The following is a 258,265-nucleotide window of genomic DNA, read 5'->3' as shown; positions in this document are numbered from 1 at the left end:
ATAAAACATATCCCGAGTAATAGTGATTGATTTAGCTTGACTGCTTAACACATTGTGTATAACTTCTGTTCAAGGGAAACTGTCGAAAGTGCTGTCAGAAAGCAATGGATCGTAGTTGTGTCAATCATCATTTATTAATTGACTAGAGCATAAATCCTTTTCACTTTCGATAAACGAATAAAATTTCTGTTAATTTACACGAATGATCTGTCTGGGATTTTCATGATGAATCGATTCATTGGGGCATAGATTGAAAGGAATTTAATTTATGCACAAGTCTATCCCTTTAAATGTTGATCATTATCAAACAAAAGATTGTGATTGAAGATAAAGTTCAACAAATAGTGTTGATCACCATTTGGAGAATTGCGAAGGATCATGAATTAGTCAGATTCAAAACGTTCTCTCTAAGCTTTCTGGTTTGAAGCTTTGCTATCAAACCATTTGTCATAACCCTTAAAAATTGTCATTGGCCATCTGCCAGTAAAATTGTCGTAAAGTACCGAAGGAGTCAGGTTATCTTTCCTAATCAATGTTTCACCAACAATAGATCTTGCAAAGATATGCCCTACCATGGAATATTCTTCTTTGTTGCCAAGCAACAAGTCCAGACACAGGGAACAGTTGTATGCTGCATGGTAAATACAGAACGGAGCATTAGTACTCGTGACATGTTCGTGTTATTCTGCTTATGGGGGTTAAGATTATATGCCCACCAAAGTCTGATACCGAACGGATTATCACACAGCCGCACAATGCTACGTTAAACCATCAGGGTTATCTTACAAATCACAAACTGTGGCAAACACAGCCAAACTGAAAGCAAATTTGCCAACTGAGCTATGTTACCAATGTATTTGTTTTTCTCAAAAAAATCTAATTCTTAAGACAATTCCTGAATATTTGCAGCGAATAACCCTGATTGTATCATGTGCTGCTACATATCGTTGTTAAAAATAAAATAAACGTAATGGATCAAGGATGTTTTTCTCATTTTGAAGAAATACTCTAACCATTTCAATCACTTCAGCGTATTGTTATGGTGCCAGGTTTTCATATGACAAATTTGTCAGAGTATCAAAATAAGACTTTAAGGCAGAGAATACACAGCTGTACAAAAGACAAGCAATCATTACATCTCACTGTGCATACATACGAATAATACTTATATGCAAATATCAAAATAGAAATGTCCCATAAAGATCTGTAAAAACAAAAAGGAGACCGGACATAGTGCTTTCTGTAAATTCAATATAAACAGTAGATGGTATTATTCAACTCACAAGTAGAGAGCCGAGCCAGGCTCTATGTTAAACAGAGAAAGGATAGGGGGCACTCCCAAGACCTGAATTTTGCATGAAAGGTGCTGCCGCTGTGACCAAAATTTCATGAATGAGATAATAAATAGTGCGGCGCACTCAGACTACAAAATACAAAATACAAAAATACAAAAAACAAAGAAGGCTACTAAAATGCCTAACTGAGTATAAATATGCCTAACTGAGTATAAATATGGGCTATGTTAAAAGCTCCAGGGTGCCTGTAAAGGCTAAGGATCCCAATCACCAGGAAGCCACAGGATTCTTTTAAAACTGATTTATTTAAACACAATATATATATATATATATATATACACCGTATATACTCAAGTATAAGCCAAGGCCCCTAATTTTACCCCAAAAGACTGGGAAAACGTATTGACTCAAGTATAAGACTAGGGTGGGAAATGCAGCAGCTACTGGTAAATTTCTAAATAAAATGAGATCCTAAAAAAATTATATTAATTGAATATTTATTTACAGTGTGTGTATATAATGAATGCAGTGTGTGTGTATGAATGCAGTGTGTGTGTATGAATGCAGTGTGTGTGTATGAGTGCTGTGTGTGTATGAGTGCAGTGTGTGTGTATGAGTGCATGAGTGCAGGGTGTGTGTATGAGTGCAGGGAGTGTGTATGAGTGCAGTGTGTGTGTATGAGTGCAGTGTGTGTGTATGAATGCAGTGTGTTTGTGAGTGCAGTGTGTGTATATGAATGCAGTGTATGTATATGAATGAAGTGTGAGTGTGTGTGATGCAGTGTGTGTTTGTGTATGTGTTGGTGGGGGTGGGCATTTTGATTATTGTTATTTTATTAATTATTATTTTAATCATTTTTGTTCTATTATTATTTATTTTATTAATTATTATTAAAAAAATTTGTTATATTGTTATTTTTTTAAATTATTATTATTTTTAAAATTTTATTATTATATTTATTTTTTTCGTCCCCCCTCCCTGCTTGATACATGGCAGGGAGGGGGGCTCTCCTTCCCTGGTGGTCCAGTGACATTGGCAGTTCAGTGGGGGGAAGAGGGGGGCTGGCAGAGAGCATTTACTTACCTCTCCTGCAGCTCCTGTCAGCTCCCTCCTCCTCCGCGCCGGTCCGGTCAGCTCCCAGTGTAAGTCTCGCGAGAGCCGCACTATGACCCCGCGGCTCTCGCGAGACTTACACTGGGAGCTGACAGAGGTGCTGACCGGACCGGCGCGGAGGAGAAGGGAGCTGACAGGAGCTGCAGGAGAGGTAAGTAAATGCTCTGCAGCCCCCACAGCCCCCAGTCTGTATTATGGCAATGTAAATTGCCATAATACAGACACTGACTCGAGTATAAGCCGAGTTGGGGTTTTTCAGCACAAAGAATGTGCTGAAAAACTCGGCTTATACTCAAGTATATATGGTATATATATATATATATATATATATATATATATATATATATATATATATATATATATATAAGCAGTGTCAATGAATACTTGCTACACCAGAAGGTAGTCACTGCTCTATAACAAATATATGTTTTATGTTATATATTAAATATTTTATTTGTTATAGAGCAGTGACTACCTTCTGGTATAGCAAGTCAGGCTACCACTTTAGAAGAGTTGCTGCAGTTGATGTTACTGGAGCAGTTCTTCAACCTTCTCCAACCTGACATCAAAGACTGGGTGAGAGACCGTAGACACCTTACCCTCCCTGATGCAGCCAGGCGAGTATACGGATGCTCACAAGCTTGAGTGCAACCTCACCGAATCGATTCTCCAGCACCAATGACAGGGGGAGCTATCCCCCCCCCCCCACACCTCCCTCCACGACCCACTCCAGCGGGGTATAGACCACCACGGATGACAGGTCCCCACTGCTACAGATGAAAGCAAGTGGGGCTCTACCGCAATGACTGTTCCCTGGAACCCCCCAGACTGGACCTGGCCAGGGATCCCCAACACCCGGGTGACTGCACACTGTGTGAACTACTCCGTCCCTACCACCTGGGAAGCCAGGGAGCTCAGTCAGGAAGAACCCCTGGAGTTTCTCCATGATGCCAACCCCGTACAGGTGGCCAGTACAGACTGCTCGGGGCCTCAGAGACACCGGGGCCACCATCACTTTGGTACAAAGACCTGCTCAGCATATAGGGAAGTGTCGCAGGAATCTATTGGGTTTTTGCCCTATTGAGCTGCTATCCGGTAGTCGAGTGAGGGGGCCCCTAGACCTTATCTGGGAACACAGGGAGGGTGCGACAGAGTCCGCAGGGAGCCCGATTTTGCCCTAGAGTTGAGGGACTGAATGGATGCCTTTGCTCAGATGGTGTGAGAGAACCTCCAGTCAGCCCAGCACCGCCAGCGGGTATAGTAAGACCGGAAGGCCAGGCACCGTAGTTTTCGGGTCGGACAAAAGGTTCTGGTACTAAAACCGGTCTGGCAAGATGAACTGCAGGGACCGTATAAGGTTATTTGGCAGGTATGTGACACCACTTAAATAGTAGCCAGCTGCGAGAATGAGACGGATTCACATCAACATGCTCAAGGAGTTTAAAGGTCGAGAGGAAGAGGTAGCTGCCGTGTGCACCCCGGCATCTGAGAAACCCGATGCCGTACCCTTACCATGACCTGTAGTTGGTCCAGCTGGGGGAGCGACTGGGACCGCAGGAGCAAGCCCAAGCGATCCAACTGCTGAAGGCCAAACAAGCCACCTTCTCCCAGGAACATGGGTATACTCCCCTAGTGACCCACAAGGTGGACACCCCAGGCCAGGCCCCCTTGAGAAAGCCCCCCTACTGCATTCCCGAGGCAGTCCAGGAAGGAATGCGAAAAGAGATAGCTGAGATGCTTCGATTAGGAGTCATTGAGCACTCCGAAAGTATTTGGACTTCTCCTGTAGTTCTAATGCCAAAGCGGGATGGTATAACCCGTTTTTGTGTGGATTACAGGAGACTCATTGACAAAATGGTCATTGACGCCTACCCGATTCCGCGAGTAGACAAATTATTAGACTGGATAGCTAGGGTACATTATCTGACCACTATAGACCTATGTAAAGGCTATTGGCAGATTTCTCTAGCCGAGGAGGCCATAACCATCGGCCTTCATCACCCTGTTCAGCCTATACCAATTCAGGGATATGCCGTTCGGGATGAAGAACACCTCAGCCACATTCCAACGGATGGTGGACCGCCTTCTAAATAGTCTCCAGGATTATGCATGTGCATACCTGGATGACATTGCAATCTAAAGTGACACCTGGGAGGCTCACCTAGACCACATAGGGACAGGGATTAGGGAAGCCGGCTTAACTTTGAAGCCAGACAAGTGTCACATTGGCATGATGGAGGTGCAGTATCTGGGCCACTGTGTATAATGTGGTAAGCAAAGGCCAGAGCCTGCTGAGATCAAGGCCTTTGCTAACTGGCCCACTCCCTGTACCAAGATGCAAGTCATGGCCTTCTTAGGGACAGCCGGCTACTATAGACGCTTTGTACCCGAATATAGCACCATGGCCAAACCCTTGACTGAACTGACTAAAAAGAACTTACTGAGACAGGTCCTGTGGTCGCCTGAATGTGAGATGGCTTTCCAATCCCTGAAACAAGCACTTGAGAACGCACCTGTTCTGGCTGCCCCAGATCATAACAAATGCTTTATTGTCCACACAGACTCTTCAATGTTTGGACTGGGGGCATTTCTGAGCCAGGTCGGCGAGTACGGAGGGGTGCACCCAGTTGCCTATTTTAGCCGGAAGCTACTACCTCAGTAGGTCAGTTACGCGGCCATTGAAAAAGAGTGCTTAGCCCTAGTGGTGGCTTGACCAGTTCATTGTGTTGCCTGGGCAGCCCCAAGTTAACCCAAAAAGGATCCAACAGTGTCTGCTGGAGCTGTGAGCAAGGTGGGAGCAGTGTGAAGGAATACACCATCACTTTCGGCTCCTTTCGTATAATGGATTCATATTTAATTTTGCTTTGTTTATTTTGTTCCGTTCCCAAAACAAGACCACCCTAAAGACCCATTAGAACATGGAACGTTGAGTTTCTTGTACAAAAAACGCAAATGAACTAATTAATAGAATGCTCTACTGGGTAGCCACCATTTTGTGCATGCAATGCACGTGGTCGGGACAATGGACCTTCTGCCCGTTCCAGTTCCAGTACACCTACACGAACGGTGTTCGGGAGTTACAGACTACCGAGCACGGGGAGCATTCTACACAAATCAGCTTTCATCTAACTTATGTGGTTTTCATACAAAACCCATAAACGGAGACCGGCTCTTGCCACGACTTCCCTGGAACTATTTTGGGCTTTAACCTCATGGCAGACCGGTCAGTACTTCCCCGTGATAGTGATCCAAAACTACCTAACGGATCTGGGTGATTTTTGGATATATTGATCGCCCAGATCCAAGCTATCCGGTCACTTTTGTGGTGTTTCCATGTGTTTTGAGGGTACTTTTGGGGTGGTTAAGAAATGTTTGATTTTAGAGATAGTATAATTAGCAATGTGTATTCCGATAATTATCTCTCAGACACAGAGGATCATGGGAGGGATTTCCCTGTTTTTCTGTGTTAGAAACCCTGTGTTGGGGCTTTTGCACAAAAAACAGTGTGTGGCTCCAAATAAACCAGTCTTCTCCCAGCATTAAGCCTTGGCTCATTTGTGGGGGGTTATGGGACATCTGCGATATTTTACCTTTTGGATTATTTGTGTTAGTTTATTGGGAACAGGGCATCCGTGGCAGTGACACTTGGCAGACTGCCACACCCTCACATATATCCAGAAGCGCCAACACCTTGTATACCCTTTCTTTTTGAACGGTGTATCATATTTTGTATGCACAGCTGTTATCAAAATTATTCAACCCCATTTAAAATCAGGTTTATTGTCAAAATAAACATACTTTCAGCTGTTTGCAATGAACAAATCAAACAAAAGCATTTAAAAAGCTCAATACAATGAATGCTTCAAGTAGTTGCCCCAAATTCAACTGAAAATGTAACTTATAATGACTTCTCCAGTCTCAAAATTATTCAAGCCCTCACACATATGCAAAACAGGTGTTGTCTTAACTAATCAAGGGCTTGTGCTTGAGCTGGAACATTTTGAATACCTGAACTGGCTAGGGGTTGGTTAAGTGTCATGTTTGATTCCATGTTAGAAATATGGCTAAGTCAAAAGAATGGTCCACAAAGTTAAGAGAAGTGATCATGAACAGAAGATAGTGAAGGCACTGAGTATTCTTAAAGACACCAGTGGAAGCATGGTACGCAAGTTCAAAGTTGAAGGAACAGTGGTCACACTTCATGTATTGGGCAGAAAAAGGATGCTATCAATGGCTACAACCAGAATTCCAAGAAGGCAGGTTGTGAATAACCCTCGAGTAACTGCAAAAACCTGCAGCAAGACTTTGTGGTAACAGACACTGAGGTTTCAGTGAGCGCAGTAAGGTGTGTACTAAATGCAGAAGGTTTCCATGCCAGAACTTCAAGACGTACATCACTACTGTCCTAAAGGCACGTGAAAAGTCAAATCCGATATTCTCAAAATCATATAAAGAAGTCACAGAAGTTTTGGGATTCTGTTCTGTTGAGCGATGAAACAAAATTGGCAGTGGTATGTCTGGAGGAAAAATAATGAGGCATATGCTGAAAACACTCGGCTGGTGGCTCAGTGATGCTCTGGGGCTGCTTTGTATCTTCTGACACTGGAAACTGGCAGCGTGTGGAAGGCAAGATGGATTCATTGAAGTATCAGCAAATCCTAGGAGAAAATGTGATGCTGTCTGTAAGGATGCTGAAGCTTGGGCGTCATTGGACCTTCCAACAAGACAATGATTCCAAGCATACCTCAAATTCCAGCAAGGCAGTCGTCTGACTTGAACCGATAGAAAATCTCTGGTGAGATTTGAAGAAGGTGGTTGCAGTACGCACACTCAAGAATATTACATTTGCAGCAGGTCATAATTGCAAAAGGGTGCTCTACTAAGTACTAAACATACATGGGGTTGAATAATTTTGAGACTGGACATGGGGTTGAATAATTTTGAGACTGTGAAACCACTGGAAGCATTTGTTGTGTTGAGTTCTTTCCATTGCTTTTGTTTGATTTGTTCATTACAAACAGCCGGAAGTCTGTACATTTTGACAATAAACCTGATTTTCAGTAGGGGTTGAATAATGTTGATTACAACTGTAGCTCTACCTGTATGCATCATAACCACTTCAATAAGCTGAAGTGGTTATGGTTCCTAGAGAATACCTTTAAGATGGTTATTCAATTGGCAAACTGATAAAAAAAAACATTAATAGCTATTGAAGTGTGTGATGTAACAGTGTGACAGCTACTAACAGCTCCTTAACTTGATGGCTAATCACTTCTCTCCAAGACATTTCTATGGTCATGTCAAAAACTTTGTGTAACTGTATAACGGATCTCTGTGTCAGCCACCGCTTTCCTTTTTTATTATCATGTTCTAGGGTTGGATGTGCCAATGGTCACCTATAGCTCCACTGTGAAACAAGGTACTTGGGTCATAAAAGTCATCTTCACAAAAAGGTGTCCTCACAAAACGCAGGAATCTTTATAATTAAAGGACTTATAACTTGGTGCCCTAGCTCAGTGCGTTTGGTTGGGGCCAATAAATATCATATTGGTGCTCCCCGATTTTAAGGTGATTTTCATACCAGCAAACAATGCATCATTTTTTCACTGTTTGTGTAAATAGGACAGGAAATAGCATTTTCATGAAGTCAATCATCTCCTTCAACCTGTCTTCCATCTGTCTGTGTGCCAGTCTGTCTGTCTGTAGGCTAATTGGTGACCATACCAAGATCACAGCCCTCAGCCGGAGCACTGCTTCGGTGGTCAGCCACCAGATGCACAAGAACATCCGTCACTGATACCCAATAGGTTATCAAACCTACTGGGGTGCATTTTGTAGGTTTACTTTCATGGATTGAAATAAAGAAGGTGAGTAACCCTCACTTTGTATCATAGCAATAACACATCAATAGCAAAATCTATAATGGGAGGTTAGAAAATATTTCATCTTTTTCTCGAAGTAATTTGTTAAATCCTGACTTTAAAGAAATGGTCATTAAGTCCTTCGCGAATGCTCCTTGCATGATCAGTCATTTAAAGCCGTGTAAATGGGATGGGATTCCTGTTTTGCAGTTTACTAGCACCACCTGGTGGCTAGTTTCAACATCTTGTATTTTATAAGGTGAAAAAGTTAAATTGAAATCAATGATTTTCCTCAATTTGTGCTGACCTTCTCTAACATTTTATCCAGCTGCTAAATGCATATTTAACAAGCCCTAATCCTCCTGAAAGTATCCACAGCTCGCATACCCTTCAATACTGAGTGGTTTGAATTTAGGACAAGAGTTGGTGGACAATGGGTGGTTGGGGTGGCCGTGACACAACAAGTGGTGGGTCTGCTGTACAAATAGTGACACCGCTTATGAAGGAGAATGTCTGCTTGGTATGGGAGCATGTCAGCCTGGCATGTTAACAGAACAGCTCCCCGCCTGGCCACTCTCAGGGCTTGTCAAGGTCTCAGTGCCATGAATGCACAATGCGAATGTGTCTAATGATCAGCTCATGCTGTGTGACCTTAAACATCCTAACACTAACAGGCAGCTTCCTAAATGGACACTGGTGGCTGGAAATACAATGTATCTGTAATATGGTGATAAACCAAATAATGTGTAATCCCTCCTCACCCCAGACAAAATGCCGCCTATATAGATCAGTGTACCCAGGCCCATATACCGAAAAGAGAATCTGTGACTCTCTGATACTCCGCCAAACCATTTGCTTTGAGTTTCTATCAAGGAAAGCGAAACAAGGCAGAAAAAAAGTATCTTCAAAGGGGCACGCTAAAATAAACAGATTGATTCCATGAACCCACAATGACCTCTTCAAAGAGCTGCAATAATACAATAAACTGTAATAATACAATCATCTGTAATAATACAAGAAGCTGTAATAATACAAGAAGCTGTAATAATACAATAATCTGTAATAATACACTGAGCTGCAATAATTCAGTGAGCTGTAATAATACAATAATCTGTAATAATACACTGAGCTGCAATAATTCAGTGAGCTGTAATAATACAATAATCTGTAATAATACAATGAGCTGAAATAATACAAGAAGGTGTAATAATACAATAGGCTGTAATAATACACTGAGCTGCAATAATTCAGTGAGCTGTAATAATACAATGAGCTGCAATAATACAATAAACTGTAAAATTACAATAATCTGTAATAATACAAGAAGCTGTAATAATACAATAGGCTGTAATAATACACTGAGCTGTAATAATACAATGAGCTGTAATAATACAATGAGCTGAAATAATACAATAAACTGTAATAATACAATAATCTGTAAAAAAATACACTGATCTGCAATAATACAATAAACTGTAATAATACAATGAGCTGTAATAATACGATAAGCTGTAATAATCCAATAAATTGTAATAATACACTGAGGTGCAGTAATTCAGTGAACTGTTATAATACAATGAGCTGTAATAATATAATAAGCTGTAATAATACAATACACTGTAATAATTATTTATAAATTATTTATATAAATAACTATATTATATTTATTTATCTATATTATAATAAATATATTATAAATAGTAATATAATTAGCTGTAATAATAAACTGAGCTGTAATAATACAATAAGCTGTAATAATACTCTGAACTGCAATAATTTAGTGAGCTGTAATAATACTACAAGCTGTTTATAATACAATAAGCTGTAACAATACAATAAGCTGTAATAATAAGCTGTAATAGTATTCTGAGCTGTGATGATACAATATATATACAATACGTGCTCCCAACTTGCGCCGTTACAGTCCATAATGAATGCGGCAGCGAGGCTCATCTTCCTGTCCGCCCGCACCTCCCATACCTCACCCTTCTGTCAGTCCCTACATTGGCTTCCTATAAAATACAGAGCTCAATTTAAAATTCTGGTTCTTGCTTTCAAATCTCTACATAATGCTGCTCCCACATATCTATCCTCCCTTATACACAAGTATGTCCCGTCTAGGCCCTTACGATCTGCTGAAGACTTACGTCTATCTTCTGTCCGTACTCCCACCTCTGATGCTCGCCTTAAAAATTTCTCGAGGGCTGGTCCGTTCCTGTGGAACTCGCTTCCCTCCACCGTTAGATGCTCACCAAGTCTCCACTCCTTAAAAAAATCGTTAAAAACCCACTTCTTCATACAAGCGTATCAATTAAACTGTTAATAGCTCCCAACTGATTCCTCTTCTGCAACTGTCACTAGTCTAATACTACCCTTACCTTTTTGTGTCATTTTACCCCACTCCCTCTAGCATGTAAGCTCATTGAGCAGGGCCCTCAACCCCTCTGTTCCTGTGTGTCCAACTTGTCTGGTTACAACTACATGTCTGTTCGTCCACCCATTGTAAAGTGCTGCGGAACTTGACGGCGCTATATAAATATCATGATAATAATAATAATAATAATAATATGCTGTAAAATACAATGAGCTGTAACAACACAATAAGTTGAAGTAATACACTGAGCTGTAATATTTGCAATAAGCTGTAATATTACAGCAGCTGTGTAGCACACTGAGTTATGATAATAACTTGAGCTGTATTAACATAGTGTGCTGTAATAATGGGCTATAATATTGCAATGAGCTGCAATAACAAAGTTCGTTGTTATACTAAACTGAGGTGTTATAATACACTGAGCTGTAATAATGCAATGAACTGTGATAATAAACTGAGCTCTAATAATACAATGAGCTGTAATAATACAATAAGCTGCAATAACACATTGTGATGCAGTAGTTATGGTGCTTAGATCGCACGTTTTAGAAAAATATAGATCCATCTGGTAGAGTGTGCTTAGCTTTAATAAGTCCTGTATGTCACACAAGTTTGTTATAATAATATTGAACTTATCACTTTATCTTGCGTAGAAACACATCGGTAACAGGTCATGGAAAATCGAAGAAAGCGTTAGTGTGAAATGGTCCCAGATTTGCATGTATTTTACTAAATATAATTTTTATCTGATGCGAATTTCTGTACCAGCAGTCATGCTGTAACAAGATCAATTCTTAGAAACATTTCGCTCATAATCTGACAGAATAAAGAAAGGACAACAAACCTGGCAAAGTCCAGAAGAAAGACCCTTGATTCTTAATGGCGCATGGCATCCTTTTATACTTACAAAAAAATTTATGTTTACACAAAACAGACATTCAGACGGTGATATCATGAACTATGAATTGGACCTAGTCATAGTTTGTCCTTATTTATTCTAAATGAAACAAACCCTTTGTCTTTGCTGACCCCGAGATGGCTTACAGATTCTCAATATTGCAATATATTTCTACAACTTCTATCAACATTAAAGCCTTCAGAATACAAACCTGTATATCTAACACCTTCATCTTCCCCCTCATAGTTATAGATGTGTCCCTTACCAGTGTGTGCCATGAAAGTTATCATTTTCACTTACCTCTTCTCCTCCATAGTCGCCATGAAGGAGGCATGGCCTCTTCCATGACAGTCCAATCACACACGTCCAATCGCACACGTCCAATCGCACACGTCCAATCACACACGTCCAATCGCACACGTCCAATCGCACACGTCCAATCGCACACGTCCAATCGCACACGTCCAATCGCACACGTCCAATCGCACACGTCCAAACGCACACGTCCAATCGCACACGTCCAATCGCACACGTCCAATCGCACACGTCCAATCGCACACGTCCAGTCACACATGTCCAATCGCACACGTCCAATCACACATGTCCAATCGCACACATCCAATCGCACACGTCCAATCGCACACGTCCAATCGCACACGTCCAGTCACACACGTCCAGTCACACAGGTCCAATCGCACACGTCCAATCACACATGTCCAATCGCACACATCCAATCACACATGTCCAATCACACACGTCCAATCGCACACGTCCAATCGCACACGTCCAATCGCACACATCCAATCGCACACGTCCAATCGCACACGTCCAATCGCACACGTCCAATCGCACACGTCCAAACGCACACGTCCAATCGCACACGTCCAATCGCACACGTCCAGTCACACATGTCCAATCGCACACGTCCAATCACACATGTCCAATCGCACACATCCAATCGCACACGTCCAATCACACATGTCCAATCGCACATGTCCAATCGCACACGTCCAATCGCACACGTCCAGTCACACATGTCCAATCGCACACATCCAATCACACGTCCAATCGCAAACGTCTAATCGTACACGTCCAATCAAACACGTCCAATCGCACACGTCCACACATGTCCAATCGCACACTTTTAAAGGGGGGTCTGCAAATGTGGAGGACAAAACAGTCATGTAGTTATGGTCATCCATTAATGTGATCAGACCTTGGTGGAACAGAAACAACATCATATGCTAAAGGGAACAATACAAATTAGACCTGCAGGAGTCTGCAGGTGATGATACTGTATCCTAGACGGAGCTTTTAGTGGTTAGACACATCTGTACTTTTAAAATACCTAATCAGTAGTGTAAGATTTTAGGGGGGGTTAATTTCAAGAATACCTTTCTCATACTCCCCCTTATCTTAATCCATAGTATTTTTTATTTCTCTACTTCCAGCCATTTCCTATCAGAACAAGGTTTTCGGTACACCTTTGACTAAGAAACCTGGAAAATGCATTCATTGGCCATCTCCTGGCACCCACTGAGAGAACGGCAGCACAGTCAACGGCCGATCAAAATGAGAAGGGTCTTGGAAACATCCAGTGGTAAGCTACAGGTAAGTTACGAACACCTGGAAGTAAGCATAACATTGGAGTGCGGGAAGGTGACTGCAAGACTATCCTCACACAGCTGAACACTTGATCTCAGGACTGGTCAAACGGTAGATCCCCAGATGTTCTAGAACTTTAACTGCCATGATTTTAGGTCAGTCTTTAGAATGTCAATGCATCATGGAAGCTGCAGTTCTTCAACATCTCAGGATCAACATTTTGCTCAGCACTATGTTAAGCAGTTAATCAGTCTGTCACAAGATTAAGCAAACTAAAATGTAGAAAAAAAATACCTCTTAGAACCAGGTCAAAAGGTTGATGTCACAGTCTAGTGGTAGACAGTAAGGTCGCAAAATTACAATTATGAAGCAGTCTTTACTCTTTCCATATAATAACTATCAGCAAATTTGGTATTTATTAAGAATTTTAATTGTGGCTTTTAATATTATAGCTTTTTGAAAAGGTGTAACTGAATTGAATAAGTAGCTAAATTAGTGAAAAAGTCCAGAAGGAGCATCTCAAATCCCACTCCCCTTCTGGTACTTTATCCTGCTCAGGAGTCATGGCATCCTGTTACTACACCTTGTAGCTGTGCCATCTTCTTTCACCTCTCTGACTTGGTCCTCAAGTGTTATAAACTCCTCCGCCACTAGGCAGCTACACAAATTCATAACAAATGGTCTTTCATTTTCTTTTGTTTCCAAACTCCATCCAATCAACATACTGCGCTTTAATATTTCCCAAGTGGATGGCCTAGCAGTATTATAATTACCCGTGTGGATGTTCAGGTTGCTAGGTAGTCTATAATCATTTAATTACTTTTCCACTGAAGCAAGGGAGTCTTCATTGAGAATAGCTGTCATCGTACCAACCAGTACTTAGAGAGTATTTTCCAGTTATTTACCATAGCAACTTCACCAGGCCCTGTGAAAGGTCAATGTATGTGCATTTCACATGCAATGATCTGAGAAAGATACTTCTAGTACACTTGGTTGAACACATATGGTAGGTGTTTATTGAAAACAACATACAACATGCACATACAGTGATGTAAAAAAAAGTATTTGATACCCTGATGATTTTGAACGTTTGCCAACTGACAAAGAAATGATCAGTTTATAATTTTAATGGTAGGTGTATTTTACCAGTGAGAGGCAGAATAACAAAATAAATTATCCAGAAAAACGCATGTCAAAAAAGTTATACATTGATTTGCACGTCAATGAGTAAAATAAGTATTTGACCCCTTCAACTTAGTACTTGGTGGCAAAACCCTTGTTGGCAATCACAGAGGTCAGACGTTTCTTGTAGTTGGCAACCCGGCTTGCACACATCTCAGGAGATCTTGCACGGAGCAACAGACCGAGGGAGATTGACAGTTATTTTGTGTTTCTTCCATTTGCGAATAGTCGCACCAACTGTTGTCACCTTCTCACCAAGCTGCTTGGCAATAGTCTTGTAGCCCATTCCAGCCTTGTGTAGATCTACAATCTTGTCCCTGACATCCTCCAGCTCTTTGGTCTTGGCCATGGTGGAGAGTTTGGAATCTGATTGATTGATTGATTGCTTCTGTGAACAGGTGCCTTCCATACAGGTAACGAGCTGAGATTAGGAGCACTCCCTTTAAGAGAGTGCCCCTAATCTCAGCTCATTACCTGTATAAAAGATACCAGGGAGCCAGAAATCTTGCTGATTGATAGGGGATAAAATACATATTTCACTCATTGACATGCAAATCAATTTATAACTTTTGTGACAGGCGTTTTTCTAGATTTTTAATTTTTTGTTGTTGTTATTTTGTCTCTCACTGTTAAAATACACATACCATTAAAATTATAGACTGATCATTTATTTGTCAGTGGGCAAACGTTTAAAATCAGCAGGGGGTCAAATACTTTTTTTTCCCTCTTTGTACATATGTTTTAGTGCTTAAATGTGATTAAAAGTGTTAAAAGTGGAGCAATCACATAGAAACCCCAAAAAAAACAACAACAAACAAAACAAACATACACCCAGGAAGGTCAAGCACCTAAAAAGGTGTTGGTGGGGAAAAATGACAACTTAACCATGACAACCCAAGCCAGAGTCTCTCTTTTCCAGGAGATACTTGTAGGGAGAAGTGGAAGTAGGACCTTGATATGGCTCCCGATGAAATATGGAAAGAGAAGTATGGGACAGTGGAGGATAATATAGTGTAATATGTTGATTGAACGGAGGGGGGAAACTAAAATTATGCACTTCCAGAATATGGAGCTATAGGATTGCACTGGTTTGGTGCACTTGAACAACACAATCCTCACTTAAGAATATGTAGTGTATCTCCATTACTAAACAGTGTTACTTTTATATTCTGTTTTTTATCACTTTATTTATTTTAATGTATTTAAATAAAGATAGTTATTAGTCTCTTTAAGATAAGATCTCTCTACCATCCTGTTTTATTCCTAACATCTCCTAACTCCATTTTCCATGGTGGGGTTTGTACCACTGAAGTTCTATGGATTAGGCAAAGCTTAAATTTCGCTCCCAAGTTAGTAAGTGGATTTTCCTTTAATTGTACTCCTTTTAATACAATATGCACTATATATTTCTTTTTTTGTTTTCTTATATACGTATCACAGCGAAAACAATGCACTATCAATGAATCCTAGAGTGGGGATTATACCACTTCACACTGTTTAAAGGGGTGATTTAGAAGGCTCCATCACATCTGAGTGCAATTTTATTCACCTATTTTCCTGGCCTATTCTGATTTACTAGGTTATATAGTGTTTGTATTCTGTTTTAAATATATATGTATATTGGACTTTCCCCCTAGACAAAGAGATACACTACATATCTTTAATTGGGGATTGTAGTACTCAAATGCATCAAATCAGAGCTATCCCATAGCTCCATATCTTGGAAGTGCACATCTTTTGTTTCCATACTCCATTCAATCAACATAATACACTATATTCCTCCACTGCCCCATTCTTCTCGGTCCATATACTATCCAAGTAAATATCAAGGCACTACTCCCATTTCTCCCTACATGGAAACCAGTGGAATATTCCAGCTAATTGCTTGTCAGGGTGGCGGTCCTGTGCCTGGGACCCAGACACTGTCCGGACGGCGGTGCATGGACCGGGACCCAGTATGTCTGATGTTCAGAGTAGGAGTCACAGTGTGGAGGTGGATTAGCAGGGTCTGGTGCAGGGTAACCGCACGCCCCCTGGTGTTGAGCACCAGCATTTGTGCAGCCACATACCAAGACCCTGAATCAGCTTCAGCGGAAACCAGGAACTAGGATCTTGGAAATTAAGCAGACCTCCCAGGAGCTGAATAGGGAGGCTCCGCAGCAAGATTGTATCCAGTACTAGAAACAAGGCTAGACTAGACATGGGCACCAAACATGAAAACAAGACAGAACTAGTAGAACCCAGAACCAGAGAAAGATAGTAAGCTAAACCCAGAACATATACACATGAGGAAAACATGAACATAACACGGGCATGACTGGACAGGACTGTACATGGACTGGGTATACAAACTATAACAAGACAAGATAACAAAGGCAAAACAAGAGGAGAAATAACTAAGCACCAAATATGGAAATCATGGGGATTTAGTCACACTATATGATCATACATTGCATAAGCCTGCCAACAACGACAATGTACCCCATATCTGGCAGGTCCTACACTGCCTAATGTATGCTAAAACAACCAAAGAAGACATAGATAGCACTTACCTGCAAGAAAGGGCAGAGACTTGAAACACTGCTGCAGGTCCAGGCTGAAACAAAAGGAATGATGGAAAACAAACAGGTGTGGCAAATAAAACAAACATTTAAATAAATGAATCCATGAGGCTGGGAAATCCATGGACGGACTATAGGAATGAACTCAGAAATCCCAGCATAAAGAAACCCAGACATAGAATAGAAAACCAAAAAAAAAACAAGAAAAACTAAACAAGAATTGTAACAAGAGTACTGGATACCAGAAGCCAAGGCCAGACATCTCCACAGAACAGAGAAGGATGTGACATTGCTCCCCTTTAGGTACTTTTTTCCAGAATTGCTCTTTACACAGAATCCCTGTGTTAGAGTAATAATCTAATAACCACCAGGTTCTGCAAAGAGTTTTATTGATCATGAGAAGCAACTGTGATCACAGTGAGACCTTAGCAAGTGAAGTCTGACATAGTAGTAAAAGCAAGGATTTATAGATTAAAATGAGGAACAACAACCCATCTGAATATCTCCTTAAATTGTAATTGTCCTTACAATTGTCACGTTGTATCGTGTGTCCTTCTGAGGAATTCTGGGTAGTTGGCATGAGCGGTGATTGCAAGTAAACCTTGAAGTGTGCATAAACAAAAAAATAAATAAACAATAAATACATGCTTTAAATTAAAATGAATTGATCTCTTTCTCACGAAGTAAAGATTGGCCCTGACTCATCAGGATTTTATTAACATGTTTACGTGTCTCCTTTATTCAAACAAATATGTGTTTGTGAAGTTTGAAAAAAAAAAATTAAACATAGTAATCCTGGAGCTAACACTTCTTTGTATCTTTTGCTGACTTTTTAAAATAGTTTTTATACTGTATAATAATAAACATGTTAATCATAACAGAAGTAAATAACAATGAAAAATATATATATTAATAATAGAGAAGATGTCTTTGGATATTAGCTCAAATCAAACTATGAGGGCAGCAATGCTTTACAACAGTTTCCAGAAATCATGTCTACTTTACCTTAAAGAGCAACTTTCAGATAAATAACCGTTCCTTGTTCCTTAACTTCACACAATTTCAGAGTTTATGGGAGTGAATAACGTAGAGAAGGTAAGAAAAAAAAATACTCTGGCTTTTGTACCTGTCTGCCAACAGTAAGAGATTGTCAGAAGAACAGAAACAACGTGTCTTTCTCAATTCAATGCGATGTGATTCACACGACTGAACCTGATTGTGATATCAGTTACTAAATGTTTAATATATAGATAAAAGCAAATGATGCAGAATAATTTATTAACACACGTTTTAGACCATTTTAAAAGTCGTATTCAATGGCGCAACTTACGGAGCAGTAAATCAGAAAATCCCAGATTGATCATACACCCTTATTGTATTTGTAAGAAATTATTTTCATTATGTTATTGACGTCATCACAAATTAAGGACAATGGGAATATGAATGTAAGGCAGTGTGTGCCTCGTCAGATATTAGCAGCTTGATTTGTCAGATCCCAATGGGCTTGCTTTTGGCGTCCCAGCCTAGGTTTGGAATCACAATGCTCTGAAGACAAGTTTCACTTCACCCGATCTTTGCCAGAAAATGTTAATAGATATACATATTTATACGTCTATAGACATTACCGGGCAAGTCTCGTGTGAAGCTAGATCCAGTAATGCGTATAGCCAACCAATCACAGAGCTCCTAATGAGTATTCATGGCTGGGAAGATCGATACAAGACTTTCCCACCTTAATTGCTCAGTATGCATGGAAGCATCTGACCAGAGGAGGTGGAGATGAAGGACATTTTGTTTCAGCATTTAATTTTAATAATTTAAAAAAAAAAATTTATTTTTTCATTATGCCTATTTTATTTGATCGGAGAATTAAGATCTGTATTCCATGCAGCATTGACAAGTAAGAATGATTTTTACAGATTTATATTTGAGAATATTTGAACCCCCTACACATGTATTTATTACAAATGTAATACTATTAGAGTTTGTGGGGTTGAAAGTGTATAATATTCAAGGGTTTTAACAATTGAGACTGTACATCCCCTTATAGCCCTTATAGCAGTCTTTATTTTTATTGTGTTATATACCTAAAGTATCAACTGGACATTTCCTGGGCCTATTTTATACTACAAAATTGCTGAAGAAATAATAGAGTCCACAGAGTTTTATCAATCAAGGGATTTGAGCTCTTCAATTTGAAAAAAAAAAAAAAACAAGTAGTTTCAGATTAATAATTAAAAGTTACTTTTAATTGTAATCCTAAAAAAGGGCAAATATTGCCATGAAAATGATTTTATTATGCTCAAATAATAAATCAAAAAGCCATACAATTAACTAAAAGTTAAAGGGACACTATAGTCACCAGAACAACTACAGCTTATTGTATTCTGTTCTGGTGAGTATAATCATTGCCTTCATGCCTTTTGCAATAAACACTGTGTTTTCAGAGAAAATTCAGTGTTTACATTACAGCCTAGGGGTACCTCAGAGGGCTGCAAGAGGTGCTTCCTGGGTCAGTGCTGCTCTGTTTGACTGACATTCAGTATCTCTACCCTCTGCATGCAGACATTGAACTTTCCTCATAGAGATGCATTGATTCAATGCATTTCTATGAGGAGATGCTGATTGGCCAGGGCTGTGTTTGACTTGTGCTGGCTCTGCCCCTGATCTGCCTCTTTGATAGTCTCAGCCAATCCTATGGGGAAGCATTGTGATTGTCTCAGACCACCACTTCTGATTATGTCAGCCACACAGGCAGATCAGGGGCAGAGCCAGCAGCAGCAGACTGCAATAAAGGTAAGATTTGCTATATTTAGGGAGGCAAGTGGGGGCAAAATGGTGGATTTAACACTATAGGGTCTGGAATACATGTTTAAAGTTAAAAGTTAATACTAATCCTTTTAAGTCTTTACCCCATATCACTCACTAGGGGTCACTAACACTACACATCTCAATCATACATCATATGTGCTGATACCTAATTAGTAAATTCATCAAGGAAAGAGTTTCTAAACATAATACCCCAAGTTGCCCTCTGGATGTTCCAGTGCCCAGAATGTATAAACAGAAAGGGGGTCCGAGGCTCAACAGCTCAAAGTAATGCAGACGCTATAGGCAGTGTCCAAGAAAGGCTATTCCCTGTGCTAGCCCTGGCCAACATGCTAAATAAAACACAGTATCCCTATTTATGTGACAGTCATGAGTACAGTATGTAAAACACATATCAGGGAAGGAAACAGAACTTGTGGTGCGTTTCACTTGCTACGCCGGGATCAGCAGTAACTGCATTATTTTTAGCTGTTTAGCTTCGGACCCCCTTTCTGCTTATACATTCTGGACACTGGAACTCCCAGAGGGCAACTTGGGGCATTACATTTAAAACTCTTTCCTTGCTGAATTAACTAAATAGGCATCAGCACACATAATGTATGAATGAGATGTGTAGTGATAGTGACCCCTAGTGACTGACATGGGGTAATACACATAGGGATTAGTATTAAAGGGTATCTCCAACCCATTTTCACTGCTAATAGAATAATGTCCTATTGGCATCATTTCTATGTCACCCCCTAGAAAAACAATCAAAGAGTGATTTAAATTAAAGTTTCACTTGCCTTAATCCAGCACTGCACGAAGCTCCCCGAAGCTCTTCCTGCAAGAGAGAAGTAGTTAGGTCTGACGCCAGAGTGCAGTGCACACTGACCACAGATGTAATTTATGCACAGAATTGACACTAGGTAACCCAGAATGCTGTGCTGCCTAAGTCACGTGTGCTAATGGCACAGCTTGCCTTCAGCACACAATTAAAAATATCTCTGTATGTGCAGTGTTTGAAGCTGAGACACTGCACATCCAAACAGCAGAAGTGGTGGTTGGGGTAACACTTTATATGTTTAAGGGACTAACAAGTTCTGATTATTTTTGTTGCTTTAGGCACTAGGTAATTATATGTGTTTGATTTACTATTTGTGCACTATTAAAGCATCATGTTAAAAGGTCACTCCACTGCCCGAATACAAAATACATTTTAAAAATCACGGTTTGGTAGATAAACCCCAAATGAAAACCTGCATGTATTTAAAAATGGGGTTATATCTAAAACAGCTTGCAAAACCTGCATATCTCCTGTCAGCTGCCTTTGCAAGCCCGCCCCGTCGAACCCAGCCCAGACTTTCTGTGTCTGTCCAATCACAGACAAAACCATGAAGTAACATGACCTGTTGTCTGTTTGACAGCATTTAAAAAAGTGAACGTTTCTATTAAAATCTGAACTTTTTCCGAAATAATAAAAATAGGACACCCATAAACCATTTCAGCAAGCTAAAGTGCTCTTGGGGTCTGGTGTGTCCCTTTAAGGATATCAATTAAAAGTAACATAATTCTTGATGTGAATCCATGTTTTTTGTTGTTTTGCTATTTTTTTTTTATAATACTCGAAAACCCACAGCCCATGTGGTGGAGAAGAGGTCATTTACTGGCTTCTCCTGTGTTTTGGGGCTCCTTGGGCTTTTTTCTCAATTATTATTATTTATTATGTTGTGATTTAGCGAGATCTTTTATGGCATCTTGTTTATTGTTCTATTTACTATTTGTACTATTTATCGCGGTATACGATCTTGTGTTTTACAGCTATACTTCACAGGTTTAAAGTATTTCTGTAGCTGTGTGTTGGACAAAAAGATCCACCGCATCTCGTGAAAGCGAATATAACAAATCTTTAAACTGTTTTCTGACCATAACTGAATTGAGCAGCAGCGAGGCTATTTACTATCCCTACTAAATTGCCATGATAACCTCTATATGTACCCATCAATGCAAACATCTACATTTGGTAATATCAGAGATCCCCTGGTGAGACCATTTGCTGGAGATAAAAATATTATGTTCTCTGACAAACAGAACAATCTGAGGGGGGACAGACTGTTACAACCAAGAAAATAAAAAACATGCTAATATATAGTTCAGTAAGTGGCTATTGCATCTCATGCCGTGCAGAAAAAACATTGCGAATGTTTGCAAATTGCTGGAGATTTCTATTCTGCTGTATCTCTGATGGGTCCGTGGGCAGTGGTGGAACTACTGCCGTCGCAGGGGTCGCAGCTTAGGGTGACCACATTTCCTAACTGCCATTCAGGGACACTTACTTGTGCATTTCATCAGATTTTTACTTGAGACTGGCAAAAACATATCTGCCAGTGCATTTTTCAGTATTTCTGCAAACATTAACTGGCTACTTAGACACACACACATACTCACAGATACACACTGACACTCACAGATACACTTACACTGACACACACACATAGATCCACACACATGTTTACAGATGCACAGACACTCACATATACACACTGACACTCACAGATACACTTACACTGACACACATACACATAGATCCACACATATGCTCACAGATGCACAGACACTCACATACACACACTGACACTCACAGATACACACACACTCACAGATACACAGACACTAACATATACACACTGACACTCACATATACAAACACACTGACAAACACACACTGAAACTCACAGATACACATACACTCATATATACACTAACACTCACCAAAACAAACACACTGACACACACACACACATAAATCCACACACATGCTCACAGATGCACAGACACTCACAGATACACACACACAGATACTCACAGACACACGCAGATACACACACACTGACACACATACACATAGATCCACACACATGCTCATAGATGCAGACACTCACATATACACACTGACACTCACAGACAGATACACACACACACACTGACACACTTACTCACAGATTGCAGCTGCAATAGGTTGCAACAGGATCTGCCCCCCCCCCCCCCCCCACAGATCTGCCACTGCAGCAGCGGCGGTGCAGCTCAGCTCATTCCAGGACACTACATTCTCCCGGAATGAGGGTGCCCGGGACCCAGGACAGACTCACAAAATGCGGGCTGTCCCAGGTGATCCAGGACAAGTGGGCAACCTATTGCAGCTGCAACCGTGCCCATCACTCCAGGAGCAACCCCCAAGGCCGCAATGAAGGGACCACCCAATGGCTCTTGGGGCCACTCAATGGCAATTAATTCCCCAGGGTCCGGTCAGCACTGTGGTGCTTTAAGAGCGTGACTGGGCCCCCTTTGATGACGTCAGAGTGCCCGCTGGGAAGAAGCTGTCACTTCCTCCCAGCATTTCTGCATGCATGTCTATATGTGTGTCTGTGTATGCGTATGTGTGTCTGTGTGTCAGTATGTGTATCTGCATATGTGTCAGTATGTGTATCTGCATATGTGTGTCTGTATGTGTATCTGATAGCATGTGTATCAGTGTGTTCCCCGTGTATTTGTATGTGTGTCACTGTTTGTATCTGTATGCATGTCATTCTGTGTATGTGTATCTCTCTGTATATGTGTCTGTTTATCTGCATGTGTGTCAGTGTGTGCCTGTGTATCTGCATGTGTGTCAGTGTTTGTATCTGTAGAAGTGTCATTCTGTGTATCTGAATGTGTGTCATTATGTGTGACTGTGTATTAGCATGTGTGTCCGTGTATGTATATGTATGTGTTATATTATACAAATGGAGGGGCGGGGGGGTATGTATAGGGGGGGAGATATGTATAGGGGAGGAGGGGGTTTCACACCGGGGTCCTGTGGTTTCTAGTTGTGCCTCTGTCCATGGGGCTCTGTGTATTGCGCTAAAATAAATAATTATATGGAGAGACGGAGGGAGAAAGACACAATGTTAGAATGAGTTGGCAACAGATAGACAGACAGAGCCCGGTAGTAATGAAAAGGTAGACGTTATTCATTTGAAACCAATTACAAATCATCAAGCAGTCAAAAATGGACAGAAAACGTTGTAGCAGTGGGAACGTGGTTATACCCTTTTTCATTCCCTTTGTTCGGCTGTTCGTACCCTCCGGTTCATTTACCGAACCCCATCTGTGTGGTCTCTGGATTTGCATCATTTAATAACCGACCACCCCTGGCTGCTAACCACATATTGCTTGTTAAAGAAAGTGTTTCTCCTGGGTGGCCGCCGTTCGTATTACCGAACGCACCTGTGCAAACAAACCATTTTGGCCATTTTGTCTCTCGAACATGGGCAGCAGTAGAGGGTCGTCGACGACCTGTAACTAATTTTGGCTACTCTACTCCATGAACACCTGGCAAACTGATACCGCTGCCAATTCATTTTCCTAAACCATTAGGAGAATGGCGTTTGGGAGACCTAAACTACTTAACAGGAGGCACAGATGTATGCTAGCAGCCAGGGGGAGCTTTTCTCAGCATTCATATGAGAACTCCTGAAAGAAGACCAGTCAAAGCCTAAAATTCTCTGGAACTGTTTTGGGGCTTAACCTCGTGGCCGACCGGTCCAAACTTCACTCGAATGGCGTTTGTAAACTATTGAATGCATCTGAGTTTTTTGACAAAGTGTTTGGTCAGATCCAAGCTATTCTGTGAAGTAACTTTTGTGGGGTTCTGAACTCTTAAAATGTATTTTATACCGTTTATCAATATTCTATATTTCCTCTACCTGGAAGATAATTTAATTATAGAGTTGTCCTTACTCAATTATCTCGCAGGCACAGAGGAGGAGTCTGTAAACTGTTGATTTGTCCCTTGTCCCCAATAAGGTCCACAAGGGGTAAACCCCTGGAATACGATTTAAAAAAAACCTTGCATGGGGAGTTGCATAAAAGTCAGCTTTGGCTGAATAAAAATCAGTTGACTCCAAGAACAGTATTTCGTCCAGTTACTGGGGGGATTATGCCTTGGATATCTTATTGCTTCCTCAGCAATATACAAAATAAAGAATAATGGAGCCGCAACACTGAATATCCTAACAAAATAATTTATTCCACCAGAGTGGAACTGGCAACGTTTAGAAACCTCACCAAAGGTCAAGAGAAAGATAGATAGATGGCAGAAAGACAGATAGATAGAAGAGCAGACAGATGGACAGACAGAGAGACAGACAGACAGACAGATAGAAAGAAGAGCAGGTGGATGGACAGACAGACAAATAGCAGGGCAGATGGACGGACAGACAGAGAGATAGTAGACTTGTGCAAGGCTGGAAAGTTTGGATCTCCGAATAATTTTGTTCACGATGTCCGACCCTCGTGCATGTGTTTAGCTGAATATCGTCTATGGAAAATATTCAGGGAAACGGTCGACAAACCAAAAAAGGCATGGAATTGGGCCAGTCACTGTACTGCAAAATATACATATTTTCCCATAATTTGGATTTCAGATCAAGTGAGAAAAAGTTATCAATAGAGGGAAAAAGAGTACGGACAGTAAAAAATCTATATTGTATATTAAATTACATTATAGTGTATTATATGTTCATTAAATATAGAAGATGTAAATATATAATGTTTGTTTTTATGATTATGTTTTATTTTATTTTTTGATGCTCCTGTATTTTTCCCTCTATCAATTACTTCTCACTTGATCTGTAAATGAAATAAGCATTTAGTGACTGTCCCCTAGCTATCAGTAACCTTTTGGTATTTTGGTGCCAAATACTGAATCAAGCATATTCCTCCATCATGATAGTCGATTGCTCAGTTACAGGTCCGTACAGCGTTTTAGAGATGCAGGATTCTGTATTACTTTGAAAGCGCAAGATAGATTCACGTTGGGCTAGTTCAGCACAGACCATCATTAGCTGGTACAGGTTGTTTACTGTATTTAAGACACTAAAGATCTAAGGGAAGACTGTAAGTTGCACTCTTGTGCATGCAAGCTCCAGATTCAGGTCATGCAACATATTGCCCACTAGAGGTCATCATTACTCCACGAACAACTCTGATATCAAGCGAAAAACAGCATTCAATTTTCTACTTGAAATTAGAATTTTATACAAATAAAAGCAAGTTTAGAGAACAAATAGATTTAGCAAAAATAAATTCAGGGCAATTCAATTCTTATGAGACTCTAATCTACACCAAAATAATACAATTATGTGTTTCTATACAGGTACTCCTCACTTACCGACCAGGTTCCATTCTTACGACCCGGTCGTAGAATGAATTTGTCATTAAGAAAGGAGTTAAGGGACTCCCTGCTCTGGTGCGTTCGTCTATGTTCGGGGAAATTTCCCCGAGCATAGACGAACGCAACAGAGCAGGGGATACCTCTAATCCCCACGACGGTTCGTACTTACCACCCCGCGAGAGAGCTGGTCATAAGTGCGAGCTGTCGTAAAAAAGGTAGGTCGCAAAATGAGGACCACCTGCATACAGAATACCGATTGGACTCATATTTCCCTTCTTCGGGCCAGATTTACAGGGCTATTCACTAAGGTGAGAATTCAAATTGAATGTCAGATTTCAGTCCAAAATAGCTGAAACGGAAAAATTCACTAAGCCAGCTATACTTTCAGTTCAGCTCCTTTGGCCTTAAATGTGAAATTATTTTTCTCACTTGAGCGAATAACCCTGAAAGTATGTTTTTTTTTTTTTTTTAATCAAACACCAGATATTTAACCTCTCTACTATCGAGCACTTTTCATTTGAATAATATTAGCACAACATTTATTTGAAGAACTAGCTCATAAACTTATAATAAAACTGTTAATTTTATATAGATTGATTTGCAGACAAACCTAAAATATAAAATAATGAACATTTACACAATTTTCATTTTCAATTTGTTTGTTCAGCCTTTCTAAAGACATTGTGGAAATTACAAGCTTTAGACAGTATACAGTATCCCTTATCTTGCAATATTTCACACAAGGTCTGAAATGTTAGCATAACAGCAAAAATAAAATGTTCTCACATACAGTAGATGTGAAAAAAATAGATAAAGAGAAATGGACAAAGAGACAGCTTACTGAACATTACATCAGAATGTAAAAAGGTTGCCTACATTTGAGAATAACGCCATTCACTCCCCTTCCATGACTATATATGAAAATATATGTGGCTCCTACAGTTATATATGCAATTGAAGAACAAGCATCTATACAAATGTTTCGGGCAAATCCCTTTCTCAAGGACAAGATGCATTGAGAAAGGGCTTTGCCCAAAAAGTTTGTATAGATGCTAATTCTTCAATTAAAGCTGTAGCACTTGTTGCACACATTTATGGTTGTGCTACCCTCCTTTTTTCAAAATTTTGTTATCATGGCTATATAATGGTATCACCCATTGAAACTTTCTTTACTGTTTGGAAGGATAGGGGAAGCTAACATTTTCAGCACACGTGCAGACATTAAATGAGTGAAATGGATTAATGGCAGAGAAAAGTGTTCCTCTACAAGCTGATAATCATGTTTGGAGAAACATGAGGGTGAGTGAGGCTTTATGGACTGAAGTCCATTTTGCAAAGTAAATTCAAATAAAAACATAAATTTTGGGACAGAAAGGATGAATTAACCTCCTTCAAGTGGTATTTACATAAATATATACTGGGATATTAACCCAGCCAGCAGGTAAACTGTTAAATAAAGAAATACAATATACAAATGAGGTCCCTCCACAACATGGATGGTAAGATAAATTATTAAACTTTATGAACTTGGAGGACCAGAGGACCCTATGTCTAAGACAGGGGAAGGCAACCTCCGTCACTCCAGATGTTGTGGACTGCATTTCCTAGAATGCTCTTACAGCCATAGTGATGGCAAAGGTTCACAATGTCTGGAGTTCCAAAGGTTGCCTGTCCCTGGCCTAATGATGGTCCACTATTGACATCATTGTCTCAAACTCCCTCTAATAACACATTGGGCTAATGCTGAGTTATCCAGCATTATTACAGCAGGAGGGCTCTACCTCTATGTTCTTAAACTAGATGAAAAATAATCAGCTCAAACTGTTTTGAAAGAGGTGTTTATACAGTCAGGTCAGTTTTAACGGCTCTGGAAGTGGACAGTAAAAAGATTATAGTGCAATATTCGCCAGTGAATTCTATTAATTCTTTCTGCACTTTTAATGGCCAAATTAACTCTAATTACAGCACAATATATACTGAGGATTTTACTTTGTTTCTTCCCTGAATATAAGTGGCCAAAAGATAGATACTACACCCCCCGCTGTTATTGGGGATCTTGCAATACAACTTCCATAATGCTTTAACTGAATTATGGCAACGCCTTATAACAGTTAAACATCAGCTAGGAAACTTCTCATGTCTTTTCTGTCTGCTCTCTCTATGCTGACTGCAAGGTGCAAATGACAGAGCGTATAACAAGGGCTGATAGGAAGATAAGATGGAGACGCCCAGTTACAGGACAGAGCGTATAACAATGGCTGACAGGGAGCCAAGATGGAGGCGCCCAGTTACAGGACAGAGCGTATAACAATGGCTGACAGGGAGCTAAGATGGAGGCGCCCAGTTACAGGACAGAGCGTATAACAATGGCTGACAGGGAGCTAAGATGGAGATGCCCAGTTACAGGACAGAGCGTATAACAATGGCTGACAGGGTGCTAAGATGGAGGTGCCCAGTTACAGGACAGAGCGTATAACAATGGCTGACAGGGTACTAAGATGGAGACACCCAGTTACAGGACAGAGCGTATAACAATGGCTGACAGGGAGTTAAGATGGAGGCGCCCAGTTACAGGACAGAGCGTATAACAATGGCTGACAGGGAGCTAAGATGGAGGCGCCCAGTTACAGGACAGAGCGTATAACAATGGCTGACAGGGAGCTAAGATGGAGGCGCCCAGTTACAGGACAGAGCGTATAACAATGGCTGACAGGGAGCTAAGATGGAGACGCCCAGTTACAGGACAGAGCATATAACAATGGCTGACAGGGAGCTAAGATGGAGGTGCCCAGTTACAGGATAGAGCGTATAACAATGGCTGACAGGGAGCTAAGATGGAGACGCCCAGTTACAGGACAGAGCGTATAACAATGGCTGACAGGGAGCTAAGATGGAGACGCCCAGTTACAGGACAGAGCGTATAACAATGGCTGACAGGGAGCTAAGATGGAGGCGCCCAGTTACAGGACAGAGCGTATAACAATGGCTGACAGGGAGCTAAGATGGAGGCGCCCAGTTACAGGACAGAGCGTATAACAATGGCTGACAGGGAGCTAAGATGGAGGCGCCCAGTTACAGGACAGAGCGTATAACAATGGCTGACAGGGAGCCAAGATGGAGGCGCCCAGTTACAGGACAGACCGTATAACAATGGCTGACAGGGAGCCAAGATGGAGACGCCCAGTTACAGGACAGAGCGTATAACAATGGCTGACAGGGAGCTAAGATGGAGGCGCCCAGTTACAGGACAGAGCGTATAACAGTGGCTGACAGGGAGCCAAGATGGAGACGCCCAGTTACAGGACAGAGCGTATAACAATGGCTGACAGGGAGCTAAGATGGAGACGCCCAGTTACAGGACAGAGCGTATAACAATGGCTGACAGGGAGCTAAGATGGAGACGCCCAGTTACAGGACAGAGCGTATAACAATGGCTGACAGGGAGCCAAGATGGAGGTGCCCAGTTACAGGATAGAGCGTATAACAATGGCTGACAGGGAGCTAAGATGGAGGTGCCCAGTTAATGGACAGAGCGTATAACAATGGCTGACAGGGAGCCAAGATGGAGACGCCCAGTTACAGGACAGAGCGTATAACAATGGCTGACAGGGAGCTAAGATGGAGGTGCCCAGTTACAGGACAGAGCGTATAACAATGACTGACAGGGAGCTAAGATGGAGGCGCCCAGTTACAGGACAGAGCGTATAACAATGGCTGACAGGGAGCTAAGATGGAGACGCCCAGTTACAGGACAGAGCGTATAACAATGGCTGACAGGGAGCTAAGATGGAGACGCCCAGTTACAGGACAGAGCATATAACAATGGCTGACAGGGAGCTAAGATGGAGGCGCCCAGTTACAGGACAGAGCGTATAACAATGGCTGACAGGGAGCTAAGATGGAGGCACCCAGTTACAGGACAGAGCGTATAACAATGGCTGACAGGGAGCTAAGATGGAGGCGCCCAGTTACAGGACAGAGCGTATAACAATGGCTGACAGGGAGCTAAGATGGAGGCGCCCAGTTACAGGACAAAGCGTATAACAATGGCTGAAAGGGAGCTAAGATGGAGGCGCCCAGTTACAGGACAGAGCGTATAACAATGGCTGACAGGGAGCTAAGATAGAGGCGCCCAGTTACAGGACAGAGCGTATAACAATGGCTGACAGGGAGCTAAGATGGAGGCGCCCAGTTACAGGACAGAGCGTATAACAATGGCTGACAGGGAGCTAAGATGGAGGCGCCCAGTTACAGGACAGAGCGTATAACAATGGCTGACAGGGAGCTAAGATAGAGGCGCCCAGTTACAGGACAGAGCGTATAACAATGGCTGACAGGGAGCTAAGATGGAGACGCCCAGTTACAGGACAGAGCGTATAACAATGGCTGACAGGGAGCTAAGATGGAGGCGCCCAGTTACAGGACAAAGCGTATAACAATGGCTGACAGGGAGCTAAGATGGAGGCGCCCAGTTACAGGACAGATCGTATAACAATGGCTGACAGGGAGCTAAGATGGAGGCGCCCAGTTACAGGACAGAGCGTATAACAATGGCTGAAAGGGAGCCAAGATGGAGACGCCCAGTTACAGGACAGAGCGTATAACAATGGCTGACAGGGAGCTAAGATGGAGGCGCCCAGTTACAGGACAGAGCGTATAACAATGGCTGACAGGGAGCTAAGATGGAGGCGCCCAGTTACAGGACAAAGCGTATAACAATGGCTGAAAGGGAGCCAAGATGGAGACGCCCAGTTACAGGACAGAGCGTATAACAATGGCTGACAGGGAGCTAAGACGGAGGCGCCCAGTTACAGGACAGAGCGTATAACAATGGCTGACAGGGAGCTAAGATAGAGGCGCCCAGTTACAGGACAGAGCATATAACAATGGCTGACAGGAAGCTAAGATGGAGACGCCCAGTTACAGGACAGAGCGTATAACAATGGCTGACAGGGAGCTAAGATGGAGGCGCCCAGTTACAGGACAAAGCGTATAACAATGGCTGAAAGGGACCCAAGATGGAGACGCCCAGTTACAGGACAGAGCGTATAACAATGGCTGACAGGGAGCTAAGATGGAGGCGCCCAGTTACAGGACAGATCGTATAACAATGGCTGACAGGGAGCTAAGATGGAGACGCCCAGTTACAGGACAGAGCGTATAACAATGGCTGACAGGGAGCTAAGATGGAGGCGCCCAGTTACAGGACAGATCGTATAACAATGGCTGACAGGGAGCTAAGATGGAGGCGCCCAGTTACAGGACAGAGCGTATAACAATGGCTGACAGGGAGCTAAGATGGAGGCGCCCAGTTACAGGACAGAGCGTATAACAATGGCTGACAGGGAGCTAAGATGGAGACGCCCAGTTACAGGACAGAGCGTATAACAATGGCTGACAGGGAGCTAAGATGGAGGCGCCCAGTTACAGGACAGATCGTATAACAATGGCTGACAGGGAGCTAAGATGGAGGCGCCCAGTTACAGGACAGAGCGTATAACAATGGCTGACAGGGAGCTAAGATGGAGGCGCCCAGTTACAGGACAGAGCGTATAACAATGGCTGACGGGGAGCTAAGATGGAGGCGCCCAGTTACAGGAAAGAGCGTATAACAATGGCTGACAGGGAGCTAAGATGGAGGCGCACAGTTACAGGATAAAGAGCTGAGGATTTCTACATTTAATCTTATTTTTCACACTTCAAGAAATTAGTATTTGTTACATATAGGGATAAATAAATATAAAACATATCTGTGAAGTGATAATTCCTTTTAAAAATCTTTAAATATTAATATTATTATTATTATGATTATTTACTTTTCTGTGATCACAGAATGGTTTTCCTATAAACAGCTACAGAACTAGAAGCCCCATGATGCCCTTAATGTGCGATAGTAGTGAATATGGAGACATTTGCAGAAATGTTTAAACATCTCAATGACTTTTTTGGAACTTTAAATTGCCAAAAATGCCAGCATATTGTGGGAAGGGCAGTAACAGTTGACATGTAAAATGAGTGTGTTTGTGAGACTGGACAGTAGGTGGAGCTGTTGCAGGTGTTCATACTGCAGTCATATAATGTGTTCTCGCTTTCTGTATGACTATATGATTAACTGGCTTGCTGGGTCTATCTGTTAGTTATTTTATTAATGTTGCTCTAATCTAATCCCTGTTGTTTCTTATTATCACTGAAGATTAATCCCTGTATGTATTTAAATCCTGCTCTGTATAGAGGAACAAGTAAATGAAAAAGTTTGTAAATGTCGTTGAATGCCTTTGAACAGCAATTTATAGACACAATTGTTGAAATTATGTTTTCCTATGTTTGTGCGCAGCTCAATTTAAAGGGACACCCCACACATCTAAAACACTTTAGCTTGCTGACATGTGTTATGTGTGATGAGTGTGTCCTCTTTTTTTCATTTAACAAAAAGTGCAGATTGCACCTCCCTAGCTGTCAATCAGACAACCAATCCTGTTACTTCCTGGTTTTGTTAGATCAGTGGAACTAAACTCAAGAGGCAGCAATTGCCCAGAGCACCTGCCTTCTTAAGATTTCTCATTGAGCTGCATTGGGAAGTCTGTGATTGGACAGTTACAGAAAGTCTTGGCGGGGTTAGAAGGGGAGGGTTGCAGACAAGAGCTCTGCAGCATTTGTAAGCCGTTTTTAGATATACTCCAATGTAGGCATATTTTCTTTGGGGATAAATTTGCAAAATTGTTAAAAAAAAAAAACAATAAATATTTTCATTTGGAATTGTAACTGCACCCCCGACATAAAAGGGGTTAAAAACCGTTTAGAGCATATTCCCCTACCAGATACACAGGCAGCTACCAAAGACACCAATCTGCCGAACAGGAAACCATATGAATGCCGTAAACAGCTGAACCTGAACCATATGAATGCTGTAAACAGCCGAATAGGAAAAACCATACAAATAGGTTTACACTCCTAGCAGTCAAACTGGAACAGCATACAGTAAATCCCCCCAAGAACGAGACAAGGCTCTGTTTTGAGGGTCAAGCAGGAACAGACAGAGCTGTGGGTTTATTGTTCTTATATACACATTCTTACCCATTAGTACCACCCACAGGGTTTTGGAAAACAACCAATAAACACGTACAATGCACTCAGACACTCCCACACAAAATCCTCCCCTCTGCCTGTGATACAATTACCTTACAATGGGTAATGTAATTATCACAGGCAGAGAAATACAGTTTTTCAACATTATTCATAACTTTAAAAGTATGCATCACATTCACATAAACACATTTTCAGAATCAGTATACTCCAAATACAAACATATGTCAAAATCATCCAAATTGGTCCATTGGTTCAAAAGATAGATCAAAGTCCTTTGTGACCAAATGAAGCATGGCTTTTCTGCCCAAAACCAGTTCCACAGAGTCTTCTATCCTGGAGATAATTGAGAAGTAATCCAATTATCTCCGAGGACAAAGGCAAAACTCCATTAGCCACATGGTAGTAAAATACAGTAAAATACAATAAAATACACAAGGTTACATTTATTACATAAAATACAGACATGCAACATATCCCCAGATAGCTTAGGTCTGAGCGCACATTATTACTGAATGGTGCCCAGACCACACACATACAGTTCAATTGCCATGGAGCCAAAGTCTGTTATTACACGAATAGGCTCCATGGCATAGCTATCTGGGTTAAATGAGTTCATTCAGTAAATCCGAGAATCGACCGAACGCCAGGGCAGAAAGACATGAATAGACCTTTCTGCATAGGAAAATAAAGTATTTAAATGCCGGTCCATAGTCAAAAGGCAGCAGGCAGGCAACCAGGCTCCTCCAATGCACAGTGGTGAGATTGGTCTCGTCACAGGAATGTTCCTTTAAGCTAAACCTTACGTCAATTTATTGTAACAATTATACATTGGTACTCATCCCTGAAAGTCCCCTTTTCAACCCTCTGGTTATAAACATTTTTTGTGATAATTTCTAAAAATATGAACCATTATATTTACTTATGAATTGTGATAATTCATAATTTAAGTTTTTTGTTATTTCACAGCCAGGAATATAGAAGAGGGAAAAACAATTGTCAAGTTTATCTGCGTTTTAGAATTTGACCACTAGATGGTGTTGTTACAAAGCTAGAACTCTTACACAAGGAATCCACTGATACAATTTTCAGAAAATGCATGGATGGAACCTCTGGTGATTAAGGCTTCTATCAGCAGATAAATGAAGGAATATCTTCGCTCCACATATCTGATTAAATCATTAATTAATCTAGTCTTATGAATGTTTCACTCTGTGCTAATATCCAGTATTATCTCCGGCTGGAACATACTCCTCCAGACTTCCTTACTTCCCTACTGTTCCAAATGTGGAGGGATCAACAAAACTTGGGGTCCTGTCTCGATGTCCCCTGTCATCCTGCTTCAGCCCTGCTGTTGCACTGGTCTAATTCTCCTCGACTAACAGGCATTTCATTCAAAATTATATACAGGCCATGATGACAAATCATTTTGACCAAAGTTGGGCGTTAAGTTGCCTTGGGGGTAAGGCAACCTCACCAAACTGTAAAAAAGCAGTTATCTTCCCAACCTGGCTATTTTAACTTAAGGTGCATAATTCCCTTTTCTACTCTCCACAATTCCTGGGTTAGTGAACTCCTCAGTCTTAGGAAAATATATTAATTTACAAGTCTAATAAAAAAGAATAAAAATACAAGGAAAACATTCATTCCGTACTACTAAATATCTATCATGGCCATAAGCATTACAGGGGAGGCTTTGGGGGCTAAAGCCCCAGATGTGGGAGGGGAATTGGGGGTTGGGAGGGGAATTATTTTTACTTTTATTCAAAACAGCCACCCAATTTAAAAAGAATGGTCGATACTAGTAAACGCTTGTGTGGAATAATCTCTACTGTACAGCATGTTTTGTTTTTTTATGTTTAAATACTGATTTTGTTGTAGGCCTAATTTTTTGATAATTTACATTTTTATTCTTGTGAGTTGTTGTGTAGGCAGGGCCCCAGTGCACTGCTTTGCCCAGGGGGCCTATAATGTTGTTAAGACCACCCTGCACTCCCCTCTATTAGTTAGGTAGCACGGCAAGAACTCATTAAATACCTGGATGTGTAGCATGTGCTTGTTGTTGCTACATTATCATGGAGCGCATAATCAGCACATTCTTCATGGTTAGAGACGAGATAACCTGACGAGGAGTGGGTAAGTCATAATTAGCCCCAACTCTCTTATTATAGGGGTTATCAATTTTGCTTTATGCTCAAACTTTAGGTGTTTCTGGAACCTAGCGATGCCCTTGATCATGTGTGTGTGTTTAAAATAATAATCGCTCTAGGTTTCTAAAGCTCATTCTGCCCTGCGCAGCCCTGAAAGAATCAGATAGAAATGCCTCTGACCACTCAGCCTGTACTGCACTTTAAATAAACTAATTTTAAACAAGTGACTATACAATGTTCATGTTTAATGTCCATATACAGACATTATTTTTACATTCTTCTATTTTTGGGAAGACACATTCCCGAAAACTTCTGTCCGATTTCTGACAAATATCCTGAAACAGTGTTCTTAAACATTATTATTTATCTATTTTGTCACACATGTTGTATGTGAGAAGAATCGTACTTCTGTTTATGTTTAAAACCCGATGTGCAATGTTGCGAGATAAGTGATAATGAATATTGTATCACACATTGCAGGACATTATCTCACTAGGTCACAATGTCACATTTTAAACAAGTCTAGTCATGTCTTGCTTCTACTAATAGAATTAGTTCACGTCAACCAATCTGATGACTTTATCAGATCCTCTTAGGTCACCTCCAGTGAGCTAGTTGCTACCTTCATTTGTTTGTTCACTCCTCTGGTCTAATTATCATCTACCATCATCCCCTGCTTTATAACAGGCTAACTACCATCCTGATCGTTGTCCGTTTGGTAACGGACTCCTAAACCTGAAATCCCGTTTAGGCACTCACAGCTCTGCTAACAGGACATTTTATGATAAAACTAACAAGTGTAATTGGTAATCTGACCACAGGTTCTTACAATGCTGGTAAAAAATATTAAGTAACGGCAGGTTCACACGTTGCTGGTTGCGAAAGCATCTGGTAAAATCAAATGACAGTTCTTCCCAAATGAAATGATTTTACATTTCCACTTCTAAAATGTTGATCTCTCAAGTGCGGAACAAGAACAATTTTTATTATAGAGTTTCTCTGGGTGAAGAAATACTTGTAACGTTGGGCTTGTTTGCAGAACCGAGAACAAAAGGCAATTGTTTGAACCGTGCACACTTCGGTCTTACCATTGAAAAGCATGTGGGACCTTGGTGTTAATAAACAATACCCCGCTGTATCTATAATTCCTGATAAAAAAAATGCCTATTCATAGCCGGTGGGAATTTTATGCCAAGGTCCTTTGTGGAGTTGAGATGCCTGAAAATATCACCTCTGACAGACAGCTCCCGGCTTGCGAACGCAAGCAGCTGTCACACAGATGGAAAGTAAGGGAGAGAATGACGGCCAGGTAGGGAGAGACCTGTGGGTGAAGCAGAGTTTAGACAGGGTGTCAACAGTCAGAACAGACAAGAGGTGAGGTCCCTGGAGTGATAGACTTCCTGTCTAGTCAACAGCAGCGCCTTGCATCAGACAGGATCCACTTAGAAAGCGCAGCACGACCCGAAAGGAAAAGGAACATTTTGTATGTAGTGTTCATATTGTGCTCAGAAAAGGACCGTGTGTCTGGGTGTCTGTGTGTTAGGTGTGTGTCAGTGTGAATGCATGGGGGAGAATTGTAAAATTATTGTCAATATAACAAGTGTGTCAAAGTTCTAAATGTGGAGCAATTACCATGGCAACTGATATGAGGTTCCTGCTGATTCCTTTGGTATCCACGGTGATTGCTCTACTTTTAGAACTTTGCACCGAATTTCTGTTTGTAAAGTTTGTGTCTGTCTCCGAGTCCAGTTTACATTCATCCCTCGGCACTCGGAATTCTTTGATCTGAACTAAAGCTTTTCAGAGAAACCTCATTCTGCAGAATAAAGGCAGATTATATTTCATGTAGGGACGGTCACCACCCCTAACAATGAGGGACTGGGGAAGGTTTTCTTACCTGTTTATGTATTTGTCTTCTCCTGAGGGAGCTGCAGAGCTGGTTTAACTCCTTGTATAACATTTCTGGTTGGAGGAAGCTGCTCGACCTGGTCCTGCTCCTACTTTACCACTGACTGTAGATGCACTGGCCATCACAAGGTCTATTAAGAAAAACCCATCCAAGAGTCAATCCTGAATCATTAAAACAGTCATTTATCAATGTTAATTCAGAGGCATTAACCTATTGTAGTCTGAGATTTACCAAGAACCAGAGTGCAGGAGATTTGGCACCGACAGAGATTCCATTAAACATATATCTCTATTAAATGTAACATCATTTAAAATTATAAATCCTGCCGTAAATTCTTTGAATGAATGTTTGTGACAAACAAAAAATATATAATTGGGTTTACAATATCTGTATTTCCCAACATATATTAATCTCCATCTTCCAGATTGGCATAGAACTGTCAGGATCGGGACAGGGATCCAACACGCAGAGTACAAACAGGAGCTAGGTACGTATACCGGACCTTAGAATGGGCGGACTAACGTAAGGAGTAAGCAAAGAATGGTCTAGAGACAAGCCGAGGTCGAGGGAACGAGAGAGCAGGTAAGCGAGAGACAAGCCGAGTCAAAAGGGTAAAAGAGGTAAGCAGGGTAGAACAATACAAGCCGGGTCAGAACCAAAGAGACAAATAGAAATAAGAGAACTCAGTGACTAGACTAGCTAGAACCACGACAGGGCAATGAACCAATACACAAAACCCTATTTTATACCCTGGTTCTAAATTGATGATCACACCCCCGACGAGTCCTGATTCGTGCTCGGGACTTGATTGACAGGTCGGAACGGATTGTCGTCATGACGTCGGCTACTGGACGCCGCGTCATAAAAGGAGGCGGATCCATCGCGACCGGCGTGTAAACGGCCGAGAGGACTGCGAGGAACGAGTGAGTCAGCCCCTCTGAGAGGACGGACGTCTAAGTGTCTCACCTCCTCTGAGGTAGAGACAACAGGTACCCTGACAAGAACATAGAAACATAGAATGTGATGGCAGATAATAACCGTTCGGCCCATCTAGTCTGCCCAATTTTCTAAATACTTTCATTAGTCCCTGGCCTTATCTTATAGTTAGGATAGCCTTATGCCTATCCCACGCATGCTTAAACTCCCTCACTGTGTTAACCGCTACCACTTCAGCTGGAAGGCTATGCCATGCATCCACTACCCTCTCAGTAAAGTAATACTTCCTGATATTATTTTTAAACCATTGCAGCTCTAATTTAAGACTTAATTAAAGTCTTAAAGAAGTTGTAACATTTTTTGTAACTGATGTAGGACTCACAAAAAAATGAGAAGGTCAGATTAGGACCAAACGCATACCATTAGCTGCTTTTGACTGTCAGGATTACTGCCAGGTCACACCGTAATTTGAACTGCCTGGGAACTGTGACAAAACGCACTAAATAAACAACTATAAGACTGCAACAGGAACAAATGTTACAACTTATTTTTAAGCCAACAGAATTAGCTGACAATGTAACATGTATAGCTTGGAGGAAAGACGAGACGGGGGGATATGATAGAAACATTTAAATACATATAGGGAATCAACACAGTAAAGGAGGAGACTATATTTAAAGGAAGAAAAACTACCACAACAAGAGGACGCAGTCTTAAATTAGAGGTGCAAATGTTTAAAAATAATATCACAAAGTATTACTTTACTGAGAGGGTAGTGGATGCATGGAATAGCCTTCCAGCTGAAGTGGTAGAGGTTAACACAGTAAAGGAGTTTAAGCATGCGTGGGATAGGCATAAGGCTATCCTAGAAATAAGATAATGCCAGGGACTAATGAAAGTATTTAGAAAATTTGGCAGACTAGATGGGCCGAATGGTTCTTATCTGCCGTCACATTCTATGTTTCTACAATTCTAATGGCTGTCCAGGTAACAGCAATTATGTTGAGGCTTCTGGTTTGGGGAAAACATGCGTGGAGAATATATTAGAGGGGGACCTTAATGTATATTTGGGAGGCAAAGCATCAACATTAGCAATTACTACATCCAACACCGTTCACCATTCAATGGATAAGGATAGAAACTCAATAAAGATCGAGGTGCTAGAAATTTATGTGGGGAGACATTGGCAGAGTAAGGATCGGAATGTTACATACAGTTGGTAAATACACAACATACATGTTGGGGGAAGGAATTCTAACATGTACAGTGCAAATCAACATACAGCCAAACATAACACATGTTCCGAATATTGGTATGCTATGGTACAGCAATGGGTATACTATAGCTTCAAACGGTCTTGGATACACAGGGAAAAATCAGAAACTGGAGAAAGTAAGCAATCAGGGTCCTGCCACCAGTCCCGTGCAGGGTTAATCGGCATCACTCAAGGTCTATGTTATCCCAGCAACTACATTTAAAATGTCATGTTTATTAAAGATCTCCAAAAATCTGTGCAGTTGTAAAACACCACACTGGCCACAAGGAGCATTAAACAGGGGTTAAAGGGATTGCAACGCGGCTAGCAAGTGAGTAAGATGGCAACCCCAAGTCCTATTCTCACATAGTTTCAATACGCCGGTTACACCATAAAATATGATTCAGAGCATAGGGTAAACAGAATAATCAATGAATAATCATGCAATAAATGTTAACACGTCATTATACACACGTTTTAAGTGGATCTGATTGCATCTTCATTAAAGTATTTTCTCCAACATTTCTGTTTCCTGTTCTGTTACATAAGTTAAGGGCCTCTTTTCACGTCTTGATGGCATTTCTACTAATGCGATACATTTGCAAATTTACTTAACCCAAGCAAAACAAAATAAATTAAATTAAATTAAATATTACAGGAGACTTCTCTTTGCATAGACGGATAAAAGAAATACACACAACTACAAATAAGTAAAAAAAAAAGAAAATTAAATGACACTCATACTTGCTGTTTTGCTTTTGTTTTTTCATTTAATTGCGAAGATATTAGAGAAATAAATTTGCATTTTCTCTGAGTGGTAAAATGAAAAATCTCCACTAAAGTATTTTTATTTACCGCCGATAGGTAAAACCCAGAGAATTCTGGGAAGTGACTAAGTAGAATATCATTCGGCATCAGAGTGTTCATCAAGCTATTCCGCTAAGCAGGACGTAACAAACACTATGCAATGTAAAGGATTGATACATCAGCCATCGTCAGAATATTAGTTTATAATCAAACATAACATGGAATTTGTAAACCTACTCGGAAAATGAAAGAAGTAGTGAGTTCTAGAATGGAATACTGAGACCTTACTACCCATGTTCCATCAAGAATTATCCACCTGCCAACTGAAATCATAGTACTTGTCTTCTCCTGTTATTGACACAGACTCGTTAGTTCTGTTTTTGGGTTCATCTTTGATATATTTGACCAAACAGTATCAGTGGCAGATTCAGCACCTGAGAGCGGAGTCACTGTGAGCCCAGAGGTCTGAAACATGAGGTTTTATACACCGTGAGAAAGATTTTCATCTGCAAGTTGCTTAGATCATAAGCCAAACGAGTGTCTGTCAATATTATAGCTAGATAAATTATACGCCTGAGTCTCTTCCACCTCATAACCTGGTGATTTTCCTCTCCTGAATCCACAATGAATGTGAATCGTTTGTGGGATTCTTCTCTGCTTCGTATAAATGTATATTAGTTCCACTTGCTCCTTACTTATAAATGTCCCACAATTATATTTTTTTATTTTGTTGATATTTTGATAATTGTCTTTATCAATAAATATTTGTATTGTTTTGGGGGTTTTTTAATACAAACAAAAAAAAAATGTAAAAACAAAAAAAAAAGATAGACTACATGCTACAAATGCATACATTTAAAAAGGAATTCAGAACAGCAAAGCTTTGTTTATATTTGAAAAAAATAAAAAAAAACAAGAAAACTCTTCTAAATGTAGTCGTGAGAGATCTATTAGGTAGAAAACATGTATATTACAATTGGCCATTAGATGGTTATGTTCCAGTAATTAACAAGTGCAATTTTTTTTTTTCCATTTTAATAATTTGAGGTTATCGAAGGACTAGCGAGAGTATAGAGCTAAATGAAACAAACAAAACAGTGATATTAATGATTAATCTATAATTAATAAATGTGCTTTAAATCCAAAAGGATAACAGTGAAAGAGGTTAAGGTTTTTCATGTGTTTTAAATGCTGGTTGCATCTATATAAAAAATAGGAAATATTATCTATTTTATATTTACTGCCACCTAGTTCAGACAAGATCTGTCACTACTATATAAAATTACTAAATATGAATGAATAGTAGTTACAAAATGTGTGAAATGTATGAAATGCACTACTGAGATATTATGAGATAATAAATAAAGATAATAAATCAAAAGATCAGAAAAAATATATATATCTAATAAAATATATAACTGGAAAAAATGGAATGGAAGAATGTATTGGATTAAAAAGAGAAATATCTGTGTTTTATATATATTAAGTAATATGTGACTCACAACCCACAGGTTTGTAGCTAAATTACGTGGTTTAGTCTGTTTTACTTTGTAAAGAAAGGAATAATCACTTTCAACACTGAAAATATACATATTTGCATTTTAATAAGGGTAAAATTAAAAATATGCTCATAATAAATAAATATTGATTTACATAAAATTAAATCAAAAATGCAGCACTAACTTCGGTAATGACAAAGAAGCCTGACATGACAAGAAATATCTCAATCAATTGATTAGAAAAAAATAACTAAATATCCAGTAGAAAAATATAATTTGAAAATATAAAGAAAAGATTGTGATCAGATTACGGCTCAAAAATAGCCTTTTCTAACAGCAGTTTGTTTCGGGTCTAGAAGCATCACTGCAGGGGGAGCAATTTAGTCTTTGATGTCCACTGACCGGAATTTGGAATTCTCTGAGTACAAAAAGTAATTATTTATCAAAACAAAGAAATCATTTCTATTAACATTGGAATAGTTTCTTGTAATTGTAATTTTTACTTATGTGCACGTGCTAATGGCACATTAACCGCATGTTTACCTTATGCTATTCTTAACTTGTATGAGGTGTCTTACTAAGCTATATGTGAGGGCATCGCTTATTTGAAAGTGCAATGCCATCGTTCAACTTTTTTTTTTTTTTGTCTAACCCATCCTTACTGGAAATATCAGAAAAAAATATTATACATCTACATATATAAAGAGAGTCAACGGTTGACTCTACAACCTACAGCTTGGGTATCCTTGATCCAGATTATTTCCTGCTATCAGCTCATCTGGGTAATTGTTCCATGTACTCACTACTATCCAAGACACTAAATTAGTTCCTTCCAAACAGTAATTCTCTCAAATTTCCCCCTGCCTTTTATCCTACGGTTGCAAACTCGGCAACATGTTCGATCGATGCAATGCACCAACATGATACAAGTATGACAGCCCATGTAGTTATACAATCACTTGTATTTACCAGCAGGATGCCATGTAAACAAGGTGATACTGCAGTTATTATCATCCACCGCGCAATGCTTGCTACTTAAGGTCTGTGCATCGGTTCAAGGACACAATACTTATAGCACAGCAAGTTGCAACATTCTGTGTCCGGCATACGGTATAAGTTTTCTAAACATCTTCTTAGTGACTTCAATAGAAGATTAAGAGTGCTCTGTGCTCAGCGTCCTTTTCAAAAGAGACTCAAGCCCCTGTTAAAGACATAGCCTCAGGAGTCATTTCAATGGCAACGTACAAAATAAAAAAATCAATAAAAATCCCCACTGTGTACAACAGACTCCAAGCCGAACAGTTAGCTTGGCCTTAAAGTGTTTGCCAATAATAGACGAGAGATGCGGAGACTGTGTGGATGACTCTGTGATTACCCGCCGTGAGAAGAATCATTTGGTTCACATAAAATATAGACAAGATTTGTCAGGGAGAAAAATCTGTTACTTTGCTCTACATTATGTAGAACTCACTTAACCAGGGCCATCAATCGGAACCTCTTTCAAATGGTCAATGTAAGATCATGCGCAGCACATTTATATCTTGTCTCTCCAGCACCAATAAGCCTTTTATTACACAATTATTGCTTATACAAGGCTTTAGGAATAGGGTGTTAGCAATGTCCAGCCAAAAAATGTGTATACAGGTGTTGTCATACTATATGACACATAAGGGAAAACAAGAGAAATAACGTTTATATTCTGTATTTTGATAAAATATGTTAAAGTAAATAAAAGGAACGAAAAAACAGTCTGCATTATTAAATGGTATTTCATATCTGATTATCTTGTGTTGCAATATAATCAATTTATAGAAATCCCTTTCCTCCCAATTGATATTTACACAGGATAACTTCTGTTTTGTATGCAACTCATCGAAAATTGTATGTAACGCATAGAACTCTGTGTACTTTTCAACTTTACTCCAGCCACAGTCTTCACGCTGCAGAGAAATTAAATTCCTCTCAGTCCTTCTACCTCTCTGCAGGTAGACTGTAAATGCGCTCTCATTAAACTCCACTAACACTGGACAGAAACCATTGGAGATCAAACTGCAAGGCTTCATTCTCAGAACTGAAGATTGAAGACGGAAGGAGGGTTCTTATCTCTTACTTCTGACAGCGAAAGCATTGTGAAAGCTAACAGCACAGGAACACACATTACAAGTCAATAAGTGCAAAGTAAAACACGTCATACAATAGTTTAACCTGTAAACCATAAATCCTTGGTGTAAGTGTTTGATGAGTTATTACGTGATAATAGTCAGGAATTCATTGAGAAGAACATGGTTTTAAGCAATAATCAGCATGGTTTTATGAAACATAGGTCATGTCAAACTAACTGCATTCTATGAAGAAGTAAGTAGAAGTATAGATCAGGGTGTTGCAGTGGATGTGATCTACTTGGATTTTGCCAAGGAATTTGATACGGTTCTCACAATAGGTTAGTGTTCAAACTAAAATAAATTGGCCTAGATGAAAATTCTTGTTCTTGGGCAGAACATTGGTTCAAAGATAGAGTACAGAGAGTTGTCATTAATGGTACATTTTCAAGTTGGACAAAAGTGGTAAGCGGTTTCCCTCAGGATTCTGTACTGGGACCCTGCTTGTGACTTAGTATGTATAATCCTTGTGCAGTTAGTGTCTTGGTATGTTTGTTCCTCTGCTATTAGTGTGTTAGCATGTGTAATCCCTGTGTTGTTAGTGTCTTAGCATGTATAATCCCTGTGCTGTTAGTGTCTTAGTATGTATAAACCATGTGCTGTTAGTGTCTTAGTATGTATAAACCCTGTGTTGTTAGTGTCTTAGTATGTATAAACCATGTGCTGTTGGTGTCTTAGTATGTATAAACCATGTGCTGTTAGTGTCTTAGTATGTATAATCCCTGTGCTGTTAGTTACTTAGTATGTATAATCCCTGTGCTGTTAGTTCCTTAGTATGTATAATTCCTGTGTTGTTAGTGTCTTAGTATGTATAATCCCTGTGCTGTAAGTTCCTTAGTATGTATAAGCCCTGTGTGGTTAGTGTTTTAGTACGTATAATCCCTTTGCTGTTAGTGTTTTAGTATGTATAATCTCTGTGTTGTTAGTGTCTTAGTATGTATAAGCCCTGTGTTGTTAGTGTCTTAGTATGTATAATTCCTGTTTTGTTAGTTCCTTAGTATGTATAATTCCTGTGTTTTTAGTGTCTTAGTATGTATAATCCCTGTGTTGTTAGATCCTTAGTATGTCTAATTCCTGTGTTGTTAGTGTCTTAGTATGTATAAACCCTGTGTGGTTAGTGTCTTAGTATGTATAAGCCCTGTGTTGTTAGTGTCTTAGTATGTATATTCCCTGTACTGTTAGTTCCTTAGTATGTATAATCCTTGTGTTGTTAGTGTCTTAGTATGTATAAACCATGTGTGGTTAGTGTCTTAGTATGTATAAACCGTGTGTTGTTAGTGTCTTAGTATGTATAATCCCTGTGCTGATAGTTCCTCAGATCATATTCCTGAGCAATCTCGTATCATGTTCTATCTAGATCAATCTCAGATCACATTCCTGATTACTACCCTATCGTGTTCTAGATCGATCTAATATCATGTTCTAGACCAAACTTTTATTACATTCCAGATCCATCTCTAAAAATGTTCTAGATCAATATCTCATTGTATTCCAAGTCACTCTCTGATATCATTCTAGATCGAACTCTGATCATATTCCGGATCGATCTGTATTAATGTTCCTGATCAATATCAGATCATGTTCTATCACAGTAAATGCAGCTAATAAGCCGGTATAGTACGTAATCGAAGTTAGAATTATTTTATTGTTTATGAAGAATATCTCGTGATTGGAATGACCGTTTGAACATTTTGTTCTGAATTTGAAGAAGATGTGGACAGGCGCCCCTAGTCGTGGGATTAGCCTGGATAAGGGTGTTTAATCAAACTGCGTATCCCAGTGTGAGCAGAGCACGTGAGGGCTGCAGCTTTCAGCTCAGAGCAAATTGACTTCGATCGACTAGCACTTCCTGCTCTCTGCGGGTCACCTGGATGTTTCTCTCTCTGCTGAGACGCACATCGAATCTATCAAAACATGTTAACCTTCCCCCTTGTTAGAAAGCATGTTCTTTAAAGTGATTCAAAGAGGAATGTCAGTTCCCTCCACCCCCCTCGAGAGCAGCCAACATTCAGATAAAAAAACAGAGAATTTCCAAATTCTCATTTAATCCTCTGTATGTGGTTGGCCTAATTGTAGCATTTGTTTATCTGCTTGGGTATTGGGAGTAGTATACAATTTGGCATAAAACAATACCGTTTTGGGCTGTTCCATATTTTGAACCAAAGGCCCATTTCCCAGCATGCATTGCTAGAGTATTATAGTTGCTCTTCCAGACTGTGCTGGCCCCTTACATTAACACATTTACAGTAATCATTCCTGAAACATCAGCCATCTTTAACAATTTAATTCAAAACTAAACAAAAAAATGTTTTCCTCTTGTTTTTAATGCTATTTTTGTGTACAGGTGGATCTATTATTTCAGGCACAGTTTCAGTTTAATGTCTGTTTCACACGATTGCTTAGTGTGAAATGTGTGTTGTGCGTTGGTCAATGTTCGGAACTTCCCACAACTGATGGAGGTTCCACACACTGACTAACACTCTAAAATCGGAAAGTGACTATCCTGTTACCCCTCTGCACCCTACTTTACACCCATGGGAAGAGCATTTGAACCCTGCAGAGTGTCTTTGTTAACACTGATGTATTTTATAAAATTGCGTTCTACGCTCAGCTGCGCGAACCATCCCTCCGGTGAATTCCAAGTTCCTTGTTTCATGTCGTGATCGGGGGCAGTTACGGCTGTCAGGAGAGATTTTGTGCTTTTCATTTACAACTTTAGTTCCCCCTGTCAGTGATCGCTTCATCCAGAACCTTCCGCAAAGCATTGGCAAATGACATCTTCTGTTTTGTGCACCGAGACATTGCTAATTAACACTTTCTTTCCTTTACAGGCCCAGTGTGCTAATAAAAACTATATGTCTACCGTTAAAGAAAACAAAAAACTCTTTTCATTGCAAATATAAAAAGCTCGGTTACATTTCACCGAACAAGCCAACTAATGTAGACGAGATACATTAACAAACATTACTACATGGGTCATTTGAATAAGGATCATTAATACACGCATTATTGTATATTGTTTGCTTTCTTTCGGCATTCTCAATTTGTATCCAGAAATGTCCAATCAGTTTGCTTGTGCATGTCGCTAAACACTAAAATGAAAAAAGTTGGGGTCACTCTAAGCACCATAACCAACGCATTGGATATGACGCAATGACTCTAACTCCTCTGGTTTAGTTAAATAATTTGAAAACTGTTGGACAAAAACTGAAGACTCTCTAGCACACAAAGCACAACCTCTCCGTCTGGGATTTTCATACAAAGACCTTTGACTTTCATATTGATATGTCATAATATTTGTACAGGAAACCAGGGTCCGATCAATCCAAGTCATGATAGATTGTACAGTGATAATAAAGAATTGGAATTTGGGAATCCCAAAAAGGGAGGGAGTTAAAACATTATTCATGCCTTAAAAAATTAAGACACTTTGCTCTAAGCTTTATCTTCAATAACCCCAGGGTCATCTTCTACACCATAAGAGTGTCCATGCAAAAAATGACACAGTATAATGGTACAGTATAGAATAGTATATAGAAATAGTATAGTATATAATTTGGATTTCAATATTTAAAGCCACAGAACATACAGCCGGCAGTCTGTCCATGAACTGACTCGATATAATAAACCAAATAATATACAAAATTACTGATTTGCACCAGATATTCTGACTGTTCTCACTAAGAATTTTTAGTTTTGGTTTTAGGACTGCATAGCGTTTGTATGTAATAAAAAAAAATTACACTGAGAAACGGAACATACAGAATAACCAAACATTGGTAATAAATTAAGACATGTTACAAAATGAATAAGAAATCAGAAAAAAAAAAAGGAAATACGAAGATAACCGAGAAAAGAAGAAAACAAAGAACAGAGATAATATGCACACAAAATGGTCACGAAAGCTGGAGGGTTATATTCTCTTTCAATCTATAAATGTAAATTATCCAGGAAAACAGAAGGTTTAGGGCCTATTATCGAGCAGGGAGGAATGACCCATTTATTGTACATTAGCACGTGATATAATGCTGTGTGAAAGTGTTCGATAAGCCATTATTAAACATTCCGAAACTCGTGGGACCTCTCGGAGGAGGTAAAAACTCTCCCAGCCGCCTCTAGGCCAACATTGGGCAGATAACTGATTACTTGTCTCTGTTCCCCAACATTTCTAACCCTTTAATCTGTTTCGAGCCAGAAGGAAGATCTGTGATGAGTCGTTCCCCCCGTAGCAAAAAGATGGTTAACATTATATCTTAGTAGAAACACACTCAACTACGAGCACAGAAACAGCCATGAAATTCACCTATCACAAAAGTTATTTAAACCATGATGTTATATTAGAGTACTTACTAAACACCACCCCAAAAAAAAAAAAAAAAAAATGTTTTAAAATTAATGTTTTGACTTTATAAAACAGGGTCACAAACCAGAGCAAAACAATGGTGTATTGGTCATGGGGAGGAGATCTAATGTTTCTATTTATTGTTAAGGAAAGGTATTTGTCATGAAGGGTTGTTAATGAATACAAAGTGAAGCATCTATTTAGACATAGTGATGCAAATATCATATTCTGTGATCTAACAATCAGGCATGTTATGGTAATAAAGGCTGGAGTTTGTCCATACATTTTTAATGCATGATATAAATAATGCAATAAAGATGCAAAACGATACATTACAAATAATACAACTTAGAAAGACTCTCACATTTTAAGTTCCCGAAAATACCCGACCTGTGCAGCTTCTGCCACGAGTTTTCACCAAACCAGGAAATAACTCAGCCAATCAGGGTGCACGCTTAGCTATAGCATTGCTGAGCTTATTCCAAAAGCAGTGTTTCAGATGAATAGCAAGTATTTCTTATAGTTACAGTTTATTCTAGCCCACACGTGAGTGCCTGTAGTCCCTACTTTGTCTTTTGTTTTTGTGACAGATCACCCTGTCCCTGGGTTATATCCCCCTTTACTTCATTCCCCTATGGGTTTGGGACATTGCCTTCTCCTTCGTTTTAATGTTAATTCATTCTCCTACCGAAGAACCAGACCACCCGTATGTGGAGTGTGCCACTCATTAACCTCTATCGCCTCTTTAACACTTCTAAAACCACAAGCGTTCTAAGCAATTAGCTGGGTGGTTGTCGTACGGTTTACGGGGTGGCAGCCATCTTTAGCCACAAACACATACAGCGGTGTTTAGTCATCGAGTGCATGGAACTATAATCGGACACTTGACGGAGCGAACACCGCTGGGACTTTCATATCTACCTATGCTCAGCTGGATTCGAATGGGAAGAGCAGCGTTCGGTGGGAACAAGCTCCCGAACAAGAAACATAGACTGAGTAAACCCACGAACCCCTACGTTCGGTATTTTGACTGTTTTATGTATTCCCGAAAGAGACCGACCACACAGCCTGATTTCATGGAACTCTTTTGGGCCTTGTGTGCGGTCGGTCAAAATGTGACTTCCATGGAAATCTTGAACCACTGAACCATTATGGGTTCTGAACTATTATGGGTTCTGAACCATTATTATCTTTTGATATGTTGGTCCCCCAGATTGGGGCTATTAAGGGATATTACTTTTGTGGGGTTTCCATGGATTTTGAGGGTACTTTTGGGGTACTGCTAACATTTATGTTCTCTGGGTCTGGAGATAATTGAGTTAATACAGTTCATGACTCAATTATCTTCCAGGCACAGTGGAGGGATTATCTTATTCTGTATGGGAGTGTCCTGGACCTGAGAGCCAATGTAACTGTGTATTTGTTTCTACTGTAGTCCACTCTCAGGTCCGGGTGGGGGGGGGGGGGAGGGCCTCTTGCATGGGGAATCACATAAAAGACCACATGTGGCTCCATTAAAACCAGTTATCTCACAGCATAGAGCCTCTTCTCATGTTTGTGGGAGAAAACTACAACAGCTGTCTCTCTTCTGCTTGGAGTGCTAAGTCACTAGCTCTTGTAAGAGCTGTTCTTGCTCTGCATCACAGCATCCCTCCCGCTAGGGGGAAAAGAACATCTCTGACGGCGAAACCCCTCTTCCCATCGGGGCGCCATCACAGTTTTTAGTTAGAAATAGATGAAAACTGAAAAAAGAGAGAGAGAATAAGATAAAATAGTAAGTACGGCGTGACAGTGCCGCTTTGAGTGTCCCTCTATGTACGTGTGAAATGTTGGCAGGTATGACAACATACAAGGCCTGTGCCAATACATACTTGTTTGATGTTTATACTCAGAACACATATGAAGATTTAGAGATGCCATTTTTCAAAATTAACATCTTGTGATTTGGCATTTATTTATAGAAGAATTTATAAAGAGAAAGAAATATTTTTTTACCAAAAATATTATATATGGAATGAACTTTATCATGGCCAGAACTTCACGAGGGTATGAAACTCCACTGCAAAACGCTGCCCATCTTGGCATCCACGGACACACGACAGCCTGAACCAGCAACGCAATTCCTGTATTTACAAAATACAAATAATGTCTTGTGTTTATTATTTTTACAGGGGGACAACCTAACCTGGGAACTGACGTCAACTGAGGAGAAAATAGCAAATTTAAGGCAAAGAATGCCCAAATGGACTCATTTCAAATCAGCTATTTTTTTCAGCTCACCGATTTTGGACCAAAGTCGGCAATTCCCGGCTTAGTGAATGCTTCGGGCAGTGTTTAGGCAATGTTGCAGCAAATCATTTACATCCCAGATTGGGAATGTAGTAAATGTATCAGATAAACACGTTTAGAAATAAATAAATCAATATACTATATATATCGAGTTACACTGTATTTGCTGTTCTTTCTATAACCTTTAAATAAATCCCATCGTGTTCACCCCAGCTTGACTTCCTATGATACAGGTTATTTTCGGGTGAACCTATCAAACGTCAGTCTTAGGAGTTCCCCTTCTAACCCCATTCACAATGAACTGTCTTCCTGGCAGGAGTCAACACTCTAAGCCGAAGGGAAAAGGTTGAATGTCTGTCATCAGCTGTAGGCTTCCAAGGCAGAAAGAGGCTTAGGGAGCCAAAGGCATCAGAGAGAGCTCTGCCATGAAATGAGTCCGACATTAGCCTCTTCCTAATAGACCTGTCATAGAAACCTTATTATCTGTCAGCGCAGCCCCCTGTCCTCCCTGCTACCAAATAATCCCCAGCGAGAGCAATTCTTCCAAGCTGCAGAGATAAACTGCTCATTGAATAGTCAGCCCCCCCCCCCAACCGTCCCTGACCGGAATTCACAAATCTCAGATTTTCATATTTTAATTTAATTGTGAACTTTATTTCACCCTTTAAAAAAATCTGATATATAAATATGACATCAGAGACGCTTGTTCTGTAGAGAGTTGCTACCCCTCTGGCAGTGAAGAGATTGAATAAAATGGATATTAAACATTTTAACCAATTAAATCTGGTTATAAATGTAGCTGTGCGCAGACTCTGCACTGTATGGAGGATGCAGTTCAGGGTAAGGTGAATTAACAGCTTCCTTCGTGCTACCCTAACGCTTACACACATTTATCCTTTTATTGTGAAACTTCTATCTATCTATCATTTTATTTATCTATCTATCTATCATTTTATCTGTATCTATCTATCTATCATTGTATCTATCTATATATCTATCTATCATTGTATCTATCTATAAATAGATAGATACAATGATAGATAGATAGATATATACTATCTATCTATCATCTATCAACTGTCTGTCTGCCCATCCGTCCATTAATCTCTTTGTTTATCTATCTATCTACCTACCCACCTAACATCCATCCATGTATCCATCCATCCATCCATTAGAACCATCTGTCTGTCTGTATATTGTCCTGCCTCATTGTTGAAGTTTTTCTATCTATCTATCTATCATCTGTCTGTCTGTCTGTCCATCTGTCTACCCATCTATCTATCTATCTACTGTCTGACTGTCCATCCGTCCGTCCGTCTGTCTGTTTATCTATCTTTCTACCTATCCACCCAACATCCCATCCATCCATTTATCCATACATCCATTAGAACCATTTGTCTGTCTGCCTATCTTCTTGCCTATCTTTCTATGAGTTCCTGTGTCGTTTAAACATGAATAAGGTGGCTACGAACCCCAATCGCTAATTATCATTGCGTGTCTGTGGACGGACTGTGAGTCAGAGAGACAGAAGGTGTTTGAAAGGATCTCGTGTGTTAACATTTAAAAGGCCCTATCTTCGAGCAATTAGAGACTGTGGAGCTGAGAGTGATCGCGAGCGGATGGGTTTTAATGAATGTTTAAAGATCTCCCACAGCAGGGGGGCTTGCTGGTCACCAAAAAGCATGTAATGCACGCACTGACATCCAAATCTGCAAAGCAACCGACCCTTCTCACGCAATGCCAGGAATGAAAGGAGTATATTTAAACATAGTGTTTGTATAACATGGATCAAACAGAAGGGCATCTTCTGAAGACTTTTATTTTACCTTAAGGGCAGGTGACAGACAGAACACAATGACAATTGAAATACCTTAAAAATGATAATTAATTAACACCTAGCATGTCAACGTAGTGAGGTCTAAATATTTAAATTCACTTTTCAATTCTCTGATTAGTATAGAAACTCTTATAAATTGCACTTTTATTATGTTTTTAATATCAGCTATAATTGCCACATGAAATTCTATGGAATTTTATATTTAAATGCATTTTTCCCTGTTTTTAATCGGGCTTTGAACGTTTGGACTACCTGAGTTACATAAAGTATACTAGTCACTAGTATAATAGTCACTGATGTGCTGGAACTGGCCAGGATATTCGTGGATAACTGCAGATCAAGATAATACCAATAACACAGGTTTATCAAAAGCTGAACTACAACAACTTACTCTAAAGCACACATATTGGGGGGGGGGGGGGGGGCTGGAGGATTTATTCAGCAAAAGGACTTTGACTTACTTTTAGCTGAGTCTGTTTTAATTCACCATAATTTACTGTTGCAGCAAATAAACCACTTAACGTCGAGGCCCAGTCACAAAGGTTCAAAGGCAGTCCTGTCAAATTATTTCCAGGCATGAAGGACACTAAGTTATGGGTTACTTACAGGCTGGTTGAGAGGACTTATGGTTAGGTGAGGATCAGCCTGTAAGATATGAACGTAAAACAGATATTTGTGACAGTGGCATCCTTCTTCTTACACTGCTTAATCTAAATGCCTCCTGTGCCAGGGTCCCTAAAACAGCCACCCACTCCCTCATTGTCAGTCATCTACCAGGGAAAGATTGTGCGGCATGCATAGAGGTTTGGGTTAAATAGCATTTAATTAAAAAGCTATGTGCCCTATTCTGCATGGAGTTAAACTGACTTCTGCACCCTTGGCCCCGGATACTCCTGCGACTCATCAGAAGAGACTTGAAGTAGATAAATGAAGACAAGTGATATACTGCATTGCATAAGGGGATATGAATACTTACCATCTTTTTAGTGCTGCGATGGCTTCCCTGTTCCCTCCAACCACCAACCCGCTAGGAAAGCAAATAAATTGTCTCATGAGCGAGAGATACTCATCACAACTTCAGTTCATGCTCTGTAGTTGCAGTTGAGGAGAACCGGAGAACCATGTGAAGAGGGTTCTCCTACTCAACACCTGTCAATCAACTCTAAGCATGTAGTCTATGCTATGTCATATGCTCTATGTCAACTGCATAGTGTGAATGTTCTGCATTCTGACCATTGAGGGGAGTATGAAACTGTTTGGTGATTCAAGAAGTTACTGAATGTTTAATGTTTCGACCTTCGAGAGAAGTTAGTAAATTTCAGGTGGTCTAAGAATGCAAAGAACTTACTGAATGTTTGATGTTTCGACCTTCGAGAGAAGTTAGTAAATTTCAGGTGGTCTAAGAATGTAAAGAACTTACTGAATGTTTGATGTTTTGACCTTGGAGAGAAGTTAGCAAATGGGGAGAAGTAAGTGAATGGTTGGTGTTCCGATTTTGGAGATACGTTATTAAACGTTTCACATTCTGATCTTGGAGAGATGTTAGTGAATGGTTGGTGTTTGACCTTGCAGAACATCAAGTGAATGTTGACTTTTTTTTGCAATGTAGAGACATTAGCGTTCATTAGAAGAATGCTTGGAGTTCTGAACATTTCTTTTCTTTTCAGACAGTCTTCCTGAAGACATAAACTGGAACTGAATATAAATTCTCTGTGTACCTTATCATCCTGCATTCTGAAATGTAAATATTTAATCTTGAACGTCCTTAGCTGAAAAATAATGTCCCATTCAGGACAAGAGAAAAGATGACCTGATTTAAAATTTTAATTTAACTTACTTCCAAATCTGTGTCTTATCTACAGCCTCTTATTTCCAGTGCCGATTGCAAGGGCGACAATTATTGGAAAAGTCCTACAGGCTAACGCAGGGAACTTTAACTATGGACCTATGCCGGGTCGGTGCAAGGATTTTTGCCGCCCTAGGCAAAAAAAAAATTGCCGTCCCCCTATATGTTCTGCCTATATGATCTTCCATATGGGCCAAAGCCAGTTCTGCACACAGTGTCTTTTTTTTTCTGAAAAGGAGGAGAGTCTAAGTGGCCTATAGGATGCGCCGACCCTGGATCTATGGAATATTAGTGGGTTAAAACTCTCAAAACCTTCTGACAAAAGAGCACATCACAGGTCGGTGGCAAAATATGTATTGGTGAGCAGACTATTTCCAGTGATAATAAAGTTTCAAATCAAACATTTACAAACTAACAATGTTTTTATCCGAAGAAAATCCAAACCCAAAAATAAATGATCTATTCCAATATTAAATCAAAAACATGTGTACTAAGCAGTTAAACTGGACATGAAAACAGTTGCGTAAAAGACAGCAGAATCTTTTGGATGAAAAGTGACAAAAATGAAAACAGCGAATATAATTGCACTACCATAAAAAATAATTAATAAAAAAAGACACAGAAAATGTCAGTTACAGGAATAGCATTTCTTATTATAAATTATTAATTAAAATTAGACAACATATAAATAATGGACTTTTTTGAGCAATTAGGAAATGTATTAATGACTTGATATTTCACAAAAACATGATTGCTAAATGTGAAATAATAGTATTAAATGCAGAATAAGCCATCATTTGCTAATGCCTATATTTTGCACTGCCTAGTAACACCTAAGGCTCTGCTGAGTGAAAATCCTGTTCTTCTAAAAATGTATTTGAATTCTGAAATAATGATCTTGATGGTTGTGGATTGAATGATATCTCCCAGAGATAAAATGTTGTACTGTGTGGAACACCTTCCGGAGCCTGTATCAGTAAAAAAAAAAAAACATATACATAGATGCATGTTCAACAACGGGAATCTCCAGGAGGAAAAAAATGGAAGTATAAGAAGAATACTATAATACAGAGTAAAACATTAAATACAACGCTGTTCTAAGAGTGTGTGATGACAGACAGACAGACATCGAATGGGCATTGTTTGCTAATAACATAAACAGGTCGGAGATAAGGGTTCTAGAGCAGAAAATCTCAGCGAGTTACAGCCTCTACATTTACAAAGCGAAGTGTTAAAACATTCTAAGTAGTAAATAAACAAAATAAAACATTCTCTGTGCCTTGTCATTCAATCTGATTTTCAAGCTGAATATTTGAAAAAAACGTGGAATATAAATTTGGATTTGTGCGCCTCCTCTCCGAGCTGCCACTGTAATTTGCTCGTATTATTTGTGATGTCATTTATAAATTATAATTATCTGCTGCATGCTCCTCTTGGGACAGCAAGGAGCCGTGATCGAGTTCGCCTGTTTTGCATGTATACGAGTCATATTCCTTGGAATGATTATTCAATTGGTATCCGAGATTATTAAGGGTGTGCACACACATAATCTGGCAAACCCAGTTCATCCCAATGGGCTCACAGCAAGGGGGGCTCAGCAAAAAAAGAAAAATACTGTTTTTTATTTTCTGTGAAATAAAAATGTTGTTGTAACAATAGCAAGTCACAAAAACGAAACGACGCGCTCTGTTAGAATAATCTTATCGGGATAAACTAGACTCGGGCCTTCCAGTTACACAGACTCTTAATACAATTTGCTTTAGAATTTGCAAACTTTTAATTCGTGGCCATTGAATTCGTTTAACCAGAGCTGAAGCTGATTCTGTGCAACATATCAAATGATTACAATGATAAATGGGGATTTGGTACAGCATTGAATAAAACATAGAATGTCAGCAATAACTGTGTTAACTGGTTTTTCATGCAACGCTCCATTTTAACAATTGGCATAAAAATCCAGTTCAGTCCTGGCACAGTCAGGGCACATATTGTACTAAAGGAGAACATTGTTTCAATTTATCCACCTCCATTATTTATGGTTCTCTACCGCTAGATCCCGATTAGATAAAATGTCTACCAGTTTTCCCAGACTGCCCTTCTCGTCTCAATTAAATACAGTAACACAACCCTTTTCTCAGTTACCCTGTGCCTCACTCTCGCCACCTGGTGGTGACACAGAGAAACAGTAAGCCCGACCCGCGTATAGCTCAGGACTCCCAAGCAATCCACTCTGTGAATGTTTACTTCCTAAAATAACCAGATTCCTTGCTGAATAACTAGATTGTGAAACAACCTGCAAGTTTAGTGACATCAGAACCGAAGAACAGCTGTTTGTACATCTGTCGGCGACGGAGTGGAGGTTAATTCTCATCCATTTAGTGCCTGAAACAGGTTTGTAATTTGCAGCATGTGTGCGAAACGGCTGTAGGAAATGAGAATAATATTCATTGTCAATGAAATGCCTGAAGGAATCCATCATTAGAAATGTAATTGCCTTATTTAACCTTACGCAGCCTTAAGTAATTTTGTTTTCTGTGTTATATTGATGGCAGTTTGCACAAATGATGTTTTTGAATTTGTTTGTCTTTATGTGATACAATTTTAAATGTACGCTCTCTCCGTGCTCATCAGAAAATGCTAATGTCTTTATCTTTCGGAATAAGGTGCGGAAGTTGTAAATGGAAAACCCTGTCAAAAGTTTTAAAAGAATTTTGAATATTGATAATAATGATAACCTTAGTAATATTTCTATGGTATTATTAGCATTTGTGAAAATTGTCTGGTGACATATTTTAGTTGGTTAAAGAAACAGATGTGGGACCTGTTCAAACCTCATAACTGCGTGATCTGTGCTTGGCATGCTCAGCTCAACCTTTCTTAATTATTATTTATTGGGAATACCTTTATTGATAGAATTGATTAAATTGAAGGCACAACCACATTAAGATTTAGGTATTTATGTACAATGTAAAAATAATTTCAGGAAGTATTACTTTACTGAGAGGGTAGTGAATGCATGGAATAGCCTTCCAGCTGAAGTGGTAGAGGTTAACACAGTAAAGGAGTTTAAGCATGCGTGAGATAGGCATAAGGCTATCCTAACTATAAGATAAGGCCAGGGACTAATGAAAGTATTTAGAAAATTGGGCAGCCTAGATGGGCCGAATGGTTCTCATCTGCCGTCACATTCTAGAAACATAGAAACATAGAATGTGACGGCAGATAAGAACCATTCGGCCCATCTAGTCTGCCCAGTTTTCTAAATACTTTCATTAGTCCCTGGCCTTATCTTATAGTTAGGATAGCCTTATGCCTATCCCACGCATGCTTAAACTCCTTTACTGTGTTAACCTCTACCACTTCAGCTGGAAGGCTATTCCATGCATCCACTACCCTCTCAGTAAAGTAATACTTCCTGATATTATTTTTAAACCTTTGTCCCTCTAATTTAAGACTATGTCCTCTTGTTGTGGTAGTTTTTCTTCTTTTAAATATAGTCTCCTCCTTTACTGTGTTGATTCCCTTTATGTATTTAAATGTTTCTATCATATCCCCCCTGTCTCGTCTTTCCTCCATGCTATACATGTTAAGATCCTTTAACCTTTCCTGGTAAGTTTTATCCTGCAATCCATGAACCAGTTTAGTAGCCCTTCTTTGAACTCTCTCTAAGGTATCAATATCCTTCTGAAGATAGGGTCTCCAGTACTGTGTACAGTACTCCAAGTGAGGTCTCACCAGTGTTCTGTACAATGGCATGAGCACTTCCCTCTTTCTACTGCTAATACCTCTCCCTATACAACCAAGCATTCTGCTAGCATTTCCTGCTGCTCTATTACATTGTCTGCCTACCTTTAAGTCATCAGAAATAATCACCCCTAAATCCCTTTCCTCAGATGTTGAGGTTAGGACTCTATCAAATATTCTGTACTCTGCCCTTGGGTTTTTACGTCCAAGATGCATTATCTTGCACTTATCCACATTAAATGTCAGTTGCCACAACTCTGACCATTTTTCTAGTCTACCTAAATCATTTTCCATTTGGCTTATCCCTCCTGGAACATCAACCCTGTTACATATCTTAGTATCATCCGCAAAAAGACACACCTTACCATCAAGACCTTCTGCAATATCACTAATAAAAATATTAAAGAGAATGGGTCCAAGTACAGATCCCTGAGGTACCCCACTGGTGACAAGCCCAAGCTTCGAATATACTCCATTGACTACAACCCTCTGTTGCCTGTCACTCAGCCACTGCCTTACCCATTCAACAATATTGGAATCCAAACTCAAAGATTGTAGTTTGTTGATAAGCCTTCTATGTGCAACAGTGTCAAAAGCCTTACTGAAATCGAGGTAAGCAATGTCTACTGCACCACCCTGATCTATAATTTTAGTTACCCAATCAAAAAAATCAATAAGATTAGTTTGGCATGATCTCCCTGAAGTAAACCCATGTTGTCTCTGATCTTGAAATCCATGTGTTTTTAGATGTTCAACAATCCTATCCTTTAACATGGTTTCCATCACTTTCCCCACTACTGAAGTTAGGCTTACTGGCCTATAGTTGCCCGACTCCTCCCTATTACCTTTCTTGTGAATGGGCACAACATTCGCTAACTTCCAATCTTCTGGGACTACTCCTGTTATCAATGATTGGTTAAATAAATCTGTTAATGGTTTTGCTAGTACACCACTAAGCTCTTTTAATAGCTTTGGGTGTATTCCATCAGGTCCCATTGACTTATTTGTCTTTACTTTTGACAGTTGAAATAGAACCTCTTCCTCTGTAAACTCACGTGTAATAAATGACTCATTTATCCTTTTTCTTAACTGAGGTCCCTTTCCTTCATTTTCATCTGTAAATACCGAACAAAAATATTCATTGAGGCAGTCAGCTAGACCTTTATCCTCATCTACATACCTTCCTTCTTTTGTTTTTAATCTAACTAATCCTTGTTTTACTTTTCTTTTCTCATTTATGTATCTAAAAAAGGTTTTGTCCCCCTTTTTTACTGACTGTGCTATTTTATCTTCTGTGTGTGATTTGGAAGCTCTTATAACTTGCTTAGCCTCTTTCTGCCTAATCTTATAGGTCATTCTGTCTTCCTCACTCTGGGTTTTTTTATAATTACTAAATGCTAACTTTTTGTTTTTTACTATTTTGGCTACATCTGTGGAGTACCACAGTGGTTTCTTGAATTTTTTGCTTTTACTGACAAGCCTAATGCAATTTTCTGTTGCCTTCAGTAGTGCAACTTTTAAATAATCCCATTTCTTTTGGACTCCATTTAAATTGCTCCAGTCTGATAATGACTCCTTTACACATATTCTAATTTTGGAAAAGTCTGTTTTTCTAAAGTCTAAAACTTTTGTTTTTGTGTGGTGTGACTCAGTCACTGTTCTTATATTAAACCACACTGACTGATGATCACTGGATCCTAAACTTTCACCTACAGTAATATCTGATACCAAATCTCCATTTGTTAACACTAAATCTAGTATGGCGTCTTTACGAGTTGGCTCCTCAACGACTTGTTTTAGAGACAATCCCAGTAGGGAGTTTAGAATATGTGTGCTCCTGGCACAAGTAGCTATTTTTGTTTTCCAATTTATATCAGGAAGATTAAAGTCACCCATGATGATAACTTCCCCCTTCATTGTCATTTTAGCTATTTCTTCAACTAGTAGATTATCTAACTCTTCAATTTGTCCTGGGGGCCTATAAATCACACCTACACGAGTTACTGTGTGATTACCAAATTCTAACGTAACCCAAACTGACTCTATGTTCGCCTCACTAACCTTTATTAGGCTAGATTTTATGCTATTCTTTACATACAGGGCCACCCCTCCCCCTTTCTTGCCTTCCCTGTCTTTTCTATATAAAGAGTACCCTGGTATTGCTATGTCCCAGTCATTTTTATCATTATACCATGTCTCAGTAACAGCGACTAAGTCTACACTATCAGTTGCCATTATTGCCACAAGTTCATGGATCTTATTCCCTAAACTGCGAGCATTTGTAGACATGACTCTAAGCTTATCATTTTTTAACACACTTGCTACAGGCACCTTCTGTCCTTGTTTTGGGGGACAATTGGATTGATGTTTTATCACCCTTTTGCCCCCCCCTCCTAGTTTAAATACATCCTAGCAAAACCTCTGAACTGCTCACTGAGAACATTTGTTCCCTTTTGAGAAAGATGCAAACCATCTTTTTTGTACAGTTTATTTCCATTCCAAACAGAGCTACCATGAGCAATAAAGCCAAATCCTTGCTCCCGACACCATTCACCAAGCCACAAGTTAAAGTCCCTAATACGCATCCGCCTGTCATTCTGAGTGTTATGCACAGGCAGAACTTCAGAGAATGACAATGTGGAAGCAACCTGCCGTATATCATTGGCAAAAACACTAAAAACTTCCTTAACCTCTGAAACCTCATTGCAAGCCAAGTCATTTGTCCCTAAATGGACAAGTACATCCAATTCCCCTTCCTGCTTTGCTTGCTTAACAATATTACCGATACGTCTCCTGTCTCTGTGAGCAGTAGCTCCGGGAAGACACCTCACAAGACCACCATTGTCCATCTTCACACCTCTTATGATGGAATCCCCCACCAACAACTGCTTTCTATTAGGCCTCACCAAGCCTCTCTGCACAACACCACTAGCCTCAGTGCCTCTCTGCACAACACCACTAGCCTCAATGTCTCTCTTCACAACACCACTAGCCTCAGTGCCTCTCTTCACAACACCACTAGCCTCAGTGCCTCTCTGCACAACACCACTAGCCTCAGTGCCTCTCTGCACAACACCACTAGCCTCAGTGCCTCTCTGCACAACACCACTAGCCTCAGTGCCTCTCTGCACAACACCACTAGCCTCAGTGCCTCTCTGCACAACACCACTAGCCTCAGTGCCTCTCTGCACAACACCACTAGCTTCAGTGCCTCTCTGCACAACACCACTAGCCTCAGTGCCTCTCTGCACAACACCACTAGCCTCAGTGCCTCTCTGCACAACACCACTAGCCTCAGTGCCTCTCTGCACAACACCACTAGCCTCAGTGCCTCTCTGCACAACACCACTAGCCTCAGTGCCTCTCTGCACAACACCACTAGCCTCAGTGCCTCTCTGCACAACACCACTAGCCTCAGTGCCTCTCTGTACAACACCACTAGCCTCAGTGCCTCTCTGCACAACACCACTAGCCTCAGTGCCTCTCTCCACGACACCACTACACTCTGAAAGTGCAGAAAATGAATTATGTAGAGCAACAGACTGTGCAATATGCCTTTTATCCACAACTCCAAGTCTACCAGATCCTACAGTAATCCATCTGCCATTCCTAGTATGTCTCTGCGGCAGTGGCTTTGCAGTTTCTATGTTTCAATGCAAAAAATGTGCAAATACAGATTAAGGGGGCACTCCATATCCCTAAAGCACTTTCGCTTGTAGAAATACTTTATGTGTGTAAATTTTTTTCCAAAAATACAAATCATTTCTGAAGCTTATCCAAAGATTTTAAAGTGGGTACCTGTAGCGTCTTTGTGTGTCATACTTGCCTCTGTCCATTGGTTTGTCAATGTGTCTCTTCATGGATACCAAACTCTCTCTGTCCTTGTGTCTGTCCATGAACTCTCTCCATTCTTGTGTGTCCATATATCTGTCAATGTATCTATCCACCTGTCGGTCATGCTGTGACAGGAAGGCCATCCCGTTTTGGCAGGCTCTAATCGAGAAAGTAAGACTGGAATAGGAAGATATATAATTGATCCTTAGGAAGTCTTCAGAAAACAAATATTACACAAGTCCTTTATCACCGCACCTTGTGGTTGGAAGTGTGTACCATATGGTCCCTGCCTGGACCTATAGATAAGTAATGTGACGCAGACACGTAATTGAATGTGGACCGTAGAAACTGTAATAGTTTGTCCATGAATTAATTCCTGGTCTGTCTGTCTGGCTATTCATTTAGTCGGTACGCATCTGTTTGCTCTAACTGTGAATGATATGATAATATGTATATTTCTTTTTCTTAGTTTCTATCATTTTTAAAGTTTGATGTCACATTTCTGTGAGCTGGTTTGTTGTATAAAAGATATGAAATGTTCGGGTGCTGTTTTATTATTATAGGGAGTTTCTTTATCTTTTCTTCTAAGATGAAGAAACGACTACATCAAACAGAAAATACACCTCTAAAGAGTTTGTGTTGTGTGTCTCCAGAGCGCTTCCTCCTGTGTATTCCGATTTGATTTTTATTCTCTCACATTGTCAGGGCCAAAGTCCAAGACCTTTACTCTGAATCTGTGTCTTCAGGGAATGGAGCAATCAATTCTTTCCTTCACATCTGCTGGGATAGGAGGTGATTCCCCAGAGTCTGGAGCTCACTGGCTTTTGCCACAATTGCCTTTCAATCTGATTGTAATCGATGTTCTGGGTGGAGCTCGGAGTGGGGGCTTGAACTGACTCTATCATACCCTGTGTTGTCTTACTTGATTTTGTCACATAATAAACCAGAAATGTTAATGCTTGAGGAAGTAAGATGTGTGCCGAGTGCTCTTAACCCTCCTTGTTTATAGAGCACCGATATGTAAACAACCCTGTACAATAAAGTGTTTCGTTTTATAATAAATTACTACAAAGGAAGAAGAGTATTCACTATATGCTCTGAGACACACAGAAATCCTAAGGTTAAAGTGTTCCCTTAAGACACTCAGAAATTGCAAAGGATACAGAGAAAAAAAAACAAAGGGATAAAAGTATTTTTATAAATCACCACAAGTGGTAGCAAAATAGTAAAAGCTGTACAGTAATCGGTCTAGGGGAACAAAAGAACAATATAGTGCAGTGCAATACATTAAGCACAAATGGTAGAAACCTCACTAGAAAGCAGCAAATTCCGGCATGTCTCCCTCAATAAGGGGGGAATTGTACAGATAGGAGGAATCTTCCGAACACTGCAATCTTGGTATAGATGTATCTTCTTAGAACGCTCAAAATATAAAGAAAAAAGGGGGATAGTGCAGATTGTATAAAAGTAACAGATTTATTATTACAAATTGCACTTACAAATTGTCAGATGAAAAACAGCATATCTCCATAACAATGTGGTATCTAGGTATGCAATGGGCAGCAGGAAAAATCCCAGGACCACAAGTACAGGGTAAAAACAGATCAACATAAAAACATTTAAATACAGGTCATGATGGTAATCTGTGATGTGAACCTTGTGTCTTTCTAACACATTCGAAAATACCAGGAGTTCTTCAAATGAAAAAGCTATTTATTTGTAAGATGTCTGACCGAATGCGAATCAGCCTTACCTGATTGCTAAAATTATACACTTTTACAATGTTTTTGTTTTTTTCAAAATATTAAAATACCCCAAAAATATATCATATTGGAAAAAAACATTTATATCGATACATACAAAATATTACAAATATCAGAATATTAAAATATGTTTCAAAATATTAAATATATTTTTTTAAAGTTTTTCCAAAAACATTAAATCACTCTAAGAGCTTAATCAAAAATATTAAAACCCGACATATATCCTGATATTTGTAGGGCTCCTGAAACAGTGTTTGGAAGTAGGAGCTTTGGGAGCCATTTATGGTCTCCGTAGGCAGCATTCCTTGGGCATGTACTCTTCAATATGTAAACGGAATTTTATACACTCCGTATTGCCTCCTCTACAGACCGCACATTACGTACCAGGGTTCCATTTTTCCGACAACCTAAGAGGGCTTGGTAAAGTTATACTCACTGTTACTATATAGGATACATTGAAAGAAGGGTTTGGATACACGAAGGCTGTATCTATATCACACAGTCTTGTTCTAGGAGACCTGTGTGTGCTTAGCCATTCATCCTTAGCCATCAGTGCTAAACGTGTTTCAAATTAACCACGCCAAGAGCTGCTATCAGACTCTCTGTTAAAGAACCTTGTCTGGGTCTTTGCAATGACATTTGACTAGTTCCTTACTTGCCTTTGGCTAATAAAGGAAGCTATTTCCACTTCAGCAACACACAGAAAACCCAGTTGAAAAGAACATCTCAGGTTTTAAAAGGATAAAAGAACATTTATACCTTTTAATATCCAACAATCAGGATTTGTAATGGAAAGTGAAAAAAAAAAAAAAAAAAATACTGTCCTGTCTGCATCTGTCTCATTTTCAGATACTTTAATGAAAAGCTGGCCTAGTCGGTAAAGGGCTGTTTAGCATTTCAATACATTTAATATCCTTGCAGATAAGGGCGCGAGGGATATTACCAAAAGGCTTTTAAAAAAAAATAGACTACCTCTTTAGCGTCTACCTTGTCAGCTCAAGGGGTGCGCTGAATTCCAATTCTGAAGCATTTGTCTCCAAATGAGGTAAAAGTCTGATAAGATAAATTTTTTTAAGCAGATACGGTACGAGGACGTGACAATCCCGGTGATGCCGTAGAAGAAAAGGCCTCTCTTGGCCGCAAGATTCCTGACCTGAATTAATCACTGCTAGGAGCTGATTAAAGGGAACCTATAAACACCTATTATTGCGACAATGAAACAAGCACTTGCAAAGGAGAGGTTGGTTGATTATTCTGGAGAGGTAGAGGGTCACGGACTGAGCTGAATATCTTGGTTCAATAAACGGTGAACTTATATCATGTTTTGTGTCATTGTTTTTTGAATTATATTAATACGTTTATCAGACCCAAGATCTTCTTCATTTCCTAAATCTTTATTCAGTACACGTGTATATGTGGTGAACTTTTAAAGTAAAATAAGAATTTGTATTCATTGTTTTCAATGCTTGAAGAGAATAATATAGTTTGTATTCTCTATATAGGAAATATATTGTTATAATATATAAGTAACATATGCACTTACTGTACCTCCCTCTACTGTAATGTACTGCATGAAGATGACAAACACTTCTCTGAGAGATGCGTTCAGGTAATGTATGAGACAATATTGATTAGTCCAACACAGTGATCGCAGAGGCCCTGGGGAGATAGCGCAGCTAAGCGGACAAGGGCACATGTAGGAGTATGGGGATAGATGCGTGGGAGTGTCTTTGGAAGTGTCTATGTGTGTAGGTGGGGTTGGGGCTATGTGAGCTGGTAGGGGGGAGGTCTTACCTCAGTGCCACTTGGGATTCGGGCCAGCAAACAGCTTCCCGCCAGCCCACCTCGTGTAGGATTAGTTAGTCACAGCGAGCCGGGGGTATGTCCTTGCCAATTAAGTTTGAGGGGTTATGTTTAAGGATGGAGTAAGTTCATTATGTTTGCAGGTCTCAACCTCCCCTGCTTCAAAAGGTTTAACATTAGGTTGCCTGTGGTGTCGTGCCCATCGAGAGTGGATAAGGTCGGCTGATGGCGGGCATTGGAAGGATATGTTTTTATGATGAGGGGGGAGGTGAGAGGAAGTGGTTATTAGGAACCACTGGATGTTTATTGGCAAGGACGGTTGGGTCTCTGTATAACACTGTATGTTGAGTTATATATGTATATATGTTAATTTATGACTATTTATTTCTAACAATTTGGTTACAGAAAGGAAGAGTTTAATAAATAAAGTTATGGATGTGTTATACAGTAATTTATTTATGTTATAATAAATGCTGTGGCCTGTTCATCCATACTACGTTGTCTGTCGTTATTGGGGGGTTGAATGGGGTTAGTTATGTTTATGTTGCATCGTAATTCCCCACTACGTACATACATGGAATGTTCAGAATCTCCCCATTGCTTCCCCCAGATTTGTGCAATGGCCACAGACAGACCAGAGCAATGAGGGAAAAATGCTGAGATGAATAGAATAAAAAGGCGGGGAAACACTCTAACATTAAAAATACATATCTATTCGTGTCCCAAAATGGAATCTTATTGGCTGAAAATTATCAAATTAATTAATCAAATATTAGAATTTAATGTAGTTTTATCCACGTGTCTTTGTCTCTTTAAGCAAATTCCTTCTAACCTGCCCAGATATAAACAATTTATACTAGGCCATCTTTTAATCTCAGCGAATTCCATCATCTCCCGACTCTGGAAATCACCCACTATAACCAACTGTGGGTGAAGTCGTATCTGTAGTATTTGAAAATAAAAGTTATGGTTTTCCATGAACCATCTACCTTCACATCTATACTGCATCATGAATGGTCCATGTGGGAAGATGGTGTGAAAAAGGAATACGGACTTTAACCATGTTCCCACCTGACTGAATGCTTGTTCTACTTACTGACTTTTTGCTTGGTACCATGTTAGAACTTATTCTATGAATCTATTTTCACTTCTGTACATACTTTATTTATCTCATTTATATAGGAAATTATAAAAAATAAAATACATAGCTAAGTTTCTATAATAAGAACGTCTCTGTAATGTAGATCTTCTGAGGGATCTCAACTGTTAGTGCTCCAATTACATTATCTGTAGCCTTTGTTTGATAACGGTTATTTACTAACGTGAGAATTGGGAACTTAAAGAGAATTCAAGGTGAATTTAAAATTTTAGACTAGAAACATACTTGAATTTTTTTTCAATTCAACAATTTTTGGCTTGAATTTTTATTAACATATCAAGGGGTGGGGCTTGACCTTGACGTGCTTTGAGGGAGCTCTTCAACAAATCCCTAATAAATGGGAATTAATCTACAATAATCCCTCTCAAAGTGAGCAATCCAGTGTTTTACCCCAACTCTCACTGGGCTGGTCCACACTGGAGAAGCTGTATGCAACATTCTTGGCTCTTTCAACAACATTTGCAGTGAGGCCTTGGAGACGCAATGGGCGGGAGAGGTGGCCACTCTTCCAGCCTAAAGTACTCCAAATCTCTGCTCTCTATTTATGGTCACGGTTCACATCCTTGAGGTCTCAAAAGTATACCGGCTCATCTGATGACTCTTGGCAGGCAAGGCAACATTATGTGTCACCTAAAATGGCAGATGCCATGAGGGAGCTCTGAGCTGACACACTGTCTAAGCTTGACCTACTCTTCTCAGAAATCTGACTGAAGATTGCTACTGTAAGGAAGATCAGTACTGGCATGAATCACAGGGACTCTATGCCCGCCTACCCCAGCGTCCTCCATTGCAACCCCAGTGAATGGTCCAAGGCAACATCAACAATGGCGGAGATGCCCAGGCCGTCCTAACACAAAGGGGGACAGAAGCAACCTACCACTGAGCCTGCACAAGCAATTGTACCCTGCTCCTTCCTGAACACATAAGGTATCAAGAGGATCAACAAGGCTCCCACTTGGCCCATCCACATGCTATAGCTTGCAGTTCCCTCGACCTACACCTGGGTTACACTGTTTGGTGTCTGTCATACCGAAGCAAGACTATGAACTGCCCCAGAAAGGAATCGGATGATTGGGGTCTGTGACTCTTACTTTCATTCTTTCCTGATACATCCACAGTGCATAGTCTTAATTATTATTTTTTCTGGATTTTCTCTTAATTTGCCAAAACTTATCCACTGGGTCTGAGATTGATATATATGTACTAATCTGCGGTTTAATTGTAATAACCAACATGTCTAGATACTATAGCTCTCTAAGTTTACAAGCTTACCTCTTGACTATATATTTTTCAATTCTCCTCTCAATGTCTGAGAAACCCACATTATTATCAGCATATATTCTCTGTATTCTCTAGACATGTATGTTTAGCCTGTGTTTGATACTGGTTATAAAAAATGTGTGCAGTAATCTCGAATGCCCTGTCACTGTTACAATATGTCTTCCAATGATCTTGCTACTGCTGTCGGGGCACGGCAGGAATGCTTGTTCTACCTATGCACCACAAAAATAAAGATTTATAAAAAATAAAAAAATAAATCAATAAAAATGTATTCCTAATAGACTTAGTTTAGCCTCCCATTTCTCAGAGGTCAAAATAATGAACCTCATTCATTTTTGAAATAATGGACGGTTTAATATTGACAACCTTCTCAAATTATTTAATATTTTTTAATACAATTTTAAAATATTTCATATTAGAAAAACAACAATAATATTTTGATAACTTTTCATATTTTCGTATAGTTTTATATATGATATATTTTTTGACGTTTTAATATTTAAAAAATTATTTGAAATGCTTATCCAAAAAAAAAATCAATCATTTGAAAAATCTTATGCACAAATACGAGAATGTTTGTAAATATAAAACAAAAATATCAAGGTACCTTATTACAAAGTAATGTTAATTCTTATGAAAAAAAGACATTATTTAGCAAACTCCCACAAAATTATATATTATCATTTTAGCATAGATCGGGTCTTTTGTAATTGAAACAAATAAAATCTAGTCTTAACAAAAAAATGCCAAAATTATTTCTTTGTTTCATGCTTTATATTTTAGATAAACTTGGAGGCGACCAATACTATTTAATATAGAGATATATTAAAATAGGTGTCAAAGCAATAAACTGAAACTAATACAATAAAAAAAAAAAAATACACAGTATTTTAAGTTCTTGAATTTGCTGCAAATCCCACAGGTTTTACAGCCTCTGCAGTGAGCTATCAAAGACAGGAAGTGACATAGCCAATCGTGATTCGCTTGTAACCTTCTGAAGAACTGCAGAAAAAAATAGCAAAGCTAACTGAAAACAAACTCATGCAGTGCACGCAACCCGTGTGAGTGCCTGGAGTGTCCATTTATCTCTCTGAGACCCTCACAAGTCAGGGGTTGTGAGTTTTAAGATGTTCCGAAGAACGTGCGCTGATTTATGTCTGGATGGTAATTACTCTCATCTTGGGTTGCATGCCAACTTTGATTTACATCTCTGTACATAGTGCCAACCACCGACTTCTATCGAGCAGAGTTTTCTTGCTCAGGAATGTGTGTCATTAGAAATATCACAAGACTGGGTTCTCTGCCTCTTGCCCACAAATAATCACCCTTTTTTTCCAGCTGCCTGCCACACTTGGTAAAACTTCCATTAGCGTCTGATTATCATAATATGAAGTACTTTTGTTACAGAGCCGCGGTAAACAATATGAAAGCAGAGGATAAATAGTGAACGACTTGCAGCTTAGTGATGCTTGGTCAGATCTGCGTTCCATGCTTGTAAAGGATTTGCCAGATAAGCCACCTTGAATACGCACACAGCGTAACTTTTCAGATATCATTAAAAGAAACACTTATCTCAGACGGGGATGCTAAGAATTCCTAATAATGTGTTCTGTATGAAAATGTATTCCAGTTATTGTTACTGTATGTTATAACATCAGAAGGCAGCATCCGATGCTTTACTGGCGGCACTATGTCAACGTAAATCTATCTTCAGCCTTCATATCCACAACGAAAATGGTCATGAAATGGTTAATCTACTGAATCCCTGCAAGCAGTTATCCCTCCATGATACAGGCAGAATATATTGACATCACGGAATTCTCAGGCTCCCCGACCGACCCCAACAAGAAAATCAGGCTCCCCGACCGACCTCAAACAGAATATCAGGACGTAATTTTTTTCACTAACTCCCTCTGCATTAAAATAATTGCTTTAACTGCATAGTAAAGTGTAAAAAATATATACAAGTTTATCTAGACAAAAAATATCAAATTATTTCTCTAGTGAAGACCAATGTATTACTAGCCAATGAATTGTATCTTGTAGATTGATAATATAGTTATAACACTAATAATAATAATACAACGAAAACTGTAAACACATGTGCAGAAGGGAACCAAAGCAATAGTAGTACATATTTGTTGATTAGTGCAAACCTCACTCATCGATTTTGATTGTTCTTTGGTTGATGAAGATTTGGGCATGGCAGTGATTAGGGCGTTAAGTACTTGGTAAGATCAAGTGATACCGACTTTCCATCACCTTCAAAAGGTCCATAAACGTGGACGGTAAGCAGGCCAAATGGGGCAAGCTTCTTACTGAATTTGTGGACACATATTTCTAACCCCTCGTGTCAGGCCTTTTAACCTGTATACGTATAGGATATCTGTGGGTGACAATGGATATTGTCCTTGTATTCTGGTATTCCACAAAACAGGCCATGAAGCCACTTACAACCACTTACCCAGTTACAGATACCCAGTTATGATAATGATATCACTATTTTTTGTTAGACTTGACTTTTGTTGCAATATATTTTTATGTTCCATGGTAAGTACAACCTCCAGAAGTGTGGGAATACAATGGGGGCTACATTTGCCCCCTCCTACAGCTTATATAGTGGTTGGTAGCAAGTGGCTCACATCTTTGGAGCTAATGAAACCAGTTTAGGTTATGTTTTATTTTTTAAAGTCGTGAATCTTTGAATATGAATTATTTTCTAATCTCTATGTGTATGTTTATTTGTTTTGTACAGCTATGTCAGCTGTGTCAAAAGTAGCTATTGTCAGGGATCTTACCTGGAGTGGGAGTCCGGCAGGCAGAGTTAAGGCACCCTTTGCAATTCGGCACAGACCGAGGGGACTCAGGACAGAAATCCCCAAGGGTGTGACACAGTGCACTGGGGCTGAAATAACCAGTGCTTCCTGGAACGCAGTACAGACACAGGAAATCCAGAAGAGTAGTCGGTAACAGAATCAGAAGTCAGGGCTGGCGGCAATCAGGCGAAAACAGTAGACGAGCAGGAGATCAAAACCAGGAGTCAGATAAACAGCAGTGAAACCAAACGGAACAGGAAACACGATCTGACAACGAGGACCAGACTTGCGAGGTTTAAATAGGGAGTCTCAAGCAATGATCATGGAACCAGGAACAGGTGTGCAAATCCCAGGCAAACAGGCTCAGGCTACAGGATACCAAGAACATCTAGAAACAGTCAAAGATGCGTGGAGACCAATGTAAGGATCCTGACTGGGATGCAGGCAACTCAGGTTCGATCCCAGCCAGAGCCAAATACACAATATTGTGTAAAACACAATGATGATCCTGACATTACCCCCCCTTCAAAGACGCCGTAGGCGAGAAGAGGAAGGCAAGTACGACCCAAAAACTTCCAAGTGCTCCTTCCGGACTAGAGTCCCATTAGAGGCATAGGTACAACCAGCAGGAGGGACTTCCTTGATAGGACTTGTAGTGGTTGTGGTGCTTGCCTTCCTAGAAGCAGACTCTTTAGTGGAAATAGCGATCTCAGGTTCTTTCGTAACTGATTCCAGCACATCCTCAGGAGCAACAACTGTAGAAGACGGAGGATTGTTCAAAGTGGTCAAGCAAGGACAGGCAGCATGTTGGCAGACAGGTCTCATAGGATATGCCGGAGTGGTACCCAGACGGAGAACCCGAGGCCTAGAAGGACGAATGGGACAAAAGGAGATTAAATGCCCTCTCTCCCCACAGTAAAAACACAGTCCATGCGCCACCCTTCTTGCCCTTTCTTGAGATGACTGACGGCACCTAACCAGTCCAATCTCCATGGGTTCTTCCGCCTCGCTGCCAGATGTATAGGATGTTTCAGGCATTTCAGGAGACTTGGGAGTGGTAGGGTTAGTAGTAACATCAGTCCGAGTGAAAGGAGTAGTGTAAACCATTTCCAGTCCGGGTTGCAATATATGGGAAGCAACAGTAGGTGTTCTCTGTACATAGGACTTTTGTGTCTTGTTGCATTGTAGCCCCAGGGACCGAATAAAGGACTCCCAGGAATCCAGGACTGGGCTTTTGGTGAGTAACAATTGGTGGGCCCAAATCTTAAGGTGCCCCGACAATAAGGTAATTGCTGTCCTCACTTTAATGGCTTCTGTGGCATAGGTAAGTGGTCTCAAGGAGAACAGGACCTCGCAGTCAACCTTGAAGGTGTCAAACTTAGACCGGATCCCAGAAAATTTCTCAGGTAGAGCAACCAGCGGTTCAGATAGTCCAGAGTCATAGGTTACTCTCCCTTTAAGGGAAGCCAGCTCCTGCTGTAAGCCCTGCAAAGCCTGGGTTAGCTGGGAAACTTGCTGGGTCAAGACTGCAATGGTAATCCTCAACTCTGCAGACTCCATTTGGTCAGATCGTACTGTCAGGGATCTTACCTGGAGTGGGAGTCCGGCAGGCAGAGTTAAGGCACCCTTTGCAATTCGGCACAGACCGAGGGGACTCAGGACAGAAATCCCCAAGGGTGTGACACAGTGCACTGGGGCTGAAATAACCAGTGCTTCCTGGAACGCAGTACAGACAAGGGAAATCCAGAAGAGTAGTCGGTAACAGAATCAGAAGTCAGGGCTGGCGGCAATCAGGCGAAAACAGTAGACGAGCAGGAGATCAAAACCAGGAGTCAGATAAACAGCAGTGAAACCAAACGGAACAGGAAACACGATCTGACAACGAGGACCAGACTTGCGAGGTTTAAATAGGGAGTCTCAAGCAATGATCATGGAACCAGGAACAAGTGTGCAAATCCCAGGCAAACAGGCTCAGGCTACAGGATACCAAGAACATCTAGAAACAGTCAAAGATGAGTGGAGACCAATGTAAGGATCCTGACTGGGATGCAGGCAACTCAGGTTCGATCCCAGCCAGAGCCAAATACACAATATTGTGTAAAACACAATGATGATCCTGAGATCTATAGAGGTAGCGGAGGGAGGACATATTCGGATATTCATAAGACGGTTGTGATGGAAGGAAAAATATCTCAGGCACTCACTTTGATAAGTTAAGCAGCTTTAATGGATACTGCAACGTTTCGACCTGAACCCAGGGCTTTGTCAAGCTGATGGTTGTGATGACAGTAATGACTCCTGCTGGGTATATATATGTTCGCTATATATCATTAAACATCTTCCGGAAGATATCCTGCATGCATATTGATTTATGATACTAAATGTTGTAGAACTGAATGCAGACTTGCAGACTATCACTGAAAACACTTCCTGTAGAAAAAAAATACCCAATATATGTGAGAGTTTATATGGGAGTAAATACCGTATGTGCATTAGAGATTTCGACTGCATAATATGCAGCAATATGGTGTGAATTGATTGACATGTGATATATTCCACGTTATTACATTGATAAATAGAATTATGAAACAGACTGACAGTCTGAAGAAATCCATCTGAATGATAATAAAATGTAGACGAGAAACTAAAATGATCCGGAATGCGTGTGCATCGTACACTGTGCTCCTGTTACCTTCTTCGTATTGCTCTACATTGCTCGGGTCTCTATTAATGAAAACGGAATAAACCTCCATCTTTCCTCTACATTGTATACTGTAATCATGAAAAATAGGGAGTCCGTCCAAACCCCATATTCTGGTAAAGGATCAACGTTATTTAGCAATAACCGGCCAGCTTGGGGACCTGATAGTCAACAGGATTGAGCTTCTAGTTGCATGACTGCTAACACACAATCTTAAAACCTTAACCTTTCCTAATTTACAATAATTGTTGGTTTCGTTACCAGCAGTTTTGTCAGATAGTGGAGTCGCACCATCCTCCGACAAAACTGTTGGTCATGATGAAATTAACTTTGTCCATCATACACTTTATAAGCCCCCCAACTGAGGTCCAAAAAAACTAAACAAAGATGGTGCCTTCTCTGGAAAATTATCCCACTGGATACTCTCAAAGATTAAGAATCACTGTAGCCATTTTCAAAATGTCCCAGGAAGTTGTTTCCCCTTCTTGCCATCTCTATTCTCCCTCCTACAAGGATGGTCAACAGATTCCCTATTTGGGGATACTAGTGACAAAATGTCAACATATTCACCCCTAACAATCTTTTCTTTAACCTCCAACAGGACATGTGTGCCCAAGAGGGATAGATCACACAAGGGGGAAGAAAACCTGCCACAAGAAACCACCTGCACAGAGGGGACCATCCCGGAAAATGCCCCACCACCTCTATGTACATTGGCCTGTTTAATTCCTTGACTACCCACAGCTACCGGCAAGAGCTCTAAAATAACTTTAAGAAGCTGTGCAATCTCACACTGCTGCCCCTGCCTCCCCCCCTGCCCCATACCCTCCACAGCTTGGACTCCAGGAGAGGCTACACTGTAGTCCAACTTGTCCTCCGATTACACTAGAAGTGCCTGCTGTTGCGCCATCCAAGATGTTGGGCAGTGCATGAAAGCAGCTGCCATTTAGTATTTAGCATTTATATGCTGGAGGAGATAAACCAAGGTTTTTTTTTTTTTTAGAAGCTCCTCTTAGATTAAGTCTTTGTGTTGTTTCCTGCAGCATATGAACACAACATACTTTCCATGCACTTCTATATGACCAGTAAAGCATGGTGAGTCTGGCATCTTAGTCTCTGCCCCCTCAGTTAGGTCCCATACCTGACGGCCTAATGAAAGGGGCAGAACCTACCTGAGGGCCAGAGTCTATTGCTGTACACCACACCTATCTGCACCTACCCAGGATCGGCTTGGCTCTGCATTTAGTAAATAGCAGCAGCATTGACAATTCAATATATATCCGGTACTATTTGTAATCAGGCTGATTATATTTTTAAATACTATGCTGCCTGGTGCGTGACATCACAACGTGCGTAAAAATCTACGTGGGTCTGATACTGCGCCATGCCGGGCCCCTTCTCTGAAATGCCAGAAGAGGAACAGAAGATACCAAGACAGTGCTGTTCACTCTCCCCAGTTCTACTCCAGGCAAAACACTAAATTTAAAGAGGTCAAATTTCACAGTAGCTACAACTAGCAGCCGCTGCACAGGAGTGTAACTCCCAGTGATCTCAGGCAGTCAGAACTTCCCTAAGATTAAATAAACCCTACCTCTATTCGTAACAACCTCCTGCCCTAAATAACAATACCATCATGGGGTTCTGGAGATATCAGTAAGCCAATGGACATTCAATCTCGTGTTTTATAACAATGTTTTCAGAATCCTGAAATAGCATCACTCTCGTGTCGTACAGGGTCATTCTTCTGTTTTACATGTTTCTATGTAGATAATTATTCTCCGTCGATGTACCAGCAAGCTGAGCAAACACTGTGCAGTCCCTTCCTGAGTTCTGAACGCACTCCTTGGCTGTTCCTTGTGTCTGGGAGCACACGTTGCACTGTGTGACTGATTGAGCGTACACAGTAGATCAAAAAATATGAAATTAAGTGGTGCGTACCTACTTCTGTACAGAATACAATTAGCTCAATAATGAGACATTGGCAGGGTCTCCACTAAACCAAGAAATGAGGAAAACTGACAGGGGAATTGCAAACTTAGATTAGACCAAAGTAGCTGAATTGGAAAAACCAATCCGACTCAACCATTTTTATTGCTCGGCTACTTTGGTCTACAATTCTTTACAATTAAAATTTAGTAAATGAAAAAAAATGTCACTTGGGCAATACAGAACAATTGTGCTATTTAAACGACAGGAATCTTCCTTAAATGGAAGAAAACTGTATAATATAAAAATGATATAAATCCAGATATAATTAAAAAGTATTATTTTCCTGCATTGAGAATGTTAGTTGGTTATGGAAAGATTTTTGCTATGTCCGTATATTGATAAAAAAAACAAAACCTATTTCACTGTGACATATTCTGACAATCATTTTTCCTCCAAAATACTGTGGATTGACAGGATGCAGTTTTTTCATATATCCCGTTTCACAAGAAACATATAACCGGATATAAAAAAATAAAGGAATTGTGAATTATCTGCAGATTTCAGCATTTTCATACTGTTTGCAAGGCTCAGACAATATTCGTTTGTTTCATACTGTTTGCAAGGCTCAGACAATATCCGTTCGTTTCATACTGTTTGCAAGGCTCAGACAATATCCGTTCGTTTCATACTGTTTGCAAGGCTCAGACAATATCCGTTCGTTTCATACTGTTTGCAAGGCTCAGACAATATCCGTTCGTTTCATACTGTTTGCAAGGCTCAGACAATATTCGTTCGTTTCATACTGTTTGCAAGGCTCAGACAATATCCGTTCGTTTCATACTGTTTGCAAGGCTCAGACAATATCCGTTCGTTTCATACTGTTTGCAAGGCTCAGACAATATCCGTTCGTTTCATACTGTTTGCAAGGCTCAGACAATATCCGTTCGTTTCATACTGTTTGCAAGGCTCAGACAATATCCGTTCGTTTCATACTGTTTGCAAGGCCCAGACAATATCCGTTCGTTTCATACTGTTTGCAAGGCTCAGACAATATTCGTTCGTTTCATACTGTTTGCAAGGCTCAGACAATATCCGTTCGTTTCATACTGTTTGCAAGGCTCAGACAATATTCGTTCGTTTCATACTGTTTGCAAGGCTCAGACAATATCCGTTCGTTTCATACTGTTTGCAAGGCTCAGACAATATTCGTTCGTTTCATACTGTTTGCAAGGCTCAGACAATATTCGTTCGTTTCATACTGTTTGCAAGGCTCAGACAATATTCGTTCGTTTCATACTGTTTGCAAGGCTCAGACAATATTCGTACTTCTCAGCTGAGCTGGGTGAGATACATACATTTCGAAAGTACCAAAAAACCCTCTCGTCTTCATCTTCTCTCTGAATGCAGCTTACTTGTAAAGTCAAATATACCAACCAGAAAATGAGATACAGCACAATGGTTGCAACCTCTATACCACACACAGATCACGTTTACCAGGTGTGGGGTCATCAGCTGAGAGTACGATTGTGAGTCAGAAGATTCCTCATATTCTGCTTGATTGGTGGGTTCTAGAGACAGGATTTGAAGTAGACTGATCAAGGTCAGTGGCTCGAAACTAAATCCTCTGAGCACACCAAGAGTTCATGATTTGTCAATATCTCCAATGGAAAAATATAAGAACATATTCACCAATAATGGCGCCCCAAGAAATGGGATGTCGGTGAGAAGGAGGAAAAGAGGGCAGGACAGTGAAGTATTTCTGTCATTGGCTGCATCCAAAGGGGCGGGCACACACAGAAAATGGGCAGGTCCACCCAAAATACTGGCGGGTCAGCCTGGCATGAATGCCAATTAAGAACACCAGCCTCCGGAGGGCAGGATATGCAGTGAGCACTGCTTCAGTGCTCTCTGCAGGTGCCTAGTGCGTGGCGTGCAGTGCAAGCATGTCTAATTATGCAAGCATGCTACAATTTTTGAGGACAGTTCAATGGTGTACCAGGGTACAAGGTTGAGATTTGTGGGTCTTGTCCCACTGAAATCAGGATGTTATTGAGGCATGTATGAAGCTAAATCCCCCAGGGGGTGGTAAAATTCATAGCTTGCTGAATTACGCCTTCTGTTATTTATTTTATAAAAAGTACCGATTTCAACAGAAATCAGCACTTTTATAAATGAACCTTGTTACACCTCCCAGGCTGTCAATTACACAACTTGCCCTGTTACTTCCTGGTTTGGTTAGCTCCTTGGAGCTAAACTCAAAAGTCAGCAACTGCCCAGAGCACCTGCCTTGTAAAGACTTCTCATTGAGCTGCATTGGGAAGTCTGTGATTGGACAGCCACAGAAAGTCTGGGCAGAAAAGAAGGGGAGGGGTTGCAAAGGCTGCAGACAAGAGATCTACTGTTCTAGATATATCCCCCAATGAAAAAAAGGAATAATCAAATGCGTGAATATTATCATTGGGGTGTATCTACTGAATTGTTAAAAATGGTTTGTTTTGTTTTCCATGTGAGTGTTCTTTTAATCTATTTATTATAGGGTAAAAATGTGTTTTATTGTTTTACATTGATAATGTATGAAAAGAGACTGGCAGATGAGAGAAGGGGAAAAGAGAGGCTTGCCAGCTGTTATAAGATAAGCCCCCAATGGAAAAATGCATAATAAAATGAAATAATGTTTCAATTGGGGGTATATTAAATGGGGGTTGATTATATATTCCCTACCTGTTCTACGTTACATTTTGTATATATTATGTATTAATATAGTTTTTGTATTTTATTGTATCCTATTGTATCAATGCAATGTTTCGTGGACCCAGGACATACTTGAAAACGAGAGAAATCTCAATGTATCCATCCTGGTAAAATATTTTATAAATAAATAAAATAAATAAATAAATAATATCTACTATATTGTAAAAAAAAATCCATCAGAGTTTTACTTTGAAACAATAAGAAATGCGAAGTTGTAGACGATGAGCAATCTCAATCATAACATTTGCATAACTAAAAAACTATAATTAAACTATAACATGTATCTCATTGTTGATGCCTTTTGGGTTTGATTGGGGAGATTTATCAAAGTGTCACAGAGAGTTTTATTCGTTATTGGAAAATGTAGTTGACGTTTTTTTGTGCAGTTCCAGGTGGATTGTAGATGAGTAAAAAACAGTTTGTGCAAGATTTGCTGCACAATTTAGTGGGGAGTTGTGGGGGCTAATGAATAGTATCCAATATGACATTTTAAATAAAAATAATAATAAAAAAAATGCAGTTAAAAAAGGGTTTACAATATCACATCTGCCACATTATATCAGAAAATATAGAAACAATTGTGAAGGAGAATACAGTGTTGCACAGCCGAGAGATGTAAATAATGATCTATGTTTTTTAGGGGGGTAAATGGGGGTTATACTGAGCTTGAAACGGTTTTGGATTTTAATTCTTGATGAGCAATAAAGGGTTAAGATTAGCTTTGCCATAATCTGGTCCTAGCACCGGAGTGACCCCTTATAAATGGGCCATTTGAGAGGTGCTTTGAGTGTGAACCATGGGCAGGGGGATGTCTGTCTAGGTTGGGAGTGGAAAGGATGAGGGAGAAAAGGAGGGGGGGTCACTGTGCCCAATTGGCTGCTGAGCTCCAATAGGCAGCCTCCCCATACTTCTGAATGCAGGCTGGCTCGGTGGCTCTGTTTAAAGTGCTGTAGCATTCTGTGTGTCTGTAGCCCCCTGTTAGACAGCGGTACCGGGAGAGGAGAGGAGACGAGGCAGGCAACGAGGAGAGAGACCGCTCTTCCAATGGCAAAGACACCCACAATTGTTTGCATGATTTGTATAGGTTTATCTGCAGTCTCCTGTGTTCCAGCGACCAACAGCGAAGGTAGGAAGCCCACTCGGTCTGTCAGAGAGAAACGCACAGCTTCGGATGCTAGTTTGGGACTCGCTTCTTGCAGAGTGATTTTAGTTTATTTATTTATCAGTTCATACACAGTGCTCTATCCAGTGGCGTTATTTACTCATTGATTTCCGATAGCATCCGGAGCTCTAGAATGAAGGTGGAGTGTCCGTGTTTTGCAGGTTTTATTCTGTCAGTTGTTTTTCTTACTTTGTTTCTCTATATGACGGAATAAGTTTTAAGGTTGTGAGATTAATGTGCGCTGTAATTGCTGGGAAATCTCTCAGTACTTTGCTAATAAAGGGTGATAGTGTTTGTCTTCTTACCGAGCACTTTGTGATATTTCTAGATGTTTAAAGATTTCTACAAATTGAATTGAGGTTTGAATTTTTCTATTCAGCGCTTTGGAATATATTTCTATGTAAAAAAAAATAGTGCTGTATGTATCTATCTATCTATCTATCTATCTGTCTATCTATCTATCTATCTGTCTATCTATCTATCTATCTATCTATCTATCTATCTATCTATCGGTCTATCTATCTATCTATCTATCTATCTATCTATCTATCTATCTATCTATCTGTCTATCTACCTATCTATCTATCTATCTGTCTGTCTGTCTGTCTCTTTGTGTCTGTCTGTCAGTCTACCTGTCTGTCTGTCTGTCTGTCTATCTATCTATCTGTCTGTCTGTCTGTCTGTCTGTCTGTCTCTTTGTGTCTGTCTGTTAATCTGTCTTGCTAACTATTCAAATCTGTATTTGTTGATCCAAGTTTTTCTATCTAACTATCTATCTACCCCCTCTCTCTCTCTCTCTCTCTCTCTCTCTCTCTCTATCTATCCATCTATCTACCTACCTATCTCTCTCTCTCTATCTATCTCTCTATCATCTATCTCTCTCTCTCTATCTGTCTATCTATCCCTATCTACCACGTTATCTATATATTGCTTTATCTATTGATTGCTCTATTGCTATTTATCATCTATCCATCCATTCATCCATCCATCTATCTATCAGTCTATGAATCAGTCTTTTACAATCAATTATATTTGAATTATCTATCTATCTCTATCTATCTATCTATCTATTTATCTATCTATTTATCTACCTATGTGTCTGTCTGTCTATGTCTCTCTACTTATCTATCTATCCATCTATATCAATATATCTATCTATATCAATATCTATCTATCTATCTATCTATCTGTCTGTCTGTCTGTCTGTCTCTATCAATCTATCTATCCATCTATATCAATCTATCTATCTATCTATCTATCTATATCAAGCTATCTGTGTCTGTCTGTCTATCCGACTATTAATTTGTCTTTCTCTTTCGATATCTCCAAACTCTCTCTCTCTCTCTGTCTGTGGTTTTCTAGTTATCTATCAATGTTCCTTCATACATTTGCTGTATATTATTTGCTAGATAATGTATAATCAGGGCAAGTTTTCCAAAAACGCTGCCCTCGGAATATCAAGGCATTTCTTTTCAGGGGTGTCAATGTGCTTCTGCCTTTGGCCAAAGTTTGGTCACATTGTTTCTTGACACCTGAACTGCTTTGAAGCAGGATAAAATATTCGCAGCCTCTATACATGTCCGTCTCGTCTTCTCTCTTGCCCGGGGCAACAAGGTGGGAGGAAGTCCTCTGATCTGAGAACAATGATAGAACAGCTACTAAACTTGATATCACTGGTAGATGACTTTCACATAATTAAGGAACATCATAAGTGTGACTCCCATGGGAGAAAAAACACCCATCTACTAGCGAGACCTTGTTTTTTTAGAATATGGAATATATATTAAAAATGCCAGGGTAATTATTTACTTGGATATATGTCAGTCATTAAATAAAGTGCCCATAGGAAGTTTGGGACATAGCTGCATATATGTCAATATAATGTATACAATTTGTATATAAACAATGTATATATATTTCATAGAGAGAATGGGCTATGTACAGCAGAGGTTTTATAAAGATATACAATGTATATAGACTCCTTAGATAATGGGCTCTATACGGTAACTGATTTACAGAGAATATATACAATGTATATAGACTCCTTAGATAATGGGCTCTATACGGTAAGGGATTTACAGAGAATATATACAATGTATATAGACTCCTTAGATAATGGGCTCTATACGGTAAGAGATTTACAGAGAATATATACAATGTATATAGACTCCTTAGATAATGGGCTCTATACGGTAAGGGATTTACAGAGAATATATACAATGTATATAGACTCCTTAGATAATGGGCTCTATATGGTAAGGGATTTACAGAGAATATATACAATGTATATAGACTCCTTAGATAACGGGCTCTATACGGTAAGAGATTTACAGAGAATATATACAATGTATATAGACTCCTTAGATAATGGGCTCTATACGGTAAGGGATTTACAGAGAATATATACAATGTATATAGACTCCTTAGATAATGGGCTCTATACGGTAACTGATTTACAGAGAATATATACAATGTATATAGACTCCTTAGATAATGGGCTCTATACGGTAAGAGATTTACAGAGAATATAGACAATGTATATAGACTCAACAGTTTGTATAGAGTCCACAGAAACCATGGTTCTTCCTAAATCCGAAAATGTCTAGTATGTAAATAGAGTCCGCGAGAGCAAGGGCTGTATATGTTAAATAAGGAGAATGTATACAATGTATAAATAGTACACAGAAAGAGGTTTATATTCAGGGAAGAAAGAATATAAGAAACAATAGTGCATAGAGAGTGCATAGGAATTAGTCCAATAAATGTACACAGTGTGTTACTGTATAGAGTATATTCACAAAGAGTTCACAGGAGGCCTGGGTTGTTTTCCTTGAATAATGTATAGAGCATATACAGAGATATGACATTGGTCATGTTTAGTAAATATACACAGTAATGATGTATAGAGCATATACAGAGAGAGTGTGCAGAATTCATAGACCATGTTCAGTAAATATACACAGTAACATTGTATAGAAAATATACTGAAAGTGACCGCAGCAGGCATGGGCTGTACTTATTGACTATACACAGTAATAATGTACAGAGTGTATACAGAGAGAGTCTGCAAATTACATGGGCTGACCTCAGTAAATATACACAGTAACATTGTATAGAAAGTATACAGAAAGTGACAGTAGGAGGCACGGGCTGTACTCAGTAAATATACACAGTAATAATGTACAGTGCGTATACAGAGAGAGATGGCAGATTACATGGGCCGTGTTCAGTAAATATATATAGAAATAATGTACAGTGCGTATACAGAGAGAGACGGCAGGAGGAATGGGCCATGTTTAGTAAATATATATAGTAATAATGTACAGTGCGTATACAGAGAGAGACGGCAGGAGGCATGGTCAATGTTTAGTAAATATATATAGTAATAATGTACAGTGCGTATACAGAGAGAGACGTCAGTATACATGGGCCGTGTTCAGTAAATATACAAAGAGCGTATACAGAGAGAGACGGCATATTACATTGGCTATGTCAGTAAATATACACAGTAACAATGTACAAAGCATATACAGAGAGAGACGGCAGGAGGCATAGGCAGTGTTCAGTAAATATACACATTAACAATGTACAGTGCGTATGCAGAAAGAGATGGCAGATTACATGGGCCGTGTTAGGTAAATATACACAATAACAATGTACAGAGAGGGACGGCAGCTTACATGGGCCGTGTTCAGTAAATATACACAGTAACAATGTACAGTGCGTATACAGAGACAGACCGCAGATTACATGGGCCGTGTTAGGTAAATATACACAGTAACAATGTACAGTGCGTATACAGAGACAGACGGCAGATTACATGGGCCGTGTTCAGTAAATATACACAGTAACAATGTACAGTGCGTATACAGAGACAGACGGCAGATTACATGGGCCGTGTTAGGTAAATATACACAGTAACAATGTACAGTGCGTATACAGAGACAGACGGCAGATTACATGGGCCGTGTTCAGTAAATATACACAGTAACAATGTACAAAGCGTATACAGAGAGAGACGGCATATTACATGGGCCGTGTTCAGTAAATATACACAGTAACAATGTACAGTGTGTATACAGAGAGAGACGGCAGATTACAGGGGCTATGTCAGTAAATAGACACACTAACAACGTACAGTGCGTATACAGAGAGAGTCGGCAGATAACATGGGTCGTGTTCAGTAAATATACACAGTAACAATGTACAAAGCGTATACAGAGAGAGACGGCAGATTACATGGGCTATGTCAGTAAATAGACACACTAACAATGTACAGTGCGTAAACAGAGACAGACGGCAGATTACATGGGCCGTGTTCAGTAAATATACACAGTAACAATGTACAGTGCGTATACAGAGACAGACGGCAGCTTACATGGGCCGTGTTCAGTAAATATACACAGTAACAATGTACAGTGCGTATACAGAGACAGACGGCAGATTACATGGGCCGTGTTCAGTAAATATACACAGTAACAATGTACAAAGCGTATACAGAGAGAGACGGCAGATTACATAGGCCGTGTTCAGCAAATATACACAGTAACAATGTACAAAGCGTATACAGAGACAGACGGCAGATTACATGGGCCGTGTTCAGTAAATATACACAGTAACAATGTACAGTGCGTATACAGAGAGAGACGGCAGATTGCATGGGCTATGTCAGTAAATAGACACACTAACAATGTACAGTGCGTATACAGAGACAGACGGCAGATTACATGGGCCGTGTTCAGTAAATATACACAGTAACAATGTACAAAGCGTATACAGAGAGAGACGGCATATTACATGGGCCGTGTTCAGTAAATATACACAGTAACAATGTACAGTGTGTATACAGAGAGAGACGGCAGATTACATGGGCTATGTCAGTAAATAGACACACTAACAACGTACAGTGCGTATACAGAGAGAGTCGGCAGATAACATGGGCCGTGTTCAGTAAATATACACAGTAACAATGTACAAAGCGTATACAGGGAGAGACGGCAGGAGGCATGGGCAGTGTTCAGTAAATATACACATTAACAATGTACAGTGCGTATGCAGAAAGAGATGGCAGATTACATGGGCCGTGTTAGGTAAATATACACAGTAACAATGTACAAAGCATATACAGAGAGAGACGGCAGGAGGCATGGGCCGTGTTCAGTAAATATACACAGTAACAATGTACAGTGCGTATACAGAGAGAGACGGCAGATTACATGGGCCGTGTTCAGTACGTATACACACTTTGACACAGTAACAATGTACAGTGCGTATACAGAGAGTGTCCACAGGAGGCATAGGTTGTGTTCAGTAAGTACACATACAGCACATATTTTATTCATGTCTATGCATTGGGTTTCGTAGCTCTTACTGTACACATTAAACATACACTGGATACTCCTGGTGAATGATAAGGATCGGGCCGTTTAGCTGCCTGTGATGATATAATCTTTGTTTCTATCTGAATGTCTGCATTTGATTTGGAAACCTATCCAGAGGACTCCGAATGTTTCATTTGAAGTTCTCTTGATGTCCCTGTAACATGTTTTTCATCGTCACAAGCTTTAAATAATAAATTTCACAGAACTCACCAAATACATCAACTTGTAGTGCAGCCAAAACCTGTGCAGGAGCGCAATAAACTGTATTTATGTCATTGCGGACACGCAATATACTATCTGCATGCCTGTGCAATGAAACAATACACTGTCTCCGTGTCTATTTAGACACCCAATACACTGCAGACATGCAATATACTGTCTGCATGTCTGTGCATGCACCCAATACAAGACGGCAAGACATTGCATGTATCTCCATGTCTGTGCACGCACGCAATATACTGCAGGCATGCAATACACTTTCTACATATCTCTACATATATAGAATAAACTGTCTGCAAGTCTATGCAAGCAGCATTACAAAGTATGTTTCTCAGTCATCCAATACATTTATCAGCCATGTAATACACTGTGTGCATGTCACAGCCATGTAATACACTGTGTGCATGTCTCAGCCATGTAATACACTGTGTGCATGTCACAGCCATGTAATACACTGTGTGCATGTCACAGCCATGTAATACACTGTGTGCATGTCACAGCCATGTAATACACTGTGTGCATGATATTGCCATGTAATACACTGTGTGCATGTATCAGCCATGTAATACACTGTGTGCATGTCACAGCCATGTAATACATTGTGTGCATGTCACAGCCATGTAATACACTGTGTGCATGTATCAGACATGTAATACACTGTGTGCATGTCACAGCCATGTAATACACTGTGTGTATGTCTAAGCCATTCAATACATTGTGTGTTTGTCTCAGCCATGTAATACACTGTGTGCATGTCACAGCCATGTAATACGCTGTGTGCATGTCTCAGCCATGTAATACACTTTGTGCATGTCACAGCCATGTAATACGCTGTGTGCATGTCACAGCCATGTAATACACTGTGTGCATGTCACAGCCATGTAATACACTGTGTGCATGTCACAGCCATGTAATACACTGTGTGCATATCTCAGCCATGTAATACACTCTGTGCATGTCTAAGCCATTCAATACATTGTGTGTTTGTCTCAGCCATGTAATACACTGTGTGCATGTCTCAGCCATGTAATACACTGTGTGTTTGTCTCAGCCATGTAATACACTGTGTGCATGATACAGCCATGTAATACACTGTGTGCATGATACAGCCATGTAATACACTGTGTGCATGTTGTAGGCATTCAATACATTGTGTGTTTGTCTCAGCCATGTACCAACACATTTTATCAATCTATCTTTCAATTAGTCTGTCTGTCTGTCTGTCTTTCTATCTATCTATCTGTTAGGCTTGGAGGTTAGTTTTGGATCAAATTACAATTTTCCCAAGTTTGGGCTGATCTGGTGATTGGCAGAAGTCCTGAACTCTGAGCCCAAATATTCCCAAATTACAAACTAATTGTGTGTAAAGCATAACATTTTTGGGGAGGTGGGAATCAATATACTAAATTGAACCCACAGCACCAAAAAAATAAATAAAAATATATATATATATATATATATATATATTATTATTATTATTAATGTAAGAAAACGTTGACTGTTGGCTAAAAGAAAAAGCCATTAAATGCTGATTTATTCACAGATCAAGTGAGTGCAGAGCCATTTAATAGATATTTAAGATATAAAGATAGATTTATTTTTTTACCGCTCCTCTTCCCTCTACCTATCCTTCAGTCGCAGTACGTCAATCAGTGAAATCTCAGGGATGTACAAAGAATGACAACACTGAAATGTCTGGTATAAGCTGTGAAACTGAATTCTGCAAGTTTTAAATGAATCTCATTTAATAAAGTGATTACACACTGATATCATCAGAAACGTATTACACAGTAAAATGTGTCTTTCTTCCAATTGTGACATTTATAGAATAAAGGTTTATAGATCATTATCTCTCGATAGCCCATAGAGTTCTGAGTATTGAGGTTGGGTCATAATGAGGTTGTGTTAATAATTTGTGTAGTGACACGTCTCAGTTTGCCTTGAACACTTTTTTAGAGGTAAATGAAATTACTGTCTGTTTGATCATTTGTTCAGCGATATTTTGTTACTGTCAGGAATATTCACTGACGCTATCGTATGAATTGTTGACAATCCAAAGCAAATTTCAATGCTATGCCAAAATCGACAGCTTTTAAATAAAGTTGATTTTGAGATTTTTTTTTAGATTCAGAGAATTTTTAATTCTCCTATAATCTTCAATTCAGTCTGTAACCACTTTGAAGTTGCATGTTACTGAATAGCCCTACTGTGTTTGACATAATTATTCACACGATTCTGTTGTGGTATATTATATATTACCACTTATTGGTTTGCTCTTTACTGAGATTGTGTTACTGTGTGCATTATGTAATCTCAGTAGTGCAGTTGTCTTATTGTGTGTATTAGATAACTTTTTCAAAGAAAGGTATGTAATTGCGTCAAGTTAGCTATTTTGTTTTTGTTTAATTAGGAAATGATTTGCTATACAATGTGTTTAGAGACAAGTGGTTTAAATTTATATACATACAAGTGATACATACATACAAGTAAACATAGCTATCATCAACAGCGCGATAATATAATTTTAAAAAAATGTATAACTGCTATTTAAATCATCTAATCTTAAACCTTTAATAGCATATTGTTACCTTTATTAGTTTTGCAAAACAAACGTCATAAAAATAAGCTTCACTTACCTAGATATATACTACAGGAATGATTATCAACTTTTAGATAAACACATTTCTCTGCCAGTATATCATTCCACCAATTTATTGTCTGCAAATGGGCTACAAATGACAGTCCACCTGTTGTCTGCAAATAGTAAAGGGAGTTCAGAATACTATAACAGAACATTTTCCCTACAATAATTTTGGAGATTAAGGAAGATTGCTATAACACTTTTTCAATATACATGTATATATTATTTTTTTTAGAATACAAAGTGGTCGCTAATTAAAGGACCACTCTAGTGCCAGGAAAACATACTCGTTTTCCTGGCACTAGAGTGCCCTGAGGGTGCCCCCACCCTCAGGGTCCCCCTCCAGCCCGGCTCTGGAAAGGGGAAAGGGGTAAAAACTTACCTTTTTCCAGCGGTGGGCGGAGAGCTCTCCTCCTCCGATCCTCCTCTTCTCCTCCCCGTCGGCTGAATGCGCACGCGCGGCAAGAGCTGCGCGCGCATTCAGCCGGTCACATAGGAAAGCATTCATAATGCTTTCCTATGGACGCTTGCGTGCTCTCACTGTGATTTTCACAGTGAGAATCACGCAAGCGCCTCTAGCGGCTGTCAATGAGACAGCCACTAGAGGAAATAGGGGAAGGCTTAACCCATTCACAAACATAGCAGTTTCTCTGAAACTGCTATGTTTATGAAAAAATGGGTTAACCCTAGAAGGACCTGGCACCCAGACCACTTCATTAAGCTGAAGTGGTCTGGGTGCCTAGAGTGGTCCTTTAATAGGTTACGATCCCACAGCGACAGAGACATTATTGTGATTCTTTTCAAAAAAGTTTTAAATGAATCTGGCTTTGGAGCAAATTAGCAAATAATGCAAGAGAGGCTGAGAACAATCTATTACAATGGTGTGTGAAGTGGGATTTGCATAATAAAGACATATTATAAATAAAATACAGTAAGTAGCCTAATTCGAAAAAATATTATATTCACAAGAGGACAGAGTCTAAACCTAGGGGGTGTCAGGATTAAGTGTAAAGTGAGAAAATATAATGGCATTGGCGAAGTAGTGGTTACACGCAGACACCTTCCATCCAAGGTGGTAGATACTAATACACTGAATAATATATCATACACGGGATTGATTATAGCGCTATCCTGTTACAGGTGTAGTTGGTAGTGCAGATTTACCTTCCAGCAGAAATGGTAGTGGTTATTAATGCATTAAAAATAATATAAACAAATGGGATACACATAGAGCTATAGTACACTGATAGAGTTGTGGATACATAGATTCACCTTGCAGCAGAAATGGAAGGGGTTATTAATACTGTTAGATGTAAAAATGTTATCCATTTAAAGTCATTGCTGGTGAATATGGCATGACTCTCCAGACTTGCAATGGTAAGCAACTTTTAAAGTCTGGCTAGCAACTTAGAACCTGAAGAATTTAGCCTTGTGAACATGATTCACATAAAACTATAGTGCTCAGATATGGGGGTGAGTACATTTAAACACCTTCCAGCAGAAGCGGTAGATGTTAAAGCAATTAGTGAATTTAAACGTAGATGGAATATGCAGCATAGAGCTGTACTACGTTGAAATAGTAGTGTATACCTGGAATTGGTTCTCAGCAGAAGTGGCAGTTAAGAAATAAAAGAAGACAGTAAAAGAAGTAAGATTGTCCGAAAAAACGTGATCTGGCGCACGGACAAGTTGAGGTCACTTTCCCAGACACCCCACTTTAAGAGAACCCACAATTAAATGCACATATGTGAGCTTTTTATCGTTGGTATTTTGCAGTGATCACATTCCTAGTGATCAAGCGGCTGGTCCACGAGTCACGTCTTCATCCATCTCAGTCAGTGCTCCCTTGCGGCCCAATAGACACAGAAGTTAGGGGAAACAGAAAAACAAAATAGACAACAAAAATTAATACCGTGTAAATAAATGGGCAATTGAGTTAATTTTGTTTTCTACCATTTAACTTTTATTATTCTTCCAGATAATGTAGACAAAATTATCTGGAAGAATAATACACGCTAATGGTAGATTTAAAAAAAAAAAAATAATGAAGTCAGCTTATATTAAATACAAATTAGCCAGGGAAAAATTGCAAAATTAAACTTATAACCAAATTAGCAGGGACATTTCCAAAATTATCCAATTGGAAAAAAAATCGCAGCTCCGTTTAGTTTTTTACATTCACCTCTTTAGCCCAGAAATTGCAATTTCCTTCTCAATTCTCCACAGTCGTTTTAGAGAATACAACCCCAAAGACACCGGATTGCATTCACCCACAGCACACAAGGAAGAATTGCACAGCAAGGGTGAGGAGGGACGTTTAAGGGAAGGCTTTTGTATTGTCTACAAACAACACTGGACACTGCTCGGCACTGGAGATGGGTCAAACCAACACTCTCAAAAGGTTATTCAATAAAGTGAGATAAATAAAGTTGGGGAATTGTTACAGTTTGGCTATTTTGATATTACATTTGAAATTTACTTTGAATTCACCTTATTTTTCAGCTTAGTGAATAGCTCCGTTAGATTATTGTCTCTGACCAAACTTGGACACGTTAAGCAGAAGTGAACCACTAGCCAGGTATTGGTGATGGACTGAGTTATAGGCTCTGGGAGAGTCTCGTGTTTTGGGAAACCATAAAAAAAAAAAAATCTATGTATAATGTTTACCATGTTATTACCTGCGCAAGCCAGAAATGATTGTTTCAATTCAGTTCATCGATTCTCTAATAAAAATTTTTTTAAAAATAAAAGTATTTCATTAAGAGCTTGTTTTAAGTTTCTCATCTCTGTTGGGGTTCAAGGATTGACCCCCTAGAATCAGTAACCAAGATTGCCTCTATAACCAAAGGGATTAGAACATTGTGATAGTTTATATAATATTTCTATATATTCCAAACATTCTACTGTATATGTCCTGTTCGGTCACTTAGAGCCGATCATGTTACCCTCAACATCCAGTGAGATGCTCTGCAGAAAAGATGAAGGCTCCCCTGGGTAAGCCAGTCTGTACTCTAGCGAACCCCACATTTAAACCACAGACAACCTGGTAATTGGCAGTACGGTGCAGTTTTCCATCTAGGTATAAATTTTTGTTTCCGTGGGGTAACAATGTCATCAATCAATTTGGGCTAAGATGTGCTGTAAGTTAGTTCAGGACTGTGAGTGTTGTCTAAGATTGGTCAATGTTGTTTTTAATCAGGTCGTATAGGTGGAGAATGTTAGATTAATTGGTGTGAGGCACTTATTACCTCCTGTTCTGATGCATCAATGAGACTGACCTAAGTAGGGATGACCGCTGGCCTCCTAGCCTACCTCCTCTGGCAGCACAGTGCCATGCCTTGCAGCAGCACGCATGTCCAATGAGAGAATAACAAATTATCAGGAAGTGCATGTCAGACTGGCCTTTTAAGCGACTTTGGTCTGGATTTAATAAGCTTTCCAAATGATTCAAAATAGTTTCCAAATGATTTATCTACAGAAATCACCATTAACGTGTATGGCAATTTTTGTTTTTTTCCTAACAGCATTGAATCATTTAGGAAAGCATATTAAATTGAAACCTCTGTGGGTCCTGGGGTGATTGTAGCTGTTGCCTGTGACATAATGTATATGAAGTTGATAAATATGATGTTCTGTGTGAATTTAGAGTAACCTCACGTACCTTGTATGGATGTTGGTGAATGTAAACAAGCATGAGCCAGTTTTCATATTTTTTTTTGCTTTAATATTTAACATCTAAAACACATATAGTTGATTTGCAGGCACTTGTTTTGCTGTTGTCGCAGTGGTTAACAAATACAGATTGGTATAGTTAGCAAGACAGATTAACAGACAGACACAAAGAGACAGACAGACAGACAGACAGACACAAAGAGACAGACAGATAGATAGATAGATAGACAGATAGATATAGAGATAGATAGAGAGATAGATACACAGACAGACACAAAGAGACAGATAGATAGATATAGAGATAGATAGATAGATATAGAGATAGATAGATAGAGATAGAGATAGATAGATAGATGATAGAGAGATAGAGAGAGATATAAAGATAGATAGATAGATAGATAGATAAATAGAGATAGAAGGACAGACATGCAGACAGCTAGATATATAGATAGATAGAGAGATAGAGAGATAGAAATAGAGATATAAAGATAGATAGATAGAGATAGAAGGACATACAGATATATATATATATAGATAGATAGATAGATAGATAGATATAAATATAGATAGATGATAGATAGATAGATAGATATAGAGATAGAGAGAGAGAGAGATAGATAGATAGATAGATAGATAGATAGATAGATTTATATATAGATATAGATAGATGATAGCGAGATAGAGAGATAGAAAGCTAGATAGATAGATAGATAGATATAGATAGAGATAGAGATAGAGAGATATGTAGATAGATAGATATATAGATAGATAGAGATAGAGAGATAGATATGGGGATAGATAGATAGATAGATAGATATATAAATGTAGATAGATAGATAGAGAGATAGAGAGAGAGAGAGAGAGAGATGATAGAGAGATAGAGATATACATAGAGAGAGAAAGAGATAGGTAGATAGATAGATAGAAAGAAAAACTCAGATCAACAAATACAGATTGGTATAGTTAGCAAGACAGATTAACAGACAGACACAAAGAGACAGATAGACAGACAGACAGACAGGTAGACAGATAGATAGATAGATAGATAGATAGATAGATACTGTATAGATAGATAGATAGGTTACTGTGTGTATTACATAATTTCATTGTAGATAGACAGACAGACAGATAGTTTTGATTGCTACACAGTTAGACTCCTTTTTCCATTTTAACCTGCTCTAAAACCTGCCAGGCTTCTGCTCCCAGCACTTTCTGAGCCCTATGCGTGGTCAACGGAACCAGAGAAATCAATCCATTTTGAATACATAGAATTCTTACAAGTAGGAACTGACATCACCGTTTTTATACCGAGGGGTCTTGTGGCAAAACCGACCTCGCCACGTGTCCTTGGAGGGGGCTGCTGGCCCGCCTCTTGCCTTTAGACTATGGCCCCTGTTCTTTTTCCCTGCAGAAAGGCTGGTTTGTGCCTTTCTGCTACCCCAGATAGCTATGCCATGGAGCCCAGCCGTATACTGAAAGACTGTATGAAAGACTTTGGCTCCATGGCGATTGAACTGTATGTATGTGATCTGAGCGCCATCCAGTAATAATGTGCGCTCAGATCTTAGCTATCTTGGGATAGGTAGAATGTCTGTATTTTATGTAATAAATGTAACCTTGTGTATTTTATTGTATTTTACTGTCTTTTTTACTGCCATGTGCTTAATGGAGTTTTGCCTCTGTCCTTGGAGATAATTGGATTACTTCTCAATTATCTCCAGGATAGAAGACTCTGTGGGACTGGTTTTGGGCAGAAAAGCCATGCTTCATTTGGTCACAAAGGACTTCGATCTATCTTTTGAACCAACGGACCAATTTGGATGATTTTGACATGTTTGTATTTGGAGTATGCTGATTCGGAAAATGTAAGTGAATGTTTATGTGAATGTGATGCATACTTTCAAAGTTAGGAATATTGTGTAAAAAACTGTATTCCTCTGCCTGTGATAATGAGATTACCTATTGTGTTCAGTAATCATATCACAGGTAGTGATGTTGCGTACATAAAATTTTCGGTTCGCGAAAGGCGAACGCGAACGTCCGCAAACCCATAGACTTCAATGGGCAGGCGAATTTTAAAACCCACAGGGACTCTTTCTGGCCACAATAGTGATGGAAACGTTATTTCAAGGGGACTAACACCTGGACTGTGGCATGCCGGAGGGGGATCCATGGAAAAACTCCCATGGAAAATTACACAGTTGATGCAGAGTCTGGTTTTAATCCATAAAGGGCATGAATCACCTAACATTCCTAAATCACAATGGATATGGATTGACACCTGACATATGACATATTGACACCTTGACATATGGATTGACACCTGTCCTCAGATACCCTGATACACACTGACACAGAGCAGAATAGGGACTGTTCCCCCTACATAGGGTCACTTGGCAGATATGGATTGACACCTGTCCTCAGGGACCCTGATACACACTGACACAGAGCAGAATAGGGACTGTTCCCCCTACATAGGGTCACTTGGCAGATATGGATTGACACCTGTCCTCAGAGACCCTGATACACACTGACACAGAGCAGAATAGGGACTGTTCCCCGTACATAGGGTCACTTGGCAGAAATGGATTGACACCTGTCCTCAGAGACCCTGATACACACTGACACAGAGCAGAATAGGGACTGTTTCCCCTACATAGGGTCACTTGGCAGATATGGATTGACACCTATCCTCAGGGACCCTGATACACACTGATACAGAACAGAATAGGGACTGTTCCCCCTACATAGGGTCACTTGGCAGATATGGATTGACACCTGATCCAGCACTCTTCGCAGGGCACGCTCCAGGAAGAAAACAAATGGTATGATGTCGCTGATGGTGCCTTCGGTGCGACTGACTAGGTTTGTCACCTCCTCAAAAGGACGCATGAGCATACAGGCATTGCGCATGAGCGTAAAGTAACGTGGCAAAAAAATTCCCAGCTCCCCAGAGGCTCTCCTAGCACCCCGGTCATACAAATATTCATTAACAGCTTTTTCTTGTTGGAGCAGGCGGTCGAACATTAGGAGTGTTGAATTCCAACGTGTCGGGTTGTCGCAAATCAAGCGCCTCACTGGCATGTTGTTTCGCCTCTGGATATCTGCAAAGTGCACCATGGCCGTGTAGGAACGCCTGAAATGGCCACACACCTTCCTGGCCTGCTTCAGGACGCCCTGTAAGCCTGTGTACTTATGCACAAAGCGTTGTACGATCAGATTACACACATGTGCCATGCACGGCACATGTATCAACTTGCCCAACTTCAATGCCGCCAACAAATTTGTTCCGATGTCACAAACCACTTTTCCGATATCCAGTTGCTGCGGAGACAGCCACTTTTCCACCTGTGCGTTCAGGGTGGACAGGAGTGCTTGTCCGGTGTGACTCTCTGCTTTCAAGCAAGTCAAACCCAAGACGGCGTGACACTGCCGTATCCGGGATGTGGAATAGTACCTGGAGAGCTGAGGGGGTGCCGTTGATGTGGAGCAAGACGCAGCAGCAGAAGAGGACTCAGCCGAGGAGGTTATGGAAGAGGATGGAGTAGGAGGAGTAGAGGAGATGGCAGCAGGCCTGCCTGCAAGTCGTGGCGGTGTCACCAACTCCTCTGCAGAGCCACGCATTCCATGCTTGGCAGCCGTCAGCAGGTTTACCCAATGCGCAGTGTAGGTGATATACCTGCCCTGACCATGCTTTGCAGACCAGGTATCAGTGGTCAGATGGACCCTTGCCCCAACACTGTGTGCCAGACATGCCATTACTTCATTTTGCACAATTGAGTACAGGTTGGGGATTGCCTTTTGTGCAAAGAAATTTCGTCCGGGTACCTTCCACTGTGGTGTCCCAATAGCCACAAAATTGTTGAATGCCTCAGACTCCACCATCTTGTATGGCAAAAGCTGGCGGGCTAATAGTTCAGACAAGCCAGCTGTCAGACGCTGGGCAAGGGGGTGACTTTCTGACATTGGCTTCTAACGCTCAAACATGTCCTTGACAGACACCTGACTGTGGGCAGATAAGCGGGAACTGCTCAAGGTGAGAGACGGAGTGGCGGATGGTTGAGAGGGGGCAAGGAGGACAGCAGTGGTTGACGTGGCTGAAGATGCTGGACCAGGAGGAGGATGGCGGCTTTGTGTTTGTGTGCTGCTTGTACTCATGTGTTAATCCCATAGGCGTTTGTGATGTGTGATCATGTGCCTACGCAAAGCAGTTGTACCTAGGTGGGTGTTGGACTTCCCACGACTCAGTTTCTTTTGGCACAGGTTGCAAATGGCATCGCTGTCGTCAGAGGCAGACCCACAAAAAAAATGCCACACTGCTGGGCTCTGCAATGACGGCATTCTGGTGGTGGACACAGCATGCGTTGATTGGCGTGCTGTCGGGCTGACCCCGGGTGCCGATGCATGCTGTCTGACTGTGCCACTAGCTCCTTGCGACGACCTCCCCCTGCTTCCAACTCGTCTCCTCCTCCTCGCTGTCTCCCCATCTGAACTTTCGCCCTGTTCTTCTTCTTGCCGAGCGGGCACCCACGTGACATCCATGGACGCATCGTCATCATCAACCGCTTCACTTGTATCTGACAACTCAGAAAAGGAAGCAGCAGCGGGTACAACATCATCATCATCATCACACCGTATGTCCATGTGTGTAATGCTGCCTGACTGAGACATCCCTGTTATCTACATCCTCTGGCAATAATGGTTGTGCATCACTCATTTCTTCAAACGGATGTGTAAATAACTCCTCTGACAGATAAAGTGAAGCGGCTGTGGTGCTAGTGTTGGTGGTGGTGGCAGGCGGGTGAGTGGTATTTTGAGAGGTGCCTGAAGCTAAGCTGGAGGAGGATGGTGCGTCAAGGTTCCGAGAGGAAGCTGTAGAAGATTGGGTGTCCTGTGTTAGCCAGTCAACTATGTCCTCAGAACTTTTCAAGTTCAGGGTACGTGGCCTCTGAAAATTGGGCATTATTCTAGGGCAAATGGGAATCACAGCACCACGACCACGACGGCCCCTGCGGGGTGGCCTGCCTCTGCCTGTCATTTTTATTTGGATTAGTGGTACTATGGGTGCAAGCTACTGTGAGACCAGATATTAGTGGCAATGTGCACTGGCAGAGGTTGGCAGAGTACACGCTGTAGGCCGTACACACCTGCTTGAAGACAAGTAACTGCTATTCAATCTATAACAGTGAAAAAAGTTTTTGGGTTTAAATGCACGCTATTGTGACACCAGATATGAGTGGCAATGTGCACTTGCAGAGGTTGGTAGAGTACACACTGTAGGCCTGACACACCCGCTTGAAGACAAGTAACTGCTATTCAATCTATAACAGTGAAAAAAGTTTTTTGGTTTTAAATGCACGCTATTGTGACACCAGATATGAGTGGCAATGTGCACTTGCAGAGGTTAGCAGAGTACACGCTGTAGGCCTGACACACCCGCTTGAAGACAACTAACTGCTATTCAATCTATAACAGTGAAAAAAGTGTTTGGGTTTTAAATGCACGCTATTGTGACACCAGATATGAGTGGCAATGTGCACTTGCAGAGGTTGGCACAGTACACGCTGTAGGCCTGACACACCCGCTTGAAGACAACTAACTGCTATTCAATCTATAACAGTGAAAAACGTTTTGGGGTTTTAAATGCACGCTATTGTGACACCAGATATGAGTGGCAATGTGCACTTGCAGAGGTTGGCAGAGTACACGCTGTAGGCCTGACACACCTGCTTGAAGACAACTAACTGCTATTCAATCTATAACAGTGAAAAAAAGTTTTTGGGTTTTAAATGCACGCTATTGTGACACCAGATATGAATGGCACTGTGCACTGGCAGAGTACACGCTGTTGGCCTGACACACAGACGTTTGCAGACAACTAACTGCTATTCAATCTATTACAGTGAAAAAAAACATTTTGTTTTTAAATGCACGCTATTGTGACACCAGATATGAGTGGCACTGTGCACTGGCAGAGGTTGGCAGAGTACACGTTGTAGGCCTGACACACAGATGCTTGCAGACAACTAACTGCTATTCAATCCATTACAGTGAAAAAAACATTTTTGTTTTTAAATGCACGCTATTGTGACACCAGATATGAGTGGTGGCACTGGGCAAGTGGGCACAGTATCCACTGTGAGCCTGACACAGAAGCTGGCAGGCAGGCAGGCAACTGCTATTAGATTACACACACAAAAAAAAAAAAAACAAGCAGACTGATGTTCTAGCCCTAAAAAGGGCTTTTTGGGGTGCTGTCCTTACAGCAGAGAGCAGATGAGTCCTTCAGGACTGTAGTGGACACTGAATACACTAGCTTAGCTATACATTTCCCTATCAAATCAGCAGCAGCTATACTTTCCTTCTTCTATCTAAGAATGCAGCTTCAGAATGAATCTAAAATGGATGCTGTACAGGAGGTGGGCGGGTCTGGAAGGGAGGGTCTGCTGCTGATTGGCTGGAATGTGTCTGCTGACCGTGAGGCACAGGGTCAAAGTTTAGTCAATGATGATGAATAGGGGGCGGATCGAACAGTGCATGTGTTCGCCCGCCGTGGCGAACGCGAACACGCTATGTTCGCCAGGAACTATTCGCCAGCGAACAGTTCGGTACATCACTAATCACAGGCAGAGGGGAGGATTTTGTTTGGGTCTATGTGTATAGTACGGATTGATTGGTTGTTCTGTAAAACCCTGTGGGCTGTACTATGTTTGTGGATTGGGAATAAAAGAGACTGTATGTGCCAGTACAGCCAGATTCTGCTTAACCCTCAAAACGAAGTGTTGTCTCGTTATTGGGGGAATTGGATTGTATGCTGACTGCCAGGAGTGTAACCCTTTTGTATGGTTTTCCTGTTCGTCTGTTTCCAGGATTCGTAGAGTTTGCAGTTCGGGAGATTCGTGCTTACAGTAGCTGTCGGCGTATCTGGAAAGGGGAATATCGCCTAAACGGTTTTTAACCTCTTGTGTGCAAAACGGTCCGTTACAGGTCTCCTCACCTTCAATCAGCACTCAGAAATGCCATTTAGTGAAGCATTGTTGTATTTAATTGTCTTAAATTCTCTCCGCGAGACGTTACAGCTTTCCTACCTTGCACCCAATCTCAGCTCTAAGAGTGACTTGAAACTGCAGCGAGACAGAACTCTCAGTATCTAGCAGACTTTGTTATCTTGTCCTGGCTATGTTTGTGGCAATGCATACTCAGCAAGCATGGCTTGAACCAAGGTTTCTCTCCTCCCTTCTCTCCTCTGACAATCTTTGTTGATACATTATCTATGTAAAACATTAAAACCCTTTAGTAAACAGATTAAAGGAACGCCTAAACAATTTAGTAGATATACCGCCAATGAAAACATACATTTAATTATGCATTTTTTAAATTGGGGGGTATATCTAAACTCAGCTTTCAAAAGCTGCAGATCTCTTGTCTGCAGCCTTTCCAGCCCTCCCCTTCTTTCCCAGCCCAGACTTTATGTGGCTGTCCAATCACAGACTTCCCAGTGCAGCTCAATGAGATGTCTTTGCAAGGCAGGTGCTCTGGGCAATTGCTGCCTCTTGAGCTAACCAAACCAGGAAGTAACAGGACCGCTTGTCTGATTGACAGCCAGGGGGTTTAATAATGTTAATTTAGAGAGTGCCAATTTCTATTGAAATCTGAACTTTTTGTAAAATGAAAACAGAGAAACACTCCACACATAAATCACTTCAGCAAGATAAACTCCTTAAGGTATGTGGACTGTCCCTTTAAAGGACGTGTTCCCATAACAAAACCTAAAAAAAAAGCTTGACATTTTGCCCACTCTAAAAATTCCCAATAACAACTGTAACGGACCGTTTCAGCATGAAAGGGGAAAAATCTGTTTAGGCGATAATCCCCTTTTCTGGATACAGGCACAGCTACTGCAGAACACCACACTCCCGATCTGGATACGAAATAACACTCCGAACTGGAACAGCTGAACAAGAAAAGCATACAATCGGCTTACACTCTTGGCAGTCAGCTTACAATCCAATCCCCCCCAAGAACGAGACGACACTTCATTTTGAGGGTTAAGCAGGAACTCAAGACTGGGACACCCAGTCTGGCTTTTATTACCAACAAGTACATACAGGACACTCCCAGGGGGAGGATGAAATTAACCAATCACATGGATGTACCTCCCACACATTTCCTCCCCTTAGATTAACACTTAACACAATTATACTGTACACCTTTTTCCCCAATTCCTGGATGTACCCCAAATACATATGCTACACCTCCAAAACAGGTATCCCCTGATAGCCCTTATTCAGGGTGACAACATATGCAAGAATCAGCCCATTCGGATAAATGGTTCAGGAGTTATGGGACTTTAAAGTATTGACCGACCGCATGGGTAAAGTATCCGAAAACAGTTCCATGCATTTTGGCCCTGCGGTCGGTCACAAACAGGTGAATGAAACATACGAATTACTGGTGTTATAGAGACTAAGGGGAGTTCGTATGAATCCCCTAGTTCGTACGTTTCTTTCTACCGAACGGCGGGCCGTTCGGTAGTTTCCCCACGAAATCCTGGAAGTCTGGAGGTCTCAGCGGTGTTTGCCTAGTCGAGTGTCCGATTTCAGTTCCAGACACTCTGTTCGGTAGTTAAAGATGGCCGCCGCCACGTGTTGGTTTCCTGAATGGCGGCCACCCAGAGGACAAAGACCACACTGCACTGATTGCCAATTACCCGTTTGCAACATTGTTGCAAACGGTAATTGGAGGCACACTTAGTCCTGGGTGGTCTGGTTGTTCGGTAGTTTCCTCAATACAAGGAATGGAGGGATTCTACCGAACAATCAGATGAAGGCTTCATATATATATAACCCAGGTTAACTGCATACATAAATACATATACAATATACAGGCAGTACAATAGGATATGCTTCACAGTCTTAAAGGGACAGTAGTCCCAAAATGTCCATCGCTGATTTTAAAGGGCCAGTAGCAGCAATATAAATTAGTACATGCCCAAATATAGTCTTTAAAGTGCAATATGTCCAGGGGCCATAGTCAGCGGGCAGGAGGCTAGCAGCCAGGCTTCTCCAGCCCACAGTGGCGAAGTTGGTTTCGCCACAACAACTATCTGTTTTTGATCTTTAAGACTTTAAGTAAATACCTCGATCGTGCCACTTTATAGTTAAAAAGAAGAAGAAAACAGAATGTCTCTCTTTACTGCTCGCCAGTTAGTATCCAAGGGACTATTTATAAGAGATCAAAGGAATCACTAGATGGACTAAATAATGAGTTATTCCGAGGCAAGAGTCTGAGTTGGAATGCTCGGAATATGATCATTCGACACAAATCATATTCACAAAATGTAAACAAGAAAAATGATAATATTCCCCCCAAAAGTTCTGTTTTACATTAGAAGAAAAACCTAAATTGTTTTTATTTCAATACAGTTTCATGATTTGCTAAACTTAGAGTTGGTACAGTGAGGAAAAAAAGTATTTGATCTCCTGCTGATTTTGAATGTTTGCCCATTGACAAAGATATGATCAGTCCATAATTTTAATGGTAGCTGTATTTTAACAGTGAGAGGCAGAATAAACAAAAAAATAAAAATACAGAAAAACGTATTTCAAAAAAGTTATACAAGTTATACAGAGACAAGATTGTAGACCTACACACGGCTGGAATGGGCTACAAGACCATCGCCAAGCAGCTTGGTGAGAAGTTGACAACAGTTGGTGTGATTATTTGCAAATGGAAGGAACACAAAATAACTGTCAGTCTCCCTCTGTCTGGTGCTCCATGCAAGATCTGACCTCATTTTTAATGAGGTCAAGTTTCAATGATCATGAGAACAGAGAGGAATCAGCCGAGAACTACACGGGAGGATCTTGTTAATGATCTCAAGGCAGCTGGGACCATAGTCACCAAGAAAACAATTGTTAACACACTACGCTGTCAAGGACTGAAATCCTGCAGCGCCTGCAAGGCCCCCCTTCTCAAAAAAGCACATGTACAGGTCCGTCTGAAGTTTTCCAATGAACATCTGAATGATTCAGAGGAGAACTGGGTGAAAGTGTTGTGGTCAGGTGAGACCAAAATTGAGCTCTTTGGCATCAACTCAACTCGCCGTGTTTGGAGGAGGAAGAATACCCCAAGAACATCTTCCCACCGTCAAACATGCAGGTGGAAACATTATGCTTTGGGGTGTTTTTCTGCTTAGGGGACAGGACAACTGCACTGCATCAAAGGGACGATGGATGGGGCCATGTACCATCAAATCTTGGGTGAGAACCTCCTTCTCTCAGCCAGGGCATTGAAAATGGGTCGTGGATGGGAATTCCAGCATGACAATGACCAAAAACACACAGCCAAGGCAACAAAGGAGTGGCTCAAGAAGAAGCACCTTAAGGTCCTGCAGTGGCCTAGCCAGTCTCCAGACCTTAATCCCATAGAAAATCTGTGGAGTTAACTGAAGGTTCGAGTTACCAAACATCAGCCTCAAAATCTTAATGACTTGGAGAGGATCTGCAAAGAGGAGTGGGACAAAATCCCTCCTGAGATGTGTGCAAACCTGGTGGCCAACTACAAGAAACGTCTGACCTCTGTAATTGCCAACAAGGGTTTTGCCACCAAGTACTAAGTCAAAGGGGTCAAATACTTATTTCACTCATTGATATGCAAATCAATTTATAACTTTTTTGACATGTGTTTTTCTGGATTTTTTTTTTTTTTGGGGGGGGGGGGGGGATCTGCCTCTCACTGTTAAAATACACCTGCCATTAAAATTATAGACTGATCATTTCTTTGTCAGTGGGAAAACGTTCAAAATCAGAAGGGGATCAAATACTTTTTTTTCCCTCCCTGTATAATGATAATTAATCTAAATTCGTCTTCTAAACTTTACTTTGAATTTCCAATAATTCACACTTTGGTAAATCAGTTTACTCTGATTGTGCAATACTTGTGTAAAATATCCTCAATCACTCAGTGTCTTGTCACTAGTTAACCACTTTCCTGCTATATAGCACCCGGCATTGGGAAGTGTGGAATTGAGAAAAGGTGGGGGACCTTCAATGGGGTATTGTCAGTAACGCAACTAGCTTTACTGGTAACACCCATAAAGGGGTGGGCTTACCAGCCCACTGAAAGAGAGTGCCAGGCTGGTGTCAAGAATGCCAGACTCCTGGACAACTTCCCAGCTGGCCCCCAACACACATAGAAACATAGAATGTGACGGCAGATAAGAACCTTTCTGCCCATCTATTCTGTCCAATTTTCTAAATACTTTCATTTGTTCCTGGCCTTATCTTATATATAGCATAGCCTTACGCCTATATACAGGACCATGCAGAGCTTTGTATCCTTGGATATGAGACTTCAGGGTACTAAATCAGATCGGTGGGACAGGACCCCAGAATAATGACTGCCCCACTGTTGGGAGCCCTGATATAAGATTTAATTTTTCTGTCCTTCCGATGTGAGCTAAGTAACCAGTGAATGTGGCTGCTTTCAATCAATTTTGTTACATGCTAAAGTGGAACAGAGCAAATTATGGGTCTTTAGACCCCCATTAACCCTCATGAACAAACTCAGAAAAGAAAAAATAACCAGTTATCTTTTTTTATAATTCTCAAGTCCGGTAGATGCTGAATGCTAAATGGGGAGCAATTTATTAAAACATACAATCTGGGTCAATGACACATTCGTTTAAATGCCAATGAAGTATTAATTAATTAATTAATAAAATAACTGCAATACTTTTCTTTGTTACAAAATTAGCATTGTTCCTGATTTTACGGCAAACGCATTTATCTCAGATTGCCACGGAAATCCTGTGGGGAAGAAATGTTAAAGATTCTGGACACTGCTAGGATCTAAAAGAGGTCAGAAAGGAAATTCTGTCTCTTTCATGATTTGAAGAAAGCCGATCAGGTATAATATTATTAATAAGAAGACATCATTTCACTCTTGTAGGCTGGCATTGTGCAAAATCTGGAATTAATTGGGGTTAACCGAGGGTTCAATTCTTCCCTCACATCCTAACACTATGAGTGAGAGAGCATCTCTGTAGAACATCGACACGTGGGGTTAATTCACTAATCACAAACTGCACTGAACCGAAAACGAATCTGCAAAATGTATTCTAAAACAGACAAGCTGGGAGTCTTATATGAGGGAGATTTTCCATGTACATTACTTTAAGACGGAGTTCCCAAAAAGTAGATCCCCAGATGTTGTACGACTGATGCTTTGCGTGTCTTTGCATGTCTATAGAATGATAAGGCATCGTGGAAGCTGTGGTTTAAAACATCCGGGGATCTACCTTTTGAGCACGCCTGCTTTACAGCTTTGTCTTTCACTACAAATCTGTGTTTAGTGAATTCGCCTCTTACAGTGAACTTTAACCTGGCGGATAAATATCTCATAAAGAAATGGCTGATCATAATAATTCATATTTTTATTCATAGAGAGACAGCATACTCTGCGGTGTTTTACATGGAGTAACGATTACATATAAGTAATTGTGTCACGGCAAGTTCCACATACGAGGTTAAAAGAGGATGTGAGTTTACAATCCATAGTAAATTAGGTCAAATTACCCCTCGAGATAAAAAGTAAACAAGTAATATATTCGAAGAAGATGATAGATTGCAAGGAGCAATTAGGACAGTCTAATGAGCGTTCTCCACTTCCCTTACTACTTTACCCTTTACTGCTCCCACTGGAAGACTATTCAAGGTATCTACTACCCTTTCTATTTCACTGTTACTGCTTCCACTGGAAGGCTATTCAAGGTATCTACTACCCTTTCTATATCACTGTTACTGCTCCCACCGGAAGGCTATTCCAGGTATCTACTACCCTTTCTATTTCACTGTTACTGCTCCCACTGGAAGTCTATTGAAGGTATCTACTACCCTTTCTATTTCACTGTTACTGCTTCCACTGGAAGGCTATTCCAGGTATCTACTACCCTTTCTATTTCACTGTTACTGCTCCCACTGGAACGCTATTCCAGGTATCTACTACCCTTTCTATTTCACTTTTACTGCTTCCACTGGAAGGCTATTCCAGGTATCTACACGCTTTCTATATAACTGTTACTGCTCCCACTGGAAGGCTATTCCAGGTATCTACTACCATTTCTATATCACTGTTAGCCTTTACTGCTCCAACTGGAAGGCCATTCCAGGTATCTACTACTCTTTCTATATCACTGTTACTGCTCCCACTGGAAGGTTATTCAAGGTATCTACTACCCTTTCTATATAACCGTTAGCCATTACTGCTCCCACTGGAAGGCCATTCCAGGTATCTACTACTCTTTCTATATCACTGTTACTGCTTCCACTGGAGGGCTATTCCAGGTATCTACTACTCTTTCTATATCACTGTTACTGCTTCCACTGGAGGGCTATTCCAGGTATCTACTACTATTTCTATATCACTGTTACTGCTTCCATTGGAGAGCTATTCCAGGCATCTACTACTCTTTCTATATCACTGTTACTGCTTCCACTGGAAGGCTATTCCAGGTATCTACTACCCTTTCTATATACCCGTTAGCCATTACTGCTCCCACTGAAGGCTATTCCAGGTATCTACTACTCTTTCTATATCACTGTTAGCCTTTACTGCTCCAACTGGAGGCTATTCCAGGTATCTACTACCTTCCTAAATCATTGTTAACCTTTACTTCTTCCACTGGAAGTCTATTCTAGGTATCTACTACTTTCCTACATCAATGTAAGCTTTTACTGCATTTACTGGAAGGCTGTTCCAGGTATCTACTACCATCTTATTGCTACCCGTTCTGTATGAATGTTAGCTTTAACTGCTTCCTCTGGAAGGCCGTTCCAGGTTTATACTACTCTTTTCCACAGTGCATGCTATCACTAATCTGGACTTTACATTCTCTGCCATCCAGATACCCAGGGCAGCCATAATCGTATGAGTTAGGGCAATTTAACAATACATATTCTATTTAAAGGGGCACTACCGTCACCAAAACAACTTTAGCTTAATGAAGCAGTTTTGGTGTATAGATCATGCCCCTGCAGCCTCACTGCTCAATTCTCTGCCATTTGGGAGTTAAATCCCTCTGTTTATATCTCCAGGGCAGCGCTATTCCTGTGGAATTCCCTTTGCTGATTCGTTGGACTCCTAGTCTCACCCAATTCCTTCAAAAGATCATTTAAAACTCACATCATTAAGAAAGCAAATCAATGCTACTGCTTATAGCTCTCCCTCCACACACCTTGGTTACCTATCTTGCTTCCTCTCCTGCAACTATTTCATCCAAAAAAACGAATCCTTCACTATTCGAGCAACCTACTTTTCTAGCCTTGCCTCTTGTGCCACTTTACCCATCTCCTTCTAAAATGTAAACTCGGTTGAGCAGGACCCTCTACACCCTCTGTTCCTGTGCGTCCTGTGGGTCCTATGCGTTCCTGTGCGTCTTGTTGCTAATACATGTCTGTTAGTCCACCTATTGTACAGCGCTACACAATTTGTTGGTGCTTTTATAAATAATAATCATAACATAGCCCTAGTCACCGCTCCCTGCATATGACTTCCAAAACCTTCCTAAACACTTCCTGCACAGAAAGATCTAATGTCTATACTTATTTTATTGCACAGTCTGCTTAATTTAGAATACCTTATCTCCTGCATTGTTAATAGCCTTCTAGACCCTGAAGGAGCGTCGTGTGTGAGTCAAGTTAAATTTACAGAGCATGAGATAAAACTTCTAAAGCGAGTTAAGATCTGATTGACAATGAAACCATTTTTTTCATGCAGACTGTGTGAGTCACAGCCAGGGGACTAGAACGGTATAATCTAGAAGTTATTTAACACCTAAATTGCAGAGAATTGAGCAGTGAGACTACAGATGCATGATCTATACACCAAAACTGCTTCATTAAGCTAAAGTTATTTTTGTGACTATAGTGTCCTTTTAAACACTGAACACCAGCTACAATGTTACAAACAGCTTGCCTATAAACGGGTTAATCAATGCTTCCTTATTTCTTCAGATACTTTTAGGTAATGATAAAATAATGAATAGACAACCAAAAGGTTAACTTTGCCCCTGGTAAAACCACTGAAAGGAAAACTGCAGACAGACTCTCTGGGGTATTAAATAAAGTAAGAATTCAAAGTAAGTTTAAAATTTAAGGTTAATATAGACGAAATGGAAATATTCTGTTTCTGCTCGGCTACTCTGGCCTTAAATGTTTAATTCACAATTAATTCCCAGTTTAGTAAATAATCCTGTTATTTCAATATGTGATTTAAAAAAAAAAAACTGTATGGGAGCTATACTGAGCAAACAGCCTCAGAAAGCGTTCGTCCACACGAATGATGTCTGGTAATCCCAAATAACAAAGAAATCCGTTGTCATCTCAAACTCACATACTGCATATTTAGTACTAAGGAGACGTCCACCTGGGGGTATTTACAGGACAAATATCTTCTACCACTGCTCAGTATATCTTATACTTTATTTTGTACCAGAAATATATAAAACACAAACAAAAAACCATTGAATCGTTTCAAAAAAATTAGAAACAAGAAAAGTAACAACTTCAACAAATATCACATGAATTTACCAGCAGAATAATGGCTACGAGCAAAGTGGAGATAATGGTATAATGGTACATATAGGGTTAACGTGTGCGCACATCGCACCCTACCTGGAGAAATCGTATTATTTATGGTCAAAACAGAGAATAAATGTAGCAAGCGTGCACAGTCCTTCAGACTCTGGTTTTACAAAAGATTATTTTTATTCATGAAACGAAAAAAAATAAAAAAATACTAAAACTATGTCACCCTTTTCATACGATAGAGTCTCGGCGTGGAAAGGCAGTGATGTAGAATAAGTATCTTGCAGATTACGGAAAATAGCACAGCTGAATCACAAATCTATACCACCAAAGCCAGCTATGTTAATAAACCAATTATAAGTAAAAAATCACAGTAGGAATTTAAATATCATGAGATGAACCATTCGTGGGGCTTACTGCCTTGAATATGACCGTTCTATGAAATAACAGATTTGAACATGACGGTTGGTGGGGACAAGCAGTCACAGGAATGTTAAAAGCATGATGAGGGTTATTTATGAAAGTGATAATTCAAAGAGAATTTTACATTTAAGGCCAGAGAAGCCAAACTGGAAGCATAGCTGACTTCGAGAGTTTTTTCAGCTCTGCTAGTTTGGCCTTAATGTGGCAGTGTCATGGCCGCATCTGTTTTATTTTTTTAACCCCCCCCCCCTTCCGATTTCACTACATTTTATTGTCCTCCTAGTCACCCCAAATGCCTCTAGGACCCCCATTTCTCCTCTTTTTATTGCTTTGGTTTTTGTCCGAATCTATGTCCTAGGTACCGCCATCTTTGTGTTCCCTGGATGACGTGTGCTACATGGGCTCCATCTGCCCACACTAGCTTGTGCTATGAATTCCACGCGCATGCCCAGTTGTAGACTTGGGCAATTACTTTTGACCAATATTCAGACAGAACTTACAGCTATTCTTTAATTCATCAAAAAGACAAATGAATGAATATAAATTACAAAGAACAAACAAAGACCAAATTCCAATTCGATCTTTGTTCAATTGTTTCATTTATTACAAGGAGGGAAAAATGTGAAAATAGAAGCAGCATGGAGCTGTGCTCCCCACCACTTCCTGAATCCCCCATATTAGCTCTAGGGGGCTAAATTCTCCATTCTGCCCCTACTCATTCTCATTCTCCATTCTGCCCCTGCTGTGAGTATGGGGCATGTATAATAAACAGTGATCAGCCAGTGGCTGCTCACTGTTGTTAAGAAAGAACCCCCCCCCCTATCCAATAAAGGGGGATCTGCCACAGATCTCCAATGCCCTAATGTTGGGGCATCTATTTAAATCATTTACAAGGGGGGACATAGTGACCCCCTCCAGGCCCCACCCATGCCCTGCAAGTATGGCTATTAGACTAAACAGGGAACCTATTATTCCCCCATAGTCCGCTAATGGGTGGTGGCTGGGAGAGGACAATAGGTTCTCCCTTTCACATAAGGCCCCCACCAGCTGCCCATGGGTGGGAACTGGGGGGCACAATATGTCCCCTTACTATCAATTAGGGCCCTCACCCGCCACTAATGGATGATGGCTGGAAGGGGACACTATGTCCCCCTTATTAATGAATGAAGGCCCCCACCCACCGATATTGTGTAGGAGCTCGGGTGGATTCTCCATTACCAATTAGGGCTCCCACTCTCTGCCAAAGGGTGGGGCTGAGGGGGGGGGGATAGGTTCCCCCATTATCAACCAGGGCCCCCATCTGCAGCTAAAGGTGGGGGCTGGGAGGGGACAATAGGTCCCCCGATTACTTAGTGAAACCACTCACCACTAATGGATTGGAGTTGGTGGGACCCCCATTATTAATTAAAGCTCCCCTGCTGCTAATAGGTAGGGGCTGGGGTGGGGGGGAAATAGTCTCCCATTATTTATGGCACCCACAGATCGATGATAGATGGGGGTCGGGGGAATCCCCATTATCAATTAGGGTCCCCATCCACCACTAATGGGTGTGGGCTGGGGGACGACAATAGGTCCCCCGTTTAGTTTAATAGCACTCCTGGGGTATGGGTGGGGGCAAGAGCGGGGCACTAGGTTCCCTCCGCTGATATTTATTTTAATAGGTGCCCCACCGTGCGGGTGTGCAATTTTTTACAACGGTGAGGAGTCACTGGCAGGACGTTCGGAAACCCGGGAGAACACGGAGGAGGTGAGTATTGTGGGAAAGCTCAATGAAGTGGTCTGGGTGCCAGGTCCATCTGGGGTTAACCCTTCCTGCTGTAAACATAGCAGTTTCAGAGAAACTGCTATGTTTACATATGGGTTAATCCAGCCTCTAGTGGCTGTCTCATTGACAGCTGCTAGAGGCGCTTCCGCGATTCTCACTGTGATTTTCACAGTGAGAACACGCCAGCTTCCATAGGAAAGCATTGATAATGCCTAATGTTAACTATGGACTGACTGAATGCGTGTGCAGCTCTTGCCGCGCATGCGCATTCAGCCGATGACGTTGGGAGGAGGAGAGTCCCCAGCACCGAGGGAGCCCGGCGGGAGAGGGGCCATGAGGGTGGGGGGGACCTATTAACACTATAGTGCCAGGAAAACAAGTTTATTTTCCTGGCACTATAGTGGTCCTTTAAGCGTAGGAAAAATACACAAGACAAAGTAGTCTTATTTTTTTTTTTTTTTTAAAGAAAACAAGATCAGAAATAAAGAAAAGAACAGATTCTAATAGAGGAAGAGAAGATAAAGTGATTGGGAAAAGGTCATGTGTGACAGTGCCGCTTTCAATTTGAAATTCACTTTGAATTTACCTAGAATTCTCTTTTTTGTGAATTACCCGGTACGAGGGGAGTGTTGTACGAAGGTGAAACGGATGTTTGTATTAACTGGATTGCAGTAAATGGATGGAATGGACTGATTATAGTGAGTATAGTCTGATCTGCAAGAGGATATTATTAGATCGAATGTGGGGTGAATTAACAGACTGATAATAAATGATAAAAAATTAAAGCATTTAATGTTTACTGTATCTACATATACAGGGCTCAAATTCCCCACTAGCAAATGGCGAGTGATAATGTAGATATGTGAACCCTGATATATATATATATATATATAGTAATATTTATAGTAATATTATAATATTTATTGTAATATCATAACGCATGCAGTGGTCCAGGATAATAATAGTAAGGTAAAAAATTTGTATGTGTCTCACCCCCCCCCTTACCCCCCCTCCCCCCCCAGCCCCCCCAAGCCCAGATGTGCTGCTATAAATACATTTACATGTTTTGTAAAAGGCCAAGCTCTCTGTGCTACCTGTAGGTGGGGAGAAACCTCAAGATGTTTGGCAGGTTATGACAAATCCACAAAAGACTTAGAAATGATAAAGCTGAACAATGCCCCTCTTCACTCTGACCTGCAAACCGCAGTGTTGGTGTTCTCCTAAATATATACACTACAAGTGATTAAATTGCTAAATGGAAGATGCAAAATTGAGCTTCTCACAATCTTCAGTTAAAATTTGTGGCCTGGGTTTGGGATTGTGGAATCTTATTACAAATCCCTATGCATGCAGTAATGCATGTTTATCACGTCAGACCATATCCTTTTCTCCTAGACTGTCCAGGCCGGCCTAATCTCGAGAAGCCCTCCACCAACGTTCTATTCCCACCTCTGGGGTCGACTCAATGCCTAACGTGTCTGCAGCTGGGAGCTCCCTACAGACTCCTTGAAATCACTTTCCTCTAAATTGCTTAAATCCACTGACCCATTTTTATTTTTTTACACACGCTAAAAATGGGCAGAGAACGGGAGTGTTATCTGCCGAGTGCTTATTCCACAGTATGCAATGCTATCCACGGCTTCTCTATCAGTAACCATTAGGGTAACGCTGATTAGTTCTCGAAAATGAATACGTGGCTGGTTTTTTTCTGATAATGAATTCAAAATTGCTTTAGAAGAGAGAGCAGTTTTACTCTTAGTAGATTACACAGTTTCAATGTTATTGAACTTAACAGTTAACTGCTCGGAAGGACCAACTGAGCAATTACTGAGGCTTTTCTACTTCAGGAAAAATGGTCGACCGTGGCCCTAAAAAATAATTGCCCTCATTCAGAATCTGTTCTGCTCGATGTTTGGCCATTTGAATAAATGAGCCAAAAAAAACTAAATACATTGGCCTTGATTCAATGGCTGAAATTCTTAATTATTATGTGCAGTTCTTCTATCTTCTGCTGGGAAAGTGAGCACAACGGGAGCTTTGGAATAAATGTATCTACTCACTCTCTGCCAGAAATTAGTCACCATTTAGATCTCCCAGTTCACAGCTCGAGTATAAACTCTACATGTGAAACTATCTATTGATAAAAAAAAATTCTAGAAATGTTGAAATATTGATCAATGACCTTGGCTAATATTATTACCTCAAAGGGCAAAGTATGTCCACTCCAATTTCAGTGACTTTCATTGCTCTCCAGAAGGAGGAGGTATAAACCCTTAAAAAGTACTATTTGTCAACGTTTCACCTTTCTCTTCTCATCCATAGTGCTGATCTTGGCCCCAGTCAGTAGAATTCTAATAAAAATCCTAGACAATTAAGCTGCCCCTAACACAGAGACTTGTATTAATGCCATCTTGATGTAAGTATCCCTTCTTTACACTCATATTAATGTCGGGCTGGATGTGATCCTAGTTCACCTCCTGTGGTCCTACAGTACATGTATCGGTGTTATGGGCATAATTATGTTCCTGTGATTGATGTGGTGTTTCTAAGTTTACCAATAACCTGTGTCAATTCGCTCCTGGGCTCCTACTCACCAGCTATCATCATAAACTCCCAATGGGCCACCAGCAGTCCAAGACTTCTACAAGGAATGATGATATCAAAAAATTAGCTAGTGTAGCAATTCTGCCGAATCTGGGAGCCAATCCTTTGAAGACTCAAGGTTTTCAAATGTTGAAAAAATATATATTCCATCTTATGATAAAGATGGTTAAGGAGTTTAATATTAAATATGAAAAACAGCCAAAGAGGCAGAGACAAACTACAGTGGACGAGTATGCAAAGGTCTGAGACAAATACTTTGCTATACTGACTAAAAAAGTGACCTGCACTATTACATAGAAAATGGACGGTTGAGATAGGTCAGTTGAGTCTTAGTCCCCCATGAAATCGATATTTCTACATTTCTAACAATGTGGAAGAAGATTGGGTAAAGAATGTAAAGAATGTGACTGGAAACTTCTGAGATCCGTTCATTCAGCGTGACCAGTTCTTCAATAAAAACCTTTGGCGTTATATTTGTTTGTGGGAAATATTGACACATCATATATTGTGCGTTGTAAGTATTCAATGTATCTGCAGTGCCTCCAGGACAATGGGACGCATATCTTCTCACAAGTCTATGTTTAGGAGCAGAGTCTGGGTGTCTCGCACACTGGATGGAATTGACTCTGCATGAGTTATATCTAGTATTATCAGATCTACAGTTGCTTGGTCAGATCATAAACTGTTAAGATTTAGATCCCAATGGGAGATTACAGCTGGTTGTGGTAAAAATGAGAGGTGGGCTGGAGTAGCATTGAGAATGAGAGAATAATATAAGTAATCGTGTGATCCTACTTGTTATCATACAAGCTTTTGTCCAGTGTTGATGGTAACAGCTTCCATACATAATTACTTCTATTGAACTATTAAAGACCAAGTACAGTAAGGTCATAGTCATTTAGATATGACTTTACCACACTTACTAGCAATCAGATATTGCTTAAAGGATCACTGTAGTGTCAGGAAAACAAACCCGTTTTCCTGACACTATCTCATCCTTGGGGGACCCTCACTCTCAGGGTCCCCCTCCCGTGGCACTGAAGATGTTAAAACCCCTTCAGCAGCTTACCTTAATCCAGCGCCGGGCTCCCTCTGCGCTGGTGACCTCTCCTCCCCCGCCGACGTCAGCTCCCGAGTGGAGCGGAATGCACATGCGCAGCATTTCTCAATGCTTTCCTATGGATGTTGGATGCGATTTTCGCATAGAGCATCGGGGAAGCGACTCTAGCGGCTGTCAGGAAGACAGCCACTAGAGGTTGGATTAACCCTGCTATGTAAACATAGCAGTTTGTCTGAAACTGCTATGTTTACAGCTGCAGGGTTAAAACCTGGGGGACCTGGCACCCAGACCACTTCATTGAGCTGAAGTGGTCTGGGTGGCTATAGTGTCCCTTTAACTTTTCTTTTCTTTCCGCGTCCTTTCTTTGTCACAGGCTGCAGGGTACTACAACCACCTCCTGCAGGCTTCTAAAACCCTATTTAATCAATACAACTCCTAAATCCAATCGAATACACATCCTGCAAGTTACATCCACAGGCCACTAGGTCCACTTGTGGTGCCCCACTAGATTCACCTGACGCTCCCTCTCTAGATCGACTTCCTCCATCCCTATAGATTCACATCCCATAGGTCACAGCTTGCAGTCACCTATATCAAACATCCTCCACACTACTAGAACCAGAAGGTTCTTCTCAATAGGTGCACATCCAGCTGGTCACGAGAGCCACGTTACATTCCATTCAATGTATAACCTGCAGGTCATCAGAGCCACATTCTACATTCCACTAGATACAAATTCTGCAGATCACCAGTCCTAAAATCAACGTTCCACTAAACCCATATGTCACAGGGCACTAGAGATACATCTGTGTTTCGCTAGATCCATGATCTGCAGAAATCACCTTACATGCCCCTCAAACTAACAAAGACACTCGTAGATATTAGTTTTCAGCGTGTGTAATTTGGGCAACATATTAAACCTGTAACAGCAGTTATAGATCCCATGTGGAACGATGGCCGCTGGTTGACTTGGTTTTAAGTACAGCCATTTTGGAAAACGTATTTCTCTCCTGTTGAGCTGCTAGAACAGGGGAATGTTCATTGTAGTTGGTTAATGCACTAATAGAGGCAGCAGGGTTTAAAGGAGGAGTGATGAAAGTTTAATTATCAGTGAGCAGAGGAATACAGACCCTGCTGCAAATCTCCTGGGAATGCTTTGAAGTTTTAATCTTGAGCAATGGAAGCCAGAGGGGACAGTTCTTACGAGTTTGACCCCTCGTTTCTAATCTGACTGAGGAGTTACCCGATAAAGAAATTCTCTAATTGCACATGATCTTATTCTCGAGCATTTCTGGATTATAATGGGTTAACACATTCTCTATATAGAGACTTAAGCCAGTTGGGGTAATGTCCGTATCAGAGATTGATATTGATACGGTTTTGTTGATTTTCAGCCCATTTGCTAGTAGTTTCTGTCTCTTTTAATTTTTATTCTAGCACCTTATTCCAATTCATGTCCTTGAACAGGACCTGACTAGGAAAGAGAAAAAGCTGCTTTGCTCCAATATCTACAGCGTTATTTAATAAAGTGTGCATTTCAAAGTAAATTAATTGGAAAACGTATCCAAGTCAGCTCTGTTTACATTCAATTAGTCACAATGACTGGCAATTTTTGTGCAAAAATGTGGAAGAAGATTTGAACTCCCTTTAAATGTCTGAAAATCTACACTTTAGTGAATAAACATTATAGTATAATTTTGCTAAAAGTGACCTTCCACTCCTTGGGTAATTCAGCAATGGTGAATATTTTTTTTACTAATCTGTGATCACTGATTGGGTTTTGTTTCAGTTGACATAAACGGAGAACTGGAATATTGCCTGTAAATGTTCGTGGTCATAAACCACTATTATAGAATTAACTACTGAGTTCTTAATACCTTTAATTTATTTTATATTTTTTATGTGTTAATGGAAATTGCGTTTAAAATGAAATCACTTTGTTGCAAACTCACCCAGTAATTTATTGGTCTCTTATAGAATCATTTTACAGAATATATATTTTTTTTTTTCCTAGGATGTAATGCTGAACAATGCTATATCTATTTTTTTCTGTTTCAATATTTTTTTCTTTGTATTTTGGGGTAGAAAAGGCCACACCATATATTATGATTAATATATGTTTTACATTTCGCTGGCTCATAAATTACTAAACATTTAATCATGGTTTTCAGCAAACACCAAACAGTCTTCTATACATAAAGGAAAACAACTTTTGAGGTCACCTTATTTGTTTTTAGTTGATCAAGGGTTTTGGGGGGCAATTAATCATGGGTACTTAAGGTTTGAGCACTCAGTAATTTTATCCAACATTTTAACAATTCTCCAACCACTTAGTATTTATTTTGGAACTTCTTGAAACTAAAAAAATCACATATATAAAAAAAACAACTAACATTTGTACATATGAAAAAAAAAATATATATATATATATATATTCGGGGGAGGTGGTAAAAATATATTTGATAGGGGGGTAAAAATGTTTGAAAAATAAACAGATATATAATACAATAATATACAGAAGCAGTTTATAATCACCGAAGCAGCTTTGCAAAGATACATGTAAGATCTGTATAACAACATCTTCAACACACTAGTGATCATAAAAAATAGATAATATTTTTGCTAAAAGGTGGCAATACAAAACAAACACACGACCAATGGAAAGAAGCTGTCATGGGGCTTGCTCGAGAATAGGAAAAGGCCAGGTCGTGGTTGAGGTTTTCAAAGAATTGATTTATTTATAAAATATCTTACCAGGAAGGAAACATTGAGATGTCTCTAATTTTCTCATAATCTTGCATAATCTTTTTATTGTGAAAAATGCAATATAACATGTTTAACCATCAAAAAAATCACAAGCAATCCTTCAAAACAGACAGTTCCCAATGTAAGCCGAGACCTCACAATACAAAAAATAACCGTGTATTTAATTACAGAATATACCGAATATACAATGTATGAAGTTCTTACTTGACTCAGGCATGTGTGTGGGGAAAAAAAAAAACAGTGTGAAATATAGGGAGATACAGATAGACAGACACCTTCTGATAAATGGGTAGACAGACAGACAGACAAGCCAACATAGATAGATAGACAGACATGCATGCAGACAGACAGTCAGACAGACAAACAGACAGATATGTAGATAGATAGACAGACAGACAGGCAGGTGGACGGACGGACAGACAGACAGACAGACAGACAGACAGACAGACAGACAGATAGATAGATAGATAGATAGATAGATAGATAGATAGATGCTATGCCTAAAGTAGGAAACAGTTAATGATAAGGGAGTAGGAAAGTTATCCTTTCAAGTACAGGAAATGATTCTGTCAGTAATAGTGACAAGTTTGGAGAAGCAGAAGAAATCGTAAATAGGAGGCTGCCAAGTGAGGCCTCACAATTCAGTGGAGGAGAGTGGAGAAGAGCCCCGACAAGCTCGTTACCTGCTAGCGGAGAGTGAGGAGGGTTTGGCCACTTGAGCAATTCTGTGCTTGTCCCTGCACATTACCAGCTGAAATGGTGCTCAGCGCTCACATCTCCATTCCTTATCGCGAGCAGAGATAGCAGACGCTTCTGGCTGACATGGCTTTTCATCTGCAGTTCCGAAACAGCCAGGGTCATAATTACAGTCTGCCGGATGGCAAAAAGCTGACCTGACGGCTGACGTATCTTGTGACTGTATAGACAGAGATACTATACATATTATTTATATTATAGATCAAGCTTGAATTAAATAAATAAATAAATAAAGGTCCGTGTCATAAAACCAGAACATCACAGTTATATAATTCTCGTAAAATGTTTGTATAATTGTCATTATCTTAAAATATTATAGATGTTTGGCCAGATTTCGCAAATTGCCCAGGCTGGAACTATAGCGCTTCTTTTACATATATTTTATTATATCATATTATATTATATGATATTGTGTCTTGTAAAAGTATTCAGAATCCCAATCGGTTATTACATATTACTAAAAATGTTGAATTCTGAGATCCAGCTGATATCTCTAAAACACATAAATAAAACAAAACATAGTGCATAATTGTTTTGAAATAAAGTAACAAAACACTTCTTGGTTGTACTCACAAGTTTGATGTGATCAAGGGGAAGTCTTAAAGGTGTCTCCCCTGTTGTTAGTTACAGCCCTCTGCTGGGGGTTTTCCCAAGACTGGAAGCCAAGCTCAGGAACCTCAGTGATATTAAAATCTGGAGATTTGATAAACAGTACAAAGGTGCTTTATTGGCATACATAGTAATAAAAACAAATTAAAAGAAAAATAATTTTAAAATAACAAACATATTACTAAACTACAGTTGAAAAACCTGCTTCCTACACTGATAAACTCACTTCCTATCTGTAAATACATCTGCTTCCTATACTGACAAGCCCACTTCCTATCTGTAGATAAATCTGCTTCCTACTATACTGATAAACCCACTCCCTATCTGTAGATAAATCTGCTTCCTTTACTGATAAACCCACTTCCTATCTGTAGATAAATCTTCTTCCTATACTGATAAACCCACTTCCTATCTGTAGATAAACCTGCTTCCTGTAATGATAACCCCACTTCCTATATGTACATAAATCTGCATCATATTCTGATAAACCCACTTCTTATCTGTAGATGAATCTGCTTACTATAATGATAAACCCACTTCCTATCTGTAGATAAACCTGCTTACTGTAAAGATAAACCCACTTCCTATCTGTAGAGACATCTGCTTTCTACACTGATAAGCCCACTTCCTATATGTAAATAAATCTGCTTCCTATACTGATAAACCCACTTCCTATCTGTAGATAAACATGCTTCCTATAATGATAAGCCACTTTCCTATCTGTAGATACATCTGCTTCATAGTCTGATAAACCCACTTCCTGTTGGTTAATAAATCTGATTCCTATACTGATAAACCCACTTCCTACCTGTAGATTAGTGTTGTCGCGAACGCGAACGCGAACTTCCGCAAATGTTCGCGAACCGGCGGACCGCGCGAACCGCCATTGACTTCAATGGGCAGGCGAATTTTAAAACCAACAGGGACTCTTTCTGGCCACAATAGTGATGGAAAAGTTGTTTCAAGGGGACTAACACCTGTACTGTGGCATGCCAGAAGGGGGTCCATGGCAAAACTCCCATGGAAAATTGCACAGTTGATGCAGAGTCTGCTTTTAATCCATAAAGGGCAGAAATCACCTAACATTGACACCTGTCCTCAAAGCCCAGCCCTGATACACACTGACACAGAGCAGAATAGAGACTGTTCCCCCTACATAGGGTCACTTGGCAGATATGGATTGACACCTGTCCTCAAAACCCCTGATACACACTGACACAGAGCAGAATAGAGACTGTTCCCCCTACATAGGGTCACTTGGCAGATATGGATTGGCACCTGTCCTCAAAACCCCTGATACACACTGACACAGAGCAGAATAGAGACTGTTCCCCCTACATAGGGTCACTTGGCAGATATGGATTGACACCTGTCCTCAAAACCCCTGATACACACTGACAGAGAGCAGAATAGAGACTGTTCCCCCTACATAGGGTCACTTGGCAGATATGGATTGACACCTGTCCTCAAAACCCCTGATAAACACTGACACAGAGCAGAATAGGGACTGTTCCCCCTACATAGGGTCACTTGGCAGATATGGATTGACACCTATCCTAATGATCCCTGATACACACTGACACAGAGCAGAATAGAGACTGTTCCCCCTACATAGGGTCACTTGGCAGATATGGATTAACACCTGTCCTCAAAACCCCTGATACACACTGACACAGAGCAGAATAGAGACTGTTCACCGTCCACAGAGACCATGATACACACTGACACAGAGCAGAATAGAGACTGTTCCCCCTACATAGGGTCACTTGGCAGGTATGGATTGACACCTGTCCTCAAAGCCCCTGATACACACTGGGGGGAGCTACTGTCCTCCCCAACCCCTGCGCGGTGGGTGGGGGCCATAAATCACAATGGGGTGACCTACTGTCCTCCCCCCCTCGGCCCCCACCCCTGCGCGGTGGGTGGGGGGCATAAATCACAATGGGGGGGCCTACTTTCCTCCACCCCGGCCCCCATCCCTGCGCGGTGGGTGGGGGGCATAAATCACAATGGGACGGACCTACTGATAGGAGTGGAGTATTGTTCATATCAGTTTAATACCTTCCGCGTCTCCTATCAGTGGACATGTAAATGGCAGAGATTTTTAATTGTTGAATCACCTCCCCTTTTTAGGCCAAGGTGGGAAGATGCTTAGACCACTGGTATATTGGTGCCATCTTGGAGGATTTTAATTTTTGGTTTGGTTTTTGAAGCCACAGTGCTGCACCAGTGGGCCTAAAAATTAGGCATGTACACATGCCTGAAAAATTTGGTATTGTTGCAGCCGCTGCTGTAGCAGCGGCCAGAAAAATTGATGTTTGTTTCACAGGCAGAAAGTGTCCTAAAACATGGCGGCTTGAACCCTAGTTGGTGGCGGATAAGTCACGCAAGTCAAACGTCATTCAGAGTGTGGACCATTTTTAGCCCAAGGCAGCTCATCTCATCAGGCCTTTTTTAAGCGAATGTATCGCCCAGTGTCAGTCCCTTCGGGATCCATCCCTCATTCATCTTAATAAAGGTGAGGTAATCTAGACTTTTTTGACCTAGGCGACTTCTCTTCTCAGTGACAATACCTCCTGCTGCACTGAAGGTCCTTTCTGACAGGACACTTGAAGCGGGGCAGGCCAGAAGTTCTATCGCAAATTGGAATAGCTCAGGCCACAGGTCAAGCCTGCACACCCAGTAGTCAAGGGGTTCATCGCTCCTCAGAGTGTCGATATCTGCAGTTAAGGCGAGGTAGTCTGCTACCTGTCGGTCGAGTCGCTCTCTGAGGGTGGATCCCGAAGGGCTGTGGCGATGCATAGGACTTAAAAAGGTCCGCATGTCCTCCATCAACAACACGTCTTTAAAGCGTCCTGTCCTTGCCGGCGTGGTCGTGGGAGGAGGAGGAGGAGGATGACTTCCACCTCTCCCCCTGTTAGATTCCCGTTGTGCTGTGACATCACCCTTATACGCTGTGTAAAGCATACTTTTTAATTTATTTTGCAAATGCTGCATCCTTTCCGACTTGTTGTAATTGGGTAACATTTCCGCCACTTTCTGCTTATACCGGGGGTCTAGTAGCGTGGACACCCAGTACAGGTCGTTCTCCTTCAGCCTTTTTATACGAGGGTCCCTCAACAGGCAGGATAGCATGAAAGACCCCATTTGCACAAGGTTGGATGCCGAACTACTCATTTCCCGTTCCTCCTCCTCACTGATGTCATTGAAGGTATGTTCTTCCCACCAGCCACGTACAACACCACGGGTACCAGAAAGGTGACAACGAGCACCCTGGGATGCCTGTTGTGTTTGGTCTTGCTCCTCCTCCTCCTCAAAGCTACAATCCTCCTCTGACTCCTCTTCCTCACAATCCTCTTCCAGCGTTGCCGCAGGTCCAGCAAGCGATGCTGATAAGGCTGTTTCTGGTGGTGATGGTGACCACAACTCTTCCTCTTCCTCTTCACGCTCATCTACAGCCTGATCCAGCACTCATCGCAGGGCACGCTCCATGAAGAAAACAAATGGTATGATGTCGCTGATGGTGCCTTCGTTGCGACTGACTAGGTTTGTCACCTCCTCAAAAGGACGCATGAGCCTACAGGCATTGCGCATGAGTGTCCAGTAACGTGGCAAAAAAATTCCCAGCTCCCCAGAGGCTGTCCTAGCACCCCGGTCATACAAATATTCATTAACAGCTTTTTCTTGTTGGAGCAGGCGGTCGAACATTAGGAGTGTTGAGTTCCAACATGTAGGGCTGTCGCAAATCAAGCGCCTCACTGGCATGTTGTTTCGCTGCTGGATATCTGCAAAGTGAGCCATGGCCGTGTAGGAACGCCTGAAATGGCCACACACCTTCCTGGCCTGCTTCAGGATGTCCTGTAAGCCTGTGTACTTATGCACAAAGCGTTGTACGATCAGATTACACACATGTGCCATGCACGGCACATGTGTCAACTTGCCCAACTTCAATGCCGCTATCAAATTTTTTCCTTTGTCACACACCACTTTGCCGATATCCAGTTGCTGCGGAGTCAGCCACTTTTCCACCTGTGCGTTCAGGGCGGACAGGAGTGCTTGTCCGGTGTGACTCTCTGCTTTCAAGCAAGTCAAACCCAAGACGGCGTGACACTGCCGTATCCGGGATGTGGAATAGTACCTGGGGAGCTGGGGGGGTGCCGTTGATGTGGAGCAAGAAGCAGCGGCACAAGAGGACTCAGCCGAGGAGGTTATGGAAGAGGATGGAGTAGGAGGAGTAGAGGAGGTGGCAGCAGGACTGCCTGCAATTCGTGGCGGTGTCACCAACTCCTCTGCAATGCCAAGCATTCCTTGCTTGTCAGCCGTCAGCAGGTTTACCCAATGCGCAGTGTAGGTGATATACCTGCCCTGATCATGCTTTGCAGACCAGGTATCAGTGGTCAGATGGACCCTTGCCCCAACACTGTGTGCCAGACATGCCATGACTTCCTTTTGCACAATCGAGTACAAGTTGGGGATTGCCTTTTGTGAAAAGAAATTCCGGCCGGGTACCTTACACTGCGGTGTCCCAATAGCTACACATTTTTTGAACGCCTCAGACTCAACCAGATTGTATGGTAAAAGCTGGCGGGCTAATAGTTCGGACAAGCCAGCTGTCAGACGCTGGGCAAGGGGGTGACTTGGTGACATTGGCTTCTTACGATCAAACATGTCCTTGACAGACACATGACTGTGGGCAGATGAGCGGGAACTGCTCAAGGCGGGAGACGGAGTGGCGGATGGTTGAGAGGGGGCAAGAAGGACAGCAGTGGTTGACGTGGCTGAAGATGCTGGACCAAATGTGCAAATGGGTAAGGCATCCAACCTCACACAGAAGCTGGCAGGCAGGCAACTGCTCTTCTATTACAGTGAAAAAAAATTATTTATTTTAAATGTAAAGCTTAACCAATTGTCAAAACAGATATGAGTGGTGGCACTGGGCAAATAGGCACAGTATCCAATGTGAACCTCATACAGAAACAGGCAGGCAACTGCTCTTCTATTACAGTGGAAACAAAATTTTGGTTGTAAAAGCACGCTATAGAGACACAAGATATGAGTGGCAACTGTCAAAGCACGCTGGCAGGGTTGTGCAGGGCACACGCTGAAGGAAGGCCTGACAGATACGCTTGAAGGACACTGACTGTCTGCTATTAGCTTACACTGGAAACCTTTTTTCTTTGTAAAAGCACGCTAAAGAGACACCAGATATGATTGGCAACTGTCAAAGCACGCTGGCACAGGTCTGCAGAGCACACGCTGAAGTAGGCCTGACACCCAGACTCTTGCAGACAACTAACTGATCTTCTATTACAGTGAAAAAAAATGATTTCTTTAAAATCTAAAGCTTAAGCTATTGTTAAAACAGATATGAGTGGTGGCACTGACTGTGCAAATGGGCAAGGCATCCAACCTCACACAGAAGCTGGCAGGCAGGCAACTGCTCTTCTATTACAGTGAAAAAAATATATTTATTTTAAATGTAAAGCTTAACCAATTGTCAAAACAGATATGAGTGGTGGCACTGGGCAAATAGGCATAGTATCCAATGTGAACCTCACACAGAAGCTGGCAGGCAACTGCTCTTCTATTACAGTGGAAACAAATTTTGGTTGTAAAAGCACGCTATAGAGACACAAGATATGAGTGGCAACTGTCAAAGCACGCTGGCAGGGTTGTGCAGGGCACACGCTGAAGGAAGGCCTGACAGAGCCGCTTGAAGGACACTGACTGTCTGCTATTAGCTTACACTGGAAACCTTTTTTCTTTGTAAAAGCACGCTAAAGAGACACCAGATATGATTGGCAACTGTCAAAGCACGCTGGCACAGGTCTGCAGAGCACACGCTGAAGTAGGCCTGACACCCAGACGCTTGCAGACAACTAACTGATCTTCTATTACAGTGAAAAAAAAGGATTTCTTTAAAATCTAAAGCTTAAGCTATTGTTAAAACAGATATGAGTGGTGGCACTGACTGTGCAAATGGGCAAGGCATCCAACCTCACACAGAAGCTGGCAGGCAGGCAACTGCTCTTCTATTACAGTGAAAAAAAATATTTATTTTAAATGTAAAGCTTAACCTATTGTCAAAACAGATATGAGTGGTGGCACTGGGCAAATAGGCACAGTATCCAATGTGAACCTCACACAGAAGCTGGCAGGCAACTGCTCTTCTATTACAGTGGAAACAAAATTTTGGTTGTAAAAGCACACTACAGAGACACAAGATATGAGTGGCACCTGTCAAAGCACGCTGGCACAGGTCTGCAGAGCACACGCTGAAGTAGGCCTGAAACACAGACGCTTGCAGACAACTAACTGCTCTTCTATTACAGTGAAAAAAATATATTTATTTTAAATCTAAAGCTTAACCAATTGTTAAAACAGATATGAGTGGTGGCACTGGGCTAGTGGGCACAGTATCCAAAGTGAACCTCACACAGAAGCTGGCAGGCAGGCAACTGCTCTTCTATTACAGTGGAAACAAAATTTTGGTTGTAAAAGCACGCTATAGAGACACAAGATATGAGTGGCAACTGTCAAAGCACGCTGGCAGGGTTGTGCAGGGCACACGCTGAAGGAAGGCCTGACAGAGCCGCTTGAAGGACACTGACTGTCTGCTATTAGCTTACACTGGAAACCTTTTTTCTTTGTAAAAGCACGCTAAAGAGACACCAGATATGATTGGCAACTGTCAAAGCACGCTGGCACAGGTCTGCAGAGCACACGCTGAAGTAGGCCTGACACCCAGACGCTTGCAGACAACTAACTGATCTTCTATTACAGTGAAAAAAAATGATTTCTTTAAAATCTAAAGCTTAAGCTATTGTTAAAACAGATATGAGTGGTGGCACTGACTGTGCAAATGGGCAAGGCATCCAACCTGACACAGAAGCTGGCAGGCAGGCAACTGCTCTTCTATTACAGTGAAAAAAAATTATTTATTTTAAATCTAAAGCTTAACCAATTGTTAAAACAGATATGAGTGGTGGCACTGGGCTAGTGGGCACAGTATCCAATGTGAACCTCACACAGAAGCTGGCAGGCACCTGCAATTACATTACACAGGAAAAAAAATAAAAAAAGCAGCCTGATGTTATAGCCCTTAAAAGGGCTTTTTGGGGTGCTGTCCTTACAACAGAGATCAGATGAGTCCTTCAGGATTGTAGTGGACACTGAATACCCTAGCCTAGCTATCAATTTCCCTATCTAATCAGCAGCAGCTAAACTTTCCCTCCTCTCACTAAGCATGCATCTTCCGAATGAATCGAAAATGGATGCTGGGAGGGAGGTTGGAGGGTGTGGAAGGGATGGAGTGCTGCTGATTGGCTGGAATGTGTCTGCTGACCGAGAGGCACAGGGTCAAAGTTTGCCCAATGATGACGAATAGGGGGCGGATCGAACTGCGCATGTGTCCGCCCGCCGCGGCGAACGCGAACACGCTAAGTTCGCCGGGAACTGTTCGCCGGCGGACAGTTCGGTACATCACTACTGTAGATAAATATGCTTCCTATAATGATAAACCCAATTCCTATCTCTAGATAAATCTGTTGGCTATAAGGATAAACCCACTTCCTATCTGTATATAAATATGCTTCGTGTAATGATAAGCCCACTCCCTATCTGTAGATAAATCTGTTGGCTATAAGGATAAACCCACTTCCTATCTGTAGATATATCTGCTTCCTATACTGATAAACCGACTTCCTATCTGTAGATAAATCTGTTGGCTATAAGGATAAACCCACTTCCTATCTGTAGATAAATCTGTTGGCTATAAGGATAAACCCACTTCCTATCTGTAGATGTATCTGCTTCCTATACTGATAAACCCACTTCCTATCTGTAGATAAATCTGTTGGCTATTAGGATAAACCCACTTCCTATCTGTAGATATATCGGCTTCCTATACTGATAAACCCACTTCCTATCTGTAGATAAATATGCTTCCTATAATGATAAGCCCACTTCCTATTTGTAGATAAATCTGTTGGCTATAAGGATAAACCCACTTCCTATCTGTAGATAAATATGCTTCCTATAATGATAAGCCCACTTCCTATTTGTAGATAAATCTGTTGGCTATAAGGATAAACCCACTTCCTATCTGTAGATAAATATGCTTCCTATAATGATAAGCCCACTTCCTATCTGTAGATAAATCTGTTGGCTATAAGGATAAACCCACTTCCTATCTGTAGATAAATATGTTGGCTATAAGGATAAACCCATTTCCTATCTGTAGATGCATCTGCCCTTCATCCTTCCGAGGTAGATAAAACGAGTACCATTAAATTGGGTAATAGTAACAATCCCATGGATGTTGGGCTAAGGAAACATCCCCAGGAAGCACTTGAAAACCAGAGTAATCTGAATGTGCCTTTCCTGGTTAAATACTTAGTTGTTGTTATTATTATTATTATTATTATTATTATATTCTGATAAACCCACTTCCTATCTGTAGATAAATCTGTTGGCGATGAGCATTAACCCATTTCCTATCTGTAGATTAACCTGCATTCTACATGTAGAGTAACATGATTCTGATACAGATAAACCCACTTTCTAAGACACTTTGTATCTCTTCATTAAACCCATTTCCTATGTGCAGCTTGTAATCTCGGATAGGAAATATCGTCACAGCCTAATGAGCAATACAGTTTGGCTTACTGTCAGGTTACCACTGCACGGTAGCCATATTAATGTTGTTTAGGGAACTGTTGTGCGACAGAGAAAAAAATAGATTTTTCGTATTGTCTCCAGAAAGTAATTATATCAGAGCAGATTTTAACACAGTTCGTGTTCCCAAATGCACCGTGTACAGTATGTCTTGCATTATACTACAGTTGAGGTTCATACAGGCAGTATATTCAGTAAGACATAACACAGATGATAGATTTTGTGTTAATTGTGATAAATACATTCAGTCAGAAGGACTGCTAGTTAGCCAGCCGGGCAGATTTCACCTAAATAATATTGCAATTTTTATCAATTTTTTTATTAAAGGTTTAAATAAGAAACAAATTCAATATTGAAATGCAACATTGGTGATTCACAAAGTGAAAGTTTAAAGAACTAATTGTTTAAGCCAGTAACAATTAAGCAGTTAATACATTAAAATGAATTACAAGTTAGCTTTGACTTATTGTTAAGTTGTAACAAACCAAAAAATTATTACCTTGAATTTAATTGTTATATATTAGTCCGAGTGGTTCCAAATATGGGACGTTGGAAAAGAAGAGAAGGTAGGTGGTTAAGATTTATTAAAATAAATAAATAAATAGGTGGATTAGAAAAGAAGGAAGAGGACAAAGAAAAAAAGGGAGATTAGGAAATGGAAGAATAGAATGGGCAGTCTCCCGTTAATGGGTGCGAGAAATGTATTCACATCAATTAAACCCAATTTAAGGGGGTCTTTAGAGTAGTATCCCTCAGTCTAACAGTGGGATCTTCCATGGAGTTGATGTAGGAGACCTTGCGGATAAGCTGTTCATAGGTAGGTATTCTAGAATTCCAGTATTGCACAATACAGATGTTGGCACCAGTGTAGACCGTAGCTATGCACGAGTTTGAGTTTCCCATATCTGGTAAGTTTGTTGTGGATAGGTTTACCCGATTTTTAATTTATATCATTTTCTGTTGTTATTATTCTGCCAAAACATCATAATGACGATTTTTATGACAAAAAACCAAGTCAAATAATTATTCTAAAAAGAAAATACCTGTACTACCATGGTGAATAATAGCTGTTTGAGTTCTGTTTGTTAGAACAGAAAGCAGGAGATTTAAAGATATGTGACACAATAATTGTAAATACATTTTTACCAATTATTAACACCATTTCCATTTGATTTACATAAAATATGTTTTCTTAACACAGGTTAATGCCATGTACTTTGCAATATGACCATTAAAAGGACACTATAGTCACCAAAACAACTTTAGCTTAATGAAGCAGTTTTGGTGTATTGAACATGGCCCTGTAACCTCACTGCTCAATTCTCAGCCATTTAGGAGTTAAATCACTTTGTTTATGAACCCTAGTCACACCTCCCTGCATGTGACCTGCACAGCCTTCCTAAACACTTCCTGTAAAGAGTCATCTAATGTTTATCCTTCCTTTATTGCAAATTCTGTTTAATTTTGATTTTCTTATCCCCTGCTATGTTAATAGCTTGCTAGACCCTGCAAGAGCCTCCTGTATATGATTAAATTTTAATTTACATAGCAAGAGATACAATTGTTTAAGGTAAATTACATCTGTTTGAAAGTGAAACCAGTTTTTGTTTTCATGCAGGCTCTGTCAATCATAGCCAGGGGAGGTGTGGCTAGGGCTGCATAAACAGAAACAAAGTGATTTAACTCCTAAATGACAGTGAATTGAGCAGTGAAACCTGAGAGGCATGACCTATACACTAAAACTGCTTCATTAAGCTAAAGTTGTTTAGGCGACTATATTGTTCCTTTAAACTAAAATATATTTACTGAGTTATGAGCTTTGAATTCAAATGGATTATTTTATTTTCAAATAACTTGTTGATACTTACAGTTTGAAATGGAATGTCAGAGCCTAATGTTAATAAGACATTTCTATGTATTTGTTTTGCAGTGAGTTTGCTAGACACGGCTATGATTCCCGGTGACTGGGGTTGGCTCACCTACCCACCACATGGAGTAAGTATCAAACAACTATGTATCTACTCATAATTGGTTTTCAGATTGGATATATCGCTTTTTGTGTGGAGTTTAGTGGTTTCCATTTTCCATATCATTCATGATTTCATTTTTTATTTTTTGGAATACAGATTGAAGTTAATTATAAGTAATGTTACATTAAAATTTAAACAGACCCAGGTCCCATCACGCAGAGGAAGGGTTAGCCTTCAGAGGATCCAATCATTTCAGCTTTGAAACTGCATTCAATTAAACTTCACCTTATATTTCCTGAGAAATCCCGTGGCTCTGTGTTCCTTTCTCTGTAGTAGTCACAATATGGGCTATATGTAGACCTCTTATCACAAATAATAGTGACAAGGTCAGACACAAGTCTCACCTCATCCTCTCCTGACTGTAAGATGCTGAAATAAACCCGTAAGCATGTCAGATATAATATTAAATACCCCCAAAAGTGATAGCATGTCATGATCAGAGAGCGAGGGAAACAAAACGTGACATGTATATACTGAAATTAAACTAGACAGCTGTACGTGTTGCCATTCGTATCCCTTAAACAAAGGTTGGAAGGTAAAACATGGCAATCCTTACTTATTTTTCAACTTATTAAACAATGTGACTTTTGCATCAATCTAATCATGAAAGTAGCTAAAAATAGCTTTCTAGATATAACAATATCTCGCAATATATCAATACGCAGTAGCTCACATGTCTGGACTGTAGAAGCCACAAACAGTGCTGAGCATTCCACTTTAAGCTGAGAGTAATATATTTAATAATCTCCTAGTGGCCCTGGTAGAACTCAGAAGTTATAGGATATTATGAAACCTCACATCAGCATACCACGTTGCCAAGCTGGTATGTTTCCAGTAAAATACCGGATAAGGCTCAGTGGGGATGTAGTTGAAGAACAGTTGGAGGGATACCAATTGACTGCAAACTGATTAAGTGGACTTTTCTTGGAAATTAGAATCACTAGTACAAAACCTTTGCTTACTCAGAGCTGCGGCCTTCTGACCAATATTTCTGCTAATCAGAATGTCAAGCTTTGTTGATGATATGAAGAGATCCATGACTCATGAAAGACATTATTAAGGCAGGCATGTGCCCCAGTCTCTATCTATACACAGTACCCTTCAATGTAAGGACAATGTGCCCAGACCTCTACCTATACACAGTATCCTTCAATGTAAGGACAATGTGCCCGGACCTCTATCTATACACAGTATCCATCAATGTAAGGACAATGTGCCCGGACCTCTATCTGTACACAGTATCCATCAATGTAAGGACAATGTGCCCGGACCTCTATCTATACACAGTATCCTTCAATGTAAGGACAATGTGCCCGGACCTCTATCTATACACAGTATCCTTCAATGTAAAGACAATGTGCCCGGACCTCTACCTATACACAGTATCCGTCAATGTAAGGACAATGTGCCCAGACCTCTACCTATACACAGTATCCTTCAATGTAAGGACAATGTGCCCGGACCTCTATCTATACACAGTATCCTTCAATGTAAAGACAATGTGTCCCGACCTCTACCTATACACAGTACCCTTCAATGTAAGGACAATGTGCCCAGACCTCTACCTATACACAGTATCCTTCAATGTAAGGACAATGTGCCCGGACCTCTATCTATACACAGTATCCATCAATTTAAGGACAATGTGCCCGGACCTCTATCTATACACAGTATCCTTCAATGTAAGGACAATGTGCCCGGACCTCTATTTATACACAGTATCCTTCAATGTAAAGACAATGTGCCCGGACCTCTACCTATACACAGTATCCGTCAATGTAAGGACAATGTGCCCAGACCTCTACCTATACACAGTATCCTTCAATGTAAGGACAATGTGCCTGGACCTCTACCTATACACAGTATCCGTCAATGTAAGGACAATGTGCCCGGACCTCTATCTATACACAATATCCTTCAATGTAAGGACAATGTGCCCGGACCTCTATCTATACACAGTATCCTTCAATGTAAAGACGATGTGTCCCGACCTCTACCTATACACAGTATCCTTCAATGTAAAGACAACGTGTCCCGACCTCTACCTATACACAGTATCCTTCAATGTAAGGACAATGTGTCCCGACCTCTATCTCCTCAGCATCTACCTATACACTGTATTCTTCTGATTTACCTCCTTCATGATGAGCTTGATTACAAGAGACACAATAAGTTGAATTGTGCCGACAAAGATCTGGGTGATTCTTTTTTGGATTTGTCTACATTAATTGTATTTAAGTCAATCTCTAACAGGAAAATGGCATGTAAAGACAAAAATAGTGCATTACAGGTTATAAAAATTCTATATATTCCAGAAATTATCTTTTTTTCATACTTCACAGAAAATGCTATAAGGGAAATGTTCAGTGAAGATAAAGACAGACTGTTTTTGAGTTGGCCGCTGTGCGCTGTTTGTACGCCATGCTGGCCTGCATTCAGACAGGTGCATTTTTCTATTTTGTGACATATTTGAAATTGACTAAACAGCTGCTACTCGTATAAAGAACATTGATTTCCCGCTCCTGAAAGCAGAGTAACAGAGCGTGAATCCATCCAAAATATACGCGTCTCGCTCTTTCATTTTTCAGTCTTTTTAATCATGTTTGGATTTTGATTAAAACATGCCTTTTTGGATCACACCCTCATATAGAGAATGCAGCTCATAAAGAAATATTGGAAACCAAAGAAAAATGCACTGTTTAAAGTAAACAATAAAACACTGCAATTGATACATTTATGGCTGAAATTGTATTTTATTTAGTAATTATATTGCACTAGAATAGCGCTATTATTTAGAATTTTAGTCATCAGGGGTGGGCTGGTTGGGAAGGGGAGTTCCAAGAGCCTGCAGCTTTTTTTATCTTCAGTACACTGTGAGATGTTCTGTAGTATGGTCAGTGATTGTTGATTTTAGATGAGCTGCCTATCGGGACCCATATCATACCATGAACATCAAAGCATTGAGGAGGAGAACTGCAACCTACACTTTTTGTACTTGAAGTGTCATCAATTCGAGCAACTGTGGGGAAGGGACAAAACCGATTTGGGGTATAGCAGTTCTGTATATGCATTGCATGTGGCCTGAATAATTGTACTGTTTAGGTGGGATGGTTGAATATGTCTTGGTGATGGTGCACAAGTTGGCTACAGTGGCAAAGTTAATTTTTGTACTGGGTTTGAGGTAGATATGATATGAGACTTACTATACTGTGGAGCTAATTGGAACATGAAGATTAAATATTTGTGGTGCTAACCTAAACGGGGATAAGTAAACTGAACGGGAAAACTTTGTCATTGAGATAATTGAGTAGACTAGTGCTGGGGTTTAGGGTAGAGGGATTAAAGATAAAGGGATTGGGGGGGAGGGCAATTGCATGAAGGAGCCAATTTTGCCATATATGTAGTTCTTGGGTGTTGGGGTGAAAAAGGAGGCTTGTATTGTGGATGGCAAATGGTGAGGAGTGTTATATTTGAATGTTTTGAGAGGATTGAGTTGGGTATTGGAGTGGAGTGGGAAGCTTGTACCAAAAAATAAAAATAGAGAATTGGTGAACTGTTCAAGGAACAGGTGATATATGACAGTAATGTACATAGCTTAAGACATGGTGGAAGGAAACAGGGTAAATGCAGAATGGAGACAATATTGATGAGAGGACATTCTGCTTTTAGAGCTACATTATAAACACTTAATGCAGGTGTGTGGCTGTTCTGTTTCAGTTAAACATAACCTCATAATGAAAATGAGACTTTCCCGAAAAAATGTTTTTTTCTTAGCTGCTTCCATTCAAACCATTGACGATTACGATGGGTGACCATGTTAAATCTACTAAGCCAGAATTAATAATTCTATATATATATATATAATTATCTGGTCCTGCATGTTGCCAAACATATGGGCATTAGAAATTCTCTTGCTTCTCATTTTCCTGTGAAGTTATCATATAGCCGAGGATCTGTAAAGCGTGGCTCAGCAAGCACATTTGGCTGGTAGAGGCAAAAGAGAAGTTAATTATGAGATAGGAAAAAGATCGTATGGAGAGGAACAAAGGACTAGCTACAGAGATTGGGTGGATGAGCCGGAAATGTAAATGGTTTGATATAGAAAGAGATACTTGGCTTTGGCAGAGGCTAATTGTGCCAGTATGAGCATAACAGAGACTAAACAAAAGAGAAAGCAGCGAGGACGGTTTAAATGAACAAACATAGTGATAACAGGCTGTATGCAGGATAGGACACTGACCGTACGAGATAAGACCTGATGGGATAAAGATTCTTTATTTGTTCAGTCTTTACCCGTTCTCCATACAGCACAACATCGCTCGTCGATGGTGTCTTGGGAGATATGGCCAACTTGGAGTCTATCAGCTGTTAACATCTTTGTTTGGGCCTCAATGAATACTGATTTTTTTTTTAATTTTTTCGCTAAGCGTGTTGATTTTAATTTAAATCATTAGAAGAGTCCTGAATACAAGTGGAATTAGAACCTCCCCCTGTTAATTAAGATGTCCTCATTTTCAACTCGCTAGGGGATGTTATCACGATGGCAACAGACGAGACGGACTGAACCTCATTTATTAAAATCCACTTCAAACTAACAGTGCGGAATTTGCGGATGAAAGAGAAATGTAGAGTCCAGGTATTTGGGTTGGAGATATGAGGCTGATCACAATCTCACCTCTTTCCGTCGAGTTGAGAAGAAGTCTTTCTCCAGCCAAATCGAAATTTACCTAAACATTTCCCATCAGGAAGCGTAATGCTTTTTGAAAACCGTTAATTAGTTTTTCTTTACTTTTTAAGTATGAATAAACCATCAAAAGACGTGTTTTTTCACGTTCCCCGATGAAAGTTTTCCAAAGGTCACCTCTACTTCCACAAACAATATGTATGATTATTGAATGTCATATACCACTTTCTTGACCTGTGGTATGTGCCCCCCAAAGGTCTGAAGTACTCCAGCGCCAGTTTATATAAATAGTATTTAAAGGTACTCTGTATATTAAGGGTATTGGTTTTTATCAATTTGAAACAAACATCATGGGGTATCGATTAAGAAGCACGGTTATATTTAATATTTAATAATATTTAATAATTACTGCCTGAATATGTGTAGATTATTTTTGTAAAACGTTACCCTAGTGTTCTCAAAATTAAATGAACAAATCTCAGCCAATGAATATTCTTTAAACCTTGTAGGAGTTAGCGTTATAATACAGAAATAAGAATTTCTGTTTTGAAAGTCCAATTCAGACCAGAAGAACCAGGCACTACAACGTTAGTGTCAAACTATGTATTAACAGTTTGACAGATTACCAATAGATGGCACCTGGAACTCCTGTCACAATAGCTGCTGTGGTGGTTATGGTATCTAAGCATGCGGTGTAATATCATACAAAATAGAGACACACCTTCATACTCACATACAAATGGTCCAACCTTTGAAAAATAAAAGACATCAAAATCATATATATTTTATTCGAGCAACAAATTTGCGTGATGTAACAAAGGCTTAGTTAACTACCACATTCAATCTTGTTTATATTATATAAATATATACAATATATTATATTATAGTTAGCTATCTTTCTCCATCTCTAATGGATAAAGTACTTGTGTTTTAAAATATGTGTACTGAGTGATTAAACTCGTATTCACCATTTTTTAACCGTTCAACACCGTACCCACCCCACTAAGCTCAGGGACGAAATTCCCACCTATTGAAAGCCCTTGATGTATATACTGCTTTTAGGAAGAGTATTTCTAGCCAGAGATAAGTTACAATGTGTCTCTCACATGAAGACACTATAGGGACACTTGTAATGGGGCGCCTGTATCCCAGGCCCGTAAACCAGTTGCCAGAGCTGTAAGACATGTCGTAGTCCTATATGTGAAGCAATAAAGCAGTAATATACCTTAACAGTTTTTAGATCACACTTCAATGCTTTAAGATACATTAATGTTCTTTATAATATACCTGCTAAAGCATTAGGACACTTTAAAGAGGTGTTAGAGATGGAATACCTGGGGAGGATAAACATGAACAGCAAGACACATCTTTGACTAAGGCCACAAACAAAAATAATCTTTGAGATACAATAATGACCAGAAAACACATACCAGAGCTGTAAGATAAATTATAGTCCAATAATACAAACACTATAGCTGTAAGATTAAAGAGCTAGAGTGTAAACACTTATGTTGTAGGACACATAGCGACAAAAGGAACACATACTAGAGTTGTAAGATACATAGAACTCCAAATACACAAAAACGATAGCTGCAAGATATAGTAAAAGGCTGGAGTGTAAACACTAGAGACGTACAATTCAATATGGAGCTTGGGCAGAAAAATCTAATATAAGTCAGACATATAAATGAAGAGGAACATAGTTCAGATCTGTACAAAAAATTAAAGTCATAAAAAAACAAATGTTCCAGCTGTAAGACACATTAAAGAGTTGAAGTGCAATCACTTGAGCTGTAAGATATCTTAAAGCATTAGAGCTGTATGGTATATTAGAGTGCTACGGTGCAAGCTCTGGAGCTGTAAACACATTAATTATATAGAGAAAACAACCAACCTGTAAGATACATTTTGAAGCTAGTAGACAACTTGAATGGTTTTCTAGAACTTTTTGTACATTTTTATTTATTTATAATTTTTAAAGCTGCAAAGGATTGTCCAAATCAGCAGAACTTCTCCTAAAATAGCCAAGACCCCCCCTTGATGGCGATGGATTCTGACCTCTCCCAGGTGTCCTGTCCTGGAACTGCCCCCCATTTATTAGCAATAAATTATTATTTTGACCTAAAATGCTTTTGCAGACTGGTCGACAGCTGAGGTGTTAAGAGAATAATTTGTGTTCTGCTCAGCCAGCTGTGAAAACGAATGTGTTGCGCCAGAAGCATTTCTTTTCCGTAAAATGGCTGTTGTGTTTGTTTGTGAATTTGTAATAAATATGTGATTATATTTCTCCCTGTGGCTATGTGCTTATTGGGATCAGCAAATGAATCCGCACTGACTTTAGTCAACACCAATTAGCCTTCTGTGTAGAATGGCTGTTATGAAATAACTTATTTATTTGAAAAACGGATTTTACACAAACTCAAAATCAACCCATCTGTAAAATATGGAAATAAAATGAGTTTTATGAATTTTAGAATAGATAATAATTTCACGGGATAAACCCATATGGCTGTGATGTCCTGCACAGAATATTGTTAGAGGCAAAATTAATTCTGCATCTTATTACTCAAACCTATAATGAAATATATCTTCTTAGTAAATAGATTCTTTTTTTTCTGGAAACGAACACAGCCCCTATTTCCTCAGATAATCTAAAGTTTAATATCACAAAATATTACAAATTGTATCCTACCTCACTTGCAGTGCGTGGTTAGAGAGACTTTAATGCAAACATATGTAAATGATATTAAACCCCATCATTTTTTATTTAACCTTATAAGTCCCGTTAACCCTTATATATCTGAAATTACTTCTGCTTGGCTGGAATTTTAGGATAAAAGGCTACATATATATATAAAAAATGAGGAAGACCCGGTAGGGTCGAAACGTCGATCTGATGATGTAACCTTTTTTGGAATAAATACCAACTGATTATTTATAAAGACCTGAGAGTGCATCTCTTATTGCTACATATATAAAAAAAAAGGTTTTGTCCATCTGAAATTGTTGCAGTTGTATAGCAATGTATTTTTTTATTAAGTAATCGCTATATACACCACATAGAGGAAATTAGCAGTAATAATCAACTCACAATAAAACATTTTGGAGAAAAAAAACGTAATTTTTGATATTGTACTGATCGCTATTTAGGTAATCCGTTGATAATAAGAGCAGCATTGAAACAGGGTGCTACTCGTTATAAGTGGACTCACAGGAAGCACGTGGACAAGAGAGACATATAATAGACCTGTGAATTTCATGTGTGAATGTGTGATTTTTAAGGGACACTATAGTCACCAGAACCACTACACTTTAACCCCTTAAGGACAAATGACATGTGTGACATGTCAAGATTCCCTTTTATTCCAGGTGTTTGGTCCTTAAGGGGTTAATGTAGTGATTCTGGCGCTTATAGCCTGTCCCTGGAGGTTTAACACTATAAACGGTGCCTTTTCAGAGAAAAGACAGTGTTCGCATTGCTGCCTAGAGGCACCGCATTGCGGCAGTCACTCAGACGGCCACTAGAGGTGCTTCCTATCGCAGTATAGCACTGTGTGCAGCACTGGCTTTACGTGTCTCCAGTTGAACATTTCTCATAGAGATGCATTGATGCATTGTGGCAATCAGCATTAGCCTCCCAATGCTTTCCTATGGGAAAGCATTGTATTGGCTGAGGTCATCAAGTTTGATGATCTCAGTCATGGAGACGGAGCCATGCGCAGTCAACTGTGGCGAGACTAGCGCGGCTTTGGAAAAAAGGTGAACAAAATCACCTTTTTACTGAAACCGAATTGGGGCCTATAACCTAAACAGCTACTTCAAGACTATAGTGTCAGGAATAAGTTTGTATGGCACAACAGTGTTCCTCTAAATTTGTAAAAAAAAATATTAAAAATTGGGAAAATCTCCAAGTTTGCTATGATTCTAGTTCAGTAACTGTGGCGTAAAATATAAAATTCGCTTTGAAATTACTTTGGATTCCTGTCAATTGTTTTGCAAATAACAGTTTGTCAGTTTGATAACATCCAGTGCAATATGTCGCTAATCAGAGCCACTTGTATTGAGGGCCAAATTCTTCCATTTATATACCATTCCAATCACTTACCGTACAAATAAATACCCAATTTCTTGCGACAGACCGCAGGATCACAATATTCATTATGACATTCTGAAATACACAATATAAGCAGTATGACATAAAAAAAACTTGTAAAAGAGGAAATACTAGGGTCATCCTGCTGATTGATTAATAATGTCTCTAAAACCTATAAAATAATAATTTAGGAATAATAAAGCGCACAGTTGGACACGTACTTATTGTATTTATTAACTTTAATTAATATTTAGATTTAGGTCAAGTCTTGGAACGAGCACATTTGTGTTTCTGTGATAATTCAGGTCATAAAGTAACAAATTATGATAAAGAATTAGAGGTCTATAGTTATGAGACAAATTTCATTATTTACAGCATTTTAGTAACTTATAACTGATTTATTCACGTCAGGAAATATTTTTGTATTTAGCCTAGACTCTCATCAGCACCAGTGCAGATTTTAATAGAAATCTCAAACATTGTCCTGTTAATAATCAATCAGAAAGCTTGTCAAAAGTGTCAAATTTAAATCAAGTCCTGCTGGGCATTTACTCAATAGCCAGATGGGAAAAAAACGGCCAGTGATAACATTACTGGCAGTTGACCTTCTGCATAACAGAGTTTATTGGAAAAGATTGTCCTACACCTAAAAAGAAACGACCTGTGGGAAACAAAAACCAACTGATTTCACAACTTACTTTAAAAATGCCAGCAATAAAATTTTGACTAACGATGAATGGCCCAAGTTTACCGACACTCACTTGGTGCCTATATTCTGGAGTACCACCTCCACAGTCAGTAATTTATGGAAACACGAGGCTCTCAGAAGCTGAGTAAATGTGCTTCTATTATTTACTGCTAAAGGACAACGTTTGGGCAAGCTAAAAACTTGAGAGAGACTCCGCTGATTGAAAACATTGCTCTCCTCACTTTTTAAGGACACCCATCGTCAAAGAAAAGATTGGAGTGCTATTATAGTGTGGTTTACATTGCAGTACATCTGTAATTATATGGTCTACAAAAGTATATTTAAGAAACTAAACTTTCAAGTGGAGCTATAAGGTGCTATTAAGTGGCTTTAAATAAAGAAAGAAAGAGAAGAATCCTAATTATAGTCCATAAACCCAGGATACCCGGGGTGTACTTACAGAAAAACAGTGTGTCAACATCATAGTCTATGATTAAGTCCAGGTGGGTGAAACGCGGAAGGTAATGGCTTCTGTGTTTATCTTTTTTTGTTTGTTTTTTGCTTGTTTGTTTGTCTGCATAAGATTCCTATTTTATTTTTATTTATTTTTAAACATCAGACATTGGTATTTAGTCCCTCCACAGATAAAATGGAGTACCAAAATCATAGTTTGTTATTCCTATTCTTTTCTGTACAATTATAAATTGTATTATTTTCCATAACATACATAAGTACAAACATACATAAAATTAACACCTACGAAGCATTTATAAACCATTCTAGCATGCATCCTCCGGTAATGGATGTGTTCTGATGAGCATCGGAATTCCTCCTCCTCTTCCTGTAGACAGGGTTAAGCTTTCCTTTGTTCACTAAAAAGAGAGAAAAAGAAAAAAGGGGGTGAAGAAAAAAGGAGGGAGGAGCGGGAAATAGAAGTCTTGACAATTAATTCTCTATTTGCCAGAGTTTAGGCACTCTCCTATCGGGGGTCTAAGTCTCTTTAATATATTCTAGCCAAGGGGAACACATTTCCTTATAGATAGAGAGTTTCCTATTTACCATATAAAAATATCTTTCCATATGTGCTTGATGTGTATTCTGATTAATTATTCTAGGCCATTCCAGAGAGTCTGGTTTCCGCCAATCTCTAGCTATGCATATCTTAACTGCCAGTAAAATATTTACCACTAAATATTTACAGTGCGTATTCGTCTTCGGTAGATCAAGATGGAAAAGCCATGTTTGTGGCTTTAATGTCATTTCTGCCTGTAAAATCTCAGCTAATGTTTCTTCTACTTTAACTTTAATCTGTAGTAATTTCTCGCAGGACCACCAAATATGGTATATTGAACCCTGCGCCTGAAAACATCTCCAGCAGAAATCTGGAGTAGATTTTTTAAACTTGCTAATGCTTAGAGGATCAAGGTAACAACGGTTTATCAGCTTTAGATATACTTCCTGCAAATTAATAGAGTGTACCTTTTTTTAACCAGTTCCAGACCTTCCTTCCAATTTTCTATTGAGTTTTAGAATTTGATATCCCTTTTCCATTTCCTCATTGTTGAGGTTAGTACTATTTCCTGATTATTAATAATTATTTTTTTTAACCTAGAGATTAATTTAAAAATGTGTGTCTTAGATAGATTCCACTTACAATTCGAGTAATGTGCAAATTCATTAATAACTGAAATTGCTGCCGGAATAGAAATCTTGGGAGTGATCAGTGTGAGTAGAATGTCATCTGCATAGAGTGTTACTTTAAACTTTTGTTTATTTACTTTGATGCCCTTTATCTCCTCTGCTGATCTTATCATCGCTGCTAAAGGTTCAATAGATAAAGCATATAGCAGAGGAGATAAAGGGCAGCCCTGCCATGTACCGTTTTGGATACTAAAAAAAGAAGAAATTTAAAATGGACCAGTTACTTTGGAGCTCAGGTTACTGTAAAGTGCCATAGAGCTCTTCTTAAATAAACCATTGTTCCCAAAAGTATCTAATGTCTCAAATAAAAAGGCCCAATTGACCCAATCGAGAAGAAGGCTGTTGGCATGGGCTTTTGTTGGATCTCTGAAATCAGATCTATTAATTTCCGGGTATTATCCTCCCCTGACCTACCTGGAATAAACCCAGCTTGGTCGGGATGTACTAAATCTGGCATTACTGTTTTATCTCTGTCCGCCATTTTTAAAAAAAATAATTTCACATATATATTTATAAGTGAAATGGGCCTGTAGTTTGTTATTAAGCATGGATCTTTCCCCACTTTTGGAATTAGGCAAATAGAGGTTTGGAGCATCTCTTGAGGTATGTCCCCCTTTTCCCCAAAATAATTGAACATTCTGATTAGCAGCGGGGAAATCACGGGGTATGCTATCTTATAGAACAGAGCTGTAAATCCATCGGGACCCGGAGAGTTCCCAGCTTTCAATCCCGATATTACTTTTTTCAACTCTCCTATAGTAAAGGGTTGGTTTAACATCTCTTGTTTCTCTTCTGAGATTCCTGGCAAGTTTAACCTCCATAAGAAATTTTTGACAATGTTTTGGAAATTTCTTTACTGTTTGTATTATAAAGGGATCTATAAAAATCCCTAAATGCCTCAGCTATTTGTGAGGGGTCCAATAAGATTTTATTGTTGACTACCAGACTATCGTTAAATCCTAGATCTTTCTAGTTCCTGTTTTAATTTGTTAGTAATTATTTCATTTGTTATTACTATAATACCATTTATGTTTGGAATTAAAAATAGCTTTCTCTAATCTATCATCCAGTCTGCTTTTTATTTCCTTTTGGACTTTGTTTATTTGTTCTTTTAAAGTCTTATTAGGAGTTGATTTATTTTGTCTTTCTAAATTAACTAAATTTATATATCAATCTGCGAGAGGTTTCCCTTTTATTTTCCATAGTGTTACATCATTTTTAATTAAATACCCCCTTATACTACATTTTAAAGTGTTCCATAGAGTTGGGTCCGAGACCTCCCTATTATCATTGAAACTTAGAAATTGTTGGATCTCATCTACTTATTTTTGCTTTTCTTCTGCAGAACATAAATTTTAATCATTTATTTTCCACTCTGCTCTACCACTGAATTGCAGGTTGTTCTTCAGTTCACAGTAGACCGGGGCATGGCCAGACCAGCTTATATTACGAATAGAGGAGGAAGTACAACATTTCAGACAATCAAACTTCATGAAAAAAAATCTATCCTTGAATATGATAGATGTCTACTAAAGAAAAAAAAGTTTAATCTCTTTCCAGTGGATGCTGCATTCTCCACAAATCATAGAGATTATTCTTTATCATACATCTAGTTCGTTTTTTTGCGTACCCTTTAGTTTTATTATCTTATTCCCCTTCATTAGTTTTTTATCCAGATTGGCATCTGCAGTGCAATTCCTGTCACCCCTAATTATTAAGACTCCTTTGGAGAATCTATCTACTTTTCCCATTAAGGAATTCATAAATTTCACTGGGAAATCATTGGGAGCGTAGTAGTTTACAAGAGTATGCAATTTTTCATTTACTTTACAAACCAATATTATGTATCTTCCATTACTGTCTGCCTCGTGAAAAATATATTCGAATTGTAATTCCTTCGATATTCTTATGGCTACTACTTTTTTCTTCTCATCCCTTAAAGCTGCTACATAAACTATTGGTAATTTTTTATACCTCCAAAAAGAAGTGCCCTGACAATCCCAGTGCGTCTCTTGTGCAAAGCAGATATTTATCCCTTCCTTATTCAATACATCATAGAGATAGGCTCTTTTCTGGGGAGAATTTAGTCCCTTGGTATTAATTGATACTATTTTAATCTTCATTGAGTACGATACCTATCCCCAAAGTGCTCAACTTTTCCCGCTTCCTTGCCCCCTTTTCCTTTATTCCAGTGCTCCTCAGAAAACCCGCCAGCTATTCCAAACATCCATCCATTCCAAATCCAATCATACCAAATTCCCATACAGATACCCTTGTATCTCCCTAGGCTAATCCTCTGAACAACTTAAAAACAGAGTACAACCACGTGCAGGTGTTGAGTTTCGAATGAGAGGAGTTTACCTTATCTTATGTTTCTATTTCTACCGAGAGATCATAGTCTCAAGGAGTATAAACCTCCAAGGGAGAGGAAAAAAAGAAAAATACAATACTAACACAGGAACAAATTAGAGGAAGCCTCTTAAATCCTTACAGAATATCCATCTATTCCTCTTATTCTATTTTAACATAGTGGTATAAACTACTGATATCATGCTCTTTATAAGCCTTATCAGAAATACATCATCCCTATATAAATCCTGGGTATAACATTACGAGGCTGAGAAGCTGAAACTAGCTCTAACTTAGAGCTTACACCCTAAAGAAAATTTAGGAGCTTTAGATATAGTACGGAAAAATAAAGTATGGCAAATAAGCTTCCTATTTTTTTTTTATTTTTTTTTAACGAACTGAAATTATAATATTCGATTTCATTAAACTCCTCTATATTATTTGTCTGCAATTCAGACTCCCTAGTTTGTTGCAAAATCGGAAGTGCTGCAAACTGGGATTTTGAATTTGATGGGCACATGTCTCTTTTCAGCCTATGTAACTATGTGACTATGTAACGCCATGCTGTAGAAGGTGATCTCTATGGAGGGACAAAGGAATTTAAGATTGAGTTTTTGCCTGGCTGAAAATGATGGCGATTAAGGTAAGTACCCCATAAATACTTGTTCCCATAACACAAAGACATTTAAAGCTTTCTTACCATAGATACCCCTTGGTTTTAAGCCCATCAAAGTCATTTAACATGCTGACCCTGTTATTGGTGCTGCAATGAAGCAACTTTCTTTGTAACACGAAGCAATTTCGATACAATCTAAAAGCATTCACTGTTGGACAACAATTCTACTAAAAACAGGCTATATAACACGTTAAAATATTCACCACTAAAATTAACTCATTGGTTAAGAAGTAAGTGCCTCTTAATGACTGGTCCATTCGTCAAGAAAAACATAAAAGTATGCTCTGCTTACATAAATATTCAGCCTTTGCTTTCATGGTCAAATTAAACTGTTGAAAAATATTTTTTTTAATTTACGTTTACTGTAAACATTTTTTTTCAGGTTTAAATAGACAACTGTCGTTGTTTTTGAAATTGCAAAATTCAATAAAAGATTTTTTTTTTTAAAAATCAGTTATAACTTTTTTTGTTTATCGTCTCGTGTAAAAATGTAAATGAAAGATTTATAAAGTTACATCACAATAACAGACCAGTCTATGCACAGCCAGGGCACACAGTGCACAATATAGGTGAAGAAATAGAAGCATTGCTTCTGTGTCTCCCCCTCTCCATATGCTCTCTCTCTCTCTCTCTCTCTGGTGAGTGACAAGCAAAAATAAAAGCACTTCTAAATATAATTATCATGGACCAAGATGAAGGCCCTTCAATTTCAGAATAGAGATACAAACATCAGTCCGGCTTACTACATTTAATTCTAATTTCTCAGAGACATGTACAGTGTACAGCGCTATGGAATTTGCTAATAATAATAAAATAATAAAAAAAATAATTATATGTGAAATTCACTTTAAATTAAATGCAATATCTCACTTTAGTCAATAAACCCTATAATGTAAAATGTATAAAAAATATTAAAAATTCTGGGGAGTGACTATTCCCCTTTAAATGGATCTTAATCATCTAACGGCATAAATAACTTTTATACGTAAACAACACTCAATCACATTCTAAATTCCCGAGCTAAAAATACAGGCGTTTAGAAGATAGAAGCGTGCTGTGCTTTTCAGACAGAAAAAGCTTTAATTCTCTCTTCCTTTTTCTCTTTTTTTTGGGACCATGTTTGACAGCTGTAGATAAAATATCAAGTTCCAGAGAAAGAGACTCTCAACAATTTATTCTCAGATAACAGAATAAAAAAAAAATCCAAAATTGTTTTACATTCTAACAGCAGAAGCTAACTTGATAAAATAACAAAAGACTTAATAAAAATTATAAAATGACATTCGTTAAACTAGATGTCTGTGGACAGAGTAACTATACACAAGATGTATTATTTAATTGTTTCTTCGGCTGAAAGTTTATCAAATAAAGTTTTGAAATTTCACATTTTTTAGAACGAACAATTTGACCAAGTTCGAATTACTAGATTCTCTAAAACTTCAATAGACAGAATAGCCCATCGTTCACTCACATTTATGGCTGAAGTTTATCGCAAGTAAATTTAAAATGTTACCCTCTTATATCCAAATTAAAACCGTGGCTGGCTTTGCAAACACAATTCAACTATTTTGACCTAAACTTGATATTCATTGTTGTTTTAATTTGAATACCTGACAATTCACAATTTACTGAATAACTCTGTTTCTATGGGGTAACATAAAAAATAATTGATGTACAAAGTAATGCACCGTTGAAAAATCTGGAGCAGTTGTCACGGAGACAGTGGAATGTTTCTGCCGATCACTCGACTTTTTCGAAATTTGCTTCAAAATGATGTACATAAAAGTACATTTCAAATTTAAATAAAATATAAATATAAGGAAACTCCAGAATTCATAATTGCTTCATAGTTCTAAAAAAGTGTAACAGTCGCCATGGAAACCTTTTCTAACTTTGCTCCAGAATAAATCTTTGCATAAAAAATGCATGCCGTTACCTGTATAGAGCTGTAAACTAGACAATTTTTATTTATTAAGACTTTTTTATTAAGGACACGAAGATGTGCTTTTATAAATCTACCTATATTTTTTTTTTTTTTTTAGCACTAAAAATACATTAAAATCAACTCTAGTTTTCTAACTATCCAAAATTATCCTCGTCAGTTGTTCCCAATAAAATCTCCTATGTTGGGCTTTGTAATTAAGCCACAATTTTTATACTGACTTCATGCAAATTAGAAGCTTCAAGTCGTTTTACTGCATACTTTGCCAAAGTACAATACGGTAATGTCATCTCTTCATTCCAAATATCCTTGGCCTACTTAATAAATACCAGCAAAATAACTTTACTTCTTTTTTACAATTCATTATTTTTAACAGATAAGATTTTTTTTTTTTTATGTGAGATAAAATGTTAATAGGCACCCCTAGCTCCAGGGGTGGCAATTAATGTATTAAACGGATTGCGCAGATTTTCGTCTTGATATTTCTGTTGGCTCTGCATGTGCAAATCTGTGCAGTGTTATTTAAGACGTCGTCCACCGACAACCCCCTTCACACTCAACATATCCCTTAATGAAAATAGATTTCTATCAGTAATGCATTGGGAACGTCAGGCTTAGCAGACATTTACTCCATTCCACAAGCTAAGGGGAACACGAGGCGATGAGAACGCGCGGCAGCAGTCTATGTTTATAGGCTTAGCATATATACCTGCTGCTCAGATATTATTTCATCTTTATCCATTCTATTTAGAAAACAAGGCATTTGGGCGGATATTGAGGTTATGTTTATAACGAGGATTCAGTTATAGGTTAGGCGCTGATTAATCACTCTGAAAATCTGACGTCCTGCGGCGATGTTTGAGTATAGGACGTTTAGTAATAACATTTGGTAATTACTTCTATAATTCATAGTGTCTGCATAGGGTGGGATAAATCGGATCCCCAATTACAAGGGAGCTGTGAGGCAACGATTCTGGAAACTAATACGTTATTCAAGGAATTTAACTTTATATAAAGCAACATCTAGCTGCTTGTGTGGGAAACTGGCATTAATAATATATAATATAATAATATAATAATATAATATAATATAATATATATATACCACCATCAAGGTCAAATAGTGTATACAGAAATAGTCTTTTAATTAATTATTTAATTTCAAGCTTTGAAATTTACTGTCTAATATCATTGGGTTCTCCTTACTGGATAACATAATATCCCCTTTTATTTCCTAATATCATTGGGTTCTCCTTACTGGATAACATAATATCCCCTTGTATTTCCTTATATCATTGGGTTCTCCTTACTGGATAACATAATATCCCCTTGTATTTCCTTATATCATTGGGTTCTCCTTACTGGATAATATAATATCCCCTTTTATTGCCTAATATCATTGGGTTCTCCTTACTGGATAACATAATATACCCTTGTATTTCCTTATATCATTGGGTTCTCCTTACTGCATAATATAATATCCCCTTTTATTTCCTTTTATCATTGGGTTCTCCTTACTGGATAATATAATATCCCCTTTTATTGCCTACTATCCATTGGGTTCTCCAAAATGGATAACATAATATCCCCTTTTATTTCCTAATATCATTGGGTTCTCCTTACTGGATAACATAATATCCCCTTTTATTTCCTAATATCATTGGGTTCTCCTTACTGAATAATATAGTATCCCCATTTTATTTCCTAATATCCATTGGGTTCTCCTTACTGGATAAAATAATATCCCCTTTTATTGCCTAATATCATTGGGTTCTCCTCTATGGATAGCATCTGTCGGTACTCAAGTCATTGTTTAATACCGTTGGCTTCTCAGATGATTGTGTCCATTACCCAAAACTATCCAGAAGTGTTAGAATAGGGCTTTCTTTAAGATATTCTGATATAGACAAATCTTGATAAAAGAGATGCAAACAGTTTATTACTCCTCTATATAAATGTGTATAAAAGGAGAACACAAACCAATACAATGAAATTTTGGGGAACCTTTGCATTTTGACTGACTTGTCTTTCTGGTTTTTTTTTTAGCGTTATTGTTTACAACTGTGGTCCCCAGTTCAAACTACCCAAAACACCCCCACATTTGTGAGTTCAGAGAGCACAGCTTTTCTGAAATATTAACCCCTTTGTGTCAGTGTTCTTCCCATTTCTTCTCAGAGCATTCCCCTGGTTCCTTGCCCGTGGTGTTCATCCCTCATAACCCCTTTTAATGGTTCATTGCTTCCCCATTCATTCTTGAGAGCCGTTTTGTTCCCTCTCAAAGTGTCGAAGCCCTGGGCTGTGTTGCATCGCTCATTGCTCCCTTTATACTCTGCTTTATTCTTCCTCATTTGCTCACTCATCCTGTTTATTTTCTTGTCTTGCTGTTTTGCTTTTAAATAGTTCTTTACGGCCTGCTGTGTTTTATCGAGCCAAAAACAGAGCTTCCTGCTGTCTTTTTTCTGGTATTTTCCCCTTTGCTTTGCATGTGGTCAGATTTTCCTTCATGCTGATATTAACTCAATCATAAATCTCTCTACCTGTTCGACTTGCTCTGAGATCAGTACACGGCTCTTAAGGACTACAAAGTCCCAAGGATCAGGTCTGACATCACATCACAAGCCTCGGCTATAATGACAATCCTTTATGCCTTTTCCAGCTGACAATTTTGATTAATTTCTCTGAGGTGTCCGTGGTAAACAGACAAGGAACAGATGTTGTGTTATTTTGTGCACAATAAATTGTGACAATAGTTTTAACCCTTCCAAGAACCTTACACTCCTGGTGGGCCCCAGAATTTACTTTAACAGCTAGCAGAGATTAGCAGGTGGTTATTATATTAACCACTATTTATGGCTCACCAAAACAAGTGGCATTTACACTATGGTAATCTAAAAAAAGTCTTAAGATTCTCTCAAAATTAATTTAGGGTTTAAACCTATTTTCTCTTATTTGTCTAATCCATGTTTCGCGGTATTATGATGACCACATGTCCACAAGAACAGATATGAAATGCAACCCAAGTGCATTAGATAAGAAAAAAAATCATCAACATTTTTACGTGAACAACAGGGTTATTGGAATAACCACGCAAAATTGGAAAACTAATAACCACATGAAACTAAATCTGAAACTAAATGAAATTTAAAAAATACAAAAACATTTTTGTATTTTAATGTAATGGATTCTGGCCCATTTTAGAAATCAGTTGTGGAACATTTTACCTATGAAGAAAGGTTAACAAATTTATATAAGAAAATCCAAATTTGCCTAGAGCATCCACATTCTTTAACTCCTTAGTGACCAGACCGTTTTTCAATTTTCTTACCGCTAAGGACCAGGACTCTTTTTATATTTCTGCGGTGTTTGTGTTTAGCTGTAATTTTCCTCTTACTCATTTACTGTACCCCCACATTATATACCGTTTTTATGATGAAAACATTTTTTTTTAAACTTTTTTCGAACTTTGACGCCCAAAATCTGTTACACATTTACAACCACCAAAAAACACCTGTGCTAAATAGTTTCAAAATGTTGTCCCAAATATTAACATGTTCTTAGCTTATTTTGGAAAGTTATAGGGCCATAAGTACAAGTAACACTTTGCTATTTCCAATCCATTTAAAAAAAAAAATTAACGCAAGTTACATTGTAACACTGATATCTGTCATGAATCCCTGAATAACCCTTCACATGTACATATTTTTTTTTTAAAAGAAGACAACCTAAGGTATTAAACTTGTGGTATTTTGACTCTTTTCATGCAACCATTTTACCACCAATCAATACCAAATTTAAAAAAAAATAATTGGTGATATTTTAACACACATAGCAATTCAAGAATACATGTACGGAGAACTTTAAGGGTTACTGCCAAAGAACACCCCAATATGTGTTCAGCAACATCTCCTGAGTAAAGTGATACCACCCATATATAGGTGTGTCATGTTCTCTGGGGGCTAAAAGACCTTATTGGGAGGGTGCGCATTCCAGTTTTCCAACTTGGAATTTTCACAGCTGGTCATCATGCACCCATGTCATATTTGGAAAATATTTGAAGCCGACCAATGTAATTGACCCCCATCAAACCATATATTCAATATGGGATATGTCCAGTCTTTTTTAGTAGCCACTTAGTTTAGTTTACTTTAGTAGCCAATTTAGTAGTCACAAACACTGGCCAAAGTTTGCATTTATATTTGTTTGCGTGTTAAAAATGCAAAAAACAAATATGAACGCTAACTTTGGCCAGTGTTTGTGACTAAGTGGCTACTAAAAAAGACTGAACATACCCCATTTGCAATACCTTGGGTTGTCTTCTTTTGCAAATGGTATGCCATCATGGGGGTAATTCTCATTCCTGGGCTACCATACGCTCTCAAAGGCAACGTAACCAATCTGGCAAAAAACGCTTACACTATAAAACCTGTACATGAGGGGTACTGTTATACTCGGGAGAATTTACTGAACACAGATATAAGTGTTTAAAAACAGTAAAACATATCACAACAATGACATCATCAGTGAAAGTGCTGTTTGTGTGTGATAAATGCAAAAAACATCACTTTCACTGACAATATCATCGCTGTGATATGCTTTACTGTTTTGAAACACTAATATTTGTGTTTAGCGAAGTCTACCGAGTAAAACAGTACCCTCCATGTACAGGTTTTATGGTGTCTTGGAAAGTTACAGGGTTAAATACAGTGCTAGCAAATTAAATTCTCTGGACTTTCGGCCTGGGTTGTCAGGATGGTCCCCCAAATTGCAATAAATACAATTACTTAATTATGTAAAAATATGACATAAATATGCATGTAGAATTTAAATATATATACATATTAATTTATTTGAAGTCTACGTGTATATTTATGAAATTATTTATGTAATTATGTATATGGACAAATGTATATTATGTATTATTTTTATTTATTTAAATATACATAGATCACCATTAAATGCAGATTTTAATTTCTGAAAAAAAGGGAAAAACTTTAAATTGATCCGTCCAGTATTTACCTGCGGAGCGTAATTCATGTTATAAAACTCCACACGTAAATTCTGAACAGAGTGATTTGTTCAGTGTGGGTCAACAGGAATTTAGTTCGGACTTACCTTCTCAAACTAATTTTTTCACAAGTCTAGTAGTTTCAGAGGGTTGTCTCTGGGCATTGGAGGTGAGTTTAAACAACCCCTTTCGGTCAAAGGCTGCGACAAAGCTACAAATGACAATTTATTTTGAAATACCCCTCTTCCAACTTCAGCAGGTCTGATATCATGTGTTGAAAATTGTAATGATGAGAACACTTAATATTAGATGCACATACAATATCTTACTTTCTTTCATTTATAGGAGTATTGATTATGCTTTTCAACATTTAGATGCATACCTTGTTTAACCACCGAGAAAGACAGATTTCTGTAACACAAAACGTTTAGCCTTTTTTCCATCTATAAATGTAATGCACTGATTGTTATAGGAATAAAAAGAAAATACTCCCCCAAAGCATATAGTAACACATAACTCCTTTGTTACGATATTCCTGTGGTTAATTATATTTCACATCTGACTACGCCAAATTTGCTGTTGATATTTGAGAATTTGTTCCCCCCCCCCAAAAAAAAAATCTATATGTTCTCAATCTAAAGTCTGAAAGGTTGTGACATTTGCCTTCACCAAGAGAAAGGATCGAGAAAGCTATAGGAACACTGGGCTGTTATAGGAAGAAATGTGAGACGAGACAAAAAGATTCTTCAAAAAATCAGTTTTTAAAATAAATAAACAAGCTCTCATACATAACAGTGAACCATTTGTTACTGGTGTCATCATCATAACATTTGAGATCAAAGTTTGAGTGGTGTGTAAATTTCTCCAAAAAAACACAAGATGACATTATTTTATTATAAAATCATGATGTATGTTTTGTATTACATGATGTTAATATTTAATGTTAGGTTGAGGGTTTGTATATTAATCTACTGTCGTTATATCAGTCCTTCTCCCATTAACAATATGTCAGACAAGTAGCAGCGGAGAAAGAATTAGGCGGTTTCTGTCTCCCCTGCCCCACTCCTGGCATATCTGTTCCAGCAGACAAACTAAAGTTAACACTCTAAGGACCACAACCATTAAAGTGAGCTGTAGTGGTTATGGTACATGGAGTGTTCTTTGAATGAACAACAGCATCTACTGAACTTATAGTGTTGAGAAGTGGAGCAATATTAGCACTGAAGAACAGAACCCCTTTTCCACATGCAATCAAGTAAAGAAATGTATACTTATATTGCTTGTTACTTAATGTCCCAATCCAAGCTCAGCATATATGGGAAAAAATATATATAAAAAGGATCATAGAACAGATCTGCATGAATCAGTAGGTGTTATTCAATTCTAGACACACTGAGTAAAATTAGCTTAAATAGCTAATGAAAAATGTATTACCACAAGTTAAAAAAACGGATGATCATTAATACAAAGCAGGCTGCAAAAAATAATAATAAAAGAAAAATAATAAATCACTGCTAAGCTGACATATGTTTAGCAGATTACTGCTCAATTAATACAAAAGTGAAACTAAACACTATCAACATGTACAGCAGGTTACTGCTTACTAGATATGGTGGTGAGTATAACGGTAAATCCGTTTATTCACAAACAGGTTTTCGCGGTCTGGGAGATGTCTCCTGTGCCAAGAACAGGCTGATCGTCTGTGGGGTGCCTTTTTTTCTCTCTCCTTGATCCGGATAGCGTCTAAACTTGCTGTTGCTTTTCGAAACGCCCGGCTTCCAAAACAGGCTCCGCCCCCTTATCGACGTACTTACGATCTACTGAACTTGATGGACGCAAGTCTCTTTTCAGCTATGTAACTATGTAACTATGTAACTATGTACTGCGCAGCTGTAATAATAACTCATCTCAAGTTGGCAAAGAATACAGGTGTGTTAACCGCTTTTAGGGTCAGAATTGAAAATGCTAATTGCTACTGAAGAAGATAAATGCTATCAGACATGAAGACTCGGAGATTCATTTTATTCTAAAGTGCAATTGTGCCGATCAGCCAAAATGTATCAGAATCGCAAACCAAATGAAATGGACGAGCATTCCGTTTTGGTTCGTAATTCAGAATTCCACCCAAGGCACCAAAAAAAGAAATGATTAATGGGAAAAAAGATGATTGATGGGTAGGGGGACAGTCACTAAATGTTTTTATTCAGAGATCAATTGAGAAGTGATTACATTTAGAGGAAAAAAGGAGGCTCACTAAAAAATAAATCTATATTTAGATGTGTATGAATTATATGTTTAATACATTTATACTATGCAAATATATAAAATACAGATTTATTATTACTGCTTATCCTCTGTTTTCGTTCTTTTGATTACTATTTCTCACTTGATCCGTGAACCAAATGGCAGGAAAATGCATCTATCCGTGCACAGATAAATATACACACCATATATATCTTATGAAACTATCTTATGTATATATATATTGCGGTACACTGATTGGCCCATTGTCATGCCCTTTCAGTTTGTCTAATTCGTTTTCCGAATCTTTTTGTTAATGAAATTCGAACCGCCGTTTGGCCAAAATTCGTCCATCACAATTTTTTATTTCTATAGTTGGACGAAGTGGTTTGACCTAAACAAAGTCTACAGACATGTCATATTTACCATTTGATTTCCAGATCTATGACAATTGCGTTGCTTTGTGATAACATAATAATTCTATAAGCCTTTAGTCAAACGTGATCTTTACCGCACGATTTGCCTTAACGTGTTACCCTTTTAGCAATAAAGTTTAGGAAAACAAATATTTATCTGTGTTCGCTGACATACAAATGTCACTGGCTTTGAATGTCACTAGAATAGCATTTCATTAGTCCTTCATTTCCATAATGGAAAATAATATGGTATGTATTTTCTGCTCCGTATTTTGCAGCACATGTCATTTCTTTTCGGGAGACTGGAATGCAGATGCTGGCAGAAATTACTTTATTCAAATTCTGGTTAAAAATCATTTTAAAATGCCTAACTGTAACAATACAAACTGGGAAAGTTTCTCCAAGAAACCGAGGGTTTAATCACATTGAAAATGATTGAATAATGAGCTGCAGCCATGCGTGGTGAAACACACGTATTGTAGCCGCAGAGAGTGCTGCCCGGGAATCGCATTGTGCATGAAGCCTTCGGAGGGCACGGACCTCTCTGGGCACTCTCCATGCTGATTCCTATTAAATAGAATCGGTCTCTTAGAAACCTGTAGACCCGTAATGAGAAAGCCATCACGGCAGGTCCAATCCCACGTCTAATGCTTCATTTAGAGATTGTAACAGTGCTCGATCTTTAAACTAGGATTGTGTGACTAGAAGAACTTTTATTTATTTTACCAGAACATTTTAAACTTTCCCATATCTCTTTTCTGTCATTTCCTATTTTCTGATAATCTTTATATCTTCTATTTTATTTTTTAATATTCATTCTTCGACCATGATAGGCTCTCACTTTTATCTTCGTACTGAGGGTATGTCTCATCTCCACCATGCCCTGTCTGCCACCCTGTCTGCTTTTGATGATATCAAGAATACATTATTATTGGACTGTATTCGTAGATAAAGTAGAATTCATGTAGAGTTAGGAATCCTATGGACAAGGGACCGACAGTTGAGATATAATCAAACAAAGACCTGGCACTAGTGATGTCCCGAACGGTTTGCTGGCGAATAGTTCCTGGCGAACATAGCGTGTTCACGTTCGCCACGGACGGGCGAACATATGTGATGTTCGGTCCGCCCCCTATTCGTCATCATTGAGTAAACTTTGACCCTGTACCTCACAGTCAGCAGACACATTCCAGCCAATCAGCAACAGACCCTCCCTCCCAGACCCAACCACCTCCTAGACAGCATAAAATTTAGATTAATTCTGAAGCTGCATTTTTTTTTTTAAGACAGAAGTGTGTTATATTTGAGCATGCTAGGCTGAACGTGCGTATATCATGGCTAGTTGCACTGAGGGTATGAGTATATAGCAGTACATTGTTGTGAAAGATGGCTGTCATGTTTAGGGTGTAGCTTGCACGTCAGAGGCGGCTCTCTAATTAGGCGGTTTTGGCGGCCGCCTAAGGCCTTGCGCTGGCTGGGGCCTCGCGGCCGCCTAAACCGCCTGTGGGCAGACTGTGTCAGGTCCTCGGTCATCAGGCTCACCACCCTCCCCACCACCCTCAGCCTCATCACCCTCCCTACCACCCTCAGCCTCACCACCCTCCCCACCACCCTCACCCTCCCTATCACCCTCAGCCTCACCACCCTCCCCACCACCCTCAGCCTCCCTACCACCCTCAGCCTCCCCACCCTCCCCACCACCCTCAGCCTCACCACCCTCAGCCTCCCTACCACCTTCAGCCTCACCACCCTCCCCACCACCCTCAGCCTCACCACCCTTTCCACTACCCTCAGCCTCACCACCCTCCCCACCACCCTCAGCCTCAGCACCCCCACCACCCTCAGCCTCACCCCCCACCACCCTCAGCCTCACCACCCTCCCCACCACCCTCAGCCCCAGCACCCCCCACCACCCTCAGCCTCACCACCCCCACCACTCTCAGCCTCCCCACCCTCCCCAATACCCTCAGCCTCCCCACCCTCCCCACCACCCTCAGCCTCACCCCCTCACCACCCTCAGCCTCACCACCCCACCAGCCTCAGCATCCCCACCACCCTCAGCCTCAGCACCCCCCCACCACCCTAAGCCTCAGAACCCTCAGCCTCAACACCACCCTCAGCCTTACCACCCCCACCACCCTCAGCCTCACCACCCCCACCACACTCAGCCTCACCACCCTCAGCATCACCCTCCCTCACCACCCTCAGCATCACCCTCCATCACCACCCTCAGCATCACAACCCTCAGCACCCTCAGCATAACCCCCCTCACTATCCTCACCACCCTCAGAATCACCCCCACCCCAACCACCCACAGCATCACCCCCTCACCATCCTCAGCATCACCCCCCACCCCCCTAAGCCTCACCCCTCACCACCCTCAGCCTCACCCCCTACCCCCCTCAGCTTCACCCCCTCAGCCTCACCCCACTCAGCCTCACCCCCTCACCACCCTCAGCCTCACCCCCTCACCACCCTCACCATCAACCCCCCTCCTTCTCACAGCACCCCCCTCCTTCTCATATCACATCACCCCCCTCACTCTCACATCACCCCCCTCACACTCACATCAACCCCCCCTCACTCTCACATCAACCCCCCTCCTTCTCACATAACCCCCCTTCCTTCTCACATCACCCCTGCTCACTCTCACCATCACCCCGCTCTCCCTCTAACCATCACCCCCTTTCCATCTCACCATCGCCCCCCTCACACCATCACCCGCCATACACACAACACACTTCAGTCTCAGACAAAAACGCAAACATGCTCACAGAGACATACATTCTCACACACAAGGATACTCTCTGTCAGACACACTCTCAGGCACATACACAGGTAAACAGTGCATCAGTGTATATGTGACACTTTTTTGTTAGTGGGGCCTCATGTTTGAATTTCGCCTAAGGCCTAAAGTCTAGAGGCGCCTCTGTTGCACGTTATCAACTGTGTATTTATATCAGCAGCTCCACCACTAGTTATAAATCAAGTGAGTCGCCCCATGAGATGTGACTAGTGAATAACATAATACATGAACGTTTTTATTTTTCTGTGTAATCTAATTGCAGTTGCCTGCCTGCCAGCGTGTGTGTCAGGCTCACAGTGTATACTTTGCCCCCTTGCCCAGTGCCACCACTCATATCTGGTGTAACAGTAGTGTACATTAAAAAAAAAAAACTAGAAATTTGACTGTGAAATAATAGCAGTCAGTTTCCTTCACACGTGTGCGTTTCAGGGCCTGCCAGGGCACAGTGTCACACCCAGTGCAGCTCATATCTGGTGTAACAGTAGTGTACATTAAAAAAAAAACTAGAAATTTGACTGTGAAATAATAGCAGTCAGTTTCCTTCACACGTGTGCGTTTCAGGGCCTGCTAGGGCACAGTGTTACACCAGTGCAACTCATATCTGGTGTAACAGTAGTGTACATTTAAAAAAAAAAAAAAACAGGGGGCTTGTTGTCACCTTTCGGGGTCCCTTGGTGTTGTACGTGGCTGGGTGGAGGAAGAGACTTGGTATAGCTAGCTTGGTATCCAACCTTGTGCAAATGGGGAGTTTGCGGTTGTGCAAATGGACTGTTTGCGGTTGTTTGCGGTGCGTTAAACGGGGAGTTTGGTCTGTCACTGTGAAGCGGGCATAACCCTTACACTACCTGATCGATACAACATCATACCTGATGTTTTAAAGCACGTTATTCCAAACAATTTAGGAATGTTAGGTGATTTATGCCCTTTATGGATTAAAACCAGACTCTACATCAACTATGTAATTTTCCATGGGAGTTTTGCCATGGATCCCCCTCCAGCATGCCACAGTCCAGGTGTTAGTCCCCTTTAAACAACTTTTCCATCATTATTGTGGCCAGAAAGAGCCCCTGTGGGTTTTAAAATTCCCCTGCCTGTTGAAGTCTATGGCGGTTCGCCCGGTTCGCCCATTCGCGAACATTTGCGGAAGTTCGCGTTCGCCGTTTGTGAGCGGAAAATTTTATGTTCGCGACATCACTACTTGGCACAAGTGGCACATCTTTAGTTGTGATTTACTAATTTAATAATCATGTAGGGATGTATATAAAAAAAATACCCCTTTTGTCTCATTAGAGATATCTTTGCCAGAAGCTCAAGAAGCAAGGTGAATAGCTAGATTTAGGACCCACCTAAGAGGTCTGCGTTGACGTGGCAGGTGGGCATACCCTCTCATGGCCATCGGAGGTAACTAAAAACCTCCATTTGTTTAAAAATACATAGGGATGTTGAAAGAGCGCAGGTAACTTTTTTCTTTGTTTTTTCATATTCTATATATCCATCTATCTATCTATCTATCGCTCTGTCTGTCTGTCTATCTATCTATCTGTCTGTCTATCTATTTATCTACCTGTCTGTCTGCCTGTCTCTATCTATCTATCTATCTATCCAGGGCCGGCCTTAGGCATTTGGGCGCCCTGAGCAAAAAATCTTCACAGCGCCCCCCTTCCCGTCCCCCCCTCCCCCACTCTTTACCCCTTCCCACACACCCTGTCACACACACACATACGCAGACAGTCACACATACGCGCAGACAGTCACACACACACAGGCAAACAGACACACACAGGCAGACAGCCACACACACACACAGTCAGACAAACACACTCACAGACACATACTAACAGACACAGACACACACTAACAGACACAGACACACACTAACAGACACAGACACAGACACACACTAACATACACAGACACACACTAACAGACACAGACACACACTAACAGACACAGACACACACTAACATACACACACACACACACACTAACAGACACACACTAACATACACACACACACACTAACAGACACAGACACACACTAACATACACACACACACTAACATACACACACACTAACAGACACACACTAACATACACACACACACACACACACACACACTAACAGACACAGACACACACTAACAGACACAGACACACACTAACATACACACACTAACATACACACACACTAACATAAACACACACTCACCCACATTAACACATTTGCTCAAATTTTTTTAGACCCCCCCCCAGCCTCCTTACCTTTGGGAATGCTGGGGGGGGGGTCTCTTCCTCCCTGGTGGTCCTGTGGCTGCTGGGCTGGCGGCGCTGGCGGGCGGCTGGCGAGGGAGCACTTCCTCTGAGCTGTATGCTCAGCTCCCTCGCGCGCTGCAGAGTGAGGCTGGGAGCCAGAATATGACGTCATATTCCGGCTCCCAGCCTCACTCTGCGGCGCGCGAGGGAGCTGAGCATACAGCTCAGAGGAAGTGCTCCCTCACCAGCCGCCCGCCAGCGCCGCCCGACCGCCCAGCAGCCAGGCATGTCTGTTAGCGGCAAGGCTAACAAGACATTTGCCTTGGGCATTTGGGGGCGGCTTTTTTTGCCGCCCCCTGGAAAATGCCGCCCAAGGCAAATGTCTTGTTAGCATTGCGGCTAACAGACATGCCGTGTGAGCTATGCGGCCGCAGGGCGCCCCCTGCACCATGGCGCCCTGTGCGGCCGCACAGCTCGCACACCCCTAAGGCCGGCCCTGTATCTATCTATCTCTTTGTCTATCTGGCTGTCTATCTCCCTATTTGTCTGGCTGTCTATCTCCCTATTTGTCTGGCTGTCTATCTGTCTCTCCTATCTATATCCATCTACACAGAGACACAGGCAACATTTTAAAATTGGGACCGCCAATTTTAATAGTCATTGTGGTAGACGCTGCTTTTTACATTTTCCATAGATTGTTCATTAATTATTTCATGTTTCCAGAACATTTTCTTTTGTAATAGAGAGAAGCAGAGAGAAAGATGAGAGATAGATAGATAGATAGATAGATAGATAGACAGACGGACAGAAAATATTTTCATTTTCTTGTAAATATAGTACTTCCTTTGTAGGGATATTAGATGGCTCTTAAGAGATAAAAGTTTAGATCTGTCTTCTTTGTTCCATACGGATTTATATTAAGAAATGTATTCTATTTTATTATTAATGGACTTGTAAAGACACCCGTGCCGGTAATATTATTTTAATACATCCATATAGTTTGAATGACTGGAAAAGCTATTATACATTCAGTGTCAGCTACAAACATTGCTTTTTACTGACAGGAGATTCAAATTTATGGAATTGTGGATCCTACTGAATGGAAGTTATTATCACGTTCTAATGTGTTATAGAGGAGAGTCCCAGAAACCATTGTGCTAAAAAAAACATTTTAATGCATTTTAACATGTTAAACTAATAGCTTCCTTAATTGACTCTGTCTATCCCCATTTCTGTGCAGTGGGACTCAATCAATGAAATGGATGAATTCTTCAGCCCAATCCACACATACCAAGTCTGTAACGTGATGACAGCAAATCAGAACAATTGGTTGAGAACCAATTGGGTGCAAAGAGATGGTGCCCGGAGGGTTTATGTCGAGATTAAGTTTACCCTACGAGATTGCAACAGTATGCCAGGAGTGTTAGGCACTTGTAAGGAGACTTTTAACCTCTATTACTTTGAAAGTGACCGGGATCTTGGCACAAGCACACGGGAAAGTCAGTTTCTAAAAATCGACACTATTGCGGCCGATGAGAGTTTCACCAGTGTGGATCTCGGTGTCCGGAGACTGAAATTGAACACAGAGGTCCGTGATGTGGGACCTTTGAACAAACGAGGCTTTTACTTGGCCTTCCAAGACATTGGGGCATGCATTGCCATTGTATCTGTCCGGGTGTATTATAAGAAATGCCCATCAATGGTGAGAAATCTGGCTGCATTTCCCGAAGCGGTAACAGGAGCAGACTCATCATCTTTGGTGGAGGTACGAGGGGAGTGTGTGGGCCACTCAGAAGAGAGAGACACCCCCAAAATGTACTGCAGTGCAGAAGGAGAATGGCTTGTTCCTATTGGGAAATGTGTCTGTAGCGCTGGGTTCGAAGAGCGAAGTGATTCGTGTGTAGGTAAGTTAACATATAATTATCTCCAATTTTGGCCAAGCGGTCATGATGCTTTTATTTTGTTATATATATATATATATATATATATATATATATATATATATATATATATATATATATATATATAATAAATAATTATGTGTGAGAAATATGCAACCTTTAAAAAATATTGTATCTCCAAAAAATACATTGCATATACATCACACGAGTCTTGTTACAGGATGGGAATTTCAAGAGGTGATGGTAATGACTGTACCAAAACAAAATCAGAACGAGATACCACAAACATCTAATACTAATGGAAAAATCTAACCTGAAAAAAAATATTGGTGAATATAATACAAAGCTTCCCATGTGATTGAATTATTGAAGCTGTTAACAGTCTTCTAACTAATATGTATAATTTTCACCTACACCAAGAGTGAACACAATGAGTAATCAGGCCCATGTTGGGTTTAAATGGAAATATCAATACAGGATGGAATTAATGTGAAAGGGTATAGCAATTGCTCTGGCTGGATATTAATCTGTCACCTATGTATCAGAAACCCTTTTATTAATATTCACATCAATCTCAGTGTTATATAGGAAGTAGGTGTTCACTAGAATCAGATTAAACTATTCCATTCTATCTATTCCATAAATCAAAGGTCAAATGGTGAGTTAACCCGTGGAAAAGAGATCATTGTATCTTCTGCATTGGGCATCTTCTATCTTCTTTATCTCCATTTTCTTCCTGCAATTCAGAATGATATTGGATATATCTCTTTCTATATGTGCGATGGAGGTGTATATTCCTAAGAGAAAGGATGCTGTATTTCTGTTTAAAAGGATAATCCAACCCAAAAACAGTGTTTGAAAAAAATATAGTAACCGTTGCTCGGCTGGCCTGTCCACCAATTAAAAAATAAAGAAATAAAGAAATAAATAAAGCTAAAACTCACCTCGATTTAATTCCAAGGACAAGTTCTCCCTTCAGCCCAAACCAAAAGGCAGGGTGAGGGGAGGACAGGGATGACACAGAGGAGGGACCATGCCGCTCTTGGCTTATACCAGTATTTAAATTAAATTAGAGGGGCAAAGGTTTAACCCCTTAAGGACACATGATATGTGTGACATGTCATGATTCCCTTTTATTCCAGAAGTTTGGTCCTTAAGGGGTTAAAAATAATATCAGGAAGTATTACTTTGCTGAGATGGTAGTGAATGCATGGAATAGCCTTCCAGCTGAAGTGGTAGAGGTTAACACAGTAAAGGAGTCTAAGCATGCGTGGGATAGGCATAAGGCTATCCTAGCTATGAGATAAGGCCAGGGGCTAATGAAAGTGTTTAGTAAATTGGACAGACTAGATGGGACGATTGGTTCTTATCTGCCGTCACATTCAATGTTTCTATGTTTCTATGTAAGCATGCTGTGTTGGCCTCAGATTCCAAATTTGCACAGAATTATCATGAGCCTGGGCTTGCTCTGAGCTGGCTAATAATGGCTAATAATGCCCCTATGATGTGGCTGAAAGTAGAGTTACTCCTTTGGCAGCAGAGGGGATACATTTTTTATGTGCAGCAGTTTGTAGCACAACGATGTACATACAGACTCCAGGCACCATAACCACTTCAAATCACTGAAGTCATCTTGGTCCTTGGAGGAACCCTTTAATCGTATTCTATCTCATTCATACTTTTATCTTTATATGAGGGCTTTACCCTTTACGTTGTAAAGTTTCACAGGTGTCACAATGTAGGGTGAAAGCAAAAATGTATTTAATGGAGATCACAAAAGACAAAAAAAGATACAACATTTCAGCCTAGTTGCCTTAGTCATGTGGGCCTCTTGGCCGAAACGTTGTATCTTTTTTTGTTGTTTTCAATCTCCAGTTAATTTTATTTTTTTTCTTCACCCTACATTGTGACACCTGTGGAACTCTACTTCTTGTTGTTCCCAGTGGGCTGCGGACCCCCCTCCACAAAGCTCCTATGTAAACTTACTTGTGTGCAGCACTCCTTTGACTTTATAAACCCTTTAATTTGTGTTAACCTAATATTAAGAGCCAGAAAGATTGTGAAGGTTGCCAACAATATCTCTAGTTTGATCCCCAAAAAAAGCTCTTGAAGACTCCTCCTCATGCTTCCTGAATTCGTTGTCACAGCTCAATCATTGCAAACCCTGGATACAAGGTTTCATTGTAACAAAAATAAAATGACTTGAAAAGTAAACTGGTGTTGCAGAGTCAAGCGTGAATGCGGCCTCTCTGGACAGATTAAACGATTTATGTCTTGTAGGAAGCCATGAAGTCAGTTTAGTAAAATTATTACCTTTGGCTGATTTGGAATAATTAAGCAGGATACCACGGTGCAATGTATTTATTGACATTTGGAATGTCTATGTAATGTCTATGTAAGTCGTCCCATAAAGGCCATCATGTCCACCTTCTTTCTCTCTTCGAGAGTGCATTGTACAAAGTGACTTGAATGTAGGCAGGGTTGGCGTTAGGTCAGAAAGATGTACGTTCGGTAACGCTTATAGAATTGTACTTTTGTACTTTACGAGATGTTTTTACAGTGAGTGGAGATTTTAACAATTTAATGTAATTACATAGTGACCTAACTCTAACTTTTTTTTTTTTGTTTCTTTACCCAGAAAATACATGTAAAATAATGCACATTTGTGACAATCAGTGGATTAATGTTAACTGGATTAATGTTGCTGTTATTTAGTAACGTTTTGTTTGAATCCCACTTTTTACATAAATAACCCACCCAATCGGCATCATTAACAAACTGTTTTTAATATAATCTCTTTGCAGTTAAACAGACCTCTAAAAATAAGAAAAAAGAGATCTACCCATGGAACAAGAGCACTGAGCAGACATCTTCATTTAATATAAAGAGACATAATATAATTAGAACCCTTCACATAATATAATGAGGTCTGCCCATGTAATATAATGAGATCCCTCCATGTAATAAAATAACAACCCTCCATGTAATCAAATGAGGTCTGCCTATGTAATATAATGAGTTCCCGGCATCTAATATAGTGAGGTCTGTTCATGTAATATAATGAGGTCTGTCCAGGTAATATAATGAGTTCCCGGCATCTAATATAGTGAGGTCTGTTCATGTAATATAATGAGGTCTGTCCAGGTAATATAATGAGTTCCCGGCATCTAATATAGCGAGGTCTGTTCATGTAATATAATGAGGTCTGTCCATGTAATGTAATGAGATCTCTCCATGTAATATAATGAGGTCTGTCCATGTAATGTAATGAGATCTGTCCATGTAATATAATGATGTCTGTCCATGTAATATAATGAGATCCCTGCATGTAATATAATTAGATCCTTCCATGTAATATAATGAGATCCCTCCATGTCATATAATTAGATCCCTCCATGTAATATAATTAGATCCCTCCATGTAATATAATGAGGTCTGTCCATGTAATATAATGAGGTCTGCCCATGTAATATAATGAGATCCCTCCATGTAATATAATGAGGTCTGCCCATGTAATATAATGAGATCCCTCCATGTAATATAATGAGGTCTGCCCATGTAATATAATGATGTCTGTCCATGTAATATAATGAGATCCCTGCATGTAATATAATTAGATCCTTCCATGTAATATAATGAGATCCCTCCATGTAATATAATTAGATCCCTCCATGTAATATAATTAGATCCCTCCATGTAATATAATGAGGTCTGTCCATGTAATATAATGAGGTCTGCCCATGTAATATAATGAGATCCCTCCATGTAATATAATGAGGTCTGCCCATGTAATATAATGAGATCCCTCCATGTAATATAATGAGGTCTGCCCATGTAATATAATGAGATCCCTCCATGTAATATAATGAGGTCTGCCCATGTAATATAATGAGATCCCTCCATGTAATATAATGAGGTCTGCCCATGTAATATAATGAGATCACTCCATGTAATATAATGAGGTCTGCCCATGTAATATAATTAAATCCCTCCATGTAATATAATGAGATCCCTCCATGTAATATAATGAGGTCTGCCCATGTAATATAATGAGATCCCTCCATGTAATATAATAAGGTCTGCCCATGTAATATAATGAGATCCCTCCATGTAATATAATGAGGTCTGCCCATGTAATATAATTAAATCCCTCCATGTAATATAATGAGGTCTGCCCATGTAATATAATGAGATCCCTCCATGTAATATAATGAGCTCTGCCCATGTAATATAATGAGATCCCTCCATGTAGTATAATGAGCTCTGCCCATGTAATATAATGAGATCCCTCCATGTAATATAATGAGGTCTGCCCATGTAATGCACATATAATATCCCTACATATGATCTCCCCATTCAGTATAAGCAGACCTCTCTAAGTTAGACCAGACAATCGTTGCAGTATAATGAGGACTTCCCATTCAATGTATGCAAATTTCTCCTTGAAATACGAAGGGATCAATGCAATATGAAGTAATGTGACAAATAATGATGTCAGCTAGATGACAGATCTATTCTCGGATAGCACTCCACGCCTATATCCCAGGAGTCCCCCTGGTATTAACGTAGTTCATAGAAATGACAAATTGAGCTAAGTGGTTTTAGGTCCTACTCATAAAGAGTATTAATTACCATAGACCCAGATGTATGTAACAACAATATTCTGTGTTCATTTATATGTCATGTATTAAGAGTCATTAAAATTAATTAACTGCTATTTTTGCATCTTCATTGGAAGCAAAACTTAAAATGCTTTTGCTGTCAGGACACAGAAAAGCAGATTTTAATTTTTATAGATGTGTCCTATTTTGCCCTGAGTATGCACACAGCTGAGCAGTCTGTATGCATATTCAGCATCAGCAAGCTCCCCAGCCAATCAGGAGGCAAGGCCACAGTTAGTGATGAGAATGAAATGTATGGATGACCATGTTTGTCCATTTTTCTATTCATCTACTTATTGATATCATGACTGTGGATTTAGGGTCATTGTTCTTCCATCTTGATAGATCTTGAAGGGGTGTCCACGACATTTCTACTATTTTGAGGGAAGAGGAAATGTCTCTTTGATACAGCAGCAAGAGATACATATTTTCATATAACTTATGTAACTACCTAATAATCATTTGTAAATTCAGTGAAAAACTAAAAAAAGGAAAGAAAATTACATTTTGATCACACCTATCCCTACTGGGAGTCAAGTATAGAGTCATTGGCCACTCATCCCTATGAGGAGTTGAGTACAGTCATTGACCACTCATCCTATGAGGAGTTGAGTACAGAGTCGTTGGCCACTTATTCCTAAGTGGAGTTTAGTGATGTCGCAAACACAAAATTTTCGGTTCGCGAACGGCGAACGCGAACTTCCGCAAACGTTCGTGAACCGGCGAACCGGGCGAACCGCCATAGACTTCAATGGGCAGGCGAATTTTAAAACCCACAGGGACTCTTTCTGGCCACAATAGTGATGGAAAAGTTGTTTCAAGGGGACTAACACCTGGACTGTGGCATGAGGGGGAGCCATGGCAAAACTCCCATGGAAAATTACACAGTTGATGCAGAGTCTGGTTTTAATCTATAAAGGGCATAAATCACCTAACATTCCTAAATCACAATGGATATGGATTGACACCTGACATATGACATTTTGACACCTTGACATATGGATTGACACCTGTCCTCAGAGACCCTGATACACACTGACACAGAGCAGAATAGGTACTGTTCCCCCTACATAGGGTCACTTGGCAGATATGGATTGACACCTATCCTAAGGATCCCTGATACACACTAACACAGAGCAGAATAGGGACTGTTCCCCCTACATAGGGTCACTTGGCAGATATGGATTGACACTTATCCTAAGGATCCCTGATACACACTAACACAGAGCAGAATAGGGACTGTTCCCCATACATAGGGTAACTTGGCAGATATGGATTGACACATATCCTAAGGATCCCTGATACACACTGACACAGAGCAGAATAGGGACTGTTCCCCCGACATAGGGTCACTTGGCAGATATGGATTGACACCTGTCCTCAGAGACCCTGATAAACACTGACACAGAGCAGAATAGGGACTGTCCCCCCTACATAGGGTCACACCCAGTAGTCAAGGGGTTCATCGCTCCTCAGAGTGTCGATATCTGCAATTAAGGCGAGGTAGTCTGCTACCTGTCGATCGAGTCGTTCTCTGAGGGTGGATCCCGAAGGGCTGTGGCGATGCGTAGGACTTAAAAAGCTCCGCATGTCCTCCATCAACAGCACGTCTTTAAAGCGTCCTGTTCTTGCCGGCGTGATCGTGGGAGGAGGAGGATGACTTTCACCTCTTCCCCTGTTAGATTCCCGTTGTGCTGTGACATCACCCTTATACGCTGTGTAAAGCATACTTTTTAATTTATTTTGCAAATGCTTTCCGACTTGTTGTAATTTGGTAACATTTCTGCCACTTTCTGCTTATACCGGGGGTCTAGTAGCGTGGACACCCAGTACAGATCGTTCTCCTTCAGCCTTTTTATACGAGGGTCCCTCAACAGGCACGACAGCATGAAAGACCCCATTTGCACAAGGTTGGATGCTGAGCTACTCATTTCCCGTTCCTCCTCCTCAGTGATCTCAATGAAAGTATGTTCTTCCCCCCAGCCACGTACAACACCACGGGTACCAGATAGGTGACAACGAGTACCCTGGGATGCCTGTTGTGGTTGGTCTTCCTCCTCCTCCTCAAAGCCACATTCCTCCTCTGACTCCTCTTCCTCACAATCCTCTTCCAGCGTTGCCGTAGGTCCAGCAAGCGATGCTGATAAGGCTGTTTCTGGTGGTGATGGTGACCACAACTCTTCCTCTTCCTCTTCACACTCATCTACTGTCAGGATCGGGACAGGGATCCAACACGCAGAGTACAAAGAGTGGAAAGGTACGTATACCGGGCCTTAGAATGGCCGGACTAACGTACCGAGAGTAAAGAATAGTCAGAGGCAAGCCGAGGTCGAGGGAACGAGAAGACAGATAAGCGAGAGACAAGCCGGGTCAAGGGATAACGGAGAAACAGGGAAGTACAACGAGCCGAGTCAAAACCAATAGAGCAAACTAGAATACCAGAGCACTGAGTGACTAGACAAGCTAGAACCACGACAGGGCAATGAGCTGAAGTAAGGAGTAAGCTTAAATACCCTGGTTCTGGATGGAAATCACGCCTCTGAAAAGTACCGATTGGATATCGGACACTTGAGTGACAGATTGCTCGTGCTAGCGTCATGACGTCACGTATTGAGCGTCCTGCTAGAAAAGGACGTGGATTCCTCGCGGCCGGTGTTTAAGTGACTGGATGAACCGCGAGGAACGGAGGAGACAGCTCGCCTGGACGGATACACCACCAAGTCTCTACCTCCCTTAGAGGTAGAGGCCTCAGGTACCCTGACAGTACCCCCCCTCTCAGATACGCCCACCGGGCGGAATGAACCGGGGCGAGATGGGAAGCGAAGGTGAAATGCTCTGCGAAGGCGAGAAGCATGGACGTCCTCCTGAGGTACCCAACTCCTCTCCTCAGGACCATATCCCCTCCAGTTGACCAGATATTGCAATTTTCCCCTTGAAATTCTGGAGTCAATGATGGAGCTGACCTCGTACTCCTCCCGACCCTCCACCTGAACAGGACGAGGCGAGGAGACCTTAGAGGAGAATTTGTTGCAAATGAGGGGTTTCAACAAGGAGACATGAAAAGAGTTAGGAATGCGTAAGGCAGGTGGCAGAGCAAGGCGATACGCAACCGGATTGATGCGAGTGAGAACCCTGTAAGGACCTATGTAACGAGGAGCAAATTTCATGGACGGAACTTTTAGGCGAATATTCTTAGTACTCAACCATACCCTATCCCCAGGAACAAAAACAGGAGCCGCTCTTCTATGTTTGTCAGCGTGTTTCTTGAACAGCGAGGAACTATGTAATAGAATTTGTCGAGTTTGATCCCATAATTTCTTCAGGTTGGCGACATGATCATCAACCGACGGTATCCCCTGAGAAGAGGAAACCGAAGGAAAAATCGAAGGATGAAAGCCATAGTTCATGAAGAAAGGGCTAGAGCGAGTTGAATCGCAAACAAGGTTATTGTGTGCGAACTCCGCCCAAGGAATCAGACCGACCCAATCGTCCTGGTGTTCGGAAACAAAGCAACGCAGATACTGTTCGATCTTTTGATTAGTACGTTCAGCAGCTCCGTTAGACTGAGGGTGATAGGCAGAGGAAAAGTTCAATTTGATGCCCATTTGAGAACAAAAGGATCTCCAGAAACGTGAGACAAATTGAGAACCTCTATCAGAAACAATCTCTGAAGGGATCCCATGTAGGCGAAAAACTTCTCTCGCAAAAATCTCCGCCAATTCAGGGGAAGTCGGAAGTTTAGGTAATGGCACGAAATGGGCCATCTTGGTAAATCTATCCACCACCGTGAGAATAACAGTCTGTCTTTTGGAAGCAGGCAAATCAACGATAAAGTCAATGGACAAACAGGACCAAGGTTTCTCAGGAATGTCCAAGGGGTGTAACAGGCCACATGGGGATGCATGAGATAGTTTAGTCTTGGCACAAGTCTCACAAGCTGCGACGAACTCCTCAATATCCTTACGAAGTGAAGGCCACCAGAAATCTTTGGATATCAGAGAGTACGTCTTGCGAATACCAGGATGACCAGCTATTTTACTTTCATGAAAACATTGTAAGAGCTCCAGTTGAAGTTCAGGAGGAACAAAGTTTCTTCCCTCAGGAGTGTTTCCGGGAGCTAGATGTTGTGACTTCAAGATCTGGTCAAGTAGCGGGGAATGAATTTTGAGACTGGTATTAGCAATAATATTGCATTTGGGTACAATGGAAGACAAAAGTGGTTCAACTGAAGCAGAGGGTTCATATTGGCGAGATAGCGCATCGGCTTTAGAATTCTTTGACCCAGGTCTGTAAGTCAGAACGTAATTGAAATGGGTAAGAAACAACGACCAACGAGCCTGCCTGGAGGACAGACGCTTGGCCTCTCCGATATAAGACAAGTTTTTGTGGTCTGTCAGGATGGTAACAGGATGTAATGTACCCTCCAATAAATGTCTCCATTCTTTCAAAGCCTTGATAACCGCTAGTAATTCTCTGTCACCAATGTCATACCTGCTTTCAGTACCGGTCAATTTTTTAGAGAAAAATCCACATGGATGTAATGGTTTATCAACACCCAACCTTTGAGATAGAACAGCACCTAAACCAGTCTCTGATGCGTCTACCTCGAGCAAAAATGGCAGAGAAGTGTCAGGGTGAACTAAAATTGGAGCGGAAGCGAAAAGCTCCTTGAGAGTCTTGAACGCAAGGAGAGCTTCAGTAGTCCAATTCTTAGTGTCAGCCCCCTGTTTGGTCATGTTAGTGATAGGTGCAATAATGGAAGAATAGCCCTTAATAAAGCGCCTATAATAATTGGAAAAACCAATAAATCTCTGTATGGCTTTAAGACCTGTGGGTAAAGGCCACTCTAGAATGGATTGGAGCTTATCCGGATCCATCTTAAATCCCTCCCCAGAGATCACATAGCCGAGAAAGGTTACCTGGGTTTGATCAAAGCTACATTTCTCCAACTTGCAGTACAAGCCATGCTGGAGAAGCTTGTGCAAAACCCTCCTGACTTGTTTGTGATGAATCTCAATGTCACTAGAATGAATGAGTATATCATCTAGGTATACAATGACGCACTCTTGCTGAAATTCCCTAAGAACCTCATTAATCAGATCTTGGAATACTGCTGGTGCATTGCATAACCCAAAAGGCATGACGGTATATTCATAGTGGCCATATCGAGTATTGAATGCCGTCATCCACTCATGTCCCTGCTGGATTCTCACCAAGTTATATGCCCCTCTGAGGTCTAACTTGGTGAAAATTGTAGAGCCCTTCAAACGATCGAAGAGTTCGGTGATCAAGGGAATCGGGTAGGCATTTTTAATGGTTATCTTATTCAGGCCTCGATAATCGATACAAGGTCTCAAAGAACCATCTTTCTTTTTAACAAAAAAAAATCCAGCCCCGGCAGGGGAGGAGGACCTCCTGATGAATCCCTTGTCTAAATTCTCGTGAATATATTCCTCTAGGACTGAGTTCTCCTTTATAGATAATGGGTATACATGACCTCTGGGAGGCATGGTACCAGGGAGTAGGTTAATTTTGCAATCGAAGGACCTGTGTGGAGGTAAGGTATCGGCTTTCTTTTTGTCAAATACTGCCTTTAAATCTAGATACTGAGACGGAATTTGTGTCTCTGTAGGATTGTCAGAGGTATTCGATGTATTAGTTAATCCAAGAGGTAAGACCTTCCGCAAGCATTTCTCTTGACAATTCTCTCCCCATGAAACTATCTCCCCTGATTCCCAATTAATAATGGGGTTGTGTCTCCTCAGCCAGGAGTACCCCAGAACTATGGGAATAGACGGAGAAGAAATGAGCATCAAGGATATATCCTCTTTATGCAGGATGCCAACAGTCAAGTTAATCGGTATGGTCTCATGAAAAATAACAGGCTCAAGTAACGGTCTACCATCGATGGCCTCAACAGCCAGAGGTGTCTCTTTTAACTGGGATGGAATAGCATGCTTGGCAGCAAAACCCTGATCTATAAAGCTCTCAGCAGCTCCAGAATCAATTAGTGCCATAGTCTTAACTACTCCCTTCTCCCACTTTAAAGAAACGGGTAACACAAGCCTGAGCTCCTTGTAGTTGTGCATAGAGGACAAAGTAGAAACACCCAAGGCCTGTCCTCTAGAGGAACTTAGGTGCGAGCGTTTCCCGAACGATTGGGACAATTTAGGCGTAAATGACCCCTGACTCCACAATACATACATAAACCCTCCCTTCTCCTGTACTGTCTCTCTCTTTCAGTGAGATGAGTACTGCCTATCTGCATAGGTTCAGGAATACGTAAGTCTTCGAACTCAGAGATTTGAAAGGTAGGCGCTAGTTTAAAGGAGGGTCTACGGGTCCTATCTCGAGTGTTCTGCCTCTCTCTTAAGCGTTCATCAATACGAGATATAAAAGAAATTAAATCCTCCAAATTTTCAGGGAGTTCTCTAGTAGCGACCTCGTCAAGAATTACATCTGATAACCCATTCAGAAACACATCTATATAAGCCTGTTCGTTCCACTTAACTTCTGCCGCCAAGGATCTGAACTCTAGTGCATAATCCACAAGTGTTCGATTGTCCTGTTTAAGGCGCAACATTAATCTAGCTGCATTGACCTTTCTGCCAGGGGGGTCAAAAGTTCTTCTAAACGCAGCTACAAAGGCATTATAATTATAGACGAGTGGATTATCATTCTCCCATAAAGGATTGGCCCATCTCAAAGCTTTTTCAATGAGTAGAGTAATAATAAATCCAACCTTTGCTCTATCTGTAGGATAAGAGCGGGGTTGTAGTTCGAAATGGATGCTAATCTGGTTTAGAAAACCACGACACTTCTCCGGTGACCCGCCATAACGTACTGGTGGGGTAATACGGGAAGAAGCACCTACAGTGGCTACCTCTAGACCTGAGACTGCAGGAGAAATGGAAGGAGTACGTGTCTCCTCAGGTGGATTACTAGCACGAGACAAAAGTGCCTGTAGTGCCAAAGCCATCTGATCCATCCTATGTTCCATGGCGTCAAACCTGGAATCCGAAGAACCAAGCTGACTGTTTGTACCTGCAGGATCCATTGGCCCTGTCGTAATGTCAGGATCGGGACAGGGATCCAACACGCAGAGTACAAAGAGTGGAAAGGTACGTATACCGGGCCTTAGAATGGCCGGACTAACGTACCGAGAGTAAAGAATAGTCAGAGGCAAGCCGAGGTCGAGGGAACGAGAAGACAGATAAGCGAGAGACAAGCCGGGTCAAGGGATAACGGAGAAACAGGGAAGTACAACGAGCCGAGTCAAAACCAATAGAGCAAACTAGAATACCAGAGCACTGAGTGACTAGACAAGCTAGAACCACGACAGGGCAATGAGCTGAAGTAAGGAGTAAGCTTAAATACCCTGGTTCTGGATGGAAATCACGCCTCTGAAAAGTACCGATTGGATATCGGACACTTGAGTGACAGATTGCTCGTGCTAGCGTCATGACGTCACGTATTGAGCGTCCTGCTAGAAAAGGACGTGGATTCCTCGCGGCCGGTGTTTAAGTGACTGGATGAACCGCGAGGAACGGAGGAGACAGCTCGCCTGGACGGATACACCACCAAGTCTCTACCTCCCTTAGAGGTAGAGGCCTCAGGTACCCTGACATCTACGGCCTGATCCAGCACTCTTCGCAGGGCACGCTCCAGGAAGAAAACAAATGGTATGATGTCGCTGATGGTGCCTTCGGTGTGACTGACTAGGTTTGTCACCTCCTCAAAAGGACGCCTGAGCCTACAGGCATTGCGCATGAGCATCCAGTAACGTGGCAAAAAAATTCCCAGCTCCCCAGAGGCTGTCCTAGCACCCCGGTCATACAAATATTCATTAACTGCTTTTTCTTGTTGGAGCAGGCGGTCGAACATTAGGAGTGTTGAATTCCAACATGTCGGGCTGTCGCAAATCAAGCGCCTCACTGGCATGTTGTTTCGCCACTGGATATCTGCAAAGTGCGCCATGGCCGTGTAGGAACGCCTGAAATGGCCACACACCTTCCTGGCCTGCTTCAGGACATCCTGTAAGCCTGTGTACTTATGCACAAAGCGTTGTACGATCAGATTACACACATGTGCCATGCACGGCACATGTGTCAACTTGCCCAGGGGTGCTTGTCTGGTGTGACTCTCTGCTTTCAAGCAAGTCAAACCCAAGACGGAGTGACACTGCTGTATCCGGGATGTGGAATAGGACCTGGGGAGCTGGGGGGTGCCGTTGATGTGGAGCAAGACGCAGCCGAGGACTCAGCCGAGGAGGTTATGGAAGAGGATGGAGAAGGAGGAGTAGAGGAGGTGGCAGCAGGTCTGCCTGCAAGTTGTGGCTGTGTCACCAACTCCACTGCAGAGCCACACATTCCATGCTTGGCAGCCATCAGCAGGTTTACCCAATGCGCAGTGTAGGTGATATACCTGCCCTGACCATGCTTTTCAGACCAGGTATCAGTGGTCAGATGGACCCTTGCCCCAACACTGTGTGCCAGACATGCCATTACTTCATTTTGCACAATCGAGTACAGGTTGGGGATTGCCTTTTGTGCAAAGAAATTTCAGCCGGGTACCTTTCACTGTGGTATCCAAATGGCCACAAATGTTTTGAACGCCTCAGACTCCACCAGCTTGTATGGTAAAAGCTGGCGGGCTAATCGTTCAGACAAGCCAGCTGTCAGACGCTGGGCAAGGGGGTGACTTTCTGACATTGGCTTCTTACACTCAAACATGTCCTTGACAGACATCTGACTGTGGGCAGATGAGCGGGAACTGCTCAAGGCGAGAGACGGAGTGGCGGATGGTTGAGAGGGGGCAAGGAGGACAGCAGTGGTTGACGTGGCTGAAGATGCTGGACCAGGAGGAGGATGGCGGCTTTGAGTTTGTGTGCTGCTTGTACTCATGTGTTGATCCCATGGGCGTTTGTGATGTGCGATCATGTGCCTACGCAAAGCAGTTGTACCTAGGTGGGTGTTGGATTTCCCACGACTCAGTTTCTTTTGGCACAGGTTGCAAATGGCATCACTGTTGTCAGAGGCAGACACACAAAGAAAATGTCACACTACTGAGCTCTGCAATGACGGCATTCTGGTGGTGGACACAGCATGCGTTGATTGGTGTGCTTCGGGCTGACCCCGGGTGCCGATGCATGCTGGCTGACTGTGCAACTAGCTCCTTGCGACGACCTCCCCCTGCTTCCAACTCGTCTCCTCCTCCTCTCTGCCTCCCCATCTGAACTTTCACCCTGTTCTTCTTCTTGCCGAGCGGGCACCCACGTGACATCCATGGACGCATCGTCATCATCAACCGCTTCACTTGTATCTGACAACTCAACAAAGGAAGCAGCAGCGGGTACAACATCATCATCATCACACCGTACGAGCGGAACCTGTAGAAGATTGGGTGTCCTGTGTTAGCCAGTCAACTATGTCCTCAGAACTTTTCAAGTTCAGGGTACGTGGCCTCTGAAAATTGGGCATTATTCTAGGGCAAAAGGGAATCACAGCACCACGACCACGACGGCCCCTGCGTGTTGCCTGCCTCTGCCTGTCATTTTTTTTTTTGGATTAGTGGTACTATGCGTGCAAGCTACTGTGACACCAGATGTAAGTGGCAATGTGCACTTGCAGAGGTTGGCAGAGTACACGCTGTAGGCCTGACACACCCGCTTGAAGACAGCTGCTTTTCAATCTATAACAGTGGAAAAAGTTTTTTGGTTTTAAATGCACGCTATTGTGACACCAGATATGAGTGGCAATGTACACTTGCAGAGATTGGCAGAGTACACGCTGAAGGCCTGACACACCCGCTTGAAGGACACTGACTGCTATTAGCTTACAGTGAAAAACTTTTTTTCTTTTTAAAGGCACGCTATTGTGACACCAGATATGAGTGGCAAAGTACACTGGCAGAGGTTGGCGGAGTACACGGTGAAGGCCTGACACCCGCTTGAAGGACACTGACTGCTATTAGCTTACAGTGAAAAACTGTTTTTCTTTTTAAAGGCATGCTATTGTGACACCAGACATGAGTGGCAAAGTACACTGGCAGAGGTTGGCGGAGTACACGGTGAAGGCCTGACACACCCGCTTGAAGGACACTGACTGCTATTAGCTTAAAATGAAAAACTGTTTTTTTTTTTTTAATGGCACGCTATTGTGACACCAGATATGAGTGGCAAAGTACACTGGCAGAGATTGGCAGAGTACACGCTGAAGGCCTGACACACCTGCTTGAAGACAACTAACTGCTATTCAATCTATAACAGTGAAAAAAGTTTTTTGGTTTTAAATGCACGCTATTGTGACACCAGATATGAGTGGCAATGTGCACTTGCAGAGGTTGGAAGAGTACACGCTGAAGGCCTGACACACCCGCTTGAAGGACACTGACTGCTATTAGCTTACAGTGAAAAACTTTTTTTCTTTTTAAAGGCATGCTATTGTGACACCAGATATGAGTGGGAAAGTGGGCTGGCAGAGGTTGGTAGAATACACGCTGAAGGCCTGACACCCGCTTGAAGGACACTGACTGCTATTAGCTTACAGTGAAAAACTTTTTTTTATTTTTAAAGGCACGCTATTGTGACACCAGATATGAGTGGCAAAGTACACTGGCAGAGGTTGGCAGAGTACACGCTGAAGGCCTGACATCCGCTTGAAGGACACTGACTGCTATTAGCTTACAGTGAAAAACTGTTTTTTTCTTTTTAAAGGCACGCTGTTGTGACACCAGATATGAGTGGCAAAGTGGACTGGCATAGGTTGGCAGAGTACACGCTGAAGGCCTGACACCCGCTTGAAGGACTCTGACTGCTATTAGCTTACAGTGAAAAACAGAGTACACGCTGAAGGTCTGACACCCAGACGCTTGCAGACAACTAACTGCTTTTTAATCTATTACAGTGAAAAAAAAAATTGTTTTTAAATGCAAGCTATTGTGACACAAGATGTGAGTGGTTGCACTGGGCAAGTGGGTACAGGAAGCTGGCAAGCAGGCAACTGCAATTACATTACACAGAAAAAAAAAGCAGACTGATGTTCTAGCCCTAAAAAGGGCTTTTGGGATGCTCTCCTTACTGCAGAGATCAGATGAGTCTTTCAGGACTGTAGTGGACACTGAATACCCTAGCCTAGCTATCCATTTCCCCATCAAATGAGAAGCAGCTACACGTTCCCTCCTCTATCTAAGAATGCAGCTTCAGAATGAATCTAAAATGGATGCTGTACAGGAGGTGGGAGGGTCTGGAAGGGAGGGTCTGCTGCTACTTTGCTGGAATGTGTCTGCTGACTGTGAGGCACAGGGTCAAAGTTTACTCAATGATGACGAATAGGGGGGGGATCGAACCGCGCATGTGTTCGCCCGCCGTGGCGAACGCGAACACGCAATGTTCGCCAGGAACTATTCGCCGGTGAACAGTTCGGTACATAACTAGTGGAGTTGAGTACAGAGTCATTGTCCACTCATCCCTATGATGAATTGAATATAGAGTCACTGGCCACTCATCCCTATGAGGAATTGAGTACAGAGTCGTTGGCCACTTATTCCTAAGTGGAGTTGAGTACAGAGTCATTGGCCACTCATACCTACGAGGAATTGAGTACAGAGTTGTTGGCCACTTATTCCTAAGTGGAGTTGAGTACAGAGTCATTTGCCACTCATCCCTATGAGAAATTGAGTCATTGGCCACTCATCCCTACAAGGAGTTGAGTACAGATTCATTGGCCACTCATTCCTACGTGAAGTTGCTCATAGATTAATTGACCACATCTTCCTAAGCAGAGGTTAGATTATTTGCTTTCTCCTAGGAGAGCAACTTAACAATTAATGGCTTATGTCTTCCTTGAAAGTTGTCCAATTTGTGTTGATATTGATTGTATTGTACTGATCACTTATCACAAGTAGTGATGTCCCGAACTGTTCGCCAGGGACCGTTCGCGGCGGGCGAACATATGCGATGGTCAGTCCGCCCCTATTCGTCATCATTGAGTAAACTTTGACCCTGTACCTCACAGTCAGCAGACACATTCCAGCCAATCAGCAGCAGACCCTCCCACCTCCATGACGAATAGGGGGCGGACCGACCATCGCATATGTTCACCCGCTGCGTTCGCCACGAACAAGCTATGTTCGCCGGCGAACGGTTCCTGGCGAACAATACGGGACATCACTAATCACAAGTGATCAGTTTCCAGAAAACGGTCTATATTTGAACACAGTCTGCCTACCTTACCAAATTGACATTTCTTTAATGAGGAATACCAAGTCCCTTACTTAACATCATCACATTTAGGTGAGCAGAACAGAGAAGAAGAAAAAAATAGAAATGTCTTATTAACTCTTTGAATACCCAGTCGGCAAGCACTAATCATTTTATTGAGAGTCTGATGTAATATCAGTTTTATCATAATATCCAACAATAAACTGTAAAGTATAATTTTAAAGCTTACTTTGTTTCAGACCTTAGAAAAGAAGAGAAGACTCTGTGCTCCGTTTAAAGATCTGAACATAGAAAACGTCCCGGTTAATTCAGACACTCATAAACGTGAAACTGGGGCTTTTTGCAGAGGTTACAACTGTGTAAACATTGATAAATAGGTCTGACAGCCAAGTGAGTAACTTCATGTGCTGATTGCTGGTAGACTGTTTAAATAAATCAATGATCAAGACTCCCTTGGAGACATTTTAAAGTGTTATCTGTTTGCCTTTCGGCTGTTGTTTCTTCTCTGTAATGGGTACTTAGTGGAAGGTGCTCCTATTCTCCAAACATGAAAATGATGTTTGTTTAGGAAGGAGGTGGAAATGGCCTTCTCGCCTCCCTACTCAATAATCTCTATTCAAGGTTACAGCGATGGTGAAGGCCTTATCATAATTAAACTTAATTATAAAAATGGAATCTTCTCGCTGGCTGCAAAATAATGGACTTTTCCCCAGAATGAAGATTTCGTGGTGTCCGATGCATTCTGTGAATGCTTTATGTCCACGAGTCATCATTTTCCAGTAGTTTTTTTGTTTTTTTTATTAATGCGTTTGGTGGGATAGTTTTAGTCAAGGCAACAAATTATATTTCTGTTTCGTAGTGTTTTTTCATCACACCATTTGTGAGCCTTATGGATTAAAAAGAAGGATAGTTTTGATACAATGAACGCATACATTGAATCTGCACTGCAATTTAATCACTAAAATATCCAACTGCTGATATGAGGAAATTTATACAAAGAAGGGGTTTTTCTTAATGAGATATCTAGAATTTTAATTAGGGGAATTGTTGGATGAATTTGAAAAATTGCAGTTCCATTATGGTTTGATATATGTGACAATTATTTATCTTGCACTGTCATTAAAAAGCCTTAGTACCCACAGCATACCATTGACAAGTTCATTTCTTATGGGCGTGTGTACAATTTGGAGTTGGGGAAGAAAAATGGGTTTGACAAAAAAACAGCTTTCCTGGCACCAAGGCTTCCTGTGCCATTGATTGACTTCTTGTAATTTTGGGTTTTTGGATTCTTTGCCATTGGTTTATCCAGAAGTCGAACACTGGGTAAATAAAACCCGAGTCAGTAGAATAGAAGTCTGAAATTAGGACCTTGGCCAGTTTTGAGGGATGTGTATAGCTTTCATACCATAACCTTGGGTCCAAAAACTGTCCACTTTGCTGGAATCTTAAATTTGGGATAACTAATCACCCCATCTCATTAATTCCATCCTTAGTCACACATTTCTGCATTATCGTAGACATAAACCATGTAAACACTGCTCACAGATCTCTTTATCTTCTTTCAAATATCTCCGATCTTGTCCACCTGTCCTATTTTTTAGAACTCGTAGCTTTCTTTCTACTTCAGTAACGCTAGAATTATTAAGTCACATCCTATGCCGTGACTTAATATAGCAGAGTCCTACAAGATATCTTAATAGTACCATATACAGAAATTAATGTAGCTCAGGAGAGTGAAACAGCAGGATTCTGTCTTCACAGCTTCTGTCTCCCCACGTAGCTGTGTGATATTTCTTTTTTGTGATATATACAATACTATGTCTTTTAAAGATCTGTTTCATGTTCCGTTGATTTCAGGGAGATTCAGATAATAACCTAATCAGGCTATTTACATTCAGACTCTGAGTATGTGAGTTTCTTCCTCTTAATTAGTAAATTTTTATTAAACAACCTTTTTAGTTATTTGTCTTATTAAAATAAGCTGACTGATTAATTAATACACCAGTTGGAAGAAAATCAAGATTTTTTTTTCTCCATCAGCAATGATTTCCATTTTTTTTAACTCCTTAAAGATTAATAATGAAATAATAACATATTAACGAACAGACATTTAAAGGGAAACTCTGAGGACCAAAATAACTTTACCTTAATGAAGCAGTTTTGGTGTGTAGATCATGCACCTGCAGTCTTACTGCTCAATTTTCTGACATTTAGTCGTTAAATCACATTGTTTATGTAACCCTATTCACATCTGTTCTGGGTGAGACTCACTCAACCTCACTACACACTTGCTGACATTGCTTTTTAACTTCCCTTGCTGCACAGTGTGTTTAATTCAGATGTTCTTGTCTCTTGCTCTGTTAATTGCCTGCTTGTTTTTGAACAGCCTCCTGTTTGTGATTAACATGATTAAAGTTAACTAACAGAACAGGAGATAAGAACTACTGAAGTCAACACACTGTGCAGTCAGATCTGATTGAAAAAAAAACATTTATTCATGCAGGCTGTGTGACTCACAGCCATGGGAGGCTAGGCTAAGGCTCCATAAATAGAAACAAAAGTGATTTAATTCCTAAATGGCACAGAATTGAGCAGTGGGACTGCAGGGGCATGATCGTTACACGAAAACTGCTTTATTAAACTAAAGCTCCTCTGGAACTTAGCGGGTCTCTTTAATATTTAATAGATGGAATGTCCCAGTCAGGACTATATAACGATGTAAAACTTAGGATATTCTATAATAGCAATGGGTCATTAAGGATCAGATTGTAATCCTTAAGGGATTATGATCATGACCCTTAAAGTGCAACAATTAGTATATTAGCCTTTTTATATAAAGAAATACAAATCTTGCTTCTCTTTGAACTGAATGTTTTCGTAAGACAAGTATTGTTTAAAAAAAAAAGAAAATACTCAGAAGACGCACTTTCTGGTTTCTAGGAATTTCTCAGTAGTTATTTTTAGCAGCTATGAGCAATCATGGCTAATTCTTAGTCTATTTTCATATACATAAAACATTAGAATAAAATCACAACCTAAAACTGTCACAAAACTTTCAATGCTCTACGTGGTCCGAGATCTGGAGAGGAATCTGCATATTTACATTCGCAAGTAAACAGCCACGGAGATGGCTCTATAGCATTTTCTTAAATGCTGCTCCTGCAGAAATGTCATTTTCTCCTGCAAAAGCTGCTTCGCCAGAAAGATTTACAAGCCAAGCGGATCTGTCGGAATTTGAAATTAGTACTTTTAATTGTCAGGCGAAGGAAATCTGAAAACCAGCTGCTGTCGTTCATGTTGGGTTTTTTTTTTTATCTCCCCGCGTTCTGCACGTGGTGAGATAAATCACTCTCAGCGGCCTAATAATCTTTCTAAAAATATCAGGGGAATTCATTTTTCACATGGGGGAATAAAAATGGCCAAGAGAATTCTGCATAGGAAGCAGCGTCGAAAATACTGTTAAGATAAATTCCCCCCTTTTCACCGCGCACCTCGTTTATCAAAACCAACTGTATTTAAAACGATTTTATCTGCGATTGTGCGTGCAAGGTTGATGGAGGACATCTTCCAGTTGGTTTTAATAACATAAATTAATTTTCCAATCTTTAATTACACAGATCTTTATTTTTCACGACATTGTTGCTAATGAATAGATTAAGTCACAATATGACGAACAGAGAGAGAAATATCCAGGTGCCGGCTGACCCCTCTACCCCAAAATGTGCGCATGGTAGCAGTTCTGACAAAGTAAAATCTGAAAGAGTGCTTGCCCTGTGCTACACCTGGTGGGGACTACGAATTAAGTAAAATTATAGATTATCAAACAAATGTGTGGCTTACTCAAGCACACTAGCACACCGTATTGTTATGTGCAATACTCTCTTTGTGTACAGGGGTATCACATAGTTTGTTGGATCTTAAGGCGTATTACACAATGTGTTGGTGATACAGGTATATTACAAAGCTAGTATGCTGTACAGGTGTATCACACAGTTAGTGGGCTGTACATGTGTTGTTTGTTGGTTGTACAGGTGTATCACACAGTTAGTTGGCTGTACAGGTGTTTCACATTGTTTGTTGGTCGTACAGGTGTATTACACAGTTTGTTGGTGATACAGGTATATTACAAGGTTAGTGGGTTGTACAGGTATATCACACAGTTTGTTGGTTGTAAAGATATATCTCATGGTTTGTAGGCAGTACAGGTTTATCAAACAGTTTGCCGTTTTTACAGATGTATACAGTTTGCCGGTTGTATAGGTGGATCACACCATTTGCTGGTTATAGAGGTGTATCACATGGTCTGTACGTTCTGAGGGTATATCACACAGTTTGTTGGTTGTAAAGGTATATCTTGTAAGCATGTAAGCTCATTGAGCAGGGCCCTCAACCCCCTCTGTTTCTGTATGTCCAGTGGTCTGATCTCAATTATGTGTCTATTAGTCCACCCATTGTACAGCGCTACGGAATTTGTTGGCGCTATATAAATAATAAAATAATAATAATAATAATAATATCTCATGGTTTGTAGGCAGTGCAGGCATTTAAAACAGTTTGCCGTTTTTACAGATGTATACAGTTTGCCGGTTGTAGAGGTGTCTCACACAGTTTGTTGGTTATAGAGGTGTATCACACGGTCTGTACGTTCTGGGGGTGTATCACACCATTTGTTGGTTATAGAGGTGTATCACACGGTCTGTACGTTCTGGGGGTGTATCACACCATTTGTTGGTTATACAGGTGTATCACACGGTCCGTACGTTCTGGGGGTGTATCACACCATTTGTTGGTTATAGAGGTGTATCACACGGTTTGTACGTTCTGGGGGTGTATCACACAGTTTGTTGGTTATACAGGTGTATCACACGGTCCGTACTTTCTGGGGGTGTATCACACCATTTGTTGGTTATAGAGGTGTATCACACGGTCCGTACGTTCTGGGGGTGTATCACACCGTTTGTTGGTTATATAGGTGTATCACACGGTCCGTACATTCTGGGGGTGTATCACACCATTTGTTGGTTATATAGGTGTATCACACGGTCCGTACGTTCTGGGGGTGTATCACACCGTTTGTTGGTTATAGAGGTGTATCACACGGTCCGTACATTCTGGGGGTGCATCACACAGTTTGTTAGTAGTACAGATGTTGTGGCATGAAAAACTTTCTATACAGTAGGTGGCTTTGCTTATTTACCTATTTTTTTGAATAGTTGGTATATATGATTTACATATTACAGTGCTCCATACAGAGAGAGAAGAAGTTATGGAGGAAGAGTTAAACTTGGAGAGGGGAATGAAAAGTAAAAAGAGAACAATGTTTGCAACAATTAGAGAGCAAAATGCGTAATATATATATTATCTATGACACACCTTGCTATGTATATCTATATACCCATCTAACTAGACCGCTCATAAATGCTGTGACATTGCAGATATTTGGGAGCTGCTTTCACTTTAATGCTCAGCTCGCCTTTTAGCAAAAGTCTGCCGTGGCAGGATTAGACTCGTTTACACACTGCACAAATCCCTAGAAAGATGGCTATAGAGAGCTATTACTGTACTAAGCTCTATTGCACTCTATAGGGGCCGCTTCGGAAAGTGATGGAAAGTTTAAAATGTATTGCAGTTACCATGGAAACCAAAGGAATCAGTAGCAATATTCCACTGGTGATGACTGCATACAGTTAATTTTTAAACACTGTCAGGCGAGAATGTTAAGAAAGAAAATTAAAATTGGGGTGTATTAGATGATTTTTGAAGCATGACGTTTTTGCAGACAACATGCTGTGCTCCTGCATACAGACAAAAATGTATGTAGGGAGTAACTACGATGTCGCAAGATATTTTTTTTAAGGTAGAAAACGTTGTTTTTTTTGGGGTTTTTTTTAAAACCATTGTTTTATCACTATCAACTTCTAGCAGAATAATAAAATAATAAAATTAAATATTGATACAAAAATCACATTTTACCAATAACCCAAAAATATTTTGTTAGATCAGATGTCATGATGTTTTGGTCTTTAATGTTTACCCAATAAGAAATGAATATATATATATATATGTATATATGTATGTAACAGGTCATTAAATGTAATAATCTCATAAAACAGTTCAGCCTAATTAAAAACTGATCATCACAGAGGAAACTTGTCTTTGGATCCAGAAGAACACGGTAAAGGTTCTAGGACCAACAGCAGATACAAATCGTGAGAGTTTTCTTAGGAATGCTCAGATTCTTACTTTCTATTTTAACTCTCTCCATAAAAGATGTTTCAGCAAGACGTAGAGAGCAACATCCTTCTCTATTGACAGTTATGAACACAGCTAAATTCTTTTGGCCTGAGAAAAGACCTATTCTAGTTTGCAGCATTTCCCTTGGGAAGAGAAAGATGACAGTCATTTTTTTTTTTTTTGCAATAAAAACGCAATAAAAAATAGCATCATAGCATTCTCCACTTGGATATCTCCCCAGTGGTTTGTGGTACCTCTGCCCTGCAATCCTCGCTTCTCTCTCTATTCTTCCACTCCTGCAGTTATTAAACACAGTTGCTCTGCTCTAGACAAATGCAAGATATGTTTGCCCAAGGAAGACCATCACCCTATTGCTCTGTTTAAGAGAGCTAAGCTGGCGTGCCCACCTTCTGTCCACAGCGCCCTGCCATAAACTTGACTCCTCCTCCCCCTCCCCACCCCCCCCACCCCCCCACCCCCGGCCTTGCCCCCTCGGATTCCATTCTTAATTATATTTACTCAGAAATTTGCAGTTTTTTTTAAATTGTCTTTAAACTGCAAAAATTCTTGTGGAAGACAAAAATGTGTATTCCAGTGTCTATGTGCCTTACATTCTGCATGAACTGGTATAAGTGAGGAGTTTTCTGCCTTTTTCGCTTGTTCCAAGGATCGACTTCCAAACCTTTAATTAAATCAGCATGAATAAGGCTGGAGGGGCCTACGCTCAGTACATAGAGGCACAAGGTTACACACTAACGGGAGAGAATTTGCATCTTTCTGTCGCATTTCCACCTGCAGTAAAATGATTGATTTCTTGGAGAATTCACGTGTTTTAAACTCACTGGGGGTACCAGGTCACACTCCATACCGTGGCTGGTTCTTTGAATTAACATATTTTTAACCTGAAGCTAAAGTTTTCGTATTGTGGATCCCGAAGCACCCCAAGCTGTGTTTGTATAACAGAATTATTAGAAGAGGAAAGACACAGTGGCCTGAATTCTGCTGAATAGCAGTATGAATAAAATGTTTGTAGAGCCTGCCATCCAGCCCCAAAGGCTTTCAGGATGTTAAAAGGGATAAGAGACATTTCTATATAAGAGATTATTACTTTAAAATTGTGTTTCAAGCCAAGGGAGTGCAAAACCAAGTTATAACGGGTCAGCGAAAGCAGGGTTACTGTTATTCAATATATTTCCTTTTCCAGATCATAGGAGCTGGGAGCATGATGTAATACAGATTGTCCATGTTCTAATAGTGGCGTAAAACTTCAGAAATTTTCAGATCCTCATAAGTCGCAATACCAGCCAGTACGTCCATATTCTTTCTTTGCAATGTTAACTACAGCTAACTTGAGGCCTTCATAAGCTGGCACACAGGCCAGTATAACCAAATTTTCCAACTTTATTACAATGAGCTTAAAGGGACACTGTAGGCACAATAACTGCTTTATCTCATTGAAGTGGTTATAGTGTCTGTTATCCCGTGGCACTAGCCTTCCATTCACTGTTAAACATTTTAGAATTCCCCAGCCACCCATTCCCTCTGCTGCTTAGGTTAATGAGGAAGTGTTAGCTTGAGCAGGAATGGGTGGCATTGATTGGCTGAATGTCAGCTGATCATCTTCAGCCTATCACAGTACCCATTGGTGATATTAATTGGTATGGCTAAAAGGAAGTGTGTGATCACTGCCTTACCCACACCTCCAGTAGGGGCCGGGCTTTGGGTGACAGAGATAGGCGTTAAATTGCATGAAAATTGCATTATATTTTTTTTATTTTTTTTCTCTTTTTCTGTTCTTTGCAATTTAGAATTTGTGTTTGTTTAATTACAACTTAATTAGCAGTTAATATAGACATATGTTTTGCACTGGGCAGACTTGTATTATCCTACTAGTAGTTAAAGCTTCTACAGTGTTGGTTTAATTGTAGTTGCTACTGTATCGCTATATCTCTACATATCATATTGGTAGGCATCTCTTCCTATACTATCGGGGGAAGCACCTCTAGCTGGTGATGTCAATAAAATAATTTCCCTTAAATTGAAATTTTAAATCAATAAATGATAGATTTAAAAAAAAATCCCTTTCATTGTTTTTTTTTTTATCTTTGATCATCACACTGAACCGAACAGAGATCAGATCTTTCGCAGCATGGGTCAGTAAATGGGGTCATTTTTGTCTTCCATGAACCCTTGCCTGACTGCACCCGACTGCAATACGCTCACCGGATATTAAAGGGTTTCTGCATCAGACAGTAATTTGCTCGGCTTACGATAAGTTTTATGAGAAGCTGCTATAATCCGTCCTCATGTCACAGGATCACAGGATAAACTCAATCGGTTAGGAAAACATTGCTGGGCACACCCTCCTGGGGCTCTGCTCCCGGTGGTTACATTCATTAACTAAACCCAGCGGGTACCTTACACAAAGGTCTCGGTGAAAGGGGCATATATTGGCTACATTAAAAAAATAACTATAACGAAGAAAAAAAAACAAGCCATGGGTAATTAACCGTTTCTCTGTTATAAAATAATGCCGAAATTGGCCTTTAGAATGTTAAAAAGAAGGCATTGTTCTTAGCAGAGTGCTCGACTTGCCGTGCAATGAGAGTGGTTCAGTGGGCTGATCTTTAGGTCACACGCACTACTCGTGGCAGAGAGAGACCTCGTTCATCACATGCAGAGTTTATGCACCGGCCTCGTCAGATAACCTTCCTCTCAGGACGAGCTGTGCTTAAAGTGAACACATTTTTCTTCTAGATCATTACGTACTGAGGCTGGGAGCCGCCACCTGAGACAGTCAAGGAAGGTGGCTCTCAAGATGAGGAACAAGTGATTTGTCTTTGGAGGGCAGGTGGAAAGGAACAACGGCTGGAGCAAAGCAAGATCTCCTCCTTCTACGTGGGATAGGAAGGTCACAAGAAACTGCAAATGAAGATACTTTGTTATTCAGGCAGAAAATAATATCAAGCCACCTCTGACTGCAATCACAGCAATTGAAGCTTAACCTTTTTGGGTCCTGCTGATAAGCTGCATGACTCGGACAATTAAAGGGTTAATTATATGATTGGTGACCCTGCTGTGTTCTCATTAAGTATCGCCTTGTGGACCCGCGTTGCTCATTAGTGTTTTAAATGGAAGCATGAATGCAGCTACTGAAACAAAGTAATGCTTCGTGCCTGGCACACAAGCTTTATTTTACTCCAGAGATCTCACCCAAAGTCCACATATTGTCACTTTCGTAATCGTTTCCTTTTTTTCCACTCTCCTCTACTTCCCACAGGTAAAACGAGTTTCCAGCCGCTAAGGTGGTTTATTGGGTTCTTTGAAGGTCAGTCTGTAGCTCTCCCGCATCTCAGTATTTGGCCTTGAGATGTGTCAGCCCCAAACGCATTATGTGCAGCTTTTCAGTAAAACTGCTCTCGCAGCACGCCTGCTAATTCCTCTGCTCTCCACCGCTAACCTCAACACAAAGGCTTCTTCTCTCCAGAAATGAATCATCGCAGCTGCTTAACCTGTGGATAGTCAGCAAGTTTAAAAATCTAGAGTGGAAAATACTAGTGAAATCCCAAAATGAGAAATGTACAAATGCATTCAATATATTTGTTAAAAGCTGTAAATGCTGACTCAGACACTATATAATTAGACGGCCACACTGGAGTCTAGATACAATAACTGGCTCATAAAAGGATCTATCCACCAAATAAGTATTTAATGCAGAAATTGTTTGATTATTTGGTGTAGTGCAATAATTTCTACCTGATCCCATAACAGAGCAATAAATACGTCGTTCTCCTTTCCTCCGTTAAGCTGAGACCAGGTTGTCTGGGGCTGCAGGGCAGAGCTTCCAATGATACGTTTAAAGTATAGCAATGGTTTCTCTCAGCATCTATTTCTTTGTGTTGGTTTTCGTCATCATGTCATTTTTTTGGACTTAAAAAAAAATCTTTGGAAGTGCACGTGATATTGGAAGTCATTTTGAATGTGAGACATCCTCTTTATAGACATGTGCAATTCGTTTCGGTCCGAATTTAAATTCAGACGAATTTCGGGATTTGGACATTCGGATGCTTCTGAGTGTCCGAATTTGCCAAATTTTCAAAGTCCTGAATTTCGAAAGTGTAGAACCGAATTTCTGAACTGCTAAAGTGCTTCGGATTTCTGAAAGTGGCAAAACTGGAGAGGGAGAGAAAATTAAGAGAATCATGACAGGAATCTAACTCTAGTAACCCCTAGTAGGGTTAGGGGTAGGGGTAGGGATAGAGGTAGGGGTAGGGTTAGGGGTAGGGTTATGGGGTAAGGTTAGGGATAGGGTTAGGGTTAGGGAATTACCGAAGTCCCGAATTCCTGAAGTGCCGAAGTCCCAAATTACCGAAGTCTCGAAGTGACGAATTGCCGAAGTCCCGAATTTTGAAAGTGCCAAACCGAACCAAATGTTTTGCCCATGCACTTATTTATAACAAGGGTTTTTTGTTTGTTTATTTTTTGTGGATACTTCATAATGTGACCTTGGCATAATATTCACATTAGTTGTGTGCATTTTACTAATTATAGATAGATGTTATTGACATTATTGTTGTGCTCGACAACCTGATGTTAGTATTTTATTGATGTTAACTCTGTTCACCCATCTAATTTCCCAGACAGATTTTTAAAAAGTCTTTAATTTGTCTCATTTTCCTACCAAGTATTGCCCGTCACAGTTTGGCAGTCTCTTTCTTTTAATCCGCTGTACTCACCATATGCACAAATCATTTCCATCTCAGTGGATTAACACATATAGATGTATGACATTTTTGTCAAACACCCAGGCATATGAGAGTGGATGGATGACTATGACAGTGTAATTTTAATTCTGATCAGATTTCATAAACCTCTGGCATTCTTAGGTGCATTTCTCAGTTATTGGATTCTTCTAAGCACCAACTCCTTGTTCTGCTGTTCCTGGTTTATAATCCCATGACTCAATTTCCAGTATCTGTCAATTCGGCACTTCGGTAATTTGAAACTTCGGAATTCGGAACATCTGTAGGGCTCCCTACCACTAACCCTAACCCTACCCCTAACCCTAACCACCACAACCACTTACATATCTATAGGGAACCCAGTGCCTGGACTGCCACCACAACCACTTACACATCTGTAGGCTTTCCAGTGCCAGGATTGCCACCACAACCACTTACACATCTATAGGGATTCCAGTGCCAGAAATTAGCTTACTGGTCAAGATTCCTGTCATCATTCACGTAATTTTCCCTCCCTCTCTTGTTTTGCCACTTTTCAGAAATCTGAAGCACTTCGGCACTTCCAAAATTCGGCACTTCCAAAATTCGGCAATTCGGTTCAGTCCGGCACTTCCTAAATTCGGACTTCTGCACTTCCGACATTCGGCACTTCGGCAATTCGGCACATCGGCAATTCGGTTCGGTTCGGCACTTCCGAAATTCGGACTTCGGCACTTCCGAAATTCGGCACTTTGGACATTCGGAAGCATCTGAATGTCTGAATTTCCCGAAATTCGTCTGAATTTACATTTGAAACGAAACTAATTGCACATATCTAGTAAAAATCCTACCCAAAGTCACAGGAAAAGGTAAGTGCAGGCAAAGAAACCATCATACCCAAGATCAGAGGGACAAGTCAGTGCAGGCAAAGAAGAATCTTACCCAAAATCAGGGAAGAAAATCAGTGCAGACAAATTACAATCCTGCCCAAGATCAAAGGAATAGGTCAGTGTAGGCAAAGTAACTATCCTACCCAATTCAGAGGGACAGGTCAGAGCAGGTAAAGTAACAATCATACCCAAGATCAGAGAAGAAGCTCAGTGCAGACAAAGTATCAATCCTACTCAATATCACAGGAAAAGGTCAGTGCAGGCAAAGTAACAATCCTACCCACAGTCACAGGTATGTAAAGGCAAAGTGCAAACCAAGTTCATCAGAACATGTCAGCACAGACACATTGCAATAATACATAGTGCCCCTACAGGTCTGCAGGACATTACACCAACATCCAGAGTCACAGTCACATGTATTTTATTCTGCATATTACCTTTATTAAGGATTTTGCAATATATTCTTTCAAGTTCCCTTTCTTCATCCTTACTCCACATTTCTCTGAGATCTGCAGCTTAGTTCTGGCTTGTGATAGTTTTGCCCAGGAATCTTTGTAACATGGCTGCTCAATGTAACATTTTATGCAAATTACTAAGATATTAAACAGTATTTAGTTGGCTCTCACGATGGGTGTGCGGTTCAGTGACTGGAGAATGATTGCCAAAATGTGATTTTAAATATTTTGTGATCACAGATTCTCCTGAACCTCCACTGCATTAAAACACAATTAGGAACAGAAAATAATGACTCTGCATCTCCAAGCGAGCATCACGCTACCCCCCAGGAAGACAGTAAATAGCCCTGTACTGCAGGTTAAATTGGCTCACTCCTACCTCAATGTGGTTTTCAGAAGAAACGATCAGCGGGTGATGAGTTAATTCTCCATCTGCATGTTCAGACTGCCTGCTGGGAAATATTTTACAAGTTATGGTTATTAAACAACCGCTGTGTTTCTGCTGCGGGATCAGCTGCCCGGGTCTCAGGAGTGCATTTAGTTATTCGGGTAAAGTAGTTTAGAATGTACTTTATAATAGGTCTTCTCAAACAGTGAGTTTCAGAAACGAGGAACACGGAGCACCCCTCATAAAGGATTTATATGATGTATACCCAGGAGCGGTTATTTGCTGAGCTTTCCCTAGTACTGTGTATAAGGTCTGTTTAAAGAAAAAAATGAAACTTCATGTAGCAAGTACTGATTCCATTATTTTTGATTTTTTATTTTTTTTTGTCCAAATTAAACACTTTAGTTATATATCGTGGAAGCTTTCAGCATGTCAGCTCATAGGGTTTGTTAAAATGTTGGATATCATTAGGGTTCATTCAGTGATCCCACCGGGGTCGCTTATTCTGTTATTCACACTCCATCAGTCTTTATTCACTCATATCTCATTCATCACACACCCATTTTTCTCACCTATACCTCACTCATGTTCTGTCTCCCTCCAGCTTTAACCCAATCTCCCTCTATGAGTCTTTATCACTGGTATATCATTCACTCAACCTTCACTCGTTCCTTGCCCTCCTTCCATTCATATCTCTCAATGACAAACTCCATCATTCAGGTTAGTCCTCTGACCTTTACTCATTCCTTTGCTCAGTTTAATTTGATTTACAATTGATTTGTGCAAGGCAAGAAATTAGGTTTTTCGAAGATGGAGAATTTTTAAGGACATGCAAATTTCGTTTGGAAGACGGTTTGGCTCATGTATACATTTTGCAGTGCACTGATAGGAGCATGTTTCTGCTATTTGATCAGCTGAAAATAATAACCAATAGAGGGAAGAACAGTTGGAGCAGTGAAAAAAATAAAAATATATAGGATATGCTGTATAATTTATAAAGATAGATGTATTTTTACTGCTTCCCCTTTTGTTTGTTTTAATCTATTGCTCACTTCCAACTTGTTCTATAATAAAATAAACATTTAGTCACTCTCCCCTAACCATCAATCATTTTTTTCCCCACCAGTCACCTCTTTTTTTGACGCCGTGGATGGAATTTAGATTATTGACCTGTTTGGCGTTGCGCGGTTTGCTGAGTCCTTCATTCTGGTATATTTCTGCTTGGAGTTTGGACAGACTGCCTATCTGCCCACGGCAGTTCAGTCAGAAACAAATCTCCAAGTCTAGTTACCAATATCTCGGATTTAATACAGATTCAGAGCATTCACTCAATTTACTTCGGTAATAACCTTCAGCGGTCACTCTGTGATTTTCCAGAAAATAACCTCACTCATTTAGCATGTGTAAACAACACTCATTGTAAAAAGCATTGAATCCCTCAAACCTGCACTCGCATTCCCTATGATAACTCATGAGTTCATTTATACAATGTGTTAATTCTCTTACTGACGCTAAAAACATTAGCTGCTGCTTCTTCCCTTCCATTACCTTGTTTTTGGCAATGTGCTCACTCACACTGTGACTCATTCACTCTCCTTCTAAAATCATCTTACTTATTCACTCACTCTCTTGACCCTTTCCTTCCTTCTAAACTTCTTCACTCCCTCAATTAATAATGTACACCCATTTAATAATGCATAAACCTTTTAAAACGTCATTCACTTTCTCAGTGACTAACTCATCTGCCATGACTATTGTATCACCAGCTAATCATTTAATTCACTCACTCACGCTGCTCACGTGCCTGCAAAGATAATTCACTGACATTCCTGCCCCTCCTTCACTGCCCTGTTCATCTACTCCCACTCCCATCACTTACTCCCTTCCATCATCAATCATTTGGTTTTCCCTAGTTCATTCATTTATCTCCACTTTGTCCTTCTTTCCTGTTAGTAAATGAAGAGAAATGAGCAATTTGCCTTAATTTTACCATCTTCTCTAACCTTCTATCTTAACGAGCTAATTAACTTTTCCTTTAATTACTTTGGCTTCATTTTAATTACTTAGCTGTGGGAACACCTTCGAAAACTGAGGCAATCACCCGTACGTTGTATCTATCTCTTCATAAACAATGTGTTCAGTGCACGGTGAATGAAAACAGAGAAATGAGGAATTAGCAATGGGGTTCTAATTTTACAAAGTTGTTTTATAATGTAGTAATATAGTAACATAGACTAGTAGCATAGACTGAAAAAGAGTCAGGGAAGAATAACCTTTCACACAAATCTGATCCATGAGAAGACAAAACAAAAACGATAACTTGAAACGTTTTCCAAGTTACCAATAAAAGGTGTCCTTCTTAAGTCCAAAAGATCTTCATTGGTTCATTGGTTAAACAAACTGTTAATAGTAAATATAGTGCTACAGTTCACTATGTTTTTCTTTCCAAAAAGAGAAAATCCATTATCTTTATCCTTGTTAATGTAAAGAGCCTCTACTGTAGTTGGACTTTCCTTAATACAAGACTCAATAGATGACCTTACATCCTTTGTACAGTCCTGTTAAAGAACCTGTCTCCAGATAACAGTTTGAACATCTAGAAGAACTGTTGTGCCAGAAACAAAAGATATCCTAAATATGATGTCTTCTTCTCATCGAAACTAGCTTACTTATTTATTTCATATTGCTATTTACCAACTGATTTAATTTATTTTAATTAGTCTTATTAATTATGGTTTTGGTGGATTGTGAAGCACACTTTGGTTACCGATTTTTCATCTTAAATTTCAAAGATATTCCACTAATCTATGGTTTATTGTAACAATGTCCTAAGACAGTTGAAACTGGATTTTTTTTTTAAAATGTAACCTCTATCTACATAATCTTATGGTTTGTAGGTCCCATGTGTTATCTTACATGAATGTTAAGAAAAAATAACTCTGCGTCATTCATTATTACCAGACCCATACAGAAATCTACATTACCGTATGCATTTATAAACTAAGACATGCATATGTAATTTCTCAGATTGACTATCCCAAACAATGTCTAGGTCTATAAAAACCACCCATGATTATGACAAACCCTAGCCAGATCCAATTGCGCATTTTTTTTCAATTTCCGTTAATAGCTGAAAATAATCTTCATTTCTAACCTTAAAGATTGGATATAATCCTCAATATTATTAAACACCATTTCCTTATGACTAGATTTTAATACAATTATTCTACTTTACCTCTTTTAATTTCCTATTTCTGTCATTCCTCATAAATAGTGTATGTAGAGGAACACCTGGTAATCCGACCGGTTACCTCTGCTATTTCTCTTCCTTCAGCTGAACAGGAACCATTTAGGATAAAGAGACCCATTTCCCTCCCCCCCCCCCCCCCACCCCTGTAACTGGACGTCATACAGTTCTGGAGGTACAACAACCACTTTATTGGCCACACACAGCATTTAAACCACATGCAAGGGCTGGAACACACAGCATACAATTACGCCTCCCAGGGTCCTCTCCCTCCCACGGGAAAGGGCTTTGTCCCTAGGTCTCCAAAAGCCCGCCACCCAAACACAGGGTTTCCCACATCCGGCGACAGGGGGGTATACATCCCATGAGCCTCTGTATCTGGGAGACCAGGCGCGGTAAAAAATGGACCACCCCTTTGTCTCCCAGGCACAGAGAGCCCGCCCACGGAAAAAGAGCTGGTCTCTTTGTCCCATCGGCAAAGCAAAGCCAGCTAAACTCACCAGTGCCCCAGAAGTGTCCACACCAACCTCAGGGATCCTCACAACGGCCCCTGCCACGAACTGACTCCGTTTGCGGGGTCCCTATGTGGAAAAAAGGCAAGGGAAGCATCTCCTTTAGAGATATGAATGCTGGCCCGGGTGCCGTTCGTTCATACAAAATGGTGGCCACCCAGGGTAGCATTTATTAATTACTTCCCTTGTGGTTTTACACTTATGTTGCGAGTGCAAACATTCTAATTGATTCACATGAACATTCTAATGGGGCCCTGAGGAGGCCCTCGTTCGGGAAACGAAAGAGTCGGGATGCAATCCACTAATGCTCCCCCTAGCAGGGGTTAATCTGTACGAATGGCCATCCACTGGAAGAGTGCTCATTAATTGTTTCCCTTGCGGTTTGCGCACACATAATATCAGACAGGCAATTCATGGACCAGCAGCGGTCACACCACAGTGTATATCTATTTACATTAATGTTTATTAATTTATTTTATCATACCAAGCATCTTAACACTCTTCCGGTCTCTAGAATTCGGAGCTTCCAGCCAAAAGCTTCCATTCCTTCCTCAAATTTTTAATTTTTATTTCATGTAAATTGCATTTGAAGTTGAATACATAGACATTGTATCTGAGTTCTGGCCCGGACCCTGCTTTCTTTCATTTTAATCCCATCACACTCGATTGAACTCAGTGAAAGTGACTTTTCAAAGGTCCCATGCAGTCATTGGCACAATAAACATAAACCCATGTGAAGATGGCACAGGTTATTTCTCACACGATAGAGTGTCACATTATCCCCACACCAGTGCTCTCGGTCTCATCAATCGTCTCTTCACCCAGCATATCATCGAAGGTTGACAGATTATTTTACCGATAAATTAACAAAATAAAACTTATAATGAGTATTATTCCAATGATACATATGTTTTGTGGCATCAACATTCTCCTTGGAATTAATGACTTAAAAACTTAGAATCAGTCATGCTTTTTAAGTTTTGTCATTGACCGTTGTAATTTTGTCTGCGTGGACTGTCCACCACTGACATCTTGGATAGAAAATATCCATTTCTTATTAGAGGTAGACTCATATCCCTGCTATTCTACTGTTTGCACCAAAATGAAAGTAAATTTGAACACAATTGTAAAGTATTCTGCGTGTTTCCTTCACCTTGTCACATTTTACGCTAAACTGGGTTCACGTTAAACAGTTAATGGATTGTGAATCAGGCAATATATAGCTAATATGACCGGGAATTCTGACTAGGTCTGTTATTTATTATATGATCATTATAGTGACTATATCTAATATACTCATTGTCCTGCTCCATATTGCACTGCTACCTATAGTTACAGAACTGTCTTATCTCGTAAACCATCATATCTGCTTAATGGGCTGTACAGAGAGAGATATGACAGTTAATGCTCTTCAATTTGCAAGCATTTTTGGCTAAGGTGAGATTTTCCTGTGTGTGGGCTGACAGCACAAGCAAAATAAAAGAATGCATTAAGGCAAGCAAGAATTTCCCCAAAATAGGCGATTACGTCTTTAAATTGCTCCTTAGGAGGTTGTTTTAATTATAACATAATTCATTGGGAAGAATAAAATTGAAATTTGCTTCATTTGATAAAAAAGCAATTAGAAGCAGATATTGAAAAGTTATAATTTTCATGAATTATTCTTGAAAAAAGACCTAATTACAATATTTTTGTTGCTAAGTTATTTGTATCTCAGTAACAACACTACAATACACTGTCTTGTCGGGTCACCCGTCAAGATAGGTAGCTGAGATAATTCCTATACAACAACCTTACATTCACAGCTCAAAGAACTCTTGTTCTCACCCTAAATCTCTAAGCAACAAATAAGAGACCTTGACCTTAAGGAATATTACAAGCACCATAAACACTACAGCACACTAATGGTTATGATGCTATTAGTTTAAGAAGTGCCTTAAAACCCATCTCTTCAGGAAAGCTTATCGCCTCCCAGAGTAACCTCTACCTCACATACCTGTCTCATGCTCTCTCCTAGAGGGCAGCACTCTACTCTCTCCTCAAGCTCTGCTACACTCCCACCTTATTTGATTGCTATTTCCTGTCCTATTGTGTTTAGTGATGTTGCGAACATAGAATTTTCGGTTCGCGAACGGCGGACGCAAACGTCCGCAAATGTTCGCGAACCGGCGAACCGTGCGAACCGCCATAGCCTTCAATAGGCAGGCGAATTTTAAAACCCACAATAGTGGTTGAAGGGGGGGGGGAGGAGACCTACTCTCCTCCCCCCCCCCGGCCCCCACCCCTGGGTTCGGGTGGGGGCCATAATGATAATGAGGGTGGGGACCTACTGTCCTCCGCCCCCGGCCCCCACCCCTGTGCGGCAGGTGGGGGCCATAATGATAATGAGGGGGGGGCTACTGTCCCCCCCCCGGCCCCCACCTCTGGGTGGCGGGTGGGGGCCATAAAGATAATGAGGGGGGACTACTGTCCCCCCCCGGCCCCCAACCCTGGGCGGCGGGTGGGGGCCATAAAGATAATGAGGGGGGACCTACTGTCCTCCCCCTCTCCGGCCCCCACCCCTGTGCGGCGGGTGGGGGCCCTAAAAATAACAACAAGGGGGGACCTATTGACCCCCCCGGCCCCCACCCCTGGGCGGCGGGTGGGGGCCCTAAAATTAACAATAAGGGGGGACCTATTGTCCCCCCCCCGGCCCCCACCCCTGGACGGTGGGTGGGGGCCCTAAAATTAACAATAAGGGGGGGACCTATTGTCCCCCCCGGCCCCCACCCCTGAGCGGAGGGTGGGGGCCCTAAAATTAACAATAAGGGGGGGACCTATTGTCCCCCCCGGCTCCCACCCCTGAGCGGTGGGTGGGGGCCCTAAAATTAACAATAAGGGGGGGACCTATTGTCCCCCCCGGCCCCCACCCCTGAGCGGTGGGTGGGGGCCCTAAAATTAACAATAAGGGGGGACCTATTGTCCCCCCCGGCTCCCACCCCTGAGCGGTGGGTGGGGGCCCTAAATACAAAGGGAGGGGGGTGCCCCTGTTAACCCTTCCCCCCCCCAAAAAAGATCTACCTACCTACCCCCCTCACCCTAAAAATAATGAGGGGGGACCTTTAACTAAAACTCTGTAAAAAAAAATAGATAAAAACAGCTTACCATTTGATGTTTTCTTTCTTCTACAATCTTCTTTTTTCAGCCCCAAAAAAGGGCAAAAAAAAAACCATAATAACCGATGCAATTAAAAAAAAAAAAAAAAAAAAAACGACCGCACAAAAAAATAATCCATCTTCACCCATGGAGGGCTCCGCGCAGACTGAGCTCTACAGGGCGGGGGAAGCCTTGCCACGCCCTGCAATTAGGCTAAGAACACTCTGATTGGCTGGTTTAAGCCAATCACAGTGCTCTTTGTCATTTTACACAGCGTGGGAAAATTCCAAAGAACTTTCCCACGTGTGTAAAATGACACAGAGCACTGTTATTGGATGGCTTGAAATCCATCCAATCACAGTGCTCTGTGTCATTTTACACAGCGTGGGAAAATTGACCTTTCCCACGCTGTGTAAAATGACAAAGAGCACTCTGATTGGCTTAAACCAGCCAATCAGAGTGTTCTTAGCCTAATTGCAGGGCGTGGCAAGGCTTTATAAGCCTTCCCCCGCCCTGCAGAGCTCAGTCTGCGCGGAGCCCTCCATGGGTGAAGATGGATTTTTTTTTGTGTGGTCATTTTTTTTTTGTTTTTTTTTAATTGCGTCGGTTATTATGGTTTTTTTTGGCCTTTTTTGGGGCTGAAAAAAGAAGATTGTAGAAGAAAGAAAACATCAAATGGTAAGTTGTTTTTATCTATTTTTTTTACAGGGTTTTAGTTAAAGGTCCCCCCCCTCATTATTTTTAGGGTGAGGGGGGTAGGTAGGTAGATCTTTTTTTTGGGGGGGGGAAGGGTTTACAAGGGCACCCCCCCTCCTTTGTATTTAGGGCCCCCACCCACCGCTCAGGGGTGGAGGCTGGGGGGGACAATAGGTCCCCCCCTTATTGTTAAGTTTAGGGCCCCCACCCACCGCTCAGGGGTGGGGGCCGGGGGGGACAATAGGTCCCCCACCTTATTGTTAATTTTAGGGCCCCCACCCACCGCTCAGGGGTGGGGGCGGGGGGGGGGGACAATAGGTCCCCCCTAATTGTTATTTGTAGGGCCCCCACCCGCTGCTCAGGGGTGGGGGCCGGGGGGGGACAATAGGTCCCCCCCTAATTGTTATTTGTAGGGCCCCCACCCGCAGCTCAGGGGTGGGGGCCGGGGGGGACAATAGGTCCCCCCTTATTGTTAATTTTAGGGCCCCCACCCACCGCTCAGGGGTGGGGGCCGGGGGGGGACAATAGGTCCCCCTCTTATTGTGATTTTTAGGTCCCCCACCCCGTTTTTTTTTTTTTTTTTTAACAGTGAGCAGCCACAGGCTGCTCACTGTTTAATAGACATGCCCCTACTCGCGGTATTGCGAGTAGGGGCACAATTTACTAATACTAAGTAATTTTTACTTAGTATTAGTAAATTAATAGGGGGCGGACCGAACATCGCATATGTTCGCCCGCCGTGGCGAACGCGAACACGCTAAGTTCGCCGGGAACTATTCGCCGGCGAACAGTTCGGTACATCACTAATTGTGTTTTATACCCCACCACCTAGAGACTGGAACCTCGTTTGCTCATCTAAGTTTTTTTGTAGTTGTCTTATTTATTGTTAAATCTCCCCCTCTTATAATATTGTAAGCGCTACGGAATCTGTTAGCGCTATATAAATGCCAATAATAATAATAATTAGTGCACTGGCGATCCTCTCCACGTAGGTACCAAACTGCTTTCCAATTTTTTTGAACTTATCTGGGGTCCGCAGGACACTGGTCACTTTCTCTACTGAGCATGGAGCTTTCGATAGCTCTCCTAAGCTAAACCGTGCTGTGCATGGCCAGCTCTTTGGCTGAGAACATCAGCTGATCTCTCTCAGCCATTGAGCAAAACCCTACACTGCCCGGCTCAGCTCAGATAGAAAGCTTCTAGCTTTCTTGGAGTAGGTGACTGGCACCCGGTGGATATCAGGTAAGTTGTCAAACCATTAACATACAGTTAATGGCACCATAATTACTACAGCACACTGTAACAGTTATGGTCTCATGAACCGTTGCTTTAAAGAAGCAATATACTCCTGAAGTGTCCATGAAGACAGTATTTTTAGGAACTGGCAGATTATTGACGATACAGAGCTCCTCAGGAGAACTGGAACCAGGACAGGGTTTATAAACAATCATATCACAGATCTTCTTTTTCATTTTTTCATTACACTCCAAGGAGTTCATTTGACAACAGTATGTCCTCAATAATGTGACAAAAGCCTCATGAAATCAGTGTGAAATTAGTTTTCATGGATAAACATGCATTTGGGACTATTTTCTTAACAGCTTAATCTCGCGGTTTGCAAAGGGAGGAAACACATATACGCCTTGTCCTTCACCTGCTGCCTATTAATATTAGATTCATAGATGCAAAGACTAATTAATTAGTTGTGGGAGGCATATCTTTATATAAATCTCACTCAGACGGCTTTGTGATAGCTCACCAATCTTCCCTTCAAGTCTTTCTCTTCAAGGTGAGTTATTTATTGGGGTATGCGATGACCTAGTTTTCCTGTAAGACAAAGTAATGCAATAGCCTCAAAATGGTTATAGAAGCGGAAACCAAATAAAGTTGAGGTTTATGTGGTTTACAGCCTGTCTGAACTCATAATAAAAATTAACATTCAAAACTTTGAAGGTTCCTATAAAACTAGGTGTTGTGGATGGACCGTTGCATGTAAAGCCACGGAATTTGATCTGTAAATAAGCCTTTAAGTTGGATACGAGTGCCAGAACTTACTTGGCGACAAACCTGCGGACAGGTTCATCCATCACGCCTGCTCTTCTGCCAGCTTATTAGCAGATGTTACTATTTCTCAGGAGGGTAGAGAGAATGCGAGGAGACAAATGGAGCAGGCCACAGATGGCTTGGCACAAGCTTTTAGCTCTTCCTGTTTCCTCACACAAGGCTGTCTTCTTTAACGGCAGGACAGGTCGCCGAGAATACCTCTGCATATTGCAGGTGGCTCCGAATGAATGACGACACAAGATGCACCGAGACTTTGTACTGGCATTAACACATCTAGTCATGTGAGAAATGTCTCACTATCTTAAAACTTACCATTCTGAGAGAGAAACTGCCTGCCCTGCCTTGTGACTCACACAACATTCAACCGAGCAATGCATCAGCTCTTTAATAATGTATTTATTATTTATTGTTATTAATTATAGAGGAACTGACGTTTTCTGAAACTTACATCATTGAATAAGACATTGAAAATCACCTATAACTTAAGGTATTAGCCTTTCTTTAAGTCTTCCTCCATTTTCCTATAAATGTCTGTTAAAGATTTAGGACATCTCAATCCAGTTCAGTCCTGCAGCACATTCTATTGACGAAGCTGAAGTAGAAATAGTATTAAAATGCACTAGAGCAGAATGGATTTAATGAGTTTCATTTGAGTTTCTCGTGTCTCACAAACCATATGTGTTCATTACAAGGGATAAGTGTTAGGAACTCTAGTATCTTGAGACCCCGTTCCTTCAAGCACTCCCGACTTGGCTAGGGACTTTGTGATTATAGCCCTTGTCGCCTGGAGCGCTGAGTCAATCGTCGCCGGAATCCTAAGGAGCAAGGAGAAGAAACACCGCACTACAGCGATCACATACCAAAGCATCAGTCGAGACTAGATGAAGGGTACCACAAGAATTTTTTATTCAGGCCAGATGGCTGGGTATTATGGTTTTTATTTGACCGGCCGCGTGTGAGGCGGATGCCCACAATAGTTCCACATAATATTAAAAATCCTGAATATGGACAGTTCTCCATTAAAAGATTAAGTGCTTATTTTATACAGATATACATTATATTTTCTGAAACCACTCTCATGTTTTTTTTAATGCAAATTTATGGATTATTGGTTAAATAATACTAGTCAAAAGACACATTTGAAAATACATTTATTTTATTTTATTATTTGTTTAGAATATCTCTCGCTTTCCCTGTCTCTGGTCAATAAATCTTTATTTTTACTCAGCAAGTAGATTAGAAGAAGGGATAATACTTGTTAAATATTTCTTTTTTTTGGAAGTCATAATTTCTTTTTTTTTTCTGATAGTTGAGAAATGTTACTGCCGTCTTTTCTTCCCACATCTTAGGTTGTTACACATTTTACATTAAATATATTCTCAAAATCTTACTCTTACCTAAGCTCTGGCAATCACGATGTTAACGCGTGTTTAGAGAGAAATCATATATTATTTATATAAGTATCTTATGATATGTATATCCCATGAGTAATGATACCAAATCGTATAATACCACTAATAACCGTCAGGCAGCGTCCCTGCGATGGATTAGAATTGTATAATCCTGATCACAGATGAGAACTCAGAATCTTAACAGGACATTCCAATCACAAAACCACTACAGCTTACTGAATAATTACAGCTCATTGCAGTGGTTATGGTCTAAGAACTCTATGGGTGCAACCCCTTGTTTGTAAGAAAAAAAAAAGGAAACAAACAAGGATACCCCACCACCCAAAGGGTGTCCCCTCAACTTGCGAATACGTTCCAACAAGTAACAAGGATACCCCACCACCCAAAGGGCGTCCCCTCATCTTGCGAAATCAAATTACTAAGTTCCACCTTCCTCATAAGGCATGCAAAATATTTATAAGTATTTAGTGAGTGATTTGGTATTGCTGAATTCTAAATGCCCACACAAACGTTTGAAAAAACAAATGCTGATTGCACCCAGGAGTTTCTTGCATCAGTGCCACCACAAGATGACATACAGGTTACTGTGCTCTAGAGATTCAGGTCAGTCCGAACTGCAGTTTATCCAAGTTTGGGACAATCAGGGAATCGTCCGAATTCCCTGTCGCTATGTACTCGAATCACGAACCAAACGAGCCTTGCAATGTCAAAGATCAAATACCTATGTTTGTTTTGATTCGGAATTCCGCCTGTGGCGCAAAAAGAAAAAGATAATTAATAGGAAAAAATATGATTGATGGCTCGGGGACCGTCGCTAAATGTTTAGGAGGAAGAGCTGTAAAAGAAATCTATGTTTTTATGTTATATATTTAATAAATATATAAATATAGATTATTTTTTTCCCATTTCAGCTCTTTTTATTAACCTTTTATATTTTGTATATGTTTTGCAGTACAGTGATTTGTTTAGTCGGTCTGATTCTTTTTCTTAATCGGGTTTACCGATATTCTGCCAAGCAAATCTCTGTCTGTCTGTCTGTCTGTCTGTCTATCTATCTATGTGTATGTCTGCCTATCTATCTCTCTGTCTCTCTCTCTGTCTCTCTCTGTCTCTATCTATCTATCTATATATCTATCTATCTATCTATGTCTGTCTGTCTGCCTCTCTCTCTCTATATATATATATCTCTTTCTATCTCTATCTCTCTCTCTATCAACCTGCTTCTCTCTCTGTCAGACTTTCTGTCCATTAGTCTGTCTGTTTTTCTATCTCTCTCTCTCTGGCTGAGATCAACAAGGCTGACGATCTCAGCCAATCCAAAGCTTCCCTACAGGGAAGCATTGTGAGGCTAATGTGTATGAGCAGCAAATCGCCAGCAGCTAGGAGCAGCATGTGATTGAGAACTGAGACTGATTCGGTCCCCACAGGGGAAGCACCTCTAGTGTTTTTTAGGAAGACAACCACTAGAGATGTGTTTAAAACTAAAAGGTTAAAACTAAAGTCCCAATATAATTGAGATGAAGTTGCCGGGATCCTTTAATGGTCGTTTAAGTTGAGTAATAACCTCTATATGCTTGACATACTTGGAAATTAGTGTAAGCTAGCAATGCCCTTTATGATTATAGAGTTCATTATTATTACATATTATATATGTTGCAATAATAACCTGGAAGTAGAAAGATATTTAATGTTAAATTAATCTTTCGTTCTGTTCTGAAATAATTGTATAAATATTACATGAATAATCTGCTCATTGAGAAGCAAGTTGATATTTTTCATTATTCTGAGTCCAATCGCCGGAGGGCTTTTCAAGCAGGTACCATAATAAAAATGGTATTTGTTTCACAATGACTTCGTTATGGATTTTTAAACTTTGCAGTGGATGGGCATATCTGAAAATCAACAAATCTAATGTTTGTATTAAATGTGTCATGTAACATGAGTGATTTCAGGAAATCAAAAAGTCAAGTATTGATGAAAAATGCAAATCCATCTCAGAATTAGAATTCCCCCCCTCTGCTTTCTTGTAGCATGTGATCTGGGATATTACAAGTCGTCTCCAGGCGACCAGCTTTGTGTTCGATGCCCACCATACAGCCATTCTGACACCCTCGCAGCACAGGTGTGCTACTGTGACACTGACCATTTTCGCGCATCTACTGACGCACCTTCGTCAGCCTGTACCCGTGAGTATACTTTGTACTGGGGATGTGATGAGTTGGGTTTCTCAATTGAAAATATTGTTGATGCTCCAAATCTCCCTAATAGAATGACCTTCCCTCTTCATCGAAACATGAGCAGGGAAGTGAGGAGTTAATAACTAGTTGGGTTTTTTAATACAGATGATGTATACCAGTTGACTCCCAAGACCACTGTTCCACATTTTGTACCAGCCCGAATGATAAAAGACCCATCCCATACATACACCAAGGCAAGCCAATAACCGAACCTTCCATCATGCGCATTGTGACAGACCGCCAGAATCTGGACTAGAAAATATCATGCCCCTTACTCTTAAGTGCTAACCTCCTCACTAAAATGGAGGCCAAGGACATCTAAGTCCCGGGCCGCCACCAGAAATTTTGGGGCCCCTAACTCAGCTCAGGGTCTGGGGCCCGCCTCCAAATACCGCCCACTGAGTCCACACACAGACACAAACGCACACACTGATAAAAAAGGACACAGATACATACTAACAGACACAGATACTGAAACAGACATACACGCATACAGGCATACATACTGACACACACATACTGAGACATACACACAGGCATACATAGTGACAGACAGACACATACTAACATACATACAGACACACATGCAAGAGGACATAAAGACACATACATACAGACACCGACATACATACATACATACACACACACACACATTCATACATACAGACACTGACATCCATACACACATACATTCATAATGGCATACAGACATACACAGACATACATTCATAATGGCATACAGACATACATACATACATACAGACTGACATACATGCATATATACAGACATACTGACAGACATACATGCATACAGACATACATACACACATACACACAGACCTACGTTCATAATGATATGCAGACATACATGCATACTAACATACAGACATATATATATACATACATAGACATACATACAGACAGACATACATGCATGCATACAGACATACACAAACATACATAGACAGACATACATGCATGCATGCAGTCAGACAGACATAGACATACACACAGACATACATCCAGACATGCATCCAGACATACATACATAGACATACATGCATACAGACATACATGCATACAGACATACATACAGACAGACAGACATACAGACAGACATACATACAGACATACATAGACATACGGACAGACAGACATGCATAGACATACAGACAGACATGCATGCAGACAGACAGACATGCATGCAGACAGACATACATACACAGACATACATACACATATGTGCATCCAGACACACATGCATCCAGGCAGACATACACGCATACAGACAGACAGACATAGACATACAGACAGACATGCATGCATCCAGACAGACATAGACATACAGACAGACATGCATGCATCCAGACAGACATACATAGACATACATGCATCCAGACAGACATACATAGACATACATGCATACAGACAGACATACATGGACATACATGCATACATACAGACAGACATACATAGACATGCATGCATACAGACAGACACATACAGACAGACAGACATACATGCATACAGACAGACACAGACAGACAGACAGACATACATACACATACATGCATACAGACACAGACATGCATACAGACATACAGACAGACATACATACATACATACATACACATACAGACAGACATACATACATAGACATACATGCATTCAGACATACACATACAGACAGACATACATACATAGACATACATGCAGACACACACATACATAGCTAAGAACCGTTCATTAAGAAATCTAGCAAACATCTTAAAAGCACATGGCACAGTTTTTGCCCCTCAAAAAATCACAAAACAATATTGAATTCACTAGTTAGATTCAAAATTGAGCAATAAAGAAAAGCAAGCAATGTTTCATTTACATCCAGAATTTATGCTTCTCGGTAAATTATATCCTGTATAAGTATTGATTACAATTAATCGCTTTCACAATAATCAGTGAGTTTATATGCCATAATTAACATGGTTTAAAACAGGAGAACAGTGCAATGTAAAAATATGTTTAATATTATTTTACACTGTGCATTCTGTTTTAAATGAATCACAATTCATCAGAAATTGGGGCGATTCAACATACATACATGCACACACACAGCTCATTTTCCAGCCACCCTCCTGTCTCTTACCTTTCTTTGCAGGAGGGTGGCTGGGGCTGATGGGAGTAGTCGGCTTGGTTCTCCCTCATTGCCGCGCGCGCGCGCTCCTCCCGCGCGGAGTGAGCTGGGAGGAAGTGACTACTTCCTCCCAGCAGCACTTGCTGCGGCTGCTCTTTTTTTTTTTTTTTAAAGGGGCCTGGTCGCGCTATACAATGGCCACAGCGCCGCCGGGCCCGTGACAACTGTTATGGTTGTCACCCCCTGATGGCGGCCCTGTCTAAGTCACTCAACCAATCCAGTTTACCATGCTGGAAATGTTCTGTTTTCAACACTACTACATTCTTTCTGATCTGTAGTTAGTGTCTGACTAAGGCCTCGATTTAATATTTTTGGATTAGCTTTCCAAATTATTTAAAATGTTTGGATAAACTTCTAAATGTATTTAATGTTTAGAAAACTATTTTAATTAACTATTAAAATTAATTAACTATTTTTTGATATGTTGATAGAGTTTTTGCGTATGATATCTTTTTTGATTTTATTTTTTATATTTTGAAAAAAAGCACTTTAACCCCTTAAGGACCAAACTTCTGGAATAAAAGGGAATCATGACATGTCACACATGTCATGTGTCCTTAAGGAGTTAAAAGTTCATCAAAAAACATAATATAGAGGTCATCATGGCATAATGTCCAATGATAATTCCCATCCACTTGTCTTTCAGGTCCACCCTCGGCTCCGATGAACCTGATTTCTAGTGTTAATGGCACCTCTGTCACCTTGGAGTGGAACCCACCTCTAGACACAGGTGGGCGCAGAGATGTCACATACAATGTAATTTGCCGGCGTTGTGCTTGGGATGCGGGTCAGTGTGAACCCTGTGGGGGGGGCACTCGTTACACCCCTCAACAGTCGACCCTAGAAAAGACTTCCCTTACAGTGACACATCTTCAGGCCCACATGAACTACACCTTCTGGGTGGAGGCCGTCAACGGGGTGTCTGACTTTAGCTTGGAGCCACGGATGTTCTCCACAGTGAATATAACCACGAACCAGGCAGGTAGGATCATACCCAGCATCGGTGTGTAATTCCTTCTGTAGCTACTGGTAGAAACAAATGACTTTTAGGATCAAATGCCAAAACATTTAATATTCTACAACCAAGACCAACAAAAATATTGTCTCTTCCACTACTACTCTTCTGTATACCTATAGAGGAATTATCTGCATTATTGTTAGAAAAGGAATGCATACAGGAACAGCAACATCAAGTACTAAGATGTCATTTCTATTACATTATTTCCACTATATTCTTATACATCCAAATCCATGAACAGAAATATTCATTTATATTTATTTCAAATGTCTTAAATAATGTTTCCCCTAAAACATTGATTCCTCTCCCTTTAACAATTACTCCTTCAACAAATCATATGTGGTATGTTTCTGTTTAAATCTATTTGATTTTAGTTTTTTATTTGAGGTTTCCTCCTTCCAAAAAACGAGGCATATTTTGTCTCGTATGTGAGTCTCAGTGTGCTGCCGCCCGCTCCCCCCTCCTTTTTTGTGCAAAGAGTGTCTCTAGCTGAAAATACTGTATACAGGGATGGGGGAGAAGAAAGGGAGGAGTCTGTGCATATTACAGAGCTTCTCGACAAGCTACCATAGCAGCTTTAAATTGTATGTTTTAACATTTCGATTATATATTTGAGATGAAACATTGCAAAAATCCCTTCAGGCTCCTTAAAATTATCTATAAACAGTGTATTTGAGCATTATTATGATATTAATTTGTCTACCTTTGTCACACCTACCGTGTGTGACAAAAATTGTATATCTGATTCTAAGTTAGTACGTTGAAGATTAAAGGCTCACTATAGGGTCAGGACCACAACATGTATTACTGACCCTATAGTGCTAAACCCAGCATTTAGGTGGCTTGCCCCCCCTTAGCCACCCTATAAAAGTTTAAAGCTCACCTTATTTCAAGCACCGCGCGGGTCCACTGGCGCTGGCTCCGCCCCATTTGTGACATTATCAAAATGGCTGATTTTTAGCCAATGCAATGTTTTCCATAGGGAAAGCATTGGATTGGCTAAAATCGGCACGGGGGCGGAGCCATATGCAGTTTTGGCCAATCAGGACCTCCTCATAGAGATGCATTAAATCAATGCATCTCTGAGGAAGATTCAGCGTCTCCATGCAGAGCGTGGGGACGCTAATCGCCAGGGTTGCCTACTGTGCAGCCCTGAGCCAGGAAGTCCCTCCAGTGGCCATCTGAGGAGTGGCCACTTGGAGGTGTCCCTAGGGCCAAGGTAAACACTTCCTTTTCTCTGAAAAGGCAGTGTTTCCATGAAAATGCCTGAATGGAGCTATTATACTCATTAAGCTGTAGTTGTTTTGGTGACTATAGTTTCCCTTTAAGGACAGCGTGTCATTGTATAATCATAGTTAACGTGCAAGTTAAACATCCCAAGTTGAAGGGTAATTTAGTAATACTCTTACTAAAGGGACACTATGATGTTAGGAATACAAAACCTGTATCCTTAACACTATAGTGATGCTGTCAATAATTCTTTATAAGTCCCCCATGTGTGCAATATAAATTTATAGAATAAATGATTAGCTACCTTTTTCCAGTGCCATGTTACCCTCGGCGCTGCTCACCTCCACCTCGATGGTTCAGTCGATTGGACAATTGGGGATCTATTGCTCATGTGCGGCAAACGCTGCACGCACTGCTAAGCTTCCCCATGGGATAGTATTGTATTCAATTATTTCCTATGAGCTTCCGCTTCATGTGACAGCCACTAGAGGTGGCTTAGATCCCGCAATGTTAACTTCACAGTTCCTAAAAAATTGCAGTGTTTTACTTTGCAGGGTTAAAAAGGCCAGAGACACGATGAAGTGGTTTTGGTGACTATTGTGTCCTTTTAAGGATTTACAGATATGGTGATAAAAGGTTATACTGTGCAACTCTAACTGGGCAAGAATAACTTTAAATGATACACTCTCTGGAATGGCTGAGCAAGAAATGATACTACCTTATGAGGTCCTTCCTCGAGACAGTACCTGCCGTGTCAATAATAGCATCTTTTTACTTTATCTATCAGCCCCTTCGCAGGTTGTAGTCATTCGCCAGGAGAACACCGGTCAGAACAGCGTCAGTCTTATATGGCAAGAACCCGAGCAGCCCAATGGAATCATCCTGGAGTACGAGATTAAATATTTTGAAAAGGTGATACATTCTCAGAATTGTTAATGGGGGGGGGTGGCTCTTCAAATCTAGTTTAAATACATGATTTATTTCCAATTGGTATCATTTGTATGTCGTCATTTCACACATTGTTAGCAATCAAATGAAATGACATCTGGTAGGGATGTGTGTACTTGAACATGACATGTATCTCTACCAAAATCTCCTAAAATGAGCAAAAAAAAATGCTACACGTCACCAGATTTAACCCTTTTAGTTTCAAACAAGCTATTGTAAATCTGGAAAGAGATCCCTTATTTTAAATTAACTTTCTTTAACAAAACTGGCTGGTAATCACAGCTCTCCATCTGCTATTTGTTGAATTTCCTTGAGATTATTTGCTCTGCGCCTGTTGATTAAATGATATTGAAACCCCAGTCATGGGATAAAGAACTTGCTGTATTCTGTCTTTAGGATAAGGAGCTGCAGAGCTATTCTACCTTAAAAGCCAAATACACTCGTGCTCTTGTGTCTGGTCTGAAGCCTTCAACTCGCTATGTCTTCCAGGTCCGAGCTCGGACCTCTGCTGGCTCTGGGAGGTTTAGCCAAGGAGTAGAAGTTGAAACTAATAAAGCAAGTAAGTGAGAACCTGCTACACAAAGCTCTGAGTACATAGCAAGATGTGTCCACAATAATGAGTCACCATCCCAGAAACAAAACATCTAATTAGCAGAGAAAGATTAAAGGGGCAGTTTAGGTACCATAACAACTTCATCTAAATTAAATTGTTATGGTGCCAGAAGGCCCCCAAGCACACTCAATCCCTTATAGAGGGTTAAAACATTATCAAAGGTCATTTTTTTTCATTTAGCGGTTATAGTGCCGGAGTGCCCCTTTAAGATCCCGCAGAGCCCTAGGCAAATAGCCAGTTTGGGTCTCCCCCTTTGTTCATCACATAGGGGATAGGTAATGGGGCTTTGCTACTCCGTAGCCCCCGTGACATCTTAACAGCATTATGGGCCCCCGGACAAAGCAGTGCACTGGGGCCCGACATACACAACAACTAACAGGAGTAAAATTATCGATAAAATTAAGCTTATATTTATTGGTACCTCCAACAAATGCAATAGATAAATACAATACATACACACTGACTGCTGAATACAGTCACAGACTGTTGAACACATGCACACACAGACTGCTGAATACATGTACACCAACTGCTGAATACATGCACACAGACTGCTAAGTACACACACAGACTGCTGCGTACACAAAGACTGACTGCTAAATACATACATAACCTGCTGAATACACACACACACAAACACACACAGAGACTGCTGAATGCAGACACAGACTGCTGAATACACACAGGCTGCTGAATACACACACACAGACAGACTACTGAATACATAAAGACTGCTGAATACACACACACAGAGAGGCTGTTGAATATACACATACTGCAGTGAGGGGTGCAGTATATGTGTTTGTGTGGAGGGGTGCTGTGTGTGTGAAAGGGTGCTGTGTCTGTGAGGGGTACTGTGTGTGAGGGGTGCTGTTTGTGTGAGAGGTGCTGTGTGTGAGGGGTGCTGTGTGTGAGACGTGTTGTGTGTGAGAGGTGCTGTGTGTGTGCAAGGTGCTGTAAGTAAGGGCTGCTGTGTGTGTGTGTGTGTGTGAAATGTGATGTGTGTGTGAGGGGTGCTGTGTATGAGGGGTGCTGTGTGTTGGGGGTGATGTGTGTGTGAAGGGTGCTGTATGTATGAGGGGTGCTGTCTGTGTGAGAGAGTCTGTGTGTGGAGGGTGCAGTGTGTGAGGTGTTGGTGAGTGGTGTGTGTGTGTGTGTGTGTGTGTGTGTGTGTGTGTGTGTGTGTGTGTGTGTGTGTGTGTGTGTGTGTGAGAGACAGGTGCTGTACGTAAGGAGTGAGTAGTGTGTGTGTGTGTGAGAGGTGCTGTATGTGAGGGGTGAGTGGTGTGTGTGTGTTACAGAGTGTGAGGGGTGCATGGTGTAAAGGTTTTCTTGTTTTAGTTTTTTTAAATAATAAATGTACATTATTAATGAAATCTTCATGCCCCCCAACCTTTCTTCTTACCTTTTGTGAAGAGGGCGGGGACACTGCAATGGTGGTCCGGTGGTGGTGATCTATAGCCTGCCTCTGGCTGCAGGCTGTCTTCACTCCTCCCGAGCTGAGCGCATGGCAATCTCCTCCCAAGTACCTCCTCCTTTTTCCGGGTCCTCCCATCATCTCTCCCCTCTAATGAAGGGCCTTTGGACGGTGAGGGAGATCTTTGATCTTCGCACCGGCCCTAGAGGGCCCACCGGAAGAAAACAGGGCTGGGTCTCCTTGGGCCGGCAGGAGAGATCAAAGGATCTCCCCTGTCAGCCTGGCCACGCTGGGCAGCACGGTGGGGCCCCCATCCCTTTGGGCCCCCGGGCAACTACCGTGCGTGCCAATGGGGAAAGACAGCCCTGGTAGCCTAGGCAACTGCCTAAAGTCACTTATGGTTAATCCTGATCTGCTAATTGGAAAAAGCCCAGATGGACAACATTAAATATAACATATGCTGTCTATCACAAAAACGTCCAAGATAATTATTTTTTGAAACCAGAGAATATGTGCTATAAATCTGATTGAACTGTCCAACTGTACTTTGAAATCCAAAGGGGAGTCATTTGACTATTCTAGTGACACTGTACCTGAACATATAACAAGGAAATTTGCCACAATTTAACCATTAGCTGGTTTAAGTGAATATAATGGTATCTTACATTTTTAATGCAAAAAGAGAAACATAATGAAATAGAAACATCTTATTGCCCAAGGGAAACATAATTAACTGTACAGATTTTATTTATTTGGGTTATTTTCTGCTCCTTGTTTGTTTGTTCAAATGTTATAAATGATGATGATGAATCCACCTTATGGACATGATTTAAGGTTTACTTTTGAATACAAAGTTCCACTATGTTTCCCCCTAATATAAGTGTGAGAGCATTAATTTACTATGACGATTAACCACTATCCTCACTACATCACGTATGATTGCTTTTGTTATCATGTTTCTTGCAGAATGAAATCCTGCCCCTAAAATCTTACTTACCCCCATTTAACCTCTAGTTATGATTACCAGTCTGTAGAGGAACAACGTTCTCTGCCAAAAACCTCTAGTCACTGATATAATGCCTTACAATATGAAAATGTAAGCTTACCCCATACTTTCAAACAGTACAGGACGTTTCAATCGGACATGTAATTCCTCATGTCAGTGATGGGGAGGGGTTAATGGAGTAAAAATGGAGTTAATGGAGTAAAAAAAAATAAAAGTTAACATTTAGTAATTATAAAAAAAATTAGAGTGAGGAAGACAGAATGATCTATAAGATTAGGCAGAAAGAGGCAAAGCAAGTTATAAGAGCCTCTAAAGCCCACACAGAAGAGAGAAAAGCACAGTCAGTAAAAAAGGGGATAGAACATTTTTTAGATAGATAAATGAGAAACGAAAAGTAAAACAAGGTTTATTTAGATGGAAAGCTAAATAAGGAAGGTATATAGAAGAGGATAAAGGTCTAGCTGACTGCCTTAACTAATATTTATGTTCAGTATTCACAGATGAAAATGGAGGAGAGGGACTTCAGTTAAGAAAAAAGACAAATGGGTAATTTGGTACATATGAGTTTACAGAGGAAGAAGTTCTATTTCAACTGTCAATAGTAAAGACAAATAAGTCGATGGGGCCTGATGGAATACACCTAAAGTTATTAAAATAACTTATTTAACCAATCATTATTAACAGGAATAGTCCCAGAAGATTGGAAATTCACAAGAAAGGTAGTAGACAGGAGTCGGGCAACTATAGGCCAGTAAGCATTATTTAAGCATTGGGGAAAGTGATGGAAACCATGTTAAAGAACAGAATTGTTGAATATCTGAAATCACATGGATTTCAAGATCAGAGACAACATGGGCAATTCAGAGAGATCATGCCAAACTAATCTTATTGATATTTTTTGATTGGGTAACTAAAATAATAGATCAGGGTGGTGCAGTAGACATCGCTTACCTAGATTTCAGTAAGGCTTTTGACACTGTTCCACATAGATGGCTTATCGATAAACTGCAATCTTTAAGTTTGGATTCCAATATTGTTGAATGGGTAAGGCAGTGGCTGAGTGACAGGCAACAGAAGGTTGTAATTAATGGAGTATACTCAAAGCAAGGTCTAGTTACCAGTAAGGTACCTCAGGGATCTGTACTTGGACCCATTCTCTTTATTATTTTTATTAGTGATATTGCAGAAGGTCTTGATGATAGGGTATGTCTTTTTGCTGATGATGATAAAATTTGCAACAGGGTTGATGTTCCAGGAGGGATAAGCCAAATGGCAAATGGAAAAATGGTAAGAGCAGTGGCAACGGACATGTAATGTCGATAAGTGCAAGATAATGCATCTTGGGCGTAAAAACCCAAGGGCAGAGTATAGAATATGTTATATCCTACTAACCTCAACATCTGAGGAAAGGGATTTAGGGGTAATTATTTCAGATGACTTAAAGGTAGGCAGACAATGTAATAGAGCAGCAGGAAATGCTAGCAGAATGCTTGGTTGTATAGGGAGAGGTATTAGCAGTAGAAAGAGGGAAGTGCTCATGCCATTGTACAGAACACTGGTGAGACCTCACTTGGAGTATTGTACGCAGTACTGGAGACTGTATCTCCAGAAGGAAATTGATACTTTGGAAAGAGTCCAGAGAAGGGCTACTACACTGGTTCTTGGATTGCAGGATAAAACTTACCAGGAAAGGTTAAAGGATCTTAACATGTATAGCTTGGAGGAAAGACGAGACAGGGGGGATATGATAGAAACATTTAAATACATAAAGGGAATCAACACAGTAAAGGAGGAGACTATATTTAAAATAAGAAAAACTACTACAACAAGAGGACAAAATCTTAAATTAGAGGGACAAAGGTTTAAAAATAATATCCGGAAGTATTACTTTACTGAGAGGGTAGTGGATGCACGGAATAGCCTTTCAGCTGAAGTGGTAGAGGTTAATACAGTAAAGGAGTTTAAGCATGCGTGGGATAGGCATAAGGCTATCCTAACTATAAGATAAGACCAGGGACTAATGAAAGTATTTAGAAAATTGGGCAGACTAGATGGTCCGAATGGTTCTTATCTGCCATCACATTCTATGTTGCTATGTTTCAATGCAGATATTGATACAAACTGCTATAGCAGTTTTAAACATCTTTATTTTAGAAATATATGATTTTACTGTAATTTTTGTATATGGGCATTATCCTCAAATACAGACATACTTTTTACATGCTATTGCTATTTTAGTAAGCTGTACTTGTAGTAATGCCATTGGGATCTTTACAAAAAGCAATATATTTGACCATTTTTATATATCTTTTTTTTGTCACATCTACAGTATGTATGTGAGCAAAATTGCATTTTTGCTTTTACACTCACATTTCAGACCCTGCGTGAAATATTCCATAATAAAGGACACCGTATACTGTCTAATGTGTTTCATGGTGGAAATTGACATTTGTCTGCAAAGCGATATACACGTGAGATTGTTGTGTTATTATATGTTTATATATTGGCTATCCATCCTTTCAAACGTGTTATTTTACATTTCTTTTCTTCAATAAAATGCTCGGTAGTGAGGGGGTTAAAGGGAAAACACGATATATTGGATGGCATAGAGTTTCACTAGATTTTGTATTTCTGATCCTTATTGTTTTTGTGTTCCAGTGGTTCTACGATATGACACCATGACTATTGTATGGATCTGCCTCACGCTAATTACCGGCCTAGTCATCTTACTGGCTGTTCTAATCTGCAAGAAAAGGTAACTGTAAGCATTACCATGTTTTTTAACATGTAATTACACGCCCACACCTTTCCGTGATAAATTCCTCTGCAGCGGATTTTTCAAGTTCCGATAAACACAGTATCAAGCTCTCTGTCTACCTTTTTGTTTTCTCGGTCCTGCAGACATTGTGGGTACAGCAAGGCATTCCAGGACTCGGATGAAGAGAAAACTCACTATCAGAATGGACAAAGTGAGTTCAAACATATAAAAGGAACTCGGGAGATAGAGAACACCTGCTGCTAATACTGATTATCATTATTCAGTAGGTATAGTGCAGATCAAGCAGGGATTAGACACAGGAGTCCAGGGTTTAAACTCTTGGCTGAGTAACACAGGGAAACGTCTTACTTTGTCGTCAATAAATAAAATTCATTTCTGCATCTCTAGAAATAAATAACGCGGAAAGAAAGCAAGTGTATTTGCAATGAAACAAACCTGGCTGATAAATATTCAACTTCCATTTAATTTAAGCTGTATGCTCGATATCTCCAAAGCATGTTTTTTATTTTATTTTATTGAATGTTAAGAATATTTTACAAACTCCGTAGGGTTTAATCTGAAGTTATTGATGATAAGTACAATTTACTCTTACGTACGTTTGACTTATTTTTGTATTATTCTTATTTTAAATATCATAGTAGTTAATTTTTCAATAGTTGTGTCTCTTGTCCAAAATCCACACACAGTACTTATATGGTCATCTGGCTTATAAGCAACCACGATTCTACGTATTGTATTGCATATAGTTAACCTAAACATTCTAGATTTCTCATATATAATAAGTGGAACCCTTACATATTCCTATTATATACCTTACACTTTGGATATATATCCAGAACTCATTTTCCTAGAGAGCTCACTTTATATACAAGTTACTTAGAATGTTCATATACCCACGTAGACATCTTCTACATATCATCAAGAACATTACCCAACAGTAAGAAACCATGTATAGACAGTATCAATACACACATGCATGACATTTTCTAGACATGCTATCACATGAAATACGTTAGACTTTAATACATGCAGATGGGCACAACTCAAAGCAGTAAAATATGCTGATCTTCCCCTGTGTGCAGCAAGAGTCAATTCTAGAACATTGAATGTGGTTTTCTGACTTGCATTGAATACATTCCATACGAACGTGCGTTTTCTCAGCTACAGTGAGATTGTTAGTGATTATCACGGCAAGCGGGATGGGGTTTTGGGTTCACACTGATGCCTGACAACATCTTCTCTCTCGTTCCGGTCATCCAGTCACCTTCGCAGAGTCGAAGCATTATGTAGACCCTCACACTTACGAGGACCCATGCCAGGCTGTTCACGAGTTTGCTCGGGAGATAGAGGCGTCCAGAATTAAGATTGAAAAGATAATTGGATCAGGTTTGTGTAATTTATTGTCCTGATTGAAAGAGGCCATGCAGGGGATCAAATTCCAAACACTGAAAATTTAACTGTACGGCTGCCAAATGACATTATAACAACGTACTACAACCAAACCTAAACTATTATTATGAATGGGCTATTATTTCTGGATACTTTAAAAGTAATCATATAACAGAAAATGCATGTTATCATTATTTAGAGACACAGATACATAATTAAACCTCTTGGTTTCATGCTAGTTAGTTTATAGGCCTGACAGTAAAATTAAGCATATCAGGTGTTAATATGTCTTTCTCAGAAGGTACCACAAGATGTATCTCAATTAATTTAACAGAATCCATACAGTATGGATGTGCTGTTTAAAAGTGATCTTGAGTAATGTCTTCTCTCTTGTACTCTAACATTTTTCAGGAGAGTTTGGGGAAGTCTGTTATGGTCGTCTCAAACTACCAGGAAAGCGTGAGATCCCAGTGGCCATAAAAACGTTAAAATCCGGGTACACTGAAAAACAGAGACAGGACTTCCTGAGTGAAGCCAGTATCATGGCACAATTTGACCACCCAAATGTCATTCACCTGGAGGGAGTGGTAACAAGAAGTAAGTGACGTGTGTTCTCATGCAATGAGAATCTAAGAACAACCATCCTCCCAATCTTAACCACACAAGGCCCCCAACCCAGCATAATTTCTTCTTTAAAGATCCCTGGGTCCAACACTGACAAACATTACTAAATACCTATTGTGCATGTTTCTATATAAGTATATAGAGTATATTGCCATTGTTATCATACAACATACCATGAAAACTTAATGTACACAAATATCCATCCCTCCATTGTGTCCTAAAGCCAGCTTTAACATTATTAAAGAAATGGAGTTGTCAAAATATTCATTGAACACAGACAGTTTGTATATAACCCAAATTTCATCCAGTGCCCAAGGTATCTTCAGTGTTAGCTCAGCCTTGTGGTAGGTTGGTGAGGGAGAGTTCATGGTTTTGCATTTATTTCTTATGTGCGATGAGCTTTGGATTTTTCTTCTTTTCTCTGCATTTTGTAAGGAAGTCCACCCCCAGTAAGTAACTTGTTCATCGATGTAAAGGTGGAGAACTTCATGGATTTTTAAAGGATTGCGTTGTGTTACCGAGTGAGATGTCTCTTTAGTCCTAGATTCTGACAGACATTTCAGAGAGACGAATCTTCACTGTTGAAGTTGTATGAAAAATGATTAATTGAAGTATGTATCCTGCAACTTCCTTACAGGAACCGACACCGTTTAGCTGCAGTCCTGTCAGCTTCAGGAGCCATCACTATCTTTAAATGGCTTTTTGATTTATTCTCTCCTATCTCTGATTCTGACAATGCTCTCGTCACTTTTGTCTTTATACTTTCAGGCAAATTAACAATGATTGTAGCAGAATATATGGAGAATGGGTCTTTGGATTCCTTCTTGAGGGTAAGGTTCTTAACATAAAATATTGGAGATAAGAACCGGTAAACAAACAATTAGTATCCACTTCATTGTTATAAAAATGTGGGTCTGTTTTTTTTCAGTGGACCTCCCATAAAACATTCATCATATTTTAATCGGTTAGCCACTATCGGCGAGTGGTCAATGAGTTTTAGGAACTACAATTATCCTATTCATCCTATACTATAACATGAGGAGATTCTGTTTTTTGTGAAAAATTTCCCGTGCAATTATATATCTCCTACATGTCTTCACATCTGACATTTCTCTCTATACAATAATATCACCTGTGTAGTGAGGTTCATATTTTTTCCTGACTACATAAATCCTTTAGTACCCCATCCCTAAAAGATTAGGGTTACATAATCCGTAAATAAATAACGTTGTGTTTCCCTTCAGACCCGTGATGGCCAGTTTACCATAATTCAGTTGGTTGGCATGCTGCGAGGTATTGGATCAGGAATGAAGTATCTGTCTGATTTGGGATATGTCCACCGGGACCTAGCGGCCCGCAACATCCTTGTGAACAGTAACCTGGTGTGCAAAGTGTCTGACTTTGGACTGTCACGGATATTGGAGGATGATCCTGATGCAGCATACACAACCACGGTACAATCACCTACATCGAAACTAGTAGAACACCATCTTCTTCAAATTGTAATATTATACCATATATACTTAAAAATGTGTAATATGTGATTGAAACTTAAAAACTATTTCATTACAAAATTTAGGAAGATGTTTCATTTAAAGTTGTCGGCAGTTGAGCTGCTGGGTGCCTTGTCCACCCTCTTCTGGACTGTGAGATGAGGGGACTGCTTTAACATAGAGGGGATCAGGTGCAGGCTCCCCCCATGTCCCTCACCCATTGCAAATGGATGAGCAATTAATAATGGAAGCGGGAATGGGCAATTAAAAGATGCCATGATTTAACCCCTCACCCACCGGCAATGGGTGAGGGGCTTGAGAGAAGCTTTTGAAAGGTCTCCCCCATTAAACTGAGGACCCCCTCAATCCCACAGGGAAGGCTGTTGGGGGAAGGAAGCATTTCCTTTCATTTTTAAAGATGCTAATTACAAGGATGGAGTCAGTGTTCTGCTAACTTTTTAATTAGACAAACATATAAAGACAGAATTGATAGTATGGACTAGTAATTTGGTTTTCATATATATTTTGGTCATTCATGATTGTGACACATGAATATATTGCATAAGTTTGGATGAATTCCCATTTGACCGCAGATAAATGCACAGGTCTACTGACCAGTACTAATGAGAAGTGAATTATGTTTGCGTCAGTATTTTAAATGTCATTTTGCATCTGTAAATTTTATTTATTTTTATTTTTTTTAAATCAGGGAGGTAAAATCCCTATACGCTGGACAGCACCAGAGGCCATCACGTACCGCAAGTTTTCATCAGCAAGTGATGTGTGGAGCTATGGCATTGTCATGTGGGAAGTCCTCGCGTATGGGGAGAGACCTTACTGGAACATGACAAATCGGGATGTGAGTGAATGACATTTACCCCATGCATTTTAAGTACATTTGTCTCATAATACTAAAAAAAAAAACATAAATCAAACTATTTATTTCAAAGGTGGGAGGTATATCTACTACATTAATGTAAGGCTAAACATAATTCTAATAGAATTCTATTCTGCGTTGCCAAAAAAACAAACTGATATACATTTACTCATTTTATCCTTTATTTCAAATGTTCATCTTTTACATAATAAAATGGGGAAATAATTTTTTTAGAGATTGGAATATGCCCTATATACCGCATTATCTCAGTCTGGGTATAAAATATTACCATAGAAGCAGAAATACAATTTTTGATACAACGAATAAACTTGACAAAAATTGAAGAATGAAAATAGTCAAATAGCCTGCTTATTGCATTTGTACAAAACCTGACGGCCCTTCGGGGGATCTAACTCTCGCAAAATGCCACCAGAATATAAAACTAAAATCCATACACAAGAGAAATTGGGTTGATAGAAAGAACAACTTAATTTATGGAGGGTTGAAGAATTTTTTAGCAAAGTGGGACACACATGAACAATGGTGAGTTCGATCCAGGTGAAGCATGACACTAGTTTTTGCAGTTAATTAATTAAAAAGTGAAACTAGTTCACTTTAAAATGTTCCAACCTACTGTATGTCTTTATCAACTTAGCCAGGTGCAAACCTTTTTTAACCCCTTCAGGACCGGCCTGTTTTTGCGATGTTTGTACGTTAAGGACCAGAGCAGTTTTAACACTTTTGTGGTGTTTGTGTTTAGCTGTAATTTTCCGCTCTCTCATTTACGGTTCCCATACAAGTTATATATTGTTTTTTTCACGACAAGAAGGGCTTTCTTTACATACCAGTATTTATATTATGTCATATATTGTATTTAAAAAAAATAATGAAATATGGTGAAAAATATAAAAAAAAAACATGTTTTTGGACTTTTACTTGAAAAATCTTTTACTTATCTACAAAAGCTAATGAAAAAAACTGCTAAATAGATTCAAAATTTTGTCCCGAGTTTAAAAACACCCAGTGTTTACATGCTTTATTGCTTTTTTTTGCAAGTTATAGGCCTATAAATACAAGTAGGAAATTGCTGTTTCAATATATATATATTTTATATGTATCAATAGTGACATTGTTACACCGTTATCTGTCATAAATCCCCGAAACACACCTAACATGTACATATTTTTTAAAGTAGACAACCCAGGGTATTTAAAATGGGGTATGTCCAGTCTTTTTTAGTAGCCACCTAGTCACAAACACTGGCCAAAGTTAGCATTTATATTTGTTTGTGTGTTAAAAATGCAAAAACCGCTAACTTTGGCCGGTGTTTGTGACTAAGTGGCTACTAAAAAAGGCTGAACATACCCCATTTGCAATACCTTGGGTTGTCTTCTTTTGTAAATGGTATGCCATCATGGGGCTAATTCTCATTCCTTGGCTACCATACGCTGTCAAAGGCAACCTAACCAATCTGACAAATTTCAATAAAAATAAAAAAAGTAAAATCAAGCCTTATATTTGACCCTGTAACTTTCACAAACACTATAAAACCTCTACATGTGGGGTACTGTTATACTCAGGAGACTTCGCTGAACACAAATATTAGTGTATCAGAACAGTAAAATATATCACAGCAATAATATCCTCAGTGAAAGAGCTGTTTGTGTGTGAAAAATGCAAAAAACTTCACTTTCACTGACAATATCATCGCTGTGATATGTTTTACTGTTTTGAAACACTAATATTTGTGTTCAGCGAAGTCTCCCGAGTAAAACAGTACCCCCATGTACAGGATTTAGGGTGTCATAGAAAGTTACAGGGTTAAGCACAGTGCTAGCAAATTAAATTATCTGGACTTTTGGCCTGGGTTGGCAGGCAGGTCCCTCAAATTGCAATCATTAAAATTACTTAATTAGGTAAAAATATTACATAAATATGCACGTAGAATTTTAATTTATATACATATTTATATATTTGACGTCTACGTGTATATTTATGAAATTATTAATGTAATTTTGTATGTGGACATATGTATATTTCGTATTATTTTTATTTATTTATTTATACATAGATATATATATCATTACATTCTAAGTGTATTTTGATATAAATATATATATATCAATATCAAAATACTGTTAGAATAAAATTGAATATATATATATAATTTTTTTTTAATTATTAAAAATTATTTTTATTTTTTGTTATTTATTTTTATTAACATATTATTTGTATTTTATAATAATATATATATATACCATATATATAGTTATTATATATATTGTATATATTCGTGTGTATTTTAAATATAAGTGTATTTTTATATTAATATACGTATATATAAATATAAAAATACACTTAGTGTGACATTATATATATGATACATATACATATATTATATATAGGTATATATAGATATAATACATGTATATAAAGCATATATATATACACATATTATTTTTTTTACACTGATTTTTTTTTTTTTACACTTTATTTTATTATTTTTCACTTGCAGGGAGACTGCCTGTCAGCACAGACAGTCCCCCTGCAGGCAGATACAAAGACCCCTATTGCGGTCATGTGATCGAGTGATCACATGGCCGTGGGGTCCTGATCTGCCGAGGGGGGACTGCCCGGGCAGACAGGCAGTCCCCCTGGACCGGGAGGAGAGCTGATCGCCGCCGTGGGACCGACGGCGATCAGGTAAGTTGCCCAAAACCGTTATGACGGTTCAGGACCGTCAGCGGTCCAAACGCACGTTTTACCGCTGACGGTCCTGAACCGTCAGCGGTCCTGAAGGGGTTAAACAATGATCAACACAATTAAAATACATGTATTTATAGCAACAGTTTTATTCTTGGACATATGCCAAACAGCCGCTTTCACCAGCTGTGAATCACGTCCCAGCCTAAAACCCTTTGTTTAAATTACACCTACACATATCAAGCAATGGATTAAGATAAAGTACAAATTGTGCGGTACTTCACCTGTTGCATAACATGACTGAAGTTGGTATGTTTGTGTCTTTCCCTTTGTTACGTGTTTTTGTTTTCTGTCATAGGTGATAAATTCAGTCGAGGAAGGCTATCGTCTTCCAGCGCCCATGGGCTGTCCAACGGCTTTACATCAGCTCATGCTGGATTGCTGGCAAAGAGACCGCAATGAAAGGCCTCGATTTTCTCTGATCGTCAGTATTTTAGATAAACTTATCCGAAATCCTGAACATCTGAAAGCCAGTGCCACAGTCAACAGGTAAACGCAGGATGCTTGTTCTACAAAACCTTAATTATGTAGACGTGGATATCGGTGATAATTAACCCAACTACTATGTTTTAATTCTGTGAAATAACTTTGTGTTCATCACTCTACATGGAACAGGAGTTGTTTGTAAAATGTATTTCTTCAATTGTCCTTGAAAAGCACTCTTATCTTGACAAATTAATAGATATGTATGTGTTTTATTTATTAATTGAGGGATTGCGCGGGGGTTCTTGTAGAATATATTTCTACAACAAGAGGACATAGTCTTAAATAAGAGGGGGAAAGGTTTAAAAATAATATCAGGAAGTATTACTTTACTGAGAGGGTAGTGGATGCATGGAATAGCCTTCCAGCTGAAGTGGTAGAGGTTAACACAGTAAAGGAGTTTAAGCATGCGTGAGATAGGCATAAGGCTATCCTAACTATAAGATAAGGCCAGGGACTAATGAAAGTATTTAGAAAATTGGGCAGACTAGATGGGCCGAATGGTTCTTATCTGCCGTCTCATGCTATGTTTCTATGTTTATGTGAATAATTATTTCAAAGCCTTTTTTTTTCATTATAGATTCACTCACCCACGTGTGGATAGGGGGCTTTTTGACTTTGCCAGCTGCGGCACCGTCAGCGATTGGTTGGATTCGATCAAGATGGGTCGATACAAGGAAAACTTTGTAATGGGAGGGTACTCTTCCTTAGGGATGGTGATGAGGATGAACATCGAGTAAGTACCATACAAGAATCCAGGGCAAACAAGAGATGAGCACTAATTAGATGTTAATTGATGTTACGTTTTCTGACTTGCAGACTGGGTTAAAACTTTCTGAATAATTCATAAATAACACAGGTGTGTCCATATCCTAAACATGTGGGCAGCTATATTCTGCCATCTTCCTGCCATATTCAGTAACATTCTGCCATCTTCAGCCTCTTCCTGCCATATTTGGTTACATTCTGCCATATTTGGTTACATTCTGCCATATTGAGTAACATTCTGCCATGTACAGCCCCTTCCTGCTATATTCGGTTACATTCTGCCATATTGAGTAACATTCTGCCATGTTCAGCCCCTTCCTGCCATATTCAGATACATCCTGCCATATTTAGCCTCTTCCTGCCATATTCGGTTACATTCTGCCATATCGAGTAACATTCTGCCATATTCAGTAACATTCTGCCATGTTCAGACTCTTCCTGCCATATTCAGATACATCCTGCCATATTTGGCCTCTTCCTGACATATTTGGTTACATTCTGCCATATTCAGTAACATTCTGCCATGTTTAGCCTCTTCCTGCCATATTCGGTAACATTCTGCCATTTTTGGTTACATTGTGCCATATTGAGTAACATCCTGCCATATTCAGACTCTTCCTGCCATATTCATATACATCCTGCCATATTTGGCCTCTTCCTGCCATATTCATATACATCCTGCCATATTTGGCCTCTTCCTGCCATATTCAGATACATCCTGCCATATTCGGCCTCTTCCTGCCATATTCATATACATCCTGCCATATTTGGCCTCTTCCTGCCATATTCATATACATCCTGCCATATTTGGCCTCTTCCTGCCATATTCAGACTCTTCCTGCCCTATTCATATACATCCTGCCATATTTGGCCTCTTCCTGCCATATTCATATACATCCTGCCATATTTGGCCTCTTCCTGCCATATTCAGATACATCCTGCCATATTTGGCCTCTTCCTGCCATATTCAGATACATCCTGCCATATTCGGCCTCTTCCTGCCATATTTGGCCTCTTCCTGACATATTCAGTTACATTCTGCTATATTCAGCCTCTATCAGCTATACTCTAGTATACTCTATACTATAGTTACATTCAGTTTTTTTCTGACCAATACTTACATAATCAGCCATGATCTAAGATATACTGCTGCATTGTGCCATAATCTGCCGTATACTAGAGTATTCAGCCATGATCTAGCATATACTGCAGTATTCTACCATAATTTGCCATGTTCTGCAATATTTAACAATCTACATTATTCTTCCATATGCAGACTCATCCTTCCAAATTGTATCGTTTTCAGCCATATTCCCTCTGCAGGAAATCTACACTGAACATGTGTCAAGCGGATTTCTAAAATAACCTCTGGTTAGGCCTTAGTCTGAAATGTGCTTTCTATAATGTTTGTTGTTTGCACAGTGACATCAGAAGACTTGGGATTTCATTAATAGGCCATCAACGGAAGATCTTAACCAGCATTCAGATCATGAGAGCTCAGCTGATCAACACCCTGGGACCCAGAATGCACTTGTGATGGGCATAGCATGAGATCTGCTATGAGTGAGAAAACTGACTCGAAATGAGCATACACCCTGAAAACGCACTGACCTTCCCAAACTCTTCAAATCAGGAGGGCCATCAATGGCACATTCATTGGGAAGGCCAAGGTTACTCTGTCTATGCGGTGTTGTGGTAATGTCAGCCAACGCATTTTAAGGAAGCATCGACACCGAAATGCTGTAAAAGAAAACTTTGAGATTCTCTGAAGTTATTTTTCTTCCACAGTCCAAACTCTCCTTTCTGTAATTATTTCAATATAATATAGGATTTTAAGCTGCAATTGTAATATAGCAATAGAATCTTAATCTCAAGGATATTCAGGGTGCTTCGTAATACAGGGTTTAATTACTGTGCGCTCCTTGGCTTGGCATGAGGTGACGCTCACCCAGTATCAGCATTTGTACCTAGTTTACATTTCATTCTGTGGTTTTGACATGGGAATTATATCCATGTCAGATGATGAGATTAGTTACTACACTATCTTTCCTTAGACAGGAGAAGATCTCACTGTGCCATAGCATCATCCGACATTATGAAGAGTTACCTCTCTATCCGTCATAAGACAGAGTTAGCCATAAAAGTGGCATTCTGTAACATGTGGCATTTTCACAGCACTTTTCCATGTTAAACGGGAGGAGGCGAAATACACTGTCCCATGGTAGACAGGAGGATTTTTTTCTCACTGCACCATCCCACGGTTGATTGTACTGTTCCATGGTAGAAAGGAGATGGTAAAATGCACTATTCTATTGTAGACAGGAGGACATGAGATGCACTGTTCCTTCATAGGAAAGATGAGGTAAAACGCACTGCCCCATCGTAGACAGGTGGAGGTGAAATGCACTGCCCCATCGTAGACAGAAGGAGATGAAATGCATTGCCCCTCATAAACAGGAGGAGGTGAAATGCATTGTCACCACACTGTTCCAATAAAGATAAGAGGTGACAACGTTGCATGTCCAATGTTAGGAAGATGCATAACCACATGTTCCATGTTAGGAGTCATCACTGTATGCTTTACATTATAAGACTTACTACCTTGCGTTCCATGTTCGGAGGAGTCATCATCACATATTCCATGTTGGTGCAGTCATCACTGTATGTCCCATGGTAGGAGAAGTCGCTGTAAACTGCATGTAATGAGGAGTCATTATGGTAGACCGCAGGAGGCATTATTGTATCATCTCATATTAGTCAGGAGCAAAGAGCACTGCTTTGTCCAGGGGAGACAGGAGGAGACATCACCACACCATCCAATTAACAAAACAAGAAGTCATCAGTGCACATCCCACATCAGGAATCATCACGGCACTTTTTCAGTAGGAGTCATCACTGCACCTTCATATATGACAAGACATTCCATATTGGGATGAGTCATCACAGCTTTTTTGCATCTCGAACAGGAAGACGTGTTACTGTATGTGTGTTAGACAGAAGGAGGCGTTATTACACAATTCCATGACAGACCATATTAGATGTCACAGCACTTTTCCAAATTAGACAAGAGAGGACATTGTGGAACCGCCCCATCTCAGATCTTCAAAGTGCTGAATGTATTTTATTTTTATTTTAAATGTTTTTGGATTTGCATTGCTGGTTCAGTGCATATGTCAATATTCCTTCCTTGTCCAATAATTAGAGATATAGTAGATATGATCTATAACTTTTGTGAATCTGGAGTTTGCACACGTGTTATTTCCCATTGTAGAAAGCACATACACTTTATTGAATAATCATTGTGTTTGCCTTAGTAAGTGCACAAGTTTTCAATGTATTTTTATATTCTATAGTATGTACATAAATCAAGTATCTAGAGAACAGTTTTTACATTTTTTTGGCCTGTCGAAGATTGTCGTTAGATTGAATGGACAACAAGGCATAACATCAAACTTGTCCCCTATCGTGTCACCTTCAAAAAGATTGTAAAATAAAATTAAGTAGAGAGAGAGACACTGAGGCATTGGGGGAAAAAGACAGATAAAACATAAATTCAGATTATAAGTAGCTGTGCATGAAACACAGAATCTTGGCGAATTTAAAAGGGAACTTTGAATTGTAAGGTGAAAGTCAAATTGGAAAAGAATCTCTATCATTTCAGTTCAACTCCTTTAGCCTAAACGTTTCAATTTACTGGTCGTTTCTCCGCAATGCTTTGAAATATAGTGTAGTTCCTAGTATTCCAGTGCTGTTTATTTTAACATAGAGTTAAAATAAACAATCTATAATTATCATGTAAAAAACACGCATGGTACACATTGTCTTTGTGCTAAAAATAGTGATATATTTAAGAAGAGTAATGTTTAACTTTGTATGATTTTAATATATTTTTTAGCAACATTTATCAGTAAAAATAAAAGATTAATTAAAACTAAGCATTTACCTATGAATAAATATCCTCCTACTTACCGTTTAACACAGAACATACCACATTAACGAAATTGACATATAGAAGAGTACACTAGATCAGATATTTTTTTTTTAAATGTTTACATATTGTTATATACCTGTCAATGTAAACATTTCAAAACAAATTATCTGATCTGGTGTTATTATATTATATTATTATAGAGGCATGATATACATAATAATGAACTTAACATTATTTATTTGAATAAGTTACACAGCAGAGAAACTTCTCAGCAAAAAAGTGTCTAAAATAAAGAAAATTCTGCAAATTCGGAGAATGGAGCTGCTCCGTGAGGTAGACTGCAAGATAGGACAACGATGATAAGTGAGGAGGCATGTCATCTGGTGTAGGAGTTGTTAGGTAATAGGATGATGATGTTAGTCTTTGTGGTGGTACTTGTGGTGGGCTGCGGTGGGAGAATGAAATAGGTCTGTGTGACGGAATTGTTTGATTGTGATATGTAAGATGAAAATATTTTGCTTTTAAGGATTTATTTGATATTGAAAGGTGAGAGAAGTGTTGAGATAATAATGTTTTAGGTGACCTGTTAGATTGAAAGTTTTGAGTTCCTTGAAGTGACCGAGATCTGGGTGACCAGATTCCCCATGTCTTCTGGGACACATATCATGTATACATATTGATAGGCAACACATGAAAAGTATAACCCTGTAATTTGTAGAAATAAGAAGAAAGTATATAAGATTAAACAATTAACCCTTTTCATGCGTTTTCATTAATATGACAACATTTTATGTGTCCCTGTAAATATGGTGGAACTGGTCACGCTGGTCGAGATACTATATACATCCCATGGGGTCAATAATTTGTCTTTGAAGTGAGATGTTAGAATAAATTAGTAGAAATATGATCTTTGGATTTAATTTGTGAAGTCATCTTGGATGTACTATAAGAAAGCCATTTTGTTTTTGTGAGGTGAAATTGAGGTATTTGATGCTTTAAGAAAAAAATATTGCCCGTGGGTTTAACATTGTAACATTAACATTATAAAATGGTCTTTTGTAGAGGACTTAAGAATGAGAAAGTTGTTAGGACGTGAGGTTTTTTAAATGACCTGAGATATGTTAGATGTGATCAGTTGAATGTTGATCGATGGGTTTGACGTTGTATTGGCCAATAAAGCTGGTCTTGATGTTTTGATGTCTACTCTGAAATGAGAATGTAGTTGGATTGTGAGATGGAATTTGAGGTGTGACTTGTGAGTTTTACTTTGTGTTTTGATGCGAGTGGTGAAATCTGATGTACCAGTGGCAATGCAATTGTCCAATGAAATAGTTTGTTGGGTAGTCCATGAAGTCCTACATAGAGTATAAGTGTAGCTTAGCATCCATTGACACCTATCTCTCATATAATGTGACTAAGATCCATGTAAATGCCAAATCTCAACCTTCCATTAGGAATAATTGTATCCTTTATTCTATTGAGATTGATATTGACCTATTCATAGAAGTGGCTTGTCTGGAGTATGTGTCCATATGTGACAATACCTACATATTTGTTGTCCTCATTTAGATACCCTTTTTGAATGGGGATGAATTCTTGTTTGACAGATAAGCTTTCTTGCTAATTGTGACAATTTGATCTTTCATTAAAAAGTTTTAATGCAATCAAATTTTTGTTCCCCCTTTTTAATGAAGGGAAAATGAAGTTAGTGTAAGGTGTGAAAAAGGATTTTGGCGTATAAAACCGGGAAAAAAATGTTCATAGAAATAAAATGAGCACAAACTAAGAATTGGACAGATATTGTCGGTTTCTCTCATGTCAGTCTATTAAACTAACTGTATGTATCATGCTAACTATATACCATATTAGCACAATCAGCTCTAAACAAACATACTTAATGTATTTCAGGACAAAACAGAAAGAGACCTGTCTGACTAATTCTGAAAACAAACCGTTCAAGACAATCAGAATGTGTTGTAAATAATGTGGGTCTGAAACACAAAGATGTTCAGACTAATGGACACCTCTCATGTCTATTGACTACTATACAACTTGTCACTGTAAAGGATATTATATAATGATATTATATGTGTGCGCGTTAATAATGATATTATATGTGTGCAAGTTTTAATAGAAAGAGCAGCTATTTCAAAAAGTAAATGTATGGATGTTAAGATGCAATCTGAAAGAATATGTTCTGTAATAATGTATTTCATACATTTTGATATAAATACATATATATATATATATATATATAATGAGTCAGAAGATATCTAGCAAGATAAATCACAGGGTCAAAAAAAGAATGTGTTAATTTATTTTACATGGTTATAAATATATTGTAGCAGTCGGTTTTCGTGGTTAATTTTCACAAAGAACATTCTTTATCTGAGTAGCACTTTCAAGTCTAACGCACAAAGCTGGATCTAACAGTGACCTTGTCCATTAAATGCCACTGCACTTTTGGGGTTGGGGTTGGGGGGGGCTGATTTATTTGGGATTTTATACTGGAAGCCTTGAAGATGAGCTTTGAGTTAAATGCGATGTGTTTCCCTGAGTGAAATGCGATGGGTTTGCCTAAGTAAAATGTGATGTGGTTTCCTGAGTGAAATGCAATGGGCTTCCCTAAGTAAAATGCGATGGATTTCCCAATGGGCCCAATGTGTTACTGTGAGTGAAACATTTTACTGTGTAGAAAACAATGGCTTGTCCAAGTTTAATACAATGGGATTTTTAGAACCGAAGACTATCTGCCCTAATTTAGGCAAAAAGGCAACATTTGCGTCTAAAGGATGTTGCAAATGATGTTTTCAAAGACGTTAAGCTTTCTGAATGAAAACAAAAAACGCTGAATTTGGTCCTGCAAAGACTTTAAAGAACAATGGATGAACAAGTCTACCTTCTGTGTAAGAAAAAAAAAGACCGAAAACACTTCTTTTTTAAAAAAATGTTTCCTTTTATGTTGGCTGTCATTTGTAAACTGGTAATTCTTTTGTTGTATTTGAAATTGCAATGTTGTCGTTTACTTCAGTTTCTGCAAAAAATAATTTATAAAGCCCATAGGGTGTGGGGAGTTAATAAATCTATACATTCCATATATTGAAGGTAAAGTTTAGCCAATAACCTACAATCGATTGCTCCGTTACAATACAGTGATATAAGCTGAACCTTTTAGACGAGTAGAACAATGTATCGAAACACTACTTAATATAAAAATATAATTTACCAGACCTCCCGAAATAACATCAGTTTCACAATATATAGCACAAATTGTCAGTCTTCCGGGAGATAACATTCTATATTCTTTTTCTGTTAAATGGCCCTTTTTTGGAGAGAAAGCTTCGATAAAAGTGCAGGTTTCTGGTAAAGAATTGCTAGATCTTCTTCCATACGTTGGGAGAGAAAGAACAGATTTAGCAGATTATTTAAATCCCAATGTTCTACAACACACCTGTGCTGAGATCTCTGCACACCTGCCGGTATCGAAACAATCTAAGCTTCTTTCCTGCTAACCTGTGCATTTGGCTGGAAGCAGTTCATCTAATGTATCCTAAGGCATTTCTCCAGACTGTAATTACAGCTGTGGGTTTCTTTTCAATCGCGCTCCGTGGCAGATACGAGAGTCCATCAGTTTGCTACCATTCTATCTGTCAGCCCTGTAGTGTCTGCAGATAAAGGACACAGCCTGCTCCGTTAATAGTCTTTAGAGCGCTTGTTAAAGATGTCCAGTAACTCACTCTGAAATGAGATTGGACACGATCATCGTATTAGTGTCATCGGGAGGAGATCCATTTTGGGATACAAGTGTAGCAAGAATTCTAAGTACTTTGGCAGTAGCATGGTGGGGATGATGTGTTAGATGGGGGGTAGAGAGTCAGCTTTGCCTAATGTTAAATATCCTTGTCAGTCTATTAATATCTGTAATACTTTGATTATTAGCATACAATACAATACATATAGGTCTCAATCTGCTTGAGATTTACATTCCAGAGAGGTACCTGCCACCAAATCATTTATTAATTTCCATGTGCTCCCCTTATACTAAAGACCTCCCCTTACAAACGATATTATTATTAAAATACACTGTTACACATTAACCCCAATGCCACCCTAATAAACTTTATAATACATTAACCTCTACACTACCCTACTACACTATGTTGCATATTAACCCCTGCACTACCCTAATACACTAAATTGCACTTTAACCCCAACACCACCCTAATAAAGTTTACAATACATAAACCCCTACACTACCCTAATAAACTATATTATACATTAACCCCTGCAATACACGAATATTATCAATATACACTGACCTCTACATTGCACATTAACTCCTACACTATCCCAAGACACTTCCATAAATATTATCAGAGGATTTGATGGCCCGGTGCAAAGCTAATGGGGGACATCAGGAATCCTACCAGGGGTCTTTACCCAGTTATATGTTTATCAGATTACCCCCATATCTTGACATGGTTGGTTTCTGAGCCTTCTAGTAGGGAATCCAGCCATCAATAAAAGGCACGGTGGAAACTGCAGATATAATCACAAACATAGACAGAAAATGTTTTTTTTTTTTTTTTTCTTACAAACACCTATTTAGCAATATGCCAATACATTTAATTTATTTTTTGACGGGGTAATGCTGCACAATAGCCTGGTCTTCACTTCTTATTAGTAATTCAGAAAAATAAAATATTTACCGGTAAATCAAATAACTTTTTTTTTTTGTAGTTAAGAGAAATGGGCTGTATGGTGTCATGTTCGTTGTAAAGTATCCAGCACACTATCCAATTAAATATTTTATTCATGCATGACGCGATTAACACAAACAGTTCACTATAAAGTGCAATAGAGTCCATGAATCTATATTGCACACCAACTCCAGCTAAACTTGACCTTTAATTGCATTTAGTTCTTTATTTAAGTTTTTTATTTTATATACATATCTATCTCGATATTATTATATATTGACAATTGATCTACTTCCTATGGAAGCATTTTTTGTATGACAATATTAGATGCGATGTGTTGTTATCAATGTACAATAACTCTGTGTGTCCCATGTCCCATTTTAAGACCATCTCTGAGCTGTTGGGTGTTAAACGACATATCACAGAGGACTCTACATACATCGTACTATGGACTTACTGGTTGCCGAAATTAAAGAGCTTCTTGATATGGGTCTCACACTTGTTATGTTTGTTATATTACGGCAATTCTTCATGGATCTTCCTTTAAAATAAAATATTGTCAGAAAAATATATATTTTGTGTCCTGGGTTTAGTTATTACAGACAAATGGTGTTTGCATTTGTGGATTGGAGAATGGTTGGGTATTTTAATACGGTAAAATAATTGAAAAATGAGTGGGATATGTATAAGGTTAACAAAGTAATGGAATTTAAAAATGCTCAGGATGTGTCTTAGGCTAACTCAGTAAACGAATTGAAGAATGCTTGGGATTAGTGATGTCGCAAACACAAAATTTTCGGTTCGCGAACGGCAGACGCGAACTTCCGCAAACGTTCGCGAACCGGCGAACCAGGCGAACCGCCATTGACTTCAATGGGCAGGCGAATTTTAAAACCCACAGGGACTCTTTCTGGCCACAATAGTGATGGAAAAGTTGTTTCAAGGGGACTAACACCTGGACTGTGGCATGCCGGAGGGGGATCCATGGCAAAACTCCCATGGAAAATTACACAGTTGATGCAGAGTCTAGTTTTAATCTATAAAGGGCATAAATCACCTAACATTCCTAAATCACAATGGATATGGATTGACACCTGACATATGGCATATTAACACCTTGACATATGGATTGACACCTGTCCTCAGATACCCTGATACACACTGACACAGAGCAGAATAGGGACTGTTCCCCCTACATAGGGTCACTTGGCTGATATGGATTGACACCTGTCCTCGGGGACCCTGATACACACTGACACAGAGCAGAATAGGGACTGTTCCCCCTACATAGGGTAACTTGGCAGATATAGATTGACACCTATCCTAATGATCCCTGATACACACTGACACAGAGCAGAATAGGGACTGTTCCCCCTACATAGGGTCACTTGGCAGATATGGATTGACACCTATCCTAATGATCCCTGATACACACTGACACAGAGCAGAATAGGGACTGTTCCCCCTACATAGGATCACTTGGCAGATATGGATTGACACCAATCCTAATGATCCCTGATACACACAGACAAAGAGCAGAATAGGGACTGTTCCCCCTACATAGGGTCACTTGGCAGATATGGATTGACACCAATCCTAATGATCCCTGATACACACTGACACAGGGCAGAATAGGGACTGTTCCCCCTACATAGGGTCACTTGGCAGATATGGATTGACACCTATCCTAATGATCCCTGATACACACTGACACAGAGCAGAATAGGGACTGTTCCCCCTACATAGGGCCACTTGGCAGATATGGATTGACACCTATCCTAATGATCCCTGATACACACTGACACAGAGCAGAATAGGGACTGTTCCCCCTACATAGGGTCACTTGGCAGATATGGATTGACACCTATCCTAATGATCCCTGATACACACTGACACAGAGCAGAATATGGACTGTTCCCCCTACATAGGGTCACTTGACAGATATGGATTGACACCTATCCTAATGATCCCTGATACACACTGACACAGAGCAGAATAGGGACTGTTCCCCCTACATAGGGTCACTTGGTAGATATGAATTGACACCTATCCTAATGATCCCTGATACACACTGGCACAGAGCAGAATAGGGACTGTTCCCCCTACATAGGGTCACTTGGCAGATATGGATTGACACCTGTCCTCAGAGACCCTGATACACACTGACACAGAGCAGAATAGGGACTGTTCCCCCTACATAGGGTCACTTGGCAGATATGGATTGACACCTATCCTAATGATCCCTGATACACACTGACACAGAGCAGAATAGGGACTGTTACCCCTACATAGGGTCACTTGGCAGGTATGGATTGACACCTGTCCTCAGAGCCCATGATACACACTGACACAGAGCAGAATAGAGACTGTTTCCCCTACATAGGGTCACTTGGCAGATATGAATTGACACCTATCCTAATGATCCCTGATACACACTGACACAGAGCAGAATAGGGACTGTTCCCCCTACATAGGGTCACTTGGCAGATATGGATTGACACGTGCCCTCAGAGACCCTGATACACACTGACACAGAGCAGAATAGGGACTGTTCCTCCTACATAGGGTCACTTGGCAGATATGGATTGACACCTGTCCTCAGGGACCCTGATACACACTGACACAGAGCAGAATAGGGACTGTTCCTCCTACATAGGGTCACCATTTTTAGCCCAAGGCAGCTCATCTCATCAGGCCTTTTTAGTCGAATGCATCACCCACTTTCAGTCCCTTCGGTATCCATCCCTCATTCATCTTAATAAAGGTGAGGTAATCTAGACTTTTTTGACCTAGGCGACTTCTCTTCTCAGTGACAATACCTCCTGCTGCACTGAAAATCCTTTCTGACAGGACACTTGAAGCAGGGCAGGCCAGAAGTTCTATCGCAAATTGGGATAGCTCAGGCCACAGGTCAAGCCTGCACACCCAGTAGTCAAGGGGTTCATCGCTCCTCAGAGTGTCGATATCTGCAGTTAAGGCGAGGTAGTCTGCTACCTGTCGGTCGAGTCGTTCTCTGAGGGTGGATCCCGAAGGGCTGTGGCGATGCGTAGGACTTAAAAAGCTCTGCATGTCCTCCATCAACAACACGTCTTTAAAGCGTCCTGTCCTTGCCGGCATGGTCGTGGGAGGAGGAGGATGACTTTCACCTCTTCCCCTGTTAGATTCCCGTTGTGCTGTGACATCACCCTTATACGCTGTGTAAAGCATACTTTTTAATTTATTTTGCAAATGCTGCATCCTTTCCGACTTGTTGTAACTAGTAGCGTGGACACTCAGTACAGGTCGTTCTCCTTCAGCCTTTTTATGCGAGGGTCCCTCAACAGGCACGACAGCATGAAAGACCCCATTTGCACAAGGTTGGATGCCGAGCTACTCATTTCCCGTTCCTCCTCCTCAGTGATCTCAATGAAGGTATGTTCTTCCCCCCAGCCACGTACAACACCACAGGTACCAGATAGGTGACAACGAGCACCCTGGGATGCCTGTTGTGGTTGGTCTTCCTCCACCTCCTCCTCAAAGCCACATTCCTCCTCTGACTCCTCTTTCTCACAATCCTCTTCCAGCATTGCTGATAAGGCTGTTTCTGGTGGTGATGGTGACCACAACTCTTCCTCTTCCTCTTTACGCTCATCTATGGCCTGATCCAGCACTCTTCGCAACGCACGCTCCAGGAAGAAAACAAATGGTATGATGTCGCTGATGGTGCCTTCGGTGCAACTGACTAGGTTTGTCACCTCCTCAAAAGGACGCATGAGCCTACAGGCATTGCGCATGAGCGGCCAGTAACGTGGCAAAAAAATTCCCAGCTTCCCACAGGCTGTCCTAGCACCCCGGTCATACAAATATTCATTAACGGCTTTTTCTTGTTTTAGCAGGCGGTCGAACATTAGGAGTGTTGAATTCCAACGTGTCGGGCTGTCGCAAATCAAGCGCCTCACTGGCATGTTGTTTCGCCGCTGGATATCTGCAAAGTGCGCCATGGCCGTGTAGGAAAGCCTGAAATGGCCACACACCTTCCTGGCCTGCTTCAGGACGTCCTGTAATCCTGTGTACTTATGCACAAAGCGTTGTACGATCAGATTACACACATGTGCCATGCACGGCACATGTGTCAACTTGCCCAACTTCAATGCCACCAACAAATTTGTTCCGTTGTCACAAACCACTTTGCCGATATCCAGTTGCTGCGGAGTCAGTCACTTTTCCACCTGTGCGTTCAGGGCGGACAGGAGTACTTGTCCGGTGTGACTCTCTGCTTTCAAGCAAGTCAAACCCAAGATGGCTTGACACTGCCGTATCCGGGATGTGGAATAGTACCTGAGGAGCTGGGGGGGTGCCGTTGATGTGGAGCAAGACGCAGCAGCAGAAGAGGACTCAGCCGAGGAGGTTATGGAAGAGGATGGAGTAGGAGGAGTAGAGGAGGTGGCAGCAGGCCTGCCTGCAAGTCGTGGCGGTGTCACCAACTCCTCTGCAGAGCTACGCATTCCATGCTTGGCAGCCATCAGCAGGTTTACCCAATGCGCAGTGTAGGTGATATACCTGCCCTGACCATGCTTTGTAGACCAGGTATCAGTGGTCAGATGGACCCTTGCCCCAACACTGTGTGCCAGACATGCCATTACTTCAATTTATTTTGCAAATGCTGCATCCTTTCCGACTTGTTGTAACTAGTAGCGTGGACACTCAGTACAGGTCGTTCTCCTTCAGCCTTTTTATGCGAGGGTCCCTCAACAGGCACGACAGCATGAAAGACCCCATTTGCACAAGGTTGTATGCCGAGCTACTCATTTCCCGTTCCTCCTCCTCAGTGATCTCAATGAAGGTATGTTCTTCCCCCCAGCCACGTACAACACCACAGGTACCAGATAGGTGACAACGAGCACCCTGGGATGCCTGTTGTGGTTGGTCTTCCTCCACCTCCTCCTCAAAGCCACTCCTGGTGCCTTCGGTGCAACTGACTAGGTTTGTCACCTCCTCAAAAGGACGCATGAGCCTACAGGCATTGCGCATGAGCGGCCAGTAACGTGGCAAAAAAATTCCCAGCTTCCCACAGGCTGTCCTAGCACCCCGGTCATACAAATATTCATTAACGGCTTTTTCTTGTTTTAGCAGGCGGTCGAACATTAGGAGTGTTGAATTCCAACGTGTCGGGCTGTCGCAAATCAAGCGCCTCACTGGCATGTTGTTTCGCCGCTGGATATCTGCAAAGTGCGCCATGGCCGTGTAGGAAAGCCTGAAATGGCCACACACCTTCCTGGCCTGCTTCAGGACGTCCTGTAATCCTGTGTACTTATGCACAAAGCGTTGTACGATCAGATTACACACATGTGCCATGCACGGCACATGTGTCAACTTGCCCAACTTCAATGCCACCAACAAATTTGTTCCGTTGTCACAAACCACTTTGCCGATATCCAGTTGCTGCGGAGTCAGTCACTTTTCCACCTGTGCGTTCAGGGCGGACAGGAGTACTTGTCCGGTGTGACTCTCTGCTTTCAAGCAAGTCAAACCCAAGATGGCTTGACACTGCCGTATCCGGGATGTGGAATAGTACCTGAGGAGCTGGGGGGGTGCCGTTGATGTGGAGCAAGACGCAGCAGCAGAAGAGGACTCAGCCGAGGAGGTTATGGAAGAGGATGGAGTAGGAGGAGTAGAGGAGGTGGCAGCAGGCCTGCCTGCAAGTCGTGGCGGTGTCACCAACTCCTCTGCAGAGCTACGCATTCCATGCTTGGCAGCCATCAGCAGGTTTACCCAATGCGCAGTGTAGGTGATATACCTGCCCTGACCATGCTTTGTAGACCAGGTATCAGTGGTCAGATGGACCCTTGCCCCAACACTGTGTGCCAGACATGCCATTACTTCCTTTTGCACAATCGAGTACAGGTTGGGGATTGCCTTTTGTGCAAAGAAATTTCGTCCGGGGACCTTCCACTGCGGTATCCCAATAGCCACAAATGTTTTGAACGCCTCAGACTCCACCAGCTTGTATGGTAAAAGCTGTCGGGCTAATAGTTCAGACAAGCCAGCTGTCAGACGCTGGGCAAGGGGGTGACTTTCTGACATTGGCTTCTTACGCTCAAACATGTCCTTGACAGACACCTGACTGTAGGCAGATGAGCGGGAACTGCTCAAGGTGAGAGACGGAGTGGCGGATGGTTGAGAGGGGGCAAGGAGGACAGCAGTGGTTGACGTGGCTGAAGATGCTGGACCAGGAGGCGGCTTTGAGTTTGTGTGCTGCTTGTACTCATGTGTTGATCCCATAGGCGTTTGTGATGTGCGATCATGTGCCTACGCAAAGCAGTTGTACCTAGGTGGGTGTTGGACTTCCCACGACTCAGTTTCTTTTGGCACAGGTTGCAAATGGCATCGCTGTTGATAGAGGCAGACACACACAAAAAATGCCACACTGCTGAGCTCTGCAGTGACGGCATTCTGGTGGTGGACACAGCATGCGTTGATTGGCGTGCTGTCGGGCTGACCCCGGGTGTCGATGCATGCTGTCTGACTGTGCCACTAGCTCCTTGCGATGACCTCCCCCTGCTTTCAACTCGTCTCCACCTCCTCATCTCTGTCTCCCCATCGGAACTTTCGCCCTGTTCTTATTCTTGCCGAGCGGGCCCCCACGTGACATCCATGGACGCATCGTCATCATCAACCGCTTCACTTGTATCTGACAACTCAGCAAAGGAAGCAGCAGCGGGTACAACATCATCATCATCACACCGTACGTCCATGTGTGTAATACTGCCTGCCTGAGACATATCCCTGTTATCTACATCCTCTGGCAATAATGGTTGCGCATCACTCATTTCTTCAAACGGATGTGTAAATAACTCCTCTGACATACCAAGTGAAGCGGCTGTGGTGCTAGTGTTGGTGGTGACGGCAGGCGGGTGAGTGGTATCTTGAGAGGTGCCCAAAGCTAAGCTGGAGGAGGATGGTGCGTCAAGGTTCCGAGCGGAAGCTGTAGAAGATTGGGTGTCCTGTGTTAGCCAGTCAACTATGTCCTCAGAACTTTTCAAGTTCAGGGTACGTGGCCTCTGAAAACTGGGCATTATTCTAGGGCAACAGGGAATCACAGCACCACGACCACGATGGCCCCTGCGGGGTGGCCTGCCTCTGCCTGTCATTTTTTTTTGGGATTAGTGGTACTATGCATGCAAGCTACTGTGAGACCAGATATGAGTGGCAATGTGCACTGGCAGAGGTTGGGAGAGTACACGCTGTAGGCCTGACACCCGCTTGAAGACAACTAACTGCTATTTAATCTATAACAGTGGAAAAAGTGTTTTGGTTTTAAATGCACGCTATTGTGACACCAGATATGAGTGGCAAAGTGCACTTGCAGAGGTTGACAGAGTACACGCTGAAGGCCTGACACCCAGACGCTTGCAGACAACTAACTGCTATTCAATCTATTACAGTGAAAAAAATGTTTTTTTAAATGCAAGCTTAAGCTATTGTGACACCAGATATGAGTGGTGACACTGGGAAAATGGGCACAGTATCCACTGTGAGCCTGACACAGAAGCTGGCAGGTAGGCAACTGCGATTACATTACACAGAAAAAAAAAAAAGCAGACTGATGTTCTAGCCCCAAAAAGGGCTTTTTGGGGTGCTGTCCTTACAGCAGAGATCAGATGAGTCCTTCAGGACTGTAGTGGACACTGAATACCCTAGCCTAGCCAGGGCTGCCATTAGAAATTTTGGGGCCTCTGACACAGCTCAAGGTCTGGGCCCCCCGGCGCCTGCACCCGAGTCCCCCCCCCCTCGAGTCCGCCCACAGGGATGCAGTGTCTGCAGGGCCGGTGCAAGGATTTTTGCCGCCCTAGGCAAAAGTAAAGTTTGCCGCCCCCCATGTGACATCACAGTGCCCCACCCATATGATCTGCCATGTTAACTAACACAGTGCTGCAGTGCCGCCGTGTTTACAATAAAAGGCCTGCAGGGACAGGCTATAGACACCAGAACCACTACATTAAGCTGCAGTGTTCTGGGGACTATAGTGTCCCTTTAATGTGAGGTAAATTAGAGATTAGTGCCACGAATAATATACTAGATTGCCTACTAACAACCAGATGAGGATGATGATGGGCTTCAGCTGCCGTCTGGCTCCACTGGTCTGGTGTAGAACAGGCTCTCTGGAGGCGGTTTGTAACTGTGGTCACAAAAATCAATGTTCTGGGAGAACGGGAAGCAGCTCCATTTTTTGAGGGCCCTTTACACAGCTCAATGTCTGGGTCCCAGGGTCCACCTTCATGTTCCACCAATGAGTTTGTTCACAGGGGTGTGTGTGGGGGGGGGGGGGATGTCCTGATGTGTGTAAGGAATGCATTGTGTGAATCTGTGTTTGTATGTGTAAGGGCTGCAAGGTGAGTTTGTGTATGTATGGGATGCAGTGTGTGTGTCTGTAAGGGATGCACTGAGTGTGTGGAAGGGGTGCATTGTGTGTTGCTGTGTGTAAGGGATGCATTGCTTGTGTATGTGTGTATGTGTGTAATGCATTGTGTGTTTTTCTGTGTGCAAGGGGTGCATTGTGTGTGTGTGTCTGATGGATGTCAATCTCTGCCCCTACCCCCTCCAATTTCCTTCCTCTCCCCCCCTCAAATTTCCTTCCTCCCTCCCCCCTCAAATTCCCTCCCTTTCTCTCCCCCTCCCTCAAATTTCCTCCCTTCCCCCAAATTTCCTTCCTCCCCCCAAATGTCCTTCCTTCCTCTCCCCCCCTCAAATTTCCTCCCTCCCTCCCCCCCTCACTCCCTCAAATTTCCTCCCTCCCTCTCCCCCTCACCCCCACTCACTCAAATTTCCTCCCTCCCCCCACCCCCACTCACTCAAATTTTCTTCCTCCCCCCCCAAATTTCCTCCCTTCCTCTCCCCCCCCTCAAATGTCCTCCCTTCCTCTCTCCCCCTCAAATTTCCTCCCTCCCTCTCCCCCTCACTCCCTCAAATTTCCTCCCTCCCTCTCCCCCTCACCCCCACTCACTCAAATTTCCTCCCTCCCCCCCCACCCCCACTCACTCAAATTTCCTCCCTCTCCCCCCACCCCCACTCACTCAAATTTCCTCCCTCTCCCCCCCACTCACTCAAATTTCCTCCCTCTCCCCCCCACACTCAAATTTCCTCCCTCTCCCCCCCACCCCTACCCACTCAAATTTCCTCCCTCTCCCCCCCACCCCCACAAATTTCCCACCCCCCACAAATTTCCTCCCTCTCCCCCCCACAAATTTCCTCCCTCTCCCTCGCTGTTGACAGAGGCAGATACACAAAAAAAATGCCACACTGCTGAGCTCTGCAGTGACGGCATTCTGGTGGTGGACACAGCATGCGTTGATTGGCGTGCTGTCGGGCTGACCCCGGGTGTCGATGCATGCTGTCTGACTGTGCCACTAGCTCCTTGCGATGACCTCCCCCTGCTTCCAACTCGTCTCCACCTCCTCATCTCTGTCTCCCCATCTGAACTTTTGCCCTGTTCTTATTCTTGCCGAGCGGGCCCCCACGTGACATCCATGGACGCATCGTCATCATCAACCGCTTCACTTGTATCTGACAACTCAGCAAAGGAAGCAGCAGTGGGTACAACATCATCATCATCACACCGTACGTCACCCCACCCCCACAAATTTCCTCCCTCTCCCACCCACCCCCACAAATTTCCATCCCTCTCCCACCCCCCACCCCCACAAATGTCCTCCCTCCCCCCCTCACTCACATTTCTCCCTCCCTCTCCCCCACCCCACTCACTCAAATTTCTCCCTCCCTCTCCCCCACCCCCACTCACTCAAATTTCTCCCTGACACCCGGCGGGCGCGCGAGGGAGCACTCTCCCTGGCTGAGTGCTTCCTCTTCAGCTCCCTCGCGCACCGCGTACTGATGCCTGAGCCGGAAGATGACGTCATCTTCCGGCTCCGACATCAGTACGGTGCGCGAGGGAGCTGAAGAGGAAGCACTCAGCCACGGAGAGTGCTCCCTCACGCGCCCGCCGGGTGTCAGCAGGGCCAGCCTCTGGGGGGCCCTGAGGTGACCGGCTGCTGGGCCCCCCAGGAGAAGAAGCTGGCCCAGTGGGTACATACCGGGGTCGCAGGGCCCCCTGCGACCCGGTATGTACCCACTGAATGTGGGGCCCGGACGACTTGAGCAGTCCGGGCCCCCCAGGGCCGCCGGGCCCATGACAACCGTTGCGGTTGTCATGCCCTGATGGCGGCCCTGAGCCTAGCTATCAATTTCCCTATCTAATGAGCAGCAGCTACCCTTTCCCTCCTCTATCTAAGAATTCAGCTTCAGAATGAATCTAAAATGGATGCTGTACAGGAGGTGGGAGGGTCTGGAAGGGAGGGTCTGCTGCTAATTTGCTGGAATGTGTCTGCTGACCGTGAGGCACAGGGTCAAAGTTTACTTAATGATGACGAATAGGGGGCGGATCGAACCGCGCCTGTGTTCGCCCGCCGTGGCGAACGCGAACACACTATGTTTGCCGGGAACTATTCGCCGGCGAACAGTTCGGTACATCACTACTTGGGATGTGTATAAGGTTAACACGCTAAAGTAAACACAGTAAAGGGATCAAAGAATGCAGGGTATCAGTGGAGGCTCGTCCATAGTTTTTATGTAGGGAAACAAATATGTGCAGTAATTTAGAAATACTAGATTATTTTTTCTGGAAAGGAGGGCGGTAAGTAAACAAAATATGTGGAAAGAATTGTGTATCTGGCCTCTCCCATCTCATTAGTAGCTGTTTGGAGAAGCTTATTTGAGTGCATCTAGGCATGTCAAGAAAATCTGCCATGCTTCACCAGGTTTTACCAGCATCAGTGCGGCAAGACATTAAAAAGCTGCAGTGGGTTTGGTGATTAGAGTGTCCCTTTAATTGTGTTTCAGCTCCGTTAATATGATATAAATTTAGTGCATAATGGCACTGTTGGTTTGACTCCCGTACATTACACGAACAGAAAATAGCCTAAGTAGCCAATACAGAAAAATGATCACGCTATAGCAAAAAAATAATAATAATCAATTTAAAAAAATCAAAAAAACTGTGACAATGATGGGGTTTCAGGAAACATTTGTCCAAAAATGCAATTATATTGTTTTACAGATTAATCCAAAAACAAAAAACAATTATACTACTTAACAATATGTTTAAGGGCAAATGGGATTATAAAAAAAATCTTTTATCCGAAAATAGATGTTCTAGATCACAAGATAAAATGAGCGCATCCTGCTGGCTAATTTCATTTCCTATACTTTTATTCTCCTTTAAATATTTCCTCCCCTAGGTCACTCATTAGGAGATGCTTCGTTTATCCCTCGTCCACCACACACCCCCGTCCCCCATCCCCCCTGTCATCATGGGCTATTGCTGCGTGTGTGATCATGTTGGGTGTGACATGTGGTCACTACTACTGATGATTATCAGATGATAACTAATCTCAGTATGATGAGATTAAATAAATAGAGGAAAGATAGCAGGACAGCTATTAGACCACGGGCCATTATTCTCATCATTTCATGTAATTTATTGCAAAATAAACCTGAGTTTATCCTGCTGGGGAAGAAATTGCCTGGAGAGACATTGTGTAAATTTTTTTATTTTTTTTTTATTTTAAGTATAATAATTGCAGAAGTGTAAGAATCGGTCATGCAGACTCTTCCTGCATTTAAGGGGTTATTGGTTAAATAGAAATGGTGAGCGAAATCATTTAGACATATCCAAACCAACTCTCGTTCATAAATGACAGTCCAACTTGCTAACGGTGGCATTTAGCTGCAGAGTTCCTGTCAAACACGTCTACATTCTACTGTTTTTAAAAAAGACATTTAATTAAATGTTTTCACAAACATTTTAATAGCAATTTTTATTTTATTTTTATTGGAGCCTCAAACATGGCATCAATGTTTCAACCTTGACTAAGGCCAAGTGTAGTTGAAATTCGGCTATGTTTGAGACAATGAAAAGTGGTTGTTTTTGTGAAATTTTGATTATTTTTAATTTACTTGCATATAATCACTGGTTTCGCGGGAGCGGATTCAACACACCTTTCCAGTGATGTTAGATGAGTACTTACTACATTTGTTTGAAGGAATAGTATTTTGGGTAAAACAAATTGGAGATGCACAGAGAATGGAAATCACTCTCAATCACTAGACCTGGCTGCAAGTAATTTTTAATTTAAAACTGATGCATACAGTTCTGTTCCATTAAATTTCAATTAAACACTTAGCAATGCACGTGTTAATGAGTTTACTAATTGGTGGTAGAGGAACCTCATTCTTGAGACATAATCACAGAACGTTCCCTGATAAAGAAATATAACGGGGTGTGGGGGGGGGGGTGCTATATTAACATTTTATTTGCCAATAAATGTTCTGTACAATAGATGGTTAGTTTTGACATCATTTTAAATGGGACGATAACTCTTCCATTACTCTCAATGTCAGGTTAAAAGCTCAGAATCCCAGGGTTGGAAAATAAATCCAACTATATATATATATATAAAACATACAAACACAATATATATTTGTGTTCGAGGCACAAAGGCCATAAAGAGTGATAAAGAGAAAATAGGAATAGCGTAATACAGAATGGAAAAAGATGGCTGTGGTGTGCCGGAACCGACGATGCTGGTAGGCCTGTAAAATAAAGAGGGCCCACCCTTAAGGTGTAAAGAAGGGTAGATTGAGTGTATTGAGGGAGTGAAGGGAGGGGACATGCAAATCGCTAGACCAGAAATGGAACAGGGGAAGTTGAGGTGTCCCTTTAAAAAGGTAAATAAGTCCCTATACATGTAAAACACACAAGATCCATCGCAATTTTAAAGCTCACAGAATGTTGTACATTTTTGTAATTTTTTTTTTTTTTAAAAACACCTGACCTAGGCAAAAATAATTGGGGTTTAATTACAGTATATGGTCTGCCATAAATTGGGTACATTAACGTTGTGGCAGGCTCCGTCAACATATATACTCTCACTAAGCCAGCATTATTTTTGTCTAGGTCAGGCGTTTGTAAATAAAACTATTATATTCCGTGAGCTTTGAAATTGCTGCTTAGTGAATGAGTGAGTGGGCTGGTTCTTGTATTGTGTATGAATTCACCCCAGCGGCACCCTTATACGTATGCATGTTCAGGTAAGTGCAGCCTCCTGGTTTTATATACATAATATATCTTAATATTTTTTATTGAACAGTTTTTGAAAAATACATTATTAACAATGTAAATATTTCAGGCATGTTCAAAACAATTTCCAAAACGATTTATTTACAGAAGTCCCATCTAAAGTCTATGGGATTTTTTTTTTGTAGATAAATCATGCGGAAAGCTTATTAAATTGAACCTATTGTCGAGATTTCAAGACTAAATAAATAAAATGCTTAACAGGGAATTTTATCCTCTAGTTTTTTTGTTATTATTTCATTCAGCATATTTAATAAAATATAAAACTGCAGTTAATATCAAATAGCAAACTTTTTGGCAGGGTAAATTAAAAAAAAAAACATTAAAATAGCGCAATCACAGACATAACAAGATACACTATGATTCAGCCATTCTTCGTTGTTATGGATAGTTTATTATCTACTTGTGAAAATATACTAATTGGTTTATCCACTAAACTTTGAATCGTGGACAGCTTTCAAGGGAATTGCAAATTTTAGGTTAGTGGGATAATTTTTCCAAATTAGCTATTTTGGGATAAAAATTGCATTCCTCTTGTCAATTCTCCAAAATTCTTCTTGTAGCGAATAAAGCCCAAATGAATTCTGAGAATGATTCATCTTTGAATTCTAAACAAACCTACTTATTATATTTTATAAAAAGAAAATCTTCTCATTAAAATTAGTTCATTTATCTCTTTTCCTGAGAAGAGAAAAAGGGGTCAGCACATCTCAAAATTCTCAATTCTCACTGGTTTTTAGCTTGCTTTTTCAACTTATGTTGCTGCGCTGGAGTAAGATTATGAATAAAACATAAAAAATATATATATATTTTCTTTGTATTTTACAATCATTTAAGAGAAATGTGCCGAGCTCTTATTTCAGTAAGATTAGAGACAAATGTTGCTTCGTGAATACAAAAAAAATACCATCAGCGAACTTCAAAAAGGGAATAAACATCAGTTTCTATTCTTTTACGTGATTAATTTTTCTTTCTTGCAAAAAGGCTTCAATCAGTAGAAAATACCTGGGAGACTGATATTTTAAATCTTCCCCGTGCTATCAGTATGTAGAGGAAAAATACAACAATTGTATGGGAAACCAAATGTCTATAAAAATATTTATTTGTTACCATATTAATAAAAAGGTCAGCATTTTGATTAATCATATGTTAAACTGTGTGAATCTAATCTCAGACTGTGTGGATTATATTGCTAAACATTTTGACAATCTTGACAGTATGTTGACAATAAGACAGAAAATCTCACTCCCACACGGTCTGATTCCATCTTACAATTCAGTTCTTACAAATTCTATTTTCTCACTAGACTTGTGATTGAAAGAAAAATTTGGTTTGGCCAAATCAATTTAGCTGAAAAAAAAGATTCGGGATTGTCGATTCGGGATTCGTCCATCTGGCATTTAGGATCGGAAAAAATTACTCGGATGAACCAAAAGGGCAAGAAAATGGGCCAATCAGTATACCGCAAAATATAAATCATATGTACATATGGTGCATTGCGCTGAGAGGTGCATTTTCATCTCATTTGGTTATATATACATATATCTATATATATCTTACAAAATCTACCGCACTCACTCATTCACTAAACAGCAATTTCAAGTCTCACATAATATAATAGTTTTATTGGAAAACAGCTCACTTAGGCAAAAATAATGGGGGGTTAGTTACACTATATGATCATACATTACATAAGCCTGCCACAACGTCAATGTACCCCATTTTTGTAGGTCCACTTACTTGTGAAATTCTTCCTCCTGGGACTCTCTGCTTAGCAAGGCTAAATAGGGCCCTTGAATGAGGCATCTGTGACAGGGATGGGTGCAAAACCGGCGAGTTGACCTGGACTCCCAAATATATATATATATGAAACCAAGAGGGCTGCACTCACCTGAACATGCTTACTTATAAGGGTGCTATTGGGGCCAATTCAGCGTAGAATATATTTATATATATATATACATATTTTTTTTATTTTTTTTATTGTTATCATTATTATTTATTTATTAAATATTTAATATATATAAAATCAACCTTTAGTGGTTTCCCCAAACCATCAATCAACTTTTTTTTTTTTTTTTTTGGCACCACCTACGGAACTCCAAATAACAAAAAAAAAAGAAAAAAACTTTGTTCTGTATCCATTTTGTTTGTTTTGTGATTCGGTCCTTTGGAGGTCATTCAGACAACCCGCGGATCACCCAAATTTCGGAAAAATCACAATTAGCTTGAAACAGAATGTACAAGTCTAATTCTCACTTTGAATTTTTTTTTACTTTCTAAGCTTTTGAAGAAATGGTGAACTGAATATGTGTCATGGAATCGTTCATCAAATAAAAAAAATGTTTTACAGTATTTTCATACATTACAAACATTTGAAAGAGACTGTATAGGACTGAACTCAACCCATTTACCTAATGCAAGACTGGGCACAGGAGTAGTTTGTTAGGCTTGCGTTCCATTTGTAATTATTAAATATTTCAGACTTGCCTTGCTGTAAAGAAATTAGCTAATTTACGCCTTATGTTGAAAGGGTTAAAGGATAATTCTTAACCTATCTATTAAAATATCTGTCGGAACACAAAGCCCAAGTCCTCTGTTGTCAGGAAATGTATATGAACAGGACAATGCTATTACATGCCCAGCCAAGTGTTTGAGCAATAAATTGCAGGATATTGCTCTGAATATTAATCAGTTAATGAAAATAAAATTAATGGTAGACTTAAGATAAGGTGCACTTACTATCAAACTGGAAATCTGGAGTAATCTGACTTGGAATATTATACAAATGCAAATAAATGTATTATTTACAAAAAACATCACTGATACATCACTGATATCGTCTTGTGTGTTACCTTTCATATAATAGACAACTTTATCTTGTGCACAAGTTTTAAAACCTAATGGATGAAAGGACATGACATTGAGTGATGTTTTTCCCATTGGCAGACAAAGGTTGAAGAACTGTCTTTGAAGAAGAAATGTCAGCTCCCTTGTCAAACATATGACCCTGTAGGGTTTGGAGAGGCTCTAAGATGGGAAATGTGTTGGGAAATCCCACAGTGATTCTGTGGCTATGTTCTATTCTTTACTTTGGGATTTAACTCTACAGCACATTTTATAAAAACAGCCTTTTACTGTGTACAGAATAAATAAATGGGTACCTCATGATAATTATAACTTCATGGACCCTCATTCAGACAATTTTAAGTACAAATACCAAAAGTAATAAAATAAGGAACAAACAACATGGTAGCGGGCTGTAGATGAGATAGAGGGGGACATAAAACCTCTTTATTTCTATAAAGTACATGTCCCAGTTCTGCAGAGTGTCGTTTACAGTTCTATAGAGTATTTCAGTTCTAAAGCGTGCCTCTTCAGACTCAACTGAGTGTCAGTCACAGTTCAATATATTACCAATCTATAGAGTGCAACTCCATGATCTACACAATATTAATTAAAGTTCTTTAAAATACCCTGGTTCTCTGGAGCACCCAACCCAGTTGTCTACACCAAGGTACACTGTGTTCCAGAGCATACAGACTCTACATTTAGTACACACCTACATAATTCATTCTCACTCATCTATGGAGTATCCACTGTAGTACTGTAGAGTATAGTCCAGATTTATTTAGTATCCTTTGAGGTAAATTTCACAAAGAATCTATTCCAGTCATCTATGGTAACAAATGTAGTTTCTGTGGTGCACCAATTCTAGTCCTGTATAGCAGTGCTCCTCAACCTTCTCCTCAATGGACACCTAACAGTCCAGGATTTAGGGATTACTTGGGTGTGTCTAAGGTGTTTGAAAAAAAAAATCTAAAAACACCATAGACTCTAACATGTTTTTTTTCACACCCGGGTAATCCCTAAATCCTTGACTGTGCCTTGAGGAGATGGTTGAGGAGCACTGCAATAGAGTATCAATCCCTGTTCTATGGAGCACACACAACCCTGTTCTGTATAGTATCAGTCGCAGTTCTGTAGAGTACTCATGGCTGTTCCCTATAGTATCAATCCCAGTTCTATAAATAACCCACCCCAATTCTATATAGTATCAATCCCAGTACTATAAATAACCCACCCCAATACTATATAGTATCAATCTCAGTACTATAAATAACCCACCCCAATTCTATATAGTATAAATCCCAGTTCTATAAATAACCCACCCCAATTCTATATAGTATCGATCCCAGTTCTATAAATAACCCACCCCAATACTATATAGTATCAATTCCAGTTGTATAGAGCACCAATCACTGTTTTGCATAGTATCAATCCCAATGCATAATGATACAAATACAAATAAACACAAATACAAGCCACTTATACAATTAACGGGGTTGAGTTAGGGATGACATTAAATGAAAGGGACTTGGGAACAATTATAGAAAACAAACCATGCAACATCACACAATGATGGTCAGCCATTGCAAAAGCTAGTAAGGTGTTTTAATGTATAAAAAGGGATATTGATTGACGTTATCAAAATATAAGTTTGCCTCTTTATAAATAAATGGTAAGAACCCACCTTGAATATGTGGTGCAATTTTAGGCACCAGTTTTATATACAGATATGCAGAACTAAAACAATTACAGAGATGAGATACAAAACAAAGAAGGGGGATGGAAAACATTAGCTACGAAGAAAGGCTAGAAACACTGCATTTGTTTTCTTTAGGAAAAAGACGTCTCAGAGGGCATATGAAAGCACTCTTCAAATATATTCATTAGTAGGAATATAGGTAATTGAAACTGGAAGAAAGGCATTTTTGCTTACAGCAGACAGAAGGATTCTCTACCGTAAGAACAATAAAGATGTGGAATTCTTTGCCTAAAGATGTCGTCTCTTCAGAATCTATAGATCTATTTTTTTTTAATGGCTTGGGTGTTTCTTCACAAAAAAAAGCCTGAATATTCAAGAATATGATTAGTATGTACGTGAGCAGGTTTTTGATCCAAGGAGAAATCTGATTGCCATTATCGTGTCACAAATGATTTGTTTTCCCTTTTTGTGGTATTAATGGGTTTCTTTTGGATCAACAGCATAAAATGTGTTTTAAAGGTCGAACTTGATGGAATTTGGTCTTTTTTAACCTAGATTGCAATGTCACTATGTAACTATCCCAGTTATGCCCAGTAACATTATATAGTGGGGTTTCCACCTATTCTACGAGGGACATGTTTGGCACCTGTTTTACAATAACACGTAGCTCTCGTACACTAAAAGATTACATGACAATGACTCAGATTGAGCCACGGATGTAAATCCAAGAGAAACTTATTAAAGGGAAAATTAATTAAAATGGATTAACTGAGAAAACTTCAAGCAAGTTAAGTTATGTGGAAAATTGAAAATCTATTTTTTTTTTTAACTAGCTCAATCAGATGTGAAAAAATGGCACAAAAAAAATGGAAATTCGAGAGGGGGGAGTAAGTTAAGTTTATTGAGGAGAAGAAAGTGTCTGAAATGTAAAGTAAAGCAGACTGTTACAAAAAACACTGCACAATAAACCACTTAAATAACCAATTATTAGATACCGAACAATAAAAGTTTATTAAACACAGTTATAAAATACAGAATAATAAAAAGGTTTAATACGGCTATTAAATAATGAAGAATTAAAAAGCTTAATTCAAACCACAATTATTAGATAATGAGCAATAAAATGCCTTAGTAAATGCTAACTTATTGAATAACAAACAATAAACCCTCTAATAAATACACAATTATTGAGATTTTACTATTGAGACTGAGCAATTAAACAGTGTTATGAAATACACAATTATTAAATTGAATAATAAAAAAGTGAAATAAATGCACAACTGTAAAATTATGAGCAAGAAAAAAAAAGCTTAATTAAAGTGTGAATAATTAAATTCTTAATTCAATACATAATTATTAAGCAGAGAGCTAAATATTGTCAGTTATATACACAATTATAAAATACTAAAAAAATAACATTTATTAAATACACAATTAATAAAGATTAAGCAATAAATAATATATTAAAATACACAATTATGAACAAACTAACTAATGAACAAATGTTATTAAATGTACAACTTTATAAAATACACAGAGACTGAGCTATATAGTGCACAACAATAACGTACTGAACAATATAATTCTTTAATCTACAAGAACAAGACAAAAAAATAGGAAATGTTATTAAATACACACTTATTGAAAAATTAGCAATTAAGGATCCTAAGTTTTGTTATTGCTATGTTAGGGCTAAACGTTGTAAATTTAGGTTAGGATTTTTGGGGAAAAAAAGTCTAGAATATACTTGTGGATATAAATAGTAATAAACCAGTTTATACACCTTGGCATATGGTTTTCCTATAAAATAAGTGGGTTTTAAAACTTTTCCACTCACTATTTGATCATAGGTGTGTTGATACGATGCTTAGGAATCCCAAATGCCAAAACGTAACATTCTAATAGTATTAAGTGGATGTTAGTGAATTACAAACAAGGTTGCAAAATTTAGGAAAGTTAAAAAAAGTTGAAACTTGAGTACTTATTTTTTAGCTTTAATTCTGTTGTTTGTTAATTCACTCCAATTTCCTTCTCGATGTTACATGTATATGTGGAATATATTGAGTTAAATTTAATCTCACTTTGTTTTGTTTTATTAATCTTTTTCGTACGACATCAACCAGATACAGTTTTATATAATTAATAATACCCTAATATAACAGATACATAATACATATATAGCCTTTACATATATAGCCTTTATCTCCGTGCATTCTTTTTTTTAATTAAAGGTAATCTGGGTTTATTATATAGTGTTTGGATCTTAGAAATTATAATGCCAGTCGGGGAAAGAGCTTAGGCAAACTGTGATTTAATTATAATGTTTTGCAAAAATGATATCCATTTTTTCTGATTAATATTTTTTTAGTACTATTATAGTATAAATATTGTGATGTCAACTGGTGCCTAGAGAAAACTGTCTCACTATTAAATGACTGAAGACATCCAAAAAGAGGTAACATGAGAATAGGTCAGGGCAGGTAAATACAGGGGGTCAGTGCTACCTGCGTACTAGTATTGTCAGGTCACAGGTCAGGACTGTCTGAGTACTAGTATTGCCATGTCATAGGTCAGGACTGTCTGAGTACTAGAATTATCAGGTCACATGTCAGGATAGGGCTGCCTGAGTACTAGACTTGTCATGTCACAGGTCAGAGCTGTCAGAGTATTAGTATTGCCAGGTCACATGTCAGGGCTTTCTGAGTACTAGTATTGCCAGGTCACAGGTCAGTGCTGTTTGAGTACTAGAAATATAAGGTCACAGGTCAGGGCAGTGCTGTCTGAGTACTAGTCTTATCATGTCACAGGTCAGGTCAGTGCTGTCTGAGTACTAGTCTTATCAGGTCACAGGTCAGGTCAGTGCTGTCTGAGTACTAGTCTTATCAGGTCACAGGTCAGGTCAGTGCTGTCTGAGTTCTAGAATTGTCAGGTCACAGGTCAGGTCAGGACAGTCTGAGTACTAGTCTTGTCATGTCACAGGTCAGGTCAGTGCTGTCTGAGTACTAGAATTGTCAGGTCACAGGTCAGGGCTGTCTGAGTACTAGTCTTGTCAGGTCACAGGTCAGGTCAGTGCTGTCTGAGTTCTAGAATTGTCAGGTCACAGGTCAGGTCAGGACAGTCTGAGTACTAGTCTTGTCATGTCAGAGGTCAGGTCAGTGCTGTCTAAGTACTATAATTGTCCGGGCACAAGTCAGGTCAGAGCTGTCTGAGTACTAGTCTTGTCATGTCACAGGTCAGGGCTGTCTGAGTACATGTATTGTCATGTCACAGGTCAGGTCAGGGCTGTCTGAGTACTACTCTTGTCATGTCACATGTCAGGTCAGGGCTGTCTAAGTACTAGTATTGAAAGGCAACAGGTCAGATCAGGGCTGTCTGGCTGTCACGGACAGATACACACACAGATACAAACACACATACACAGACAGATGCACAGAAATATACATACACAGATACACAGATAGATACATTCAAAGATACATACACTTATAAACATACTGACACATATAGATGCACAGACACACTCATACACTAATTCCAATAACTGTCCCCACTTCTCCTCTGGGCTCCGGGTCCTTCCTCTGGTCACCAGAGCCCTATGTGGGCTGTGGACAGTAATGCAGTATTCGCCGGTCGGCAGAACTGTGGGAACTTGGAAGCCTCCTCTGAGGCAAATAGACATCCAGATCTCATTGTGGCCAGGTCATTTGACCCTACCCCTGCTTCATTCTCTGAGAAAATAATTAGGCAGGGGACGCCAGCTGACCAACTGCTTCTGTGCACTGCCGCAGCATCGGCCAGAGGGCCCATCAGGTGAGCGGCAGCATAACCCAGTGGTAGAACTCCAGCCCTGTGTTTGGCTCCCTAGCACTCTGGGCCATGGTGTACTGGCTCAAAGGTTGAAAGCGATTAGATAACATCCTCAGACAATAATCTAGTAGAGGAGAGCAAACAGAAGTTCCTGCTTAGGAACGTCACACTCTCTGGTGTAGTCAAAAATGTTTGCCTATGAGCAATGGGGATTGGGCAAGGAGCTGTAGTGGTTATAGTGCTTGAAGTGTCCCTTTAAGGTTAGATCATTTTAATAAATCAGGTCAGTTAATTTGCTAGCAAGAGCAGATCACATTCCTACATGAAAGCAGGCCACATTCGAGCAGGGTTTAATTTACTTTCCATGTTTGGTTTTTCCAGCTCAGAGCTAACAAGATTTTTATATATTTAAATAAAAAACAAAAACCCAGTCTTATCGTGTAATGATTTTGTAAGTACTGGCTACCTTTTACTATAGAGGAAAATGTACATTATTTGCAGTAATATTAATTATAATCACCATAGACATGTTGACACCGGAAAAGTGGCGCATGCACACTGCCGTGACAAACGGTTCTATTTGGCTGTTAAAGCAGTTTTGTACTTGTGCTGCACACATTGCTGGCTCTTCTATGGTATCGTACGTGTAGGATATAGTGACACAAGTATCGAATCAGAACTGTCTTGCCAGATCTGGGACAGTTGAGATATATCATTTTTCACTCATGTCGAAGGTTGAAAAACAAATGTTGTGCCTAATATGTGTCCTTAATGATGCAAGTTTAGATTTCTCTGTGAATTCTAGCTCTGCATGTTGCGAAGCTGTAAATCGTTAGTATCGCCATGTGCGCTGTTTCTCAAGAAGAAGTACAGTTTTAGGCAAGTTCGCTGTTTTTATGTTTTATATAGAAGTTAAACAGATGGTGGGCATTGGATCAGGAACCAACCGCAGAGATGTCAACTGCCAAGGAATGAAATCTGGGGGTTCTGCTACATGAAATGATAAGTTCATGTAGAATCGTTGACCCGGGTAGTATCTCAGTTTCCTGCTGTTCGTTTATAAACCTGTCAAGTGAAAAGGACAGAATTGAAGGAGAAAAAAAAAGGCTGGAGTGGGGGGAGGCGATTGGGCTGGGGAAGGAGGGGAACATTGGGCAGCAGACGGTACTCATATGAAAGGTACAATCTCGATATCCTAATAAGAAAGACGTGGGTGACTGAAAACTCAGCTAATTTTTATTTTCAATTATTTATACAGCTCTATCGATTCTACAGAGCTAAACACATTGTATAAAGAGTGTAACAAAATGTGAAACAGAAAGGATTCTGTAGGTTTTTCGGAGCCGATGCCCATGCTTCCAGTCTACGAAGGACTGGTGAGACACAAGGCACATACTGGTTGAATTCTGGACTCTAGATTGTGGCGATTTTTTTTTGCAGAATGATTGAGTAGAGGTGAGAGAGTCAACAATGAATTGTAAGAAGGTTGTTGTGAGAAAAAAACATACAAAAAAATACAATTTGAGAAGAATATTAAAAAATATTTTTAGAAAAGCAGCACACTCACTGATCTTGTGTAAAACCGTGTCACTGCTCGTGTCACTGATCCTCTATATAAATAAGGAGCTTATATGACATATTGCAATCTGTGCATAAAATTGATGTAAAAATGCCTGAGCCTGTGTTTCAGTCCTTTCCTCGGGACATTTAACAGACTCAGCATGAGGGAATACAAACCTAAAATTAATAGACCTTAACAATGGCAAAAACAAAATGAATAACACAATAAAAAAAAATGTTTTGCTTGGCGTTGTTGAGGTCCGATTTACGTATATATTCCCACACTCCCCATTTGTTAATTGTCCAGAGGAAAGTCCATTTGAGGATTGGGACGCGGGTATTTTCCCATTGAATTTCTGCACAGGTTGCAATATTCAATAAGCTGCTTATTTGAATAAAGAAAGCAGTGACACAATTCTGCAAGGTGAGTGCTCTGCGTTTACATATATAGCTGAGCAAACTATGTATGCAAACTGAAGACCTCAGTTCTTACTCAAGTTTGATCGGTGAGGAAGCCGTGACTAATAGGTTAATTCTCACTCTGACACTGTACACTCAACTCAGTACCCAATAAATGCCCTCATCTCACAATGAGTTCACGTCATTCCCACCGTTGCAGTCCCCACCTCCTGTTTCTCATCCCTTGAGTCTAAATCGTTTTTTTTTTAAAATAAGGAAAGTCTTATTTATTTATTTATCTTTTATTCAAGGTTATTGAGAATAACAATAGCAAGTACAGAAAATGTATCAAGTGTAGTGAAGGGGAGTGAGAAGTACCACTCGGTGAGAACGGTGAGAACATTTACAACATACAATGATTGTACGTGTGAAATCAATTACATAGTTATTGAGAGGTAAAACAGGTCATTCTCAGGTTGGCTCGTCAGCAGTACTAGATATCGTGGTCTGACGACTGATCACCAACGAGATTAGGGTAGAGTATTTTACACTTTGCTGGTAGGCAGTCCCAGGAGTGGAAGTTTGTGTAATATTGGTCAGGTTTACTCTCAATATTTTGGAGAGGTAGAGTGTGTGGGCGCTCATGTGGAGATACCTAGCGTATTTCAATGATGTAGAAGGTGGATAACATAGTGAGAAACACCTGCAGAAGAGTGTGAAAGCAATGCAGGAAAGAGAGGAGGGGGAAAAGAAAGCAAAGGGAGGAGGTGGGATATAAAGGTTCAGGCGGAGGAAGAAAAGTCTTATAATTCAATTGCCTATCAAGAAATTTTTATTTCAGCATTGCTAAAGATGGAGAAACATCGGTAAATATAAACATAAAATGAACAACTGTTCCCATATAACCCGCAGATAGTGAATGAAGGAAACTCCAGATAATGGCGTGTCTGAATAATATTCGTGTCTTGGGGCATTGGGCTTACCAGCTCGTGACCACTCTTGTTCCCATACAGGCACTCAATATAGGAAGAAACCTGAACTCAGGTGTAACGGACCGTTTCAGCATACAAGGGGAAAAATGCGTTTAGGCGATAATCCCCTTTTCCATAGACAGGCACAGCTACTGCAGAACATCAGAACTCACGAGCTGGATACGAAATACACTCCAAACTGGAACAGCTGAACAAGAAAAGCATACAATCGGCTTACACTCTTGGCAGTCAGCTTACAATCCATTCCCCCCCAAGAACGAGACGACACTTCATTTTGAGGGTTAAGCAGGAACTCAAGACTGGGACACCCAGTCTGGCTTTTATTACCAACAAGTACATACAGGACACTCCCAGGGGGAGGATGAAATTAACCAATCACATGGATGTACCTCCCACACATTTCCTCCCCTTAGATTAACACTTAACACAATTATACTGTACACCTTTTTCCCCAATTCCTGGATGTACCCCAAATACATATGCTACACCTCCAAAACAGGTATCCCCTGATAGCCCTTATTCAGGGGGACAACATATGCAAGAATCAGCCCATTCGGATAAATGGTTCAGGAGTTATGGAACTTTAAAGTATTGACCGACCGCATGGGTAAAGTATCCGAAATCAGTTCCATGCATTTTGGCCCTGCGGTCGGTCACAAACAAGGGAATGAAAACAGGCGAATTGCCTGTGTTATAGAGCCTGGAGAGGGTTAGAATGAATTCCCTTGTTTGTGGGGTTCTTTCTACCGAACGGCGGGTCATTCGGTAGTTTCCATACGAATTTCTGGAAGTATGGAGGTCTCAGCGGTGTTTGCCTAGTCAAGTGTCCGATTTTAGTTCCAGACACTCGACGGCAAAACACCGCTGTTCGGTAGTTTAAGATGGCCGCCGCCACGTGTTTGTTTCCCGAATGGCGGCCACCCAGAGGACAAAGGATACATTACACTGAGTGCCAATTACCCGTTTGCAACATTGTTGCAAACTGTAATTGGAGGCACACTTATTCCTGGGTGGTCTGGTTGTTCGGTAGTTTCACTCAATATAATAAATGGAGTGATTCTACCGAACAATCAGATGAATGCTGCATACATATCCCAGGTTAAACTTAATACACATATAATATTACAGGCAGTACACTAGAATATGTATCACAGTCTTAAAGGGACAGTAGTCCCAAAAGTCCCAATATGTCCATAGATGCTTTTAAAGGGCCAGCAGCAGCAATACAAATTATTACCTGCCCAAATATAGTTTCTAAAGTGCAACACGTCCAGGGGCCATAGTCAGCGGGCAGGAGGCCAGCAGCCAGGCCTCTCCAGTTCACAGTGGCGAAGCTGGTTTCGCCACATTTCTCCCCTTTGCCAATTAGACTAACAGGGTACCTGACTTTCTGCCGGTCAGTGCCCTGGTTAGTCCAGCAACCCACCCACAAAACAGAAATAACAGAGCAGCCCACCCACACTAACCGGTTACTACATCTGGGTGAGAAAGGATTTTGTCCAAGTTCTGGTGTTTCACCACTGCTGGGTGGGAGACGGGTAGGCTGCCTTGGTGGGTTGCTGAGGGGGCAGAGACCAGCGGTACTCTGTCCTGTTGCCAGCACTACCACGGGAGTAGTCTGGTGGGCGTCTGGTTGAGGGAGACTGGCTGTCTCCCCTTTAGGTGCACAGCTCGACTGCTGGAGGGGGAGACCGACTGTCTCCCCTTTGGATCCATCACACTGAGGCTGGGGAACAGGACCGACCGTCCCTATCCCTTGTGCTGTAAGTGCAGAGACTACGGTCCCATCTGCACAGTTGTGGGGCTTAACATCTCCCCTTGGTGGGTTAGGTTGCCGTGGGAGAGAGGGTGTAACAAGTTCCTCTCTCTGGATGGCAAACTGCCGCTGGGGAGAAAGGATGGCACCTTCTGCTCCCTGGGGTACACACGGCCGCTGGGGAGGAAGGACGACACCATCAGCTCCCTGGGGTACACACTGCCGCTGGGGAGGAAGGATTGCACCTTCTGCTCCCTGAGACACACCCTGCCGCTGGGGAGGGAGGACACGGCTCTCCTCTCCCTTTACTTCACACTGCCTTCCTGGCACATCACTTTGCTGCTGGGGGGCAGGAACAACAACCTCTGCCCCCTGTAACTCAGCCTGCCGCTGGGGAGGATGGACGACACCATCAGCTCCCGGAGACACACACTGCCGCTGGGGAGGAAGGACTGCACCTTCTGCTCCCTGGGGCACACACTGCCGCTGGGGAGGGAGGACACTGCTCTCCTCTCCCTTCCCTTCACACTGCCTTCTTGGCATATCACTTTGCTGCTGGGGGGCAGGAACAACAACCTCTGCCCCCTGTAACTCAGCCTGCCGCTGGGGAGGATGGACGACACCATCAGCTCCCGGAGACACACACTGCCGCTGGGGAGGGAGGACGCTGCTCTCCAGCCTCAGTGTGATGGATCCAAAGGGGAGACAGTCGGTCTCCCCCTCCAGCAGTCGAGCTGTGCACCTAAAGGGGAGACAGCCAGTCTCCAGCAACCAGACGCCCACCAGACTACTCCCGTGGTAGTGCTGGCAACAGGACAGAGTACCGCTGGTCTCTGCCCCCTCAGCAACCCACCAAGGCAGCCTACCCGTCTCCCACCCAGCAGTGGTGAAACACCAGAACTTGGACAAAATCCTTTCTCACCCAGATGTAGTAACCGGTTAGTGTGGGTGGGCTGCTCTGTTATTTCTGTTTTGTGGGTGGGTTGCTGGACTAACCAGGGCACTGACCGGCAGAAAGTCAGGTACCCTGTTAGTCTAATTGGCAAAGGGGAGAAATGTGGCGAAACCAGCTTCGCCACTGTGAACTGGAGAGGCCTGGCTGCTGGCCTCCTGCCCGCTGACTATGGCCCCTGGACGTGTTGCACTTTAGAAACTATATTTGGGCAGGTAATAATTTGTATTGCTGCTGCTGGCCCTTTAAAAGCATCTATGGACATATTGGGACTTTTGGGACTACTGTCCCTTTAAGACTGTGATACATATTCTAGTGTACTGCCTGTAATATTATATGTGTATTAAGTTTAACCTGGGATATGTATCACAGTCTTAAAGGGACAGTAGTCCCAAAAGTCCCAATATGTCCATAGATGCTTTTAAAGGGCCAGCAGCAGCAATACAAATTATTACCTGCCCAAATATAGTTTCTAAAGTGCAACACGTCCAGGGGCCATAGTCAGCGGGCAGGAGGCCAGCAGCCAGGCCTCTCCAGTTCACAGTGGCGAAGCTGGTTTCGCCACATCAGGTAAAGTGGAACCAAATAATATCGGCTGACTACTCTCTGAGTCTCCATGAAGTCACTATCAAAAATGAAGTCTCAGCTCAGGTAGAGGGGTTTTTGAATGTTATCGGGGTTCCTATGGGACAATGTTCTGGCTAGTTTCTGAACTGGCTGCACTTCCCATAAAATCACTATTTAAAAGAACACTATATGGTCTGAAACACAGCCATGTATTCCTGACCCTATAGTGCAAAACCCACCATAAAGGTGGCTTGACCCCCCTTAAAAGCATGAAAAACTCCTGGCACTGGCCCCGCCCCCTTGGTGACATCTTCAGAATTGCAGATTTTTAGCCAATTCCCATGGGGAAAGCATTGGATTGGCTAGAATCTGCAAGGGTGGCTGGGCCAAATGCAGTTTTGGCCAAACAGCACCTCCTCATAGAGATGCATTGAATCCAGGCCCAGACTGGCCATCAGGCACACCAGGCAAATGCCCAGTCGGCCGCGATACCATGGGCCAAGGCTGGCAGGGGAGGTCACAGGAACTCCCCTATCGGTCCATGCAGGCCCCACGTTATCCTATCAAAGATCTCCATCACTGGCCCACTATCACTAAAAAGCGGCCGCCGGCTGGGGAGGGAGAGAGGACCCGCCAGAGCTCTATCTTGCCATTGCAAAGCCCCCGATCTCGTGAGAGTGAATTCTAGCCTCGCAGGCTAGAGTTTACTCACCACTTGCACCCCCAGGGATGGCAGCACGGTCCCCTCTCCCAGGTTAAAGGTAAGAAGGCGGGGGGCATAATGCCTGTTTTTCTTGTTTGTTTTTTCCCCAACACACATTCCCTCCTAACATATAGACACACACAGCACTCTCACACACCACCCTCACACACAGCACTCTAACACACTCATACACACAGCACTATCTCACACAGCACTCTCACACATCACTCTCACACACAGCACTCTCACACACATCACCCTCACACACAGCACTCTCACACACTGCACCCTCACACACATCACCCTCACACACATAACTCTCACACACAGCACTCTCACACACAGCACTCTCACACACTGCACCCTCACACACATCACCCTCACACACATAACTCTCACACACATCACTCTCACACACAGCACTCTCACACACAGCACCCTCACACACAGCACCCTCACACACACACACACACACAGCTCCCTCTCACACATCACTCTCACACACATCACTCTCACACACAGCACTCTCACACACAGCACTCTCACACAAACACAGCACTCTCGCACACATCACCCTCACACACATCACTCTCACACACAGCACTCTCACACACATTACCCTCACACACACATACACCTCTGCGAGGAAAAGTTGGTAAAATACCTCGAAATAATAAAACAGAAAAACATAATAGTGCAATACAGTATATAACAGTGCAAATATTTGTGCTAGGTAACTGTAGGAAAAACACTCACATACGGTAGAGCTATATAAGAGCTCTACTTTTTTCAGCGTG

General features: G+C 40.5%; 1 protein-coding gene across 1 annotated transcript; it reads left to right on the top strand.

Moving 5' to 3' along the window:
• Positions 1–78,783: 78,783 nt before the first annotated feature.
• Positions 78,784–223,986, top strand: EPHA8 (EPH receptor A8). Its single transcript, XM_063436984.1, has 17 exons — positions 78,784–78,930; positions 127,056–127,120; positions 157,250–157,913; positions 200,576–200,731; positions 203,620–203,955; positions 206,009–206,133; positions 206,566–206,728; positions 211,864–211,960; positions 212,107–212,174; positions 213,245–213,370; positions 213,785–213,970; positions 214,766–214,827; positions 215,242–215,451; positions 216,200–216,349; positions 219,429–219,619; positions 220,194–220,349; positions 221,804–223,986. The coding sequence occupies exons 1-17, from the start codon at positions 78,849–78,851 to the stop codon at positions 221,916–221,918; spliced, it is 2,952 nt and encodes a 983-aa protein (XP_063293054.1). The 5' UTR covers positions 78,784–78,848; the 3' UTR covers positions 221,919–223,986.
• Positions 223,987–258,265: the final 34,279 nt, after the last annotated feature.

The sequence above is a fragment of the Pelobates fuscus genome, chromosome 11 (genome assembly GCF_036172605.1).
Source record: "Pelobates fuscus isolate aPelFus1 chromosome 11, aPelFus1.pri, whole genome shotgun sequence".
In the NCBI taxonomy this organism is placed as follows: domain Eukaryota; kingdom Metazoa; phylum Chordata; class Amphibia; order Anura; family Pelobatidae; genus Pelobates; species Pelobates fuscus.
Note: the sequence above shows the minus strand (reverse complement) of the source record. Positions and strands in the feature narration are given on the sequence as shown.

Excerpts from the sequence above, each read along its gene's own strand:
- EPHA8 (XM_063436984.1), top strand. The coding sequence starts at position 78,849 with ATGGCAAAGACACCCACAATTGTTTGCATGATTTGTATAGGTTTATCT. Across the intron at positions 213,971-214,765 it reads GGAGGGAGTGGTAACAAGAA|GCAAATTAACAATGATTGTA; the intron begins GTAAGTGACGTG and ends TTATACTTTCAG. Across the intron at positions 214,828-215,241 it reads CTTTGGATTCCTTCTTGAGG|ACCCGTGATGGCCAGTTTAC; the intron begins GTAAGGTTCTTA and ends GTTTCCCTTCAG.